The 288,358-nt window shown below is 36.0% G+C and overlaps 1 protein-coding gene across 1 annotated transcript; it reads right to left on the bottom strand.

Annotated features, from left to right (window-relative positions):
• Positions 1-106,175: 106,175 nt before the first annotated feature.
• On the bottom strand, positions 106,176-286,935 carry KCNT2 (potassium sodium-activated channel subfamily T member 2). The gene is made up of 17 exons (XM_089901855.1): positions 286,670-286,935; positions 283,512-283,692; positions 281,918-282,082; positions 280,010-280,146; positions 213,293-213,442; positions 211,686-211,915; positions 204,267-204,480; positions 201,758-201,863; positions 197,704-197,876; positions 186,052-186,186; positions 185,718-185,813; positions 173,770-173,881; positions 159,267-159,368; positions 153,727-153,855; positions 129,731-130,031; positions 110,887-110,971; positions 106,176-106,287 (listed from the first exon to the last, which is right to left on the bottom strand). The coding sequence occupies exons 1-17, from the start codon at positions 286,933-286,935 to the stop codon at positions 106,176-106,178; spliced, it is 2,694 nt and encodes an 897-aa protein (XP_089757981.1).
• Positions 286,936-288,358: the final 1,423 nt, after the last annotated feature.

Below are 288,358 nucleotides of genomic sequence, written 5' to 3'. Positions count from 1 at the left end.
ATCTGTATCGCTCCAGTCACTGCCTCTGACATCACATGGCCTATTTGCCTCTGTTTGTGTCTGTATCTCTGGGTTCAAATTTCCCTCTTCTTATAAAGACACCAGCCATTAGACTTAGGGCCCATGCTAATTCAGTATGACCTCATCTCAACTAATCACATCTGCAAAGACCCTTCCAAATAAGGTCACATTCACAGATCCTGCACGGACATGAATTTTGGGGGCACACTGTTCAGTGCAGCACCCCAAGTCTACCTTGTAAATAGACAGTGGTTTTCAACTGGACTCTGTCACCAAAGTTCCTCTTAGGAGCATTTTGCTGTCAATAGCGTTTCTTTACAATATAAACTAGGTATATTTTAAAACTGTTGAAACTCTTTTTCTGTTTCTTATGTTTAAATGCTTTCCTCTGTTAATTCAAGTGAGGTTTATTCATCACAAGTAAATTGAAGACATATTATTTTTTAAGTTACTAGTTATCTAAGGATTATGTGTGTGTGTGTGTGTGTGTATATATATATTTTTTTTTCTTTTTAGTGTCTTTATGGTAACTCTTAGACAATAACTAATGTCCTCCTTTCTTTGTAAGTGGATAGTTTTGTTCAAATTGCAGCCTCATTTTCCCCCAAAGCTTTTTAATACTACATCATCTTCAGATGATTTGAGTACTTTTCTTCTTTTATATTGATCCATCTCTAAAATAATGTGCTTTTCAGAGTGCTGGACACCATGACTTCTACCGCAGCCCTACATTTTCTATGGCTGATAATGGATGTGCAACTGGGAATAACTTTTTTAAAAAGATTTGAAGCTACTGTCTCTTATTATTATTGCTTTTTTTCTCATTCTATTTCTAGAGAGAGGAAGCTGAAATGTGTTAACACTAACTTATTTTTACTGATGTTAGTAAGATGATAGAAGTAATACTTAGAGAGTCTCATAGTCTGCGGCATTTTTAACAAAATGTTCAATAGTAATACATTAATTTCTTTGGGAAAATGTAAAGGCTTTTAAATGTATAAATGATCTTAAACTAAAATTCTTATTTCATTATTACTGTATGAAAATAAAAGACCCTTTTTCATTTTAGGTATTTTTCTGTACACCCAGTAGTTATTTTAATTTTTTTTAAATGTCTTAAAATGCATGTCTTTTTATGGCTTGATAGCTTATTTCCCTTTAGTGCTGAACAATATTCCATTGTTTAGATATACCACAGTTTATTTATCTAGTCACCTACTGAAGGACATCTTGGCTGCTTTCAAATTTTAGCCATTATGAATAAAGGTACTATAAACATCTGTGTGCAGGTTTTTGTGTGGACATACATTTTCATCTCCTTTGGATAAATACCAAGTAGTACAATTGCAGGATTTAATGGTAAGAATATGTTTAGTGTTGTCAGAAACAACAATTTTGCAAAAGTTTTAATTTTAATGAAGTCCATGGATTGTGCCGTTGGTGCTATATCTAAAAAGTCATCGCCATACCCAAGGTCATCTAAGTTTTCTCCTATTCATATTCTAGAAGTTTAATGGTTTTGCATTTCATATTTAGGTCTGTGATCTACTTTGGGTTGTTTTGTGAAAGGTGTAAGTTTTGTGTCTATATTCATTTTCTTGCATGAGAATGTCCAGTTGCTGCAACATCATTTGTTGAAAAGATACACTACTGTTTTAAGTGGAGAAAAATTATTTTAGTTATAAATATAATTGTAAGCATTCAATATTTATTTGTGATTTGGTAAAAATATTTCTCTTAACTAGTTCACAGGTTCTAACTATGCCGCTCATGGTGAAACCTTTCTACTTACCCTATTTTCCACCTCTGTGTTTATAATGAATTAGATAATCTCCAATCTCCTGAGGATTTTTGTCTCTAAAATTCTTTGAACATGAAGTATCAGATTTGAATTGATTCATACAAGTACTTGGGAAGAGCCAATTGTTGGAAACTTAAAATATCTTTTAGCATAGTGTAGACACAATCTTAGAATCAGTGGGACATATTTTAGGGAAAAGTGAAGAAGCCCTCAGTGAAAAGACGGTTCATTTAGTTCTACTTCTGCCTTTTTCCTGCATTTTCCTATTGTATTTCAGTTTATTCCCCTCTGTCAATATTCTAATTTGAAAATTATCTTAGCAATGGTGAAATACAAATCACCACTGTTTTTATTACTTACAAGGACTATTTGACACATCTATGTAAAATATTCAGGTAATTAACATAGAATTTTGAGGCTCATAAAAAATCACTACACTCAACAGAACTTCCTGACATCACATAATAGATTGATTTTTAATGTAGTGTAATGTTTAGTCTCAGTGAGTAGAGATTTCTGACTATAATTAGATTTGATGACTTAGAAAAAATATTATCTATGGTGATTGATGATACTCTTAACTATGTATGTGAGAGTCAATAATTAAATTACATTCAGAGCATAGAGGTATTTATGTCATTTTATTTATGCATCATCAATTTACTGTCCTTATCTCAGAATTCTTCAGTAATGTTTTGGCCACTCCAATTTTATTTCCATGGATTTATATAAAATTTTTACTTGTTATTAATTATTTGGAAAATTTCAAGTCTGAGGTGCAGTGCTGCTTTACATATACATTTTTGCTAGAATATTTCCAAATGATTATTCTGATTAAGGGCTATTTTACAAAACATTTTCAATTGCAAACAATCTTGTGTTTTTTTTTTCTCTGAGACTGTGATAATGTCAGTGCTAATTGAATAAACTAGTAACTTGATCCGTCTAATTTCCTTGATTTATGCTGTAGAAGCCTCTGCCAAATAGAGAAAATCATACAATTTGTTATCTTGGTTGACTCTACATTCCAGATGCTGAAATAATGAGCCCAAGATATTTAAAATTTATTTGAAAACAGTTTATATAATCTCCCTTAGTTAAAGAAGCTACGAGCAGGATAGAATGATTAAATTGTGATATTCCAAAATATAGACATGCTCCTGTCTTCTCCTTCCCAAATTTCTTTTCCTATGCCTCCTTTTCAATTCTAAGAAAAGGACACCACACAAATTTTGCATGACACGTAGAGTCCTCACTGAGCTGACCTCACAGGTGTTTCCATCGATTCCTAGAATATGTGTCAAGCTCACTTCACACTAGATCAACAACCTCCAACAGTCTGTGTACTTTTACATTCTAATGCCCTTACTTATGCTTTGTTTTGTAGTCATAACAGGGTAATATGTGTTCTAGTTCCCCTTCTTTTCCAAGAAAATGGTAACACTGTACTTTTCTGCTCCATTTGAAGTGATGTGGACATACGATATAGCTTGACCAGTTAAACATGAGCAGAAGTCAATTGCAGCAGGGAGATGTAAGACCTAGTGAATTAATATTTATACCCTCTCCCTGTGCCATAAGGATGTTAGATGCATGTGTGTGAAGATGAGTCTCCATCAGCCTAGATCCTAAGTGTCTACAACGGGCAGAGCTTCTGCACCAGTCAGGCTTCTGGCAGGAAAGAGAATTCAACTCCCTTGGTTCAAAGAGGATAATGTAATGAAGGTATGACTTGGAGAAGCTGGGCCAGGGTTAAGGGGAATCACCATAAATGTCAAGGCCCCCAGAGGTAAGGGGGAGAAAAGAACATTCCAAGTAGAGGAGGTAGCAGGTACAAATGAAGGGGGAAGGGGGCACTGAGCATGGGTTTTCAGCACTAAAATTAAAAAGCTACAGAGATTGAGAGTGAGATAATCATGAAATGAGAAAGAAAGGTAATACTAATACTATGGTAAATTCATGTCTAATTGAGTGAAAGCCACTGCTCAAAGTACTTTACCTGTGTTAGCTTATTCGAGTTTTTAAATGATTATATGAAGTAGGTACAAGTAATAACTTTTCTGAGAACTGAGGCTCAGAGAAGGAAACATCTTGTATAGTTCATCCAGTTAAAGTGTGAAGGTGTTTAGGTTTGAACCCAGGCAGTGTAGCTCCACAACTCTTGTCTATAACAACTACACTAAACCCGCTCACACAGCTGGGTGAAAGATCGTGCAAGACTTGTGTGGCAAATGAAGGATTTCTCTTTCTCTTCCTCCTAAGCGAAATAAGAATCCACTGAAGGGTTTTAAAGGATAACCTGAACATATGTGATCTCTAAAATGGCTATTCTTTTTGTAGTGTGGAGAACTGGATGGAGAGCAAAAGGTACAGGTTAGCGAAACGAATTAGATAGAATCAGTATTAGTCTAAGTGAGAAATGGTGGCGTTTGGCTTAGAGCGAAAGGGGTACTGATGTTGAAAAATATGAATGACTTTGAGACAGATTTAGAAAGTAAACTTGAAAAATCTCAATGTGAATTATATACAGAAGAGAGGATTAAGGACAAGCATTAAGGACAATGCCTATGTTACTGTCTTATTCAACTGGATTTACTAGGGGGTTGTTCATTAAAATGAAAATAGTGAAGAAAAAAAAACAGCAAAAGAGAGAGATGAGTTTGGTTTAGGACTGGCTGACTTTGAGTTGACTTTTATTTATCCATATGTAGATACTGATTAAGCAACTTTTGGTGATGTCTGATTCTCACTAGAGCTGCTAATTTGGAGCCTATTTTCTAGAGATGACATTTACAGCAATAAACATGGATCAGATTACCAGGACAGAGAATGCAGAGTGAAAAAAATGGGGTCTCAGACCAGGTCTTAATTGCTTCGACATTTAACAGCTCAGGAGAAGAGGTAGGATTTTAGCAAAGAAGAGGTAGATCCCCAGCAAAGAAGAATATGAGAAAACACTATAAATAGTGCTAAGAAGAGTACAAAGATAAACATAACCAGATACTTAGAATAAAAAGCAGAATGAAGAGCTGTCAGTGAAACCAAGAAGAGTTTGAAAAGAAAGGCCACAGTGTTGAAAGCTGCTAACAGTTCAAGCAGTTAGAAAAATAAACGAATGGCTCTTGGTGTCAGATATGACCTTAAAAACCAGTTATTCCAAATTTATTATTGTTAGTATATGAAACTGAGATCCAAAGAAATTGAGGAATATGAAATATGTATTTTATACCATGTTATACATAGCGTCCATCATTATTTTCTCATTTAATTATCTAAAACAGTTAAAGTGCTCTACATAATCACATCAGGAGGCATACATTGTCATTTATTAGGAAAAATTATCCAAAATTTGCAAGTAAGACAAAGGGAATGTGGTATGTCCTTTCAATGTCATGCAGGGGCATTGCTTAAAAGAATCACCCAAAGATTATGTAATTCTCCAGGAAAATGTACCTGAGTTAGATTTGGCTTTCTACTATTTGATTAGTGCCCAGACACCACTGTAAAGTCACATCTTAGTTTACAGGTTTCTCACCAGTAAAAAAGAAAAGAAAAAGAACAACATAAACCCAAATTTATGATTTTATTGCCCCAGAGAATTTTAATTAGTGTCATGTCTTTCATGGTATTATTTCTTATTCTACTATTTATAAATGTCTTAAAATGTTCTTTGAACCAGCTTTACTATCTCTCTGCCCCCCTTCAATAATGAAATAATTTTAGTTACATTTATATTTGTATAAGATAATTTTTAAGTTATACTTTCACATAATCAATCGGTTTACTAGATTAAATCACTGTTTTACCATAGCAAATAGCCCAGTGGTAGCCTGAAAATTATTGGTTCACTACAGATTATGTGATGAAATATCAAAAAAGACTTACCTGAAAGTATTTTTCTAGAAGTTACATTTTATTATGCATAGTAGGATAACAAAATTGAACTATTTCCTTCTCAGACTGAGACCATAGCACAATAAATGCCAATTGTTCCCACATCCCAAGTTGAATTGTGATTCGACTATTTGAAATGCAGTAAAAAGCAAGCTTGCTTTTTTTTTTTTTTTTAATTTAAAGCTTCTCAACTACATAGAGACAACAAAAGTGTCAGGATTTAGAGATTAAGAGAAGATTTTAAGGGAGAGTTCTTGAAGTGCTGTGAGTCCCAATCGCAGTCCTGAAGGAAACAAAGTGGAAGGAACTTCCCTCTTCATATCATGTGAAAAAATAACAAGTTTAAGAAGACCACTCAGATAGCTTACTATGGCCCCCCCTTCAGCTTGAGGCGCACAGTGTATTCTCATCTGACTCATATCCTCCTAAGGAACAAAAGACTGGATAGCTAGGTGGTATTAAGTCAGATCAAGGACAGAGGCGTCTGAGTTGAAATCAGCCTTCTGACAGTTTCTTCACGCGGCCACTCTGGAGGCTAGAGGCTTCCAATGATTAGAGAAACATGAACGCTGTAAATATCCTCTCTCAAAATCCCACAGCCGGGTGAGATGTTACAGTGAAAGCAAGGCTTAGACCAAATTCTATCACTCATAGAAAAATGAATTGACAAACAGATCCCAGACAGTCCTGAGTTGTACTGTTGCAGCCATATTCAGTCCTATATCCCATAAGTTCATCGGTATTCAGTTCTACATTTAGTACCTTTTCCTCTAGTACGATGACAGATTCTTCCATATCACGGTGGCACCGAAGGAATAAACACCTGGGCTAAAACCCCCACTTGGGAAAATGTTACACTTGAGTTCTCTAGAACTTGTCCAAAGGCCAAGTATCTGTAAATATTTGCTAGTCAATAAACATATCTCAACCACTACCCGTTTAGCAAATACATACATATTTGTAAATTCCCTTAGGCTGTTTAACAAATCCTCTATTGCAGATTGAGATAATGATAGTTCAATCGTTTTTAGTTGAAATCTACCTCTTTATGATTTTTCCAGGGGTTTCTTATTTCTCTCAGTAGAAATCGAAAGTTCCTAATTTTCAAATGCTGACTCACTACCCCTAGGGTGAATATTCCTGATTAAAGTATTTCAAGTGTCAACCAAATACCTAGAGGGTATAATACAAATACGTATTCCATACATGTCACACATGTGATGATGAGTTATTTTTAAATAAATTACTGACAATATAAGACCTAAAGTTCTATAGGGTTTCCTGGCAATGGATTGGGTAGGTTGTTTGCATAGGAAAAGATATAGGCAATAGCTGGGCTTCCCTGGTGGTGCAGTGGTTGAGGGTCTGCCTGCCGATGCACGGTTCGTGCCCCGGTCCGGGAGGATCCCACATGCCACGGAGCGGCTGGGCCCGTGAGCCATGGTCGCTGAGCCTGCGCGTCCCGAGCCTGTGCTCCGCAACGGGAGAGGCCACAGCAGTGAGAGGCCCGCGTACCGCAAAAAAAAAAAAAGATATAGGCAATGGCTAAAACTAACCATCCAGAATAGAGTTGCTCTTGGTAACCCTAAAGGGAACCACGTGTGAGAGATTCCCTGTGATGGGGCAGTGGGCTCCAAAGAACCCACACACCATGAGAGAAAGTGTCAGCTTTAAGCATCTACCAGGCACACACAACATTATTAATCTAGTAAGAGCTTTCATGCCACACTCCAACAGCTAGTGTGGATTGAAAACTTCTCCCTTGATGAGGGGTGGGTGGAATTTCAACTTTAAATGAAATTCATAATGTTGAAATTAATACAGTGGATTGAACAAAATAATTATTGAACTGAGACTGTGTGTGGAACTGGAAGTTACTGGTGGATTCTTGTGATCTGAAAGTGACCATGGCAGGTATGGGATGTGCACTGCTTTTCACCCAAGGAAGCAAAGGCAAAACAAATCTCACAGCACAGGGGGAATGGACAGTGGAGGATAAAAATAAGGCTCTCAGTGGGTCCCATTCTTCTGTATAATGATTCATGTCATTCAGATGATTCAGAGTGAGGCACCTTTGAAATAAACTTATTTTTTTCTATCACTCAGTCTTTTATAGCATAACTATAATGAGTTAAAGGGAGATTCTCTTCCTGTAAGAGTGAGAAAAGGAAAGAAAGATAAAGTAAGTGAGGGAAACTGAAGACACCATCCTGCTTCATATGTTTTAGGACATTTTATCTGCAGTTGTTCAAAATTTCAGATTTAAGATGATGTATCAACTTGTTGGCTAAATAATGTCATTCAATAGGCCTGCCCCTAGCTACCTATTACATATAGGTTTTCTCTGGGCTATAATTCCTCTCTAATAATCTCTAAAATGACCATTCTAAGTGCTTTTGGCTTAAAAGACTATATTCCAGAAAAAGTATAATTTCTATATATTTAATTACCTTTTCTTTTTGCATCAGCTCCAATCTTCCACTATTTAACATCATTATGTTCACTTATCATGTACATTTCTGTGCAAATTATCAAATGTGCCAATAAAATTATGGAAAAAAATTGTCAACTAATTTTAGAGTAAAATAAATGATTTATAAAATATTATACTTAACGTATGATCCTTGATAAATTAAAATTAGTTTTTACCATCCTCAGTGATTGTTTTGTTCACATAACATAGAACTACCTAGAGTGACCTGTTTCTGCCATGGAACTAAGAGCATCATTAGATTTTAGAGGAAGGATGATGGCTGTAGGGAGACACAGTTGATTGGCTATGCTTCTCAGATGTTCACACTACCTCACAATAGCTGAAGAATTGTGCCCTGGAGTTATCACATCAGAGCTGCCGAATGCCGTCCTGACGTTATCATAAACCAGTGTCATCAATGATCAAGTTTCCCTCAGTCAAGTATAAAACCCCCAGCTCCCCTCCATAAGCTAACTGAGTCTCACTGTACTCTCTCACTTTGATATCTGTGATGAATTTAAAACCTTATAATCAGTAGAAAAGTGTGGTTTTGGTTGGGTAAAACAAGTTATAACTAGAGCTGAGTATCAATGCTGTTATACTTAGGATAGCTATCAGTAATACATGAACTATAAATGCACACATGTTTCCTTTGAGATCAACTCAAGGAAGAAATGAAAAATGTAAATAACCAGACGATATAGTCTCCAAACAGTGCATCCTCAATTAAAATGAATATAGTACATAGCTTACCTTCAGTATAAAAGAATAATCAGGTTTCCTTAAGGAAGACTGCATGTCAACAAAAGCAAAAATTAAAATTGCAAACAGAATGAGCTTTCTCATGAATTTGTAAGATATAAAGGGAATGTGTGTGTGAGCATGTGGTTGAGAAATATTAAAGGAAAAAGAAGAATCTTTGACCTCCTTGTTTTCCTTTCTATAAAGAATATATTCAGAAAGTTCTGAAGGTTCTGCACTTTAAAAATATATTGATAGAAAGAACTAGTAATACTCCCAGTTATAGGAAATGTAATTTTTAGGAACTGCCCAGCAGGAACATAATAATAGGCGAAAACTTGCAAAAAATACAGAGAGTCAGTCTTGAGGATTAGTAATCATGTAATTTTTCCATGAAGACTTTGAGCTGCTGAAATGAGAAGGTTGGTATTTGTTGTAAATAAAACAAGTAAGTACTTATATTAAAACTTGAGAGAAAAATCACTTTTTCTTACAGCCTAGTAAGTTGCAGTCAATAGTCTGCTTGCCTAGTTGAAATATTTTTATTAATTTATCTGCAATTACCAAAGAAATATCATGTAGAGGTAATTATGTGCTGTTCTCACTTTTTGAAAAATAGTGTTTTATCAAATAGTGCTTGTGTGTATCTATTGACCCTGCACAAATTCAAAGGAAATCTGGAGAAACTACTGAGGGAAATGCACTGTACTTTCAGCTCCATTTCAAAGTTATAGAGAGTTAAGGATCCAACTGCTAGTTATAAAACAGCTATGTGCATCTATTGGTCTGACATTTATTATTTTAGCAATATTTCTGTGTAGAAGCAATATCTCTATATTTAAAAGATACATTATTTTACTTTTATTAACTAAGGTCTTTACTCCCTTTTTTTTTGGTTAATTATAAGCCTTGTCCTTTAGATCCATATAGTTTCATAGTTCATTAGCAAGCACAGAAGACAATATTATTATGGATGATATCTATTGAGCACTTACCATTTGCCAGGTGCTATGTGAAGGACTTTACATGAACTAGCTTATTTAATCTACAAAACAAATCTTGGAAGTAGATATTTTGTTATCATCTTAGTTTTTCCAATGAAAAGAAATAAGGCACAGAGAGGTTAAGGCATGCTGTTGGTTGCAGAGCAGGCTGGGAGCAGAGCTAGACTTTGAAGTTAGTAGTTATCTCTGAAGCCTGATGCCTGACCACAGTGCCATGTTTCCTCTGTTACAAAATACTCAGCCAAATAAAAGGAGAAGAATGTTTCTTATAAACAGTCAGCCTTTCAGGCAAAATCGCCAGTGGCTTACAAAAGGTGATATTATTTAACATAAATAAGTAAAAATGACTACAAAGCAGAATGATTCAAGTACCTTAGGGAAAAAAAAAAAGGACAAGTATAAATAAAAAATTTCTGTAGATGTACCATATACTGAGATAATGCCGAAAGCTCACTAATGGTGTGCTCATAAAGCATTGTTTTAAAACACAATGCATGGAGAACTTAACACATTAGGAGGTTATTGTTCCTTTGACATGATGGCTGAGGGTAGAGGGAGAGAGTGATTTACCCACAGGCAAACCATTGTTTTCCAAAGACTACAGAATTATTTGTTTCCATGTTATGGCATATAATTATTTTTAAACAAAAATACTCCATTTTTAATCCTGTGTTTGAAAAATGTTGGCACATTTTAGGACTTGAATGCTTTGCAAATGTTGGAGAAGTAAGCGTGAGAGCACCTCTCTGTGGTGGGAAGTTGTTACTGTTTTAAAAAGAGAAAAACGTTTTAAAAAAAGACTTTTTCAGGAGCTAACAATTATTTTGTGTCTTTTCCAAGCCATTTGTCTTTCTCCTGACTGCAAAATTTTCCCTCTTTTTTTCTGTTAAGTATTGCTAGCAAATAAGTAACGTTTAGGGTGTTATGTTACTCCTGACCTTCAAAGAAAAAGGCACAGTGAAATTCCGGATCTTTAGGGAAGTTAAGGATAAGTTAATGACATCATATTTCTTTCCTCTATATTTCTAAGAAAGAATGTATTAATATTCATTTCCAGAATACAAAGGGAATATTTCAGTATAGGTTCCACAGGAGAAGCAGAACTACTAAGAAATGATGCCCATCTGCCCATCTTCTCTCCCTGACTTCACGTCCTGTGGACTCCAAGCTCCAGTATCAGACACAAGGCAACAGTCTGACCTAGACAACTGTGCAAGGTCGAATTCTTAGGACTGTGTCTGATGCTGGAGCTTGGGGGTCACAAAGTAGCCTGCGAGGGAGAGAATATGGATGTAAAGTAAAGTAGCAACAATCCGGAACCCATACACCAAAAAAAAAAGCTAGAGGCCACGAAAACAGAATGAAACCTATGTGAGCACTTATTGCCTCTGACCTTGACTGTGTAGTTTTCCTGAAGAAGTCAAGCGCCTTCCTCATGGAACTAAATACCCACACTGGTCCCAGAGTAGAAGAATCTGAAGGAAGGCCCAGTGGAAGGTGGGCAATGGCAGACCTGGCCACTGTCTCTCACCAACGAGATGAGCCAGCAGATCAGTGAGGACATAAAATAACTGCTGCTTCATTTCCCCTCCAGTCCCCTGTAAGAAACTCTGCTATACCCCACCCTAACCAGAAACATACAGAAAAGAAATACTGGAAAGTGTGGTAAGGCCTAGCCAAGTGGCCACATCACAAGGCCACCATAGCTCACCCCTTGTCAACCCATGCAAATCTCCTTAAACTGTATTGATCTCCAAATACTGAAAACAGCCAAGTCATGCTTCCACCTAACATGGTACAACCATCCCAGGTCCAACTGAAAACAGATGAATCCCTTCCTCGGAAGGGATACAAAGTCCCTTTTTTGTCTTTGCGTGATAGTCATTTTCTATTAGTTCATTCATACTCTCTCATTGATATCCTGCAGCTTAAATATGGAGATATACAGTTAGATATTATTAACGTATCTTATTTTACATGATTAGAGTATGAGAAAGAAGAGAACAAAAAGAAAAAAATTCTGTGATGTGATGTGTGTATGTGGGGGTGGGGAGATTTATCACACACACATACACACAAACATATTCATATCAAAATAAGGAAGAAGTACTCATAACTATTACAGTCTGTGTTTCTCCTGTTGATCACATGATCATAGCTGGTATGTATAACAAGCTTCTTCCACTACCATCCTGTACACCCTATACCCTCAGCAAGCACTCCTGTTGGTCATAGATTCTTGCCTGCTAAACTTACCCAAACCTTTATTCCTGAAGAAACTGGACCATAGCAGCCCAACTTGAATTGAGTTATGATAGTTTTCCACTGACTTTAATCATAGGAAATGAAAGTATTAAAAGGCACCCTGGAGGATCTCCTGCATTCCATACAGACCCTCCTTTGCCCACATTATTTGGTAGCAATCCAATTTCACCTTGATAGAAGAATCTCTCCAACTAGTGCAGAAACCCCATTCTTTGCCTGTTAATTCAGAAGTCCCATCTGGCTAGGTCTAACTCTCAACTTCTACTTCAATGAAATTATTGTCAGGTTCCCTGGCAGAAGCATTATTTTCTTTGGTACTAAGATCTCACAGGACTTAACGTCATGGAGATGAGAAGCAAATATTTTGCTAGTGGATCACTTGCAGTGATAGTGGAGGAGCCTCTCCCATTTTCCTCCCTTGATTCCCTGACCCAGGAACTCTGACTATGGGAGGTATAGCACTATATGTGAAGGAATGGTGATCATACAGAACACCCTGGAGATATTACCTCAGCCCTGAAAGGTATTGCCATCTAGCTGGCACCATAACTGAGTCTCCCTTAGACCATTCCACCATTACATCTGTGGTTCTGTAAGGAAAACCATGGTTGGACTAATTAATTCCATGAGAATGGACCCATTGCCACATTTCATTTGCTGTGAAATAAATCCTTTGGTCAATGATGGCACATTCGGCGCATTGGGGAAGAGCATGATGATGAATAAGGCATTCTGTACATACATAAGGTAGTCTTGTGGGCAGATTGGGCACTTGGCAGTGCCTGTAGCCAGTAAACCTTCACTTGGGACACAAATATGTTCAAACTGTGTGTCTATTTGGAGGATTTTTGTCACCAGTTGACCATCCAAGAAAACAGCTGGCCATAGACCATGTATCACTATAGACCTGAACCTCTGGTTATTTCTCATTCCAAGCAAAATGAACAACAGGGTGCACTTTTCCCATTCTGCCCATTGGGAAGGTTTCTTTTCATCACTGTCCTTCAGGGCTATCCCATAGTGGAGCTGGAGAGCTGCCACTGTGCTCTTTGAGAGGTACCTAAATATTGTGCAAGACCACAGATAACAGACCTGAGGGTTTTTCTTCCCCTCATTCCATTGATTGTAGGGAGCTTAACATGACACCATAGACGTGGACTGGGAGAGAGATGTCTATATAGCAGGAGTCCAGGGGCAGTGGGACCATCTCCTTGAGCAACTCACTTGTGTCTTCAGGGCCAGCCCAGCCCCATCTCATATATACCACTGCCATCTGGTGGTGGAGCGCTGCTGTGCCTGCCCCGTTTTATGACTTGGTGGGTCAGACACACCCAGTTCATGATGGGCAGTTCCCTGTTGCATGGTAACTTGGTGGTCCATGGTCAAGTTTTCAGTCTCTACTTAAGCCCAGTAGCAAGCCAAAAGCTGTTTCTCGAAAAGAGCGTAGTCATCCACAGGGCTTTGCTCCAAAATCCTAATAGTCTGGGTAGTGATTTACCTATGACAGGCTTCCCAAGCCTTCAACAGCATCACCATCAAATGTGCTGAGCCATATGGCCCAGGGGTCAGAGCAGACTGTTATACAGCAGCCTGAACCTGTGGCAAAGGCTCCTTTTATTCCACACCTGACTCAAAACTGCCGTTTTTTACTCATTTGGTAAATGGCTCGGAGTAGCACACCAAAATACGAAATTCCATTAATTCCTAAAGTCTGTGGAGTAATCGAAACGATTTCTTGGAGACATTCAAATTTAACATCATATAAGTATACTCTGATTCCCAAACCATAAACAGAAGTTCAAATCAGATTTGGAGACATTTATAAAGATACATAATCGGGGAATTTCAAAATGTCCATCTGTCACTATTTAAAGATTTGATTGTTTCCCAATCAAAAATAAAGTGTATTTCAATCAATGTGTCCATTTGTGGTCCATGGGGTAATGTGTGCCTATGATTCCATTTATGTGATAATTTCTTTGGTTCAAATGCTGGAAATATTGATGTAGTAGCTCATTAGTTTCAGTAAACTCAGTTCATGCTGTTTTCTAGAGGTGAGATATTAAGGTAGAACACAAAGAGCTATAAATGAGAATCCATAAAAATTAGTATTATATTGGCAAATATAAATGATGAAGAAAATTGAATGTTGACGATTTAGCCAACATAGCCAAGAGAAAGCTAAAGGAACTATGTTTTGAAGAAGATGTAAAAAAAAAAGCTAAAGGAACTATGTTTTGAAGAAGATGTAAAATTTCTTCTAAAGTGAATTTAAAAGAAAAAAAAAAAGAAATAGAAAGGAAGTATGGGAAGGAGGAAGGAAGGAAGGAAGGAAGGGAAAAAGGAAGGGGGAAAAGTATAGGTTCTCCGCACTGGAAGTGTACTACATAGAACCAAAAATGACACAAGAGAGAGATGTGTTTAGACTTCCTCTAGTTTCATTTTTCTAACTCATGTTTACAATCTAGAAATTATAAACATTTATACTCAACCCTAATATTTAATAGAAAGGTGAAGCCTGAATTTTGAGTAAACAGATGGCATCTACTACAGAAAAATGCACTCGGCCCCACTTCTTGTTTGCCTACATCTGCTTCCAACTTGGATCATTTGTTTGGCTTCCTTCCGTGCTGCATGTACACAGATTAAACAGGTTTATTCAATATGCTGTTTATTCAATATCTTATTGAGATAGAGTAATTCACTAATTTGCTATATTTAAGACTAATACCTTACTGTATGGCAGGTTTTAGTCCATGTTTTCAAAAGAGGTGCTGATGCAAACACGGAGCTACCAAGGTAACTGTCAATAAACCCTTCCATCTTTTGTTGAAGTGCCAGTTCCCATTTCTTCTGCTGTGACTTTTTTTTTTAAACATTTTTATTGGAGTATAATTGCTTTACAATGGTGTGTTAGTTTCTGCTTTATAACAAAGTGAATCAGTTATACATATACATATGTTCCCATGTCTCTTCCCTCTTGCGTCTCCCTTCCTCCCACCCTCCCTATCCCACCCCTCTAGGTGATCACAAATCACCAAGCTGAGCTCCCTGTGCTATGCGGCTGCTTCCCACTAGCTCTCTATTTTACATTTGGTAGTGTATATGTGTCCATGCCATTCTCTCACTTCGTTCCAGCTTACCTGTGTTTTCCGTGGAGATGGCATGGCGTATTACCCTTCAGGAAGCCCTCCTTAGTAACTCAGGTTGGTGAGTCGGGCTCCTTGCCGGAGAGCAGAGGATTAAATGCAGACTCTCCTGCTCTTCTCAGTCAGCAACCAGGTAGATCACTGGTTCAAACAGATGTTTCTCTTGTAGATCTTTAAGAACTATAATTGGGTGGAAAAATAGCATGTTTCACTTAATTCAATTTACTAGTTGCATTCATTTGTTGGAAGCTCATTTAAAATCCACATAAATATGTTGTTTTGAATAAATGAAGGTAGTCTGAGGTGTATGATTCTGTCCAGACGTCAATAAAATATATTACACAATTGTTGACATAAATGGCAGCTTAACTCTGAGAGAATTCTCTGTGAACATATGCCTAACTCACTTGATAACAAGGGTCTTGACGTAGTGTCTAAAGTTCTCTAGGTCTAGCAACTTCTCTATCTGGGTTACTGCAATATATTTATCTTCTGGCCTTGACAATTAAATACCCAGTAAAACTTAATATCATATTTAAATATAGGGTATACATTTATACATATTAAATACATATTGTACTATTATATTTATTTAGCTACATGATGTGATATACAAGAGAATAATTAAAGGAAAAAGATAAAAATATAATTGCATGATTATGTCGTATGTATACGATACCTTTGTTATTTGCAAATATCAGTAAGTTCTTTTAATTTACTTTGTATTTTATTAGACACTAAAACCAATGGAAATGGAAATATAGGGAGAACCCAACATATTTTATTTATTTATTTAAATTAATTTTTATTGGAGCATAGTTGATTTACAATGTTGTATTAGTTTCTGCTGTACAGCAAAGTGAATCAGTTATACATATACATATATCCACTCTTTTTTAGATTCTTTTCCCATATAGGTCATTACAGAGTATTGAGTTTCCTGTGCTATACAGTATGTTCATATTAGTTATCTATTTTATATATAGTAGTGTGTAATGTCAATCCCAGTCTCCCAATTTATCCCTCCCCCATTTCCCCTTTGGTATCCATAAGTTTGTTTTCTACATCTGTGACTCTATTTCTGTTTTGAAAATAGGTTCATTTGTACCATTTTTTTAGATCCCACATATTTTAAATAGTTATTAATTTATGGGAAAGAATCTAAAGAAATTATAAGCTTGAGAGATGGAGTATTTTTAAAATGTGATCTGTAATTTTGAAATTTTTATTGACAGATGAGAGTGGAGGAAACAATGTAGCAAAGTGCCCAGCTGATCACACAGAATTTTATATTTTTTTGCTGTGTTACATAATTTTTTAACATTCATCTCAATTTGAACCAATATGGCACATTAATTCATCAGAATACTGCATAATTATATTTATGGGTTAGTTGGCCATTTTGAACAGTAGGACTCAATAAGAATTTTCTTCTGGATTTTTTTTTTTTCATTAGACCCATATTCAAGATCATTCACTGTGGTTTACATATTTTTAATATGAAGTGGAAGACTTCAACTTAGATTTTGTTTTAGGACACATTAGGAAATTCTGTGGAGCCATAGTTTTGGAGGTGGCCCTGGAGTTAACATCCAATGTTTAAATAGTTTAATAATTTAATATTAGGGTTTTACTTCATGTAACTGTGGTGTTTCTAAACATTTTCTCTGTATTATTTCTGGGATAACTTACACTCAAATTAGTTCTTAAGAAGCTCATTTTGAGAGTTAACTATGAATTCAGGGGCTCACTCAATTTTAATTTGTTTCACCGTTGCATGGGAGATATCAACAAAGTTATCTTTCTTACTGAATGAAGGATAGCTGTATATAAGGCATGTGATTTTTTTGTTTGGTAAACACCTTGTCATATAAACAAGTTTGTAGGACATACTAACAAGTTCAGAACACCTGAGAAAGCTATTTTCTATCTCTTAATAAAGCCATAAAAAATCTTTCACTGGACCAATGGAAGTCACATAGCGACAACCTAAATAATTATAAATATTAATCTTTATTGAAGTCATATCATCTTTCAAATTCAGCAGGCAATTCAAGTCATATCATCTTTCAAAATCAGCATTCCTAAAATACTTAACCAGAAATGTGGCACGCAAAATTTTTCATAGCAAAACATCATACAATCCACCAACAAAATACTAAGAAAAACATTAATTATAAATTTTAAAAAATTCATTCATCAGAATCATAATCTGTGCCATAGGTCTGGTCCTCTAAAGAGTATAGTCATCGTTTTGTCAAGTCTATTTCAGCTAAACTCCTCAGTCTAGTCCCCTAATCCTCCAAAGCATGCCCAGTTCGGCTATGAATAAGTTTTCTTCTATTCATATCTTCCTTTCGATCTCTCACCCTATCTTCCATTTCACAAATTTATTATAGAGTCTTGGGCCATCTACCTACACCCTTCCATATACTCTCAACATTATCAGAGAATTCTGACAATTTTGGAAGTCAAACACTATTAAAATCTTCTTTCTCATTAATAAGGACGGTCACTTTGAGACAATTATATCTCTCTTCCCCTTTTCTCACCACAGCACTTAACTCCATACGTATTCAGGTTAAAGAATAAAATAAAGTCTTTAAGGAAAAGAAAAAGCACAGTATAACAACCTAAAAGCCAGCCAACTTACGGAGAAGAAAGTTGAATAATAGAAACCTAGATTCTTAATATGAGAAAGAGTCCTTTCCCTTAATGCAGAAAGCTCCTGTGTAATAACCAGAAAAAAAGATTAATAGTCTTTGCTTGAACAATTATAGCAGTGGGAAATTCACTACTTTATTGGGGAGTTCATTGTATTGCTGGACAGCTTTAAAATTGGAAAGTTCCACCTGATATTTGTTCATTTTTCCATATAGATCATGAGCAAAGTGTAAAGCTAATGTAGCTGACCTCATCCAGACTCTGAACAGGGATGACCTCCCTGGATTTGTGTGCTTTGTACTGCAGATAATTTGACAGTAAAGGGCCATGTAGTGTTCACCGTTCAAAATGTTCACGTGTAAAAATATCTACACAGATTCTTTTATTTAAAATTTTGTACAGATGATAAAATACTTTCTTGATAGCTGAACTCACACTCTGAAATGAGAGCCTGACCACACAATGAGTTACCAATCTCCTTTTCCTGCTCACCGAGGATATGGTGAAACCCTTCACCCATGTGCCTGAAATAATAATTCTGGTTTGGTCTGGATCTTACACAGTGTGCCCTTTATAGTTTTTGCCCTATTCAACGTGATCTAAAAATACAGTTGCTTCTTTTAAACCAAGTCTGCTAGTCTATTGATTTTGCCCTTGTTTAAAGCATAATCTTTTATATTGTGTGTTTAAGAAATAGCTTTGCCTCCTTCCAGTGTACCTGGCTGGATGCCTGCTGGGAATGTGTAGGGCTTCCCACCTGTCTGAGCTTTAGAGGCTGTGAAGATGGAGGGAGATTAGCATTGAAGACTGTGGGCATTAAAACCTTTTTATAAGGCAAATCCAAACCTGCTTAGTGTTTGAACTCAAAAAAGTGTAGCACACCTCTTCAACATTGGGTCAGTGTAGCAATAACGATCCCCAAGTATGATTAGCTTAGGACATGACGGTGTTTGAGTTTTACAAAGAAGTTTTAATTTTAAACATTTTCATATACACACCATCCTGTATACCTTCCAACGAGGACACCAACTACCAACTTGAAGTATCTGAATTTATATAAACTAAGTGTCTAAAACAAAAAAGCCTACCCCTAATTTTAAGTGACAAAGGCTCAGACATTTATCTAAAATATCACAGTGGTATCAGTACTGGTTCTTTGTTTACATTTATGCTGTGGAAGCCCTTACTAGTTTTTAGCTACAGATAATACAAACTAATGCTTGTCTATATATCCAGATAATCAGAAGCAAGACATCAAACTACTATAAAGATACAATATTTCTAAAGATGTGTTTTAATTAATTTACTCAGAAAGACTGCAATACAATAAAAATAGAATACATGAACTGATGTTTGACACAAAAGTAAGTTGAATTGATATTTGACACTAAGTTTTGACACAAAACTAAGTTTGACACAAAACTAAATTGAATCTTGAAGAGTTACATTCAGGGAAGTATTTAGATGTTTTATTTAGAGAACATTCTTAAAATGGTTCCAAATGCTTGAGAACAACTAAATGAGTCACTTTTCTTTCCCAGTGATGTTTCACTTATTTGTCATTTGAGAAATCTTTCCAGACAATTATGCAAAATGTGTGAAAAATAAGGACAGGATTTTCTGAAAATGATAAAAAGAGATTATTTTTACTAGCTATGTCTTTGTAAAACAGAAGCCACGTATTAAAGATTTAAAAAGTAGAAAAATTAACATTCATGTACTGTATTAAATTCAGACAGAAGTTTCACTAAGGTGAAATAATAAACATATGGAGCATGTCACCAAGCAGACCAATTAAAAATGTCATCAATCAAAAGTACTGACGGGCTTCCCTGGTGGCGCAGTGGTTGAGAGTCCGCCTGCCGATGCTGGGGACACGGGTTCGTGCCCCAGTCTGGGAAGATCCCACATGCCGCGGAGCGGCTGGGCCCGTGAGCCACGGCCGCTGAGCCTGCGCATCCGGAGCCTGTGCTCCGCAACGGGAGAGGCCACAACAGTGAGAGGCCCGCGTACCGCAAAAAAAAAAGTACTGTCATCATCCTGGTGGAACAGAAGTAAAGGGGAAAACACAAGAGAAAACAAGTAAATGTTTTCTATATTGACAAAGTTCAGCCATTATTATTTTTTATCTTAATATATACAAAGTAGACTCTCAGTTGGTATAAATTCCTAACAGAAATCTCACCCCGCATATAAAATTTTTAAATTAACATTTTTCCCATCAGAATTCTATTCTAAAATACCCAGTCTTGTATTTTTATTCTCCCATTATCTTAATTATTCATTTTAGAATGACTACATAAAATTCTGAATTTTGTTAGAGCACACTGAGATTAACTTTTTCATATTTAGGATTATTATAATTGATCAAGATACAGCCACATCTATATACTGAGGTAATCTTTCATACATAGTAGATACACACATCTTTCTTCACTTTGTAAACGTCTTCACCATTTCTCCAAATATTGTTTAAACAACTAAACATTTAATATTTCTGGTTAAGTCATCCTGCTCTTTCTGTTAAGATGCAAATTCCTCTACATAGATTCCTCAGTCATAATCAGGTGTATCCTCTAATAGGGTCTATTTATTGAACATCACTATTCCAACATCACTATTGACTGAGAGAAACTGTAACCTGGGTTAAAGTAACTTCATTGTGTAGAGAGCGTCGAGGATGCTGCAAAGTGCAGAGTTTTGCTCATCTCTAGGCAAATACAGTCTCCAGGCAAGTAAGGAACCAGAAAGGAAAGACATAGACCTCTGGGAACAGAAAATGGTTGGAAGAAAAAGTTGGGACAGCAGAAGCAAAATGCAGACAATTTAAAAAAAAAAAAAACCTATTTCACAATGTAACCTCTACATTTGGATTAGCCAATGTGTTTTATTACTTTAGTTCTATGTATCATTAATGTCTATACATCATTAAGAAAATAAAAAGTGTAAATCAGCTTATCAAAATTAGAGTGTCAAAGTTTTAAAATTAATGTTTATAAAGCATTTTAGTAGAAAACGATGAAATAGACCTGATATCTGTTCATTTACTCTGCAAATAATTCTCAAACTGACTGCTCACAATGAACTGTGCTTACACATAACTTACAATGAGGCAGAGGGTATGAATGACATTTCTTTAGTGCTACAATTGGCTCTTGCATATATTTTCATACTTTGACTTGTTTAATCTTATGAGCTTTAAAATTTTGAGCGGGACTCAGGGATTACACTATTAGAAGGTAAGTTTATTTATAAGAACCATTCAGAAGGAGAGAAAGGATATTGCATCAGAATGATTTAGAGAGTTACATTTTTAAAAATTATGATTGTACTTAATTGAGAGAAGATTTAGAGCACGTATTCTTGGAAAAACTATGTGTCTATGATATTTTCAATTTTTGTTTATAACCCTGGAAAGGAAAATATTATCCATAATTATGGATTGATACATCTGGGTATCAAGCTTCTTTGGAAAGAAATGATGGCTTGTTGATATGTTCTCTAAATCATTTCACAGTCTAAGATAAAATTTTACTGGTTGATGAAATCTTCGAGAGTTACCCTTTAGGTAAATGATTTTACATTTCATTTAGTTTTCTATTTAGCTTTATATAAAATTGGAGCTGGATACTTCTGGAAAATAATTTTAATGCTAACATGCTATCAAAATGCATAACAGAGTATGGCACACTATAAATTATAATAAAATTATAGTATTTTCTAATTTTATATTATGATTAAAATAAGTTATAATCATATAATAAAAGATAACCAGCTTACTAAATATTGGAATACAAGCTTCTCCTTGTATATATATATATATATATATATATATATATGTACAGTACACAAAATAGTGCCTATCACATAGTAAGGAACTTAATGAATATTTGTTAAGTGAATAAATGAATTTAAGTTTAAGTGGACAAAGTGACTGCTTACTTGAGTCACTCATGTTGTACTCAAATCAATGCATTTCTTGAAAGCACTGTGTTCAAAGTTCTATGTTAAGCAAAGAAGTAAATCCTAGTTGAGACAAAAAAAAAATGGAAATAAAGAAAGAGAAGGATGGGCTCCCCTGGTGAGGCAGTGGTTGAGAGTCCGCCTGCCGATGCAGGGGACACGGGTTCGTTCCCCGGTCCGGGAAGATCCCACATGCCGCGGAGCGGCTGGGCCCGTGAGCCATGGCCGCTGAGCCTGCGCGTCCAGAGCCTGTGCTCCGCAACGGGAGAGGCCACAACAGTGAGAGGGCCGCGTACCGCAAAAAATAAATAAATAAATAAAATAAAGACAAGGAGGATTTAGGTCAGCAAGAGGAGGAGGGAGAAGAGGAGAAGACAAAGGAGAGCATTTACCAGTTACCTTTACCTCTGGCATCCTTCCCCCCGTCTTAGTAGCTTTTATCCCCACCTTGGTGCATCCTTCCCCAATTCCTACTAAGGGACTCAGAGCTACGGCAGTATTTCTGGGATGCCTTTGAACCTGCAGCGGCCCATCAGTGGCTTGTCCTGGGAATCATCAATGCCATGAGTCTCCCTCAAAATACTTACAAAATGTTCTCTTCACACATATTCTTCAACAACATTCTATATTGCAAATTACCTAATAAGACCATGGCTAACTTTCTAGTTGGTAATTAAGGGCAATTGCTTCATGAGATATTCCTTGATGACCAAAACAAACAAACAAAAAAGCAATCACAAAAAGGCCCTAAACAAAACATGCAAACCAACAAAAGATCATGTCTCTTATCCTACATCTAAGGCACCCAGCACTGCCAGGGAAAATTACACACCCTGCATATCTATACTTCGATAACTTAATGTCTTAATTTCTCCTCCGGACATTTGACTCTGCTTCTTAGTCTGTCTCCTCAACTGCCCTTTGAAACTTTATCACCTCAAATCCCCATCTGGTAATCATCCCCTGGGTAATTTTCAAATGATAATTCCTAATTCATAAATTTCCTCAACTTTTTATACCCACAGGGAAATGCCCTCACCTTTCCCTCCAGTCTCAGAAATAATAAAAACATAATAACACCCTGGGCTAATGTACACAAAGAATAGTGTTTAACAGAGTCATGATCAATAATTGTTTTTCAATAATGACAACAATGCTCTGAAATAAATACTAAAATTGTTACCATTTTTTTAAAATAATAAAACTGAAGTTTAGAGAAGTTAGGTAATATTACCATTTTCATGTAGTTAGTAAGTAGCAGATCCAGTATTTTAACCCTCCTGTTTGGAGATCTCCTTCTCACCTTCACTTAAATTGAAAGAGAATAAGCGTTCTCCTCTGGATCCAATTTAATCCTCAGTCTACCACGAATAATCCCTCCAAAATTATCCTTTGGGGATGTAAACAGAAAAGAGTTGAAGAAGAGGAGATGGTCAATAGTTTTGTTCCTTAAGTTCCCAGCCTCTTTTCTTACCTCTACTAATGACCCTTGTTCTATGGGTATCTAGAATATCTGCTGGAATGGATGTGTGTGGTTGATACTCAATAAAGATACACTGAATGGATAAATCTCAGTTTCTCCTCATAGCCAAGAAAAGACATCGTCTTCAGGGTATTTTCTAAACTCTGTGCTAATTCTTTTGTTCCTCATTCCTCTGGTCCTTAAAGACTGGTGAAACCCAGAATTTTATCCTTACTCGTCTTATTTCACCCTAACCCTTTTCTTTGGGAAATTTATTCAACATCCAACACTCAGTTTCCACTTGTAATATGCTAATTTATTTCAAATCAATCAATATCTTATGCTCAGGGCTCTTATTTTCTTTGTCTCACACACTCAACTTCTATTTATACGTGAATGCCCAGTATGCATCATGAATAAAAATAAACTTACTTCCCCCCATAATGAGTGTGTCCTGTATTCTCTGCCCATACAAGTCAGCAACAATTACCTAATTCCTTAGGTGAAAAGCCTGGGAGGTATAAAACATAGCTCTTCTTTCTTGCTCATGTATAACTTTTCCACATTAAAATAGAATTTATTTTCCCCTTTTGGCCATCTCCACTGCAACAGGTTATGCTCTATCATTTTCTTTGTGTAATAATTTCTAACTGAGAATTATCCATATTTCACAATGCATCATAAGTGAATTTTCAAAAATACAATTCCAATGCTGTAATACTCTTATTTAAAATTCTTTACTGGTTCCTATTATCTTCAGAATGAAAATCCAACCTCCTCTATGTTGCATATCTTCTCTCTATATCTATTCTTCATGTTCTGCATAGATATATAGCACTTTCTTTACCAAATTCTTCTTCCACGACGTCTATACCCTTACTCTAGGTTCTAACCATTCTGAATGAATTGATTTTCTGAAAATGAGATGTATTTTATTTTGCTCATGGCTAACAATCTGTGTCTCAAGATGCATTCCAAGTAGCAACTCCTCTGAGACATTTTTCCCATGACCTCAAGAAAATGTCCCCAGGTTGTGACAACATAGCATTATTTACAAAATTCTATCATAATGGATTACTTTTCCATCTCCCTCTTTAGGCATTGGCTCCTTGAGAGCAGGGAGCAAAGCTTTATCCTTGGAGCACTGGAAATTAATACAATGCCTGTCACTAAGGATTTTGTTGTTCTCTTTCTTTTGACTTGCTAGTGGAAACTAAATCTTTACCACTGGAATTAGAAACATCAGTGAAAGGCAATTTGAGCATGTAGGTTACATATCCTCTTAAATAAAGCATTTTTGGTTAGGGTTTACATATTTCAGTCTGTTTTCAATAATGATTTCTTGTTCAGATTCATTACCTAAAAGTGTTAGCTACCAGACAAATTTTACTCTAAATGTGGTTTCAGTTCCTAAGGAAGTTATGAGGGAAAAATCAGAGAAGAGGAAGAATGTTAATAGATTAACTTCAATACCAGATAAATTACTAAATTGCAATTATCAAGAAAGTATTATGTGGAGAATGTCATTATTATTCACCAAACTGTGAAGTCCAAGGTAACTATCCTTTAGTTGGCACTATGACATATCTTTCCATTACCTCTGCCCTCAATTCCTCTGCATAATCAAACTTGCCCTTGGTGGTAGGGCTTTTATCATTGTGTTAAAAAGTCAGAAGCATCAGTATAACCTGTGAGTGAATAAATCAGCCTTCTTTTTTTTTTTTTTTTTTTGCGGTACGCGGGCCTCTCATTGTTGTGGCCTCTCCCGCTGCGGAGCACAGGCTCCGGACGCGCAGGCTCAGCGGCCATGGCTCACGGGCCCAGCCGCTCCGCGGCATGTGGGATCTTCCCGGACCGGGGCACGAACCCGTGTCCCCTGCATCGGCAGGAGGACTCTCAACCACTGCGCCACCAGGGAAGCCCTAAATCAGTCTTTTTAACTACATGTATATTTATATCCAAACCATATCCATATCTAGATGTTTCAAACACATCATGAGTATGATAGTTATAAGAGAAATTGGTATATATGTATTCTTATGAATTTTATATCAACATGATGTTCCTACTAGCAAATATAAATTTCCCACAAGTCCCAAAGTATCATGTTCACATTAATATAATTGCATATATTTTATTATCTTTAAAATAAAGGTCATTATTAGACAGGACTTGGGGAATAGAGACAGCTGTAACATTACAGGCCCCCATACCAAAATGCATCACTAATTTATATATTTGCTTTAAAAAGTGGGATTGCCTCTCCATTATTTTTTGCATAGACAGACATACAAGTTTTCCACTTTACTCATAGCCAAAAATATGTGTAAACTATTTGTTAACCAAATTGAACAGCTGCTTTCTTTATGCAGTTGAGTGTTAGCTATAACAAAGGCAAAATATAGGTCATTTCTTTTTCTCTCAACTGGTACATTTATTCAATTCAGATATATAGCTGGGAATTTTTTCAGTGTTTTTCCTATTCTGTTAGTCAAAACAGCACATCTAAGATTGCAAATGAACAGATCAATTTCAGAAATATTGTGAATGTCATTTAGACAGCAGGCTCTGTCCTAGGAACTCTGTTAGAATTCCTTTCCCTGAAGACACAGTTCTTTATTATATTCTCTCTATCACACAACAAATTGTTAGTGTCCTGCAGACACAAAGTCTGAAGTCAGGTTTAAACCTCACGTTAAATATATTCACTGTCTTAAGCAGAAACACATAGAAATAAGGAAATTAAAAATCATATTATCTCCTGCTATGATGTTTTCTATTTCCTCCCACAGGAAAAAAAAAAAAAAAAGAAATCTTGAAGGATACTAGTATAGGACTATTCAATCCTGTGATGTTGAATTTTTCACCCTTGTTGTTTAATTTTAGCTCTATCTAATTTATTACTTGAATTTAGAGCATAAACTTTGTCTTTAGGCTCCAGCAGCATTATTTTTATTTCCGACTTTTATTCTTTTTTGATATTAAAGCTTTATACTTCTAAAAATTAAATATAGATCACATTTTAACAAAAAGCCCATTTTCAATGAAAATTTAGTTTCTAATCTTCTGATTAGCCAACCTGAAAGTGTACAACTTGCTTTTCGTAAATGGTCTTTGCCCTAAAATACCTGACATTTCTTGCCGGTATTCTTCTGTATTCTGTGTGTTCTTCCTAGACATTTTGGGGTTGTTTTTCCTGCAATTATTTCAAACCCTGATTATTTTGATTCACGGTTTAATTCAAGTGACATTTATTGAAATTCTGCCCCCAAAAATCTTAGTTTTAAAGGATACAAATATGAAGCAAGCACAAACCCTATCCTTTAGCTTTCAGAAGAAGTTGAGAATTCTGACATTTATTGTACATCTAATATGCACCAGATTGCCTCTGATACATATTATTAGCTCAACTGCTGATTCACAGACAACTACCACGCAAAGATATTAATATTGATTATTTATTAATATGAAGGGCTCAGGAACATTAGATAAAAATGTCCTAAATAGTAGGGTCAAGATTTGATGTAAGAGTATATAATGCCAAGCACATATATATACTACCATGTGTAAAACAGATAGCTATTGGGAACCTGCTGTATAGCATAGAGAGCTAAGCTCAGAGCCCTGTGATGACCTACATGGGTGGGATGGGGGGAGGGAGGTCCAAGAGAGAGAAGATATATGTATACGTGTAGCTGATTCACTTCGTTGTGCAACAGAAACTAACACAACATTGTAAAGCAACCATACTCCAATAAAAAAATAATAAAAATTTTTAAAAAACACGCTCTTACGATATGACCCAGGAAAAAAAAGACAACATGCAGTTTAAAATATTTTTTTTGGTATCAGTGTATATTCAACATTATATTCCTTGATGAGAATTTTAAATTCACTTCTCATTCAGTATCATAGGACTCCAGGTATTTTCTTAAAGTTTTTCTTCCTAACATGACCCAATTAATGTTCTCTGGTATTTTTTATTTACGGGTTTATTTGACATACAATAAATGGGTATATTCTTTCTCTGGACACTAATACCACGCACTCTAGATTACTGGCCTTAGGCTGTCTTTCAAAGATAGTATTAATCCTCCAACTCTCTTCTTTTACAAAGTTATTTTCATTATTCTATGTCTTTTGCATTTCCACGTGTATTTTTAGAATCAGTTTGTCAGTCTTTACTAAAAATCCTCCTGGGGTTTTGATTTGGCTTATGTTGAATCCATAGATAAATTTGGGGAGAACTGATGTTTTAATAATACAGTGTCTTCCTTTCTTTCTTTTTTTTTTTTAATTTTTTGGCTATGCCACGTGGCTTGTGAGACCTTAGTTCCCTGACCAGGCATCGAACCCAGGTTCCCCGGCATTGGAAGCTCAGAGTCCTAACCACAGGACCACCAGGGAATTCCCAATACTGTGTCTTCTGATCCATGCATATGGTATATCTCTCTATGTATTTATGTTTCTTCAATTATTTCTAGTCATAATTTGGAGTTTTCAGTATGAGACTTCTGTACTTCTGTCAGATCTGTCCCTGTATTTTGTATTATTTGTTACTGTCATGGCATAAGACCGTCTAGAGGCTATGACATGGAAGGAGAGGAGGGGCAGGGAAAGAGGGGGCTAGAGAGGGGTGTACATGTCCAGGTGAGCACAGCCAGGGACCTCTGGGTCAGAAAACACCCAGGGCTGTGGCAGCTTGGGCTCTGTTTGTAGCCGCAGGGCTTATTTTATCTATGGCTAGCACAAGGTGCAGATTTGCAGGGTACAGAAAGCCCCTAAATGGCTAAAAATCTGCTTATATTTGAAGACAATTGGATGTGCAAAAATTTTGAGTTTGGAGCCAGTGGGCTTTTGAGCTAATGGGCCCCAGCTTTCTATGAAGCAGTAAACGACATAGGCTCACTATACAGAGGCCATCTTTAGCTCATTTATATAACAATCCATCCCTTGGCCCCATGGTGCTTTACAGTCGAAGTTGCACATTATAACACTTGAATCTGAAGAAAGGGATAAAGCATCTTCAAGACTCAGAATCCTTAAGGGTCATAATCTTGGATTTCAAAGTCCTTTTGCAGCTAAGCTGACCACATAGTGGAGGAAAACCCTGGGGAATAGATGAGAAAGGAGATTCTGATTTTGTCAATCTGTTTAGTTAGTAAAGTGATATTATGACCCCTTGGCTGTGTGTCCCTGGCTACCTGTAAAGCAAACGTGGCCAGTGTCATCTACCCACAAGCAGCAAGATGCTCATCAAGTGTACAGACCCCTCCTTCAGTAGCCAATAAATAATCTAGGATCATGTGATTATCTACCACCATGACCGGTAAAGCTTGGTGAGACACGGGCCGAGAGCTCCAGCCCTCGGGCTGTTTGTTTAATTTGTGTGAATAACTCCTTAGATATGGCTCTCTATGTTGTGTGCTGTCCTGTACATGTGAAGTCCCTACTGCCTCCAAAATTAGCGACCTGAGGGTGATGAGTTCCAGGTGGACTCTTCTCAAAGTTCATTTGCAGTGTTGGAGAGTTGCCGCAGTGTAGTTTGTAGGAACAAGAACTTTCATGGGGGAGGATGTTCATCTACTGAGTAAAAATCTACTGGAATTTTGAGCCAAACCCACGTGCAGGAAATTATTGGCCAGGGTTGGATGAGAAGAAGCTTAGGGGAAGCTGTTTGATTCCCTCACTGGTCCATGAGGCTCCCTCTGCTACCTGTATTCTCTGTGTTCTATAAATAAGTTTGTGTGGCTTAATACCATTCCAGCTGGTGTTAATAGGAGCATAGAAAGGTATCATGAAATAAGCTTGCATGTCATCTGTCTTGCATTCAGCACATGGGTCAGTTAAATTGGTTATGGGTTCAGCCTATTATTGTCCACATATCAGCAAAACAAAACACACTATTAACTGGTGCCCTCAGGCAAACAGAGCAACGGGGCCACTACCTATGAAGTCTCATTTCTGTAATGCCTAGAGACTGTATTCAGCCACTGTTACTACCAGAATGCTCGTGATCGGTGCAATCAAATTAAAGCTGCTGTAACCCATAGGCAATGCTGTCAGATTCTACAGCATTACAGAGATAAACTTATAGCTCTTACTATAATCCTCATCTTACCCTGGGATGATGATAAATGTAACCCCTGCCAACAATGTACACCCCTACAACTACTGGCTTCTCTTCCTATTAATTGTAATAATCTCTCTCCCCCTCCCGTACAAGCCCCATTTATCGGTGTGGAAAGAAATTGCACTAGCCCAGTGGCTAAGGGCACCTTAACGCAGGTCTCCTCCCCAGCTGCTAGGCACTAAAACAAGGGAGACAAAGTATACAAAATAATGTGTATACAAAAAAGGCAAGTTTTACATAATACTCCATGACAGCCGGCTCTCCAATAATTGCTGAATCAGGTGCCTACAATACATAGTCATAGCTCTTGGTAAGTTAACCTCAGAACTTAGATGTTAGCCACATCTAAGACTCCAAACCATTTACCCATGTTATTGCGAATGTCACCTGTGGAGGTAGCTATACCTGGTAGAGGGAACAGCCTTGCTTAATTCTCTATAGTCTCTACTTAGCCTCTAGGCATTAGCAGCTGGCTTTAAGCACAGACCATGCCTGGGAACTGAAAGGTGAACTAGTAGGAATTAGTACCCCTTCTTTAAGCGAAGACACTGCAACCCTTCAGTGCTTTGCCTTGGGGGCACTGTGGCATGTCACCACGCACATCAGTAGGGGAATGTTTCCTGGTTCCCACTGGGCAGCCCTCAGCAGCAGCATAAAAGCTCAGGCTTGTTCTGTGAGTAACCTGCTGACAGAGGACATACCTTCCAATAATGAGAAAAAAGACAGCCTGGGGCAGAGGGATGCAGTGAGGAACAACCGGGACAGAAGCATCTTTCAGCAAACCTGGGCCAATTTTAACAGTTAGCTGTGTAATGACCCCTTTATTTAGTCCTCCCAGGAAGCCAGCACTTCCTGAAGCCAGGTCAGGGGAGAGCAGGATCTCATAAAGCATGAGGTCTTCCTGGGATGTGAGATTTGGGCACCAGGATCCCAGAGAGCCAGCCAGTGTTGTTTATTTTTTGGAGCGCAAACTACAGTTAATGTGGTAAAGGGGAGATTGTCTAGAATCTCACAGGAGGGGACTGCTGGATCCCTCTGTGGGGCAGGTTTCTACCACTCCCTGAGATGGGGGCAGGAATGGAAGTGTAGGGGAGCAAACCTTGTCACGCTGAAATGTTTCTTTGGCATGGGGATTATTTCCAGATGAAAAAAAAATCAGGGCTCAAAAGACTCAGGAAGAAACTTTGACCGCCCCCCAACTATGAATTCTTCATCCACACCAGCTTCCCAGCCCAATTCCAAGTCCTACTGTACACTCCCCCTACACTAGCCTTTTTTCAAATTCCTACTCTTGTTTCAAATCTCAGATAGCTAACAATTTTTCAGGGAACCTTCTCTTGAAAAAGATACATAAGCCCCGCACCACTTTCTACCATGTGTTTTCATAGAAACACATATCTCTCTTTGTACAACTCATCCCAGTAACATGTATTCAAGTGAATATATTTTTCATCCATATGTGTCCCACAGTTGACTCTAAGCTTATTGAATTCTAAACACTAAGTTCACTTCCTGGCACATGCAGTGAGCCAATGCATATTTGGTGAGAGGAAATAAATGAATTAAAACATGTATTGGGCTTCCCTCGTGGCGCAGTGGTTGAGAATCTGCCTGTTAAGGCAGGGGACACGGGTTCGAGCCCTGGTCTGGCAGGATCCCACATGCCGCGGAGCAACTAGGCCTGTGAGCCACAACTACTGAGCCTGCGCGTCCGGAGCCTGTGCTCCGCAACAAGAGAGGCCGCGATAGTGAGAGGCCTGCGCACTGCGATGAAGAGTGGCCCCCACTTGCCACAACTAGAGAAAGCCCTCGCACAGAAACGAAGTCTCAACACAGCACAAATAAATAAATAAATAAATAAACTCCTACCCCCAACATCAAAAAAAACCCAAAAAAAAGAAACAAAAAATACCAGGTATTGATTACTTCTTCTGGGCCAGATAGAGTACCTTATATAGAAACAGCCACATTTGTAGGGGTCTTATCCTAAATTTGTAACTTTAATGCTTAATTGCCAATTATCAGAATTTAGAGTTTAAGGTATTAATGTAATTGTTCTGATCCTTAATTTTCTGGCACACACGAGTTCAATTACTGACTATCGTGCATTTCAAATGCTTGTTACCAACAAGGTAGAGAACTGAAAAATAGGTTAAAAAATAATAAAATGAGATTCTGCTCAGGGAGTGATATGTACCACCATATATCTATGAAAAATACAATAATCTAAAATACAAATTGAAAGGGCAAGAGTTACCTGGAAGTGTGTAAAGCCATACAAAGCATTGCATGAGGGTAGATAGCAAATTGTATACGTAAGTCCCCTGCATACAAATGAGTTCCATTCCGAGAGTGAGTTCGTAAGTCCAACTGTGCGTTAAGTCCAACAAAGTTAGCCTAGGTGCCCAACTAACACAAGTAGCTATATATTACTGTACTGTAATAGGTTTATAATATTTTCACACAAATTATACTTAAAAAACAAACAACAAATAAAGAAAATATTTTTAATCTTATAGTGTAGTATCTTGAAAAGTACAGTGGTACAGCACAACAGCTGGCACACAGGGGCTGGCATCGACTGAACAGGGAAGAAGAGTTACTGACTGGAGGAGGGAGAGGAGGTGGGAGATGGTAGAGCTGAAGGATCGACAGCAATAGGAGACAGAGGGCGAGCTGCTGTTCCACTCTCACCTGACCCTGATAGCATGCGCATTCGCATTCATCTTTGAAAGTTCGCAACTTTCAAAATGTTCGTATGTTGGGGACTTACAGTATTAAAAATAAATAGACATCCAAAGGTCAGTTATTCCCTGTGCTTCATATCAAACTGCTGTCAGCCATGAGATTATGGTCTCCATGTATTAAAATAAAAGCAGCACATGATAATCCACCTGCTTCTGTTGGACAATATGTCATGGGATATATAGGAAACTGGTGAGTAAAAATGCATTTAGCACCTGTTTCAGATGTTGGTAACACATGGTCAGAGCTATTGCAAGGATGGAAGAGTAGGTGACGATGCTAAACTATTTACCATCAAACTGTAGTCCTGCCATGAACTGACGACAAATCTTTTCTCAGAAATTCTCCTTTGCTCTTCATTTTCTTCTTTACAGAACCCCTGTTGCATCCGTACCCTTTCATCTTTTCTTCATCAACAGCCCTGATCCATACATACATCCTAATGGACAGTTTCTCAAGTTCCATTTTCTTTTCATTGTAGAGATATTGATTAATCCTGAATTTATGATTATAACTTTATTCTCATTTATAGCTCCGTAACTTCAGGAAAGCATAATAAGGATGGAAAAACCATACACACTCTTTGGAGCCTTAAAAAAAACCTGTTTAATCTTGTTCAATCATTTGTTACCACTTCGATTTGGGAAAACCATTTAAACCATGAGAGATTTCTTATCTAAAATGGAGAAAATAAAAAAGTCTGGAAACAAGTGTTTATAAAAACTACTGGAAACTCTTTAAATGTTAGTTCTCTTCTTCCCCTTAAAATAAATGATATTTAGTAAAAAAGAAAAAAAAAAGTGTGGGAATGAGCACCATGAACTTCATCTGGCATTTTCTCCTCCATCATCTTTGTGTACTTGGAGTCAAAAGTGTTCTCCCATTTTCTGAAATACAGTTTTATTAATTAAAGCAATATCTTATAGTGCACATCATGATCTCTAAAATTAATCAGATTAAAATTTTCATTTCATATCTAATATTTACCATTATGCTAACAATAAGATTGGATTCATAATGTTTCATCACTTGGCTCACAACTAAAATGAGACTTAAAATGATGCGCATGGCTTCTCATATGAATCATCTTGGAAAGACATTAACATTAACATCAATATGAGGTTGAAGGCAGATGAAAGTCCACAAATCATTGAATTAACAACCTCATTACTATCCTACATGATTATACTGTAAATAATATAAGACATATCACAAAACAATCTCTAACTTCAAGGGCTTTTTTTTTTTTTTTTTTTTGCGGTATGCCGGCCTCTCACTGTTGTGGCCTCTCCCATTGCGGAGCACAGGCTCCGGACGCGCAGGCTCAGCAGCCATGGCTCACGGGCCCAGTCGCTCCGCGGCATGTGGGATCTTCCTGGACCGGGACACGAACCCGTGTCCCCTGCATCGGCAGGCGGACTCTCAACCACTGCGCCACCAGGGAAGCCCGAGGGCTTTTTCTTCTTGAAGTAACTATTTATCTTCTAAAAACTGGCTTATTTTTGTCATTTATGAAAAACATAAGAATGGAAAAAGAAAGATTAATGGATTAATTTTTAAAGAAAAGATAAAACACATACTCACTGAAATTAACAAAGTCTGTTTTGGGTACAAGATGTCAACTACTCTGATGGTCACTGGGAATCAAACATGAATTCCCTTTTTATATTTAAGGATCAATATTATTTCCAAAAGAGGTTTGGCAAAGTTTTGTTTTGTTTTAAAAATCAAGTGTCAGTCTGATTTCATTTGGTAATTTTAATGTAGGAGTTAAATGTTAACCTAAACTCTATTGTGCAGAAACCTGAAAGTGATTCTTTTATATTACATTCCATTGTTATAAAAGGGAAACAAAAGTTTCTCTACAAAGAGCCATCAAAGAAAAGAAAAGAAATGTAGTGAAACAGCATGTTCAGAAAACAAGCATCTTGTACACACATAACCCTTTCAGGCAAGCCCTTGAGCAGGGTCATTTCAAGATGAATCTCACCCAGCTTGAGTTCACTGTACCCCCTGACCATGCGTTGATATGGATGGAAAAGCAACTTGCTTTCACTCCCACCCAGGATATCAGGGCAACCCCAGTTATTTTTTTAATCTTGACATCTTTATGCACATTGGACACCAGATTTTTACCTTTCAAACTCTAAGGGATACTCATCAATACTTCTACTGTTTCTCATTCTCAGGTGATCCATGATGGCACTGACCCTCCACTGGTCTTGGGTTTGACATGTGGGCATTAACATCCTTCTCCCCTCTCCTATGGCTAAGGGAAGAAAAGTGTTCCCCACCACACAAACAGCTGTTTGCAAGGAAATCCAGACTTCGATCAAACTCCTTCACAGCCCTCCAGGTTTCTCCTATCCAGAGGCTGGAAGGAGGCGATGGGTTGGGGAGTCCAGAAGATACTTTTGGCCACTTTTTAGAGAGTCCTGCCAGGATGTGTCCAGCATCTTTCTTTTGAATGTGTGGGTCTTTCACACCCATTGTCATCAACATGGGGGCACCAGTTAAAACTCTGGAAGAGAATGGAAAAGTCAGTTTAACATCCTTCTAAACGAATACCATTAAATCCCCACAACCTGTCTACAAAAGCATTATTTTATTTTACAGGACAATACGCTAAGCAGATTAAGTAACTGGCCTGATAACACACAGCTAGAAGGAAGAATGGCAGGAATTCCAATGCAAATAGCTTGAACCCACTATAGTTCTACAAGGTGGAATCTTAGTAGACACTTGAGTTTACTGACCTGTGTTTGTCAAGGACCCTCCTCAAGTTTAGGGCAGCAAGTCTGATTTCCAGTTTCACTCACTGGAGAAAATGGGGCCACTAGTATACTGTCAGGCTTCTTAATGACTGGTTCTAACAGAGAACAGAGGCAAGTCCACATGGTGAAGGACTCCAGGTCTTGTATTAATTAAATGAAAGTAAGACAGTGTAGGGCAAATTGCCAATGAGGCAGTGCATAATGGGGAAAAAAAGAAACTTATTACTCACAGATTATTTTAAGCAGGTAGACCACTATGTTTCATGTTTCTTTTTAAGAACAGGAGTACTTTACAGATTACTTTGCCATTCCCTAGAGTATCCTCATCGTTGTCAAGGCCAAAGCTAGGCTGATACGTGCAGATTCTAGACAGAGAGAAGGGAAAAGTGTTTGTGAGGCATAATTACCATCCAAAGGCACCATAAGGGACGTGCACATTTCCACCAAGTCCATGGGTGAGTACTTACTCATGTATCACACCTAACTACAAAGGAGGTTGGGTAATCAAGTTGATAAATCGAATATTTCCTGCCTTATCAGTTAACAAAGGATGTCCCAGTCATCAGCGATTGAGCTGGTGAACTCTGAGGGAACTCAGAAAGAAAAAGAATACCTGCCATCTAACAGCCATCAGACTGCAGCCACTCCCCAGGATGAGCCCTGAAGAGACTCAGGAGGAGAAAACACAGGATGCTGGCCCCAGCGAGCTGAGGTGCATATCAAAGGAATGATTTCGGTGAGCCCAGACTCTTGCATCTTCCCATACATAGAAAAAGGTTATATTCCTTAACTTGAGATTTCTAGTTTTCTTGAATTAACAGTAATCTTTTGTTCCTACTACCTGCCCTTTGTGGCAAAACTCTCTCATGGTTACTTGAGATGCTGCCTCCCGGGCTTGAAGTCCTAAAACTTCCCTCTGAATAAAACATAACTCTTAACTTTTAGGTTGTGAATAATTTTTTAGTCGACAAAGTACAGCGGGGTAACCAAGTACCTGACTACAATCCCAGCATTAGGTAAGAAGGGAAGAAAAAATTACTGTGGGAGACTAGTAATATCTGGCATTGGCCTCCAGTAAGACACAATTGCAGAATGAAAAACTGAGTAGATGGAGAGAAAAGACAATGGAGCTCAGAGAAGAGACACAACACAGAAAGGCAACGGGTGTCCACAAAATATGATTGCCACACCGTGTGAGAACCATGGTTGACAATGACATTTACAACACACACATGACAGAGCTGCATGCCTGAGAGCAAAGATCAGTAATGCTGGGTGGATACAAAAGAGCCAGATTTGCAGAGGAATTGTGGGAGGGCAAGAAGAAGCTGTAATGGAAACTATGTGGTTTAGTAAAAAAAAAAACAACACACAATCAAAAACAAAACTTGAACAAAAAGCCAGACACCTGGATTCCAAGAAGGCATTTACCATTGATTTTCTGGGCAACATAAGGCAAGTCAGTCTTTCTGCACCTCAAACTTCTAGAACTACACTCTGTAATTCAGTAGCCACTAGTGACATGTGGCTATATTTTTTTTATTATAAGATCTTTATTGAGGTATAATTGACATACAGTAAACTGCATATGTTTAAAGTACACAAATTCATAAGTTTTGTCACCACAATCAAGATAATACACATCACCCCTAAAGTTCCCCTGGGTCTCTTTGTAAACCCTTCCTGCCAACCTAATCATTCCCTTCCATTCCCAGGAACCAATGAACTGTTCTCTGTCAGTAAAGGTAAATTTGCATTATTAAGAATTTTATATGAATGAACCCCACAATATGTTTTATTTTAAAGCAAGCTTCTGTTACTTGACACAATTATTTTGAGATTCATCCATGTTGTTTACATTAATAATTCATTCCTTCATGTCGCTGAGTAGCATTACATGGTGTGAATGTACCACAGTCTGTTTATTCAGTTGTTGGACTTTTAGATTGTTTCCAGTTTGGGGCTATTTACAACTAAAGTTGTTATCAACATTTTTGCGCAAGTCTTGCTTTTGTTTCCTTTGGGTAAAAACTTAGTTGCAGAATAGCTGGATCATGTAGTAAGTAAATGTTTACCTTTTTTAGAAACTACTAGGCTGTCTTTTAACGTGATTACACCATTGTACATTTCCAGCAAACATGTGCAGGAGTTCCAGTTAATCCACACTTTTGTCAACACGTGTCAGTCTTTTTAATCTTAGCTTTTCCAATAGGTTTGTAGTGGTATCTTGTGATTTTAATTTACATTTTCCCCATAAATACTGATGTTGAATATCTTTCCATATTTTTTATTTGCCATCAGTATATCTTCCTTAAAGTAGCTTTTCAAATACTTTGCCTATTTCTTAAACTAGATTGTGTGTTCTCTTATTAAGTTTTGAGATCTCATGAGATATCCTGGATCCATGTCTTTCATCAGGGACGTCACTAGCAAATAATTTTTCCCAGTTTGTGACTTCCTTTTCCGTCCTCTTAACACTGACTCTGATAAAGTCAAATTAGTTAATGTGTTATTTTATGGATTTATGTTATTTTTATTTTGTTGTCATGTCTAAGAAGTCAGTGGCTAATCCAAAGCCACAACAAATTTCTCCTGTTTTCTTCTGAAGATTTGACTGCCTTAGGTTTTATATTTAGGTCCTGCATTCCTTTTTGAAGTTTAATTTTTGCATATAGTGGATGGTATGGACTGAAGTTCACTAGTTTGCAGATGGATAAATAATTGTTCCAGGTCCATTTGTTAAAAAGACTATAATCCTCCAATACATTGCCTTTGCAACTTTCTCATAAACCATTTGACTCTATATGTGTCTATATATGTGTCTTCCATATTCTTTCTTCTGAATTTGTCTATCTTAAGGCCAATACCACACTGCCTTGATTACTATAGCTTTATAAAAGGTCTTGTATTCAGGTAATATAACTCTTCCAAATTTACATCTCCATATAAATTTTAGAATCAGCTTACCACCTTTTACAAAGCAACAACAACAAAACACCACTAGCTATATAATGGAAAATAAGCACTTGACAGTATTGAGCCTTACAATCCATGAACACAGGTCTCCATTTATTTATATCTCTTTAATTTCTCTCAGCAATGTCTTGTAGTTTTAAGTGTATAGGTCTTGCACGTCTTTTTCCAGATTTATCCCTTAATATCTCATAGATTTGATGCTACTGTATGGAGACATGATAAATGGATGTTTTTCTAAGCAGAATGTATATTGCAGTACTAACCATATGAAACATACATGATGCAACATTTTGTCAATTTAGTCTTCTCAGAGGTCTCTTCCATTTTGTTAAAAGTATATGTTTTAAAATATTGAAAGTGTTTCTTGTATGAATTGCCAAGATGCCTTGTCATCATTCTCAAGCCACTGAGAGTTATGATTAATAAGAAAATGGCTCTAAATACATCAATCCCTTATTTAATGATTCTGAAAATTTTTCACATCATGGCTGCCATAGACTGAATGTGTCCACCCAAATTCATACGTTGAAACCTAGTCCCCAGTGTGAAACCTAGTCCCCAGTAATTAGAAATGGGACCTTTGGAGGTCATGAGAGTAGAGTCCTCATGAATGGGATTCATGGCCTTGTAAAAGAGACGCCAGAGGGCTTCCACGGTGACGCAGTGGTTGAGGGTCCGCATGCTGATGCAGGGGACACGGGTTCGTGCCCTGGTCCGGGAAGATCCCACATGCCGCGGAGCGGCTGGGCCCGTGAGCCATGGCTGCTGAGCCTGCGCGTCCGGAGCCTCTGCTCCGCAATGGGAGAGGCCACAACAGTGAGAGGCCCGCGTACCGCAAAAAAAAAAAAAAAAAAAAATTATATGGTTAATTAGAACTTTAGGAAAAATCACATTGAAAAACTGCCTAGTTGCCTAAAAGCATTGATGTTAGAAACAAATTAGCCGGGGAGGGAATCGTATGGCATGTTGCGTTAGACATGGAGTGCCGGGGGCATTCTAAACATCAACAAGTACAATTTTTGTCACGCTCGCGTTCCCTTTCACTGTAGTTGAGACATCTGACAAGCAGTCTCCACGCTACAACAGACAATCTCCCTAGACACCAGGAGCTTTCAACAATCTTAATCCAGCTGGTTGCATTTCAAAAGAGTTTCAGTAAGTCTGAAAAACCAAGGGGCTTCTCTTCTCCGTACACACTGCACAAACAAGAACCATATTATTGCAAAGTTGAAGAGGATTAGTGATTATGCCACCTGGCTTCATTTTATTATTATTATTATTATCATTATTATTATTTGAACACCATTTTTATTCTCAAGTGTAATAAATTTGGTGATTCTTAATTCAGTATGAAAGTTGGATTATATCACAACAGAAACAAATCAGCTTTTCATTTGTTTTGATGTAATGCACATGACAATAGCCTAGAAAAAGTGTGACTTGGTTACATTAGAGGTTAAAGCCTGTACTTTTCCTCTGATACAATTTAGGAAGCAATAGAACTTTGAATAATATTTTTTACAACAATTCTCCCTCATCTCTCAGTGGTCACATTGTTACCAATACCCTTATCCAGGTTAGCATCACATTTTGCTTGGACTAACAAAGTAGCCACATCATCGATCTTCCCACAAATCTCCTCTAATCAATATTCCATCCATAGGTGTCATTTGAAAATCCAAATGTGATCAAGTTCCTCCCCTCCTTGAAACCTACAATAGTTTCCCTTTGCTTTTCCACCGGGATCCTTTAAATCCTTACAATCTCTATACCAACAGCTTCAAAGCCCTCTTTTTGTTGTTAGAATGCCCACACTTAGTTCCAACATGAATCTTCATGTAGCAAATACTACTATTCTCTTTGCTTGGACAAGGCTCTGCTCTCATTCACCCAACACCACTTTCGACTCATTCCTTACCTTAGTTCCTTATCTCAAAAGTCCCATGTTCAAGGAGGTCTTTCCTAACCTCTGAGACTCTACAATTTCCCCATTTAATGATCTCACAGGAACCTATATTTCTCTTTTGCAACAACTGTAAACAAATAACTAATTGTGTATTTAGTCAGTTGATGTCTGCATTCCTTGCTAGAATTTAATTTTCATGAGGGCAGTTCTAGGGAACTATCATCACCCTGCATAGTAGAAGACCATTAAATATTTATTGAATATGCAAATTAGTATTGTTCATTGACAGAAAATAAAATTCTAAACTAACTAATTACCATTATAATGTACCCAAAGAGAAGTATGTTAGAGAAGTTGTCATAGAGAAGTTAGGTGGCCCACAAACAATCAAATCCTTAATACTCAAAGTAGATTGGTGTCTATAATACTATTGGTATTACTCCAACATTACTAAATACAACTTAAAATAAAATTTCAGTCAGTTTAAAGCAAATAGAAAACACTGGTAATTTTACACCCTTTGTATATATATATATATATATATATATATATATATATGTTATAATGCTGAACCACTTAATTTTTCTAAACATTTTTTCATAGCTGACACAAAAATAAAGCTTATTACATAAAAAAGATTTCAACTTAGAATGATAAAATAAATTGTCAGTTCCAGACTAACAGACAGGCTACAGAACTAGAATTTCTTTTCTTGGAAAAGTAAAACCAGAATGAAATTTAAAATATGGCATAAATATTATCTAAAATGAGTTATAGACAAATAAAAAGGCTCTGTATTATAAGTATCATTTAAAATATTATAATATTTATATATGTAATTTAAATTGAAAATAACATATTGAACTCTATAAGAATGTTTATTAAAAAGTTTAAGAAAGAAAAGATAAACAATAAAACTAGAAAATAGTCCTAATTTTTTCACTTAACAGGTATTTATTAACATAAACAACGTTCCAGACATTATGTATTTTGAGCACTGGGAGATAAAAGATGGGCAAAAGTTGATATTGTCCCTACCTTCACTGAACTTTATATTCGTCAGAGATCCAGGCATTAATCAAATTATCACAAAATTAATGGAAAAAGTTAATTGTTATGAATACATTAAGGCGGGGACATGATGGGGTGAGGCATATTACAAAGACACTTGACCTTTTCTGTGGATTTTGGAATGGTTTATAGTATTTGAGGATGAATATTTAGCTAAGAGTTGACTCAGTGAAGGTTTAGGGGAACAGAAAATGGATACCTGCCAAAGGAAATAATGATGGTTTCAACAACCAAAAAATTTCAAAAGCCAGTTTAACAGTATTACAAATTATTTTTCTGTCCTTCTCTGTGTGATACAGAGTCACTCAGTTGGAGAATGGAGGGTGTTTAGACACACACACACTCACAATACACACATATAGATAGTAATACATGCATACACACTTATATATGAATGACAGAGCAAAGGGAATAATTCAAGAACTTAGGAGGAAAAATTTTAAAAAGGCATAAACGGGCTCTGCAGTCTTAGTAGGGAACAATGGCCCTGACTAGCGGCCAAGAAAGATTTTAGCCTTAGTTATATTTTCTTTTCTTTTTGGTTTGTTTGTTTTCATTTTCCTCTCTTTGTCACTTTTCAGAAATAATCTATTAATCAATTAGCTGTGTAGTTTAAAGTTAATGTTATTAACTTGGCAATCCCCAAAATGCATTCATGGCTAAATATTTTTAAATCCATTTTTACTGAAAAAATTATTGAATTATACTTAGAGTAATACATTTGGTTACTTATTAAATATTGATTACTTAATGTTTTAATGAAATTTTATGGTGCATATAAAGTAATAAACAAAGTTTCAACTTGTTAATATCAAATTAGTAATTATTACATTAATATTTTATATGTTCCTATAAATGTCTATCCATCCCCCAAGTATGTGACTGGCTCTGCTCACAAACCAGGTTTAGTTTAAAAATTCCAGACTTGCTTACAGGGTTATGCAATTTCTAATTTTATAGGATTCTAACTCTCTAATGAGCACTCTACTACAGAAAACTAGTACAATATAGCATCTGCAACCCAAGACACATACAGATCTCTGACCACCACTAATTGCATGAGTAAATCATTTAACTTATCCCAGCTACAGGTTTGCATCTGAAAAACAGACATTCTAAAATTAAACTTCAGAATTGTTTTAAGGATGAAGATAATGGTTTTAAATTACCTGCCACCCTTGGTGCTCTTCCAAACTATGACACAACAAATGCAATATGGTGGAAATAAAATTAGACTGGGGACAATATGATTTGGTTTCTTGTCCTGGCAAAAACAATTAACTATCTGATTCTTACATGTGACACAACTCCTGAGCAACTGTTTTCTTATATATGTAAGATAGAAAGAATAAAATCTGCCCTGCCGTTCTATGAACATACAATGAGATAACATACGAGGAAAGGCAGCAGAACTGAACTGATGCCACAGATGCTTTTGAAATAGACCTCTGAGAGTTCTTCCCAAGGTGTTTGTCTAGGTGGCATTTCTTTGACCAAGGAAAGAGCCAAAAAGAAATAGGTAAGCTGGGGCCACTCAATGCACTCCAAATAACTAGGGGAAAAAAAACTTTCTCTGCTTCCTATTCCATCATCCACCCCCTCGTCGTCCTTGCTTAAAATAAGACCCCTATAGGAAAAAGAAAGCAAGTAACGTCCAAAGAGATCTAGGCTGGATTTTGCATCAGAGCCAATTGGTACTAGTTATTCTACTGATGTGAGAGTGCTGTATTCATGAGTTATGATTTTTTTCTTACAGGTCCAATTGCTGTACGTTAAAAAACAAAAAACAAAAAAACAAGAGAAGTTATATCCTAACACCGTGACAATGTGATGGTAGTTTTACTTGAATCTTTATCTTTTAATCTAATTTTAAAGACATAGGATGAATGTAAATGTGTTTTATTTTTTAAAACAAAAGACTTTAGCACAGTAGATATATTACACAAAAGAGTAAAGTCTTACGTTTATGTTATTTGGAGCTATGTAACTTTTTCGATGATCTCTGAGATCTGTATGAAAAGCTTAGGGGAAAACTGATGAAAGTAATTGAAAATAACCCCATTTTTCTAAATTTTTGCCTTTTAAATTCACATAATTCTCCTGATTATTTTCATTTCTTATATACCCGTATGATGGAGAATATATTTAAATGATAATAGAATATCTCTTTGTCCCATCTTATGTAACACCACTGTTTCAATACATACACACTTGTGTGTCTATGTACATATCACAATATACACACAATATCAAATATTCTCATAGGCATTATATATAATGAAACTTACTGGCAACACTGCTTTATTGAAGACTGCATTTTTAAAGAAAGCATATAACCTTTGTTTTTCTTTCTCTGAGAATTAATATGTGGCTTGAACTATGCCAGAAATTTCAATTTTATTTAAAACTATATTTTTGTAAAGAAAAAAGTGGAAAAGATAGAAATTCGGAAGGCAAGAGATTTAACTGGAAAAGAAATGGTGAATTTCTCTCTGACTCCATCATATGTGCTAAAAATCCTGTTGTGCATACTTTAGACACTGAGGTTTATTAATATTCAGGAAGCCTAAATGAAAGTAGATATGCATATTCAAATTTAAAAATATGAGATTTATGAAAGGAAAATCCTCCAGTGACCAGACACAGGCTCAAATTTTTCCTTTGACCAAATGAATGAACATCATTTTGCCTGAGCATTAAAATCGATTAATCCTGGATCAATTGCAGCAAGATGCATTTCAGATGGTATAAGGATAATTATTAGGAAAGTGTCCTTTCAGATAAATGGTTTATGATATCCATTATCCTATGTTTTGCTAGGATGAGTTTTTAAAATAATATTTTATTGAATATTAGGAGAGAAACAAAAGACTGAAAAATTGAACTATCTCAACGATTTAAAATAAATTTCATATCTGTCAGAGCTCATATGTGAGAAATCAAGTAATACAAGTTTACACTGTAGTAGAATCCCAAACAAATTATATTAGCCATCTGCTTTGTATTATTCATATATACCCTTGTGAATTTGATTTCTTTCCAGAAAATTTCTCTCATTTTTAAAGCTGCAGCTAAAATGCAATGCCTGGTTTCTGCTGGATGTTTATATATATATATATATATATATATATATATATATATATATATCCCTCTCTAATAATATTTTATGGGTCCCTGTGGAATTATTTTTTAATTTAATTAGATAAAAAGATAAATATTGTTATATTATAACAATAAATTTAAAATCTTCATAAATTATCTATTAAAACAAGAATCATAACATTTGAGGATTCCATAAATATTTCCTGTGAATTTCTCTGTGACTTTTTGGGATTTTTGGCCCTGCGTATAACAAAAACAAAAACATAATGGCCTCCATGATTTCATAATCTATTAAAAGAATTACACACTCCTATAAGCAATTATCCAAGAGATCGGAACTATTAATTCAGCATTATGAACAATGAAGAACATTCTCAGCAGAGATGAAGAAGCAATAAAGTGTATTGTTTATGGAAAGTGAGATGAGGCTGTTACGGAGGGAAATATTGAGGAAAAGTTTGGCTGGGAACCCAAACATTCTAGGGAAATAAGAATAGGCTATGGTGTCAGAAATACCTGTAAACTGGCTAAGACATTGTGACTTGGGGTTTAATTCACCCATTCTTATATACTTCAGGCACTCATGAAGGCAAGAATGCCTTTTTTTACAGAAATAATGTATCAGATGTGGAATTGTATGCATACTGCCTGACACATACAGAAAGCCAGTAATTTCTAAGTATTAATTTTAATTACAAAGAAAGTAATATTTTAAATTAATTATTTATTTATTGGCCGCGTTGGGTCTTTGTTTCTGCGCACGGGCTTTCTCTAGTTGCTGAGAGCAGGGGCTAATCTTCGTTGCGGTGCACGGGCTTCTCATTGCAGTGGCTTCTCTTGTTGCAGAGCATGGGCTCTAGGAACGCAGGCTTCAGTAGCTGTGGCTTGCGGGCTCTAGGGCACAGGCTCAGTAGTTGTGGCGCATAGGCTTAGTTGCTCTGCGGCATGTGGGATCTTCCCTGACCAGGGATCGAACCTGTGTCCCCTGCACTGGCAGGAGGATTCTTAACCACTGCACCACTAGGGAAGTCCAACAAAGAAAGTAATATTTGAACTCACCCTAGAAAATGACAACTACTTCTTCAGATAAAGCATGAAGAATGTTAGTTTCAATTTGAAAGAAAACATAAACAATAGATGGAAATGTAGCACATGTAAGGGAAACATTAAATATTCTCTTATGAGTAGAAGTTGTACAGAGATAGTGGTGGGAGATGATGCTGGGAAAGGAGACTGGATTCTGATAATAAAAAATTTAAATGCCTTACTCATAAGTGTGGACTCCATAGTGTAGACAATGGGAACCAGGAATAAGTGATAGAGGGCTCAAGTGGGTAGTGGTATATTATCTGTAGATAAAACTTATTTTTGATTAACTGATAATATGAGCAATACTATCACATTATGATCTATTTATCTATATTATATAGAAATAGAAAACAATCCTAAAATTACTTTGGAACCACAAAAGACACCAAAGAGCCAAAAACACTTTGAGCAAAAGAACAAAACACCTGGAGATATCATACTTCCTGCTTTCAAAATATTTTACAAAGCTGCAATAATCAAAACAGTATTGTACTGACATAAAAACAGACATATAGACCAATGGAACAAAATAGAGAGGTTGTAAATAAATGCACCCATATATGGTCTCCTAGTCTTCAACAACGGTGTCAAGAATACACAATGGGGGAAATATGGTCTCTTCCACAAATGGCGGTAGGAAAACTAGATATCCACAAGCACAAGAATATAAGTGGACCCTTATCTCTCCCCATAGAAAAAAATCAACTCAAAGTAGATTAAAGAGTTGAGCATTAAGACCTGAAATCATAGAATTCATAGAAGAAAACATAGGGATAAATAAACAAGTGGGACTACATCAAACTAAAAAGTTTCTGCACAGTGAAGAAAACAATCAATGAAATCAACCTATGGAATGGGAGAAAATATTTATATACCATACATCTGATAAGGGGGTAATATAAAAAATATATAAGGAACTCCTATAACTCAGTAGCAAAGAGAACAAATAATCTGATTTCAAAACGGGCGAAGGACCTGAATATTTTTCCAAAGAAAGATATACGAATGGCCCACGAGTATGTGAAAAGATGTTCAACATTGCTAATCATCGGGGAAATGCAAGTCTATGAAAACAGTGTTTAGGTTCCTCAAAATTTTTAAATAGAATTACCATTTGATCCAGCAATTCCAAAGGAATCAAAGTCAGGATTTCGCAGAGATATCTGTATTCCCACATTCCCCGTAGTACTGTTCACAATAGCCAAGATATAGAAACAACCAAAATGTCCATCACTGGAGTAATGCATAAAGAAAATGTGGTATATACATATAGCAGAATAGTATTCAGCCTTCAGAAAAAAAGGAATCATTGCTATTTTTGACAAAATGAAAGCACTTGGAGGCTTTTATGCCAAATGAAATAAGCCAGACACAGTAAGACAGACATGGTTTGACCCCTGCATTATAAGGAATCCAAACTAGTCAGATACATAGAACCTAAAAGTAGAAGAGTGGTTACCAGGGGTCGCGGTAGGGGTGGGTGGGAGGTATTGGTCAAAGGAAGCAATATTTCAGTATTGTACATACTACTCTAGATATCTGCTTAACACTTATGTTAAGTGTTCTTACCACAAAAGAAAAAACAATATAAAAAAGGCAGAGAAGGGAAATGGGAGAAAACTTCTGGAGATGAATGATACATTTATGGCCTCATCATAATGACGGTTTCCTGGATGTATCCTTATCTCCAAATTCATCAGTTGTATGCATTAAATATCCATAGCTTTTCATGTGTCAATTATAACTCAATAAAGTGAGTTTTTTGCAAAGGAATAGGTCTCATTTATTTGTAAAGCACAGAGGGGAAAGGAGGAATGGATTACAAAGTTACAACAGGAAGTTTTTAGGTGTGGTGGTTACATTCATTATCTTGATTGTGATGATGTTTTCATAGGTGTATACATATGTCAAATCTAATCAGATTTTAAATTTGATATATTTTATATGTCAAGCACATCTCAATAAAGCTGTTTTTTAAAGAAAGAAAAAAATACCTTGAAAATCAATATCCGAAACACCTAAAGAAAATATACTCTACACAAGTCTGTTGCTTCTAAAACAACATTAGGGAGGAAAATTGATAATTGAAAAATAAATTTATTCCATGCCCTATCTTGTAGACCAAATTTTTGCCAGAGCTGTGACCTTTGAAATCTTCAATTACTTATTAGTAACTGAATCTTACCTCTGAGTTTCTTTACAGAGCTTGCCCAAGAACTCATATCAATCTCTGAGCAAAAGGTCAGAATGTTTTGCCATGTAATATGAGTTTTCATTATTTCCTTATAAACTATGACATTTTCAAAATGTCTGCATCAGAGAAAACTCTAGGGTTTTTCTTTCTTTCTTCTTGATATGTACTACAAAATATATTACATGGAATTCATATGAAATAAGTTTATATTGTGACGAGTAATAATTGGTGATACATAATAGTAATATAGAGGGCTTTTAAACAACTTTTCTTAAAGAATTTAAAGGCAAGTTGGGGTGTGTTTCTAAGTTACCTAAGAATACGGATGACGTGTGTTAGCAACCACACTTTCCACTTAAAATCTCTCACACTTAATTTTCTTGTGGAGTCTGAAGTCACATAACAAATCAGTGAAACTCAAATGTGGCCTTCAAGTGAAGCAAATCGAAATCAGTAAGATATGCTGTGTAAATTTGGACTAATTAAATAAGCATAAATAATTTTCCCATCAAAGTAAAATGATTTAAAATAGATCCTTTAAAAAATGAAAATTTTATTAATTTAGTAGTTAAAGTTCTTAATATACTCTATTTTAAAGTATGTTATTCTAATCTCTGCTCAGTATAATACTTAAAAGGCAATTTCTTTGAATCAATTGCATATACACTCCAAAAACAACTAGTACAAATATACCACATACTTTTTCATTTAAACTGGCATTAACATTTTCTAAGACCTCTGAGTTCCAGTAGGCTCCCATAATTTAATATTTGCTACATTATATCCTATTTGGTTTAATTTGTTCATTATTAACTCTGGATTTTTGGAAGTATAGAGTGAAAATCAAGGTCATGCTCTGTTATTTTCAACAGCTTTTTCAGGCTACTAGAGGAGGAGATTGTGTGTGAATTTGAGAAGGCGCTGCTCCCCAGACGTCATTTATTTCCCACAGGATCTGACCTATGGAAGGTACTGTGCGAAAATACACTTCTGAAGGACACATGTTATTTTCAGAAAAAGAAAGGTCTGACTAGGTTTTCACTAAGTTGTAGTCTTCATTTTATTGTTTGTTTTTCTTTTTTAATAACTAACTGAAACAGTTGCTGCGGTTAAGTGTCTACTGAAGAAGTAGCATCTGGAAGATGAATTAGTATTGTGTGTTGAATTTTATTCTTCTAAAAGTGAGATGGGGAGATTCCCATCGATATATTAATCATAGGCTGGTGAATACATAGAAAATTAGCAGCCATGGCCCTGCATTGTATCCATACACTAATATTACATGAACTATATACAATGTTAAAAAATATTACAAAACATGAATATGAGGGGAAACAAACTTTGGTATCTATTAACCATGGATCACCAGAGTTGATTCTGCTGGAATTTCTCTTTCTGAATGGAGAGATGGCTACAGGACATGCCTCCTTCTGGAAACTATGAAGCTGGAAAATTTCAAGGCAATAAAAATTCCAATGAAACAATGTAACCATTAAAAGAAGGAAAACACAGAATTGTAGATCCATGTTCGGACTGGATTCCTGCCTAAGGGCACTTTTCACTGCCCGGTGGAGGGAGGTTGAGCCCAAACAAAACCCAACAGTCTCACTACATCAAGGATGCAAAGGTCAAGCCTGGAGAAGAGGCAGGACTCTCAGAAACAAGAGGGGACAGAGCAGCACAGAAGAAGGGCATCCGATATTTGCATGGGGATCCTCTGTGGTGTCTTAGGTAAGGGCCGGGCTAAAATGTACAAGGCAAGACTCCGTGAGGACCACCTGTGCGTTTGAAAGCCAAACAGGTACCAGAGATCACTCAACACAGGGATGGGTTAGAGCTGCAGTCCAGCCAGAGTTGAGAGATTCTTGTGAACCTGAAAGAACAAGGTCCATTCCTTATTACTGCAGACAAAACTAAAATAGATTTGCCCTAACAAAGAAATGAAAATAAGGCTTGCAGAATCAGTCAAGAGAATTCTCCAGTAGCCGAACTGCCTGCCATAACAAAACACAAATATGAAATAGCAGCGAGTACCCAGATCTGAACACCAATTGAGCAAATTGACATTTACCAATTTTATCCCCAACGACATAAAAGGTAACTGAATAGTTTCATAGCTGTTTCTTAAAAAGTTATTTATTTATTTATTTTTGGCTGTGTTGGGTCTTCGTTGCTGCGTGTGGGAGCTACCCTTCATTGCGGTGCGCAGGCTTCTCATTGCGGTGGCTGCTCTTGTTGGGGAGCACGGGCTCTAGGCGCACGGGCTTCAGTAGTTGTGGCACACGGGCTTAGGTGCTCCGCGGCATGTGGGATCTTCCCGGACCAGGGCTTGAACCCGTGTCCCCTGCATTGGCAGGCAGATTCTTAACCACTGCACCCGCAGGGAAGTTCCTCATAGCTGTTTTTAAAAAACTAAGTTTGTCTGTAGAAACTTTAAAAAAGGACTCAAGGTCCGGATGGTTTCACTGGTAATTTATATCAAATTATATCAAAGTTATAGAATTACATTAAACCCCTTATCTGCATTTTGCTTTCAGTGGTTTCAGTTACCTAAAGTCAATTGCAGTCTGAAAATATTAAATAGAAAATTCCAGCAATAAATAATTCATAATTTTTAAACTGGGCACCATTCTGTGCAAAGTGATGAAATCTCTCACCTTCCTGCTCTTTCCCGCCCAGAACAGGAATCATATCTTTGTCCAGCATCTATGCTGGACATGCTACCCACCAGTTAGTATAGGAATAAACATACTATAAACAGGGTTCGGTATTATTGGTAAGTCCCCCAGTTTCAGGCATTCACTGGGGGTCTTGGAAAGTATCCCCTACAGATAAGAGGAAACTACTGTTTCCAGATTCAAGAGGGTGGAGAAAAGCACTGCAACTCTGGGATGAGGAATAGCCAACGTGATGGTGCAAAGAGCACATGTAGTGGCAGTTAGTGCTGCAGATATCCTTGGAAAACATAATCTGTCACATAAACATTTGTTGAATTTCCAGCATGTGAAATTGTCGGATGCTTTAGGGTACGTAGTCCTGGAATCGGCTAGCCATCTGGAGTGGAGCTCGGCAACAAAACTTCAAATAACAGAATACAAGGTAGAAGGTGCCAAAGCAAAGAACAGAGTGCTGTGGAGCTTCCAAGGAAATAATCGACATTCTAGCGGGGAGAAATTGAAAGAATAATGCACACAAGAGTTGGAGTGCAAGGTGGCCCTTGAAGGAAAGATAAGCTTTTTTACAGATGAGGAAATGGGAAGCAACATATAATTAGTGAATATTCTATTTGTGGAAACAAAGAAGAAGAGGAAGGAAAATGGGGCAAACCTTCTGGAATCTTTGTAGGAAACAAGAAAGAACAGTGTGTATAAAAAAAACACTAGAAGTTTAAAAAAAAAAAAAAACAGGCAGGTATGTGGATATTATAAGGCAGAGAGAAGGACCATGATTTGAGTGTCAGCAATGCAACAGGAAGGATCCTGGGTATATTATGTAATTTAACTCATGTTATCTTCATAGCCATCTTGTAGGTTTTAGTATCGTTAAAGGAAGTGAGGCTTTCAGAGTTTCAAAAACTTGCTCAAAGCAGAATAGAGAGTCAATTCATGTTCTGTTCTGGAGCCCATATGTTACACACTTCACCAAGTGCCTTCCCTTGAATGAATCTGATTTGGTATTTAGCAGAGATTCATAGAAGGGTGTGGACAATTTTAACTGTGTTTTAGAAAGATTCTGATGGCTTGAAAAGAGAACTAAAAGAACTTAGGGAGAGCATTCAACAGGCCACAACAAATTTCCATTACAAAAGATATGAGACCTTAAGTTATGACCAGGCAGGGGCATATATCCAGACAAACCTATAATTCAAAAAGATACAGGCACCCCTATGTTCACAGCAGGATTATGAACTATTGTCAAATAGCCAAGACATGGAAACAACCTAAATGCCCACTGACAGATGAATGGATAAAGAAGACGTGGTACATATATACAATGAAATACTACTCAGCCATAAAAAAAGAATGAAATAATGCCATTTGCAGCAACTTGGATGGACCTAGAGATTATCATACTAAGTGAAGTTAAGTCAGACAGAGAAAGACCAATGCCATATGATATCGCTTACATGTGGACTCTAAAATATGACACAAATGTACCTATCTATGAAACAGAAACAGAATCACTGACATAGAGAACAGACTGGGGGTTTCCAAGGGGGAAGGGGGAGGGGGAGAGATGGAGGGGGAGTTTGAGGTCAGCAGATGTAAGCTTTCATATATACAATGGATAAACAACAAGGTCCTACTCTATAGCACAGAGAACTATATTCAATATCCTATGATAAAAACTATAATGGAAAAGAATATTTTAAAAAAGAATGTATATATATGTATAACTGAATCATTTTGCCATACAGTAGAAATTAACACAACATTGTAAATCAACTATACTTCAATAATAAATAAATAAATGTCAGGCAGAAAAAAATAGAAAATAGAAATCAGATTTAAAGGAACTTGCAGACTTAGCCTAGGACTTGACAATCAATTGTACATGTACATCTGAGACATTTGGGCAGCAATAGGTCAACAGTGAAGCCAAAGAAAGAGATTGATTGGTACAGATTTAGTCAGAGAAAATGCTTGAAGGTATATTTGGTCTTTGATGAGATACTGATGATTTTTTTAAAAAGATAAAGTGTAAAAATAGCAACTGACATTATCAAAAGAGAGATGTAATGGCATCACAGAAAAGGCATTAGCAAAGGCCTTGAATATTAATGGAAGGATAAAAATTCTCTGAAATCTCTGTGAGCTTAGCTACCAAAAATATATGACAGGCAGGTGGAGTTTACAACCAACCTGGCATGCAGTTTTATTACATGCAGAGTTTTGAGTATTTAGAAATGAGCCAGCTATAAAACCTGCAGCAATATCTTACTGTTTCTTATCCAGGCAGAGGTCCTTGATAACTGAACTATTAAAAAGTGAATGTGTCACAATTCCAAAGTTTTACTTGTCTATTTCTCTCAAAGAATGATCCAATATTTTTATGGTAGGCAGATGGTCTTTTTTCAGCGAAACACTCACCTCTACTTACTGAGAAACAAAATGAATGGGGGTCACATTTCTTCCAGATTTATCAGCGTGGTCTCTCCCCTTGTAAACTATTGATTCATAAAGTAATACTGTGTTTCTATAGTAATTTTAATTAAAGTCAATATTATATATTAGCTTAATTTTATCCATACAGCTCCCCAAGGGGAAGAAAATTATGATATTGTAGCCTCTGGTCTCCATTAAATAATGGTGGAAAGTGTTACGTAGAAGAATTCATTAACTTACCCAAAGTCTTAGAGTAATTGTAAACTTGGCACAGATATTAGAACCCAAGGAGCCCAGCACCCACAAATGATACTATTTCTCCTAAATTGAAATATTTTTTTTGCCCATAATGAAAAAAAAAAAAGATCACATTTACCTAAATAATATTCTATTCCATGCCTATGCCCAACGTGTTTACAGGCCTTAAAATTGTCCACTTCTATGAAATACACATACTCAAAAATTATATATATATATACATACACATATATACACACACATATTTATACAATTGTAAATGTGTGTATATATATACCTTCACATATGTTATATATTCACCATGTGTATATATTGATACACATTAACCATATATTTATATTTATATACTATATGTACGGTATTATATGTAGTATTTATATACAACAGTGTATATATACAAAAATACTGATTATTTCCAAATATGATCTTTAGGAAACCAAATGAAAGAAGTTCAATGTCAAATCAAAACTAAAATTATGCTAATATTGGACTTCCTGATTCATACTACTCTAATTTATCGTCCACTTTTTGTGGGAAGGGGGCATGCTGCTCCCTCTGGAATACCAGTAAGAGACCTTGAGCCCTGACTGACATCCTGCCCTTCCTGATATGACTGATTCCCTGAGGGGAAAGCAGGGTGCCTCTGTGACAGTCCCGTCAAACTGCATCCGTTGTTGATCAAATCATGAGGAAACACCGCACAAATGCAAATAAAAAGACTTTTTACAAAATGGCCTGGGATCTTCCAAAAAGTCAAGTCATGAAAGCCCAGGAAACAATAAGGACCGGATTTGGAGTAAGGAGACTACGGAGAATCGCAGTTAAATGTATTAGATCCTGATTCAGTGAATTTTTTTCTCTTTCTAAAGAAATTAATGGGACGATTACAACATTTGAATGTCTATAGACTAGGTAATAATATTGTATCAGTATTACTTTTCTGATTTTGAAAATTGAACTGAAATGATATAAGAGAATTCCTTGCTTTTAGGAAATACATATGAAATTACTTTTGAGATAAGGCATCAGGTTTGCAACTTACTGTCAAATATTACAGAGAAAAGCACACATACATGAATACACATGGAGAGGAGAGAAAGAAAAATGTAAAGCAAATTAGATGACATCTTAACTTTGGGGTCATCTCAGCAATTATATGGGAATTCTTTGTATTTTTTTTGCAACTTTTCAGTGTCTGAAATTTTTCAAAATAAAATGTTAAGAAAGATTATAAATTCTCATTCATTCTTATTTTGCTCGTTTGAATTTTCTGAAGCCAAGACAAGTGAAATTACACACATTTTAAAAAGAGAGAACTATACCAAACAAACAAGATAAGAGCAATTGCTATGTAAGATTATAAATTACAAAACTATACCCCAGAAAATGGAATGCTGAGTGGTTTGCATTTAGTTTCTAAATATCACTTTGAAAGTTTTTGTTAATGTTGATGAATATATGAGGATGGATATTAAGTTACGATCAGAAGATTTCAAGTTAGATATACTCCAAGCACCATGCACCTGTTAACACTATAAAATTTTGTTGAATCCTATTGCTTGTCAGGTACAAAGCCATATTGCAATATTTAGTATCTTTTTGTGTATCTGTTTCTTATAGATAGGAATACATAATTCCTTCTTTGAACTTCTTAATCAAAAAAATGATTCATAAATGAATATTATTCTTGTGAGTAGTATATATAATAACACAGTGGGGGAAGGGTCCTCAGCAGTTCTGCCCCAGAACTACTTTACTTCCTGAAAACTCTATACTCTCTCATCCCTAGAATAATCTTTCCCCCTCAACTTCAACTCTGAATTATCCCTTTCTTTATACTCCATAGTTGTTTATACTTCTTGTAGAGACTATCACATCTCAGTATAAATAATCACTCTCTTTTCTGCATTGTAATGTCTTAAAAGACAGGTACTAGCTCATACTTTTCTTCGAATTTGGCAGTTAGCCCATTCCTGTCACATAGTAAACACTAATTAGTGACGCGGAAGCGCTGAAAAACAATGGGGACTTTGGTGTCAGGCATGCCTGTGTGAACTCCAGCAAATGACTTAACCTCTTTTGGATTCAGTTTCCTCATATGTCAAGTGAGAAGAGTAATTTTATCTCACAGAGTAATATTCAAGCTAGTCAGCTAACATCTTTAAAAACTAACCTGTTCTCAACATGCAATGAATGTTAAAAAAAAAAAAAGACTTCCTAAAGGTAACACTGAATTCAATGAATCTTTAAAAAGTTAACAGAACACATAATATGGAAAAGTACAGTGAAAAGATGAGCCTATCTTCACTTTCCACGAATAATCTGTACTTTGAAATATTAAGTGATTATACCGAAATTGCTCCACATTCCTTTCAGAAGGGTATTTATTACTGTTGTGTAGGAAGTAGAAGGGTATTAAAAACAGCACTGTCTTATAGTTCCTACTTCAAAGAGGAACATGCTCAGCTCCTAACACAATGGCAGGCATAGCCAGGCACTAAAAAACCATGTACTGAATGGATTATTGAGTGAATACATACCCACTAGTGAATAAATGAGTAAATACCCATTCTCTCCTTCTTTCAATTGTAATCTCATCAATTGTTACCTGGGCATAAATTGCCACCCAGAATTAAGACCACCTTTCTCAGCCTAAGGTGGACCTCACAGGACTTCACGGAAAAAATCCCAAGGAACATGAACTCATAAATATATACTTTTACACTCCAAAACATGGAAACAAGGCAACATGGGCAAAGGCAAAAGTCATGACCAATTGAATCAAATCACAAAGGCACCACACATTGTAATCAAATTGTATATTTATTAAATGTTTATGATAGACTCAAACAGAATTTTGGAAATATAAACAAAGAACAAGAAATTATCTTAAAATAATAAGGCGTATTTTAAAAAGGACCAAACAGAACTTCCCAATATTGAAAATATAATGGTTGAAACAAATAATTAAAATGTGGTACCTATTTCAAACAGAAATTCTGAGCGCTATGGAATCTTTAATAGAGAGGGATGCAGTAATGTGTATGTTATCTTACTGGCTTTTCTATTTGCAGTAACAGCATTGGAAACAAGATAAATTTTAAACATTAAATCAGCACGATACCTTAACAGAATGTTTTCCTATAGTTAGCATGTTTTCAAGTGCATTTTTTGAAGTTGAAGTACAACAAAATCATTTCCAATAATAATCATGCAATAATCAGTAATAATCATTTCTCAATTTGTTTTAAAACAAAATGTCAACAATCAATATCAAATTTAAATGCATTATTCAAAATCATTTTCAAAAAAATGCGTTATTCAAAATGAGAAAAATATTTCATGTGCATATTATTTATTAATTTATTTTAAAAATTTTTTGCTGCATTGGGTCTTCGTTGCTGCACACAGGCTTTCTCTAGTTGCAGTGCACGGACTTCTCATTGCAGTGGCTTCTTTTGTTGCAGAGCACGGGCTCTAGGCACACGGGCTTCAGTAGCTGTGGCTTGCAGGCTTAGTTGCTTCATGGCGTATGGGATCTTTCTGGACCAGGGCTTGAACCCATGTCCCCTGCATTGGCAGGCGGATTCTTAACCACTGCGCCACCAGGGAAGTCCTCATGTGCATATTTAAATATGCACATACTAAGCAAAAACACTATATCTCTTTATCTCACTTTGTTTCACTCTTTTAATTTTAAACACATACCAAAATAAACTGCAAGTGCGCATATAGAAAAATGGAAATGAAAGAAATCAAGTTCTGTTTCTTTCCCTTTATAATCATTATGAAATCATCTTTAAACATCAACAAGTAGGGTTTCTCAACCAGGGTTCCGTGGAATGCTAGTTTTTGGCAAGAGCGCACTAGGGTCTCTGTGAGCGACTATGGTTAAACAAGAGCAGTTATTTCCACTTTACGTGCCACGTGACACGAGTGCTCCCAGAGATAGACAGAGAGCAGCCCCTTTACCCATTGCACTGAGGGATGTTCCGGCCCACTTGGCACCATACAGAAGAACGGTCCCTTTGACTGAGTCCAGTCTGCGTTTCCGATGTGCAGGGACAGAGGCTATTGATAATTGGAGGGTGTCCAATGGCTTAGAGGGGCCTAGAGCTGATGATGTCGTTCTCTCACTCTTCAGTCGGCTCTCCTCCCAGCTCCCCTCGCTGGAGCTGACATACCCAATAGTGAGAACATGCTTTACTCTTAGGATAAAAAAATCACAGGGGAATTTCCATCCTAAAGAAGGAATTTATTGTGTCCCAGCTGCCCCAGTCATCTTGCTATTATGTTAAGGGCTACGAAATGTGGATTATGCAGATTAGAAGTAAATTGTTGTGTGAAGTTTTCATATGTTTCTCATCTTGCCGCTCATCTATTAAGCTCTTCCGTTTTATCTTTTATTAGTGTTTACATTTTGCAAACTTGTCTGATAGTGTTGCTGAAACTCAGCCTCTGTTCACTGGTGCCAAACAGAAAGGTGGAGACAGAGTTTTGGATGAAATAAAAATCAATAGCTTTATTGTTTGCCAGGCAAAGGGGGCCACAGTGGGCTGCTGCCCTCAAGACTGTGTGTCCCGCCCTGGAGGGGGTGGTGGAGAGTCTTTATAGTATTCAAGGAGCAGGGTGTGATCAGCTCGTGGACACTCTTCTGATTAGTTGGCGGTGAGGTCAACAGGAGTTGGCATCATCAACCTTCTGGTTCCAACCAGTCTAGGGTCTCCGTGCTTGTGCGCAGCAGACCGTTAACTTCTCCCACTGGTAGGGGTTTCAGTATCTGCAAAACAGCTCAAAGGACATGGCTCAGAATATTATCTACAGTCCTCGAGGAGGAACCAAACATCCTTGACTTTGTTTACTGGCTAAAGTATTATTATTTTGTCTTGCTTAACTGTTTTCCTTTCTGCATTTTCTCGCTTATCTGAATAAATTTATTCTTTGGCTAAAGTTTTTCTACAGACAAAAGGCAGGTGGAGGACATGGGTGGTGTCTATTCTGGGAAGGCCCTGTAGGGTCCTGCTTGGTTACAATAGTCTAATGTGATTATTTTTGAAGATGACGTATGGAATGGAAGAGAAGGATTCTGGGTCTACAATGATGAATAAATTGGTAACAGTAGTGATAAAGGATGAAAATCTCCACTGCACTAGTGCAACAGAGGACACAAAATAAATCCTTTGTTGCAAGGAAAACTACTTATCACTGGGTCTTACACAGGCTGCTGGTCCAAGCTGTCCTATTGCACTGTGCATCGTCTGTGGCAAATGAGTCAGAATGAGTCAGGTATGCTGCAATGGCTCTGGCCCAGTTGTAAAGCTGCTTCACTAAATATCAAGGCATTTGAGAAGTAAAGGTGCTGATTATTTAAGACAAGTATTGGAATCTCAAAACAGAGAATGACTTTAAAAAAACAGTTAGTGAAAAGGTTCAAGAAGAAGTTATTGCCCCGAGAAGCAAAATTACACAGATGGTGAAAATCTATAAGACATTTATGGAAGTAAATGCTAGGTCAAGGTGTAGTATGAAAAGTTGGAAAGATTCCACTCTCATAAAGTATAATGAGTTGACGTACTGATAATATGTCACACGATGCTGAAGAGGCTTTGTGTAATAAACTGATAAACGATAGCTTCTATGCCCAGGTGGAAGGGTCAGCCAATTTTACCACACTGTAGCTGGTTTAGATTTGTAAATGATAATGAAACTTTAGAAAACTTTTCTGCTGCAAAGAGTAACCTAAAACAAGCAAAGGTCAAGATCAATGTAATGTTTTGTCTTCATAACCGGAAGCAAAAGCTGTGTCTTGGAGAAACTATGTTGATACCTTTACTGTTGGTTTTCCATGGTTAAATCTACCTCCAGCCTATAGATCATCAAAACTGATGAAATATGCATATTCTTCATAATATGCTGTGAAATAATTGATTGATCTTTTATAAGAAAGACTCCAAACAAAGTATTTGAAAGTCAATTTAGACATAGTATCTGGCCTCAGTGAGCTGAAAAATCTATTGAGGGAGCAGCCCACACACATAAAGGCCTTTTAAACAATGGTATAAAGTTTGGGGGAAACAATAAGCAGCAGAATTCCTGTGATGATCAATGTTTACAAAGACAGTCAGGAAAGTGAAATATAAGTTGACTTTCGTCTCTAACAATAGACCTTAACCAAGGGGAAAGTATAGAAGCTTCAGCAACTGTTAGCCAACATGCATATACATTAAAGGAAAAAGGTTGAGCGTTTTGTTTGCATTTTATCATAAATCCAGACATTATTATTTGAGTCAGGCTCACAGTCAAGAATACTAATGAAACACTCATTGACTGTTTTCGTTACACAGGACTAACGGCCATGGCAGATGGAAAATATTATAACTGGTTCATAATCTCTGAATGTTCATATTATATCTTGAATTTAGTTTTAAAAGGGGAATAGAACATTTTGTCCATATTGTGGATTGGTTTATAAAGAACAAGTTCAGGTACATTTTGATCATTCACAGTTAACTTCAGGGTTATTTATAGCAAACTTTTACCATCATTTCCTTAATACTTAATAGTGTCATACAAACTAATATATTTTGTATTTTCTTAAAAATGAAATATCTGGATGTCCCCTGTAGAGTGGAAAAGTGTGAGAAAATGGACAACAGTTGAAAGTGTCAATTCTGTTTCTCATTACCTAGAAAGATAACTTATGTTGTAACAAATGCCCAAATATTACACACATATACTCATGTTTAAATATATGCTGAAATATTTATTTTGAGCTCAATAATGTCTAAATATCACTATTTTATACTATATAAATGTAATCCATCGTTACTCGTGTATCATGAAATTGACTACATTCTTATATATGCATGCAAAGTTTTCAATTAAAATCACAATAAAAAACATAACTTTGTACAATGAAAAATAGACCTCTAATGAGTTGTTTGACAGGCATTGGATTTCTAGAATCATACTATTATTTCTTCTCTCCTCATCATTGCATGGGACCTGCCACATGGCTACAGTTGATTGTTCCAGGGGTAGACATGGATCCAAGTTGGGCAAATAGGTTCTTTTACTGAGAACTTTAGATCAGCATGTTAGGGAAAGAAACCATTTTATCCTCAGTGTTGGATGTGCTCTAAAGTTTTACTAGGGGATTATCAGAAGAATTTTTCTTGCCATATTGAGAAAGCTAAACCGCAGCTACAAAGAATGAAGCAGGTGAGTGAGAATGTGTGAACATACTTGTTACCCATATTTTTGGTCCGCAAAATTTAATCTAACTTTCTGAACATTTTCAGTATGATAAATAAAAAGTAATGTTTCAATGTGCTTTAAATAAATAAATGTGGCTAAACATCTCTTCCTGTATTTAAGAACTATGTACTTTCATTCACAGCCTTTGAGTATTCCCTGGTTATTTGTTACCTAGTGCCAGTGACTGAATATGAATTTTTATAAATACAAATGCCTGTAGTCTTCATAGCTGTTTGGAAATTCCTATGAAGGTGTTCATCCTGATTCTTGCATATGTGCTCAAAATAGCCTAATTTATATACTTAATTTGATCATTCTTCATTTTTTGCATTTTTATTAATATATATCAGTCTTTTTATTGGCCCCTGGACAATGGAGGTATACATTTGAATAAGACTCTTACTCATAAAGATATTATATTATAGTTTTGAGGAAAGACAATCAAAAGAGAATGATAAATCCTACAAAGTTATACCCAACCATATATAGGAATATGGGGAAATTGCCTAATCCAGAATTGGGGAAACAGGAAAGTTTTACTAAGGGTCCATCCTGACTGTTAAATAAAACATAACTAGTAAAATAATGGAGGCAGGGCATTCATTAATGTAGGAGGAACATTTTTTGTTCCTCAAAGTCAAGAAAACACACATTTAATGTGAAACAAAAATACTCTTTTAATTTCAGAAGTTGAAGTGGTCTTGGAACTAGATTTCCACATCGATTGTGAAGGTAGGTTTTGTGACATATGAGGCTGGAGAGATAAATGAAAGTTTAGAGGCTGGAGTTTACACTGAGAGCCCCTAAAGGATTCTGAGCATCCAGATGACACAGAGTCATGCACTTTAGGAAGAAAATATTAACTCAGCAAAGACTGAAGAATGAATTGGAGCAGTGATAACGGTGGCAGAAATAACGCAGGAAAGACATTATGCAAGAATGAATGTGGGAAGTCAATGAGCGGTCCTTGGAAGACCTTGCAAACCAGACAGGGCTCACCTGCAGTTCATGATTTTGAAAGTTTGGAGTTGTCTGGAAGTAGCTTTTAGAAACAAGGAAAATATAAAACTGTCCCAAACTTAAGGTACATAAGATACGCAGTTATGTATAACAATATATAGGAGTGCATGGGAAGTTAGCTAGTCTAGAACTGGGGACACAGGGAAGCATCTCAACACAGACGACCCCTCCCCAGTTTAGAGATCTGTACGAAGTGGCATCATTAGGGATAGCACTGATTTTTTTTTTAAAGGCAAGAAGGTAGAGTGGGCATTTTGTAAACAGATTAAAGATATATTTTGCTTATCATACAGTGAAATTTGCAGAGGTCACAATCCAAATATTATGGAGAGTAGTGTACAGTGAGAGATTGGATCCTGGGAAAAGAATCACAGAGTATTTTGAGAAAGAGAATTAAGGGAAACAAAGTAATAGATGACCTGAAGGGGATAATATAAGAGCAAAGAGGACAAGCAGGTAAATGATGGAACTAGAACTAGCCTCAAATATTTAGAAAAAATTTGAGGCAAAATTGCCAAGGGAGGGGCTTCCCTGGTGGCACAGTGGTTGAGAACCTGCCTGCTAATGCAGGGGACACGGGTTCGAGCCCTGGTCTGGGAGGAACCCACATGCCGCGGAGTAACTTGGCCCGTGAGCCACAACTACTGAGCCTGCGCGTCTGGAGCCTGTGCTCCGCAACAAGAGAGGGTGCGATAGTGAGAGGCCCGCGCACCGCGATGAAGAGTGGCCCCCGCTTGCCACAACTAGAGAAAGCCCTCGCACAGAAACGAGGATGCAACACAGCAAAAATAAATAAATTAATTAATAAACTCCTACCCCCAACATCTAAAAAAAAATCCTCCCATTCTACAAATTGTTAAAAAAAAAAATGCCAAGGGAGGTGTCAGTAGAAGACTCATTTGGAGGTTAGAAGTTTGGCAATGCCATCAGGAAGTCTGGACTTGTATATGTTCATTTTAAAGGAGTGCTTGGGGATTAATGCAGACCACCCTCACCTGGAAACCTTTGTTTCATTGATAATACCTTTTCTATCTTTATTAATAAAATAGATAGATCATCTCAGATAACGGTTGAGCTTTCAGAAAGTTTCATTTTTTGTATATGCACCAACGGAACTGCATTTTCCAACCTTCGATTGATGTAATAATGCTATGAAATTTCTGAGTTTTCCACATAATACCTGTATCAGAGTCCAGTCAGGAGAGAGAAATGATATTGGTTTATTTTAACAGAGAGAAAATATTCTTTAATGTATTAGCTCGGTGTGAGCTTATTAACTTGACAACTGAAAAAGGAAAAAGTGAAATTATCTTGGAAGGAGCAAATGCAGGAAGCAGCTATGACATCTACGTCTGGACGAGAAGATGTAGAGGCTAGAGTTACTGAGCCTAGAAGCCTGGGGAGAGGGCCGTGGGCTGCTGAGACGCAGACCCCAGGGAAGGGCACGGTACTTGGCTCGGCTGGCATCTCTGAGTTTGGGGAAGGAAACCTGGGGAGGGGGACTCAGACCTCTGAGCGGATGTACGGAGAGAGCTGCATTGAGATTGGTCCTGCTGTGTTAGAAAGGCAGCAAGCTGGACTTAGATGCTGCCAGGAGAGGGCGCTGTTGATGCTGTGGCTGCAGGTGCCGCTGCTCTGAAGAAAGGATCCCCCAGGAACGTAAGGCCCGGGAAAGGAGGTGGAAGGAAGGAATCCCGAGGCTCCCAGTCTCTCTCTAGCAGCTTCTGTTGGTGAAGTTTATCAGGGAAAGAGCTGGTAAAGCAGAAACGTGGTTTGCAAAGTTCCAGCCCCAGTATCACAAAGCTGAGTGTAGAAGGATGGAGTTAGACCCAGAGCCCAGAGCGAAAACTCAGCAACTGTATTCAGGACTCACAATGTATAAATTATACCTGAATATCTGACCCAGAAAAAGTGCTTACCTCTAAGTATATGTGTATGCACGTGTGTATGTGTGTGTGGTGTGTAATGTATACATAATATACACCTGAATATATATATATTATTAGTATATATCTTTATATCATTTATATGTATATAGATGATTTTATACACACATATATATATATATTTGTAAAATGTATCTACTACAAAGCCTCCCCCCAGGGTGTAATTGAAAAGCCTCCATTCTTAATGGGTAAACAAGGTCTTACGGTATAGCATAGGGAAATATATTCAATATCCTGTGATAAACCATAATGGAAAAGAATATAAAAAAGGATATATATATATGTATAACTGAATCACTTTGCTGTAAAGCAGAAATTAACACAACATTATAAATCAACTATACTTCAATAAAGAAAGAAAAGCCTCCATCCTTTAACTAGTTTTGACATGCACTTTCTCTAAATGTTGTACTGTGAATTTATTTTCATTCTCTTTTTCTTGAACTGTTCTTTACCTTTAGTAATTTCATTTAATATTTGAGTAAATTGTCTGCTGTCTTACAGCAGCTAGAAACATTACCCACTGCAGCCGTAAAATCTTATGGGCCTTAGTAAGTGAAAAATGCATTAGTGCCTGGCTTGCAGCTCTGGCCGAGCATCCTGCTTCGTTATGAGAGAAAGGAATCTGCAGATCTGCCAACTGTCAGCAGTTTCCCTGGTACAGGCTCTTCTTTCCCCTGCTACTTGACCTGTGAGCTAATACTCATAAACATAGCTTTCCAGGATGGTGGTATTATGCTCGGTGTCTCTGGCACCAGAGTTTGGAAATTCATTTGTTTGACTCCCTTAAATCATGCAGATTTTTAAAAACTCTTCTACTGTGCACTTGTCATCAAGCCTAAATAAGCATCTGTTTTTTGTTTAAATTATATTTTCATACACTAAAATAGAAATAAAATACAAATATTTATGTGCATACAATAAAGCCATGAGTAGAGCTGCAGAGCAAAATGAATATTCATTTAAGTAATTTGAGCCCTATTATTTCACAGAAGTTTAAGCCTTTATAGGTAAAACACTGTTTGAATTCTCATAAAAGTTTACTCAAGGAAAGGAGAAAACAAAAAATGCCTTAATAAAAGTAAATCATTAGAAAGAATAATATATTTTTTTAATTTATATTTTTATGAACTAAAACACTTGTAGAACATAGGTTACTCATTAGGTCTTTTTATGAGAAAACTGACCAACTACAAAAGATAAAATTAAAATACACGTATTTCACATTTCATTGTTTCACTAAAATATTTAGTAAATATTTCTCATAACATTTCAGAAACTCAAACATGCATTAGTTCACATCACTTTATTTTTAAAAAATATTGGGGGTATTATAAGATTGGGGATTCATGTTCTCATAACCTAAATAGTTTGTATTATTCTTTAACAAGTCCCGTAATAAGGCTGTGAAGCTGTATAGAAAATTTTAAATCATATGAGTAAGCATTAGTTCTGTGATAGAAGGATCATGCATTCAAAGTATTTGAAGCGCAAATTTAAATGATAATATTGAATGATAATATTCATTCAATATTATCATTCAATTATAATATTCATTCTCAGTAAGAGAATGTGCTTACTGTATTATTTAAAGTAAAAGACGATAATTTGGTTTTTCACTTGGAAAAGAAGACCGAGTTGTTCGGGAGAGAGACTAATTTGTCTAAACTGAAGTCTAATAATAGTCTAATAATAACCATTTTTAGAATGTTCATTCCGAGTACGATTTGAGAAATGCGAGACTGTGCTAACACGACAATAAAGACAACCAATTAAAGTTGGAAAATCAAACCTTTTAATTTGGTCAATTTCAGTTATATCACAAATAGTATAAATTGGCCTTACTTTTCCCCCAAATAATTCAAGCATATAGTAATATTATTGATCGACAGATATATCCTTTAAATTTTTTCCCCAGTATTTTAGTGAGAATCTTTAAAGGACTCTAAGCCCTTGTATATGTGTGGTAGCCACCCCTCAAAAGGGCCCCCGATGATTCTTGTGTCTTGGCACTCAGGCCTCCTGTAATCCGTTCCCCTATTGAATAGGTCTGACCTGTGTAAGCAATAGGATATTGCAGAAATGATGGGTGTCACTTCTGAGGGTAGATCATAAAAGACCGGGTGTTTCACATTTGCAAGCTCTTAAATCACTGCTCTGTGGAAGCAGGTTGCCAAGTCATAAGGACACTTGAGAAGACTGATGGAGGGGTCCAAGTGGTAGGAACTGAGGTCTTCCATCAATAGCTGGGAAGATACTAAGTCCTCCGACCAACTGCCCCGTAAGAAGCCATCTTGGAAGTGATACCCACAGCCCCAGTCAAGCCTTGAGTTGACAGTAGCAGTATCTTGACTGCCATCTCATTAGATACTCTGAGCCTGGACCACCCACCTAAACTGCTCCTAGAATCCTAATCCCAGCCTACAGAAATAACTTAAGATAATAAATGTTTACTCTTGTTTTAAATCACTATATTTAAATTTGTTGGGCATCGGTAGATAACTAATAAAAATGTGTTTAATATTAAACTTGAATTCTTTGTTAGGGTGATTTTTTAGACATCAATAGGTAATTAATAAATTTATGTTCAATGCTAACCTGAAATCTCATGAGAGAAGAAACTCAGAATTCTACTTAAGATTACTCTAAATCAGTCATAAAATTTCCTTATGTCTTTGAAGACTAGCTTGGAGATTGTTATAAGGCTGTTCAGTAATTAAACATTGACAAATGGGCCTGAACTTGGAAAGCTTCCTTTTTAACCACAGGACCCATGCACGCAGAATATCGAAGGAAAAAGGGGTAATTGCATAGACACAAAATGATGACAGGAGTCGTAGGTAATCATTAAAGATAGCAGGTGTAGCAGCAAGATCACTCTGGCTCCAATAGCCAATGTGAATAAAATCTAAAGATTCAAGGACAGCCTTGGCACAAATTTGAAAATGAAACTTTCCTTGAGAGGTAATCTGGTAAAATATCATGCACTCTGGATGTGAGTAATCATTTGAGCAGCTAACTAACCTAAAGGCTGAGTCTACACTAATGACTGAAGCTTTTGGGGGAAACATGCAATTTAAATCAAGATGACTTGAGTATTATCTCAAAGAAAAAACAACTGTAATGTGGTTGTACTACATACAGAAACCTAGGCTGTTTATTTTGTCCCTGTTTGTAGGAAAAATAATAAACTTAATGTAATGCCAATTTAAAAAAAAGTCATACAACTTTTTTAGAGAACTCGAAAAGTTGATGCAAAATTTCATATGGAAAAATAAAAGGCAAAAAATGGCAGAAAAGGGCTTCCCTGGCGGCGCAGTGGTTGAGAGTCCGCCTGCCGATGCAGGGGACACGGGTTCGTGCCCCGGTCCGGGAAGATCCCACATGCCGCGGAGCAGCTGGGCCCGTGAGCCATGGCCGCTGAGCCTGTGCGTCCGGAGCCTGTGCTCTGCAACGGGAGAGGCCACAACAGTGAGAGGCCCACGTACTGCAAAAAAAAAGGCAGAAAAGTATGGGGGATGAATTCATCCTACCAAATATCTTTCTAAATTCGGTGGGAATATACAAAACAATAGAGAGCTGATAAAAAAGGTATGTTAATATACGGCTGAAGGGTATTACAAATAAGTAAGGAAGAGATAGGCTAGTCAAATAGACATATATAAATGTATTATTATATATATTTCAGTTATCCATATGGAAAAAAAATGAAATTGTATCCCTACTTCAAATCATACACAAAATCAAAATGCAGATGGATAAACGTCAGTTGTGAAAACTCAAACCATAAGAGTAAGCATGGAGTCTATCTTTAAGACATCAGGATCAAACAAGGCTTCTTAAACTAGTCACAAAACGCATGGGCTGTAAATGAAAAGATAGACAAATAGGCCACATCAACATGTATTTTAAAATTCTTTGAGTACAAAGACAACACAAAAACATAGGAGATTGGAGAGGATCTTTGCAATGCATATTATTAGCAAAGGATTCATTTCTGGAATGTATAAATCATTCCTACATTAACAAAATATAAAAATAATAATAACCCAATAGAAAATAATTGCAAAGGAATAATAACATATCTGAAGTGCCAGTAAATATACAGAAAGATTTTCAGACTTATTAGTAATCAGCAATGCATTGAAACATTAAAATACTACTTTTTCACCAAGATTGACAAAATATAATTAATCTACTGATACTAAATGTTGTCAAGGATGTAAAAAAATAAGAACTCTTGTGCATTGCTGCTAGAAGGGTAAATTGGTTTAACCATTACAGAGGGTAATTTGACAAATTTCATTATATTAGAATATGTATTCACCCTAACGCACAAAATGCTATTTATAAAGGTCTACCCTAAAAATTTTTATCTTCTGCACAAGGATGTTTGTTGTAACATGGTTCCTAATGACAAAGCTGGAAACAACTAAACTGTCCCTCATTATGGGAAAAGTAAATAAATAAAACCTGTTAATTTATACAAAAGAATAGTATACTTAATATGAGTGAGTGAAATCTCAGTGTGGCACCATAGATAAATCACATAACTCAAACCAAGGAAAGAAGCAAGTTGAAAACATATACACAGAGTAAGAGATTTATGTAAAAATTCAAAGCACCTATAGTTAGATACTGTATGCACAGAAATGAAATAAACTAAATTTCTATGAGGAGGGAGGAATAAGTGGAAAAATGGGACAGGACCAGTGAAACAATTAAATCTGCGTTTGGCTTATTAAAATTGGCAAAATATTGACACCTTTTTAATTGTGGGGTAGGTATATAAAATTGTATTCAGTGATGAATTTCAAGAAATTACTTAAAGGAGAAGAAGGCTGCTGCTGGAATATTCTAAAATAAAATAAACATGGATAGTCAAAAGAAAAAAGGAGCCCCAGGCCTTAGTGTTTGCTTTGTCACTAATTTCTGCTGTGATCAGGAAACTTATGCATTCCCTCTGCACCTCAAATTATCACTGACTGCCAGCCAGCTTTGACATCCTGAGAATCCCGGGTCTGTGGCTGTGAAACACTGAGGAATATCCCCACAACAGTGGAGGAAAGTAAAAAAAAACACATGATATTTAGCAGAAGAATATCATTGTAAACTGAATTTAGTCTCCTTCATCCGGAGTTTGGTTTTCAAAGTCTTAGTTACAATGTTACATCTTGGGGTCTTGAGGGAACCCCTCTAACAGCCCTTTGAACTATCTGCTAAAAACAGTTATGACGAACTGGGCTGGAATGAAAAAGATGGAATTTCATCCTGGAGAAATAGGGCAACTTGGAGAATACTTCTGTGTTCTATAAATGCTCTCCCAATCTGTGTCCCAGTTCACAGGTATAAAAATATATATGTGAATTCGGACTAAAGCAGAATCAGAGAAAGCATTTATTTTGCCAACATGTGACTCCTCTTAGAAAACAGGGTTCTCCTTACTAATGTCAAAGCTGGACTTACCTGAAGTTCACACTTCCCCAGCCCTCCAGGTTTAGTATGAACCTAGATTTCATAAAGAATTTGCAAGCAGCTCATGCAGCTCAATAACAAAAATACAAACAACCCAATCCAAAAATGGGCAGAAGACCTAAGCAGACATTTCTCCAAAGAAGACATACAGACTGCCAACAAACACATCAAAGAATGCTCAACATCATTAATCATTAGAGAAATGCAAATCAAAACTACAATGAGATATCATCTCACACCGGTCAGAACGGCCATCATCAAAATATCTAGAAACAATAAATGCTGGAGAGAGTGTGGAGAAAAGGGAAACCTCTTGCACTGTTGGTGGGAATGTACATTGATACAGCCTCTATGGAAAACAGTATGGAGGTTCCTTAAAAAGCTACAAATAGAACTACCATACGACCCAGCAATCCCACTACTGGGCATATACCCTGAGAAAACCATAATCAAAAAGAGTCATGTACCACAATATTCATTGCAGCTCTATTTACAATAGCCAGAACATGGAAGCTACCTAAGTGTCCATCGACAGATGAATGGATAAAGAAGATGTGGCACATATATACAATGGAATATTACCAGCCATAAAAAGAAATGAAATTGAGTTATTTGTAGTGAGGTGGATGGACCTAGAGTTTGTCATACAGAGTGAAGTAAGTCAGAAAGAGAAAGACAAATACTGTATGCTAACACATATATATGGAATCTAAGAAAAAAAAAATGTCATGAAGAACCTAGGGGTAAGACGGGAATAAAGACACAGACCTACTAGAGAATGGACTTGAGGATATGGGGAGGGGGAAAGGGAAGCTGGGACGAAGTGAGAGAGTGGCATGGACATATATCCACTACCAAACATAAAATAGATAACTAGTGGGAAGCAGCTGCATAGCACAGGGAGATCAGCTCGGTGCTTTGTGACCCCCTAGAGGGGTGGGATAGGGAGGGTGGGAGGGAGGGAGATGCAAGAGGGAAGAGATATGGGAACATATGTATATGTATAGCTGATTCACTTTGTTATAAAGCAGAAACTAACACACCATTGTAAAGCAATTATACTCCAATAAAGATGTAAAAAAAAAAAGAATAACAAAATTAGACTGATAAAATTGGATGTGTATTACACTTTAATATAGAATCAGATGAGAAGCATAAATAGGCACTTAGGAGTCACAGAGATGGCACCAAACACACTTGTTTCCCTCCACAACTTTGTTTCAGTTCACGCACACATCTGTGTTTTGTGTACGTAATACACACCAGGCACTGAGATGGTATATATGGTAAGAAAACAGATATGTCTACTCCAGAGGAGTACACATATTAATGGGAAAGGTGGGTAACAAATAAGTAGTTACCGGTATAGCAGGATGCTCAATGAAACTATTTTTATCTCATTTTCAGTCGAGGCACCAACACAAATGAAGCAAGCCACAGTCAAAGTAAGGTGAGACCCTGCCATGAATGACTTCCTTGGAGGATGCAATACAATCTGCTCTGTCCAGAAAAGACAGATGCTGAATGATCACTAGGGTACCAATTGATTAGGACTTTTCCAGTCCTTTATCCCCTCTCCTATCCTGCAGCTCAGTCCCTAGAAGGAGAAAAGAGCTTCTGGGTAATAAGTTAGGAGAGAAATGGCAGAAACACTAGATGGGAAAGAGAGAAGAAATTGACTGTGGTCCCTCCTTCTCCAGGGACCCAAACAGGGTCAGAGAAAATCTTAGCTCTAAATGAAATTTGATTTTTTAAAATTACCATTAAACTAGAGTAGATATAGTAATTGCTAAACTGAGAGTTTTATGACTAGAAGTAACCAAAGAGATTTTACTATTTAAAGATGATTCAGACTATCACAAATTGTAAATCAATTATACTCCAATATAAAATAAAAAATTTTTTAAAGAGATACAAATTGCTATGTATAAAATAGATATGCAACAAGGATATATTCTATAGCATGGGGAATTACATCCATTATGTTGTAATAACTTTTAATGAAGCATAATTCATTAAAATACTGAATTACTATGCTGTATACCTAAAACTAATATAATATTTTAAATCAACTACACTTCAATTTAAAAATTATGATGAAAAATATAAAACATAAATCTCTTACTAAAAAAAAATTAAAATGATGAAGAAAGTCCTGGGACTTACCCTGAAATTCATCGAAGTGTCAAAGGGAAAACCCCATGGAGTGATTATGAAAACATAGAGAGGGAAACAAAAAATGTTTTAAAAAAATTAAATGTTGCTCATTCAATGTAATATGACGAGCTATAAGAAGGGAAGTAGAGTGTGCTATGAAATTCTATAAAAAGAAGGATCTAAACTTGCCAGGAGATCAGCAAAACCTTTCCAGGAGACAGAATTTAAGCTCATACCAGAGGGATGAGTAGAAATTAGTTAACTAACATGTATTGTGTGCATCGTCTATATCAGACATTGCATGATTTAAGCATGTAGATACTATTATTATTTCTATTTCACAGACAAGGAATTTGAATGGCAGAAAGTTTGATAAACTTGCCTGAATGATTTAACAAGCGATTGGTGGTACCAGGATTCAAACTGATACCTGTGGGGTTTGAGAGCATTAAATCTTAACCAGATGCAAAATTGACACACAAAGTTTGGTTCAGTCTAGACTCAATAGGCAATTTAAGCAAACGGAATGCTGGTGCTAAGAGATATTAGATACTTCTTGAGAATCAACACCGCTACACATAAAGGAGAAATACACACCACTACACATAAAGGAGAAATACAGCTTCTACTACAGGAAGGGGATTGGTGTCAGGATGGTCCTGAGGTGGGTAACGTAGGCAGTTATCTACACATCATGTTTCAAAGGGCATTAAAAAGACCCCTTACTCCAGTATATTTCCGTCAGTAGCCTCGTCTTTACACCTGAAATTCTAATGGACACTCTCATGATTTAATGTGTTGCAATGCCTAATCAAACATATATTTATTTTCTCCACCCAGGCAGATGTTACTGCCTTAGGGGGGAAAAGATAGATAGATAGATAGATAGATAGATCAGGTTAATTTCTGAATAATAGAGCCTAAAGGAATAAGTGAAAGAGTGTTATGTTCTGAAGAAAGAATAAAGTTTCAGAGTGCAGTATCTCTTCTGGAGACATATAACTAGAATTTCATCAGAACTGGAAATGTTATGAAATAATCCTAAGACAGAATTAGAGAGGGGTAGTAAAATCTATGGCAGTAAAAATGCAGAAATTATATGTGTAAAAGACAGAAATGAACCAGTTGAGACGTTACCTTGACAGGCTAGTCCCAAGGCTAAAACTAGGTCAAGCCTAGATGTAAACGTGATACCATTACATGATGGCATTTATGGGTTGTGACGTATGGTGTGATTAGGAACCTTACTAGAGTAAACTGTGGCAATTTAAACTTGTCTGCATCATTTGTCAAAGAAAATGAGTTTTTGTAGATGTAACTAGTGTAAAATACATTATATTGTAATGAAGTGTAAGCAGGTAGGAAATAAAATTTAAAAATTGATGCTGCGACACAACACAGAATTTCCGCGGGATGGAAAGAATTTCCCCAGGATGGTCCTGAGGTAGTGCCACAGCCCGTTACCTACATGCTGTGTCTTAAAGGGCATTAAAAGGACCTCTGACTCTAGTATATTTCACTCACTAGCCTGTCTTTATACTGAAATTCTAATATCATTCTAATATCATCTAACATCATTCTAATATCATTCTAATATTGAATGCTAGTAAGAACATCAGCCCTATTAATAGGTATTTACTGAGGAGACTATAATATGTAAGTAGTATAAGGTAATCCATCAAATGAAGCTTCTTCTTTCATTGATAGGAGGATTATTTTTCACAAGGAGGGGTAAAGGGGAAGTTGACAATTTAAAATCTTGTAGATAATTTAAACCTAGAATGGCAATTAAAGGACCCATAATGTCAGGAGAATCATCCTTTTCATCTCATTCTTTTCTGGAAGGCTAGAAAATAGAAATTTCTGCCTTCTTGGAAGAATTAAACAAGTGGATTCTACCTTTCTCTGTCTCACGGGCTCTTCACCAGGAATGAGTTGTCCAATTGTCTGATTGGAGAGATTGTCGAAAGTTTGAAGGACACGTGCGTCGCCAAGTCTGAGGTCTTTTTTGTAAGGGAGAGCCCTTCCACTGCTTCAGCTTTGGCTCCCTGTGTTTCATCACTAAGGAAGGCTTCATCCCTGGGACTTTGCATTTCCAAGCTACACTTCCTGGCACCATGAGAGTCCGTGCAAACCTCATTCCCCCCTTGGTTAGATCCCAAGGTCTGGACTTGGAAAAAGCAGAGAATCCCAAATTCTGAATTCCAAGTCCAGTCTCAATCTATGTCCCCCAATGCAGCTCTACTGGAAATAAATCTTATTTTTTTATCTCCTTCTGGTCCCGGGTCTATTTCTACTAAATCCAGAGTGCTAAGATTGAGCTAATTTGATACATTTGATTATTATCTTCAGAAACTAAATATATAAGAATTTTTTAATACTTCCATTCATTTACATCCAAAAGTTTGGACTGTCTTGACCTCTATTACTTTGAATGCATAAACTATGTAACACTGTGTGACACACTAACTTTGTAATAATTTCTTTAAATATTTGTCTGCCTCTGGTAAACTGTAAGCTGAGTGAGGGCAGTAATCCTGTCTGTTTAGTTCACTCTCACGACCAGGGTCTAATGCTGTGTCTGGTACATTGATGGTTCTCAGAAAACACTTTAATAAGTGAATTCAGCAATTATTTATTGAATTCACATCATCCTAGCTCCCCAGAATCCTATACTAAACACTATAGATATGATTTCAGGCTTCAAAGAACTTTACTTTTTCTATCCTCTCTCTTAAAATCTCTCTCATGGTGACCCGAATGGTAGCACCTCTCACGAATAAAATGTTCACAGAATAAAAATTGAGAAGGTGCTTGTGATGTTATCAGAACCATCTAGGGGTTGAGGAAGTAAAAGCTTTGAAAATTTAACTTGCAAAATTTTTACTTTTCTTCCTTTTATCACAGCACCAATACGCTCACATACTTCCAAGTTACACTTGCTTGTTTATTCTCTATATTTATTCTACCGGGAAATGAGTTGGTAACATCCACACTTCAGCCTGGCCTTTTGGACTTCAAAGCAGAGATTTTTCATAAGACAAACTTTTTGACTAAGATGATTTCCTCCCATGAATAATTCTTTCTGTGCCCACAGTGCTCTTATTTCTAGAAATAATTCATTCCTTAGATGTAGTAATGGATGTTGTTGGGGGAAATGACTGATCGGGTGGGGTTGTGGTTTGATATATGAACTATGTCTCTGATTGGGTGATATGTGAGCAGGACTCTGGAATAAAGGGAGGGATAAAGTTATGCCAAACTACGGATGGAAAAATATTCCCAGCACAAAAACCGAACAGTATAACGGTACTGAGAATGTGGGCCTCTTTGAGGAATAACCAGGGGCCAGTGTGGGATGTGCCATACTGGCTGTTGAAATAAAATACAGCCCATCTCTCTCTGCTTTCTCTCTCTCTCTTTCTCTATGACCTTAGTTCCCCCCGGGTTTTGCCAAGACCTTCCTATAGCTTTTTCTTTTCCTCTCCTTCTTTTTTTTGATGGTTGTAATGCATTTTTAAAAATTAAAGTATAATTGACACACACTCTTCCTTTTCTTAACAAAAGCCTCAGATGCTGTTATCAGGCCATAGTAGGATTTAATCCACTTTTCAGGCTGTGATTGTTCATTGTTTTGCAAAAAACTACAGGGCAGGCTTTTATTCAATACAAAAGAAATCCTCCAACTCCGAAGGCAAGTTGATTGTCTCAAACAACTCAGATATGTTATGTCTAGTTCCCCCCTTTTTTCTAGTCATATTCAAGAATTTACAAATTTAAATTCAAAACAGAATAAAACACATCCTGAGTCTTTATATTGAAACAAAGTAGAAAGCTTAAATCCTCTCCATCAACAGTCCAGCCAATCAGCCAATCCAAAATATTTACCTTCCTAAATATCTCCCTTATTTAGCCTCTTGGCAAATGATCCAGACACTATGGTAGCTTCTGGGGGAATTAAGACAAGAGGCCCAGACATCATCAAGAGATGCCTATGCTATTACAACCATATTCTTTTTCCCCAGCCTCATACCATTCTCTATTTTTTTCCCTGAAAACACTGATTTGATCACATTGTGATCTTGCATAAAACCTTCTTTCACCTTACCTGGTTTGGAAGATAAAGTCCCAACTCCTCAGTACAGGCTGAAAGCTCTTTAACTCTGGCCTTGACCTGTGGCCTCCAGACTTGTTATCAAGCTCATCCTCCCTAACATTGCTTATGTTCTAGCACGATGGTTCTCAACTCTCGCTACCCATTGGACTCAAAATGGGGAGCAAAAACGCCAATGTCCAGGTACCACCCCAGAAAAATTAAACCAGATTCACTGTGAATGCAGGCTGGGCGGCAATATCTATTAGAAGTTCTCTGTATGGATCTAAGACGCATGTGCTGAAAATGGTTGAAAAGTACTCCCACTGCATGTTGCTGTTTCTGTTAGCAATTTAGCCTAATTTCCAGATGTACTAATTCAAAATCCAATAAAGGGGTGATGTAAAATAACCACACTGAGCTTATTTCTCAAACATCCATAGGTTTCTATGTTCACAGATGCTTTCAGTCAACTTAGAACAATCTTATGCACCTTCTCAATCTGGCAGCCTCCTATTTATATTTCAAAAGGTAGTTTAAGCACAGATATGGAGAACAGACCTGTGCTTGCCAAGGGGGAGGGGTTTGGGAGAGGGATGGATTGGGAGTTTGGGGTTAACAGATGCAAACTAGTATATAGAAAATGGGTAAACAACAATGTCCTACTGTCTAGCACAGGGAACTATATTCAATATCCTGTAATAAACCATAATGGAAAAGAATCTGAAAAGTTATATATATATATGTAACTGAATCATTGTGCTGTACACCAGAAACTAACACAACATTGTAAATCAACTATACTTCAGTTTTTTTTAAATGTAGCTTGAGTACCACTCCTTGAAAATGCTCACAGCTCCACAGGACAGTTAGTAACTTCTGGTTCTAAACACCACAGTACTTTGAATTTATCTCTCTTAGGATGTTGTAGAAAGATTACTGGCTCTCCAGCTTACCTCCTGCATAATGAAATATCACAGCCTTAAGGACAAGGAACCAGACATGTTTTATGTATTTATCTGCCCTATTCCTCTTGAAAACTGTAACCAATGAGGTAGAAGGAAAATCAGGGGGATGCAGAGTCCCAAAGCCAATGGAAGACAGATTTTTGAAAAGGAAGAAATAATCAACTTGTTAAATGATGCTGATAGGTTAGAGACGACAAGGATCAATACTTGACAATTATATTTAGAATATGGAGATTACTGGTGAGTGAGAGAGGTGATAGAATGTAGATGGACCTCAGAGTTGTCTGCCTGGATTTTAATCCCACCTCCACTTCTTACCAGCTACCTCGCAGGCTGCTCTGAGGATTAGATAAACAACTAAACAGTCTTATAAAGCACTTGGAATGTAGTAAGTAGTATATTGGTGTGAGCTGTTATTAGCAATATTTTTACATAAGCAGTTTCACTAGAGCAGAGAAGATAAAACAGTACTTGGAATATGTTTAAGAGAGATTTGGAGGAGAGAAAGGAGTATGTGTATTTTTTTGAGGAATATTACCATTAAAGACAGAGGAGAAATGAGTTAATAGCTGGAGGGCAATATTAAAACAAGAGAGAGCTTTTATTTTTAAGAGAAGAGAAATAACACTATGCTTGTTTGCTAATGGGAATGGTGCAGGGCTGGAGAAAATTTAGCAGAATTACTGAAATGATATCCTTTAGGAGATGGAAAAAAAAAAACCTGGGTATCGGTGCATATGTGGGAAGATTAGACTTGGAAGTGCCAACAGTTTACCTTCAGTAAAAGAAGGCAAAGAAGAGATCATGATTCCTGAAACTTTGGGGCACAAGAATGGTAAGTGGCTAGATGTGGGGGAAGACGGTAGAAGTTCTTTTCCAGTTCTTTTGATTTTCATAGCGATGTAGAAGGTAGAATTATTAGCTGATGAGGGAGGAGTTGGTGGGGATTTGTGGAGAGTGCTGGAGATGCGAAATTCTGGCCCAGAAGAGTGGAAGAGTAATTGGATGATGGGACTATCTTAGAACTGCCAGGTGGCATTAGGATTATCCATCACACTTTTCATAACAGGCTTGACTCTAAGCTACCGGAGGGCAAAATCTGTGCTTACTACATGACACAGTACCTGGTAGGAAGTAAGCGTTCAAAAAATGTTTTGGTAGGCTATGAAAATATTTATAACACAGTCAATAATCAAGCCCCTTGTGGCAGACAGAGTAATGGCCTCCAAAGATGTACAAATTCTAATCCCCAGAATTAGTGATTATGTTACCTTACGTGGCAAAAGGGACATTGCACATTTGATTAAATTTGAGATAGTGAGGTTATCCTGAATTATCTGGAAGGTTCCATACACAGATCTTCCTGGATTCATGATGGCATGATGGCATGATGTCCTGATACACCCATTGTAAGTTGCAAATATTGTAGGTCAAAAATGCAGGTAAGGGGCTTCCCTGGTGGCGCAGTGGGCCCGTGAGCCATGGCCGCTGAGCCTGCGCGTCTGCGGCTTGTGCTCGGCAACGGGAGAGGCCACAGCAGCGAGAGGCCTGCGTGCCGCAAAAAAAAAAAAAAAAAAAAAAAAAAATGCAGGTAAAACACCTAATCAATTGAACATCTCAGCTTAGCCTCGTCTACCTAAACGTGCCAAGAACACTTCCATTAACCTACAGTTGGGCAAAATCATCTAACACAAAGCCTATTTTAGAATGAAGTGTTGACTATCTCATTGAATTCATTAACTACTGTATCAAAAATGAGAAGAATTGGGAGATTAGGATTGATTCGGATTACACTAACATGTGTAGAATAGATAGCTAGTGGGAACCTGCTGTATAGCACAGGGAGCTCAGTTCGGCACTCTGTGAAGACCTAGATGGGTGGGATGGGGCGGGGGGTGGGTCCAAGAGGGAGGGGATATATGTATGCATATAGCTGATTCACTTCATTGTACAGCAGAAACTAACACAACATTGTAAAGCAACTATAATCCAATAAGAAAAAAATTTTTTAATTAAAAAAAAAACAAAACATGAAGAACAGAATGGTTGAGTGGGTACAGAATGGGCTGTTCACCCTCATGATCGTGTGGCTAATTGCTGCGGTCCAGCATCACAAGGCAGTATATTAATTCATATCCCTAGCTCAGGAAAAGATCAAAATTCATAATTCAAAGTATGGTTTCTATCGCATGCCTATTGCTTCAGCACCATTGTAAAGCTGAGAAATTCTAAGCAGAACCATCGTAAGTTGGGGAACGTCTGTAACCATGAGGGTCCTCACCAGAGGGAGGCAGAGGTGCTGGGGGATGGGAGCAGAGGTTGGATGATACACTTGACAATGGAGGATAAATGCCAGGAGTCAAGAAATGCGGGCAGCTCCCCGCAACTAGGAAAGGCAAGGGAACGGATTCTCCTCCGGAGCCTAGCAAAGGGACACAAACCTTGATGTTAGCCTCTGAAGACTCTGTTTGAACCTCTGGCTTCCAGAACTATCAGGTAATAAATTTGTGCTGCTTTAAGCCAATAAGCTTGTGGTAATGTGTTGTAGCACCAGTAGGAAACTAACAGACATGGTAATTAAACTGATTATTTCCTTGGACTGTAAACGGAACACTCCCTACCTCTATAAAGGGGCTGATACAATCCCTAGTAGATATCCTAGTCCTGAGGGCTGAATTTCTATCTGACTTCCACATAAACTCTGAGATAGCTTCCCTCTGCCTTCTATTACCCCATCCTTTGACCTTCAAGATGGAGAATAAATACTATATTTAAAATGGATAACCAACAAGAACCTACTGGATAGCACAGGGAACTCTGCTCCATATTCTGTAACAACTTAATTGGGAAAAGAAATGAAAAAGAATAGACACACACAAAATAAAGAAATACATAAATTCCCTTTTCGCTCAAAAAAAAAGATGGAAAATAAATGAATTTCATTATGATGATAGATAAGTGTGACACAGTTATATCTTCATGCCGTGTGTGGTTATAATATGATAACAAAAGCCCCAGCACTATGGGCCTATTTCATTTTAGTTGTAAATAACATTAGATGTATTTTCATTTTTATATACATTATAGCAATCCCTTACGGGATTTAGGCTCAGAAATTTTCTGGCAAATGCCGTACAGGTGGATTCAAATTTGAGAAAATATTGGCAACCAGCTAATAACTTCTTGCACAGTCAGTTGCGAAAGTGACTTACAGTGACAAAATATATTATACACACTAAAATATTTAAGCTTTCTGGACATATCATGAATCATAAGGCAATGGTATTTTATTTTTGATGCAGCTAAATGCAACTGCAGCTTGATGGCCCTCATAAGTAATAATCTGAATTGCCTATCAGAAGAGAGTGCTGGAGTTATTTACAAAGAAAAAACCAACCCAATAACCCAAGGTGTCACCATTTTATGCAGAAATAAAGTGAATCTGGCAGCAAGAATAATGAAATGAGATAAGCCACACACTTGAAATGTTATGTTTCACATTAAAAAAGTCATGAAAACTATTTATAGACATCTATAGGTTTACTGAAATAGAATTCATAGAAAATGCATAGAAGATCAGCTAAAGAGATGACTCTGAAATTCCGTGTAATGACTCCAATCACTGCTCCCCCAAATGTCTGCACAATTCAGGTCTTCTAGGAGTCATGCCTCAGGCTGATTACCTCTGGGTTTCTCCTTTCCCTCAATTCTCCCAAGACAGCCTATTTATTCCACAGACTGTGTCCACGTCTGCCATTTCTCTGTTACTAATGGAACCACCCAGCCCAGAAGATGCTCTCCATAATAAGCTTTAATTTTATTCAGTAGATCCCAGCATTTTTGTTATAATTATTGTCATGCAGATTAAACAAAAATCTGTTTTCCTTACGTTTGGCCTATGACATCTGTTCGTTTGTAACAACCTCCTCACAAACTAACTTTTTTCAAGTCCTTTTATTTTTTTTAATTTGTACTATGTTCACAACTGACCTTCATTTTCCCATGATTCCTAATTATCACTGTATTTTATAATTATCGGTTAAGGGGAGAGAATGAGTGTTATGGGAAGAACATATAGCCTTGGGAGACAACCTCTGCTATTACTTAGTTGTGCAGGACAAGTAAAGTTATTTATAGTTCTGAACTTCAGTATCCTCCTTTGTGAAAATTTCTGTTAGGAAGAAGAACTCAGAATGCTGAGAGGAAATAAATAAGCTGAAATACATGAAAGTCTCTAATACCAAAGTTGGCCCATTTGGTGTACGATGTGTTTTCTCTTCTTTCAGTGTTTAAAGACATTGGTATCCAAACAGGGAAAGCCCTCGCCCAAAGAGTGAGGGACGCCATATTTACCTCTGGAAACATGACATCCAGCAGCAAGAGAAGCAGCAGAAGCTACAACCATCCATCCCAAACATCTGATTCCTTAGCCCTGCGGCTCTCAAAGTGTGGTTCGGGGACCATGGAGGTCCTTTACAGAGGATCCGTGAGGTCAAAAATATTTTCAGAATAACCCTGAGACAGTACTTGCCTTTTTCTCTCTCATTCTCTTTCAAGTGTTCATTGGAGTTTTCCAGAGGCTGTGTGATGCCTTTATTGCAACAGAGTAAAGGGAGAAGCAAACATAAGAATCTGGCTGTCTTCTGTTAAGACTTTATCCAAGAGATTTGCAAAAATGTAAAGCAAGGCTATTCTTCTCATTATGATTTTGAAAAATGCAGTTATTTGTCATAAAATATATTATTTATGTTAAAACCTAGTGGGTGTGTTAATCTTAACTAAATTATTTAATATTCTTAAATGTCTCAGCTTTAATTTCTAATTAAATTTAATTAGATTAATTTCTAATTGAAGTAATCGAGATAATCTGCAAACACAAAAACTTCTCAGGGTTGGTCCTGAATAATTATCACTAATGTAAGGAGGCCCTGAGAGGAAGGCTTTGGAGCTGCTACTCTAGATTTTCTTCTCCTGGTGGATCATTCACTGTCACCCTCATTCCAATTGAGTCACTTTACTACCCCACTGTTTTCTACTGTAACATGTCCTGCTATAGTTCCCTGTGAGTCTTAATTCATAATACTGCCCTTTGGGCTTGAATGTGCTCAACCACAGCAGATGTATGCAAAGTCCTGTCTTACTGGAAGAGACCCAGTGCTCCAATCTACATTTGTTAATTCCGTGGAGGACAACTGCTCAGAACAGGGTCTATGGTGTCTTCTTAGTTTCACTGGATATGAAGGCACTCTTCCCTAATATCCAGTCTGAATCCTGGAACATTCATCTCCCTGCATGTCCTTGGATCCCATCTCAAAATCTGTCCCTCCAACCAAGAGGAGCTCTAGACACTGAAGCCTGCTTTTCTGCTCAGATGTTGCATCTTCCTTCTTCCCTACAATTTTGACAAGGACTCTGTAGCATCTTACTCGAAAGATTCCTGGCACATGCTAATTCCTTCCTGTCAATTAACAAGTCCGTAGGGGAAGGCTTATTGTCTTATGCTGATGGACTGATAGAGTCTCTGCAAGAAAATTGGTTGTAAAAATCGCTGTGCCTAACCTCGTTAATGAAGCCGGAAGTGATCTAAATTTTTAGATTATCATACTCTAACAGAGGGTTTGGTTTTTGTGATTGCTCTTTGTTTGTCTGGGAAAGTGGTGTTTCTAGAGCGTATCAAGCCCCATATTCTAGAACCATGCAGTCCAGTGTGGCTGTTGAGCTCTTGAATTGAGATGTGTTGCGAAATACACACCAGGTTTTGAAGACTTAGTACAAGCGAAGACTGTCTATCCCTGTACTTCCAATCACATTGCTCTGCTCTTCCCACTTTCACACTTCTGTTCCTATAATCCATTCCCCAGGTACTAATCAGAATGAAAACAATAAGTCATTCTTCAAGACTGTCAAGGTCACGAAAAACAAAGAAAGTAACAGACCAGAAGAATCTAAAGACACCTGACCATTAGACAGAGGAGACAAAGGATCATGACAGCTAAATGCAGTGGAAAATTCGGTAAAATCCAAATAAAGTCTGCAGTTTAGTCAATAATAATGTACTGATGCTACTTAGTTTCTCCAAAGTACCATGGTAACATACGACATCAACAATGAGAGAAACTGGGTGAGAGGCACACAGGGACTTTCTGTAGCATCTTTGCAACTTTTCTGTAAATCTAAAATTATGCCCCCAAAACGGGCATCAAAATTAAATCAGACTATGTTATCCCTTTCCTTTGATTCTTCAATGTCTTCCTACTTTACATACAGTGAAACCTAAGCTCCCCGCATAGTTCACGAGACCCCTGGCCACGTCTCTTTTCCCACCTCAAATGCTACCCCCTTAAATATGTCGAGGTAATTCCTATCTAAGGTTCTTTGTATTTACTGTTCCTTCTGTCTAGAACCTTCAGGATATTACATGGTTGGCTACTTTCATCATTCATACCTCAGTTATTTTTTTCAGAAATTTTTGTCACGATCATCCTATCTTAAATTACCACCTCCCCTTGAGGCGCTGAATATCACATGAACTTATGATACACATTACCTTTGTTTACGTACGTATGCATGTGTGTATTATTTTATAGAACTCATCACGATATGAAACTAAAATTGTCTCGTTACTACTACGCTTTTAATTTTTCTGTTTCTCCTCACTCAAATGTGGGCAGAATTATGTTTATTTTATTTACTGTTGTATATGCAACACCCAGAAAATTACTGGTAGATAATAGGAATGTCCTGGCTATTTATTGCTGCATAACATTCCAAAAGTTAGTGACAAGCTCATAGTTTTGTAGTTCAACAATTCAAATAGAGCCTAGAAGGGATGTTTGGAGCTTCTGTTGGAACAGAGCAAACGGCTGGGCTGGAATACTCAGTATGTCTCCATCAGTCACATGGTGGTCCAGCAACATCACTTTTTCTACATGTGGTCTTATCCAAGTTCTCCTCACAGCATAGAGTGGGTTCCAAGAGAAAGCAAGCAGAGACAGCCAGTCCAGTAGACTTCTTCTACTTTATTTCATTGGTCCAAGCTCTCATGGACCAGAATCAAGGAGGTAGAAAAAAAAAGGCTTCATCTCTTGATGGAGCAGTGGCAGGATCACAATGTAGAGTGGCATGTGGGATGGGAGATATCGTTGGCCACCATGATTCACATGCAAAACGTACTGACACCATACCTGATATCCTGATATTCCCAAAGTATCATCCAATCATGGCGCCATGAACATCTGCCACATGCTATCTGGGGCCTCAACTGAGATAACTCAAACAACCAGGGTTGAAGGATGAAAAATGTTTTTTTTACAGACATGTTGAGCAAGTTGATACTGATGCGAGCTCAGCTGGGTGGACGGCTGGGAACTGTGGCTCCTATCTGCTTGGGTCTTTCCAGGGTTCTCTCAAAGCTGGCTTCTTAGAGGAATGGAAAGAAGCACCCAGCCAAATAAGGCCTATGGTTGTATTTAATCAAAGCACTCATAGGGCCAACCCAAATCAAAGGAGTGGAGAAATAGTGTACAATCAAGAGATGCTGGGAAAGCAAGTATCCAGTATTTTCAGCATCAATGGACAATTTCTTCCACCCAGATATATAGGTTGTGAGATCCCCTAAATACAGAGACAAGATTCAGATTCAAAGTACAAAAAAAGAAAAAGAAAAATGCCCATGACAGAAACTTTTATGATTATTCCAAAATTCAGTAGAAAATAATAGTATAAGTTAACTATAAATTCATTGTACAGTTTTAAAATATGCACTGATTGCCCTGGTATAATGCAGCATCTGTTTTTAAGGTCAGAGAAATGTTTTTCACTTTTCTAATTATAAATAAAATATGTCTTTAGGGATATGGTGAGGTAATACTAGAAATACCATTTTGGTTCCGTGTGTGGGGTTGAAAATGAAAATTTTTGTCATATTATTGTTAATAGATTACAATTTATCTAAATTAGCTATAAGGTGGTAAAAATAAACTAAGAATAAGTTCTCAGCATCTTACCTTCAAAATCTGTGTATGTGTGTATGTCTCTGTTTCAAACTTTGTTGTTTAAATCAGTGGTCTAGGGCTTCCCTGGTGGCGCAGTGGTTGAGAATATGCCTGCCAAAGCAGCGGACACGGGTTCGAGCCCTGGTCTGGTAAGGTCCCACATGCCGCGGAGCAACTAGGCCCGTGAGCCACAACTACTGAGCCTGTGAGTCTGGAGCCTGTGCTCCGTGACCAGAGGCCGCGACAGTGAGAGGCCCACGCACCGTGATGAAGAGTGGACCCCGCTTGCCGCAACTAGAGAAAGCCCTCGCATAAAAACAAAGACCCAACACAGCCAAAAATAAATAAATAAATAAGCTTTCATTAAAAAAAAAAAAATCAGTGGTCTATCCTGAGTTTGGACATAGAGTGAAATCAAAGGGTATCTTCTAATAATATGTTCTAGTTGCTCATTGAAGTCCAATGTAAAATGCATCTTGTTTCATCTCCCATCCAGCTTATAAAACACACATGAAATTAAAAAAATAAAATGTTAAAAAAGAAACTAATGTGGTGTGGATTCAAGCTTAATACAATAAAAACAACATGTTGGAAAAGGATAAAATATTCTGTTCATTGTGTGCACATTTCGAATTTGAATCTCTATAAAACTGTTTTAGGAGGAAGCCTTAAGGAAAAATCTATTTCTTTCTAGTCATCTCTATTTTATTTCTTTATAAAACACTGACTATATGGCATTAGTGAAATGGATCTTAAATTATGGTAAAAAAAATTATAAAGAGAAAGAAGATAAAATGAGCATGAATTTTAAGAAATGGTGATGAACAGTGCACACCTGACATTAAATTATGAAGCTATTTGGCTGGGGAAGAAATGTGTTCTGCCCTGCAAGTTCCTTCAGGGTCCCCTGAGGGAAGTTCATGCACAGAGAATGAAGCAAGGAAAATAACAATTTGTCATTAATGGGGACTTTAGTATCACATTCCCAGAGCTGAAATCCAGTGAGTTAATTAGCCCCCAAGTATTTTATATATTTCTAAGCACCGTATTCATTGCTAGGGCAACAAAATAAGCAATCAACACAGTACCTGCCCTCTTGGAGCTTATAGTTTAGTGGGAAACATACAAATCAGACACATAATCTCAATTAATTGAATAATTCAGCCAGTGCCAAGTGCTGCAAACAAGGCATATGAGAGTGTCTGATAATGGTACCTAATTCATTGTGGAGAGCTGAGAAGGGCTTGCAATTAGGCTGAGATTTGGAGGGTAAAGAAGAGGTAGGAAGACGGAGAGAAGAAAAAAGAGGAGCGGCATATTTGACGTCCTGGAGGTGAAAAAAAAAAAAGCATGAGAAATTTGAATTTACAGAAATCCAGCATACCGAGTGAAAGCGGGAGGGCATAGGATAAGTCTTTAGAGGGAGGCAAGGGTGAAATCTCTCTGACCTTGTAAAGCCCTTTATGGTTTTTAACTTTGTCTAAATTTTTTAACTTTGTCTAAATTCCCTATTGCTCTAGGGAATTATATGGTATAATTTGCATTTTACAAATGGTTTTCTATGTCTAATGAGGAGAAAGTGTTGGTTGAAAAAAATGCATGGAAGAGGGGTGAGTGGTTAGGCAGCTCCTATGGTGGTTTGAGCCAAAGGCTGGATCCAGTGAAATTCCTCCTCTAAACCAGATTGGCCGGAAGCAAAGAAGCTCACATTGTCAACCTTCCCTATTTCCCTAAAGCCTAAACTCAGAGCAAGTTCACGTGGAAGCATTTAGTGGCAAGTCGTAAGAGTGTATTTGCCTGTATTGTTGAAATTGTCAGGGTTTTGTGTTCTGTGAAATATGTGTAGCCAGATGCAAGAAGGACTTTAAGTTGGCATCACCGGAAATGCAAGCAGCCCATCACAGACTGCAAACCCAACTCTAACATCTGGCTCTGATATCAGGATAGACTGGCACTAAGTCTGCCCTCTAAAATTACAGAACTTTGGGGTTTTCACAAAAACAATTAGCCTATTTTGTAAAGCTTTCCCATTTTCAACAACAATGAGGAGGACATTACTCAGTCAAATTGAATAAATTCCAAATTCTGTGATTCTGTTTCCGTTCAGATGAAATGTGCGTGCGTGTGTGTGTGTGTGTGTATCTGTGTAAATGTGTTGGAATCAAAAGGTTGGGGATAGTTGATTATCAGGCTTAGGGCCTGATAATCAACTAACAAATGCCAGATTATGAACACATTGGCTGAATTCCATGCTCTTTTTTTTCTTTTTTCTTTTTTTGCGGTACGCGGGCCTCTCACTGCTGTGGCCTCTCCCGTTGCGGAGCACAGGTTCCGGACGCGCAGGCTCAGCGGCCATGGCTCACGGGCCCAACCGCTCCGCGGCATGTAGGATCTTCCCGGACCGGGGCACGAACCCGCGTCCCCTGCATCGGCAGGCGGACTCTCAACCACTGCGCCACCAGGGAAGCCCCCGGGAAGCCCCCGGGAAGCCCCCGGGAAGCCCCCGTGTTCTTTTAATATCTGTATGTCTGCGTGTGTGCTACCCTGTACCTTATCAATCACACTGAATAGTGAATAATGGAGATTAATGAGATTCACCTGAGTGGTCACACGACGAGCCGAACTAACCAAGCTTTGGTAACAAAATACCAGGACTGGAGGAGTTCTGAAACGGCCCTCCACTCAGGTGGCATCCTCTGAAACTTTGAAATCTCTGAGCAGAATTGTGGGATCGAAAACCTGCAATCCTGAGTGATCTGGCAACGTTGCTAATCACTCTGCCCTAAGAGCCACGGGCACCGACTTCCTTCTATATCCCTTAAACAGTCCCCCTTGCTTGATTTACTGAAGTGTGTCTGAGGCTGCTCGTTTCATCAGTCTGAACAAACTGTTGACAAGATAGTTGTGCACTTTCCTGCCAGGGGTCTGACTATCTGGATTCTGAAAAGCATCAGAGCCTCCTTGGGGATGCACACTTGGGGTCTCTATACCAGCGAGCACATTCAAAAGTGTGCTTTCAAACAAACAGAAGAGCCGCAGCAGGCCCTGACTGAGGGATTCAAAATGACTGAAGCCCAGTCCTTTTCCCTGGGGCCTTGAGAGAACCCTGGTCCTCTGATGTTGCAAAGGGGGATGCAGAGACCCGTGCCAAGCGGAGCCTGGGGCAGAGTCAGGGGGTCCTACAGCACCAGTCACGGGCCTTTCGGACTAGACATCTGTCCAATGCAGCTGCTTAGCACCCACCCTTTAAAAGACACTTACGAGCCTCCTCCTGGGCACTGCTCTTTGCTGTATGTGCTGCCGAAGACCCCATGTCTGAGACCAGATATGATGAAGACTACATATTTTGCATTCCTTGCAAATAGGGAAGGAGCAGATTTTTGAAAATTCACTCATTTAATGATAGAAGCAACTAACCCCATCTCTCTGGAGAGAGACAGCACCTACAGGCACCTAGAAACGACCCCCAAGCGTTTGCTTACCTGGGACAGATGCCAGAATGTCACGCGTAAGTTGGTTGGCAGGTGGAGCTAGAACGTTTGATTGACAGCTGAAGACTTGATGGGGGCCGCGTGAGAGTGTGACCTCCTGGGCTGCAGACACTGGGGGGTTCCTTCTCTTTTGTAGGCTTTTCCTCCATGTACATCGCCCGGCATCCGAGGGGAAGCTTGGGGGGGTCCTGGAAAATGTTTACCTGTTTTGCCACCTGGGGAATGCAAATAGCCGCCGCTGCCAGAACGGACGCTACACGAATCCATCTCCTCCAAGGGAAGCTTTCCTCTGTACGGAAAAGGACCACACACGTTTTCCCCTGAAGGCATGCAGGGGTAAATGCAGCTCTTGGGGTATGAGAATAGGGGAAAACCTCTATCCCTGGAGAAGGAGCAGGGAGGCGTATTAGGCTCAAAGTTATATCTACAGGGGAGGCAGGAAGCCCCGTGAAAGCCTCATCCCCAAACCTGGGTTCCCAGTGGTGCCTAAGATCGAGGCCAAATCAGAACACCAGAGAAGATCCCATTCTCCACTCCACCCCTGGCACTGACAGGCACGAAATAAAAATAAAAGTGGGGACAGGGGGACAGCTGCCCTAGGCAGATTTTCTTGAGGCACAGCACAAAGGGGAGGCCCAGAGACAAGCAGGGAAAAGACATTCAAGGATAAAAACACCAGCGATTAGCTTGCAACAAACACAAGGTGTCAGTAATTTGACATCTCCTGTACTGTGAGAGTCACCACAGCACAAAGCAACTATAAACTCAGTCCAGCTCCTGAAGAGATGAACACAAATCCCCACTCTAAAGCCTGTCAGAAGGAAAGGCAGACTCACCTCCAAGCAAAAAAGATATTTACCTTAGTATCAACTGTCTTATATGACATGTCATACACGCACACACGTACATATGAGGCACAGAAAAATGATTAGTGAAAGGTACCAAAGGAAAATGTAAAGACAAAGTGACTCAAAGGATGGGAAGGAGAAATTGGGAATATACTATATATTATCCAGGATCAGATAGGTATTTTCGTCAGAGAGACAGACACTGTAGAAACCCAATGGAAATTGGCGACCCGCAAGATAGATTGATAAAAGCTACGAAAAACTGAAATGAAAAGAGAGAGGGGGGTGGGTAAAACAAAACAAAATGACCAGAGCATCCAAGAGCTATGGCACAACATCAGTGGTCTCATATATAATTGGAATTCCAGATGAAGAAGACAGAGAGAAGGGGGTAGAAAAATATCTGAATAAGTAATGGTGGAGAAATAGACAAGAAACCACAGATCCAAAGCTCAGAGAACCACAAACAGTATGAATAATAAATTTTTAAAACCTTAGCATATTATATTCAAACTGGTAAAACAAACAAAAAAAAAAAGAAAAGAGGATATCTTGAAGGCAAAGAAAAAAGACACGTGAACTACAGTAGGGAAAGAATAAGAATTTTAGCAGATTTGTCACAATCCATGCAAGCAAGAAGAAATGGAGTAACATCCTTAAAGTGACAAAAGAAAGAAACAAACTATCAGAATTCTATACACAGAGAAAATATTCTACAAAAGAAATGGAAAATTAAGATTTTTCTCAGTAAAACAGGAGCTGAAAGAATTTCTTGCTAGCAATCCTGCTTTATAAGAAGTATTAAAGAAAGTCTTTGGTAAGAAAGAACATGATATGGGTCAGAAATCTGGATGTACAGAAAAAATAAATTTTCAGAAATTAAATAATTGAAAGTAAAATATATTTTTATCTTTACTCTAAAAGATAACTGTTTAAATGAAAACTAGTTATAATATACTGTGTGTTTGTAGCACAGGTAGAGAAATGTACAACAAAGTGACTCAAAGGATAGGAAGGAGAAATTGGGAATATGTTATATATTATATAAAGTCCTCATGCTACTTAAGAGGTGGTTTACTATTCTATGAACATAGATTACTTAAAAGTGAATATTGCAAAGCTTATGAAACTATTGAATTAGTCAAAAAGAGACATAAATAATAAGTCAGCAGAGGAGATAAAATAGAATCATAAAGAAGATACAAACTCAGAGAAAGCAGGAAATGAGGGGAAAATAAAAGCAAAAAAAAAACAAGTGGAAAAAAACGTCTAGCAGACTTAGATTAATAAAACCATATTAACAGCCACTTTCCACGTGAATGGTTTAAACACATCAGTTCAATGAGAGAGACTGTCAGATTGGGATTTAAAAGCTAGACCCAATCCTATGCTATCGAAAAGAAAAAGTGCTTTGGAAGAAGTGTTTCACTTTCGGGGTATGAATTTCCTCCTTGGCAAACAGAAGGGTTTGCACTTGTGACACCTACATTGCCCTTCAGATTAAAGACTCTGCGTTCTCTTTCTTGTCATCAATACTTTGCACCTATAAGCAGACAGATGGGACATGATCCTTCCTGGAATAATCTCACAATCTAAATTAAATGGTCACGGGAAATACACCCTAGGGGAGAAGATCGAAATGGGGCCATACTCCTTACAATGAGCTACAGTCGATAATTAGAAATTGTGCATTATGAAGAAAAATTAACATTAGATTTATAGTGTTGGCAACGGTTTGGAATAAAACACGGTGAGATGGTTCCCAAGAAAAACGAAATTGGTTGAAATGGCCCCTCACTCCAACATAAGGAGTGGAAGGCAGGCAATCTAAACCTGGAGTCGTTTGGTTACACTCACTATTAACACCTAATATGAATAACACAAATTTTGATGGCCTTTTCTCTATTACACTTTTCATACTTACGACACATTTCCTATGGATTAGAGACTGTTATCTTTATCTTGTCAAGCCCTTAGATTCTAAAATATTTTAAAGCTTAATGATAATAGAATTTCTTCAACTTTTTTCTAGAATGTTTAACAAGTAAGTTCATAACTGGAAATATTTCTGATTTTAAATGAATTCCTCTATATAATGCATGGTAGACAGGATTTTTCTTTGTTCAAATACAACCTTGGTTTTAAAAAGTATTAAATACTTTTTGGAGTATTAAATTCGCCTTAAAGATTACAATAAGATCTTTCTCAATAATTTACATGATGATAACCTTTCTGAATCTTAGATAACACAAAACCAGTTCTTAAAATTACAGTAAAATCACTAAAAAAAAGACAGTGTTGTATAAGTTTAAAACGGTAGAATATTCATAGGCAGCTTTATATTGGAATAAACCCAGCCTTGATTAGTTTGCAATGCAACCTATTTTAAGTTTGGCCACGAGATGGTGCTATCACAAAACAATTCCAAAGAAACCAAATCATATTCCCAAGTATTTGTACTTTACTTGTGCTTATTTCCAAGGTAAGTCTTTAAATATAAAAATTCTCGTCAGTCAGTGTCTTCTCCCAACTTATTTTGTATTTCTTGATCTGTTCCATGTCTGCATTTTGGGTTGTTTTTTTTTTTTTGGTGCCTCATATCTATTGCCTCAAAGGAGATCAACTAAGTCTATTGTTTTGAAATCTATATGCAATGTTAGCAATATAATATTTCAAAAATACGAAATAATATACTTCTATTTGTATTCATTATTGTTGTTTATTTGTTTCTTGTTATTTAACAGAAAAGAGATTTCCCGCTCCTGGACCAGTGTCAATGTAACGATGACAGAGCAAGCACTTGGGAAAATAATAAACTCAATAACAGGCTGAAAGAATATTTTCGTTAAGTTGGCCAGGTGGTCCCTCTTTTTCCTCACCATCTGGATCTCCATGTATTGAAAGTTTTGCCTAGCCAGCAGAGAAAACAAACAATTAAGAAACTTCTCCAAGATACACAGAAATTGAGAGCAAACCTTAACAAAGCATCATTCCCAGATGATTTGACATCCTTCACACTGCATTCGATGGTCTTGTGTCCAAAAGGTGCGGTTACTAATTATTACTGCTTCATGAGGCTCAGAAAAAGTTCAGGACTGTAATGCTGCAACTTGTCTAGAACCTAAGTGTAACATTGAAGGTCCTGAAGACCCCCAGTGTATCAGAGGATAGTGATTTTAGGGTTTGTTGAAGCAGAGAATGAATTGTACTAGAAATTGCAGAAGCTAATGGTCCAAAGGTGAAAAATGAGACAGTCTATGCACGGTAGGTATAGATTTTTGGAACTTTCTTGGACCATCTCACAGTTAGCACCACGTTGGCACTTTGTGCATGTACATATTTGGTAACTGCCCTTCATTAACTGAGTGATTTTCTCACCCCCCGATTGAATAATAGGTGTTGAAACTGATCGTCTGTATACAAGATCTCACAAACTACGCTAGATCCCCCCTTCGCTATAACCGAGTGCCTCATTTCATTGTGTTTTGCTTTCTTGTGTTTTTTACAAATTGAAAGTTTGTGGCAACCCTGTGTCAAACATTTCCAATAGCATTTGCTCACTTTGTGTCTTTGTGTCCCATTTTGGTAATTCTCCCAATATTTCAAACTTTTTCATTATTATTATATTTGTTATGGTGATATATGCTCAGTGATCTTCGATATGACTATTGCAAAGAAATTATGACTCGCCAAAGGCTCAGATGATGGTTAGCAATTTTTAGCAATAAAGTATTTTTAAAATTAAGGTCTATACATTTTTTAGACATAACCCTCTTGCACACAATAGACTACAGTACAGTGTAAACATAACTTGCACTGGGAAACTAAAAAACTCGTGTGACTTGCTTTACTGCGATATTCCCTTTACTGTAGTGGTCTGGAACTGATCCTGCAATATCTCTGTGTAAAAATCGGTCATTTCTACAAAATAACAATGATTAATATTTACTGACTGATTATTAAATATATTAACACATGTAAATCCCATAACAACCATATGAAGTACAGAGACATATACCCTTGTCTTACCATGACAATACCCATACTGAAGAAACTGAAACACCAAGTTAAGTAACTTGCCTGATGGTCTGTAAATACTGAATTGGGGGCCTGGAGACTGACCCAGCCTCTCTGATTTCAGAGACAACACTCTTAATCACTTTGCCATGATGCCAGCTTAGGTCCTGCTCAACAAAATCAATCTTAATACATCAAAGCAAAGTCCATTCCTGGCACCTGCATAGAGCTGCAGCTCCATTGGAGCTGATTCTTGGCTACTGAGAACAATCCTGACAGAAATTACATACCTTTATCAATGGGAGAATTGAACTTTTCCACTGGAATTAGGTTTCTGTTCTTTTTCACTATGTTGCTTTGGGCAGATTGTGTAACTTCTCAAGGGCTGTTCCTTAGTTTGAAAGGCAGGTAATAAAACCTACCTCATATGATTGACCCTTAGGAATGTAAACTGATGGAACCAATGCAAAAGTGCCTGGTATAGACCTCGACATTTTACATCTGCCAAGAATGCTGTGTCACAAATTGTCTCAAAATACAGTGGCCTGAAATTAAAAGCATTTATTGTTTATTTCTGTGGGCCACCTGGGGGTCAGCTGAGCCAGGGTGAGCACGGCTGGGCTGGACTCCACGCTGCAGGTCGGTCCAAGTCTGCCTTGATGCCTCTCATCTTCCCCAGACCTGCGGGCTGATTAGGGCACATTCTTCTTATTGTAGTGATACAAGAACAAGAGAGCAAGTCCAACCCCACCAGCACATCTCAAGATTCTGCTTGCATTGTGTATGCTTACGTGCCATTGGCCAAAGTCAAGTGGGAGAACATGAAGTCAAGGGATAGAAATGCACCCTGTCTCTGGGGTAAGGAACTGCAAGTTCCCAAGGCAAAGAGTATGTAGGGAAAATAGAGCAAAAATTCAACCCTGACTCCTAAGTCTTTGCACACATCAAATCAAGCAAACCATCATCTAGAGAAGCCAAAATGATAGAAGCTCTTTTCCCAATATCCATAGTAATAAGTTAAGTGATGATTTTAAAACACTAAATAAATGATCTATAATTCCACCCATCAAAATGTCATAGTAAAATAATAATAATATGTAGTTTAGTCAGGGTGCTGTGGAGATTTAAAGCTGGCGTTACCTTGCTTGACAATATATTCTAAAGCCCTGACGTTATTCAGAAACTCTGATAGAGAATTCCTATAAACAGCCACTTTTTTCTCTGCCCAAGAACTCAACAGCTGATAGAGGTTAAGAGAACATGGCTTAGTTTTGTGGCAACATGATGCTTCTAATACTGAAGCCCAGAGTCAAAGACTTGCCCATATGATCTCAGGCTGCCCTGAAGACCCGCAGGCCCCCTGCCAGGACAGAGCCCTTATCGATAAACCTTAGGCACAAATGCCCACCAGGCTCTCTGCCGGCTTATAGGGCCCCAAATGAGGAGGGGGACAGGGGACTGGGCTCTGAATGGTCTTAGCTCTTGTTACTAACTTATCATTCCGAGAGGCTTAGAATGCTGCTCTAATGACTGTCTCCACCTTTCAGGAAACATCAAGAATAAATTAGGAAAGCATTAACGTGTCTGAAGATGAATCTTTGGCTATAATCCAAGATACAAACATATAGAACCCATGTGTCAAATAAGAAAAAGGACCTAAATATATATATTTATTTATATAAATATTATGATGTAAATATCCGTTATATAATATATCAGTCAGGAGTCGTGAAGCAGAAAAAAAGGGTGGGTTTGGAGCTGGGGACAATAGCTTAATAACCATATGAAAATGGTTACATTTGGGTGTATATAAATGATGGGACATTATACAGTCATAAAGATGTTTTCAAGAATGCTTCAAACTTTGAAAAGTCCCACAGTAGAATATTAAGTTCAAAAATCAAGATATAGGGCTTCCCTGATGGCACAGTGGTTAAGAATCCGCCTGCCAATGCAGGGGACACCGGTTCAATCCCCTGTCCGGGACGATCCCACATGCCGTGGAGCAACTAAGCCCACATGCCACAACTACTGAGCCTGTGCTCTAGAGCCCTTGAGCCACAACTACTGAGCCCACGTACCACAACTACTGAAGCCTGGGCGCCTAGAGCCCGTGCTCCGCAACAAAGAGAAGCCACCACAATGAGAAGCCCAAGCACCGCAACAAAGTGTAGCCCCTGCTTGCCACAACTAGAGAAAGCCCGCATGCAGCAACAAAGACCCAATGCAGCCAAAAATAAATAAATAAATAAATTTTTAGAAATAGAGAAAAGAATCAAAATTAAATTAAATTAAAATTTTAAAAAATCAACATATAATACTGCAGATGCATCTAATACAATATTCGATATACGTACTATATTGAGAAAGTTATGTAGAAAGAAGAAAAACACAAATATATTAATAGAAAATATGTTTGGGAGCTGGTATTGTAAATTATAATGATTCAAATTTTATGTATATTCCAAAATCTCTATAAGCATATATATAACTAATTAATAATAGCACAAATTATTTAGATACATTGTGTATATTTACCTTATTCAAGCAAAAGCATTGTTGAGATAAGCCTTAGTTATAAACAGAGTGCTTTTTTTTTTAATGTCCCTTCATTGTGGATATAAATTCATTGATGTTGGGCAATTTCTCTTCACAGATTGGACTAAATTATGCATTTATAACTTTATATTCTGAAAAATCAAGTACTATAACTACACTTGTGGAAAAGCTTTTATTGATCATTCTTACTGTAGGGAATCTCAAGTTTTCATACCCTTGGTAAAAGCTACAGAGCACTTCCTTCTCAGGTTAAAGTAAATTCTTGACCATACTTAAGATCATAAAATCAAACGATGATAAACTAAGTATATTTTTCTTCCACTGGCACGCAGTACATACAGTTTGCAAATCTATTCCATAAACCAAAACCACTGAAGACAGGTAGAACAGAACAATTCTTATTGGTTTCAAAACTATGTACTTTTTTTTAAACATCTTTATTGGGGTATAATTGCTTTACAATGGTGTGTTAGTTTCTGCTTTATAACAAAGTGAATCAGCTATATATGTATTTATAGATATACACATAAACATTTTCAATAATGTTCTAGGCAGTGCATTATAATACACAATAATTGTTGTCTAATCTAATGGAAAAAAGACATTAAGCAAATAATAACAACATAACTAGTATGTAACACAAATGGCAAACATTGAAAAATGATGCAGTGAATAAGTATAATGGGGGAGGGAGGCATTGTGGGTTGGGAGATTCTGAATAATAGACATTGATGCTGTGACCTGATCTATTTAAATTTGGGGAGTCATCCGCGTGAAGACTGCATATATTCATTAGTTTATTGAAGAAGTAAATTAAATTACCTTGAGAAAGAATGTAGGTTGTGAAGAGGATTATAACTTCGTGACATGAAAACCCTCAGAACTATTTATTGATGTCCTTTGCATCTAGTAGAATCATTACGTTTTCTTTATTTTTATATCCTATTTATCTAGAGGCTTTTTGGTTTATTTTTCCTTGAACTATTTCCCTTTGATTTTAGTCCAGCCCTGACATTAGCCTGAATGGCAACTTTGGGCAAAGTATCTCTTCTTTAAGATATTTAATACCATCTGACTTAAAATAATTTGTTATATGGATTTTCCAGGTGCAAGGCATTTTACTGCTATCTGCAGAAAATTGTCCTCAGAAATCTAAAAATCTTCAATGTGTACATTAGGAAAGTCACCCCCTTTAGATTTAGAACCATACAGGGTAGCTCCGTCTTGGTTTATTTATTTACCATAAGATTGATTTTATTGGGCCCATGGAGCTCGCCATCCACTTTCTACAATATGGTAAATAGTTTCCCTCTAATCCCGCATCCCATCCTTCATTGTTCTTTCCTTTTGCTTGTGTATATTGACAAAAAAACCTCATGAAGAAATAAAAAAGATGAATGGGAGATAGATTATCTGAGTCCTTCCATATCTCAAAAATAACTTTTTTTCTACCCTCAGAAGACACTGATAACTTTATCTGGTACAGAATCAAAATGGAAAACAATTTCCTTAAAACTTTAAAAGTGTAGCTCCATTATGTGCTAGACAAAGCATGTTAAAGAGAAATCTGTTGCAGATCTGAAATTCATTTATTTCTAGATGGCTTGTTTTATTTGTGTGTCTGTTTTTTCTTTGTTTCTCTGGGAGCTTTCAGGTTGTTATTTTTATGACTCATGTCCTAAATCTCATGGTGTGTCTAGGTGTATGTGGCAGCCGTTGGTTATGCTCTAAATATTGCCAGCTCTCTCTTCTGAGCCCTTGAGGTAGGTTGGACCATGTGACCAGCTATGCACAGTAAGGGTGAGTGAAAGTGTTCTCAGTCTCTCTGTATCTCCACAGACGTGGAAAGAGACAATCTAAGGAGAGTAAGATGGTCAGGTTTAAGGGCTATATTCAAATTTCAGATCCCACTACTTAACCAGAGAATGGATGAAAATCAGGTTATCACTTCATAATTATGAATGCAAGAAAGTAAAAAAAGAAGGGTACATATATGCAAGATAGTTTAAACAAACTACTCCTGTCATTAGTAAAAATGGACCAAACAGTGTCCTGGACTTTGGAAAAGTAGATTAGATTTTCTACTACTTGAAATGAAGTAGAAAGATGAAAAGAGTAGATTACTCACCACAGAAATCATTATTATATCCTCATTTAAGGAAATGTGGTGATTTATCAGCATTTGGTTTTCTGTTGATATACATGATATTAGTGTCTACTACGCTGTCAGCTATGTATTGTTTCTGCTCCTGCGGTCAGAATATTCTTGTTCAAAATCAAAATGAGCTGACAACATTAAAATATTTTTTGCTTGTTATACATTTTCAGCATCATTTGTATCAACTATATGAAACCAAAGGTATAACATTATTTTCAGATCCAAATTTCACTTCATTTTACCTATAATGTCAAAGGATCAAGATAAATGAGAAAAGAAAGATACATATTTACTAAATAGGGAAGATCAGCACTTTAGAGCTGGATATACTTTCTCTATTGCAATATATCAGCTCCTGAAGACACTTGAAAAAGTTACAAAACATGAGTCACGTAAAAACAGCAATTATCTGTTCTCTGCATTTCATAAAATTGCCTTTCTTAATCTGTACCATCTACTTACAACTGAGCTACTTACTTTTTCATACCTTCTGGTGCGCAAACCCAATACTCTTTTAGCTCCAATTATAATAGGAAGATAATTTGATTTTAATTTTCAAAATTTTTCTGAAAGCAGAAACTTCATCCCTTAAGGAAATCAAAGCAACAAAAACCCTCACAATGAATGCTTCTACCAGAAATCTGTTTACTATGAAAAAATAAGTTTAATGGCAATAGATGAACTTTTAAAACTAATGAGAAAAACATGTATTCATAGGCATATGAATTTTTTTAGTCAATGAAATACACAAGTGTAAAGACTAAACATCATTTTTGGTATTTGTTAATCTATTCCTAACCATATAAGAAGTCAGATGGAGACAGTATCAGGAAAACCTGGGGAAATGAAACTGTGGTACAGGGTTATCCTGTGGTTCCCGTATTTAAGCGAAGTGTTGGGAGAGACAATTCCACTGAAGATGTAAGGAAAGAAAGTAGAAAAGGTCATGATATTATTCAACAGAACTTTTAGGATACATAAGAAAACTTGACCCATAAAGTTGTAATGGGTATAAAATGGGTTACTATTTATGACTCCAGTGTCCATTTTTTCATGAAAACAGACTCTGATGTGTGTGTTAGAAGAGAGATCCTGATACAAAAACTATTAGCAACAATTTCACCATCAAAGCTTTATTTCAGTGGCTTCCTATGAGAAGAATTTTGCTTATATGAAATTCTGCTAAAAGATGGTACATGCTAATGGGTGTTTATCTTCAAGTACAATACTCAGATTTTCTTTCTGGAACTGGATATGTGCTTTTAGTATCTTTGGCCTCAAAAAATCTACACTGCATCTTTCAGCATTAGCTATAAACATTTAGAAGTTGTGCACATAGGTTTAGGTTTTTAGAGTTTAGGATTCTCGATAAAATTGCCACCCAGAATATCATTCTTTAATTTATATAAACTTAAGTTTTCTTTATGTCTTTATAATAACCTTATTACTGCACATCATTTTTTTTCTACTGAAATGATTACGCTCTGGAGACTTTTTCAAACAGGTAAACTTCCTTGTTCTGAATAAAGAAGAATTGATTCTATCACAATCTGGGCTTTTGTGACCTTTTGTGTTCGCTCTATGAAATTCAAGCTATACCACAATTGTGAGATTCAAATTTGACTCCATCATAATTTGAATATCAAAAGAAAAACATACAACTAAAAATTTAAAGATGATTTGATTATCTGAAGTTATTGATTCCCTACTGATATTTATTATGTGTGTAACTTTGAGAATTAGTTGGGTGAAAATGCAGTAAATTCAAATCAAGAAGTGTTAAATGATTATAGAAAGCATAAGAGTTACTCTGTGGGAATGCAATAATGAATAATAAATGATTTGTTATGGTTTTGCACATGTACAGTTTTCTCCTACCAAAGTCACTTCCAATTTCATCACCCAGGTACCAAGGCCGGTGGTTTACATTCCTCAGAGCCTCAGACAGAGATTACCAGGTTGGTAAGAAATATCACAGAAACAACAGCCATGTTACAATATTGGGGAGTTGATACTGGGTGACAAAGCACCTTTCCACACAGCCAAAATTTCCCACTATTGAGCTTCTGCACACCCAGCACTAAGTAGTTACCTCTGTAAGTTGGTGCGGTAAACCATACCAGGATGCAAGATGTGGCAATTGCAACACAGGTAAGTCCAGAGACATGATCAATATTGTATACACAAAACAAATTACTTACCCTTGATCATCACCTGTATCCTGTAGTTTATCCTGTGAAGATATTGGAAGAGTTACAAAGAAACAATTGATTTTGGACTCAGATGAAAATTGTCTTCTATCCATGATACAAAAAGACATTAAGTTACTTCACTAAGTTCACTTCACTTACTTCACTAAGTTACTTCAAGTTTACATGAATTTAGTAATTGCTTTGGTAGCTATTACAATTGATTTTGGACTCAGATGAAAATTGTCTTCTATCCATGATACAAAAAGACATTAAGTTACTTCACTAAGTTCACTTCACTTACTTCACTAAGTTACTTCAAGTTTACATGAATTTAGTAATTGCTTTGGTAGCTATTTTATATCAAAAGGTAGACAAAAGGAAGGTGTTGAGGAATATTGAAATATATCAGGGAAGTCTGATTCTTTTAATACAGAAAAATGGCTCTGTAAGTCCAAATAATTATGAGGCAGTACAGATCTTGTCAATATTTTAAAATAGTTTCTATTTAAGAAAACATTTACAAATATTACAGGAACTCTTGTGAAATGCTAAGCTTTTGTTCTTGCAGATTCTTTGTTTTGGCTGCACTACAGAGCATGCGGGATCTTAGTTCCTGGACCAGGTTGAACCCGAGCCCCCTGAGGTGGAAGCGTGGAGTCTTAACCACTGGACCACCAGGGAGGACCCCTTGCAGATTCTTAATAATACACGTTTAATAGTTTATTTACAGGATGTAGTTTTGTTGATCCAAATGAAAATGTAAAATTAGGCAAGCTCAAAATTGTCAAAAAGATGAGTTTATTCAGGAATAGCAGAGGAATTGCTATTTGGGATGTGCAAACAGTAGTAAACTACAGTACAGGCAAGTCTGTTGAGGGTTTGGGGTCGGCTGTATTTATGGGCAGTAATGTAAAGAGGGGAGAGTTCAGTTAGAGTCTTTTAAAATAAAAAAAAAACGGAGACCACCTTTGAAAATTCCCCATGCAGACAAAACCAGCATTGCCATACAAACAAAGCTCAATTCAGTTTATTTTGTGAGACCAACCTGACCTGGGTCAATTTTTGTTCATCCCTCTAGAAATCATGAAAAAATTTCCTCAGGTTGATATGAGGCAACACCAGACCAACCCCCTATCATTTAAGAAATTCTAATATTATCAGTTTTCTATAAATCAGGCATTTATAGGAAGTCAGCTTCTCAGTCTTTAAGTTTTTGTCTTCCTGAAGGCACATGTGTGAGATTTTTCCATTTTATATCCCCTGATCCATTTTAAACGAAATTCTTTCACAATATCAATATTTCAGCAAAGAAGAAAAAAAATGATAACATGCCCCCAAAATGACAACAAAATAAAAATATTTTATTAAGTGATTTTTAACTTATAGGACCATCTAATAAATATCACAACCATGTTGTTAAATAGAAATTTTTCAACAGATTTTTTTAAATGTGCCCTGAATTATTTATATTCCAGAGTGATCAAGGAACCATCTTCACTCCTGCTAACACAGGCTCTTGAGTTTGTAACAGTAACTTGGAGGTAACTGATTACTCTCCATTTTGCTTCAAATTGGATTTCAATTTGTTTCCTTGTGGAAGGATACGTTTTAATTTCACTCAGGTGAAAAATGAGGATTGCCCACACTAACTTGGAGGCCGTTGAGTACTTCAAAATAAATGATTTTGCTCCTTTAGTTAGAGATAATAAATCAAGCACAGCTACTTAATTATTTTTAGTAACGTTTTCCAGTGAAAATGTTAGTCATTTTATAGTCATTTCACAGCATGCTTTTTGCCATAAACATTAAAAATCATTAGTTTTTATTAAAAGGCAATCATAAGATAGTCTCTTTTCAAAATCAAATTGTTTGCAGCTTAGTTGGCCCAAAATTGAAGTATTTTTCAAGTAGTTAGTGTTTTCTCAACATTTTTCATCTAAGTTTGAATTCTAAGATAGTAAATATTTCCATTATATTTATACTACTCCAATGATTTGAATATTTATATTATTCTAGTAATTGTGTTTACAAACATCAAGTTCAGTACTTACCTCAGGCATAGTAATAAGAGCATCTCATAGGTCCTATCTTTTGTAAGTTGAGAATATTCCAAGACCTACATAAGCTTTCTTATTCTATATAAATATTAATAACATACAGATCAGGGAAAGACAGTCTGTAAATTCAGGAATGTTTCCTTTTGGAATTGTATTTAACTTTCAAGTGCAAAGTTATCTAGCCTGGTAGCACATGAAATGAAACATATTTTGTATGTGATAGATGGAAAACATAAATCTCTGTGTAGGATTATATATTTCTTTGGAGTGTGACTAAATAATAGTGCAGTTTCTTATATTTCTGCCATGACATACTTAGGAAGACAGACTATTATTTTATCTCTATTAAAACATTTTAGATATAAGCAATAGAATAAAATTCTGTTGAATATTATGATAGCACATAAGCTTCAATTATAAGCCAAGTAACTGCTTCTTTAGAACCAGTTGCTATAAACTTAGATTGATCTACCATAGTTAAAACTGACCTGTCCCTCCAAATTATATAGACTAGAGAGAAGTCCTATAAAAAATCAGGGAAGATCAAAATGAAATAGAAGTTGTCTTATGCTCCCAGGAATAAGCATTGTCTGTCTTAAAAATTTCCCAGCAGACACTATTTAATTTGTTGAATTTTCCCAACATCTGTCCTTCAGATTCCAGTCCTTGGAATTTGATATCACCATTATCTCAGATTTATTCAGATGGAGAACTCATTTATGCATCCAGTCTCAGCCAGCATTCAATCTGGAGAAATAAACTACACAGTGATTTGGACAGAGAAAGTTTAAGGTAGATAATTATAAACTGTAGCAGAGCTTTGGAGTAATGACAGATTGGTTAGTAACAAGTAGTAAGAACTTGAAAATAATATAGCAATAGCAGATACAAGGAGCATGCATTGTCTTCAGGGCTGAGATACAGCATCCCATGCAGAGACCCCAGGGCTGAAACCCAGACTCTGCTGGCACTGCTGTGGCTCAAAGAATTGCAGAAAAGTCACTGGGGTTCTCCCTTGTTGTAGATCGCCGGAGCGTCTTCATGGGGAAGGGTCTCACTGGAGGCACTTGACTACACCACCATCCGAGGGGATGCTGAGGGAAGCTCCTAGCCACTGGGTGTGTTGACCACCATATATTTTAGGAGACATTCTCTGAACAAGCCAATCACACTGCAGGATCATCAGAAGGCTGGTGCTGTGACAGTTGCATATGCTGCAAAGTCAGCCCCTTGGAAGTACAGAGCAGTTTTTCTTGGTAATTTTGTCTGTGTTCATTAGTATTTCCGTATATCCAGAGCAAGCTCCACAGAACGCAAAAAGAAAACCCAGAGAACTCACCACCATGCTGCTCCTCAAGCTCCAGTTCCCTACTCCATCTTCCTTCTCTTTACCTTTCAGTCTTCTTATGCTGGATTGATGCATAGTATCTGTTACTCAACCAAACTTGGGTCTTCTTGCCCAACGTGCAGCAAAGCCAATTTTCTGACACTTGGTTGTGGTGAAGGAAAGTACAGCATTTACTGCAGGGTGCCAAGCAAGGAGAACAGTTAGCTACTGGTCAAAAGACCCAAACTCTCCAGTGGCTTTCGAGGAAGGGATTTTAAAGGCAAGGTGAGGGAGAGGGTCCTGTGTAATCAGTTCATGTACATCCTTATGATTGGTTGGTGGTGAGGTAACAGGATGTTATTTCAGGAGTCTCAATTTTCAATTTTCTGGTTCCACCTGGTGTGGGATCTACGTGCTGGTGGGCAGCACACAGTCAGCTTCTTCCCTCTTGCAGGGGTTTCAGTATCCGTAAAACAGCTCCAGGATATGGCTCAGAATTTATAGCTCTTGAGGAACTAAGGGTCCTTGACTGTTTTATGGCTGAACTATTATTATTTTGTCTTGCTTCACTGCTTTCCTGAGACATGGTGCAGGAGGTGTCTGTCCCTGGGAAGGCCCCACAAGGTCCTGCTCAGTTTCATATCTAGGGTTTTTACCTGTATTTAGGAGAAGGAATGGGGAGAAAAGTTTCTATTCCATTTTCCTTAGATCAAAAGCCTAGTTTTGCATTTAAACTTATTTTTATTTTCTCTAACCAGTGCTTTTCTGGCCTTTAAATGACTCTATTGAGACATTATCTTCCATTTTGTTAAAAGAGAAAAAATTCTCTTCTGGCACCTACATTGTTTTCGTTTTGCCTTCTTTTTCTTCCCTCTTCTTCCCTTTCCTTTTCTACTTTTCCCTCCCTCCCTTTGTTCACTTCCTCTTCTCTCTTTCCACCCTCCCTGTCCTTCCTTCCTTCCTTCCTTCCCTTTTCCTGTGACATAGTTATTCAGGAGCTATTATGTTAAGAAGTAATTCAACGAGTTTATTTATGGCTATCTTTTCCAACGAGATCACCTTCATGTTTATATTGGTTTTGAAATATTAAAGTGACAAGTGAAAATATAATTGTGACAACTCAAAATATAATTTGTCTAAATACCTCAAGTTTTGGCAAAAAACATCAAGGGTTTTCATCATCAGAAATAATTTTATTATTTATTTTAAAGCAATTCAGTGTAACTGGTAGCAAAATGGTACATAGACAATAAACAGAACCAAATCCCATAGGGTTACAAGGACTAATGTTGACTTCATTTTTTATTTTCATATGCAAGTGTAAGTATTTAAAAAGGCAACTGTTTGTTAAAAGGCTTTTATAAGTATGTTTTTATTCTTTAAATAACAGAAAAGCTAATAAACTATCATTATTATAGCAAGCTAATATGAATTGTGTCAAATATTAAATTTGGACTAATGTTCATAATCAAAAATAATTATTGTAAAATTTATGAAACAAATTTTATAGTGTTATAGGAAATATAGTCAGGTCCTAGCTTAAAATCCTAGTCTTGACAACTGTCATAATGCAAAAATACTCAACTTGAGATCTTGTGGGGAAATAGAAGATTCATAAAATCTTACATTTATTCCTAAACATAACTGTAATGGAGTAAAGAAAAGGCAACTCAAAGAAACATCATACTTAAATATCAGTGTGCAGATATAAAACAAGTTCATTAAATTTATTATTGTTCTCCATTACATGTATTTGTTCAATTCCACCTTTAGTTTGAAATTTTACATGTGAATATGTATTTGTCTGATATACTTCAGCTGTGTTTATAACATATACACATACACATGCATACAATCTTTGTTTTAAGATATGTTTCCAATTTTAAGTAACCTCTTATAAATTCTACTTCCCTGTATAGTTAAAGAAAATTAAATACAGGCTCTCCCTATTTTAGGGGAAATTCTTGATGTTCTTGTCATTCTAAAATGAGAGCAATGTAAAATACTAAACAAATAGGCATTTTATATTCTCAAAGCCAAATATACAATGGCTATATAATCTATAATTTCACATTTTATGTTTTATATTTTATATCCATAGAATTATTGGGGAAATATTAGGCTTTCTTTATTTATTTTTTTGCGATACACGGGCCTCTCACTGTTGTGGCCTCTCCCGTTGCGGAGCACAGGCTCCGGACGCTCAGGCTCAGTGGCCATGGCTCACGGGCCCAGCCGCTCCGCGGCATGTGGGATCTTCCCGGACTGGGGCACGAACCCGTGTCCCCTGCATCGGCAGGCGGACTCTCAACCACTGTGCCACCAGGGAAGCCCTCTTTATTATTTTGAATCCTTCTATTTTCCTTTCAATTTATCTGCTTCTTTGTGAAAAGAAATGATAACATGTCTCTTTCTAGTCTTATGTGTCCTATTTTCTGTTGAATTAAAATTTAATGTCAAATTCAGAAATAAAAACATACAAAATTGGAAGAAAAATATCTTTTTAAATTTGTCAATGTCTCTTTCATGGGAATGACAGTGCATTTCAACTACCTGGCAAACTGTGCTCTGTGCTTTTCAACCTGTTTCTGAAAAGGAATAATGCAATGTAGGTAAAAGCACTGGTGTTGCCAAAGGTCAGCGTTTCTTTATTTATAACTGTCAAATTATGTATGGTTTACCTTACATTTAAACAGCAAAACCGACTTATTTTTATTTTATGCTTTTTCCTCACAATGTTAAAACATAGCTCCTATAGATAGCTTTCCAAAATTAGATCAAAATTTTTGATATACCAATTTTTGGTGTATTATTATTTCAATACTAAAGGCATAAAGGAGGACTTTTAATGTTTTGAAATTTCTTTGTATTCTATAAAAAGTATAATTTTGTTTCTTTTAATTTTAAACTATCTTTCTAATGAAATATACTGTATAGATATATAAAAAATGTTAAAGCTCAAGAGTCTAATGAAAATCATTACTGAATATTTCAATTAATGCTTCAATTCTTAGATTAAAGTCAACAAATGTGTTTTAAGTATTCTCTATGTTAGGATTCTTTTAGGAAAACAATACATATTTGCTTTCGCATACTGTTCTTGGCATACAACGTGTGTTAAACATAAAGTTAGGGAAAAGTTCATGTAGTTGATATTTCTTTTTGTTTGTTTTGGTTTCTTCAGAGTAATAAAACATGCTATGAACAGCTCAAATTCTAAAATGAATATATCATGTGAAAAGTCAACAAAAAGGGTAAAATGACTTAAAGATTCATATTCTAAAGCAAACTATGATTCTTACACAAAAGTCAGCCATACAAGTTTGTCTGTTAATCTGTGTAGAGAAGGCCGGACACTTGTGATGAGCTCATTTTTATAAAATGGCAAGTTTAAAGAATATAATAGGACACATTTAATTTTAAGTGGAGCAACAATCTTCTATGTCCGTTGGGACGCACCAGATGTAACTGGACTTCTAGTTTATTTTCATAAATCTTAATACTTTTTAAAAATTGGCTTCATACAGTTTGTATTATTGTCAAACAATGAAACATCAGGTTCAAATTTTTGCGTTTCAATTTAGGTGTTCAAAATCATTCCATTGATGTCTTTCAAATATTAATGGGAGGAGTACCAGCAAAGCAGTACTTTAAATTTCAAAATTATCTAAACTTCTAGGAGAATAGATTTTTTTTTAATATGAGAGAATTGGATATACTCCAATCTAGTTTATTTCATGCCAGCAACACTCTTGTTTTTCTAAGATTTAGAGTTGTTTCAAGCAAGATCCTTGTAGGAGAAAAAAGTCTCTTATTTTCTTTTTTATCAAAGCTGAGTTTCCTCCCGAGAATCTTGGCCTGTGGTGTTGCAGATGCTGTTTTTTCGACTGGGTTCACCATTTGGTAGGTAGGCCAGTGGATCGGGTCGGATTAAGTATCTAAGAAAAGAAAACAAGGCAAATAACTGTAATCAAAAAAACTAGTTCACATTGACACTTTAGATTGTTACTTTAAATTTATTTGTTCAGTGTTTAAAGTTACTGAAACTTGTCTCTATATAACGTTGGTGGAAGGACTTGCTGTTTATTTGGCAAGGGCTTGTAATAATTCTACACCTAAGAAAATTATCAAGATGAATGTAGAATCATTATCTTTCAGTTAGGATACATTTCACCACCTCCATCTTTTCAAAAGTTTATGTTTTATTTTAGTATTTTGTTGATTTATTATTCTTTTCTTTGGCTATTTTTCTATCAAGGATACCTAAATCCTAGCCATGATTATATTAATCAACTGCTCTTAGTGTTATTTTTATCATTCATAAATAAATTTGACCTACATTATTCTATAGGCTTTTTAATTTAAATATTCTATGATTCTATAAAATTAATGATTTCATAAATGCTCTGGAGGATATTATGCCTAGATAATATTTTAATTATTGGGAAATTTATTAACCTAAAATTCAGGTTATGCTATAGTAAGAAATTGGACAAAGAAAATAATTCTCAATTCATTCTACTAGTAAATAGGAAAATGTTCACCTGCCAAACTCACACATTTCAATAATGTTAGAATTTGTTTCAAGAGAGATGTTTTACTTCAGACCGTCAAGTGACATGAGCGTCCGTTTCTTGAGCGTGTCTGGACTACTGGGCTAGGTCCTGGGAATACAAAAAACCATACACTTCTGACCCCTGCAGAGGATTAACAGAGCGTAATTTATGAAACAGATGGAAAGATTAAAAAGAAATTCCAAACAACACAGAAAGACAAAAAGAACAACAGTGAATGAGGGAATAGTTTATTGAGGAGGTTGGATTGATGGCTTTCCAGGCTTAAGTGGAGACAAACGGAGAGGAAATGGGACACAGAAAAGGATGCTCCCAACACGTTTAGAAAATGAGTTTGACTTTAGAGGACCGGTTAGACCAGGAGATGATGGTATGTAAATTCAGGAAGAAACACAGAAAGCAGCTAATAAAGGACTTTAAGTTTCAGGATAAGTAGTTTCTATTTCTGTTCCAAAGGCTTCCCACTGGAAGCCACTGAGGTTTTGGAAGGGAGAGAAGGAAAGTAAATATATGTAATACAGCATTCTAAAAGTCTTGTTCAGGTGCAAATACAATTAGTGTTTCATAGTTTTATAATAATGTTCTGAGTTACAAAATAAATGGAGAAATTATTTTAAAAGCGGGGACTCTAATGAAGATTTGTACTTCTCCTCTTAAAAACCAAAGGAAAAATATTTGTAAAATATGTCCCTTAAAAGAGCAATTTCAAGCACTACAGTCTATTTTCTTGGATCAAATGAAAGTTGAGATTAGCGTCCTTGGATCTATTTATTAACTAGATTTTGTTATCCAACCACCTGCTTTATAATTACTTTGAATATCAATAGCATAGTAGATCAATGAAGAAAACTAACAGTGCACATTAAGCTTTTTAACCCCATATCACCTAGTGATTTATTGTTCTTCAAATCAAAGCATTGCTGCACCTTCATTTAAAATGAACTTTTGAAAGTGATTTTTTAGAAAAACATAAAAGGTATGAGTATAATCCATTATCCCCTAAATTCATTGATGTAGCTGCAAAATTTCCTTTCCCTATTATAATCACTACTAAAAGTATGAGTCTAATAAAATAAGTTTCTTAAATGCATTTTTTGTACTGCTTGTCATGGTAGCATATTTTCTTGCTCCAGTTATACTAAAATTTAATTATCTCGATGCAAAAAAACAGATCATGGAAAAAAAAGAGTTCTTTTTTTTTTTTATAGCAGTCAAGTTGATGTTTTAGCTTAAAACTAATAAAAAATAATAGCATGCAAAAGGCAGAAAGTTCCATGCTTATTTTACCTGTATATATTGTAACATCATATATTTTATTTTTATGTTTCAGTTTTAAAAAGTTTCAGGAATTATTTTGAATTATAAAATCTATCTGATGGAAGGATTTGTATTGATACATAGACTCAAAAGGTTAACACTATCTTCCCATGCCATCAAAAATAATCATGGAAAAGAATTATATTAGGCTTAAGGAATTTACAATTTGTTATGAAATAAAAATAAGGTAATCCCAACTTTTTAAAAAAAAACATATATAGTCGATAATTTGAAAAAGAGACATATGAAAGTTGGGACTACAAGGGCAGATTTTTTAAAAATTGCCTGATTTTATGGGTTAAAGGAAGAAAGACATGTGTAAATATGGACACAAGAAAAACGGAGCAGTTTTGTTGTATTACAGTCATATGCTGAGTAAAGTCTCCAGAATGGGCAGTTGAAAGCCAGGTGCATCACAAATAAGATATTTTCCTCTAGCTTAAAGTCCTCCAAAAATTCAGCATCCCCACTGGATATAAAGTTTGACAGCCGCCTTAAGAACTCTAGCAGCTGGAATCACCATTCATCAGATTCCCCCAAGTTCCTATACTCTAACCAGTATCATCAGATGGCAAAATAAAGCATTATTAAACTTGCTAGTTGTATCTTAGGTGACTTACAAAAATCTTTTCACACTGATTTTGGGTCAAAGTTACCCCTGCTGATGTATTTTCCTAAGAAGCCTTTGATGCACATTCATCTTTTTGCCCTAAAACTGAGCAGTACTCAGCAGGCCAATATTCATTCTTCTACTTTTACTTCTTTATGTATCGCTTTTATTCAAAAAATCATTCTCTTTTTGGTTTTATTCGTTTAGAAGGTGAAAAGTAACTAGTTTCTATATAGAACTAGCTTCTTTCCAAAGATTGGTACTGTATCTCTATATGCTTTCTAGACATTTCCACTTAGCACACTGAACAAGGTACCTAAACTCCAGCTCATCATCTCTCTTTTGTCCATACCCAACGACTGCTCTTTCCTGCTTGAAAAAGTGCCTCCCTATACTGACTTGTTTCAGTGAAGCAGTAATTTCTTTTGCAATCACATAGATTTGAAATCTGAAAGCCATGTGAGAGCCCTTATTTTCCAATTCCCAGACCGATGAACAAGTCTCACTCTTTGTCTCCATAAATTTACCTCCATAGGATCTTGTCTTTACAATCCATCATCCAGATGTTATGAGCGATTCTTATCTCCATCCTGCCAATCAATTCTATTGCTTTTTACAGAGCTCTTTTTTAAAAAATTGAACCCTCCAACCCCAGCCAAAATCTCCCACGAAACTGACAGCATCTAATTGCTGGCATATTACTAGCTTTAGTTCTAAATCACTTGCATGGATCCACTTCATGCTCTGCATCACATAATGTTCTCACTCTTCTTAGTCACTGACCTTATTATTTCCAGGTTATAGATAGAAACACATCCTGTGGACCTAACACCCACCAAGACTTGAATCTTTGGCATTTGTTTTATGTCACCAATACAACCTGGAGTTAACTACCCTGTGTAAGCAGGCCTTGGTGCAGCTCAGCCTTAGGACCATGAACCTCAAGCTCAGACTCATTAGGAATTGCTCACCTAGGTTTACACCTACAACTGTCAAAATGCCTTTGCTAAAATCCTGCTACTTTCTCGCTCATATATCCAAGTGCTGTCCATTGTCTATAAGGTTTAATATCAATTCCTTATTTTGTCATCTAAGGTCCTTCCAAAGCCAGGTTTAATATGTTGTCAATATTATGTTTAACTAATTAACAACAGAGATGTTAATACAAAGCTTTTACTCTGGTCAAACTAGGCTCTGTAGTATTGCCAGCTGGCACACATTATGCGATGTCCAGGCAGTGCATTTTCTCAAGCCATCTCCCTGTTCTGGAACAAATGTTCTGCATTTGTCCCCTCCTTTCTCTCCACCTGCACAAATTCCATCTACCCTGAGTGTCTAGTTCAAGTCCGTCGTCCTTTGTAATCCCTGTAGCTCACAATAATGGCTTCTCTCCTGAATTTTGAAAACCACCATCTCACTTAATCAATGCTTAAGTCATGTGACAAACTCATATATATACTGCTATTAAAAGTTTATGCTTAAATTGTAGTTTTGTTAATTAGAATGTAAACACTTTGAAATCAGGGAAAATGCCTTATTTGTTTCTATAGAGCACATTTTTAAGGCAACACTAGTACAACTGAACATGCATAATACATAGTTTTTGATGAATCAAATTACTACCATAGATCCTTTCCTAATAAGGGTTTTGACCAATTTTACCTTGGCTTTGAGAAACTCTCAGGTATTTCAAACTAGCTAGTGTGGGATATTTTAGGTTTTCCTTTGAGCTGATCTCTTCTTGTTCCACGTATTTTCTATTATTTGTCCAAATGTATATTTGCTCACAAAATATACAAAATTCATGCTGCTTTTTCCTTTTTTTTTAGCTCTACCATCCTACAATGCTTTTATATAGTATTACACACAGCAATATACAAAATGCACTTGTTTATTGAACACAAAAATTAGACTTTGATTTCCTAAGCATTTGTATCACAAGAAAGATAAGGGGCTATTATGGTGGAAATAAAAATATAAAAGTAAATAAATCAGTGGTTTTCTGAAAATACATGCCTTATGTGAGATCAACTTACACAACATCATTCAGCTCTAGTCTGGTATCTGGAGATGGGTTTATCAGGATGTAGGAGAGGGTACTTTGATGATCGTTCATTTCATCTAGAAGATAAATAAATGCCAAGTGTGTTATACCACTTACAGAAAATTACAGGAATTATTGTAGAGTGTCTTATCTTCAAACCATAGAGCTGTCAACAATAACTTGCTACAGCTTTGTCCACAGCAGGATTGTGTATATAACTTTGGCTATTTTCAAATTACTGCCACTGGAAATATCTGACAGGTGCTCACTTTCTGTTCCAATAGATGTTAAAAATAAAGTATCTAATTCTGTTCAGAACAACCACAGTTATAATCTACCTTGTAAGCTATTACACTGAAAAAGTATTCCTGTTAATGAAATAGCTAGACAGGATGTTTACTTAATTTATTACGCTTTAATAATTATGAAAAAAAATTGTGAAAAAAAATTGTGGTTATAAATGGCCATCCCAGATAGGAACATTCATATGGGAATTCTGCAAAAAATCATCTAATGTCATCGTGTTTAAAAAACACAACAGAAATGTACCTAAAAAGCGCGAAGGCCCTAAATACTTTTGACTTCCTTACATGATATATCTGATATAAGACATGGTAATGTTCTTGCCAAATGCAAAGAATCCCGTGGAACAGAATTTAATTGTAAGTTTTAAGGGAAGTGTACCACGGGATCCTTTGTTTTTTCTCTAAAACAATACATATTTTAAAAATAAAAAGCTGTGCCCTTTAAGTTTGTCAATTCACTCTGAAAACATCATCAGACTTCAAGTATGGAGAACTGAACTGGCACTGAAAATGAAAATAGCTTTAGGATTGAGATTTTTTAGCTGCTAAGGCTATGAGAAGGTGTAAATATAAAGCCACGTGGACACATACTCAATAAATATTAATCTTCCCAAGGGTAAAGTTTTTAGGCTGGGAGGGCACCGTTTCAAATCCTGCTCTAGAGCCATAGTACTCATCTAGCCACTTCAGTTGCAGACAAGCTTGGTTCCTAAAAGTAGTCCTAAATTTTGCAGTTTGATCCAAAATCTAAGCATATATTTCATACTAATAGAGATATATCAATATATATCAAGTATATATCAAGATATATACTCAAGTAACTGCCTAAAATTAAAGATCTTTTTTAGGCCAACATAGCTGATCCTGATAATTTCCTACACTGGAAAGTATATATTATTTTTATAAAATAACATCTACCACTAGGTTTGACTAGAAACCTGTCACTTGACTATGAAAGACAGTAATTTCGGTTATGATCTTTCAAGTTGATATCCAGATGTGCCTTATTCTTAAGTCTATAAATGAACATCCTTGTCTTACAAGGCAGATAAACTGCAGTATAATCGAACCCACCATAAGTTTGCCAGTAAAGCTATTATAATCATAATATTATCAAATTAATACTCAAATAAAGGAATATATTCGGTTGCATATCCCAGGGGTAGACACAAGGAATTGTATCCTGTCATGGGGATTAAGGTTGCCAGGCAAAATAGAGAATGCCCTGTGAAATCTGAATTTCAAATTAAAAATTAACAATTTTTTAGTATATATATATATACCAACATACAGGTAACACGCTTATACTAAAAATCATTTGTTGTTTATCTGAAATTTAAATTTAACTGGGAATCCTATATTTTTACTTGCTAAATCTGCCAATCATACCTGGGGGAGGGGGTGGACGGCTAATTCAATCAGCTGGAGCTTGGAATTCCAATGAATATATAGCGATGAGCTTACTCCAAATAAGGTGCAATTTCAACTCAAAGCATATTGTACTGGCAGAAGATTACCAGAATCATCTTTCTACATAAAAAGTAATTTTGACTTGTGTATTCTTTCTGAGAAATTTCCCCCTTGTGTGAATTTCCACAATAGCTAAACAAAAGAACAGAGGTTAATGGTGCATTCTGGAGACTAAAGCAGGATGCCCTGAAATGTGACAGGTCATTAGAAAATCTCCACCTATTTGGCTATGTATAACTCAATTTCTCATGTAAACAATGGCACTGTTGAAGTCTCTTATGTAAAGCAGTGAACATTATTGAACAGTGGCACTAGAGGGAAAACAATTTTAACAGATACCTTCTCAGTTAATATTGATACTCAACCCTTCTCCTTGATTATTAACATGATGTTGTACTCATTTTTGGTTCTGGGATGAGGTCAAAATCTTATTGGTGACTTGGTATGCCTGTTACAAATGTAAAAACTGTCTAGATAACTGAGAACTTTACAGAACTAGGTATAACTATCATGTCTGTTCAAGTAGATAGTTGGATTTTATCTTTCTGAAGATTTTCGTTTTTCCATGGACTCCAGGAATTGGAGCAAACATTTTGCTGATGTGCTCAATTCAATGATCCCATAAGGTTTATATGGAAACACGGGTAACATCGCAGTCAGAACTCATCACTCCTGGTCTTTCCTCACCCACCCCTCACTGACCTCCTCAGTGTTAAATTCACAGAATTAAAATAAATTGCTGAGCTCAAAGCTGTTCTCTCTTTCCTTCTGATGCCTGCCTTGCTGTAGGGTTCACCTTGTCTGCTTGTTCTCTGCTGTGCTGCTCTGTCTGGAAGTCCTACATTTCACTCTCTTTCACTTTGTGACTTTAAGAATTAGACAGTGAGCTTTTAAAAGCCCATTGTAGTCATCTATCAAAATCACATTCAACAATCTAGTTGTATCAGCCCTAAGTCTGGTATTTTTGTCTCTACCAGTTATTCCCTACATATTTTTTAGTTATTTCTGAATTCTGGAGGGGGAAATATGGTAGGTTTCCTGTATTTTTAAGACCCTATCATAGTAATCACCATTGGTGGTGGCAAAGACATGAATGGATTAAATCTCTTGGGACTTCCCTGGCGGTCCAGTGGTTAAGACTCCACGCTTCCAAAGCAGGGGGCGTGGGTTCGATCCCTGGTCGGGGAACTAAGATCCCACATGCCAGTCAGGCAGCCAAAAAAAAAAAAAATTGCAGATTGACCCTCCATATCTGTGGGTTCCATATCTGCAGATTCAACCAACTGAAGATCAAAAGGCTCTTTACCACAAATATAATAACATATTTAGCGAAGAAAATAAATTTACTTAGGAAAATTTGGCTCATGAACCAGAATCGAGATTTTATCTCCTACCCAGCAAAAATATCTACTAAGGAAATCTATTGTGAGGACATTCAATGTGTTCTTAATAAGCAATCTCTGACCTTGGTAAAATAAAAAGCACTATATCATTTAAAGTGTCTTATAGAAATTATTGTTCATCATTGACATGCTTATCTTAATAAAACTATTCTTCTTTGAAAAGTTGAAATAGATGAAGTAGAATACTGAAAACTTTAAAAGAAATTTGAGTCAAGTTAAACAACTACTAGTAGTGTTTACCAAGAAACTTCTTTTGTTGTATTAATTAGCATATGTAATTATTCAATTGAAATCTTCATATAGAAAATACTCTGCATAGAGTGTTTCAGGTAAATAGATCATAACAGAAAGGATATAGATGTATATTCCTATTGTTCTTACATAATAATTGATTGAGTCCCATTCCACACACATGAGTTTCATATTTTTGTTTTGTTTCAGTTTTTAAAACGTCCCTTTTGAAGTATTTTAAAAGCAGTTTTAAAAGAGGAGAATAAAATTTGATAAAATAAATTTAAATCTTACATGTATTTGTGTAGGTTTTGTTAAATGAGACTGCCAAAAACACACATCCATTGTGTATTGTTATCGGAGAAGCATTTCAAAGAATACAAAGGTATCAATGAAAAGCTCTGTTAAGATCAAAGACCCTGAAACCAGAGGGCTTGCATTGAAATCCTGGTTTCCCAATTATGCCGAGACCTTAGGCACATTACTTAATTTCTTAATCTTTCTCTGTTCAGTTTCCTCACCTGTAAAATGGGGTAGCAATAGGTTTTTCTCTTAAAGCTTATTATTAGAATTAAATGATAAATGAATAAGTATAATTTAACATTAATATATCAGAATAAATATACAGTTCTTAGAATCAATTCTGATCCAGAATATCAAGTGCTGTATAAAGGTTTCCTATTATCAGAGCAGGCAAATTCAATCCATAACTTGTAAATAATAATTGTACCTATATTGTGATATGAAGGTGTTGGCATGCAAAGATAGGGGAAGAAAAGTTTACAGACAAAGAACCCCAAATGAGAAAGGCTGAAATGATTGAGTTTAAGTTGCAGAAAGCAGGTCCTTGAGAATGGACTAACCAAGGAGGAGTTAGTTGGAGACAATGTCAAAAGGGCAAGCTAGGTCCAGACCCTGGAGAGCTTTAGAGACCTTGATCAGAAGTTTGAATTTTAGTCTAAAGGCACAGGGAAGCCATTGAAAAGTTGTAAGGATGGGACGTTTGGAGGCATGATCTGATTTCGTGTTGAGTATATCACTTTGGCTGCTCTGTGGGAAATGGACTTTGTGGGGGCTCAAATTTGCCCTCAGGGATAGTAGGCGAATAGTACAGAAGCCCAGGGGAGAGACGATGGTGGCTTGGGAGCAACGGAAATGCAGGAAATTTGGGAGGAGGGAGGGAAAGATGGACGGAGAGCTTGAGAGAGCAAGAGAGCCATACAGAGAGAAGGGGGGGGAGGGGAGAGCAGAGTGAAGGAGGGAGGAAGGGAGGGAAGAAGAGAAGGAGATGTTTTAGGATGGACACCACAGCATATCTGAATGCTGATGGAAAAGGCAAGTAATTAAAAAGGAAGAAATTGGTCTGTACCAGCGTGAGAGCATATTTTTTCTTCAGTGACACAAGAAATACCAGAGAAAATACTCTCCATTGCACAGTGTTTATCTCCCCAACAGGGTGCAGTCCAAACAACTGGTAATAGCACAACCTAGAGATGATTTCCCTTTCCCCTCACCTGAATTTCCATCTACATTATGTGTTATCCACCTATGAAACGGTTTAGTTTTTTAGTGCTGATTTAACTGGCTCATGTATTCCAGTTTAGTATCAAACTGTGTTTATGAGTACAACTATTTTGTACATTTTACTGAACTTACCAGTGTATTTTCAGGGAAGAAAAGGTGGCTAGAGGTACGGTTAAGAGAATAAATATATTTAACCACCTCTACTTAAAATGATTTTCATTACCTTTCGATAATTTGGAACTACTTTATGATACACAAGATAAAAGCAAGAAATATACTCTCTTAACCTCCCTTCATATAAACATCCAGATATCAAGATGAGATGAAACAATTAGCCAAACAAGAAGAATGATATAAAGCAAAGCTTCAGAAATCACTCATTTTCAACTGTCATGAGCCTCCCCATCACTTACTAGCTTCATACACAAAACTAGTTACTTTAGACTCAATTTTCCTTTAAAATGGAGTATTTGATATTTCTTAACATTTAAAAATCTATATTACTACCTTGTATAAATGGTAAAAGACCAAAACCCCCTTGCTATTTTTTAATGTGATAGAGAATTCAAAAAAAGTGAATAATGTGTCTAAAAACATACTATTTCTTCAATGGTTCAGGTTCAGTTTTGTTTTTTTAAAATGCTTCCTCCACTGCCCACCCTCCCCTAAACAAGTATTGACCTTTAGAGCTATTAGGTGTCCCTAGTGAATGGAAACTGCTCAATAAATGCTAGTTTCTTTGAAAATACTGTTACAATACTTTACATTAAGTGATGTGGGATGAAACAGTACAGATTGTCTGCAAAGTAACAAACACAGGTACACTTTAAAAAATAGAACATTAATTACATTCGCAAATAACGGGTTCAATATATTTTCAGGTGAATATTTCTAAATTTAAAACTATGATATAGCTGATAATCTGAAAAAGTAAAATAAATACACTTCTACACAGAAAGTCCAAAAGGTTTTGGAAAGACCTTATTTATTTTCATTTTAGTAGTTGGATACACTACTTTAAACTTAAAGGTACTTCACCTGAAATAGTATCTGAGATTGAAGAAAAATGTATTGAACATATTATCTGAACAATTTAAAAATAAGTATATAGCATGTTTTTCAGTTTTGCAGCTAACCTGTAGTACCACCGTATGACTTACCAGAGGCATTTTTATGATTAGTTTATAATCATAATTTATCACATGATATTCATTATTTTATTCTCCAATTTAGTCATTTAATAATGTTAACTGGGCATGATTGTAGTCACAAATAATTCTAAATCTGGGGACAGCAATGAACAAGATAGGCAAAGTCTATAGGTTTACCTTTAACAAGTTAACTGTAAACTTCCTATATGATTTTAAGCATATAATTTATCTTTGGATAATCATCATTGTTCTGTTTATCTCATAGACTTATTGGTAAAACAAAATAAGAAATTTACTAATTCGAAATGCACATTCAATGAGTTTTGATATATGCGTAGAATAGTGCAACCTCTACCAAAATTACAACATAGAACATTTCTATAATGACAAAAAGATCCCTCTTACTTTTGCAGTCAATTCCCACCTTTCACTTCCAACCCCTAGAATCACTGATTTCTAGGAACAATAACTCTGCTAAGATCTTACAGTGTGTTTCTGTGTGGCTTTTTTTCCCCTTTGTGTAATGTTTTTGTCAGGCATCCAAGTCATTGTATGGACCTACTTTAATATTAATATAGCCACTCCAGTTTTCTATGGATTTGTGATTATATGAAATATAATTGTATGCTTTTACTTTTGATCTATTTCTTTGTTAACATTTTAAGTGGGCTTCTTTTAGGCAACACAGAGCTGGATATTGCTTCTTTTAATCCAATCTGATGCCTTCTGCCTTTTAATTGAAATGTTTAGTCCATTTATATTTAATATAAATATAGTTGAGTTTAAATCTACCATCTTGCTAGCTGTGTTTCACTTGTCCCAGATGTTCTTTGCTCCTCTTTTCTTCTTTCCCTGCCTTCTTTGGATTAAATGAGTTTTTAAAAAGCTCTTCATATGATCATTCCATTTTATTTGCACTATTAGTTATTAGTTATATCTCTTTGATTTAGTTGTGTTGTAGTTTCTCTAGATCATGGGTTGGCAAATGTTTTTTTTTCTGTAAAGAATGAAATAATAAACATTTCAGCCTTTTCAGGCCATATGAGCTCTGTTTTACTTATTAAACTTTTTAAACTGTAAAATGAAAGCAGCCATAAAAAAACACAAAAACTAGCAAGAATGTCTGCTTTTCTCCAAAAGCTGGTGTGCCACAGTTTGCTGTCCCCTGCTCTAGGGTCTAAAACATACAGCTTTAACTTTTCGGTATCTACTCTTAAATAATACACCACTTCACATGTAATATAACAAGCTTACTACATTATACTTCTATTTCTTCCTTATTATCTGAGTTATTACTGCCATACTTCTTTGCTTCTATATATGCTATAAACCTTACAATGTTTGTTATAAACAGTAAATTATCTTTGAACAAAATTTTAAAAATAGAAATGTATATTTTACATGTGCCCACATACTTACTTATTTTTTTTAGATCTAACTTTCCACCTGGCATCATTTTCCTTCTATCTTAAGAACTTCTTTGAACATTTTTTTTAGACTGCAGAGCTGCTGTTGACAAATTTTCTCAGCTTTTTTTCCTAAAACTGTCCTTACTTGCTTTTAGTTTAGAAAGATATTTTTATAGAGTATTAGGTAGACTATTTTTTCCAGTACTCTAAAGAAGTTTCCCAACTGTGATTTGGTTTGAGAAGTTTCTGACAAGAAGTTCGCTATTGTCCTTTTATTTGTCTCTCATTCAAGAAAAAAAAAAAAAAAGACTTCTTCCGCCGGCTTATTTTTTTGTTTGTTTTTTTTGTTTCCAAAATGCTCTTCTGCCTACATGGAAACACAATAAGAGGTAAGTATACTGTGTTGTCCAGTTTCTTTTGATGCGTTTTATCATTGGCTTTTGGCAACTTTTTATATTGTGTCTTGACATTATTTTATTTGTTATATTTATATTGCTTGAGTTTCACTGAGCTTCTTAGATCTTGAATAGAGTCCCCATCAAATGTGGAAAAAAAATGTTAGTCATTATTTCTTCAAATATCCATTCTCTTCCTCCTTCTGGTACCAATTACATGATTATCTGATACTGTCCCACAAGTAACTAACAGTATTTTTTCAAGGTTTTTTTCTTTTCTTCTCTATTTTGCATTTTGGATAGTCTATTGCTATGGACTTATGTTCATTGACATTTTCTTCTGTGGTAGCTATTCTTATGTACATCCCATCCAGTACACATTTTATTTTGAATACTGCATTACAAATTCTAAACTCTAATAAGAGTTTCATATCTTCAATTTCTCTCCTTATTCTCCTGTTTCCCTCTACCACCTTAAACATATAGATAGTATTGTAATAACTATGCAATATTTGTGTTTTTTGAGTCTGTTTCTGTTGATTGATCTTTTTCTACTGGTACAGGTCATATTTTCTAATTTGGGGTCCACTTACATGACTTCCAGCCTGTAAAAAGCTTAACTCATTTGTTAACCTTTTCTCAGGTAACAAAGTTATATGCTAATTTTTTCCAAATCTGCACACACTGATTTATATTTTTTCTAGTTATTTAAATTGAGAGCATAAACAGTCATCATAATTGGAAATTTCTTCTTACTGTTTTAATGTATTTAGAAAGCTCATTCTTTTCTCTCATTGACTATTTATACTCAACTCATAATAAAATGTTGGAAGTAAAAAGTTCACTCAACCAATTAAATTTTTTTCTCAATGACAAAAAAAATATTTTATTTTATTCAAATGGCCACATTTTTCTTACACTTATGCCAAAACACAATACTTGAATTTCCAGTTGTAAAAATAAAATATATGTATATTTAAGTGCAATTAAGTTAACCATGGTGTTAAATTATGTAAAAATGTTGATATCATTGAGAAATTAATGTTCTGGGAAGGATATGATACAACTCCATGAAACAAAACTTTATAGTTTTATTTTAGGGATATATGGAAAATTCATTGCAGAAATAATTTCATTTACCATAAATCATTATCAGCTCAGCAATTACCTCCTTTGAAAGCTTCATTACTTTATCTATTAAGAAAACCATTGTTTCTTTCTATTAACATTCTATATACAAAATGAGATTAACATAAAAACCATGGATTTATCCTTCTGTGTCTGCCTGTCACCTTGTGAGAATGGGTCAGTTCTGGAAACATTAAATCGTCCATTTTCTAGAAATCTATACTGGCAGTATATACTGATTGTACATGTCAACACTATTGTACTAATTTATATTGGGAGATGGAAAATTATATATTTCAAAAATCAATAAAAATCCAGTGTCAATTTCTTTTGAAATAATAAATTGTTATTGAAGTCATTACAGTGATCTCAGATACTTATATTATTCCTCCTAAATACTAAATGTTGTAAAACACGCTAGAAAAATACCTAGCTTTGATGCCTTTTCCCTCTTTGGTAACTTGTTTCAGGATAAATTTGTAAGTAATCTTTTACTAGAAAAAGGTACCTAACCTATTGTTTAGAATTTGGAGGAATTTTTTATTAAAAGCCTATATGAAAATGGTCAATGATTTATAAAAGAGTCTAAAAATAGAAGTTGATGGTTTTACTATTACTATTACTGCTACTATTACTACTACTGCCATCACCATATATATCATACATTTGGGTGGGAATAACAATCCTTTCTTGTTATTTTTGCTTGCTTCTATCCCATAAGAAAGAGGATGATTAAGAATTAAGTCACCATATTAACTATAAAAAAAGCTCTTGGTTAACCCATCCATTATTTCAGGCAAATTATGAATTTACTTAACAAAGAAACTAAGGCTTCCTGGTGGATGTAATGAAAGCCATGTCTAACTAGAAGTTACTCTTTGTCACTTAAAAGGATTTCATTTTTTTCCCCCTTGGCATTCCCTCATTTACTAACAGTATGAAACGTAAAATAAACCATGTCAAAATCAGCTAGAATCTGTAGCAGCAGTCACACCAGGAACACTTACTTGCCGATTTATAATATGAAAATATATTCTATTTTATATAATACAAAATCTTATAATAGAAATATTGAATATTAAAAATATGCATCATTCTAAGTGCTAATCATTTAGAGTCTGTTAACAGTTTTTAAGAATAGTTCTTAGTGACTATGAAAGCCAAATAGATTGTTGAAGAATAATGCCAGTTATTAACAGAAAGAAAATAATAACTATATATTTGCAGCACAGTTTATAGACTGAAAAATCTTTTGTCACATGCATTCTATTATTTCATATCTCACCCCTTCAGAAGACCTGATTACCCTTATTTGATGGTTGAAGAACATGAAATTCAGGGACACAGTGACTTACCCAAGGACACATGGCCAGTTAGTATATAATGCCATGATCTTTGAGGTCAATAAGTTTTTAAAGTTATATCGAAGATGTTTTCAAACAAATTTCAATGAAAAGCAGGCAGAATTTGTAGATTCTCATGTTATTTAATTTCCCAAGACAGGCAGGTCCTCAAATTCTGTCTCCCAAACCCCTGGGGCCAGATGTGTACCAGAACTGAATTTTTTAGATTTAGAAAGTAATATTGGGCACATAATGTATTTCATGTAATACACTCAGTTGGGCCTGAAGCAACAGACAATTTCATATTTCTGTAGCAAACATGAATATTCACAATAAATCTGATAAAGGATACAAAGAGTTTCAAGAAGTTTGGATAAGGTTCAGCATTTATACAAGTTTTAGTGTCAAACCTGCTTAAAAATTCAGTCTTCAGAAATTTTGGATTTTAAAATTGCAAGTGAGGGATTATATACCTGTTATCTCATTAATGTCTTTTGGGGGATAGGTATATGTTTATCTTAGTTAATACATGCACAAGCATTTATAGTATTTCAACCTAACCTGTAGAGATAGGCATGTCAGGAAATATTAAAAATGTTATCCCCTGGTTTTTAAGAATTACCTTTCCTTTGGAATTGAATACTATAAAAAACAAGTGAGAGGTAATCCATGCCTTCAGCAAGCATGGTTAATTATCAAATATTAATTTAGTGACTTTTTAGATTTTAAGCATTTTTTTCAGTGTTTCTTTATGATTCCCTATTATTTGAGATATAATTAAGTTTTTCTTTAAATAGTATAAAAATAACTTTTCTAATCTATCACTTATAAAGTAGCATTGTTCTACAAGTTTGATCATTTGAAGTGATTTTCATGCAAACACTTAGTTGAAAGGTAAATTCAGAAAGAGGACAGAGAAAGAGGATCCAGGAAAGGATATTGCCGTAGATAGAGCAGGGAAAATAAGAATCCTTTGTATGTGACAGTGTTCTCAGAAAAGCGGTAGAGAAGGAGAAATGTGTGGAGAGTAAACGTGAGGTAATAATGCGCAGACATGGAATGTAATTAGTAGATAAAAGAAAGAACACAAGAGAAAAGGTGAAGATTAAAGGGTCTGTGTGTGTGCACGTGTGTGTGCATGCACGTCTGTGTGCATGTGTGTTTCTGTTGGGATTACGGGAAGGAGACCTGATTTCCTTGGAAGAGGAACTAAGAGAAAGGAAAGGGAGAAACATGAAAGATTAGGAAAGAGTGGGATTAGATGACAGAATCTGGATTTGAAGGAGCCAGGAAGAAGTAGGATTAAAAGCATGGGAAAAGAATCCTTTCTTTTCATCTGAAGCAAACAAGTTAATTATAAAATTAATTCAGAAGAAGAAGCATCCAAATATAGCTAGGCAAATATTGAAAAAGAAGAGTGCAGTGCTCCTAGCCCTACCAGATATCAAAGACTCTAATTAAAACTGTAGGTGTTTTTGTCAAAAGAGGCAGACAGACCATTGTAACATGACAGGAAGTATAGAAATAGACTCAATAACAAGTACAAATTTAGGATCTGCTAAAACAGGATCTAAAAATCAATAGAATGGGGTGTGCATTTTAATAAGCGGTATTGTATAACTAAATATGAAAAAATATCTTAGATAATACAAAACTGTGTTCCCTTGCTCACCATATATACCAGGATAAATTCCAAACAGATGGGATATTTAGATGCAAAATGTGAAACCAAATAAGTAATGAAAAAAAAAACATAGAAGAATTTCTCTCTAAACTGGAAGAGAGAAACATGTTTCTATTACTTAAAATTGATCAGTAATCATGCAAATGATTTAAAAATTGGATTAAAATATAAAATAATAAAAGTAAAGGAAAAAGACTAAGCTGAGAAAGGAATATTTGCCATTAATATCCATAGTTCTAATTTACCTAATACATAAGCACCTCTAAAAATATTAAGAACAAAAAATAAATCTATAAAAATTGGCTAGATATAAATAATTCACTAAAAATGGCTCTTAACCACATGAAAGGATGCTTGACCTCATCAGAATAAGAAGGCATGCTGAGAAACCACTTAAAAAAATCTATTAGATTGGCAAAACATGCAAAAGTCTAACAACACATTCTGTTGGCAAGGTTTTGAGAAAATGGTCTTTCATACTTTTCTGGCAGAAACGCAAAATCATACATATTTAAGGAGGAAAATTTTTCCAATAGCAAAATTTTATATATATATACACATTTAATCTTTAATCCAGTAATCTCACTTTTAGATATCCATCCCAAAGACACACTGAGAAAAAACACAGAAAGGTGTAGGCATATGCCTATTAATTGCAAGACTTTGTAATTAGAAAAAACAGAAAGGACTAGCTTAATAGACTAAGATACATTTATACAATGGAGCATTAGGCAGCTGTAAAAAGAAATAAAAACTATTTCTATATTCTACTAAATCAATGATCTCCAGGATGTACTGTTAAGTGAAAGAAGTAATGTGGGAAAAAAAAGAAAGGAACATATCATGCTACCATATATATTTTTAAATTTATAATTAAAAATGGAAGGATAAACCATAAAGTTAAAAAAGGTTACTCACGGAGGAGAAGGAGATTGTGTGGCAGTGACAGGGACAGATGTTAAATTTCTTTGAATATAACTTGTATTAAATATTTCTCTTTGGACTGTGTACATAGTTTACATAACTAAAAAACAAAATTAAATTTTACAAAAAGCAATTCTTAAACACTGAAAACAGAAATGAGTCTAAATTTATATCCAATTGATAGTATAACCACATCAAGAAGAACTTTTCCAAGACTTAGAATAGTTTTACTAAACATCCCTATTGGGCTAGTCTATAAAGTAAAGAATGCATAAAAATGCATTTTTAGCAATTATAGTGTTAATATTCACATTATATTATATTCTGAGACTGTTTTATATATACTGTGAAAAAATACAATATGATTTTTTATAATTCAATCATTTCTTTTGTTATTGACAAGCATTAATCTAGGTGTAGGAAAAAGAAAGTACAGATATAGGACAGGAAAAGTTAAATAAAATCCCTATAGCCTGCATTTTAATTGTAAGTATCCATATGAACCGGTGAAATAGTTTACCTATCTATCTATCATCTATCTATCAACTGTCTATCTAACTATCATCTATCTATCTATCTATCTATCTATCTATCTATCTATCTATCATCTATCTACCTAATCTTTTAGCTCTTGACTGAAAAACTCAGATAAAGTGACAAACACAGTAAAAATGAACATCTCTGAAACTTGGTTATAATCTTGAAATACCATTTCCCACTAAAAGAGACAGGATCCTTGGAGGGATGGCTTATTTTAGGTGGGGAGCATTTAGTCCTACAGAGAGCAAGGGAAGTCGATCACAGACAGTTGATGTCATGACAAAAGGACCCAGGAGGCTATTTGAAGAAGCTCCCACTGGCCAAATTTAGAACAACATGATGAATAATCTAATAACATACAGATTAAAACATATAAAATACATTTAAATCTAGGAGTTCATAATAATAACAAAAAGTGGTTAAAAAAAGAAAAGACAGGGAATAGAATAGGCCAACTTAGAGTGGAAATTCAGAGTCTAGGAAACTGCAGGACAGAGAGTGAGTTTCTTCAAGAAATAGATTGCAGTAGGAAAAATACAAAATGAGGGAAATTAAAAATGAGTTAACAAACTTGTCACCCATCTCCATGCACAGACCTTCATTAATCCTAATTTAAATAAAGTCTAAAAAATTTATGACATTTGTGAGGTCACTGGAAATTTGAACAAGTGAACACTCGATGATATTAAAATTATTTTTAAGTGTGAAAATGGTAGGTGGCTATATTTTTTAAACTAGTACTTAAATGATAGATCTACTATCTATATATTTCAGTATCTACTGAAATATATGAGGTCTGAAATTTACCTGAAATTAATATGAGACATGAAGGAAATTGGTGGGCATATACATGGAAGAAAATAGGTCATGAGTTGATAATTGTTGAAGCAGAAAAATGAGTATACGTGGGTTCGTTATACTTTTCTTTCTACATTTATTCATGCTTGAAATTTTCTATATTAAAATTTTTTTAAATCAAGAATAAGACAGAAAGGTTAGTCTCGCGCAGAAAGGACACCTTTTCCTCTGAAGCTGCAAACATTCTGGCTTATTTTTAAAAAACTCACCCTTCCACTCTTGCCATCATTCTCAACAGATGATTATACCTCTTAACTATCACGTGAAATATTACTCAACTTCCTGTCAAAATACCTACCTGTTTATGCATTTTAAAACAGTCATCTTTTCCTCACTTCCAAATATCTAAACAAGGGCTCCAACTGTGATATCTTTCCTATATTTTCTTTCAACTTCTCCACTGGTGGCTTAATCTTATTTAAACATGCTCTTACCTCTCTGACCTTAAAAAAAAATAAAAGAAAAATAGTCCCTCTTCCCTCTCTACTTTCTCATCCAGATTCTTCCAGATTTCTCACCTCTCCTTCACAATGACATTTCTTAAAAAACATCCACTGAGTCAGAGAATAGTTGTCTTTCAAAAGACATTTGCCTTGTCTTCCTAAATATTAGATTCAGGCCACTGAAAATGAAACATACTTGCTTGCCAATGGGACATAGTGGAAATGGTGTACACAACTACTTGGTAATACCTTTTAATTGAGGAGACAACCCTTTCTTCTCTGGTCTCTGCCTCCTTCCTCCTGGATGGAATTTCAACATACGTCTTGTACCGTGATATGACTTTGGCAATGGAAACAATAGATCATGGAGCAATAAGACAGAAGACTAAATTTTCAATATCTTGAGGTCCCTAATATATGAAATCCACTATATCTAGATCTTAATTCATCCTAACGCTACTCAAATCTGGCTTTCACACATGCTATCCAACTGATACTATCCTCACCAAGGTCAGCAATGACATATCACTATACTTTCTGCACTATTAATCATTCCCTCCCATTTCTCTACTGCAAAATTTCAACATTTTTTTCATATCATAAAACACATAGGACATACAACTTTATATTACATTGGGGTAGCAGACAAACCTGCTTATGACTAGAAGTGACCAGCTTCTGACCAACCCAGGCCCCACCTGGCCTTTGAAAGGTATAAAGAATCAATGTAACAATAAAACATGTAACCGACTGATAGCATATTATTGTACTATGACACATCTTTTGGGTAATTCAGTTCTAGACACTTCAGCCTCTTGTTTTATAAAGAAAATAATTCTTCCCTTAACATTCCAGGAATGTATTTTCTAGAGTTCTCTTGTAGTCCTTCACCTGGGGTTATTCCATCTACTTCTATGACCTTACTCAAAATCTATAGGCTGATGACTCCCAAGTCTATATACATATCTCATTTGTTCTTCTTGAGCACCAGACAGCAGAAATCTAGCCTCTTATGGATCATTATCCATTTGAAGTCTTCCAGGCACTCAAATTAAATGTATTATCTTCACCCCAAAGTATTCCTCTTCTTCTAAGCTCAGTGAATGTCACCACCATGCACTTACTTGCTCCAGCTAGAGCCCTCAAAAGTCATCTTTTGACTCCCTTTTCTCTCCTTTCTGTCTCATATCCAATAGGTCAAAAGAAATCTATTCATTCTCTTGAATCAGGTGACACCTACTCAAGAAAAATCAGATTATGACTCGTGGTTAAATCAATCATCATGCATTGTGTATAAAGCACTTAAAAATATTTCAAATCTGTAAAGCGCTACAAAATATTGACACTAATGTAGGAAAAATAAGTGGTCCAGTGGATACACAAAAATATATGGAGTCAAAAGTCACAAGTTAAAGGACTGACTTGAGTGTATACTAGGTTGGGAGATCCAAGTAAATCGTTTATATTTGAGACCCAGTTTTCTCATCTGTAAGCACTCCATTTGTTCATGCAATCAACATGCAGCTACTGGGTTCCTATGTCTCAGGAAATGTGTAATTGGTTTAGGGATACAAAGATTAAAGAATGAGTAAGACATTTCCTTTTTCCCAAAAAAAGAAAAAAGAAAGGCAAACATGTAAAACAATAATTGTCTCATAGCATGTATTCTGCTTGAAGCCAACATTGCCCCCAAGGGTGCAAAATGTGTTTGTTTGTTTGTTTTTTGAGGTGGGCAAAAAAAAATTACTTTTTTTATGTATAAAGCACAGACAGACACACAGTACTTAGACAGATACATGGTAGATCTGTGGGATTAGCTGAATGCCAGTTCTGGGCTAAGCACATTATTATTCATTATCCCATTTGTCCTTCACAACAAAACCTACAACATAGGTATTATTATTTCTATTTCAGAAATCAGAAAATGGCCTTGAGAAGTTAAATAATACAACAAATCTACCAGCTGACACTAGAATATAAATTCCATAAATGCAGAGGTCTTGTCTGAATAGGTCATTGGTCTATTCCGAGTACCTGGAACAGTGCCTGACACTAAGAAGGCAACCTAATAATATCTGTTGAATGGATGAATTATTGTCAGTTAGGAATAAATGGAGAAGTTCAGAGGCCCATGATGCATTAGATTCCAAATCCTGTTTTCATAATCGCTATGTTATTGGAGGGTCCCAATACAGGACTTAGAACAGATTGATGGATCTATGGGTAGATAGATGGATAGAATGGATGGAGAGAGAAAGAAGGAAAGAAAAGAGAAAAAACGGTGGACAGTGTCTGTTCTTCCTTCCTGTAAGAATTAGCATGAGAATTAAATTAATAGATTTACATAAAAAAAGAGAGAATGGCTAAATGTAAGGTAACTGATAGAAGTTTTATTAGCAATAACATAATATGCTTTCCTGATGATTCTCCCATGCAGTCAGTTCACGCATCTTGTGTCTCTCAGAGTCAAACTATTATTTGCCACACTGCCTTCAGGACCAGCCTGGGGTTATAATGTTCATGAAACACAGCTGGAACTTGGATGGATAATCACGTACTAGAACTTAAAAAAAAAAAGGGAAAAAAATACCTGAATAATAACTAGAAAAAGTACATGTAAGTATAGGACTAAGAAGTACAATCATACTTCATGTCATTAAATTGGCAAAGAGCTCCTAACATAATTTTTAAATTAAGATTTTTTCTTTTAATTTGCCTCAATATAAGACCTTTTGTGCTTATATTAAAATTATTCATCATGAATGAGTCTGTACTACATTTTAAGTAAGTGAAATATAATTATGAATTTCAAGTACCTATGGAATCCTGACTTCAACATATTTCAAGTTTATGTCCTCGAGCAAGATCTTTTACCTCTCAAACTTCAACTTCTTGAAGGGCAAAATGGGACACACATCTAATCAGTGTTTATAAGGAGTAATAAGAAAATATACATAAAGCACCTAACACAATTCCTGGCATAGATTAGGTACTCAGTAAATATGCTTCGTCTTCTTGTTCAAAGAAACACAGATAACTTCTTTTAAACTCCATCCAGTTCAATGATTAAAATTTCTCCCTATGTACACTGTTTCAAGTTGAGACTTTAATAATAAAGATGAGATGGGGGCAAATACGGCATTTATTCTATGTTACCCTTAAAACCTACATGATACTGACATCTTAGCTCCTGATTTACCCAAGTTATGTATATATATACATATATATGTATATATATATATAACAAACTAAAACACCTTATTTATTATTTGATTTTCTCATATGTTGACTAAATTTCCTTTAAATAAAATTCTTATAGTGATAAATGACATATTTTAAAATTGTCTTTGCATTATTTATTTAAGCTGTGCTATATGCAATATATATATATTACGATCATATATCAACATAAGAGCAAAACAATCATTGGGACATATCTGCACTGTATGAGGTTAAGCACTATTTGAGCTTCAGATGAAAGCTTTTGAAGATTCTTTGTTTCTGGATCACAACAAACAGAACAAATTTTATAGAAACATTTTGGTTCATCTGTGGCTCATCCATTTAGTTACTTGCCAATGCCACAAATTTATTTTATCCCAGGCCCTAAAATAAAATGTGTTGTGTGTGTGTGTGTGTGTGTGTGTGTAAAACAGACTTTGGAGCCAGACAGAACTGGATAGAAATCTCAGTCAGGCTATTAACAAGCTAATTAGCAAGTTACTTGACTTAGTTTCCTTATCTCTAAAATGGAAGATTTTTTGTGAAAATTAAAATTAAGATAATTCTTGTAATGGGTTCAGCACAGTGTCTAGAGACCTGAGCAAATACTTAAAAATTTCAGCGCTCTCTTTTTAATATCATTGTTATAATTGTCTCTAGGAGATTAGACATGTGTTGCTAGTCCCTTCAAACTGACCTGTGAAACAAAAATGTGATTCTTAAGTTACTAAATTAGAGCCAACTCTGTTACAACTAACTGCAAGAAATCACAAGTCCACATCATACAATACTTGTAAAGAGCATACCATATCCCACTGTAGAAAGACCCAAGTGTTTCATTCTATTTTTCACAAGTTCAGCAAGCTCTTGTCTTTCTGACCTCCTGTAGAGGTTCAGGCGCTGCTGGGTTATTTTCTCAGCTGTTTTACCGGAGTGTTTGGGACCTTTTCTGCTCAGTCTTCGGGCCCACTGCATGCTCTTCCTCCTTAGCAGGGGATGGTCGGACTGGTCACTGGATGTTGAGTTGCGGTGGTTACTTCGGTGGTGACCTTGCTCTTTGGCATCTTTGGTGTCTTCCCACTCTTCCACGCTGATGGATATTTGAGACTTTAAAAGAAATGCATATTGGTAATTAGATACTTTAGGAATCATGTAGCCTGGAGTTATATTCTTATTTTTTGCTAATATCTTAATATAATTATATATCTCATGAGAGTTTTTACAGAAAGAGCAAAATCATAATCATTGATACTAATTTTCTGCTACTAAAAAATTAGAAAATGTTTTTTGAACTTATATTTGAACCAGATAAAATATCCTTGCATCCTCCAATATAAGTTTCTTTATAAAAATAATTTAATTTTTTATGTATCAGAGTTATCTTATCAAATGACTACTAGCATAGAGTTGTTTGAAACCACAAGCAAAAGAACTAGATATTTTATAACTTTATTCAAATAAAGTCAATGTAATGGACTTTTCTCAATTTGCTCCTAGTATTTCACATGAAATTTAAATAAGGATTATAAAAGTTGTTTTATTTTTGGAAATAATAATATTTTTTAAGGTTTTAAATTTACTGCTCTTTCTAAAGAAGGCATTGGCCTGAACTTTATAAAATGTGAAATTTTTTATTTGCTCCTATGACCCAGAGGAAAACAAAAAGTACATTTTATTTAATTCATGCATTAATTATTCACCGCATAAAATGTTTTCTGATGGAAATATTACAATATATTTCAGGAACTGTTCTCAGTGTTCTAAGTGAAACTGTGTTGTAAATATTAGTATTTCACAAATGTATTCTAGAATCACAAAGAAAACTTAAATCAGGCTATTCTCCATAGGAGGGAAAAACAATGAACATATTCATAAAGTCTATTTTGATCTACTCTTTTACTACTAAATCTGATTTTAAAGTAAGAAGCTTTCCTTTGATTATAGGTCCATAGGAGCCAAAAGTTTCCTGTTTCAAAATTGTTGCTTTCCATACCAGGAAATCATATGAACTGAAACACGGTTCAAAGCAGAAAGCCTTACTTTCTAAAGCATGCACATGCAAAGGGACAGCTTCCTGCATTTTATTCTGCATAAGAGCCATGTTTAGGAATCCTGCTGTGTTCCCTGTCTGTGAATGGAAGTTTGAGCTTCAGCTTCAACATGCATGTGTCGCTGGCTTCCAAACTAATAGAATTTAAATTACCAAGTTAAGTAAGGTCAGGAGTCAGATCCAACAAGATCCTTTAAAAGTGAATATGAATTATGGAGGCGCAGTCAATGCCTTACACACAATTCTGAGTGGCAAGCTATGCAATCATCTCACACTTAAATTCAATAAAAATGTAAATATTCATTCACATTTGTTCCAAAACAGTACTGTAGAAGAGTGATATCAAAACAATTTGTTTAACCTTCATAGCTTCATGATAAGAGACTATTTCTCTCTTGTTTAGATTGAATTATTTATATATGTATATAACTAAATCACTGTGCTGTACACCTGAAACTATTGATAACATGACATTGTAAATTAACTATACTCTAATTTTTTTTAAAAAAAGAAATAATTCAATCTAAACAAGAGAGAAATAGTCTCTTATCATGAAGCTATGAAGGTTAACAAATTATATATATTATACATATAATTTTTCAGGTTCTTTTCCCTTATAGGTTATTACAAGATATTGAATATAGTTCCCTGTGCTATACAGCAGGCCCTTGTTGGTTATCTATTTTATATATAGTAGTGGGTATATGTTAATCCCATTGGGATAAGAGAACATTTCACCCAAAATATAGAAACCTCATTTTAGCTACAGAAATTTAGGTTGGAAGTATTAAAAATTTTAATACAATGGTTTTGCAGTAGTGGATACCTTTATAAGTCTTAACTTATTCTAGTTTTATCTGGTTGATAATATACTGAAAATCCTCTTCTCTGAAAGTAAAATACATAAACCCTTGAGTAATATCTACCATCAGTAAAGAATATCAATCTTTGTTCAGTAATTTCAGTTTATGTGTACTTTGTGGCAAAACTGAAAACATGTTAGTTCATTCATATTTAGATACTTGGCTTGTAGAGATTCATGAATCACAATATTAAGTTTATTTGAAGTAATCTTTCTAGTCATAAGTCCCTGTAATAGTTTGATTCCTACAAATATGTGGAAATAGTAATCTTGCCAGACCAAATACTCAAGATATGCCCATATAATGTCACTGACAATTAAAGTCATGGAACCGTAAGTTAATAAATATTTTAAGGGAGAGACTGGAGATTCGCTTCTCTTCCAGACGATACAACAATATTTGTCTTTGTGAATGCTTCCTCTTAGTTATGTGTACCAGGAATTATATCAAGTATATATTAGCTAAATAATACTGGATCCCCTATTCACCATTGTTTTGAATTCCCTAGGGAAATGATATCATGATTTATACAGAAAATCCATAGGACTCACAAGGCATTTTTATCATTATTTCAATAAAAGTAACATCTCTTTTTATATACCAGTTTAACTAAAGAGAAAGGGGATTAGAAGAATTTGGGGATCAATTTTAAGAAATCTAAACTGACAATACATAGATTGTTCTCTACATGTTTGGAATTTGTATGCCTTTCTCTCATCCTTCCAGTATGGCATAATAAAAAGTACTTTGAATTTTTCTGCATTAAGATACACAAACTTGATTGATATTTTGGATATTTCCTAGCTCTGTGCCTACAATAAACTGTGTAACCATTATGTAACATGAGAATAATGATACCCATCTTCTACCTCATAGAAATGTGCAAATTCATATAACACATTAATATATAAAGAAAACATGTCACCTGTGCCCTTCCACACATAATAATAATATTAATATATCCTGGTAAGAATGATGATCCATAATATCAGTTACTTTGGTAATAAACTGAGTTATTCTATTGCTGGGTACTGAACGTGTGTGGGCACACATGTGTGTGCCTCTGTGTTTTAAAAGAAGGTCAACTTATAAATATATTTTCCTGGTGCCATTTCATCACCTGGTTGTAACTCTACTGTGTTCCTAACATGACATCATGACCTACTGGAAATAGAGTAGTGCTAGGATACATGAACGTGCCTTCATCGTAGGACCTTTTCCTGAACATAGAGTCAGGGTTATAGAGTGGTTAAAAGCAAGTATTCTGGCATCAGGTAGAGCCGGGTTTAAATACAAGTTCTACCACTTACCAGTTCTGTATTCCTGGTTATGTAACTTAAAAGATTATCCCCAGTTCCCTATCTGAAAAATGATAATTATATTATTACTTTGCTCAAAGTGTTTTTCCAAGCAAATCTAAAAGATGACTCATGAAAAGTGCATAATATGGTGACTGTCTCAGCAAGTGCTAAGTAAATATTAGTAAATATTATGGTTCATAATCTTATATGAAAATACCATAAAAGGGAGAAAAGAAAAATAAATAATTATGAGGGGCTATATAAAAGTGAAGCATAAGTATGACAAAGGAATGACTCATATTTTGGTGCAGTTCCTCTACCAGTGACTATATTTCATAAGAAATCAAGGTGCTATAATCAAATTCTTGGGGTGAAGTTTCCTCAGTTAAAGTTTTGTGAAATCTGAAAAACAAAATAGGTATTTAAGCCAAAGGGGAGATTTATTATTCTGTACTGCTTCTATGAATTATTTTTCACTATTTCTATGAATAATGGGAGAACTCTGGCTTGACTTTTTGTACTTTTATTGTCAGAAGCCTAACATAATTATTAGCCTGAAAAACCAAAGTTTAACACTAATGTTTGTGAGAGTGAAAAAATATATTTGCATATTGCCATGGTCTGATCTGAATGTTTGTGTCCCCTCAAAATTCATACGTTGAAATCTTAATTCCCAAGGGTATTTGTAGGTGGGGCCTTTGGGAAGTGATTAGGTCATGAGGGTGGAGCCCTCATCAGTGGGATTAGTGCCCTTATAAAGGAGATCCCACACTGCTTCCTGGCCCCTTCTACCATGTGAGGATGCAAGGAGAAGTCTGTGACCAGAACAGGACCCTCACTGGGCAGTGCTGCTACCCTGATCTTAGGCTTCTAGCCTCCACAGCTGTGAGAGATAGGTTTTGGCTGTTTATAAATTACCCAGCCTGTGGTGTTTTGTTACAGCAGCCTAAATGGACCAAGAAACATATTGTACATGAAATGATTCTAGAAACATATTTATATAGTTCAGTAAGGAAATGAAAAATTCATATGGCTACTCCAACAACAATTTTCATATGCATTTAAAACTTCATCTTTTTTTAAGTTATTTTATTTTCCAAATATTTATCAAACAATATGGTTGAAAAAAGCTAGAAGTGTATCTTCATAATAGTAAGACTGGAAAACTTTATAAAGAATAAAATGTATCTTATGCTTAAAACAGCTTAAGTACCTTAATTTTCAGAAAGGTAGAAAGTGTCAGATTGATAAGATATATGAGACATTCTTTTCCATACTTCACATGCACACAGACACACACACACAGCTGACTCTATTCAACTTCTCTCAATTTTTTATTGAACAGTTATTCATGTCATAGGTTATTGAGCATCTGTGGAACAAAGTGGTATTTTAAAATAAATCAATTCACCCAGCAGTTTGAAAGTGTATGTAATCTGGATTAGTGGCTCCCTTAAGAATAGTTTTACAGCCTTAATAATAGACTTAAACTGTGCTAGCTGATTTATGTCTGAAGACATTCTGGACTGTTGCTAAAGAAAACAGAGGAAAATGAAATCACTGGAGATGTGTTAGTTGAATCTTATAGGAAAGAATTCCTATAAAATGTTTTCCATTAAAATAGGTTAAATTATAATAATATTTGAAAGATCATCTAAATTTAAATCTACAAGCAACATGGCTAGTAACTCTGGGTCCCCTGGAAATTTCTTTTTATCAGTACAAATCCACAGAAAGACGTTTCTCCATTTTCAATAAAGACTCAGTTTAATAAGTTCATTTAGTCTGTGGTCTAAGAAGAGATATAAAATAACTAGTTACATTGTATTTAGATGTATTTCCAGAATCACAGAGATAATTAAAGAACAAACAATATTATGGTCTAAAAAATGCTGGATTTGGAATCAAATGCTAAGTTGTATTTTTAATCACATCAGGTAAATGCTTCATGACTTTGAGCAAATCAACTGAGCTTCTTGAAAAATAATGATCATAATACCTATCCTGGTTTTCATAGCAAAAATAAACAAAACTTACAAGAAAATAGTAGTAAAAATCTCACCAAAATTCTAAAACCAAATAATTTCTCAAGAATTCAGGCTCAAATAATCTATTTTCTAAAGCTAATAATTTGATAGAATAATTAACATTATTCCAATCTCTTGGCTTCATCCATATCTAAAAATAAGATAATTCATCTACATGTTCTCTTAGGCACCTTTCAATTTTATCGTTATTCTATGAATATAAGGTTTACTAGTAGTAGGTAGAATCTCCATTAACTATTAACTCACCATTTCAATCCAATAACTTCAAAAGTCAATGTTTAATTTTATGTCCAAGTGAAAAAAATTTTCAGATTCTCTAAAGATAATGTTGAATAATCTACAAATTTATGTTACTTATTTTCCACTATGGTCAGACCACACCTTTTCCTCCTCCTTCCCCTCCCCCCTTTCTTTTCGTTCTCCCTCTGTCATATGTAAGACCTATCTTTCTGTTGTTATCTGTAACAGAAAATCAAACATAGTCAGTTACTTTTCTATTTATGAGTTAAATCTCATTTTTGATTATTTGTTTGTTCTAAATGTACAATTAAGTTATATATTCACACATCTTTGGTTTTCCATGTGTGTGTGTGTGTGTGTGTGTGTGTGTTGTATGTGTGTTTAATTAAATCTCTGCTTTCTTTGCTGTCTGTGAAATTTGAAACTTGGCTAATTTATTATCTCGGTATTATTTCTCACATTGGTCATTAATTTTTTTCCTTTGAGCCTTCAAAACTGTCATTCAGAAACAACTAGTGTACAAGGGTTTCAATGATCTAATGCCTTTCCTAGAGCTTTAAGCCCAGAAAATCTTACTTTTTTCTTCTTTGTTTAGGATCTTGAATACTATTACAATGAACTTGCTAACTACATGGTGGATGTTTTGCCTTAAAATTTAACTAATTCATCTTGGTTCATAAGAACAAATTGAGAAATAATTTTGACCTAATTTTAGTTGGTTGTTTGTGTTCTTTTACTAGGAGTCTTGTAAAGTGTTTATAAATATGTAGGTGTTAGTTGGCACATATGTTACTCATTTTGTTTTTTATCACATGCTTAGGAAGTTACACTCCAAAAGAACTAGTTCAGTTTTTAAATTTTTACAGATCAGAGTCTGAGAAGCATGTTTGGAAATGGATATTAAGGGTACGGGGTAATGGTGGAAGAAACATAAAGTTGGATCGGGCAGGATTTATTGGGCTCACTAAGCGTTTAACGTTACAACCTGGGGAGTCAGAAAGGGTTCTTAAAGTTGTAACAATTGGTACAGGAAGCAGGGTATCTAGGCCACGACTGCCAGCTACACAGTTTTATGTTGCATTTATTCAGTCCTCCCACGCTTCTGTTTGGATTTAACCAACCTAAGTTAGAAGTTTCAATTGGCATTTAAAGACAAGAGTATGGAATTGGGGCTCTCGTTAAAGTGGTCCAGTGTCATATGTCTCAGACTTATCTGAGTGTTCCATATTGAATTGTGTGCCTAGATTCCAGTAAGGAGCACGACTGACATTAAGCTCAGAGAATCATCCTTATCCTGTGACCAGCGTTTGTGTGTCTAAAGCAGGCATCAATCCCCATTGCATAGAGCGTTCAGGGAAAATGCTGATACCTTGAGCATCCTACAGCTGGATTACGTGGTTGCTTGTGTGAAGGAAGAGTAGTTGCCATGCTGAGATCCACAATTCTGAACACAGCTCATTGGGACCCTACAAAATGCTTCTGCTGCTGCCGCCTATGCTTCTGGAACAATAGAGTTGCTGATCCCCATAGCAATAAGGAGAAGTAGGAGCAGCAGACTTATACATATGAACAGGGTAGAAAAGAGCTCCCAGAGTGTCTACCAACCAAAGACAACAGCAGCAAAAAAACTGGAGGAAATAAACAACTGCAACAGATGTCCACAATTAGTCCAACTAGAAAATTCTTAATTCACCAAAAGAGTTTATTAAGACCAAGAAAAATACAATAAAAAGGGAGCTGACTGGCTTTGTGCCTCTACAACATAGGTCCCAAATTAACTTTAGCATCTCCTGAGATGTACCAATTGGCAAACCTTTAGGGCCTTCTTTTCTATTTGAGTTGGAGCTCAAATTATAGTTATGACTGAAGATCTCACTACTTTTAAACAAAGACCCTAAATATGGAGATTGCTCTAAAATTAAGGTAATCTCTATACTCTTAGCATAGTTATCAAATATAAAATAGAGGAAAAAGAGGTATGCCTCATGTTAACTATTAGAGCTATTTATCGCCTTGCCTAAATTTCCCATGGTCATAACACCCATGGCCCCAAAACATCCCTTAGTAGACATGAACACTCTTCCAATGAGTAATAAATTAAAATTAAATGAAATAAAACCTTTGGTGCTTACAATCAGTTGGACAAAATGGGACCCTATGAACCTTCTGTCTGCCCAATATAGTTAATAAAATCTCCAAGGATAGTACAGAGCTTTCAAGGATTGAAACCCATTATACGAACTATTTAGAGAACAGATGATAATCACCACTGCTTCTCCATTTAACAGCCAAACTGACCTGTTCTTAAACCTGTTCTTAAACCTGGAAAGAATGAATGGTGCCCCACAGTAGACGGTCCCAACCTTAGTGCCCCACTCCCACATATTAAGGCGCCGTGCCCAATATTGTTGAAATTACTGAATCTATTCAGTTGGCAACTGGTAAATACTTTGCAGTCATAAATTTGACTAATATGATTTGTTCAGTGCCAGTTTGGACAGACTCAGCCAGTTTCCCTTCACCTTCGAAGGGACACAATACTCCACTTAACTATACATGAGGCACCTCAACAGCCCTGCAATCACACACAGGCTTCGCAGGCAAGATCAACACTGCATCCAACTTTCTCTGGAATACAGGTATGTCATGACATCGATGACTTATCATTCAAGGAGAGTCATTTGACACCCTCATTCAGGACACAGAAACATTCACAAAGGAGCTCACGAACAGGGACGGGCCACTGTCTCACACAAAGTACAAGGTCCCCTCAACTTAGGAATATTTCTAGACATTATTTGCTCAGTCAAGGGGTTCTCTATCTCTGACACTGTCGAGAAATAATTATTGATCTGTAAGTACCGACAATATTAAGACAAATCTAATACTTTTAGGCCTTTGGGTTCTGGAGACAACGTATTTGTCATTTACAATTTTTTTAAAGCTCATTTATGCTGCTACTCACAAACTGGCCTACACTGAATGAGGTCCATTACAAGAAAAGACTCTAAATTCTCTCCAAATTGCAATACAACAGACAACTGCATTAGTTTCACCTTTCCCTCCTCTGCCTCTACCCCCAGATTCCTTCACTGCAGAGGCCTCCTCTAGGACCTCCTGGAGACTCTGAACCACTCACAGCAGTTAAGTTGTCCACGGCTTCCAGTGCAAGAAACTATCCTCCTTGGTCTCATGCTCACACCATCAGAGCAGCAATTACAAGGCATGTATCCATAAACATTTACATAAAATTAAGGGTAATACGATAATTAAGGGCCAAAATTTATGACAGATGTGGTACAAAGAAAATTATATAAATTTGTGTAGATTTGAAAGGATGACTCTATGTTGAGAAGGAGATCTGTGTCTGATTTCAAGAAACATACACTGAACACTTGTGCAAGGCACTGTCCAAGGCACGTGGGATACAATAATGAAAAGATAGATGTGGTTTAGCGATAATTCCCTAATTTCAAATTTTATACCTCAATATCTTCAGTTGGAGAGTATGACGTAGAAGAGAAGTGAGAAATTAAGAATATGAGAGAAGGTAGAAAAATGGATTATCTTGGAGTCCAGGAAGATGTATTTTTCATGGAATGGAAGGGGTGATGAATATTGTCAAATAGTTCCTACTGTAGCTTTTCTTCCCTCTAACACAGGGGTCCCCAATCCCCGCACTGTGGACTGGTACCCGTCTGAGGAACCGGGCCGCACAGCAGGAGGTGAGCGGTGGGTGAGCCTGAAGCTTCATCTGCCGCCCCCATCGCGCACATTACCGCCTGACCCATCTCCCCACCATGACCCGTCCATGGAAAAATTGTCTTGTACGAAACCGGTCCCTGGTGCCAAAAAGGTTGGGGACCGCTGCTCTAACATACATGTCATAAATAATATCTATCATTACAGAGACATGAGGAAGAGGAAGAAAAGTTATAAAAGGTCATTACTTTATCTAGGACCATAGCATTGCCCTATGATGGAAGTTTGTTTCTTTTAATAAAGGTTAGGCATCTTCCACTCATATGAGTATGTTACAGAAATTACTGGTGATCTTGAGAAGTCAATTTTCTAAATAGCAAGTTGAAATATTTACTAGTTAATATATCTAACATAATGTTTTTTTGAGTTGTGGTGTTCAGAAATGCATTTTAAGTGTTCAGTGAAATTACCTGAATTATGTCATGTTTCTATATCATATAGCTCTATCAATGCGGCAGCACTACTTTCTTTCATTGTTTTTCTTATGAACTCAGGTGACCTTTCACTGTGTAACAGTGGAATGTTTTTATCTTTTCTGAAGCTATAACATTTATTTTCTCCTCAAAATAATGTATTTTTAAGGTGAAGTAATAATATTATCAGCATCAAAATTATCACTACTGTACATTTTGTAACTACGTTTTTTGTAGGTCTCAAGGCATCTCTTCACTCTTCTAATGGTTATTTAATATTGACTGTTGTATTTCATGTCGATATGTGTCTGGTAGGTTAGAATCAAAGTCTGGCTCAAGTCTAGACTAATTTCATCCTCATTAACTTTCAGTTCATTAAGGAAACTAAAAAGCAGTTTTCTTTAACCAAATGATTCATTTTATATCTAGAAATAACCAAATGCGTCAACATATTCTCTTTCTACATAAAATGTCCTTTTGGGGTACATATGATTTGGTTTTTATGTATTGTACATACTTATATATGTGTGTGTAGAGAATTTTCTTATACACCCGAATAGTTTTAAACTCCAAATTTGACTTATAAACGAAAAATCAATAAATGGAAGAGTACTTATTAAGCACACAGGTTCAACACAGCAAGAAAGGAAGGCATTCAGATAGTTTACATGATCAGAATCATAGTTTCATTGCCAGTTCTGTCATCTTCACAGTACAATTCTCACTCATCATTTTCTAGAATTTTCTAGAATTACAGGAATACACAGCCTAAAGCAATGGTTTCAACCACATGTATATGTGTGTGTGTAGACCCTACATACTATAGGGTAGGTGAAGGGGGCTATCATTCTATCACCTCCAGAATCTTACAGTACAGAAGAAAACATCTAAGCATATAAAGTTATGAAAAACTATTATAGTGATTTCAATATGAGTATAGCATCAATTCCACCATACCCAAACATTTTACACACACACACACACACACACACACACACAGACGCAACACACACACAGAGTCCTCTTCTCTTTTTCAGCATTTGAGAACCACCACCCTAAAGCATATAACAGTTAGGAATAAATGAGACTGTGGAAAGAAAATTTCTATGATATATGTAATGTCTTAACTAAGGAAGAGATTCAATGGTATAAGACTTGGTAGATATGAATATTTATATTCTTATGTAAAGAATCTATATAAAACGGTATTATTGATCCAAGTATACTGTTGCTGAGTGATCATCACTCCCTTATTAAGACCTAGATGGCTTAGATCAACCTTATAACTTTCTATTCAGTTCTGATTTTGTAGACTCCAGCACCCATGCAACAAGAAGTTGTGACTAAAGGCTTACTTTACTTCCTGTGGCTGGGTAAAGTGAAAGAATGATGTCGTGCAGTTTAAGATATTAAGTGAACAGAAAGCCATGACTATGTAGTTAAAATAAAACAAATAGACTGGATGCATTTAAATAGCTTCTTGCTAATAAGTGTGCCAGTGAGACTGTTTTTTCTCTTTCTCCCTCCCCCAAGCCACACAGCATGCAGGATCTTAGCTCCCCAACCAGGGATGGAACCCACACCACCCCCTGCAGTGCAAGCTCAGAGTCTTAACCTCTGGACCGCCAGAGAAGTCCCGTGCCAGTGAGAGTCTTAAGTTAAGGTACGTAAATAATGCAAGTAAGAAATGCTTTCCTGACATTGAAAATAAGATAAGAATTAGTAGAGCTAGGAAATATTATAAAAAAGAATAATAAAATGGACTAAAAATATTCGAGTCAAATTTTTATAAGAGAAAAGTGAAAGAAAGTTACAGGTGAGCTGAGACCCATGGTGTGTGTGTATGTGTGTGCGCCTGTGTGTGTGTGTGTATGAATTAGAATGCACTTGAGGTTAGTGAATATATCTACTTTTGATAATATTACAAGGTATTTATCCAAATCACAGGAATACTGCCTATTATTTCATTTATAAATTTAAGTGTATTGACAGACATTTTCTGAAGCAGTGTTATCCACTCAAAAACGAAGAAGCAGTGAAAAATGATGAGATGAGATCTATGTTACTCTATGTACGTTGGCACAGAATTGTTTGCCATTAACTATGAACGATTCACTTAACACATTTCTGCCTTTTTTCTAACTGATGAAGTGATAATAATAAACCTCCCTACTTAACCTCCACTCTGCTATGTGTTGAGAATTGCCCAAGTTCACACACAGCTAGTAAAAGAAGGTTAAACATAGATTATCTGGCTCCATGTCTAGTGCTTTTACGGTCAGACAAACGAATTGAATAAATGAATCTTCCCAGGAACAGGGACAGAGGAGAATAAGGAATGGCTAGAATATAGGAACTTAAAATTCGGTCACAAGCAATTGACTTGGTATGACTGGCATCAAACATCCACGATTAGGCACTGTTAATCTGTGTGTATTACACAAGACACTGAAGGGAAGAGAATTTGGATATCGTAAATCCACCCAGAAGTAATTAAATCCAAGAATAGGCATAAAGTGTTCATGTCCACTTTCTCAGAAATCTTTCTGGTATGTTTACTGACTCATTCCAAGCACCTAGATGAGAACATCTGGACCTTGGTGGTGCTCAGTAAATATCTAATTCTGGAAGATTATAAGACAGAAAGTATCTGGCAGATAATGAGTTTGTTATTCATGTTTAGGAATTAGAACAGAGAGCGCAGAGAACAAAAATTTGCCATCCCTCAACCCCGAAGTAATCATTGAAACCACAAGATACATTGAGTGCTACAAAGCCATGTGTTGAAAAGAGGAAAAGCCTTTTCCAAATCCCCAGTTTTGGTTCAAGTGGCAATTCCCACGTTGATTCCCAAACAAAGCACTTTGGGATCTCAAAGCAGATGGTGGAAAAGAGAGAGGTGGCCAGAAATTGGTAGAAGCTCCTACAGCGAAACCTAGTGATTAAAAAAAACAGGCTCTGATGTCAGAAAGTGATAAAGTTCAAATCCAGGTCTGCTACTTCCTAAGTTTTTATTTTATCAAGTTAATGTGTCTAAGTCTCTGCTCATTTACAAGTGGGAATAATATCATCCACCGTATTAGCCTGCTGGGCAGATTAAATAAAACAAGAAAGCACTTAGCATTGTTCAGGGATCGAGATTAATGCTCTGGGAGAGATGACCTGCAGTGAACTTTAGCCCACCCTTAGGTAGATAATGAAGTACTTTCTGGAATCTAAAGATGAAGCCCCATCCCAGGGTAGGAGGCGAAGGTGATCGCTGCCTCTCCTTGGGGTCCTGCGTTCTAGAGCCAATCCAGCGACAGGAGATTAGATGAACCTTCAGATGGAAGATCACAGTAGCAGCATCTAAAATGAGCTGTTATAGGCAGAAACTGAAAAGCAAAAAAGGGGGAAAAGAAATAAACCAGTGCAAACAGGGAAAATAGGAGTAATTCATGATATGAAAACTAAGGATAAGAGAATTTTAAGATGGAAGAGATAATGAACCCTGTTAAAGGTTCTACAGTGCTTAAACAAATTACAACTAATTTAAAAGGCCAATGATTTTGGCTAAAAGAGATTTTTAATAATTGAAGAACAGTATTGATAAAGTAGTGGGGGAAAAACTGGGAGATAAGGAATAGAATGGACAGCATGTATGAAGTCTTCTGAGAGTTTAACAGCAAGAGTAAAATAAGAAAAAACAGAAAAAAAGAAGAAAAATTTCTTGAGATTTGGGGAAACCTGAACATATTTGAAGGGAGAGAGAAAAAACCAAAACAAAACAAAACTAGAGGTGGAAAGGACGGAAACTGTATAAGAAAAAACTGGAATTACAAGGATAAGCATATTTTAATATCTAAAGTACAATTAGAGCTTTTTCTTCATAAAAAGGATTGTGAGAAGGATACTTATATTGGAAGACTCAAACTTCCCAGCAAATTAAAGGGAAGACACTTTATTTATATAGGGAATTGACTGGAGGATTTTGAGACCGCGAATAGTAACCATGAGAAAGAAAGCAATCAGAGGAAAAAAGTTATGAGTCAACTTGTAATTGGCTACGAAAAGTCAGAAATGAGCCAAACCTTTGATTTTCTGCATCTGAAATGGTAAGTTAGAGAAAAGAGGAGATAGTGAAGCTTGGCATCTGAATAAAAAGTGAAGAACAACACTTAGAATCAACATGGAAAACTACAATAGAGCCAAAACGTACATTTAAAAAATTAACTTTACTTTCAAACATGAAGCTATAAAGTTTTTTCACAGATGAAAACTTTGTTCTTACTGGGACATGGTGTGACCACTAACTAGTGTTTCTACCACCATGGAGCAGATCTGGACTCACACCTTAGAAAGCCTTCAGTAGAGGCAAAGTGAAGCAACTTGGCCTGTGACATGTTCCTAAAATATTTCCTAAAATAATGTCTGCCAGTTCATTATAAATAAAATTAAATTTTATTTGTGAATCAGGTCAGGTCAAATGCTGGTATAAATTTAAAATTTTAGAAATATATGTTTGATCTCATTTGAGCTCAAAGAACTACAAAACATATTCTAATAAAGCAACTGTAAGAACCCTAAGACGAGCTCCCCAAACCTTGCATGTGCCAGAGCTGTGTTCTGCATTGAACTAGAACTTTAATTTGCACCACCTGTGGTGGTAGCTGGACGCCCTGAGCAGCTTCATGCTAAACAAACGTTCCTATTTTCTATGTACCATCACGTGAAAAAGGTCAGAAAGCATCTAAAACATTTTTCTTACGTCCCAAAGTGAAGCCTCCTTAGTAAATATTTAGTAAATTCCAAAGGAATACATATATGGGAAAACAAAATTAGAATATTTAAAAATATAATAAAGCTAGAGATTATTAAACCTTAAATAATTTAGGATGCTCAAAATAATTTAATAAACATAATTTGCATTTATTACATGGATTCAAATCTCTGATGTAGAGAAAACAACAGTCACTGTGTCAAAATGTTGGGTATTATGATAATATAGCACTTCTCTCCAAAATTCAACAAGCTCAAAAGTAGACTCGTACCTTTGGTTGGTAATTTTGGCACACAACTTTTACACTTGTGACTGTGTTCTCCCAGTGGGCTGAATGGTACCACTGCTTTGACATTCAAAATGCAATTTTTAAAGTTGAAAATGTTTATATTTGTAATAGTTTCTTTAACTCTATTTAATGCTTGGGAGTTTGTGTTAAGTACTAAGGCCATAATGACAATTATTTATCGTGATTTAGATGAAGAAAATGGAAAATAAAATTAAAAAATGCAAATCACATGAAGATAACATCAAGGGTTCAGGAATATAAGAAGTGTATGTAAACATACATAATGTATTATTAAGAATTTTTTTATTGTAGTAAATCAATGATTATCACAGGTTAATATTATCAAACATTAAAGTGATGGCTTCTTCATGACAATAAATTAAAGCTATTAAAGAATAAATTCAGCATTAGAAAGTGTCCCAGAGGAATCCATCACAGGTCCTATTGTTCCCATAACCATTTCTAGGGGGTCCAGCCTACATAAGAAGCAAACTAAAGGTATGTTTTATATCAAGACCCCCATTCTCTTTCAGTACCAGCTGATTGCATTGAAGGTGGCACCTCCCTTGAGGACAATCTACAGCCAGTAAGTGACTAGCTGGTAATGACACCACACAGTAAAATATGTGATTGGATTAATACATAAACATAATTTGAAGACAAACAGGTAAGATTTGGAATATTAGGGAAATATAAATACACTAACTTGAAAATAGAGCATTTAAAAGCATTTCACCTTACTTGTTTTCTTTTAAAATCTGAAATATTGAATTCAATCTTTAATATTCTTTTCATTTAATAACTGAATTAATACATTAGACAATTTGAGGAAAGGGAGACAAACAAAATACTTACTTGTGATGCTATTTCTCGACACTGACACAAAGCGAGGGAAAAAGAAACACACAAAATACAGTTTAAACAATGACTAGACAATACATACACAAACCAATCAGTAACAGGACAATATATGACAGATACCACAGAACACATCATCTAATTATGTGTTTGATTATTTATCATAGCACTTTTGAATACAATTAGGTAAATAATAAGGTAATATTTTAAAAATTTGCTAGAAAGTTGTTCTTGTTAGATTTTTTTTTTCTAAAATCGTCTAAGATTTGATAGAAAGTTAATGCGGTGCTAATAGAAAATAAAACAATTGATAAGAGCTTATGAAAGTACTATATTCATGAGAGGATATTGACATAATCATTGATATTCAATAATCACTATTGGTATTAATAGCTGTACTATTTTAAAAACTTTAGACCTTATAATAAGATTGTTTTTTCACCTCTATGTATACATTTAAGTAACGTTATAGAAATAGATTTAGTTATCACATAGGCTATAGAGGAAAAAAATTGATCTGCCCAGTCAACACATAAACCCTAAATATTTAGGGGTTATAAAAATCATGCTATCTTTTTCTTAGGAATAATATTTTCATTCCTCAAAAGGTAGAAGTGAAATTTTCAATTATATTCTTTGGTGTAATATAACTCAAGTCTAACCCATTATCTAGCATTCTCACTATTGTTACAAATATAAAAAATGCATAATAAATATATGAATATAGGCTCCTTGAAATTAGTTGTCTGCAGATTCTTAACAATTGGCCCAATGAGTGAGTGAATAAATGCAGAGAATGGGCAGCTTGAGTTTCAAAACTATTTTATCTAAATCCTTACTAAAATCATTGTATTAATGTAATTTTATAAAATGAAAACTTTGTTTTTGGGGTTTTTTTTTGCCATATGCGGACCTCTCACTGTTGTGGCCTCTCCCGTTGTGGAGCACAGGCTCCGAACGCGCAGGCTCAACGGCCATGGCTCACGGGCCCAGCTGCTCCGCGGCACGTGGGATCTTCCCGGACCGGGGCACGAACCCGTGTCCCCTGCATCGGCAGGCGGACTCTCAACCACTGCGCCACCAGGGAAGCCCGAAAACTTTAATCTTAATAATATATTTAAAATATTACTTTCCAATTTAAGGGAACCCTCCCTTACTGTTGGTGGGAATGTAAATTGGTGCAGCCACTATGGAGAACAGTATAGAGATTCCTTAAAAACTAAAAATAGAGCTACCATATGACCCAGCAATCCCACTCCTGGGGATACATCTGGAGAAAACCATAATTCGAAGATATGTGCATCCAATTTAATTGTAAAAAGTTAATGGTTGGTAGATGGTTGACTATTACCTATGCACATTTTTTTAAAATATAGGATTTATTGATGATGAAGGTGAACAACAGAGTAACATACTCCACAAATTTATTGGTTATACTGTAAAGCTGTTGGTATTTTAATATGCTTTAAAATGACCTCTTTCTAATTTCTAGTAAAATCTTCACTGGTTATGGTTCACTTAAAGAAAATGTGATTTTCACTACACTGGAAAACTGAAGGCAAATACAGTTTCACATTTTCTTACCAAAAAATGAGAATAAATATTTTTATTAATTCAGAAGTTTTCAGATTTTGGGAAGTATCATATACTGAATAGTAGGTAATACCTTCAGAGGGTCTTGGGTAGCATTTTATAATAAAAACACTTCTGTAATGAAAAACATGAATATTCATTTTAAGGGGAATAAGTAAGTATTATGAAAAATCTCAGAACAGTTAAAGTGAGGTTTTGCCACCAAATCAGTTTAGTAAGCTTTCTGAATTTGAGAATTATGGAGAAAATATTGTGGACAGAAATACTGTTCTCCTTTGTCCCCAAGAGAAGCACGAGTCCTTGTTGAGTCTCTATTTACTTTTTGAACCAGAAAAGTATGGTATTTGTAAAACTTCCCGGAAATAGACATGTAGAGAGTGGTCTATTCCAGCTTGGTGTTGTACAATTAGGTGAAAAGGGGCTGACCCAGCTGTACCCTACTCTCCAAGGACTGATTTTCCAGTCCCTGTACGCACTCCCACTGTATGTTTGTATGAATCCTCCTTCCACCAATTTATAGCCCACAAGGAAAAAACTGAGTAAGTGTGCCAGGGCTTTTATAAATTTCATGATTTTAACTATGTGTATTTTTTTATCATCCCGTGTCTTTGAAAAGACATCTGCAAAAGGATTTGGTGCTTCCCCTCCTCCCACAGCCAAAGCAGTGACATAATTTAACTTTTTTCTCTATACACCAAATATGGGAAGATATTGAAGTCAGATTAGGAAACGATGTGGCATGAAAACCTGCATCTGCCTTTAAAATGTATTTTTTTTCAACTCCATGAAAAAACAAGGAAGCAAGACCTAGATTTTTTATATTAGTTTATCCCTCCTACATTCTTATATGAAATGTTGGCATTAAATTTAAAATATTTCATATATTTTGAATAGAATTGAATAGAATAGAATTGGATATTTAAAAGCATAAACTGAAGAAAGGATCAATGAGTCTGAAAATGAAAGTTTACAGCTGGAAATGTATTAGTTGTTTTTATTAGTTATACATACATAGTTTAAATAGTCAGAAAATGTTACGGTTAGTTTTGAAAAATAGCAGCTCCCACCATGATCTCTTCTATTTTCCTCTGGTAGGACCCAGCTGCTTTTACCTCTTTTAGCTAGACATGTAGGTCCTTATCTTTGTGTCTCTATATAACATGCTTGACTGTCATTTCTTAATTTTTTTTGTCAGTTTCTATTTTTATCTATTGACTTCTCACTCTGGAAGAAGAGAGAGTAACTATCTTTTCCACCCACCATTGCCATATCCCATCATTTCAAAATGGTTGAAGTATAATTTTGGTTAGATCAAAATTCAGGGCATATTATGACTACAATTTACAGGTGAAATACATGGGAAATGTGGTTACTATTCATTGCCTGCATACTTTTTTGATGTTGGTGATATTGTATTCCTAGAGTTAATTAATTAATTTTATTAACTGCTTCATTAGATTTGTACTTGGTAATCCACCCTGAACTCTTTGGCAATTGTCTAATCTTTCTTTAAGACAGTGAGATGCATCATGTATCCTACGGCTTCCATTTTCCAGAAGAAAAATTTTCTGAAGCTTTCTGACCTGCTCCAGGTTGCACTTCTTGCCTGGTGGTCCTTTCATCACCTTCTTGACTTTTGCCTTGGCCTCATACTTGTTGCCAGGTTTCCATAAAATGCCTGGTTTCTTTGCATACATGATTACTTCCTCAGTTTACTCATTCATTTTGGTGGAAGTAATTTCCTTAGAGAGCAGGCATGGGAGCATATGTTTGGAGAAAATTTTGAAATATGATTAATCTTACCCTAACACAAGTTTGGTAGTTTTGTCTGAATATGGAATTCTACTCTGGAAATAATATTCCCTCAAACTCTCGAGGGCATTGTTCCATTGTCTTTTGGCTTGTAGTGTTGCTGGTTGAGAAATCCAAAGAAATACTTTGAATGTGACCTACCCTTTGGTTTTCTCTCCCATCTCTTTTAAGATCTTCTCGTTTCCTTCAGGGTTCTGAAATTTTATGATGCTGTGCCTTAGTGTGAGCCTATTTTATTCACTGTGGTGGGCCTCTGGTGACCCTTCCCATTTGGAACATGTTCTGTTCTAGGATTAAGTTATTAAACTGATATTTCTTCAATTTGCTTTCATTTCCTCTTTAGGGAAGTCTTAAAATTCAGATCTTAGACTCTTAGACCTCCTGGACTAGTTCTCTAATTTTATCTTATCTTTACTATTTTCCATGTTTGAATTTTTGCTCTAGTTTCTTGGTGGCTTCCTCAGCTTTATGGTACAAACTTTTTCACTTCTGCTCACGTACTATCAATCCCCAAGAGTTCTTTTTTATTCTAAATGTTCCTTTAAAAATACAGCTTCCTATCCATCTTTTATCCTTATAATATCTTATCTTTCTAATAATATTAATTACAGCTTTTCAATATAGAACTTCCCTAATACATATTTGACATATCCTGTAATTCACCCACTTCAAGTGTAAAATTCAAGGATATTTTAGTAAATTTACCGAGTTGTACAACAAACACCATAAAAAGATTTTAGAATATTTCCATCACCCCAGTAAGTCCCATCATGTTCATTAACTGTTACTCTCCATTCCCTCCACCTCACCCTGTCTTAGGCAATCACTAACCTACTTTCTGTCCGCATACATTCACCTTTTTTGGAATTAAACAATATGTGGAATTATACAATATGTGGTCCCTTGAGTCTATTCTCTCACTTGACATAATGTTTTTGAGGTTTATCCAAGTCACAACACATATAAGCATTTTGTTTCCTTTTATTGCTAAATGGTGCTCCATTGTACGGCTACACCACATTTTGACTATCTGTTCGCTAGCTGAAGGACTTTTAGGTTGTTTCTAATTTTTGGCTATTATGAATAATGCTGCTGAGAACATTCATGTGCAAGTCCTTGTATGGATATATTTTCATTTCTCTTGGGTAAACAGGAGTAGAAGTCTTTATTATATTTTATGTTTTATATTTTCTTTTCCCTCAGTGATCTTTCTCACAAGTTCAGTTTTTTCTTTCTGTTTGTTTATTTTGGTATCTCTATTTCATTCTATTCCCTGAAATAGGGAATTTTGAGTTGTCTTCTTATATTAAGAGTATAGGGCTAATAAATTGATTAAAAGCTCTGGGTGGGGTGTTTTTAGTGTGAGTTTCATGGCTCCCTGACTAGATCATTGACCTGGAGACTCTCCCACGTCTGTATCATTAGGCCGTTCACGTGGCTTGGTCAGATTCCCTGGGGAAGACTCTTCAATCTGCTGTTGAAGGGTAAAGTACACAGAATGTACCTTTGCACTTAGCTCTGTGAATTCACTGTGGTGCTACTGCCTGCAAACGTGCCGTGTCTCCCAGTCCACAGACCATCTGTGTACCCTCTTCATAGAGTCACCTTTCAAACTGCCCCTGCAGGGTGAGGGACAGTAACACAGCTCTGTGAGCTGTTAGGGAGAATGAGGACCTGTGAACCATCTAAGAAAGAAGATGCCAGATGTTTCCATTCTAAGCTGTTGTTGTTGTTGCCGTACGTGGGCCTCTCACTGTTGTGGCCTCTCCCGTTGCGGAGCACAGGCTCCGGACGCACAGGCTCAGCGGCCATGGCTCACGGTCCCAGCTGCTCCGCGGCATGTGGGATCTTCCCGGACCGGCCCGTGTCCCCTGCATCGGCAGGCGGACTCTCAACCACTGCGCCACCAGAGAAGCCCCCAGTTCTAATTATTGAATGGAGTTTCTACCTCCTGGAATCTGGTGTCCTTTTTTTTTCTCTGAATTTTTTTCTTTTTCTTTATTTTTGGCTGCCTTGGGTCTTCGCCACTGCATGCGGGCTTTTTCTAGTTGCGGCGAGCGAGGGCTACTCTTCGTTGCAGTGCGCGGGCTTCTCATTGCGGTGGCTTCTCGTGTTGCAGAGCACAGGCTCTAGGCAGGCGGGCTTCAGTGGTCGTGGCACGCGGGCTTCAGTAGCTGTGGCGCATGGGCTTAGTTGCTCCGCGGCATGTGGGAACTTCCCGGACCAGGGCTTGAACCCATGTCCCCTGCATTGGCAGGCGGACTCTCAACCACTGTGCCACCAGGGAAGCTCTGGTGTCCTTCTTTAATTAAAGTAAGAGAAAAATTGGCATTTTGGACAACGATAAATTATTTGAATTCTAACACTTGAGTATTCTCGAACCATTTGAAATCTGAGAGAGATGGTGGAATATATGAGCCACTCTTTCATTTCATTAGATCCACTAAGCTCTTATTCTCTGTTTTTATATAATCAGGAAAAAGAGAATGTTTTCCCCTTTGCACAAAACCCAATGTCTTTACTGAGTTAATACTGAATTGATGTTCCCCTCTTTAAAAAAAAAAAAAAAAATAGAACATCGACTTAAGGGATATTCACCTTATTGGTACTTTTGCATCTTGCAAAACTATAATTAAAGATAGATAATGTTCATCATGTTATCTATCTCTTAAATAACTCTAAATATTCAATGTCTTAAATAAGGAAGCACATAATACACTCATTCTTTTAACAGTGATCAGGAAAAACAAATCTTTCTCTAGATGAACTTACATCCTTTTGTGTATCAAACTACAATTATTATAAAACTCAACAGTTCTATTTTTGATTATTTGCCAGGAAAATAAACGTAGAACTCCTTTTCAACTGTAGCAGTCACTTCATTTTAAATGTAAAGTAGCATTAATTTCTCTGCCCCTATTAATATATTTTGCTGTAAAAGTGCTTGAAGGTCCTATTTTTATCTTTAATTATTTAAATTGCCTTTTTTTCTATAATAGGCAGAATGTAAAATCTAAATAAAAATATGTGTTCCAGAAGATGAACTGAATTCAGTATAGGAAAACAACAGGTATTACCCTCATTTAACCCAGTATCCTTTTATTTTTCCAAGGATGTGTGTTTTTTTTTTTTGTTTTTTTTTTGCGGTACGCGGGCCTCTCACTGTTGTGGCCTCTCCCGTTGCGGAGCACAGGCTCCGGATGCGCAGGCTCAGCTGCCGTGGCTCACGGGCCCAGCCGCTCCGCGGCATGTGGGATCTTCCCAGACCGGGGCACGAACCCATATCCCCTGCATCGACAGGCGGACTCTCAACCACTGCGCCACCAGGGAAGCCCAGGATGTGTGTTTTTAATATAAGCTAAAGGGTTGGGGGTTTATAAACATTTTGCTGGTTTGTGATAGGAAGAAATGACCAAAGTGTAACATTAAATACTCCTTGATGACAGTACAAATACTCAATTACTCTTTCCCTATCTGTACTGTAAACAGCATACAACATCCCTTAATAATACATAATGACTGAACATGGATATGAACTTGACCAAGGGCAGAAGTTACCATGTTCAAATTCACAAAGTACATATTATAAGATAAAAACAGGATAGTATTCTGCTGTGTGAAAATCTTCTTTGTTCTTATCAAGTTCAAATAAGAAATGGTTAATTGCTTAGGTGTGAAAGCACTTTTTTTCTCTTAACCTTTCATCAAATAATAATTTTTTGGATGCAGTGTTCTTTAAATTTTAGGCGTATCTGGCTAAGCTGTCCTACACATTTAACTTTCTGGTATGTTTCTCCCATCAATCATTCCTGATTTTCTCTGATTTTGTCTTGCTCTTTGTGGTGTGAACCACGGGGACCACAGCCAATGACAAACTCAGATTCAGTAGCAGAGCTGGCAATAAAGCTTCTTTTAGCACCTCTGAAGCTGCAGTGAAACCACTAAAGAGCATCTCAGAAAAACTGAACTATTTTCTTCCGGCCTCAATATCACTTACTTAAATGTCAAACTATAAATTATATCAAGAAAATAAAAATCTACTCCATTACTCTTATGCTTCTTATAAAGCTCTTCTTTTCCACACATGGATTCACTGATTTTAATCACAAGCTGGTGTAATGATTACATGACTATTAAAATGCATGTAATTAATCTGAGCCTCGTAGTTGAGGTTCTATTTTGCATAAGACCAAAGAAAGAAATGGTTAACTAAAATTTTGAATAACTTTGAGGTACCTGAAGAAAAAAAAATCTTTCAAGAATATAAACCATAAGTTGGAACCACATAGTGTGACCAAATTAAAATGTGAATATGTTTTTGGTCACACGCAGGCATCAGAAATTCTGTTCCATTTTCATAGACTCTAGTTTGCTTTTATAATTACTGAGCTTTCCTCTCGGAGGGTCTGGCACTGATCCTAGAGTTTTTTCTTAGCTTCAAAGTAGTCCTCAACCTAGAGTTTGAAAAATGTGAGTTTCATGCTTCCTAACTCATCTTTGTTTTCCCTCTTTCCAAATGCTAATATGTGGAGTTGAAGATTATATTAGAAAACTAGTTTGCTTGCCCTGAGAACTTTTCTTATGTATCCAAAGGTTACTTAGAATTAACTTACTTCCTGAAAACCTACAAAAGACATTCAGAGCCCAAAGTCCACAAACTCTAAAACAGTCCTTTAGACAACATTATTTTATGAAATTCCTGACATAATTTACATAATTTAATGACATATTTCAGAAATAAGTTTATAGGCTTAGGAATGGCAGTATTCAATAAGATTAAACATTAAGACAGGAATATTTTGATATTTCCAAACCTCAGATGTAGTAAGTTTTTGAGATTCAGTCCTGTAGATTCCAATGGGAACATCTCCAGTAGAAGAACATAACTTCTGATACAGTCTGGCATAAGTCCTGATCCATAAGTCATCCTCGGTGATTTTCATCTACAATCAGATGAATTATTTACATATCAAATTTTTAAGAAATAACCCAATGGTAATTTTTCACTCTTTAAAGGTAGATTTTATTGATATTTTGAAATCTCAAAGTGGCATTCATAAGTGCTTATACATGTATTAAAGTTTTTTATTACATTCCATCTCAGCCTTATCCCTGGGTTCACCCAAACTTAAGAAACCAACTGCTCCATTTGTGGCAGCATGGCACTGTATTAGTCCCATATACTTGGAATATCACTGGTAATTGATTGGGAATTGTTGGAAAACCTGTAAAGACTCGTTTGAATGTTGCAATAACCTTAGTGGACAGTGTCTGCTGATGTTACAAATCTTGAAGTGCAAAGGACAGTCCAGCACAAAAACGAATTGTCCATCCAAAGTTCTACTAGTACCCATACTGAGGAAGATGTGTAAAAGTATGGAGCACAGGACTCACAGACAGGAGGCATAAGTGCTGGTCTCTCTTTGCTAAACATGAATTTGAATTTGTTAGCAAGACACTTCATTAAATACACTTAGGCACAGTATACTTATTTATAAAACAGAGAGGTTAAATGTCATGATCGCTGTTTACCTTGGCAGTGTAGCATCCTATGTCAGAAACTGTCAGTCTCAAATACCTGCCAGAATTTTGTACAGAACGGCTACCTTCAGGATCATTTTTGTTCTGAATTTTGTACAGAATGGCTATCTTCGGGATTATTAATTTAAATAATGTTTTCCCTAAACATTGTTTAAGGGATTAAAAAAAACTAGGATGCTATTCTTTGAGCACATATTAGAAAAAAATAAATAAATGACATAGAAGAGTTAGCCAAAGTACATTATAGATGGCTTTCAGAATTGCCTGTCAGAATAATCTACACCAGAGATTAGTAACTTACAGAGCAAAGAAACCCCGATCCTGGTGTAGTGTCCAATCCCAACAGAAGTCTGGTGATAGAAATCATGTAGTCCTTCACAAATGACTGCAATATAAACAAAATATGTATTTATTGTGTGTAGGAAATACATAGAATAGCTTAGAGCATGAACACCTTATCACATCTTAAGGGTTATTTCTTGTAACACATCATTAAGCCCCCATAAAAAAGGAAATAAAAATCTATCTTGCCAGTGTCCTCAATACACATGTACAGTTAAGCTGTCCTTAAAGAAATATGGGAAATGATTATTTTCTAGAATATCTGGATATGCTTAAATTTTATGGATGCTATTGGACATGATGAAAACATTTTTAGATTTTTAATAACAAAAACTATAAGCCGAAATATAATAGAGAATGTTTTAAAAAATCTAAAATGACTAAAATTTACAATGAAATATTTCAAACGGTATTTGGTTTTTTGTTAGGATTAAACTTGATGCTAGTAGAATACATTTCTATATAATATTTAAGTAAATCTAAATATTAGTGAATTAATAGGTTAGTATTTTTTTTTTAATAAATTTATTTATTTATTTATTTTTGGCTGTGTTGGGTCTTCGTTTCTGTGCGAGGGCTTTCTCTAGTTGCGGCGAGCGGGGGCCACTCTTCATCGCGGTGCACAGGCCTCTCACTATCGTGGCCTCTCGTTGTGGAGCACAGGCTCCAGACGCACAGGCTCAGTAGCTGTGGCTCATGGGCCCAGTTGCTCCGCGGCATGTGGGATCTTCCCAGACCAGGGCTTGAACCCATGTCCCCTGCATTGGCAGGCAGATTCTCAACCACTGCGCCACCAAGGAAGCCCGATAGGTTAGTATTAAATACCATCATGAGACTATTTTGTTTGCTAACATATATTTTGACATGTTGTTAGAACACTGCTCAATAGTTAGAATATTAACTGAAAAATGCTTCTAGTTTCTTCAGTTTATTTTTTGGTCTGAGTGAGAAGATAGACTTTCAACCCATACAAGCAAATTTCACCATGATATGTAACAATTACTTCATAAATCGTATGAAATTACTGCCTTGAGTTTGATCGTCAGGTGTTAACAAGTGAAACATTTAAATAATCATCTAGGTATTTTGCACCCTTGTTGCTGCAAATGGCATTATTTTGTGGTTTTTTAATGGCTGAGTAGTATTCCATTGTATATATGTACCACATATTCTTTATCCATTCATATAGAGATTATCACACTAAGTGAAGTAAGTCAGAAAGAGAAAGACAAATACCATATGACATTGCTTATATGTGGAATCTAAAATATGGCACAAATGAACCTATCTACAAAACAGAAACAGACTCCTAGACATAGAGAACAGACTTGTGGTTGCCAAGGGGGAGGGATGGGCTAGTAGATGCAAACTATTACATTTAAAATGAATAAACAACAAGGTCCTACTGTATAGCACAGGGAACTATACCCAATCTCCTGGGATAAACCATAATGGAAAAGAATATTAGAAAAAGAATGTATATATGTTTATAATTGAGTCACTTGCTATACAGCAGACATTAGCCCAACATTGTAAATCAACTATACTTCAATAAAAAAATAATAACAATAAATCATCTAGTTATTTTGTATAGCAAAGACTTTAAAAGTTATAACACCTTTTTTTTTTTTTTTTTTTTTGCGGTACACGGGCCTCCCACCGCTGTGGCCTCTCCCGTCGCAGAGCACAGGCTCCGGACGCGCAGGCTCAGCGGCCATGGCTCACGGGTCCAGCCGCTCCGCGGCATGTGGGATCCCCCCGGACCGGAGGACGAACCCGTGTCCCCTGCATCGGCAGGCGGACTCAACCACTGCGCCACCAGGGAAGCCCTATAACACCTTTTAAATAAATCATCTAGACTACTTTGTTGATTGCTAATTTCTTTTACCAAGAGCTAGTTTCAAAAAAATAAACCCATCTAAAAAAGAACATAAGGAAACACATCTATTCCATTTTTTGCAGGCCATTTATTTAAATGGCCCTTTGGTTTTCAAGGCGTATTAACCTCCTAGTAATTAGGACATGAACGTATTGGGGCCACCAAGAGGAGCTGTGACACGCACCCCTGTTAGCATCATTCAATCTCATTTGTAACTCAGTGTGTGCTAAAGAAAAATTTTAAACAAATTCTTGGGCACTTAAAATTATTATTTCCAAAATAAAAAACAGAAAGCACTCATGGAAGAGAAATTAAACTGAAGATTTGGCAAATGACTATTTTAAATTATTTTAGAGCCAGATGTGGCAATATAGCTAATGTTTACTGTATTCTTCATCAACACATTCTTTGTCCAGAGGTCATCTGTCCTGTAACTTCATCAGGGCATAGACTAGAGTTAGATGTGAGCCAAAAATGTGGATAGCCCCATTTAATATCACAAAATCCATGCATTAAGTCTTATGTGATGCAATCATAGAACATTTTTCATAGAAGATTTTTTTCATATCTATTTAATTTTATTTTAGGTAATAACTTTTTTAATAATTGGCTTTCCTGATCTACACAGATAAGAATTAATAAAAATGATTAAAAATATGAAAGCGATCTGTGTTTCAAGTGGGATATAATAAAACCCAACCAAACAAGCAAACAAACTCAAGCATTATACAAATGCAGAGTCATTTACCACAGGAAAAGGGTCGGGAGTAATCTAATGAGGTATGCATGGCTTGAAGATGAGTATTCCCACTGAACACTGGACAGTTGACCTTCCTGAGCCCTTGTCTCATCCATATATTATGATTGATAATACTGCTTATCTTACAGTTTTCCTTGGGGAAGCAAATAAAATGAGGTCTAGAATAGAATTACATTAATAGTAAATCACTATAAAATTGTAGTCATCTATAATAGTTCTTGAATATATAAGCATTTATCTTTAAGAAGATGGGTTTAAATCATTAACCAAAACAATTAGATTGTATATTTTAAGAATAGAAGAATGCATGGTATATAATTTTAGAGAATAAAATATTTTAAATTTCTAATCTCTTTTTAACCTGTAAATAAATACTCTTTACCTGTCTGCAAAACCTACCATTAAAATATCTCATTTGACATCAGAAAGTAAATGGGCAATTACTACTTCGAAAATTATTGTTCTAGTTCATTCTTTCTGCAGCTGCTAGCTTTGGAAAAAACACAATTTCCTGTATTTCTATGTGTAACAAAAAAAGTGAAACAAAAATGAAAGGAAAGTAATAACTACTGCTCTCCAATTCTACAGAATGGTTTTCCTTCTACTTAGCTTATATATCAAAGACTTTCTCATGAGATTTCGTTTAAACATAAGGTACTGTGGCTAAAATATCTGAAAACCACTGGTGCATAATGACAGCAAGCATTTGACTGCTATGGATATAAATCCCCTCAGAGGCAACACTTCTCTTCAAACAATCGCTCCCTTGAACCCCCTCTTTGAGAGATCAGAATTACGTGTGCCTGGCAATGGGGTCTGGGGTAGAAGCCTGGCTTCCGGAGTACCCAGATAATGTGTCTGGAAACTTTCGGGAGAACAGGAGTGTTTATGGTTCTTTACTGTGTTGTTCCCGCATTCATCTGGCATAAGCAGATGGTTTGAAACACGGCCAGAGATATAGTCATAGGCATAATTAGCCCAGAGGCCAGTAGAAAAGCCTTAACTCTCTTTGGATTAGTTTATTCAGCCAAGCATGGAGGAAGAGGGTACATAAAATACACGATCAAAAAAGACAACACAATGCTTGAATGCTTAATTTGAGATTAAAGTTATCAAATAACTTAAAGCCTTATGAATATCTTTTTTCTCTTAATGGATATATTTTAAAAGTATCTGATTACTTGATTCAGAGAGTATGAAATATTGCTTTTGTTCAGTTTCTGACAGAGTTAAAAAAAGATTAAAATATTTTAGTGTAAAATAAAATCTCTATGAACTTCTTAGCTAAAGTTAAGAATGATAAAATGACAATGTAAAACTCTGGCATTCAGGAACAAACCGAATGGTTCTTAGTGGTTGTAAAATCTTCCTTACGTTTTTCTGAAGTAGGCAATAATTAGCAGATGTCTAAAATGTCCTTGGTTTATCAGTTTATTGACATCATTTGCTATTACTTACTAAAAAAATATGTATTAGAAAGAAAGCTGTCTTTTTTTTAACCTAGTAATTCTTCCTTAGCTTTTATTGTCTAGTAATGTGCTTAGAGGAATATGCAAAATGTATTAAAATGTCACATTAAACATTGTAGGACACTGGTGTCATAGAATGCCTGATATCACTTCATAGATTATTCTGAAAAATAACTTTTTCTTACAGTGTGTTTCATAGGCACATTTATGTCATTAAATACATGAAGTAAAATATTGGATTACTTCCAGAGCCAATTTTCAGTTAACAGCTCCAAGAGAAACACTAGTTGTATTATGCGTTTGATAGAATCTAAAGAAAATAGAAAATAAACATTTTAGACAGAAACAAGAAACACTGCATACCTGGTAAAGAAGCGTGTCCAACATGCTGATACTGAACACCCTCCCGGCAGCAAAAGGCAGTCGGAACATAAAGGCCAAATTAGAACCTCGCTCTCTTTCTTTCTGTTCAGAAATTTGAAAAAGAAAAATTTGTGAGCATTCTCTATTTTATGCTTTTCTACTTACTTAAATTTTCCTAACATACGTGAAGAAAGCCATTTTTATCACGTGGTTCTTAACTATGAATGTGTCATGACTTCACTTTTAATTGTATTTTTAATGTCCCTTTACTTTTCATAACCAAGTTTTCCTGGTTAAAAATACCCAATAGTAAAGAAAGCTTAATCCTTTCATACATTAAACATTTATTTACTCTTAGTACCTATTTCTGAACAGGATTTGAAGTGACATTAATAAAAGGAACACACATAATAACATTATTTCATCAAATATAAAAAAACCTAAAGCCACATAATGTATCCTAACATCTAGAATATCTGCTTTTGAATATTCTCATATGTGAGGACAAAAAACATAGGCAAGTAAGGGCGATCACAACCAGTGGTTCCTAGCTTTCTGTCATTCGAGTTTTAATTTACCCATCTGCCTTTAAAGTTGTGCCAACCATACCAATCTCCAGCTAAGCTTCTGTAAGTGACAAAAAAAGTGTGTGTGTTTGCGTGTGTATTACGGTGGATGAGGCTTTCTTTTGAAAAATTCTGTTGCTATTAGTGCCTGCTAATAAATGAAGGCCTAAGACCCGATGTTTGTGTAAGATTGGAAGGAATTTCTTAAGAATGAAACTTAACCTTGTACTTAAGTGGTAACCCCAAAAATGTTCGTTTCTTTTGCTGCCAACTTCCATTTAACAAGAAATACAAGACACAGCCAAGCCAATAAAAAAATCACCCCTCGCTCTCAGAGGCAATGGGAGGAAGCCCCTGTTTCTAATGTAGCAAATTTGGGAGATCTCAAGGGAGGGGACGTCTCTGGGTCCCCCTTTTTAAGAATGGAGGGGAGGGAGCATTGCTGAAGGAAGGGGTCTTGGAGAGGACGGGGGCCACTGCTGCTGCTTGCTGTCATGATGGTACTAGAGAGACTTGACCCCTGGGCTTCCCCTGGACAGACAGATGAGGCTGGTGCTCAGAATCAAACCTTTCAGGGAGAAACAGGAGTTATTCCACCACATCTAGGCCCATCCAGACTATAAGGACATCCTCACTTGAGATGTAGACAGAAGGAGGGATACGCAAGTGGTGCCCCCTTGGTGTCCGTGTCCATTACATCACAACGCAGTCTCTGATTTACTAGGCTTGGTGTCAAAAATGCTTCATTTGAACCACCTTGGTGGTTAGGAGATGCCTGGAATGAGCTGTCTTCTTGCAGGGATAGGCAGGCTTTCCTGTGAATTGGGGGCCACATCTGGTTCTTAAGGTGTACTGCCAAAACCATAGATCTTCAGCCCATGTTAAAGCAAGTAGCCAAAATAAAGTGCCGAGACCCTAAGAATCTGAAGTCCAGCATCTGTCACGAGGTCAGGTGGGAAACAGCAAGACTGCTGGGCTCTGCACACGGCTCATTCAGGGTCTTCTTTCCCAGAACTTGGCGACGGGATCTCTGTTACCTGCCTGGGATCTTCTAAGCCAAGGACCATCATCTCTGTTCATTGTTCACTCCTCTAGCTAACAAGGGGCTTGGGACACATGGCAAAGCACGATTTTATGCTTTTGCATGTTTTCTCGTCCCTTAAAATTTTTAAATCAAGTTTTGTTCTTTTTTTTATTATTATTTGATGCAGACTTAGCTGCAGTGGAACTAGACAGGGAATTAATTTGTTCATGGTTAGACTCAGAGAGTCGTGGTGGTCGGGTGGTGGCGATGGAGAGGCACAGGAGAATGTTCCCAAGGTGATCATACGTGGGGCTGGGGTGGGTGGGAGGCAGGGAGTGCGCAGTGGCTGCACAGACGGAGATCCGAGGAGCCGGACACACTGAGCACGTTCCAGCTGTAGAGGAAGATGTGGTCTCAAATACTGTTCAAAAATCAAGTCGGAGGAAGACTGAGAAAAGCCATAATTTAGTGATTAGAACATGATTCCAACTCTGGCCTCTCCTCTGCTCTCTCAGTGTGAAACCGTCTAGTTTTTGGCTTTAAATATCTCATCTTAGGACTTCTAAACCCATACATTAGCGTTCACATCTTTCCCAAAGTTCAGTTACAGCTATCAGCCTGAATAGTTTTTTTTTTTTTTCCAATTAGACAACTTTTACTAAATGAGAAAACTACATTTAAAATGTGTTTTAAAACAAAATGGAATTAGAAAAAAAGACATATGCATTTGAAAGAAGGTTGCACTGTGCTGAAAATCAAATCTCTTGCAGTAATACAGTACGCCAATTCTTAAAACGTAAGTCAACAGAATTCTCAATTTAACATTTTCAAAGACGATATTAAGGTTAGGAATTTCACATCTATGGTAGCACTTATAGAAGGGCATTTATAAATATGATGTCCATCCCTGTGAAGCTTACACATTTGACAACGCTCAATAAAAGCTTTTAGAATCACATCCAAAGTGCTGCATTCAAAGCGTCACAAATCTGTGTCCTGTAAGTTCTCCTTCTAACATCTGTATGTTGACTTTTCTACTCCTGTCATTGGTTAATACTACCCTTAAAAAAAAAGAGAGAACAGGACAAGAAATGCTGCAATAAACCCTTGGTCATGTACAGAAATTACTGCTACTATAGTTCACTACAAAGCATGTCTATACAATACCATATGAACTTTGATCATGAATATCTTTCTGTAAACATAACCTCATGCTTTACTAAAATGAATTTCTCATCATGCTGAATAATCACCTAACTAGTTAATCAAAGGTACTGACTAGTCAATCAGAGAATCTCTGACCACCATCTCCGCATCCCTCTCCCCAGTCCATCTATTAAACTTCCAAACTCCAGCATTTATCCTTAGAATTATTCCCCCTTTGCATCCTACTGCTACAGTACTTGCTGGGGCTTAAACCGACTATTAATTTGCCAACCTCTAGTCTTTTGTAACACCCAGTCATCCAACACGATGCTGCCAATTCATATACAAACAATTGCAATAATGTAAATTTTTGTTCATAAATCTAAAATCAGTTTACTCTAAGATTCAGACTTTCTTGCGGAATACATGCCTGGAGAACTCAAAGGCAAGATTTCTGTGAAAAAGCAACATATCCTCATGAAAAGAGCTTGTCCTAAGAATTTCCTGACAAAAACTTGAGTGTATGGTAAGCTCAGTGGATCAGAGGCAGGGTGATCTTTGGCATATAGCAGTTTCTTTCACTCACATTATCCCTGCTCAATGATTTACTGACGGAAAAGATACATTTCCTAAATCCAGTGGGTTGTTCTCTAATTTTAATAAAGGTTTAACCAATATGTCAAATGTTCTCTTTTATTATATACCTACATTTACATAGATGCTTCAGTTAAATTACATTACGTAGCACATTTAATTTAAAAAAATTTTGGTTCAGTTACATTTTCATACACTGTATTTTCCAAATACAGAAATATTCTTTTACCTTCAGGGCTTACACTGAAGGAAAGGTACTCTCTTCCTTTTTCCACACATCTGAAACCTATTGATAAGTATCATTTTATAAGTCATTCATTATTAAAGGTTCCAATCAAACATTAACTCATTCATTTATTTACTAAATTAGTCAGTTAACAAATACGTGTTGACAAGTCTACTCTACATAGGGCATTATCCTTAGTGCTAGGCATACAGAATTCCTGTATAGAACTCATAAATTCTGTTAATATAGAATTATTATGCATTGAATATGGACCAGGCACTAGTAAACAAATATGGATACTTTCCTTGCCTACAAGAACTCACAAACTGTGAATGATACCAAAAACAAATAGGGAAGACACCGGGGTGAGAATATGCAACAAAACAGGGGTAGATGCTTGGGTAGCACGTAGGAAGGGCGTCTACCGTAGTCTTCTGGTGGAAAAGTCGAGAGACTGAATTAGAAGTGATGTCTAACTGGAGACGCAAATATGAGTAGAAATTAGCCAGTAAATTTGGGAAGGGCAGGTGTTAAGCAGAAAGTTATAAACAAAAGGTTCAGCATATGCTAGAAGCTGGATAGGAATAAAGCTTAAAAGACTTGAGGAGCTATAAGCAATTCTGTTTGAATACAGCATTGAGTGTGAGTGTACGGGCTGGAAGAACAGGTCAGAAGTGAGGCTGGAACAGAAGCCAGGAATTAGATGTTAAAGTTCCAGGACACTTGAGAAGAAAAACGATGTTATCAAGAATTACACTGAAAAACAAGGGTGAAAATTGGGACAGCTCCAGGAAAAACAGGACATACAATGAACCCATTTTGAAATCATGTCAACAATTTTGAATTGTACCTTAAGTGTAATGAGAAAAAACTTACATATTTTTTAAGAGGAGGAGTGATATGGCCACATTTCTAGAATGGTCATTCTGGTGACAATATGGAAAATGGACTGGAAATGGGGAGGTGGCACGGGGAGACCAAGCAAGTTAAACGAGGGTGTTAAGGCAGCAATTCTAGTGAGAAATGAAGGTTTACAGAAACAGATCTTCTTCAAATATATTTAGACATCAGACATTAAATTTGAGGGGATTTTTGACTGAATTGGGTAGTAGAGAGAAGATGAGGATGATATCCCACTTTCTGGATAACTGGGTGGATAAGTGTGCCCTTCTGTAAAAAAAGGAAAGGTGGAAGAAGAGAAGACTATAAGTTAATTTGGACTTGAGTTTCAAGGTTAGTAGAGAAGTCCAATTGCTAAAAATATGGATCCAACAGACAGTATAACACACAGTGGTTTGGAGCTTGGATTCTACAGACAGACAAGGTGACCAGTCAAGTATTGCCACTTCTGGTCGGACGATCTCGTACAAGTTACTTAAGTTCCTTCTTCCTCTGTTTCATCACCTGTGAAATGGGGTTCATATTGGTGATGACATTGCATTGTCATTCTAATAAATAAACAAGATAAAACATCTAAAAGTATTATGTATAGTAAGCACTTACTGTCTTCTATTACTAGTAATTCTTCAAACACATCAAATGATGCATCACCTTGTGGACTTGATATTGCTTGCTTTCTTCCTGTACTGATACTTCCAAGTTTTGACTGGGCTGGTCTGGTGTTATCATTATAGCTCAAATATCACCTCCCCAAAGAGACCTTACTTTATCACCTTATTTAAAGTAGGCGTTCCCCAGTTACTTTTGAATATAACCCTGTTATGACTTTCAGAGATCTTCTGAAATCTCTAATTCCTTGTTTATTTTTTTATTAGTTAACTGTTGGTCTGAGGTAGCTCAGTGAGTCCCAGAACAATGCCTAACACAATGCCTGGCACACAGTCAATGAAATTTTATTGAACAAATGAATAAATCCTTTCCACTTATAGTAGTTGCCTACATCTAGCGAAAATTTGTTGCATAAAGTTTAAAACATTTATATTAAGAGGGAGGAAGGAAACCCTTTGAGGTTTACTCAATACCCCTTCTTCTCACTTTGGTTCTTTAGGTTTGAAGATGGAAAAACTACAATGCTTGTGTTATATAAATTTCTCTGACTTTAGTATTTCTTTTGACTATTGTGTTTTATAAAATACAATAGTAAATATTTCTATGATTGCTTCTAGTATAAATATATAATACCTTTTTATCAGACATATCGTATTTGCTTCCTTAGTAGAATTCTAGATTCAACTGAAGCTTCCATGATGGTTTTGTGTTTTCCTAACAACCACTTATCTAAAAATACCTAAAAGAAATCTGAGAAATCCAAATCAATATTAAAAGATCCCAGACACTTTAATACCCTTGGTCTTACCTATTTCTTTCATTTGGTTTGTTATCATGAACATATGCTTTTGTTGGAAGAAGGGATGTGTTTCTGGCAGAAACTGTGTTTTTTTTTAAACTGTGTCCATCCCGTACCATATGGAATAGAAGATAAAATTGTTGGACTTAGCAGAACGGTGTGGGAGGTGAAAAAAAGTCAAGAATTTTATTGGCATAAATTAATGGTTTCTATCCGTATTTTCTCAGCGATTGGCTTTTCTCACCATTCATCCTACTTGACCTTCTTTACACTGTTTGACATAACGTCTTCTTTTTTTCCCCTCTTTTCCTCCCTCTTTCTCCCTGTCCCTACCCTAGTTCACCAACAACCCTCAAATCCTATTTCCAAATTCTCAGGTCCTGGGGAAACTAACTCTGCCTTTCCTCTCACAAAACTGCTTGCCCAGGGAGTGGCCTTTTGAATGCAAATACAGAAAATCCTTATATTAAAATACCAAAGCCTTCAATGAGTTGCTAGGGTTTTATGTATCCTGTTTACAGAGCCTTCCCCAGAAAGAGACTCATCTCTACAGAAGGTACCCCATCACAGGGGCTCTGCATAGCAGCTCTGAGATGCGCTGGCTCTTCCAGAACAGGTTTCCTATCAGAGCCTCTCACTGAAGTGTGTGCTTGGGAACTGAGGAGAGGACCCTGGGCCATCGGTGGCTTTATATCAACCTCTCTTTCTCTTTCTTTCATTTCTCCTCTCTTTATATTGCAAACAGAAAGAGGAGGCGATTCTAGTAATAAAGAGCATTTCTCTCTGAATGTCCACTTTTCTTCTTACTGGAAAGAGTAGGTTCCCACTACACCCATGCACACACACACGTACACAAACACACACACGCACACACACATCTGTTCCAGTCTAAGTGGCAGCTTAGAGGGGGTGCATTTGATGGACACTCAGGGAGTCCACCTTGTTTATGAGGACTCAAGGCTAACTCAGACTCACGTCCCAAAAAACCCTTGAGTCAACCCAAGGCAAGTTCATGCTGAAGGAGTTTGGGGTGTGCGGGACCCTCTTCCTTATCTTAGAGAGGAATGCAGGGTCTTCTAAGCAATGTTATTATCCTCCTACACTAAAATACAAGTGGTCCTTGCCTTATAAATAGGGTGATTATGTAGTTAACCATCCAAATCAGGACATCTTGACAGGAGCTCCTAGTAATTATACTGAGACAATAGCCATACACTAGGAGTGATGGGCAAAACTGGACTTCAACCACGCCACTTATATGTTAGAAATATGTGTTTTACAAACAATACACACAAATGGCTTCCTGCACCCTGTTCTCCTGCGAAGGCCCTGATGCTCCTGAGAATTGAGAAATTTGGAAAAGTGGAAGCTTCTGAAAGACATGTAGGTTCAGAAATAAAGAAAGAAAGGATGTTGAAGGATTAAACATGTGAATTTTGGTGTGTGGGGGGGCATAAACATTCAGCCTGTGACAACTTTGAAACTATTGTGTGAAATCGTAATACTATGCACACTCTTTTTTTCTTTTTTTCTTTTTTTTGGCTGTGCTGCACAGCTTGCAGGATCTTACTTCCTGGACCGGGTATTGAACCCAGGCCCCATCAGTGAAAGCGCCGAGTGCTAACCACTGGACTTCACTACGCACATTCTTAGTAGATACATTTGTACATTAAAATAGTTATCCATATATAAATTACATATCATCACTCCTCTAGAGTAGATCAGGCAGTGCTTTACTACATTTAAAAGCAATAGAAACTAATTAGCATTCTCAAATTCTTCCTGGACCAATATGGGGGAAGGTAAATATTTTCTTAAAAATTGGATAAGAAATTTTCCTAATGAATTTGGAAGATAGCACCAAACTCTCCCTCAGTCATTATAGCACTTAGATTATGAATAAAAAGTAGTCCAAGTTGTTTGGACAGAAAAAAAAAGAATACGGCAATGTGTTTGTTTGTTCCGATATATCTGTCTCCCGTCAAATTACAAATTCTATGTGTTTTATTCAAATTCATAACTTCTAGCATTGAGGAAGGCATATGGCTCATAGTAGGTGCTCAGAGAATATTTAGTGGCTTGAATTTAAATTGAGAATATGTAAAATTTTGCCTTCTGGCTTTAAGACGGCGAATATGTTAAAAAGTAAATGATATACTTGCCTATTTCTCCCAGAATATATCTCCAATGTGTATTATTTTGCTCTACCACTGACTACATAGCAATATATGATTTATAGACATGACTGTTTCTATTCTGACACTCATTCTCTAACACCAACAGGGTGTCCTACAATTCAATCCTGACGCTCACTACTCAGAGTTGGCTCAGACCCCCAAGACTGCTCTCATTTCAGCCACCATCTCCAAGTCCTTGGTGTCTCCAAACCAACAGCACTTCTTCTCCATCCAGCTACAAATCTGGGGCTTCCCATAACAGCCTCCGTTTCAATAATTTTCCAGAATGCTCACAGAACGTGTGAAAGTGCTATACTTAATGATTATCATCTTAATATAAAGAATGCAAATGAACAACAGATGAAAAGGCACACAGGGCAAGTCTGGGAGGGTCCTGAGCACAGAAGCTTCTGTCTCCATGGAGTCTGAGGGCACCACCCTCCTGGTACATCAATATGTTCACCAATCAGGAAGCCCTCAAGCTTCATTCTTCAGAGTTTTATCAAAGTTTCATGATGTAGGCATGATTAGTTAACTCATTAACCACATGATTAAACCCAATCTCCAGCCCCTTTCCCTTCCCTGGAAGCAGGGAGGTGAGGAGGTACTGAAAGTTTCAATCTTCAAGGCCCCTCCATGAGTTGCCTTGTTAACATAAAATCAGGCATGGTTGAAAGGTATGAATAACAGAAGACACTCCTATCACTTAGGAAGTTCCAAGAGTTTTTGAAGTGCTGTGTCAGGAACTACAGACAGAGACCAATTATTATTTTTTATTATACTGTATTATTCATCTCACTTTTTCATTACCTTTCTTCTTACATCAATGTGTAATTACCATATGATTGCTAAAGTGTAATTATGATCATCACAGGAGAAGGTTCAAAAGCAATTTTTAAAAAGCAGTCTTGAAGCAAATTGCACCATAAGCATGAATAAAATTCATTTTTATGAAATGCATCAAAATAAGAGAAATGAAATAAGTCTTTAGAGGGAGATGAGACAAAAAATTTCTCTTTTTTTTCTATTGTTGTTTTCCTCTCTTCGGGTTCCTTGTTACCCATCACATTTCCCATCTTTGCTTAGCTCTCATACTGTGTTTCTGCTGCCCACTACATCAGATTTTTAGGAGAAGTGTCAATGACCCAATGACCAATGACTGAACATGGGAAGTACAGTTGGTCCTCTGTGTCTGCAGGTTCCACACCTGCCAATTCCACCAACCACAGACTGAAAATACTGGAGAAAAAAAATTCCAGAAAGTTCCTAAAAGCAAAACCTGAATTTGCCACCTACTGGCAACTATTTACATAGAACTTACATTGTGTTAGGTATTATAAGTAATCTAGAGATGATTGAAAGTACACAGGAGGATGTGCGTAAGTGATACGCAGACACTACACCACCATTTTATATAAGGGACTTGAGCATCCTCAGATTTTGGTCCCTGCTGGAGTGGGGTGGGGTGAGAAGGGAGGGGTCCTGAAACCAATCCCCCATGGATACCGAGGGACGACTCTACTTTTGAGTAAACAGTAGCAGTAAGGTAATGTCAATATCCAAGACAAGAAAGATAATGTAATAGAAAATAAAACAACTCAGCAACGATGAAAGAATAATCAGATGAAAAAAATACAAACTAAAGCATGATGGTCTGGTCCATTAGGAAGTTATTATTGTGGATATTCTTCAGTGAGTTGTTGCTTCCAGAGAAACCTTGAAGAGTATTCCTTCATTAGCAATGGCAACGACATATCTACGAGAATGCAAGGTCTACCAAGAACACATCAGCTACCAGGCTGAATGCAGGCTAACCTTCCATACTCATTCCTGCAAATCCTATCACTTCTTCAATTTGAATGACAACCACTTCATGACAAAAAAAAGTGTCTTAAGCAGCCAAGCTGGTGTCTGTTTTAAATTCAAAACCTTGATTGTGTTTCTAAAGGTGAAGGCCCCATCCGTGAAGGTGCAGGTGCATCTAATTGTAGGTAGAATAAAACGATATTCATAATTGCGTTCAGGAGAATAAAAATCCACCACTTCCTCAGCCAACAGTAACTCTAGAAAATATTATTGGGAATGTATTTGAATACTGGAAACAAAGATCAGTTTCCTAATACTAAAACTACCTCCCTGTGCTTAGAATACAAACATAGGAAGATAATTACTTTAAACAGTAAACTAACTGTATACGTATAAGTGATAAGAAGCACTGATTAGAAATGAACAGTTACCATTACCACTGATGCCATGTGTGTGAGATTGCCAGGGCTGCCATAAGGAAGTATCATAAACTGAGTGGCTTAAACAACAGAAATTTATTGCCTCTCAGTTCTGCATGCTCAAAGTCTGAAATCAAGGTGTTGGCACTTTTTGGTTCCTTCTGAGGACTGTAAGTGAAGGTTCTCTTCCAGGTCTCTCTCCTTGGCTTGTGGATGGCTGTCTTCCCTTTAAATGTGTCTTCTCTGTGTCCAACTTTACCCTTTTTACAAGGATGCCAGTCATTTTGGATTAGGGTCCACCCCAATGGCCTTCTTCAACTTGCTTATCTCTGTAAAAACCCTACCTTCAAATAATGTCACCTTCTGAGGTAGTGGAGCTTAGGACACCAACACATCTTTTTTGGTGGGTGGAGGGACATAATTCAACCCACAATAGCACAACAGTCTAAAACATTTCTATGTGACGATCCTATTTCAATGGATAAAAATGATAATAAGTGAATTAAAAAAGGATTTTCCATGGTTTTATAGCATTCAAACCATTGGTTTCAATTCCACTTCTCCTAACTCCTCTGTTCCTAATAATTAGGTAATGTATTGATTTTTTGTATTCTTCTTGGGAAATATCTAGAAGATGCAAGGGTAAACATAAATCTAAAAAAAATGAATTTCCCCGATGCCAAAAAAGAAAGAAAACTCCCCTCTCCCACTTCTTTTTCCTAGTGAGTTTCCTTAAAAATAACTTGGAATTGTAAATCCTTTCCATGTCTCTTTGAGATGGATACAAAGTCTGAATAACTTCTAGCTAGCTTTGTATCCCGGGAATGCTCTCAAGGGGGGTGGGGGTGGGGTGGGGGTGGGGGGGCCTTGGAACTATCTTTTTGAAATGTGAATGTAATGTATCCTGTCTCTCTCTTTGGGAGCTTAGCCTAGGTGCCTGGCTCCAAGTTGTAACTTTTTGCTTGCTACAAAGTTAGAAGACATTTTATTTTTCCTTTGGATCAAGACAGTTAACATGTATGTAAATGACTGTATCTGCCTGGCTATATAAAAGGATAAGATGTCTTTCTTTCTTTGCAATGTCTTTAGTGGATTGCTGAGATGCATATGACTGTCTGGTTTCGTGCTTATTCAAACAAAACTTTTCTACATTTCTGAAGAGGACTTCTAGGTTGGATGAAGATTTTATTTTTAATTAATTCCCCCAAAGAGATCAAAATTCATTTTGTTCTTCTTTTTCCCTCATGCAGTAGATACACAATAATATAGACACACACATTTACCAATATGAAAATCTCTTCCACAATTATGACCTTACATCAACTGATCTGGAATAAAACTGAATACACACAATAGAATATTTATTAGTGATGATGTTGACAATAGTAATTTATAATTATGAGTTTAGGGCTATTTATTTGAGTACTGATTATATGCCAAAACTGGGCTAAATATTGTGACTAGATTGTGTGGTGTGATCTTGGCAATGACCCTATCATTTGGCTATTACCACTATTTTCCAGAGACAAATCCCAAGGCTACAAACGTGTCATAGATTTATCCAGGTTCCAATCCTACAAAGTAGTAGAGCCTGTCTTCTTCATCATGGGGTGAGCCTCCCTCTCTTGTCATGGAGGAGACTGTACCACACCAGGTCAGCATGGGTTCCACTGGATTCCCATCCGTGGGTTTGCCTTTGGGTTCTCAGCCATTCAGCTGTGATTCCCACCCTTTCCATGCTGTTAAAGCAGTTTGACATAAGGGATGCTTTCTAAACATGAATGGCTTTAAGTTTCTCTTACTGCACTTACTCAATGAAACTAAGCAGGATACTGCCTTTTGTTTTTCAGTCTCCTAGACCTTCCCTGAGTTCCAAAGGGCAGATTCACTTACTAATTAGGGGAGTGAGGGAATGCAGAAAGAAGCAATTGTGCTCCATTTATAGCTATTATAAAATACTGGCTATATTCCCCCTGTTATCCATATATCTTTATAGCTTATTTTATACCTACAGTTTCTCTTAATCCCCTAACCCTATATAGCCCCTCCCTCCTTCCCTCTCCCCACTGGCAACCACTAGCTTGTTCTCTATATCTGTGAGTCTGCTTCTTTTTTTGTTATATTCACTAGTTTGTATAACCTTTAAAAATTGTGAATCACTGTATTGTATATCAAGTATACTTCAATAAAGAAAGGAAAAGAAAAGAAAAAAGGCAAGGAAAGAAAAGAAAAGAGTAGTACAGCAATGGGGCCTGGTAGTGGTTCCTCCTTGGGGGATGTACAAAACATTTACATACATATCTCTGAGCTCTGTGGGAACTAAGGCTCCCACCCTGGTGGAGGATGGTAACTTTAGGCAGAGCATAAGCTCGTGAACCCAGACTGGTTGGAATGAGAAGGTTGATGATTGAGATTCCTGGAATACCACCTCCAACCAATCAGAGGAGAGTAACACACCCTGCAGCCCCCTCCCCAAATTTTGCCTATAAAATGTCTTCCCCAAAAACCATCAGAGAGTTCAGGTCTTTAGAGCACTTGTTGCCCCGTTCTCCTTGCTTGGCCCTTCAATAAACCTTTCTCTGCTCCAAACTCTGACCTTTCAGTGTATTTGGCCTCACTGTGTGTTGGGCACAACAGTTATTTAATCTGTCTTAAACTCTGTTTCCTCATCTGGAAGCAGTGCCTAGCAACAAGGTAACTATGCCTATAAAGGGGCAGTGGCAAGGCTCCACCAACACAATGTATGTGACCAGCGTTGAAGATGGAAACCATAAGACAAGAGTATCTCACTCTGTGAGTACCTCACAGACAAGAAGTGACATCACTCAACAGTACGTCACCCAGGAATCAGGACAGTGCCCGACGTAACAGGTAATCAAAATAAAATGAAGTGAAAGAAAAAAACTAACCAAAAAAGAATGTAAGCCATCCTTATCTCTATTTCATAAATATTATTACAAACAATAAAGATGGCATAGATTTAACACATTTTCACATGTATAAGATTGGATCTTATTTTTTTCTCTTACATCGAATTCTCCCAGTACACTAGTATCAAGTACGCCTGGAATGCAAAATCCATTTATCCCCACACTCAGCCTGGATACTGAGAAGAAAACCACACCTTTCTGTGCCCATAACATGACTTTGCAACAACGCTACTGTCTTCCTTAGCGTTATTCTCATCTCTTCCCAATCCTAGTAAGTCCCCACTTGAAAAGAGCCTCATTAAATACAATTCCCAACTCTTGATAAACTTTGACCTTCCTTTCCCCACTCCAAGACATTGACAAAGCTCTCCTGAGTCTTAATTAGCTCTATCTGATTGCAGGCATTTTTTAGATTTGTGGGGAGAAAATTCATCTTTGGCTATTATAAAACCACTCTTATTTCTTAGGTGGACTTGAGTCTTTGACATGTCCAGGCCAACTTTTTTTGGATCCCAGGTATATGTTTTTATTCATGGATGGCTCACTTGGGGTACAAATTTTGGAGACCTTTTATATAAAGTTGTGAAGAGAGGTGTTGGCTAGGAAGGCAAGGAACAAGGAGTTTTAAGCAAAGGCAGATGTTCTGTTATCCTAAAGATTCCAAGGGCATTTATGACAGCAGTCATGCATCTAAACAGGTGACAGGCAGGTGGATGGATGCTCATGGGATAGAAGAGCAAACAACTTTCAATTTTAATAAATATTTATAAACCGAAAAAAAAAAACAAAAAAGCTCTCTTGAGGTGACAGCCTCCCTTACGTAAGCAATAAACCTGGCTTTGTCTCAGATTGTGAGCTTGTGTCTCATATTATCTCCTTTGGGAACTGACTTTCAACAAAGCCTACAAGTTTCCTAGGACTTTAAGGATTTATGAAAACTGCAAATTCCTACGTAAATATAGATGTCTTGACATAGTACTCGTGGTATTATCAATAATGGACATTATAAGTGAGTATATATACTCCTGTTGAGTTTAACTCTTTCATATATCATGCTTTCAATTTATGATTAATGATGATGGAACGAGATACCTCTATCATGTTCACTTGTGATATAAATGGTTCAAATCCATCAATCAATACTTTTAAAAAATTATAAATTAAGATTTTAGCCCCCATATAGGAATTCAAAACAGCATTTTTATTTTTACTATTTCATGGCATTCCTCTCTACATGTAGAAATTTTAGAGTTAGTCTTTCAACCCAAAAGGTTAAATGCAACTTACTTCATGATGTGAATTCTTACCTTTTCCAGCTTGGAAAGAGCAAGGGAGTAACAGTCTTTGGCTCTGAATTGCATGAATCTCATGTTGGCTGGGTGGGTGAGCTCTGTGATAATACTGAGACTGGAAAACAACCTGCATTTCAAAGAAACATTTGCATTACGCTAACAATCCAATATGGTATTTTTTATAACAACATATTTATGAGTGAGTGATACCTAGCTGTAGGCATAAAACTACACGCAATTATAAGAGCAGGCCATACCACATCACCTGTTCTGTGCAGTGCAAGAAAAATGAAACCCTCTTTCCCAAAGAATATTTTAACCAACATTTTAGCACCATAAGAAAAATAAATTCAGTAATTTGGCTTTTATTAGGCATTTTCTTGCCACACATTCATAAAGCTGATTGAAGAAGTTACCTCATGGATAATATTGAAATAGAAATTTGTAAGATGAATATCCAGATTGGCAAAAATTTCCTATGATGAGCTTATTGTTCATAATTGAGTTCTTTGATCTTCTATGGTTCCCTGTCCTCATAGTATGTGCTTTTAAATGCCAAATCCTGCTACAATGAACTTCTGAGAAGAGCAACTATTTTAACTGAAATAACAACTCATTGTAATGAACTGAGGTCATGGCTCAATTGATGGCATTGTTCTAGAAGGATCCTGAGACTTTCCACTTGCCCAGAGTTTTGCATTAGCGTTCTTTCCATTTACCTCCTCTCCCTCAAAAACACACACGTGTGCAAGCGCACACATACCCATGCACACGCATGATTTCTCCCCCCCGCCGAAAAACCGGGCAAAATAAAACCACAGCAAACACCTTCTTATTGTCGCTGTGCTTGATGATCTGATCTCTAGCTGATGTCCGTGATCACTGGTAGCTGTCCTGGCTCAAATATTTTGAGATTCTCTGTGGCGGCCACATCATGTGATAATCAGCTTTGCTCTCCATACAATATGTCTTCAAACCCAGTTATGGCCACTTCAAATTCCTACCAGTAGCTGAACCCATGCCTTGAACTCAGGCACTAGAACTGACTGAAATATGCTGGCCAGAAACATCTGACTCGTGGCTCAGAAACAAATCAGCATCTCCAGCTGATCTCACATTATCTGCGGGGTCCAGGAGTGAGGGCACTGTTACTCCATCTGCCTGAGCGCTTGGCTTGGTGTCTTAGAGAGGAAGCTGGGAGCCCTGACTCTGAACTCCAGAATGACGGATGCGATTACCCCTTTCCTCGGCTCTAACTCCCTAAAGCTGATGGATGGTTTGCTAGACCCTCTCCCTCCTCTCAGGGAGTGAGGGTCTGTCTGCAGGCTTGCTGGGCCTTCCCTGAGGGGCCCTCAGGTCAATTTCCAGGGGGCTTAGTCACCCTATCAGTTAAGACCTAAAAAATGCTTAAAAATGCTATATTTCAGAGTTATCTGTGAAAACTACATGTGCCCTCTTGGTTACATTGCTGGACCGGTATCGAGACTTACCTAATCAAAGCCTTTGCAAACTACGGTATCATCAGGTGTTTCATGAGATCCACTCTTCAGAGGAACAAATATAGCCACACGGCCTCATCTCCATTTTGAGAGCAAATATTATTGTACTTTAAGTACAACAGGTAACTTGTAATAAGTTGGATTGAAATAATATCAGCAAAAGAACAATCAGAACATAATTTATTTTGTTGACTTTTAATGTTAAAAGTATAATTTTATTGGGCTTTCCTGGTGGCGCAGTGGTTGAGAGTCCACCTGCCGATGCAGGGGACACGGGTTCGTGCCCCAGTCCGGGAAGATCCCACATGCCGCGGAGTGGCTGGGCCCGTGAGCCATGGCCGCTGAGCCTGCGCGTCCGGAGCCTGTGCTCCGCAATGGGAGAGGCCACAACAGTGAGAGGCCCGCGTACCGCAAAGTATAATTTTATTTGTGCAGTTCATCACGGTTTACAATAGTTCTGTTACCTTGAGTTGATTGAGGAAACACTAAACCTCAGATTCTGTACAGGAGAAGTGGTATGAAACTTAGAGATACAGTTTGTGAAAGACTTAGCACAGTGTCTGATACATAACAGGTCCTGTTCCTTAGTTGTGGTGGTATTACTATTTTCTTAACATTTTTCTTTTTTCTCCTGTTGCTATTTCTGCTTGAAATGTAGTTTCCTCCTTCCTTACTTTCCTCCTCCACCCCTATATTTGGAATCTCAACAATTACTTAAAGTTCTTATCAAATCTCATTGAGATGAAGCTGTACCATTGCTTAAAGTCAGAATCCACAGTGGCTCCTGGTATTTGGTTTATTTGTAATACTGCTTATTACATTGCATTTTGCACTAAACTCTGGTTGGTTTCATCCACACCTCAGCCCTCCTACTAAAGCACAGCAGCCAGGAAGGCAAAGTTTCCCTCCTAGTGTCCTAGTAGTTCACATTATATTCCTCTAATTGATAATTCTTTGTTACAATAAACACATCTCGCAGTTCTGATTTGTGTATTTTTGGTTTAGTGGATTAAATCTTGGTGAAGAAGGGGTGTGATTTAACTAGATTAGTTTATGGAGAAACACCATATAATCTGTATTCCTCAGGACTTTCTTTTAGAAGCTCTATTCTCACTCAGAAGTCCCCAATGGTAGCACATTTGATTAAAAGTTCATTTTCTCAGAAACTTTTGAAAAATTAGAAGACTGGCCTGATAGAAAAAAATATCAATTGACTTTTGGGCTGGTGGGACTCCATCTGGTAAGCCTAAGAAATGACAAATCTCGTACCATCTGGAAGTTTCAAAAGTATTCACTTAAGAAATATCTTAAAAGAACAATGTCTCTAAAGATATTTACCATGATATGGTGTGTCAATCGGCTGTCAAAACAGAAACTAAAATGAATAAATAAGAGCAACATGGACGAATGAAGATAAAGCATGTAGTCTCATTTAGAGAATAAATGCCATATTCATGATCTGAGCTTCTAAAAAGGAAAATTAACTGACCTGAGGTTTTTCTCTTTGTCTTTTCACTTTTTTTTTTTTTTTTAATCTTTTGGAAGGTTAAAGAAAGGTCCAAAACCCGATAATATCTAAAATTTACAGAGCATGATTCTTAGAGCTTTCCATGTATTGATTCATGTAATCTTCAGAACATCAGGTTAAGGACCTCCTTCTTTTGGGCTTCCATCTGCACCCCCTGTTCCCTGGGAGGAGTTGGGGACATATGGCTCACTCCTGACTCTGCCTTTTCAGTATCTCTGGGTGTGTGCCAGTCTGAGCCAGGCCATGAAGTGAGCCCAGCCCTACAGGGAAGACCCAGTGGTTGTCTAGCAGGGCTCCTGATCAGGGCTCTCCACTACTGCCAGGCACCAACGTTACACAGTTCTGCCTAGCATGGGATCCCCAACTGCCTGACTTCTTTGGGTCTCGATAGTTTCCAACTTGTTTAGGAAATCGAGAGAGTCACTTACTGTTTCTTCAAATTCCAAAAACTACTCTATGATTTACTTACAATTATTAGTTTACAGTCGAAGAAACTGAGGCCCAGAAAAACCAAACAAAACGTTCAAGGTAACATTCTAGTAGGTAGCAGAGCCTGGGTCACACACAGTCAGGGTCTAGAACACGAACCTGCCCCCCTCCCTATTTTAATAAATAGGTAGGTAGGAAAGGAAACTCAAATGACCCAAATAAAATAGTAAGTTATTAAGAATATCTAGTAACATGTTGGAGTTTCAGATATTACAAGTCAACTCTATTTTAAACTTTTGTAATCTCTACTTCTGTATCTATCCGGAAATAGGAGCTGTTAGATCATAACTTCATTATTGTTGTTTCAATTTACTGAGGACAATATTTAGTATCTAATTTAGCAAATAAATATCAAGTGTTTGCTGTTGGAGAGCTCTGGTCTCCAGGAGATAAAAAAGAAGTGGAACATGAAATTCCTGCCTTTATATTAGACTCTTATGATCTAATAGAGGAAACGGCAACAAATTCATAAATTATAAGGATGTACATATTTTTCTAAGGATGGCAAATGTGGATGACTAAAATCTGTGGTTCACAAATTAAATAGCTTTAAGATGCTAGTGAATGGATAGCTTGTGAGGAACATCTTGGAAGGTACTGAGATATATGGCCAGAGAAGGAATTTCTGAGGAAACAAAGAGTAAACAAATGAAAAATATATCTCAACTTTTGGAAATTTTTATTTTCTTTGAGAAATATGGCTTTTATCTTTCACATATATTATTTTTCTAACTTTAGACAAATTTGTGACCACTTGAAATCTTTTGTTTATAATCCTTTTCTAACACATTACATCAAACAGAAATATATATATATATATATATATATATATATATATATATGTAGCCAGATGTATTTGAGGTCTTAGTAAGAGTCAGTAATAAAATGATTGAGTGATCTAGTCATTGTATTTAAGTGACTTCTAGAGTTGAAATTAGATAGGACAACAAAATTTATGTGATGTGCCATTTCTGTTCTATATAATTGAACCTACACCATTTATGTTAGTTTAAACTGAGAAACTGCACTAAGTCTGCCACCTAGTGAAAAATCTAGAACTAAATAATACTTAAATAATGAAATATTTTATTGTAGTGCCCTTCGTATCTATAAAATATTACTTGTATTCATTTATAATACTTTATATTTGCAAATTTGGTTGTCTAATAGATTTAATTATATATCTTTAAAATACTAATACTGTACATCCATTTCTGAGCCTTAATATGACCTAAATACATTTTGAATATATAACATTTTAGAATTAAATGACCTCATAAGTCTCTTTTCCCTAGGTACTAGGATTATCATAAAGCAATATAGTAATTGAAAATAATGTAGTTTGTTCTATTTTAAATTGTTCTACAATTACTTCTCTAGTTTAAGTTTTAAATGACTTGTTTAATACTTTCCTTGTACATTGGAGCAAAACTTGCTATCCCAAAATGTCTTTGGCAGTTGAAATGGTTGTTTTTTATTCAAGACACATTTTGATGGGCCAATTTACTCGGTGACGTAAGTATAATTGTGTAAAATATCTATGGAATTGTCATCTGCTTGAATTAATTCATTTAATAAATAATTTTGACATGCCCAGGTATGTTAACCAACACAAGGATGAAAACCATACCATATACTTCATTTCAGAGACTGGGAGAACTCTGAGACTAGCTGCCTGTATATATTAAAGCAAAACAAACAAACATCAGAACGTACAAATCTGAAAATTATTTACAATATTTTAATAAAAATATTACTTAGTGAGCTAGTGTGTTACACTATAAATTTTGATCTGTGGTGGCTGGGAATGATGTTTCTGAATAACAAAGGGTGTATATTATTATGAAAGGTATAGAAACACACTTAGATGCATGAGCCCCCAGTTTTAGACTATGATTGAATATTGGCACTAAAACAAACATGAACATATTTTTTCACAAATGTTTTTAAAACACTTTAGATCTGAGTCTGGGGTAGTAGTAATAAATGACAGTATAATAAATATCAGATATCTCCTGCATTTAAAATTTTAATCCATGTAAACCGAACAAAATATTAAAATTTTTGCACTGTATAAAAAATCACTCTTGCATTGATATGTATTCGGTATCAATGTTTTGAATTACATCGTTTCCCAAGTGCCTATGTGTGTTATTTCTTCAGTAAGACTATGTCTATTTTGCCAAGCTAGAGACGATATTCCTTTTTTATTTTTAACTTGACATTTATGCTCATCTTATAGTCCTTGCAATTCAAAAGTCTTCTAACTGGTCGGTTTTCACCCACTCTCACTTTTCCGCAAACCATTCTTCACACTGTAGCTAAAATAATATTTTAAACTTTCCTATCTTTCAATGATTTCCTGTTATTCTTAAAATAAAGGGCAACTTACTAAAGTGTTCTTCAAAGCCATGAATAGTCTGGCTTCTGGTTTCCATCTCAGCCTCTGGCGTACCTTCCTCTGGCTCTGCTCCAAGTCCTTGGATGTTTAGTACCTAGCGCCTTGGTATTTGCTGCCCCCCTGTGGAATGCTCTGTTCATCTTTTAAGCCCACTTCTGCCTTTACCTTTTTAGTAAAAGACCAGTTCCTCAGGGAGAGGCATTCCTTCACCCACTGGACTAGATCACATATATTCTTCTATTTTCTTTCAGTAGTTGCCAAATTTATAATCCTCTAGCTAAGTCCTTAAATGACTTGCTTAATACTTCCCTTGGATAGTACAGCAAAACTTCCTACCCCAAAATGTCTTGGGCATTTGAAGTGGTTGCTTTTCATTCAAGGCACATTTTGATGTGCCTATTTAAATTTAATTTAGATACTAATACTCGTTCATAAAAATGTGAAAACGTTCAATATTTTCAGAATGTATCGAGCGCCTTGTTAGGTAAAACTTTAGCAAGAGAAACTTAAATTTGAAAGTAAGGACCTGCTTTTCTTATTTTTTTTTATTTTTATTTTTTTGTGGTACGCGGGCCTCTCACTGTTGTGGTCTCTCCCATTGCAGAGCACAGGCTCCGGACGCGCAGGCTCAGTGGCCATGGCTCACGGGCCCAGCCGCTCCGCAGCATGTGGGATCTTCCCGGACCGGGGCACGAACCCGTGTCCCCTGCATCGGCAGGCGGACTCTCAACCACTGTGCCACCAGGGAAGCCCCCTGCTTTTCTTTTAATTTGGAAATCAGACAGGGGATCTTTGTGCTAGGGAGACTCACTTGAGTGTTTCTCTTAGAAATGTAAGGAAAGGTGCTTAGACAGGTAGGAGAGAAAGTTTAACAGGCTCTAACCTGACAAAGACCTTATCTGCCAATGTCTTCTGTGCTCTGAAATGCTCTCTGGGGGAGGTGGTGGGCCAGCTACGAAGGATTCAGTCTCTTCTGAGCAAAGTAGTGGAGCCATTTCCTTCCTCAGGGCATTTGGAACCTCTGGGCTAGAGGTCATCCCAGAGGAAGTTTGCTGCTTTATGGGGCTACTAAGAACCCATAAAGGAAAACTCACCTTGCGAGAAAGAACACATCTGGGTAAGGACCCACTTAGGTCCTTCTGGAGAGGCAGCTCATGCTGGCACAAAGCACGGCTGGAGGTTCCTCTTGGTCCAGCCATCCTAGCACACACTTCAGAGTGCTCACTAAATGAGCATTAAAACTCTGGACACCATGCTCTAGGCTTTGGATGTTAAAGATGAATCACTTCCTGGGTAGGTTCTCTGGGGCCAAACCAGCAAATAGGTAATTGCCACACAAGGTGGATGAAGACACATTAACTGTGTTGTCCAGCTTTCAATCACAAAACTATGTCACAGATGCAATTGCAGACGGAAAGGAATTCTCCCCATGCCCCCAAGGCTCCCCTAACTTCTCCTCTCCTTTCCACCTCCCATGCACATAAACACTGCCAGTGAATTAAGGAGCTTCTGTTTGCCTTTGGGGACTAACTTTGAAGGTCCTTGAACAATCCGGGGAGAAGAGAGTCCTGTTGAGTAAAGCTGTGAGTCCTAGTAAGCTGGGCAGGTAGGGGCTCAAGCGATCAATCTGAGCTTCTGAATAACAAATTTAACCTTATTTCAGACTGGTCATACCAGTTACATCAATAGGTTGTGAACTAGAGCACTCTTACTTTCATTTCATACTTGAATTCCATCTCATTCTTGTCTCCTGGGCTCTAATATAAGCACAGATTGAAGCCTTTTCTAACACATTCCTTCACAGTTTTAGAAGCAAAAAATGTAAAAGTCAAAAAACCCCACATCCAAACAGAATGTCAAAATAATCAAGTTAAAATGGCATGGCCCAAACAGCTAAACAGTCAGAAATGCTAGCATAAAATGTAGCATCACCCCATATAAAGTAACAGTATACAGTACTCTTTATTTGCCTAGTACCATCCAGATACTATGGAGATCACAAGATTTGATTGTCTCCTAGAAATAAATAAGCCAAAGAAAATATCGCATCTAAATTCTTGCCCCAATTTTCTAACTAATAAAGTAACCATGATGTCTGCTTCCACATTTTCGTGACCACGATATTTTAGAAACTGCAACTTGAGGACACTGCCAATTATTATCTGCCTATTACGTGCCTGGCACTGCTGAGTGCTTTTCAGAAATCATCTCACTTAGTCCTTTCAGCAACCTTGCTTGGCAGGATGATGCAATAGTGTGGGCACATTCAGGCTGCCTAGATTAAAATGAACTTGATGTTAGACTTTGGGACTCTTCTGATTTAAATCCTAAGCGCCATCAATAGCAGCTGCATGACTCTTAAGATAGACAGTTCTCACTTTATGTTAAAATGCTTCAGCATAAACAGTGTGATAGGTTCAAGGTTTGGTTTAAGAGAAACTCCAGGTGCAGCTAAGCATTCTATTTCACCACTCAGGGTGGCACAATTTGGTTTTGTAATCAGAGTACACATCCCAGAATTGAAATGGCTTCTGTTAGCCATACTTCTATCAACACCCCAGCCTTACTAGTTAACCAGTAAGAAATCGGCTCTCATTTGAGGAAATGAATGACGGTCATAAAGATGCAAGGATTGGCTGAGATCTTTTAGACCTACTATTGTTGAAATAATTTCTAGGCCCAAGATGGAGTGGCTCCTGCCCTGGGTGCCACGTCAGCAAACCAAAACCTAAACTTCCCTGTTCCTGTAAATGTCCCACTTGACCAGATATAGATTATAGTCAGTCAGCCAACCCCCAAATGCCAAGCCAACTCTGGGCTCTGTACTTATATCCTTGTTCCTTATTCATTTTCTATTTTTTTTCTCTTCCTTGTTTCTTATTCTTTAAGCTATAAAAACTTTCTGCCTCTCACCCCAGTTTGGAGTTCTCTGGACCCTTGGGAATGCAGACTGTCCACTTCATGAAGTGTTAAAGTTTGTTTGTATTACCTAAGTTGTGTTCTTTAATCATGTTTATCACTATTTACTCTTGCATACTTGATGTGTAAGAATCTAGTTCTCTTGGAGATGGGGCCCTAGGCTTTTCTCCTAAATAAATAGTCTGCTATCCACCCACTGTGACTGGACTTCTGGGTGCCTGACGCTTACTTATAAGAGTAACTGGATCCTCTCTCTGGAGTGCTGTCATCTGCCTCTAGGAAATTTCATGCAAGCTGGTGGGTAGAAAATCTGAAAGGACAGAAAACTGGGAGTAGGAGGAAGACAGAAAAAGGAAACAGAGTTGAGATCTGTGTTAGCCCATAGTAGATAATCAGTAATTGGCTGTTTAGGGTTTCAGCACAGGACTGTTTGTCATGACTGATCTTGGAGTTTAATCCAGGTAAAGAGGGAAGAGAGCCCTCAGGTGACTAAGGACAGTAGAATCAGTGGACAGTAGATTCCAGCAGAAAAGGGCTGTTCGGAGTGGGGGATATGGGAAGCAATGAGGTAGAAAATAAGTAGTAGTGCTCAGAGAGTTGAATGAAATTCAGAATATGGCGGGGAGGAATTATTGGTACTCTAATGACCACGAGAATAGGTGGCTAAGGTCAGACATCGAAAGGACCATCTGGGTAGGATTTTTGAAAACATCAAGAATTATGGTAGAAGCAGGGTTGGCAAGAGTCACAGTGAATCAAGAAATGAAACCTTCAAGGAATGTGGCAGAGTGACCTCAAGGGTGATATCTGACTGACTGCACCGATAAAATGAAACTACCAACTCTGTACGATTTGGGTCATTTATCTACATAAATGGTATTCCATATACCATAGGGACCCACTTGTATCTGACTCTTTTATTATGTAAGACTAGCCTAGTTTAGCATGCCTAGATTAACAGCTGATGAATTACTCCATAAAAAAGTTTCATAGATTTTTTAAAGTTTATTTTAAATATTACCATATTTTTTAAAATAGAAGTATAGTTGATTCACAATGTTGTGTTAGTTTCAGGTGTACAGCAAGTGATTCAGTTACACATACCTATATATATATATATATATATATATATATATATATATTCTTTTTCAGACTCTTTTCCCTTATAGGTTATTATAAAATATTGAGTAGAGTTCCCTGTGCTATACAGTAAGTCCTTGTTGGTTATCTATTTTATATATAGTCATGTGTATATGTTAATCCCAATCTCATAGTTTATCCCTCCCCTCCTTTTCCCCTTTGGTAACCATAAGTTTGTTTTCTATGTCTGTGGGTCTATCATAATTTTTTTTCTCCTGAAAAATATTGTTATATACTTAGAAAAATGATAATGCCTTTACAGACACAGGAAAAGAGAGAACAAAATTTGGGTATTTCATAGTTCTTCTCAAATTTCTGCTTGAAACTATTCAGTCTAGATGTTTTTATGAGCCATACAAATTGCATAATTTCTAAAATGTTCTGCTGAAGATAGGTAACCTTAATAGTGAAAAGATCCAAAATCACTCATTCACTCATCCAGTCATTCTTTCAATACGTGATGCCTCCTCCACCAGGTACTCAGGGAAGGCGGCCTTCCCACCACCAGCAACCACATGTGCAGCTGCCCTTAGTTATTCTGGTCAGCTAGTTCATTGAAAAAAATTAATTAGAGCCTTTGCACCTCTCAGTAAGATGGAGGTTTATTATTCTCTTGAAATAAAAATAATTCATTCAGACAATATGTCAAATCAATAGAACTGTCACCATAAGAGAAATAAACTCACAATAAGCTGAAAATTAAAATGGCACGTTTAATCAAAAAGACCAGGATCCTCTCCTGTTAAAACTGTAATTAGCTTTTGCCAAGCATGGAATCAAAAAGTATGATTTTACTTTATTCATTGGCTATAAATCTCATCCATCTGAATTCATTTTCCACCCTGTGGTTTCCTTTTTCATTCTCTAGAGAAAAAAGAATGCTTATATATATGTCATATTTTCAACATGTGCTATGCTACCTTTAAATGTACTATTTACATAGCTCAATGACTAGTTAGCTATATTCTAAATGAACTGCCCATTACAGTTAACTTTAGAGGGTGTATTACTCCTTCTGGAACAGGAGGAGATTCTAATGCAAGTTAGGGTAGATTTTTCCAATTGCTGTGACAGATTCTTTACATACCTGATTTCCTGTCCTCACACTGACACTGTAAGAAGGGTTAATTATTCTCCACATGCATTTTATAGATGAGGGAAACTGAATTTCAATGAGCTTAAGAAACATACTCAAAGTCACAGTAATTTTCTGCGGGAACCTCTGGGATAGAGATCATGTCAGATGAAGTTTGTTGCTATATTGTTCCAAGGTCTGTAGCTTTTCCACTCTGCCCCACGTAAGTGATAAGTCTACGGCTAATAATTATAGTAGCTAACATTTATTGAGAAATTGAAAACAACCAGGCAGGTACTAAGGCATTATATGTTTTTAAATCTCCAACAACCTTGTGACTAAGACATCAAGGTTTAGAGAAGGAAAGTAATTTGCCTAAGATCATAGAATAAATAGTCAACTTAAGTGAGACACACAACTTGGCTCTCTCTCCTGAATTCTGACTTCAAACTATAAACAGATAACTATCCTCAATATATGGTTTGCTACAATACAAAGGTATGAAGTGAGGGGAGATAAAGATAGAGTTCAGATTGCTTTATTCACTTTCATAATTTGGTAGCTCAGATATTTCCTTTAGACTTCTGCAAAATTCATAAAACTGAAATAATGATCTTTTAGTTATTTAAATTTTAAGATGATTTTAGGAAGAATCACTCCAAATGACACCGATGTCTTGATTTATTGGCAATTTTGACTTTGCTCACAGCATGAACTTTTCTCTGGTCAGTATTGCTCATTCTTACGCAAAGATGACCCTAACGGGAATTCCTACCAGGATGGGTTTAATTATTGAAAGACAGGAAGTGTCTTTCATGAGTAAGTGAGGATAACATTGTGACTTGGCTCCTAACATGGGTATATTAGCCTTGCGATCTTTTCTTCCTGGTTATTCAGTATGTAAATGCATACCTTTGGCTACTGCTGGGCATAAAACCAAAATTAAACATGCGTGGTTTGGCAAAAATCATGACTGCTACTGCACACAGCTTTTTAGAATTTCTTAAACTATACGAAAAAACAAATGCATTATTCTTTTTATTTTTAAAAGAACTGCTGACCTGATGTTAAAAATTAAACTTCACACAGTACCAGCCATACATTAGGTCCTAAATAAGTATTTGTTTTATGATGAAAGGAATAAACATAACTGCAGTATAAATGTCTCATGTTCATTCTTTATACACAGAGTCACAGAGTCATATATCTCACAGATGCTTAAGGGCTGGGTTATCCAGATGTTTACCTGAAAAGGGTCTGCACGTTTACAATCGTTTTGGCATCTGCCATGTAGTCTTCCTCGGCACTCATGGTGCTTTCTTTGTCCACAACCACCATGTTGGCAGCGAAAGTCACTCCACACCTGAGTAAATCGTCTAGACTTTGATAAAAACCAACAGAGAAAAATGAACTTTCAATAAATCTCAGTACTAGGATGGTGCTAAAACTTGTTTACACCCCTGCGCTTATAGGCGTATAGGTTGCCCTCATACGTGGCTTTCACAGAGTGGACACTGGTAGATGTTATGGGAACTAATATAAGACAATATGCTCTACTGATATGAAGTAAATTGTATTTGGGGTTTCTTTATGTTTCATTAGATCTCAACCATTTCAAAGCACGCGTTAAGGATCTTTATTTAATAATACTTATTAATTTTATAAATAAAACATGGAAACACCCATTTTACAACCAAATAGAATTAGAACATGTTAGAACCTTGTTTTTACAATTAGCACATTATTTCAAAGACACGACATTCACATTTTTTATCCCTGAGGCACTTTTGGTAAGAATAGAAATGAACACATATTAATTTAGATGGTCAAGCCTAGTAAAGAAATATACTTATTAAAAATACTTATTTTTAAATGTCTATTATTTATTTGTGTAAAGCTATGTGTTATAGATTGGTTCTACACAGCCAAGAGCATGTAAAATATATAAATATTGGTTGCATTCAAGCCTACCTTCTAGCCACTTTTGAGCAAGTGATTGAATGAAGTAATTTTGTTGGTTGCAGGAAATAATTGCTAAACTAGGACACAAGTTCCTATGAGTTACCACAGAGTCAGTCTTCTCCCCTATCACTGATAAAAATTTTACCTAGCACTGAATTTAAAAACAATGTTACCATAAAAGCTGAATTAAGAAAACCATTATCTCATTGCCTTTGCTTCATACAAACTACAAAAATAGGACTGAACTGGATAAGGGAGATTGTATCAAAACTTGAATGAGTGCAAGAGTATTCTAGGTTCAGAACAGATTGAAGATAGATAAGAAGAATTGGGCTAATTGATTTCTACATCTTTTGATTTAAAATGAGAAGTGTAAAACTTAAAGAACAGTAGCTCTTTTTAGCTTCTTAAATGGAAGAGTCAGTTCCCCAAGGATCTTCTCCAAGTGCATGATCACTTGAATTAGTCATCTCACTAATTCACTAGAAGGAATTTTCCTTTTATGGGAAGGCAAGAGGCAGGATTTCTTACTCTTTTATACGGTGAGAGAGTATTACCAAAGCTTTGAGTCCAAGATCCCCAGGAGTAGTCCAGAAAAAAATATTTCGCTTGAATCAGGCACAGTGTTCTGTGGCAGGGATTTTATGGCTAAAACTGTGGAAACAGAATGTTATTCCAAATAAATTTCCTATGGTGAGAGGGGCCAGGACCATAACATCCAATCAATATGATGACCAAGTTTAAATCTCTAGGAACACTTTACTAGGGTGTTCCTTTTAGCTAGGAAATTCATAATTGTTCTTACATCTATTAAAATACATTTTTTAAAAAGAAAAATGTAGGTGGAAAATGAATGTGATATGGTCCCTTATGTACCATAAAAATGATGCCTAAATCTTATGTCTTCACCAACCTTATTTTAGTGGTAATCCACTTTCTCATATTTCATTTCTTACAATCTTTACTTCCCTGATTAAAAAATTATAATTTTCTATATAGGAAAAGGGAAAGATAAGGTGGTAGAAGGTAAGCCTGACTGAAAAAAGATACACAAATAGAAGTGATAATAAAATATGAATATTTCATCAGCAATAAATCAATGAAGTTGAGACTTAACAAAAAACTTAACTATGAGAATTCCTGTACTGAATAGTCACTAACTACCTAAACCTGTATATATCAGTTAATTCCATACTCAAAATATTGGCCGTTGTAGTTGACACATAACTTTGGCAAATGATTTTAGTAATTATTATTAAATATGAGTTTAAATCTAAAGAAATCTATAGAATCTATAGAAAATATATAAAATTGGAATGGCATTTCTGAACCACGTAGAAACTTTTTTGTTCTTCATGTTTTAACTTTAAATTATTTATATTCATTTAATATTGTATTGTATTCTTTCTTTCCTTTTTTTATTTGGCTACCGATTTATTCTTATAATTCTGTGTCTATCATAATTTCTCCCCACTATCTTATCTACAAAGCCACTGCCCATTTTTTCTTTAGCACTATTGCTTTACGCAGTTTGGTCACCAGATGGTGGCCCAAGAAAAAAGTCAACATGGATGAAAAACAGTTACAGATAATCTAACTGACATTGCCCCTCTTTCTACCTTTCTCTGACTTCCTTTTCAAAGAGAACTAGAATGTAAAGGAATGAATATAGGTGAATGTTTGTGAGTGTGTTCTAATTCATTCATAGTTTTCTTCGCTTATTTATGTTTAAGGAAAATTTCAAACATAAGCAGAAGAGAATACTATATACTGAACCTCCTGTACCAATCACCCAGCTTCAATAATTAGCAACTTGTAGCCAATCCTGTTTCATCTCTAATCCTAGGGATTTGATCCTTTCCATTCTTCTTTTCCTCCCCGTAAATACTTTTATAGATGGAGAATTCATTATATAGTTTACATCAAAAAAGACAGATGAGAGGTTTATTTTATATCTTTTAAATATAATGTTCTAATGAATTTTAATAGAATACTCTCACAACAAAGAAACATTACTATTGATAAAATATGGATTGATTTCATTTTCATGGATTTAAATAATAATTTTAGTACATCTACATTTTAGTTAGTTGGTTAGTATTATGCAACTGATAACATAAATTATATTAATGTAGAATGGAAGCTAAATATATGTTAATCTGTTTGGCCTTTAATGTGTCCACAGCCAATAAACACTGTCAAAGTTACGAAGCTTTGTTTTTCAGCATCTACAAGATGAAATGTAAGCATGAAAGTTCTCAATGGATAACTTTTAGCATTTTATTTGGAATGTTTTGGGCTGATGTTTTTTAGAATGGAAAATTAACACATTTTATAAGCATACTAGTTTTCGGATCTTTTAGTTTTTATATTTGTTATAATGTCATCTTTATGCATATAACAATTTGTATTTTAAAACGGAAGCATTGCACACATTTGACCTTTAATTAACAAATTTTTGGAAGACTCTGATATGTTACCAGAATAGACTGTCAAGGAAATGCTCCAGTTAATAAATCTGATTTAAAATGAGCATTTCCAAATTATTTTGAAGGTTTCCAGAAGTTATGATAATGATACCAATGCATCACAATGTTGAAATTCTAGGTTTTCTCTACAAAGATGTTAACAGTAATAAAGTTACTGCTATAGATGACACAAAACTGGAATAGCTTTAGAAAGGGAACAAAATTGACATGCAACAAGATTTGTTTTAATTCAACAACAGATTACTGCTTAGGAAGTTTGAATGCAAGATGTATAACACGAGAACATAAGCTCCACATGCAATAAACATATTTTCAACACTGAAATGGCAAATTACACTCATCATGCAACACAGGGGTGCAGCACATGACAAACCACAGGACACCACACTAGTTAGTGTGCCAAAGATTTTGTCACCTACTTGTCAATAGAGCCCACCATGTAGTAAACCATTGGAAACCAACAGATTGCATCCAGAAAATGCATATCTGGCCTAAGTAGCAGATGGGTTACAAAATGAAACACAATGTCACAACAGTGGCAGCACTTCTAGGGAAAGGAAGTAAGTTGACTTAGTTTTCATTTCCAAAACTAAACACTGTTGACAAGATTAATTTTAAGTGCCTTTTCTCTTAACATTAATTTTAAAATGTCATTTGCACTTGTTATGAATAATACAATGCGCTCAACAATGATAAAAACAAGTTGTATTTCTGCTTTCTAAATCAGAAACATTATGGCATTATTCTACAAAAACACTAAATTGATACTCTTAATTTATAACTAAAAAGTCTTGTCAGTGAGTTTAAATTATTCATGATGAGAGAGTCTTGTAAAATGGGGAACTGATGATTTTATTTTGATGATATAAAACATAAGGAACTAAATTATCATGCCTATTAAGAGCAATTTTCTCTAAGGGATATACAGAATCACAACATGTCCCTTAATATATCAACATATCAATAAATAAATAAGTATATGTACCCATCAATATATATATATATTATATAAAATTAAAATTAAAGTAATTCACCTTTTACATTACTGATTTCCTCAATATATATTGTTGAGCAAATGTGTACTGCAACTGAAATCTTTACTCTTTATGCATATTTGGGGAAAGAATCATGAACCTGGAAGCTTCCTTAGAAATTACCTAATCTATTTATTCATTTTGTAATTCTTTGAATTTGTATTCATTTTGAATTATTCTTTCATGCGTCTATTCCCTCAGCATATATGTATCCAAAAAGTTTTATCTAACAGACATTTTGGTATACGCAGGTGTATGCAAAAAGAATATGTTGTTAACTTGTACTGTAAGAAATAGAGCTTTTGGAACACATAAGTAAAAGCACAAAATTACAACACATTGTAATCTGAAAAAATAAGGAATAGGTTGCACTCAGGAGACAGAGTTCAGGATCATTTCACAGAGGATATATTTAATTTGGATGTTGAAGAACGAGTAGGATTTGGCTCAGTAAAGGAGAAGCAAAGGGAACCTCTAGGCAAAGGGAAGTACAGCCCCTGCAATATCCCAGGTGCTTCTCCCAGCCTGAAGAAGTCTTGTCCTCCCTGATTTATTTTCTTCCTGTTGATCATACTCATCTTTTTCCACTCTAAAGAAAAATAATGCTCAGTGCAGTGAAGCATTAAAAGAAAACTTACAAAGATTATCCCTGTTGATCACATTCCTACCATCAATAAATTACTTCCTAGCCATTTTAACTGGCCCCATATTACTACATATTATAAATGTACCACAGTTCATTTTAAAAATCCTCAATTATTTCATTTATGTTATTTTCACTTTTGTGCTATTAATTACTGGAGTTCCAAGCTATTTCCAATATCCTGCTATTATAAATGTTACTCGTCTGGACATTTTTGGATGACTCTTTTTCTAGCATTTGTTTTTATCATTTACCCCAAAACATTCATAAAACTTTTCACATTAGTAAATCACAGGTTACAAATATTTTTAAAGCTCATGCTGTAGGTTGTTTTCAACAAACATAATCATATACAGTCCCAGTAGTGGTCATGGCTAGTGCCTGCCAGTTCTTCTCTTTCTGAGCATTGCTCAGAGGGGGTATTCTCACTGCTGACTCAAGACCCTCCATGTCTCTTACCCACCTTGTGATTATAGAATAATACATCAGGATACAAGTGGCACAAGACAGGGACAGCACTGAGATTCTGCAGTGCTTTGAAAGATCCTTTTGACTGTGTCATTTGGGGGGTTATTATTTTGTTTTATCTCTCTTTGCTCCAACATAGTTCCAGTCAGATAAAGTGAGTAGCTCAATAACTTGTGTAGCAGAGTTGGGTTCATAATTCCTCATTATTAATTGCAGAGCTATACCCTGTCTGGAATAACCTCCTCATTTTTTTAAAATTCAGATTATTTCAATTATTTACACTATCTTCGTGACCATCTGTCCACTGTAACATATCTGTCTTCCAAAGTCTTGCAACAGTAGTTAATGTTATTGAATAATTCAACTTAATAAAGATATCAAAAATTTTCCATGTGATAAGAAGTACCGGGGTCACTAGTCCTTATGCTATGCCAACTCTTCTGTTAGAGCTAAAACTGAAGATGTGGCCTTTGTATTCTTTTGTTTTGTCCAGTAGAAATCATTCAAAGTACGTAGACATCAAAATTATTGCCTTATATATTCCTAAAACTCATGAATCTTACTGACATGCAATTCTGCCACAAACATGTATTTACAATGCACAAACAATCTTTCAAATCCTTAGAAATTAACATCTGTATCGTGGTAGCACGATTCATCCTTACATGAATCCAGCTATGTTACAAGGCAAGGCAAGTCACCTGAAACCTGGTAGACATATAATCCTGATGAAGCATATCTAATGTAGGGAGTTTAGTATGCCATGCCCTGCAAAATTTAACTTGTAGAACAAACAGATCCGTCCACTACTTTTACTGATAAAGGTGGTTTAAAAGGAAACCTGAAATATAAAGAATATATCAACTATACGTTCATATGGATTACGTTGGCTCATTTAAGTAAATCGGCAAAGGTTTTGATGGCACTAAACTGCTTAGGAAAAAAAAATGAGCACATCATTCATCAGAGTCCTAACTGTAATTCTATTAAGAAACATGACTATTTATGAGTCTAAATATCTTCATTATATTTAAAATATCTTCATTATTATATAAAATTTTTCATTATATGAAAATATGAATTAGCTAGCTATTGATAGGAAGTTTAAAGTTTTGGGAAATTGCATGGATTTGCAAGTTGAAGATCATTTTTTCCCATTTAACTAATAACTATAATGAACTTAATTTTTTTTTATTTCAAATTCAAGAAAAGAATGCAGTGAGAGTTTATTTTGCTAGCATTTCATAATTCCACTTTTAAGAAGTTTATCTCTCCCTTAAAAATACAGTAGTAGCTTAATTTCAACAACTTGAAATAAATTTCCCATTCTTTGTTAATTGGGTTTTCACAGAAATTCTCCCATCAGTTTAAATAGTGACAATGTCCTTCTCTTGATTGGTAGAAGGGGGGAAACTGACATTTCCTCACTGCCTTTTATGAGTCAGATATGGTACTCGTCCTTCATAGACATTATTTTATAGACTTGCAAAATAACTTAAGATAAATGTTCTACTCATTGTATAAATGAGAAAATCGAGGCTTACAGCAATTCCATAATACGCAACAGGCCTATCAAGAGGGTAAACTTAGATCTTATTTCAGATCCGTATGAGTCTAAGGTCTGAATGTCTTTAATAAGGACCCTGACATATCAGACAGTTTATCATTATTCTTGAAATAAGCTGAACTGGAGCTTACTTGTAGCTCTATGTGGAAAGAAGATTTAGTAAAGGGATAGTTTAAACAAGATGTTGTAAAAATAAAGGAGATAAGCCTGGATCTTGGACTTTAACCTTGTGTAGCTTTGGGTAATGTATTCCAAAGTGTTTGACTCTCTTTTCCATGTCTCATATGAAATGGTATCAGGAGATGACTAGACGATCTTTAAGGGTGAGATGGTAATCAAAATATTTAAAATCGGTGTGGCCCAACAACAGGCCAAAGAGAACAGATGGCCAATCAATCAGAACTGAGAACAGCTCCAATGAACCAGTATCAAGTGTAAGACGTTTTCCAATGTACACGGTTTTATGTAATTACCATATGAAATGGAGAAGGTTTTCTATTTGGAAACATTGTGAAGACTTATTTTGACATATTATGTATGTGAATATCATAAATTTAATTTACATTTTTAAATCCCATATTTGTGGCATCTGTTATTTGTTTCTGGTATATTGAATAAATTGGTCTTCAACTAAATTTCCTAAGTAGCCATGTATTGATATTATTTTCAGCAATGCTCATGTGCATTTAAAGTAAAGTCAAACCCCACTAAGCTAATAATTGTAGAAGTGTGTATAATTATTAGTGTGCAAATTCTTATAACCCAGAAATATTTTAAAGAAAACATCATATTTCTTTGTAATACTATAGGATAGACTGAAAAATACTAGCCACAGCAGAGAAACAAGTATCTCATTGTTTAAAAAAAAAGAGGAGGATTGCATAAAATTTCCTGGAACGTTATTTACTGGTGTTTAGTTTTTGCTTCCTCATTCTCAATCAAAGGAATAGAGAACAACAAATAAAAATGTTAGATACTGCTTTTGGGAAATGCACAGGAAGCTGATAAATTTTACAGCCCGAGCTTTCATCTCAACGCTTTGAAAAAAAGTCAAACCCCATTAAAATCATTTAACAAACAACATCATGTGAATAGCTAGATTCCAAACTGTGTGAATAGCTAGATTCCAAACTGTAAGTCCTTAGGAAAGCAAAGAAAAAATTTAATGCAAAATATTCTAAAGTTAAAATATTCTTGTTTCTAAAAACAATTGACAAACAATGTATTTTTGCATATATCAAAAACCTGTAAGTAAAGTAAGGTCACAGAGTTGAAAGATCAATGAACTATGAATTGCAGAGAAGGTTCTAATTCTAGAATTGACCTTGGAAAAAATCATTTAACTTCTTTGGCCTGTTTTTTCCTTTCTATGAAATAAGAGGCAGTGGTGTAATCAAGTCACACAGACCGAATTCTTTAAATGTTATCATTGTAATTTGTAAGCTTTGAGATCTTAAGCTGCTTGGTACATCTTTCTGAGGATAAATCATCACTATATGACATGGATATATTTTTTATGGAAATACGATGTGAAATAAAGGTTAGGTATCTACTATGATGATTGCCATGTAGTAAATGCTCAACAATTATTACTATAATAAGCAGAGGGTGGTGGCAAAGAATATTAATTTTATTAAATAGTCACTATGGTATTATTCAGATAAAATATTCTCTGATAAAACCTACATCTATATTTATATTGAAATACTGACCAGTTTGCCAGTAACTAAGAGAAACAGAGTCTTCAGATTTTTCTGTGATTGGTCAGATTCAGGAATTAAGACTCTAGAAATAACCACTTGATTTTTATAATTCTAATATACAAACCAATCAATCAATCATTCAGTAACTGGGCAGTTAGGTAACCTGTGAATTCAAAACCAAACAGAAAGAGGCTGATTTAGTTATGGCAATTCCAAAGTCTACACCAGGTACACAGGTTAAGAAATCCTAGCTCCTGCCACCTGTTCATTGGAATAATAAGGGGGAGAAAGGGGGATTAGTGACTCTGAGATAAGATTACTTAGCAAGATTGGATATGGAAAAGAGTGGAGCCCATCTCCACTTCATGGAGTAAACTCCACTCCCAAATTTGGCAAGATTGATTCTTTTATTGTGTTTTATAAGGAATGTATATTTGGTATTCACATTCAGATTTCTCACATATATTTGGTCTTCACCACATTTTCTAGCTCACAGCTCCCAAAACCCTTGGAATTTCCTGAGTGATAACAGCAATGGGAGCATCTTTTGTCGTAATATTTGGTCTCTAATCCTCAGTTCCTGAAATCACTTCAGAGCCAAAAAAGGTGAAATGGGTGTCTTGTTCTTCATAACAAGCCCCTTTCCAGGACCACTGGGTTTAAATTAATGAGGTGCCTTTTGGAAAGTACCTAAGGATGAGGCTGTTTGCCAGGGAAACTGAAGTTCCAACCTGAATAGAAGGTTGGAACTTCAGTCCCACCCCGTGATTTCTGAGGAAGGGGGAGGGGCAGGAGATTGAGTTCAATCACCAATGGCCAATGATTTAATCAATCGTGCCTATGTAATGAAGCCTCTATTAAAAACCCAAAAGGATGGAGTCTGGAGAACTTCTGTGCTGGTGAACAGGTAGAGATTTGGTGATAGTGGTGGCCACATAGAGGGCATGGAAGCTCCATGCCCTTTCCCCATACCTTGCCCTGTGCATCTCTTCCATCCAGTTGTTCCCAAGTTATATGCTTTTATAATAAGGTGGCAATCTGGTAAGTAAAATGTTTCTCTGAATTCTGTGAGCTGCTCTAGCAAATAACTTGACCTTGAGTAGGTGGTTGTAGGAACCCCCGATCTACAGCCATTCAGTCAGAAGTACAGGTAACAATCTAGACATGCAACTGGCATCTGAAGTCCAAGGAGGGGGTCACTGAAATTTCCAATCTACAGCTGATCAGTTATGGGGTGATAACCTGGCTTGTGATTGGCTTCTGAAGTGGGAGTGGGACAGTTTTGTAAGACTGAACTTTCAACCTGTGGAATCCAATGCTATTTCTGGGTAGACGGTGTCAGAAGTGAGTTGAATTCCCCCAGAACTGAGCTGGTGTCCTGCGCATTGCTTGCTGGAGGTGTGGAGAAACCCTCTGACACACACACACACATTGAAATCAGGTCCAAGAACCCAATTAGGAGATTTACACATCAGGACAAGAAATTATACCTTGAAATAATATAAATAAGGTGAAAGGATAGTTTTTCCCCTTTGCTTTATCACAGGGCTGCTGTAGGCACAGTGCCACTTCTTTCTTTCTAAGCCTCTTCCTATCTGCTTCTCTGTATTCTGGGGCCTGAGTTGATCCACTTTGATCCAAGCCATCCGAGATGGGAATGCTCTAAGTCAATCAACTTGTAAATACCCCTGTCTTAAATTCATCTTTAAGGCAGTGGACACATTACACCATAAGCAAAAAGAGCCAAAATTGGACACTTCTGAATTCACATAGCTGATGAGCATCTCTTATGTGCCAGATCTTCGCCAGTTTCTTAGAGCCTCCTACCAGAAAAGTTCCAGAATAAGGGATATATCCCAAGGCCTTGGAGGTGCTTTGTCACCATACTCTATCACCCTAGCCATCCAGTAATTCAACTTTTATTCTCCTAAGATTTGTTTTATTAAGCTTTTATTTCTTCTGACATTGGGTCCAAGTTTTTGTTCCCCTACACCTGCCCTAAATTTATCTCACCTTTCCTTGGATGCTAAAGTGGTATCAAAGAAGTCATTGAGTCATCAGACCTGAAAATTCTTCAACTGAAACCTCTGGAGGTGTGCTCAAGTTTTAGAGTTGATTACCATTGAGATACTGACTCTAAAACAAGGTGCATCAATCAGTATCTTGATATTCACATATTCAGAATAAATAATGTCATGAAGTTACAATATATTGGGGAGATACCTCTGTTTTGAAAAAATTCTTTTGATAAATTTTAAAAGCAGAGACAAGGCAGCAGATTTTGGCCTCATTTGGTTTACCCTGAAATTTGCATCACTTTAGAGTTTAAGAGGAGAGTTGGAGGATTCTAAAACATGGTATTGATTTAAGGACCATCTGCTACTAATCTGAGTCAGAGAGAGGAATATTGCAATTTTAGTATACAATGGATTTGACCACAGCATTTAGTGATGTATATTTACATTCATATAAGGATTTTGAAATGTTTAAGTAGTCTTATTTCACAAGAGTATATCAAACATTTTCAAAAGAAATGAACATTGTAAAGCACAAACTATTTATGTTATGTTACAGAATATATGTTTTAACAGTGGAAGAATCATAAGAACTTATGATGATGTGTAATGGTATGATATAAAATGGATCATTAATATGCTCCTCTGATAATTAATGGTTCTCCACAAAGGCAATGAAATTGTCCAGTTTTGGCAGAGATTTTCCAGGCTAGTTGATTAATTTAATGAAAATAACTATAATTATTTCAGTGGCATGTTTCCCACTGGTAGAGAGCAATGACCACTTGCAAAAATAGTTTTAAATAAAAGGCTCAGAGTACTCCAGTGATGTTTTAAGTTGTATTTGTGAAACACAATCATATACAATGGTTGTTTTCTACCACAGCACAGAATATATCTCTCAATGAATCATGTGCCATAATGTATCTGATTTAAAATATTCTAAGTAAATTAAATTATTTTTGATAAAATATTAACAAATTTTTGTCTTGTTTGTGCATTTAAAAATATACTTACGGGTTATCCAATAGCAGTATTACGGGATTAAGTTCTTTCTTTGGTCTATAATATGCCCTGAGAGGAACAATAAAATTATACAATCCATTTCCAGCTGTTTCAGCTGCAACTATAATTAGCTTATTTTTGAATCCATAGGCTTTTGCGTCCTCATAGTAGTTATGCTGGCAACTCTAGAGAAGAAAAATTATACAAAGAAAGGCCATTTTTATACTCCACTAATATTGGGTAAAAATATTTAGAAGATCTGGAAATGTGAAATTAATCTAACCTAGTAAATCCTTTGTTTTCTAACAAATTTGAAAATAGTTACATTTTTCTATGCCAAGTTCTCCAGCCTGAAGGTGTGCATGGACAAGACAAATGAATTGCAGGTATGCAGCTTGATTTGGGGAAGGAAAAGGCAGCAACACAGTGTACACATGTTCCACTGCAAACTGAAACTTGCTGCCAGATGACATCTGGGTATCAATATTAAGGAATCGTCACAAGGTATATGTATATCAAAGCATCATGTTATAGACCTCAAATATACACAATTTGTATTTTTCAATCATACCTCAATAAAGCTGGAAAAAAATAAATAATCTGCCTCGGACTTTATTTCCAGAAATAGAGTAATATTAAAATTAAATAACCTTGGAACATTCCAAGTATGGAATACCAAAAGGATGGATATCGATATCGAAAGGGATTATTTTTTTGGTTAAAAAACAAAAATTAAAAGAAAAAAACCCTAATTGTCTAAATGTATACCTGAGCTGGCAAGATAACGATGCAAATACTGAAATGTAAAATACTAATGTTAACAATAATAACAACAAATTACCAAAATGTGTTTCCTGAGGATATTTTGCTACTTCCTAGGGAGCTAGAATTTACTGGACTTAGCATTATTAAATCAAGATCCTTTTAAAATTATCTGCCTGGATAATTGCTTTAGTGTTCTGTTTTTTTAATCTTTATATGTCTTTATGAGGGTTTCTTTTTATTTGGGTTGAGATTTGTTGATTCTCTGTGGATTCATCATCAACTCTGGAATGTTCTCTGCCTTTATTCTTTAATAAAAAGTTACAGAACATTGCTGGGAACAAGGTACTTTGAGTCAGCAGAAACAATAAACACCAGAATTAGAATCACAAAGATTACAGACTTCACTGTTATAAGATTCAGAATAGAAAATGAGCATGTTTACTATGTTTAGAGAAATAAAAGAGAACATTCAAAGCATGAGCAAAGAACAAGAGGGTATTTAAAATATTCACTTAGATGTTTAAAAAATTGCATATACTCTATTCTGGAACTAAAAATATAACAATTAAAAACAGAAGCTCAAAAGATGATTTAAATTGCCCATTTGATGCATCTGAAGGGATCAACTGCATGACTGAGTTGAAGAGTAATTACTCAGAATACAGAAAGAAAAGAGAAAGTGGTATGGAAAAATTAAGATACTTCGAAGATAATGTGAGAATGTCTAATACGCATTTAAAAAGAATACCTGAAAAAGAGATGCAAGAATCAGCAAGAAGCACTATTCACATAAATATTGACTGAGGATTTTCTAGAATTAATGAAATATCCAAATCCTCAGGCTCTGGAAACCCAATGAATCCTAATCCAAATAAATAAAGAGAAAGCCAGTGTCATACACATTGTCATAGTGCAGAACAGCCAAGACAAGAAGAAGATCTTAAAAGCAGCCAGAGAGAAAAGAGAGCTTTAACTACCAGAAACACAAATTAGAACGATGGCCGACCTCTCATCAGCAGTGTGGAGCACAGAAGGTAGTAAATAGAATCCTAACAGGCTAAAAGAAAAAGAAAATTCAGAGCCTGGAATTGGACACCCAGCAAAACTATTCTTCAAGGAGGAGGACAAAATAAGGACATATCTAGGGAAAGTGAAATTGAAAGAATTTACCACTAATAGGATCTCATTAGTAGAATTTCTAAAAGCTGTAATCATGGAAGTAGGAAGACCAATCCAGCAGGAAGGATTAAGGCATAAGAAAGAATGGAGAAATGGGGAGTGGTAAAGGAGAAGGACAGGCAGACTTCACTGGAAGTATGATTGGAGAATTACTACTATAAACAGGATCTGAAGCCACATGAAATTAGGTCACTTACAAAGAGACTGTGGAAGGAGAAGGAAGACAGGCTGAGGCTGAAATTATTAAGAACTTCATTTTTATGAGATCAAATGAGGTAAAAGAACTAATTTAGAAGATTTAGAAGTAGCTCAACTAGTAAGAAAAAAAAAGAAATAGAACAAGGACAAAACAGGGAATTTAGTATTGATAAACCTTGACCAAAAGGAGCCTGCTGATACTAATGCAAAACGAACTGGGCAACAAAATACCTGCTCACAGACTTCATGGACACAGTAGGATTGGCTGCATAACCCCATCTGCTAATCGCAAAATGGGCACTCATTTACAGAGCAGACCACCACCTCCAGCCAGACTAACGCCACCTAAAGAATGGATAACCCCAGATGTTATCGGCCAATCAACGATACTCGGATACATCGCTTTTTACTTTGGTAAAGAGACAACTTGTCTTTTGGCTTTAAAAGACTGTTTCTCCTCCAGCAAGCCTCATCTCTGAAAGCTTAACTTTTCCTGTATCAGGTTCCCTTCTTGGGAATCAGTGGAATCATTTCGACTCTTTGGTTTCCCAACATTACTTTCATCTTTGTGTGTTAAAAAGTAAAATGCCACCAGGTGTGAACCCAAGCTTTATGGGACCTAAAGCTTATATTATTTTGGAAAACCTCTTTAAGGAAAAAAACACAAAAGTCATACATAAAAAATTAGTCACAGGTTCTTGGAAGGGGCCAATACAGGAGAAGGGCTCTGAAGCTTAAGATGCATCAAGGTTACCAAAGATGCAGAGCGAGCCAGCGCTAGAAATGCTGTGAAGCAGGAAAGCAAAACTAGGACTGACAAAAAATAAGGCATCGAGAGACGGAAATGTCCACCTTAATGGACCCAGATGAACATCTGGGAGCAGGGGTAAGGGTTCACAAAAAAACTTTAGGAAGATAGAGGCAGAAATTTTCTAATGATCTGCTAATCTTCCTCAAGAGTGACAGCTACAGCCAAGATTCATAATGTTTATCACATGGAAAAAATAATAGTAGTAAAAATATTAACAAAATGTATTAAGTGCCTATACATTTATTACATTCCTGGCACTGTGAAAAGCTTTCTCCATGCACAAATTTATATCATCTTCACAAGAACCCTATAAGGTTCATATTAAAATTACAAGCATTTTGGAGATATGGAAGCTGAAGTTTAATGATAATGTTATTTGCCCAAATGGCTGAGCCTGGAAGTGGAGAGGTGGGATTTTAACTCCAGCTAACTCCAAAATATAGAATAAAGGAAGAAATTCCTGGTTAGAATTAGTGGCACATTTTAATTTCTGGGAGATGGGGGGTTTGAGAGTCTTCTTTTTATCTGCTCTCTGACTCATCATGAAAACAAATTCTTACCCAGGTCATGTCCAATGGCCATACTGTGAAAGAGAAAGATTCCTGCTTTCTTGGAATCTTTCTGTTTTGGATGGTTTCTCCTGAATATCAAGGCAGGAACCAAGAACTACTGTAAAATCTTTAGGAAAGGGGACATTAAGCAAGACACTTCCAGTCTAATAATTCAATAATGAATTATGACTAGCTAATTTCACCATGTCAAGCGATTCCACTTTGAGATTTGAGGCAAAAATGTCTAGTAAGATAAATAGAGCGCATCTGGCCAAAATGATCTGGGGAGACTCTGGTTTGAGGCTCTGGCATCTTTGTTTTTCTCTTTGAAACAATGACTGACCAACTTGTTGGCTACATTAGTAGAGGGTAAAGCACTTGGGTAACCTTTAGTGAAGTTAAGAAAGTAAAATTCACCACTTTATGTATTACATTTACATTTGAAAGATAATATTCTTTTAACATATTTCAGTCAAAAGACTATACAAAATTATTTAAATACATGTAATTACACAATGCCATCATTTTAGTTTTACAGAAAATAACAGCAGTAAGTGCTTACCTTGTCTAGTCTTAAGCAGCAAAATGGCACTTTTTCATGAAGGAGATGACAAAAAGTGGGTGAACTGCCTATATATGGAGAGTAAGGTGGGTAGCCTTTAGCATATCTGTAAAACAATAGGAAATATTGAATTGCCTTGAATTAATGCAGGCAAAGTCAGACAATCAAGTTATGGCCATGTTCCTCTACTTTGATAAAGTTAGATGCAGTAATTCTTTATTTTGATATGGACATAGTTTAGAACAGGGCCCATGGACCTAATCTGGCTCATCGCATGGTTTTCTGAACTAAAGTAGTTTTAATATTTTTAAATGGTTGGAAAAACAAGTCAAAAGAAGAATAATATTTCAGCTCGAGAAATTATATGAAATTTCAATTTCAGTGTCCAGAAGTGAGTTTTGTCAGAACACTGTCATGCTCACTCATTTTATGTATTGTCTTGGGGTGCTTTCACACTTCAGAAACAGAGTTGAGTAGCTGGGGCAAAGACCACATGGTCCATAAAGCTGGAAATATTTACTAGCTGGTTCTTTCCAGAAAAAGTTTGCCAATCCTCAGTTTAAAAGATTTAGACACATTTTAGAAAATAGTAATGTTAATCTTTACAAAATACATGAAAGCAAAATGCATTATTATGATTCACTCTATCACTATTCATCAGGCATGGATGCATAACCAAAAAAGAGTAAATCATTTTAGATTGAGTAAATTATTCCCTTAGACCCACACAAAAGCCAGAGTTTTTGCTGGAATCACGCTTAAATATTATCAAAGATGCTCAGTTTATTTGCTGACTTTATAAATATAGTCACATTATGGTTGTAAAATTTTCAAAATGAAACTATCAAAAAGTAGCAGCACAAATGAAAATTAAGAAATAAAAGAAAATTTAGTAGAGGCAAAGTTATTTTATCCAATATGAAAGCTCTTTTTTGATAAAGAAAATTTATCTTTCAAACCAAGAAATTTCAAATCTAGTTATTCCAGACATCATTAGCTAGGATGGTAAAATGGAGAACATTTTGCAAATTTAGAAGTTGATAGTCTCCCACTATTACTTCAACATCTTTTTCATTTTTCTAGATATAAAAAAAAATTCCACCTCAGTTTTTTCAGTACATGTAAAGAAAGAATTTGTATCACACCACACAACACCATTTCTAGAAATATACTGGTGGTCAAACCTCTTCTTATTCCTGTCAAATATTTCATAAATCTATTTGAGTATTATTAATTTCTTGGAGAGTGGACTTGTCTTCTGTGGGTATGTGTAAGTTTCTTGTAATAAATATTTAAAAGTGTGAAGGATTAACAGAAGGATTTTTCTAAGTTTCAATTATATTTCAGTTCATTTTAGTTCAGTTCAACATTGATTGAACTTCTATTATATGAAAAATATTAGAAGTGTTTGAATGATGTTACCTTTGCCACTACGACCAATACTACACCAAATAGTATTTAATACTCATTGAATGCTTACTCTGCACAAACCATTGTCCTAAGCACATTACTCTATTACCTCAATTAATCTTCATATGAACACTATTTACAGATAAAGCATCGTGGGTCAGAAGATTTAATCAAAGTCACTGGCACACAACCAGTATAAGGTAGAACTGCCATGGGACACAAATTCCTTCAGACTCCACTGTCAAGACTGTTGAACACTGTGCTTTCCTCATGAAATGCCAACAGGGCTTCACTGGTGGCGCAGTTGTTGAGAGTCCACCTGCCGATGCAGGGGACATGGGTTCATGCCCCCGTCCGGGAAGATCCCACATGCCGCGGAGCGGCTGGGCCCGTGAGCCATGGCCGCTGATCCTGCGCGTCCGGAGCCTGTGCTCCGCAACGGGGGAGGCCACAACAGTGAGAGGCCCGGGTACCGCAAAAAAAAAAAAAGAAATGCCAACATAATATACAAGTAAACAAACTCTACTGTAGGCTAAAATGTGATTAATAGCTTAAACATTGATACTATCTGTTATGGAATCTTAGTAAAGAGAACTAGTACTTCCTTTATTCATTCATTCAAAATATTATTGATGTATCCTGAATAAAAATGATTGCTGAATGCTGAAATAAGAGAAGCTTAATGGAAGAAGCTGCATTACATGTCATTGAATAATTGATTGAACTTCAATATGGAAGTGAAAAAATAAATTAGAGGTAGAAGGTACATTATAATTCAACAAAATCATATAATTATGAAAATACAAACTGTATCCTTAAAGAAAAATATGTAAAATATGATATAGGTTATATCATGGAAATGCTGATTTACCTATTTTTTTCTTTAAGGATAAAGGATAATATAGAGAAAAATGAGGCTGTCAATAGCTGTTGAAGCCAGAAATTTGAGGACTTAGGTTACTTTATCATCAAGAGAGATACTGGCTAATAGGAAGGGTGTTTTGGTAGAAGCATGTAGGATTGATTCTAGGATGTCCAGAAGGGAAGGATATTAGTTTTTCATGGCAAGCACAAATCCCAGTAAATCTTACAAACATACTCCACATTTGAGGACATTTCTTCATCTGGTGTAGTTTCATCTTCTGATTGATCACTTAGAAGATCGCATGTTTGAAGTGATGACGTATCTGCAACCTCTAAAACGGGAGCAATGCTGGGTCTTCTGACTTCTTTGTTTCCTTCTGAAGGAAGAGACAGGGTAGGGCCACTTGCTGACCTACAGCTTGTGTCTTGCAAGTCTATGGCCACAGTACCTGGAACAATGAGACATAAAAATCCATCAAAGCATTTGCCACCTAACCTATAGGACCTGTCAATCATTTAATGATCAAAGTAAGATGAAATACAGCCAGTATAACCAGGAAATATACGATATACTGTTTATCCTTTAATCTCAAAGGTTATTTATTTCTTTTTAATATGGGTCTTTTTGCCCGCATGGATAAAAAAATTTCTATATTTGTGCAAAAGTGTATTTGCTGCAACCAGCTCTATAGTATGAAACATAAGATTTGTGAAATCCTGAAATACTTAGAAATTTCAGTTAAAAAAATACCTTGTTTCCATTTATATTTATTTAAAATTAATGAAAAAAATTTAGGCCATTTGCATTTTGTGGGTTTCTCATTATATCTTTTTCCCCCATCTTGTTATCTTTCTCTTACTGATTTATAAATGCTTTTTTACATTAGAACCATTAATGTTTATGTTTATTCAACAAATATTTATTAAGTACTCTGTGTGGCAAGCACTAGTCTAGGCACTTGAGATATGCAAGGAACAAGGCAGACAAGGTTTCTACACATACAGATTTATCTTTAAGATAATCAAGTGGACAGAGAAGTGAAAAAAGTAATTCCTGATAACGCTAAATACCATGCAGAAAATAAAACAGAGTTATGTGATACGGAATAGTGGGGATGGGAAGCGGGAGGAGGGATGAGCTTTTCACTAGGCGATGACAAGGGCTACTCTGAAATCATGACATTTGATTTTTTTGACCTAAAAGAAAATCATGAGCACAGGAGCCACGGAAATACCTTGGGGCAATAAGAAGAGCGAATCTAAATAGCTTAAGGCTTTTGAATTCTTGGGATACTCAAGGAATAGTAAGCGGAAGAAACAACTTCCTTTGAGATTTTAAATTAACATTTAAAAACTAGTCTAAACATCAGTATATGGAAAGTGGATGTCTCTCCCCTTCTGGAAGAAATAATCCAATCTAACGGATAAGTGCCTCCATATTTTACGATAACTCACTTCATGTATGCTTTTATGGATAGCCGGTCATCCTTCTGAAAGCCCTTAGTCCTCATTTCGTCTCATTCTTCGAAGCAACTCTTAAAACACTCTCCACTTCCTTCAGACTTCTGTCTGACCTTGCCACCTTCTTCACTATGACAGCCTGAGTTTGTAAAGGGGGGGGAAAAACCTCATGGGTTTTGGCATCTCAATGTTTCTGAGTGTGAAAGTTGATAGAAACAAGAGACTGGGGAGTATATCTGGGTATTCCTCAACATTGAAATGTGGGAGGTCAGGTTTTAGAGGCTAGTACCTCTTCATATACTATACACAACACTCAGATTAGAGGGAGGGGTGGGCTGGTGTGTCAACAGGGAAGACTCCTGCGAGGGGCCTGTAAGAATATGTCTAGAGCTGCTGTGCCCGAGGAAAGGACGTGATGACCAGCAGTCAGCAATTCCAGTATCTGAGCAGAGACAAAGGCGGTTGGCATCAGAAGCTGTACACTTGGCCACTGTTTTAGCACCATAAATAAGGATTAATTTATAATTCAATCTATCTTAGAGGTGAGATGGAGATCTTAGAAAAACTGAGATTGACTTTTCCACTAATCAGGTGACTGGATCTGATCAAACATGAAATTTTATAAGGTTGATTTATCGAAATAAAGCCATATGATATGATTTGCATCTTAATACTATTAATCCAAATCCATATTTATGACGTTTGTCCCCTGCAGATGACCACGTCGTCTAATTCAGAGAGAAAAGAGAAGTTACGGCAGAAGAAATCCTTCAACTTCTTCAAGCAAATGAACATGAGAGTTTCACCAGACATTTTTTTTTCCCCTCATTTACGTTTGGAATGAAACAGACATACCTCCATTTATGTAAAACTAAGCCCTACTCTTGCGGTGGGGATAAGTCCCCACCTGCTTCCTAAGGAACCATGTTCTCTGAATTCCACCCCCTCCCAAATATGTCTCCACATCACCTCCAGTTACATCTTCACCATCTTCCTGACCAACACAGGAAATGTGGTCTCTCCCTGACAATTCTGTCAACACTGATATCTGGCACCAAGCTGGGCTTGGGGGATATGACCAAGAGAAAGTCAGAATTTAGCAGAGGGAAGACACAATTTTAGAAAGCAGTCACAGTTACAGAAACAAGCTCTTCTTTGAATCCTTCCTTCCCCTAACAAAACCTGCCTCTTCTCCGACATCTTTCCCTGCAGTTCTGAAGGCTGCAACACCTAAAGAGATGTCTGTGTTTTGGAAGTGGGGAGATACCCTCAATGTTCTCACTGCCTCTTTCAGACCATTTTCCTTTCATCACCTATAATACCCCAGCTCTGTACCCAGTATCTTTCACTATATTATTTGTTCAGTCCTGTGTCTGTCATCCCACGTAGTGTTTTTTTTCTTTTTATTCAAGTACTGCTAACAACATTATATTAGTTTTATATTAGTTTCAGGTGTACACATAGTGATTCCATGTTTTTTTTATAGACTATACTCCACTAATGGCCTTTTCTCCCATCATTCCTTAGCCATTCACTTTCACGGTCATACCCTAGATTTTATAATTACTATTGACTACACATAAGCTCTATTTCTGGCATCTCATTCTTTGATACTTATTGTCACCTCTTCTCTTGCCAGCTCCCTCCTTTCTGATTCCCACTGGAACTATAATCTATTAAATTCACTAGCTTTTCAGTCTCCTTCAACCAACAGATGTCTTTTTACTTCCTTACCTGAGCTAAGTTCCATGGTCCGTCACTGTACCCATTCTCTTACCTATACTCCTGATTAACTTGCCCTTCTCACTTTCTCGCACATCTACCATTGCCACCAAGTCTTTTCTTTGCACTCTTTTTCAGCACAACTTTTTCAGAGTCGTCTAGACCTAGTTTCTCTACACTGTCTTCTGCCATTCTGTCATAAACCCCTCTGACCTGGCATTCTCCACCACCACGTCATTGAAAGGGCTGTTATCAAGGCAAAGAACACTGTTTTGCTAAATTCAATGGCCAGTTCTCAGTTCTCATGTTATTTGACCTACCAGCAGCATCAGACATGGCTGGTGACTCCACCCTCTGCATACACTTGATTCATTTGGGTCCCAGGACAGGACACTCATCTGGTTTCCCTGCTACCTTGTAGTAGCTCCTTCTTTGTCTCCTTTGCTGGTTTCTTCTCATCATCCTGATATTAATATTGACGCGCTGTAGGATTTGGTCCTTTGTCTTCATCCCTTTTCTGCCCACAATCATTTTCTCAATGATCTTGTTCAGTCTCATGGCTTTAAATATAATACATACGCTCAGGAATCCAAAATTTACTTTTTCAGCATACACCTCTCTCCTGAACTCTAGACTCCTCTCTCTTTTTTTTTTTTGCAGTACATGGGCCTCTCACTGCTGTGGCCTCTCCTGTTGTGGAGCACAGGCTCCGGACGCGCAGGCTCAGCGGCCATGGCTCACGGGCCCAGCCACTCCGCGGCATGTGGGATCTTTCCGGACCGGGGCACGAACCCGTGTCCCCTGCATCGGCAGGCAGACTCTCAACCACTGCGCCACCAGGGAAGCCCCTAATCTCTTGTTTGACATCTTCCTCTCAATGTCTAACAGGTATTTGAAATTCACTGTGTCCCAAACTGAACTCTGTATCTACCTTGGCTCCCACTAAACCTTTACTCCCCCACCCTCATTGATGGCCATTCCCTTTTTCCTGCTGCTTATATGAAAAACCTTGAGTTCTTTACACTTCTCTTTTTCTTACAGTTCACTTCCCATTCAGCAGCAAATCCTGGTTCCTCTACCTTCACAGTATACACAGAATTTTTTTTTCTTTTTTACCAATGCCACTTGAAAATACACTGGATCCTTGACCTAAAGCATCTATTCTCAACAGCAGCCAAAGTGATTGTGTTAAAACGGAGTTCAGCACAGGTGAGATCATGCTGTTCCTCTGCTTAGAACTTTATCATGACTCCCACTTCACTCAGAGTAGAAGCTACAACTCTTACATTGACTTAAAAAGCCCAACATGATCTGACCTCTTTTTACCTTTTCCCTCTCATCTCCTGTACTCTTACCATCAAATCATCATGTTTGAGTCACAAAGGCCTCTTTTATGTTTTTAAATTAATTTTTATTGGTGTATAGTTGTTTTACAATGTTGTGTTAGTTTCTGCTGTACAGCAAAGTGAATCAGCTGTATGTATACATATATCTCCTATTTTTTAGACTTCCTTCCCACTTCGGTCACCAGAGAGCACTGAATAGAGTTCCCTGTGCTATACAGTAGGTTCTCATTAGTTATCTGTTTTATACATAGTATCAATAGTGTATATATGTCAATCCCAATCTCCCAATTCTTCCCACCCCCCCTTCCCCCTTGGTATCCATACGTTTGTTCTCTATGTCTGTGTCTCTGTTTCTGCTTTGCAAATAAGATCATCTGCATCATTTTTCTAGATTCCACATGTATGCGATAATATACGATATCTGTTTTTCTCTTTCTGACTTACTTCACTCTGTATGACACTCTCTAGGTCCATCCACGTCTCTACAAATGAACCAATTTTGTTCCATTTTATGGCTGAGTAATATTCCATTGTATACGAGGGCCTCTTTACTGTTCCTGGAGCACATCAGTCAGGCTCCTACTCCTACTTTAGGGTCTTTGTACTGGCTATTATCCCTGAAGGAATGTTCTTCTTTCAGACAATCACAGGGATAATTCCCTCATTTTCTTCAAGTATTTTCTCAAATGTCACCTTTTCCATGAGGTCTACAATCCACTCAAAAATCCAGTTCTCCCAAAATTCATACGCACTTTTACTAGCTCTGTTTTCTTCTCTCTTTTATCTTATTACTCATCAACTTCTAACATACTAAATAATTTATTTTTTTTTAATATGTGTTATTTATTGCAAGTCTTCCCCATGATAGAATGTTAGCTCTGGGAGCTAGGGATCTTTGTCTGCTTGTTCTCTAATCACAAATACTTATAAGAGTTCCTGGCACACACTAGGTACTCAATAAGTAATTCTTGAATATGTGAAAGAAATGAATAGAACTGCTATGGGAGAGAAATAATCATGTTATATCAATGACAATGAGATTTACTTAACAAAGTCCAAGCAGGGCCAGGAAATATGCCTCAGAGGGGGTGATATTGGGACTGAGATGCAAAGGATTAGAAGTAGTTACACAGGCAAAGTTAGGGGCTGAGGAGTAGATCCCGTCCGAGGAAACAAAGCATTAAGGTCCACTGGTGAAAAACCATTAGGGAAGATTGAAATGAATTAATATGATTGGGGCTTAGGAGAGCAATTGAAGAGATGATGAAAAACCATTAGTGAAGACTGAAAGAAATTTAGTATGATTGGGACTTAGGAAAGCAACTGAAGGGATGGTAAAATGTGGGACTAAAAATATAAGAAAGAATCATTAAAAAAAAAAAAAATTTAAGTAAAGTGACTGTGTAATTTATCTTCTAAATTAAGATATTCCTGAGAGTCAAAGTAGAGTTCTGTTAATAATGACACCAGGACAATGTATATAAACTGGTACTGTCCTGGGAAAACTGGGATTGCCTCATGTAAAAAAGAGGTTTTGATCATCCAATTATAAGCCATGTTATAAAATTTAGACTTTTTTTCCAATGGCTCATAGGAAGCAATTAAAAAGATTAATGCAGGAGAATGACTATAACATTATGTAAACATTATTACTCTGGTTGCAAGGTGGAGGAGAGTGTAGGGCAGCAAGGCCGGAGGCGTGCAGGAAAGATTGGGGGGACGATGCTGCAGTGGAGAGAAAGGATGAGGGAGGTTCAGACTGACCACACTGATAGCACTGAGAGTGGACACAGAAATGAATGACATTAGGGGCTACTTAATGATCAGATTTAGTAGAATTCAGTGAATTATGAAGTATAAGAGGAGAGGAATCGTAAAAGCCAGACTTGTGGCATTACCAATCAGAGGATGGTGATGTCCCATTTGTTTTTAGCAAAAAAAAAAAAAGGAGGTGGAAATGGTTTTGAATGAGGGGGGAAAGATTAGTTCAATTTGAATATGCCACATTGGTTTTTCCTGTAGGCACTCAGATAGAAATAACCCACGGACAGTTGAATATATTGTTGTGAAGAGAGGTTTAAGGTAATGATTTAGGTAAGGGAAGCATCAATTTATGGAGGACAGTTGAATCTCTGAGATCAGATGTGACTATTTAGGGAAAATGAATGTACAGGATGCAGAGGAAAAGCACTAGAGCGTTTTAAGAACCGTCACACACTGCGAAGATGTCCACTGGATTTAGTGACAAAGAGGAGGGTGGTGGCCTTGCCAGAGTAGTTTCAGTAATATAATGATTGCAGATTTCAGACTAAACTGGTAGAGACGTGAGGGAACGATAAGATTTCAAGCTGTCAACCGCAGACAGCTCTTTAGAGGAATTTATCTGTGAAAATGATGTCGTAACATGAGGTCCAGAAGCGTGTGTGTGTGTGTGTGTGTGTGTGTGTGTGTGTGTGTGTAGAGAGGTGAAGTCAGAGAGAGAGACAGAGGGAGAGAGGAGAGAATGAACCAGGGATTTTGAAAAAAAAAAAAAAAATTTAGGTAATGAGGATGAATAAAAGACTGAAGTCCCTAAGGGGGAAATGGAGAAGGGTCCATGGCATAAGTGAAGGCACATTTATACTAAAATATTAGAAGTTAAAAGAAGAAACACATTTTCCTTGTGATAGAAACTAAATGCTTATAGGTGTGTAGGTGGTTTGGTGGCAAAATTTAAAGGAAATTCTTATTTGTCTGAATCTTTTTTTTTTTTAAATTTCTGTGTCACAGAAGCCAAGTTCAATGATGAGAATTAGATGGATAGGAGAGTTTTGAGAAAAATGGAGAGTATTTGAAAGACCCACTACTGATAACTGAATAGGGAACTGACAAAGAAACATAGAAGTGTCAGGTGCTTATATACTAATCATATATATGAAATCATCGTTAGAAGTATGGAATTAGCTTAATTCCTTACCAATTTAACAGATTAGAAATTTTGTTCTGTATACTTAGCTACACCAAGTTTGTAATACACACAAGTATGTTTTAAATTTGGCTTTGGAATTTTAAGAAAAATTAAAGTATATTTATTATTCATTTCAAAGAAAGAGACTAATGATACTTCCAAATGTATTTATACTTACCCATGCTGGCAATTATGCTATGTACAGGTAATCTAGATGGTCCATGATAAAATGACCTTGATACATTGCTTTTTTTCTGATGGTCGTGGTTTTTAAATGCTGAATTCTCTTCTTTGGTAATATTAATATAGAAACATATATCTGTAGCACTCATAATATATCGAGGACCTGGATTCAGCAAAATGTTTTTATTATCCTCCCTCCTAATACCAATCAAGCAGACACCAAACCTTAATTTAAAAAAAAAAAATAAAAGAGTTTAAGGGTCAAATTCAGCAATTAGTTGTTTTTTTTTAAAGTTCACATATGTAAGAAAATAATTAAACTATTATAAGGCAGAGAAAAATTAAAACCTCAAATAAGAACATTTCAAAGCTTGAAAAGATCCTAAAAGTTCAAGGCTCTTGTTTTTAAAGGAAAAAAAAACCCAACTATGTCCTTAGTGTGTTGCGAAATCAATTTAGTTAATTAAGACTATATATGTTTTTTAATAAAAAAGAATGGAATAAAAGATAATAGAAATATCAGAGTACATATCATTTAGTAAGGGTAAGAGTTTTATTGTAAATTTTGTGTGTGTATACTGGGTCTTACCATAAAATGTATACCTTAATTTGGTCAAAAAAGATAAAACAGTATTTCTTACTTTGGTCAAAAAAGTTTGACAGCCATTGGCTTAGGGGAGAGGAAGAAACTTACTCAAGGTCACAAGAGAAAGAATTAGGGTCCCTAAATTTATTTTTGTTCTGTCTTGAATTTTAGAAAAAAATTTAGAAAAAAAATTAAATAGCATTGAATAGGTACACAACTTAATTAGGAGAAATAATAACCACTAAATGTAACAGGTGTTACTTAAAATTTCTTATATACTTTTTCAGGTTATGTTCCAAACACAAAACCTTCTGAATATTTTTATCTCAATATGTCTTATAGTGTTACAAATAAATCAAACTTAAAAATATTTTTTAAATATAAAAAAAGTATATAAACAGAATCATGTTGGGAATTAAAGTAGAATACTTTAGATATTAGATTACTGGAATATACTAGATTATTACAAATCTTAAAAATGTTATATTAATATTTTATAATACTAATAATATATTATTTTCATGTTAGACATACTTTTTATTTCTTAAGTAAAGAATTTCTCTCAAAAAGAACAAAAATAATAATGTTCTATGTTTGAATTGGAAGGTACTATCATTTATTTTTTAACTTATTTTTCTGGACAAAGCAAGTTTTAAAAAAATGTCTAGCTTTTATAAATGTTATTTTTACTTTGCTTAAATTTTTAATCACCACTTCAAAATTTAGATTTATAAAGGAGATTCATTTTCATGTGAATTTTTACAGGATTAAAGTATTTTTAAAGATAAATTAAAAGACACTAAAGTCAATATTCTTACTAAGTTATATGATACACCCAAGAATCTTAACTCGTAGAGACCATACCAAAGGCCAGAATTCAAATGTCTCAATAATTATGTCAAAAATTCAAGAATAATTGCAACTTATGAGCACCAATATGGGTTATATTATGGAAAACTGTGTTTAAAGCTATGACTGATTAATATTTTAATTCCACTCTGGGAGTAGAAACATACTTTTTGTGTGCATGGAAAGAAGCATAGGTGAAGCTCTTTCCTTCATATTCAGCAAAAAATGTACTTTCTTCCAAAACGATGTGGTACACTTCATTCCCAGAGCATCTGCCGTACATCTTCTGCCATTGTTCTGGCGATTGCTGGCCTTCTCTGCAACAAAAGCATACACACATACACACAGAGAGAGACAAACAGGGAATGTGGTTCAAAAAACGGTCCTTGTCACACATAATCTGGAGTTTTCCAACTGTAAGAATGGACAAGCACAGTTCAAAGAAGTTATCTGTGTGGTGCTCAAAATGATGACACGATTTACAAAGAGTTGCTATAAAAATTTCAAAACTAACACAACATAGAAGCTTGGGAGATGGCAAATTTTTAAAAAGTAGAAGGTTTTCACAATCCAGTTAATAAAAGCATTTATTGTGATCATGAACCAGTGAGCAATAGCATCTGATTTTTAGTCTTTGTTTATGTATATCATGTCATGCACGACCTATATATAATACTTGCCTTATAGTCTCAGTAATACAGCCCACTTCATCCCCTTTATGATACCTGCTTGGCTCCTGTATGTAACTGACTTTGCTTTGTTTTTAAAATTATGAATACATACATCTCACATTATCAGTTTGATTTTATAGGAAACATACTCTTAATTTCTGTCCATATCATAGCAATGGATTTCTTCCAATTGTGTACCAGTTAAGAAAAGATACCTCTTTGTGATAAAAGTAAGGATCTCCAAAAGAGATTGCCAGAAGTATTTTTTAAAAGAAGATAAGTTTATCACAGAAAGTACAGTTTCTTTTTTATTCTAGAATATTCTGCTCAGTGAGTTTGGAAATTTATTAAAAACTCAACTTATGACAAAATTTACTGTGAATATACAATAATGATTTTTCCCATTTTGTACAATAAATTCCATTTACTTTTGGTGAATAAAGTTTATGAACTCTGTAAGTACAACAAATGCACCTTCTAGAAGAAAAGAGATGAATTTACAAAAATCAAAATATTTCATCATAACCTCTGTAGCTTCTGGATGGATTAAAGCAGACAAGTCATACTTATCATATTTTAAACTCTGAGTTTTGTCTGAAAACATTATAAAACATTTATAAACATTTTCAAAGTGTCAATAAATTTTTAAAAAACCATATATTTTCCAGGTATGTTTCACTTGCACTTCATTCCTTCTTAAGGATGTTTAAGGGTTAAGAGTCTGAGCCTTGGAGTCTGACTGCCTGATGTGAACCCTAACTCTGCAATCTTGGGTGAGTTATTTAACTTCTCTGTGATACTTTACTTCTGTGAAAAACATTATCAGTCTCACTGGGTTGGAGAAAATGCAGTGAATCAAGTAAATCATTTAGCAGATGTTGGGAACACAGTAATCTTCAGTAAATGTTCGCATCCATTATTATTTTGCTGTTATATCTTCCTCATTGCTGAATTCGGGAGCCACTTTCAACATTCCTAGTCACAATATGAACAATATTGCTCTTAAAATCTTCACCCTTTCTTCTGTAATGTTAACATATTTTTGAAACTAGGAAAATAAAACAAAACACGTTTGACTATTGACTATATATGGCTACACCTAACTACTACTTCCTAAGAATGATTGTTCTTGGTGGAGAAAACTCTTCCTTTGGCCAACAGAAATAAAACTATTTTTGGTATGTAACATGTTGCTACTTGGCAAGATAGTACTTGGCAAAGATAGAATTCGTTTAAAGGGCTGAAAATGTAAGAGAAGGTGCCAGTAATTCATCAGGGTTTGTTTGTCATCCAAAAGGCCTCATGGGGTCAAATAATTGTCACATAAGGGCACTAAAAGCTATTCAAGAGAATCACAAATCTAATTCCAGCAGCTGAAATGGAAATACAATATGGTAACTTGGAAGGAAACAGAGAAGGACAGGGTCAGACAAGGACAGCTCTGATGAATTTCCTTAAATCACTTGCTGGTTCCAAGCTATTTTATACTGGCACCTTTTTACCAAACATCTTTAATGAATCTCTAAATTCAGCTAATTGTAAATATATAATTCTTTTTTCTTTCACTTCATGTTAATTACTTTAGAAATGTTGGAAATGAGCAACTCCATCTACTACTAATGGGTATGTCCAAGTCTCACTTATTAATTCCTACATGAAATATTTATTGAGCACTTGGGATGCGGCAAGAAAAGTTCTAGATTTCTAGGCGATGACAGTTGACAAAAAGGGCAGACATACTTTCTTTCTTGAATCCTTTAGTGGAGGAAAACTGACAATACAGCAAATTATGTGTTGGAAGTGATAAGTGGTGGGGGGAAAAATAAACCAGAGAGGGAAATCGTTTTCAGGGGTGGATTGGAGTATAAATAGTACGACTGAGGAAGACCTCGCTGAGAGAATGACATTTAAGTAAAAACCTTGAAATGGATGAGAGAGGTAATCACAGGGGAGAAGACTGTTTCTGGCAGAAGCAGCAGCAAGTGCTTCCCTGAGGCAGGGGGATGCCTGGTATGGCTGAGGAGAAGCAAGGAAGCCAGTTTGGCTGAGGTTGAGGAAGGAGGAGAAAATGAGGCCAGAGAAGTAACTGGCAGGGAGACAGGTCATGAAGGGATTTCTAAAATCTTACTACTTTGACCTTTGTAGGGAAAATTTACAAAAGATTCTGACTTATACTTCGCAAAAATCCCTCTGGTCATTGTCCTGAGAATAGACTGAAGCAGCAGCAATGAGCAGTGAGGAGTTTATTGCAATGATTTAGCAAGAAGATGATGGCTTGGACCAGGTGAGATCCTGGATGTGTTCTGCAAGTGGACCTGAAAGTATTTGCTGATGGAAGAGAAAAATAAAAATAAACACCTTAAGTGCCCATGGCCATCAGAAATATGAAAATTAAATGAATAAATATCCATACAGATAAAAGTGAAAAAGTAAGTACTAATGCTTATAAAGCACCATGGGGAAATCTCAAATACAAAATGTTAAAAGGATTAAGTAGCTCTAGGTGGCTCATTTAGTTAACTAGGTCCTAGGGAAGAAGACACATAAATCAGAGATAGTATATGTGGGCTTCACAAACATGTGGAATGTTTATTTTTTCTAAATTTGGAACGCTAGGTTCATGGATGCTCATAATAATATTCTTATACCTTTGAATATCTGAAATATTTTCTAACAAATAAAAAATAAAATGCATCACCAAAGTGAAAACACAAACCAGGGCTAGTAGTAAGGATTTTAAGCTTTTTGTTGTTATGTTTTTCACTGCTACCTTTCAAGGCAGCATTACAGGCTACACTATACAAGGCCTCCCTGCTTACCAATATTTTGAGACTAACATTTTATTTAGGCAGAAAGTAATATTTTCCCCTCTTACTATGAGGAATGTATCAACAATTTTTTTCCAAAAAGCTACCCAGTTATTCAATTTATTGAATAGTCCATCTTTTCACACCCTGGTTTAAAATAACTCCCCTATCAAACACCAAATTCCTGCTGCCTATGGGCCTCGATCTCAACTTTCTAGTCGGTCAAATTGATTTGCCTCTACCCATTACCTAACACTACCTATGTCGACTATTGTAGCTATAAAATTGTTTCAGAATACATCAGGATAATCCCTCTCGTTATTATTCTCCTTCAAAAATTTTCTTGCTATTCTTGTCTCTTCATTTTTCCATACGAACTTAAAATCAGCTGGTATACTTCAAGAAGAATACCTTTGATATGATTATTGGGATGATTAATAAATTTGGGTGAAATTGACAGCCTTGTGATATTGACAATCTTCATTTGTATGTTTATTACTTGTCTATTTCTTCCACCATCTCTCACTCATCCTGCAGCAGAATGTAAGCACCAGAACTTCTCAGTCCATTGTCTATCCTGATCTCTGTGGGATCTCCAGTAAATAGAACATCTTCTAGAATACAGTGAATGTTCAAAAAATGTTTGTTTAATGACAGCATTTAATTCTTCTGACAATCTGTGAGATGCATGCTAGTATTATGCCCATCACACAGATAAAGAAACTGAGGCTCAATGGTTTCAAGTCTTTGGTCTTGCCAGCATGGACAGACCAAAGAATTCAACCCAGGCAGTCTGGCTACAAACACTGCCCCTTACTCCGAAGCTTCAGTTCTGAGTAACTCCAATATTTAGTGTGAATGTGTAGCTGTTCTATTTCTTTTCTTCAGGATACTAGAATGTGAGAGCCAAATTTTCCTTTTACCCTTATTAATAATACAAGGCATTTTATAGCCTGTAGATTTGTAAAAAACAAAAACAAAATAAAAAACTTCTGATTTGTCTTCAACTTACCATTCTACCCAAATTTTCTTTTGTCTTTTCCCACTTTATGTATCTGGGGAGACTTAATTCAAGATGATTTTTGAATGAGAGGAAATGTATCATATAAATAAATAATATATTTCCAAATATTTTATACAAGAGAATTCTTTAATTCTACCACTTAAGTAGCTCTTAAGTAGCACTTACCTATTTCTCCACCATCCACTCTTACACTCCTAAAAACTGTGCTAACCCATCTCCTAGTTTCCTTGCTTCCTGTGTTGATTGGTGCTACATTAGGAGTGAATTTCAAAATCTCAAATCACTTCATGTCACTCTCCTGCTGAAAATAGTTAAAGGGCTTCCTCCTTCCATTTGAAAAAGGTGAACTTTCTTACCATCATTACAAAGCCCTCCTGACCTATGCCATGCCTGTCTTCCAAATTTCAAATATCATTCCTGTGTCGTTTCTCTTGAGTTCTCCAGCCATGAGCAGTCTTTAATTTCCCCTGAAGAAGAAACTCTCTTATCTTGGTCTTCTCACAATGCTGTTCTTTCTTCCTCCTATGCCTTCCTTGTTCCTGGACCCACAGCTCAGGCATTACTCTCTCAGCTGTGCGGTGGTGTACTTCCTTCATGATATTATAACACTAAATTGTATTAACTAATCCTTAATGTCTTGCTTCCCTGTGAAATAGGTCCCATGAGGAAAGGGATCATGTCCTGTTTACCACTGTATCTCTGAGACAAGACATCTGTTCTGACACAGAGTAACTGCTTAATAAATGTTTTGTTAAGTGAACAAAGAATAACCTAACAATGTTCTTCATGCTCAGTTACTAAATGTTCTGCTTTTCTAATCATATAATTCCTTTCTCCTTCACCAGAATCATGTTTTAGGCCTCACCAATTACTTTCCCCATGATGAATTTGCTGTTAGAATGCGAGGAGGACCTTCACTGAGTTTCATAATCATAAATGGATATGAAATGAACTTAACCTCAGCAGCAGTAAACAACACGAAAGATATTAAGGCTAAAAAAGCAAAGAATGGAAAGCTCCGTGAAAAGCCATTTTAAAAAGACTTACTATGTGTTTACACTAATCAAATGAACATTTAGGGAAAATAGTTGGCTTGTGCATTTAATTCCTGTTAACCTCGAAATAAACCCCAACCTGTAAAGTAGGATAGCCCATAGTCTATTTCATACACTTTCGAGGCTGCTCTACCATATTGACTGGTAATTAAATAGTAATAAATTCTTCCTAGACAGGTTTAGGTACACCTTTATTTTCAAAATAATGGCAGCTCCAGCTGTTTGTAAAGGTGTTAGTAGAAAAAGAAAGAAGGAAGAAGAGGAATATGAAAAGAAAATATTCTACTAAGAAAGTAAAGGAAGTACAGAACGAACGTGTATGCTCAGTACTTGAATCTCTTTAGATCTCTATTTGCCCTGAATAAAGGGTAATGCTGTGAAATCCATGCATCCAATACCATAGTCATGAGAGCCTTAGAAAAATGTCAGTGGGAAGCTTAGAAGGAAAAGAAGCTTGTGCCTGCTCTTGTCTGCATTTTAAACCCTTAACAAAGGTCTTAGTGAGAAAAATATTTGGGAAAAAAAAAAGGAAAGTGTAAGGACAGGTGATAGAGAATTGTTTATGAGAAAACAAACAAACAAACAAATGTCCGGTGAAGTAAATTACAACTTCCATGTTAGAATCTTCACGACCTTGTAGCCTTCAGCCATGCTCTGTCAAATCTCCATCCCTGTCCTATAATAATAATGTCTTGGGCAGATTCCACTTCTTTCAAATCATGTTCAGTTATTAAAAAACCCAATCCCATCTGATTTGAAACTCCAATCTTCCCAGGTCAGGCTAATTCTCCCTGGAATGCTGATGCTTAGAAGTGACTCTAACTGGTCAGCAATGGCCTCTGTGAAGGTGTCTTGTAGAAACATGTGAACATACTTTGTGGGGTATGAGGGGTGGGCCTCTGGGCACCATCACTGGGAAGCAAGAAACTCTCTTTCACTCTATCTCACCTACTTCCCAGCAACACATCCCATCCACCCTATGGCTGCTTGGGTTTCCTCACCTTGTAGGCAGAACCCTTAGATGGGGTACCACAGAGAGAGAGTGCAAATCTTTTTAAGCCATCAGCTGTGCTGCTGGAAACCCAAGCATGGGAGGGAAGGTTCTGCCATCTCTCTCTCTCAAATTCTTTCTTCTTCAAGTTCAAATAATCACAGAAAACTACATACGCAGATGTCCAACTAGGGAACGAATTGCTAGTTCCCACTTTCTGCAGATACTCCACGAGTATTAGGTCATTTTTTGGACTTCACTTCATGAGGCTGGGGGTAGGTGCAAAAACACTGTGCTGCACTACTGTTCCCTCTCTGATCTTCTCTTTCTACAGAAAGGTGGGGAGATTAGAAAATGGGATACTTGACTCTTTTTCCTCCTTGGTTTTAGGTTATGGTCACCAATCCTGGGACAACATGAAAAGTCCCTCTCATGACCATAAAAGGCCAAACAGTGGGCAGTGACCCAATTCCTGGAAATCTCTGCCCCTTCCCCAAAATAGTTGTAATAATTCTCCCACTAATGAGCCTATGAAATTACCCAGCCCATAAAGAACCAACCACCCCATATTTCAGGGCCTCTTTCACTGTCTGAGATGGACCACATTCTGTCTATGGAATTCTGTCTCTAAATAAACCTGCTTCCACTTTAAAATAAATAAATAAAAATAAAATAAAAATTTAAGAAAAGGTATGTTCGTTCTATCCTGTTTATTGTTCCCAAGTTAGAAATATCATTTGCTCCAGTTAACTTTTCAATGGTGCATAAATTAAATTTGAAAACTGATTTTATTTTTCTTTCAAATGCAAGTTGCACATCCCTTGTTAACCCACGATTACACTTTCAAGGCAAACGGGTTTTTATTGCCAGAGAGCAAATTAACTCCCATACAGTCTCCTGTGCTTCAACACGACCAACCAGTTGGAACAGGACTGTCAGCTAATAAGTGCTTGGGTCTGCAATTTGCAGAAACGTGCTTCATACAGGCCTCTGAAGGCAGTAAAAGAATCTGACATGGTTTTGGTTTTCAAAATTTCCCTACATCAGGGCTTCCCCTGTGGGGCGGTGGTTGAGAGTCCGCCTGCCGATGCAGTGGACACGGGTTCCTGCCCCGGTCTGGGAAGATCCCACATGCCGCGGAGCGGCTGGACCCGTGAGCCATGGCCGCTGAGCCTGCGCGTCCGGAGCCTGTGCTCCGCAACGGGAGAGGCCACAACAGCGAGAGGTCCGCGTACCGCAAAAAAAAAAAAAAAATTCCCCCACATCAAATTTTCCCAAAAGGAGAAAATAAGAATCTAACTGGAATTTCCTGTTCCAGATACAATACCTTGAAGTCTTATTATACTGCACTCTCTGTTCCTATTTCAGGAATGTACTGAATGACCCTGCTCAGTAATGTGGTTTGCATTTTTTTAAAAACAGCATACAACCTTATTTGATGGACAATACCCTATTTTTATGAAGATGTATGTTTTTGTAAAACTCAAACTAATAACTTTTAGAAGGTAAAATTTGAATTTTACTTTTATATTTTCTTTGTGTATTTAAAGATGCCACCAAACTAAAGGTAAACTCAAGAAGTGTAGGCAGGCATTACTGCCTTCAAGATTGTACAATGAAATTATTAGTGCAAATCCATCTCTTCTACAATATTATATCTGTCATTTAAAACACCTCTGCATCGTAATTATTGGATTTAGTTTTGCTAGTACATTTTGTTCTCTTCAATCCTAAATAAGGCATTTAAATATACAAAAAATGGTTAGTTTCAGATTCACCAAAATTGACACAGATTGCCAAATTAGTTGCTTTTATATACTTATTTTTATTACCAAACTAAATTATTTTCACATCAATGGGAATAAAGAACATATTGTCACAAGGTATCTTTGGTATAAAATCCATTCTTCAAAATGTAATAAAAGGCTTTACATATAACTGGAGGAAATCTTTGCCTTAGGAAAAGATGTCATTTAAATTTATACTTGCAGAGTTACATAAGATAAAATTTCCTTATGATGTTTTATTTTAAACATAAGAAAATCTATTACCTCATTATACTAGATTGAAAGTAGATGTAAAAAGTCTAAAACAAGTGACCCAAAGGTTTTAATATAACTGAAATTAACATATTTTATTTAATTCCATACTCTAGTAGTTCACCAGTTTAATGTCAGCTTGCTTCCAGATAACTGTTTATATTCTTTACATGAGCCTCTCTGAAAACATACATGAATTACATTAATTCACAATTGTCCCAAGCTTTTACTTTATTTAAAAATTAAAATATTTAAATGGTATTCCAATTCCCTTTACTACTAATGTCAGGAATCTACAGTGAACACTGCAAGTAAAAGAAATGATTTTGACAAATTGTAGCCTGTGTCATTGAAAACATAATTGTAATTTATGGAATGGAAAGGGCATATTAGAGTGGACAGAAACTTCCACTACAGGTGAGGCTACAAAAGAGAGAGCTAACACAGAACTTTGGATGAACGTTTATTCTTGCTGGTCTGGGGATCGATCTGACACACAAATTGTGTGTCATACCTAGAAAGAAAAGTAGTTAAGTAGACTACTTTTCAAGTAGTCTAGTCAAGTCTAGTAGTCTAGTCAAGTAGAAAGAAAAGTAGTCAAGAACTCTAAGTAGAGGAGGTAATAAAACTCAAGATTAAGTAATAAAACTCAAGATTTTTTTTTCCCCAGCTTTTTATGGTATCAGACATCAAAATAAAAACCTGAGTCCTAACGTTAAAACCATGTAGAGGATGATAATCAATTTTCAGCCACTAGATGGAACCAGAAAGCTGTTTGCCATTCTCAGGATAAGAAAAATTGCTGTGAAAGTGAGGAGAGTAGAGAAATGCTATACAACTTTCAAGCATTCTTAATAGTGAACATAAACAGTGAACACCCTTTAGAAAGAGATTTCAAAGAGAAATGAAATAAAGCTCCACCGTTAAATTTGAAAGGCTGATTGCACATGAAAGTGGCCCAAACTCACTACCCTTAAAGTTTGTTCTTCAAAAATTCTCGTGTGGTTTTCTGAAGTGCTCACTTAACTCAAGAAGCCACCTAATTATCACACACACAAATCCTAAAATTCTGTGAAGACTTTTCACCTGCTTCTTAAACTGTCAGGTGAAAAATAAATTCATCTCTCATAATGACAATGAATTCTCAGCTCTTTAATTCCATTATTAAAGAAGTCGTATCCCACTGATTTTAAACTGTTCTCCTTTAGCATTAATAAAAATCCATAGCGAAGGTGTACCTTCCCCCTCTCTCTCTCAGAACACAGCCTGCTTGCTTATGAATAAGTACCATACACTTAGCTTATGGTCAAGTGCTCCGTGCTCTTGTGCATTTGCATTGCTCTGCTGTATCTGTCACTTTAGTTGAGAACATCATAGTGAAGTCTTCGGGAAAGTTGTATTCTATAAATATTAATATTTAGGGATATAGGAGTTTCATAAGCTCCTATTGTTGTTATTCACATTTTATCGTTTTGAGTATGTTTTTTGCTCTTTTAAAATTATGTGTAACTGGCAAGTTTCTTCACTGGCTGTCCATGTTGTCATTTGGTTTATTCTCAAGGTATGCAAACTAATCTTACCATAGCTAAAAGAAATTACATTAATAAAATAAATCTACTAGGGGAAACTTATAATACATTGCAAACATACATAAGCCATGTTTACATTGTATTCTGCCTTGTGGTTTTATTAGTTTTTGTGACCAGAATGGAACGTTTTCATTTTTGTATTTCCCAAACTCCTAACACAGTGTCTTACACTGTATGAATGCATGTGATTGTTATCGTGGGATGAATGAATGAATGACCAAACCATAACAATATTTTAACTCTATTCAGTGCTATTTTTAGCATGGGACTTCATTCATAACTTAAATTGACCAAAAAAAAAAAATGCTTCCAGATTCTGGGCTTCATTTGAAGAGTTTTGAGGTATCTCAATAAAAATGTGTTATCAAATTTTATTACTATGTCATTGTAGGCATTTTCTATTGACCACCATCTCTGAGGTGTGAGAGAAAATAATTATCTCACAACAGATTCCCCACAGGGCTGGAAGTATAGAGTAGCAGTGACTATAGATACAGGTCCCTTGATTTTCCATTTTGTAGGCTGAGGATATTAGCTACTCTCCCTTCTACATCTCCTCCCTACTTTTCTCTAAAACATCATTTGCTGCACCTTTTTACATTGTTGAAAATGCAAATATCTGTATTTTGTTCCCTGGCTATAAATAAATCAATGGCTTCAGATAAAAGTGGAGAACCCGTTGTACATCTCAAACTTATATGTTACATGTCAATTATAATAAAGCTGGAAAAAAAAAGTACAGAGAACATGAGTTCAATGATTACATTATTAGGATTATTGCAACATAGTTCATTTAAGAGTTCAGTGGAATGCTATAATTATATAAACTTCTCTATATTCCCTGAGCAATTCAAGAGAGAATACAAAAAAAAATAATTCCTTACTTACTGACAACCTATTGTTCAGTATTATGGCACATTTTAATTTGATTTATTATAGTTTCTTTTTCATTTTCTTGGAGTTTATGACCACCTTTTTTTTTTTCCAGTTGGGAGAGAAAACAGAAACTTCCTTTGCCACATCCCATTGTATATGTTGCTTTTAATCTAGTCCAGTCTCTTGTTGAGACTTGTCTGGCTTTTCCTATCTTGACCGTAGCTTTTAGAAATCTTTGGTTTTAGCTATGGTACAGACATGTGACCTAGGTTCTACCAATTGGACACAAATGCGAGAGTTTATTTTGGAAGTGAGCTAAATGAGGAAACAGGCAGGCGAGGGAGCATCTATATTGTTGAGATGTCTGGCTGCAGAGGTAGCTGGCTCCCAGGATGTTCAGAGGTCAAAGTTCCTTATTGGGTTAGCTGTGAGGTGGGGTAGTGGGAACTGTTCGTGCATGTTGAGCCTAAATAAAGGCTAACTTTCCTGTTCTATGAGTTATCTATATTCCTCCATATACCTCTTTATAATCAGACTAGCTCAATGAATATCCTTGCCTAAAGTTAAGAATCCTAGTCAATATTGAGATTTCTCTTCCTTTCTACAACTTTAAGAGAAGTCTTCTTCATCATTACTGCTTTATAATTTGGCAGTGTTATGTCTCTAGGTGTGGTTCTCTTTCATTCATTGTCATTCACAAGCAAGAAACCCGGTCTATTTAAAGATTTAAATCTCCCTTCTTCTGTTATAATTTCTTGCATTCTATTCTCTCCATCCTTTCTGGAATTCCCACCAAATCAGATATTACCTCTTTAAGATTGATCTCGTGTACTGTGAATTATTTTTCCTACATATTCTATCTCTTTCTCTTTTTTTAAATCTGAAATCCTCAAGATTTCTATGATGTTATCTTTCAAGGTTTTTATAATCACTCTGTTAATTTCAAAAGGTCTTTACTTTCTATTTCTCTACTATAACTCCTTTTCGTATCTTCCTGGGAGTAATAATTACAATTATTTTTAGCTATTCTGGATTTGTGTATTTATGTATTATGGCTTTTCCCATTATTATTGAAGAGAAAACCATATACTCCAGAATCATAATCAACAAATTTAAGTTAAATATTCTGAAAATTTTTAACTCTACAAATAAAAAAATTCCTCGGCATTTTATTCCTTTGAACTATCATCATCACCCTTTCATAATCCTTCAGTATCCTTGTGAACTATTATTTATACTTCTCTGCTGTTCAAAAATACATTTGAATTTCTTTTTAATGTATTTTTGTTCTCATTTACTGTGACTCTCCTTGCTTCCAAATATTTGACTCTCCTTTCAAATGTTATAGGTTTTTGACCTTAGAAAAAATTGTTTACTAGTGAGTAGAAGACCCAACATCCCTATTATACCAAAACAATTCCAGTGTGAAAACAGATATTGTTCTCTTCTAGCTGGATTTGTTCCCTTCATTTCAACCTGCATGCTGGCTGTCAGCAAATGACAGGAGCCATATTTCAAAGTTCTGAGTATAATATATAGGGATATTAAATAGATTCCCTTGTCTGTGAATATGATTTGTTAATTCATATTACACAGGTTACATCTTATATTAAGCAAGAAGGGCTCAAACTATCTAGTCTGGGGTCTCTAAATGCCAGATTAAGAGGGTTGAACCCCAACCGCAAACTATATGCTGGCTTATAATTCAGACTAATTCATTTAGGAAAAATCTGATTTTTCCCAGTGGTAAGTGTCTGAATAAACTTAATTATAGAGAAATGGTACTGTGGTGGATGAAACAGGGGTAACTTGTTCTGTATACAGAAATTCAATCAAAATGTGTCCTCTTTTTTTCTAGGTATCTTGCACCCCAGAGCCTCACTGGGGGCTGGGATTTTGTCCTGCTGTATCACCTTCTAAACATATGCTGGGATGGAGGTTTCATCAAGTTTATATACTCACTTTCCATCTTCTAGAAATTCACTGAAATCTCTTCGTTTTCACTGATAAAAGCTTATGACTTTTATTTATTTGGTATCATTTCAATGGAGCAGATGAAGACTGTGGATCATAAACTACTTTGAACCAGGGGCCTCAATGAATCATCTTTAGTGTATCCTTTACTTCATTTACTTAACTAGTGTTTTTTGAGCATTCATGCTGTGAAACACTATAGAAGGTATAAGAATGAGTAAGACATGTTCTCCACCTTAAACGAAATTATACCCTATTATGCAGGAAAAAATAAAAGGACCATAACACATGCTCTGGCAGAACGTCACAAAATTCTATGTGAGTTTGTAGAAGGGAAAGATCACATTAAAATGGGGAGTTTAAAAATATTCTTGAGGAGATAGAATTTTTGAATTCTAGCAAAACCCTCTAGGAAGGCAGAAAAAATTCAAGGCAGAGGGAACAACGTTAAAAAAAGATGTAGAAGGCGGAAACCGCAAAGTATATTTAGGATCGTGTTATTTGGAGAACACGATACATATGAGTATCATGAGAAATAAGGATATAAAAATAAATTAGTACTAGAGCATACAGGGCTTTAAATAAATAAATGGATATACTTAAATCTAATTTGATAATGAAAGATGAGCTATTAAAGCCTTTCCAAGCAGAGGACTGTCAGACTGAGCAGGACCTGTATTTCTCAAGATATGTTTAATAGAATAATGTTCTAGTTAATCTTTTTTTTTTTTTTGCGGTACGCGGGCCTCTCACTGTTGTGGCCTCTCCAGTTGCGGAGCACAAGCTCTGGACGTGCAGGCTCAGCGGCCATGGCTCACGGGTCCAGCCGCTCCGCAGCATGTGGGATCTTCCCAGACCGGGGCACGAACCCGTGTCCCCTGCATCGGCAGGCGGACTCTCAAGCACTGCGCCACCAGGGAAGCCCTCTAGTTAATCTTTTAATAGGCGTGATTAGGAAAAACATTTCTCGGGTAATCAAACAGATTTTGGATACACCTAATAAAATGTAGTTCTGTGGAGATTTTCAGTCCATGTTAGTTTATATAAAAGAAAAATGAGTAACCTTCAGAGGTATATCGTTTCCCTTTCTTGCAATTACTCCATTCATACCTCCAGTCTTGAAGCGTGTGTGTGTGTGCGTGGGTGTGTGCGTGTGCGCGTATGCGTGTGTGTGTGTGTGATGGGAGAAATGGAGAAAGGGCCACCAGGGATATACAGACAATCTTTCTTAGTTGCCATGATCAAAGAAGCAGCTTTCTGTGTAACCAGAACTATCTGCTGTGCAAGAAAGCTTTCATTATTTTTCTTTCTTATCTTCCTGGACAAACTTAATGAAGTGGCGGCCTTCGACCAGGCTTCACTTTCTTATCATCTCCTTATTTGTTCACACTATCTCAAAATGAGAAAGTCTCCATCGTCCAAAATTGTTTTCTCAGAACTTCCCAGAGACCAGTGACCTACTAATTCTGTTTGCGTCTTCTCCATCTTAAATCGTCTGTATTGTCAACCATTCAGTTCTTTCTAGAAATCCTTGCTCCTTTTTGTTCTGTTAGGCTATACTATAGTTGCTGTCCTTTTCTTCCATCTGTTTCCTAAGGAAAAGCCTTAAGTGGTCATTTTCCCCAAATCCCCACCATTTCTGCTTTCACCTCTCTGGCCCTGAATAGCCCTGATCTCTCCTCCGGAACCAAGAGTAGCAGTAATTTCCACGAGCAATGATACCCGCATCAGAAAGCAAATAGATCCAATACCAAACTCCTTTCTCCTGCCAAAACCACACATTTTATAGTTCTCTACTGTCAAACCTCAGTGTGTAAAGGGATTTTTTTCTTTTTTTCTCTTTTCTACATCCATAACTCATCAGTGGCCAAGTTGTGTAAATTCTAACTTTGCAATATTTTTCTTATCAATTCTCTCTTTCCTTCCCATTGAGGATCACTAAGAGCAAAAATATTACCTCTTGGATGGGACTAATTAAATAAATAAATATTTTCATGAAAGTAAATGGAAAGGAAAAGAAAAAATTAAATTTTGATAGAGACCAAATGTCATCAAGATGGGCCAATTGAAGGTCTACTAACTGTTCTGATAATTTGGCATCTCCTTGCTAAAATCATCACCTGTTTGACAGCCTACAGTGATATCGATCCAAAGAATAAACTTCTGTTCCTCTTTCTAATGAGTTTGCCAAATAATTCAAAATGTTAATTTAATTGACAATAAGAAATACCTCTGCCAAGAGCACTGAGCCCTCAAATGTAAATGAAGTGAGTGAGAGGGGAAAACTATGACGGGCTAAAATACAGAGTAAACTTGAATGAACAAAAGGAGCACAGTTATTCAAAGTCACCTAAAGTTAGCATCATCTAGTTGACTCACAGATCAAATAGAACAAGATGAGTACATTAACATCTAGGAAAAGAAAATGTAAGATCATGACAGCATTAATGAGCCTTGGGAGATATTGTTCAGGGTCCCAGCTAAGTTGCTCCAGAGACTCCAAAATATTTTTAAAATTAATATTCCCCATAGAAAAGTACAGAGGTAGGCAATTCGTACTTAATATATGGTTTCCATCTTTCTCCCCATTATCACGGGCTAGAGGAAGAGAACTAAGAAAAGGACGAAGGTGTTTTTTAAGTGAGCAAATCTAATTCTAAGGCTGAATTAGGAACTCCATTCTCAGACCTAAGGCAGGCCTGTCACTAAAAGAGCTGACCTTTCTATCTCTAACTCCTGTTTCCTTTGTCTCTTTTATTTGTTCCACAACTCATATTTATTATTTTCCTTAAATACCCATAATCTACAGAGCACTTAATTTTAAAATATATTTTTAAGTTAGACTATTTTAGGTTTTGTATTATATTTATGTCTGTGTTTATTGGGTCTTAATGTGTTTAGCTTGTCAATATCAACTATTTTTAGTCAAAAATCACCATTAAAAGTTCATTTATGATATAACGAACTTCTAATAATATTATTCTCTCTCCTTTTTTAATGGGGAAATTTGAGTATTATCGTAAGCTTTTTTTTCAACTAGTGGTTTGATAATCTTTGCATAAAGCATTTCCTAGACTATTCAACATTTTCCCCATTATACTACTTAATTCAGCTCCCAAGTTTGTTCTCTTATTATTAAATCAATATGTTTGAGCTCTCTGATTTCTGCTGATGCTCAAAGGCAAAATTTCAAACATATTCTGTTAATAACTGAATCTTCACTACACCTTCATTTAATTCATAATACAGAAGACAATACAAATTACTTTAGTCATACAATATTCTTAATAAAATATATTAGATATTTTAAATTAAGTGATCTGTTTGGATGACTATTTATATTCAAGTGATGGTATTTATCTGTTTAAAGATCTGAAAAGGTTTTTCTTCAAAGGTGATATGAAAGTGGTCAATAAACACATGAACTAATGCTCAACATTATTAGTAATCAGCAAAATGCAAATCAAAACCACGAGACAGCACTTCACATCCACTAGGACAGTTATGATGCAAAAGGCAGATGATAACAAGCATTGGTGAGGACATGAAGAAATTGGAACCATGATACACTGCTGTTGTCAATGTAAGATGCTATAATCCCTTCAGAAAACATTCTGGCAGTTCCTAAAAAAGGCTAAATCGAGTTACCTGATGACCTGGCAATTCCACTCCTAGATATAGACCCAAAGAAATTAAAGCACATGTCCACACAAGAATCTTTACATTAATATTAAGACCTGCCTTATTCACAATGTCGTAAACAGCCCAAATATCCATCCGCTGATGAATAGAAAAGTAAAATGAAATATACCCATACAATGGAAAATTATTCAGTTATAAAAAGGAACGAAGTAGTGATGCATATTACAATATGGATGAACTTTAAAAACATTATGCCAAGTGAAAGAAGCCAGTCCAAAAAACAAAAAAGCACATATTGTATGATTCCGTTTATATGCAATATGCATTGTCCAGAATAGGAAAATCTATAGAGACAGGGTAAGATTAGCCTATGGTTGAAAGAGTTTGGATACAATGTGGGCGATTGCAAAAAGGTAAAGAATTTCTTTATGGGATGATGAAAATATTAGGAGTTAGCAGTGATAGTTGCACAGTACTATGAATATGCTAAAAATATTACATTGTATACTTTAATGTGTTAATTATATGGTATGTGAACTATATCTCAATAAAGCTGCTATAAAGAGAGTTATTTTGGTAGACTAAGGCATTTATTGTATCACTTAACTGAAAAATAATTTTGCAGGTCAATCTTACTTATGGGAAATCCTTAATTATGTGGTAACAATGTATTCAACAACATCACTTTCATTTTTAATATGACAAAATTCATTAGAGTATATTAGGAAAAGTCCTATTTTAAGTGTCGCTGAAATTCTTTTTAAATTTATGTTAAGTGCAATTTGTTCACCAGGCAATATTGTGTGCCAATAAATAATATTTACTAGGAGTTGGAAAATGTAATTTAACCGATCTATAAATACTAATGTGTGTTAGTGGTGATGGGCCTCATTTTATCATTTGTGCAAGAGAGAAGCTGGGCTAGATACTCAGCTCTAAAGCTGTATGATTCTATGACAAAGATGGATGACAAAATAATGAAGCCATATGATAAGTTCTATGAACATTCAATTAGTTGGTGACAAAACAGCTTTCAGTATTTTATTTAATTCCATCAAAATGCTAAGTATGTCCATCAAAGAAAATCAATTTCATCCATGATCCTGTTACATCCTTTCCACTGCAAATCTTAAAGGCTTATAAATTTATAGAATAGAAACATTTATATTCAGAACTTTGAGAAAATTGCTCCTGGGAAAATCTTTCTGTCTCAATAGAACAGAGACGTAACTAGAGGTAAGAGAGTAAAATCTACTTAAAATACCAGAGGGCATTTACTATTTTTCAATTAGCAATTTCCTCCGTCCAGTACTAAATCCCAGGAAAGAATTTTCCTTTTCCTTGACTTATTTGATTTGGCACATCACTTAAATAACTATTAATTAACTCACTAAATTTAAATTTTCATAACTACAAGCACCATTGTGGAATTTACTTAGAAAATCAACATTTTGTCTAAAATACCAAGTAAGGAATATGAAAAGTACGAAATTCAGTGCAACATTTGTCTTTAAATAAGGGCAGTAACTATGTTCGCTGATTGTATTTTACTCGATTATGCAAGTCAAAAACAACCTCTATATTTTATGAAACTCTATCAAAATAAACAAATAGGAAAAAATGTTTTGATGATATAATTTCCCTCAATGCCCTGAAATTCATATTAAATATTATTTCTTTTATACTACATTAGCTGATTTTATCAACTACTTTGTTATCATTCCATAATAATTATAAAATTTTAATTTTGTGCACATGTAGCTTTCAGATAAAAACTTACCTCAGAAACAGAAAAAAACCAGCTTTAAGGCCATACAGTAATGACTGCTGTCATCCTGTTTTTACAAGTTTTATTTGAGAATTACTAATCTTGAAAATAGAAACAATGCCCTAATCCTAGGCCTAACAAGTGATGAAGACATAAAATTTAGGATGAAACAAATTATATCAAGATTAGTTAGAAAAGACAGCAAATCACTGTCAATTTCCTATATGGCTTGGACCCTATAACAGTTTTGTATTTGTCTGTCTCTCTACCTATTATCTGTCAGATGATGATAACTCACACAAATACAAGTATAGGTACATATCTAGCTGTATACCTAGGCTTACTACTGTATTTCTAAATCACATAACTGCACTTATGTTTTATAATTTAAAATGCATTATCTTAAAGAAAAAATATACTTACTGCCCTCTAGAGGTATGAACCAGTAGTGTAATAAGTGTAGATGTTGCTGGGCATATACAGTTTAAAGCTAACATGGCGTATTTAAACTCTTCTTCACAAACAACATGATCTGTTTGAAATAAAATAGGTAAATTAGAATAATTTACCTTGGGATAGTAGTATTTTAAAATAATATGAAAAATAAAACAATGAATAAAATTACAAAACTTTCCATATAAACACACTTGTTTTAGAGAGGTTTTTACATGTGCAAATTTATCCCCAGGAAAAATGATTCATAAGAGAGAGTACTAGACTATGAGGTAAGTTATTGAGGTATGGAGGATCTGGCCCCAGACCTGTCTTTACTAAAATTGACAGCCTTTGGCGAAATGCTTATTTTTCCTGTGCCTCATCTGTACAAGGAGGTAACATGTAGGTAGGTTAGAGGTACAGTCTGGATAATAAACCAGAGACTATATAAAGTCTCCTTTACTTCTGATAATTCTATGGTATGAAATACAATAGTACTGATTTATAACATAATTGATTTATCAACTTCATAGTCAATATAAAGACTTAGAAAGTGATTATTAAAAAATGTGGCAGATAATATTTGCACAACATACAAGTAATAGATTTTTATAATCAAAACAACCATAATTACCAATCAATAAAAATTAATCCTGAAATAAATATAAATTTAAATTATACTTTAACCCAGGACCTAGGTCAAAAATTCAAAAGATGATAGAGTCCAGTCAGAAAAGATAATAAATGGCATAAAAAGAAATCCAATGACATAAAAACAATAAAGAGTGTTAGAAAAGATGGCACGTAATGGGGCACAGTCATATTAAAGGGGGGTGATGCTACTCAGCCCAAGTATATTATTTTCATGCAAGAATGAGGGCCCGGATGCCATATACTTAATTTTCCACAGAAATCATATTTTAGAGAAGCAATTAAAGTTTGTTTGGGAAAAAAGCTGTTTGTTTTGGGAAAAAAAACTTCCCTTCCAAGTAAACTACTATAGCTGGTATTGGAAATAAAGACTGTTTAAAGTTCTAATTAAATAAATATTCTTAGGCAGAAAATAGCAGTTTTAGCTAAATTAAGAAATAGAAGGTTGAATAGGTGAGTCGGATCTATAAAATGAATACATACACCATACAATTTATGAAGAAACAAGATTACTTGGGAAATCGTTCATCAAATGCTCCAGACAGATAAATAATAACATTACTCCAATTTGTATAACATGAGTTAGCATATGAAAGAGCCCATTATTTTTTTCTTTTTCCTTCATTTCCTTATTCATTTTTTTTCTTTCACCTTTTATGGAAGAAATTGTATGCTATGGTTACATACCAGGATTTACTCTTAAAAAAATCAAGAATCTGCTAGCAATGTCTCTTTCTTTGTTTCTCTTTCATCTTTTTTTGCTTGTCAAATATACTATAATGATAATTTTTAAGGAAAATCTCAAAAATACATAACCATGATACTTAATATTTGGCAGGAAGGTAGGTAGATTCAAAATCCAATTTTGAATGTGGAAAAGTATACAAAAATATTTGCAAAATAACAGTGACTTAAACCACTATTTCGATATTTCTCAAAATAATTTTTGAGTGTGTATGACCTATCTATGAAAATAAAGTAACAAAACTGCTAAATGAAGAGTGTTATTACTTTAGAATCATATGATAGCCATACATATGGGGTCCATAAATCTTAAACCAAAAATTGAACATATGATTTAAGAAAAATGTTTACACGTATTATGACATGAGATAGACTACCAGAAAATTTAGAAGGTAAGTTTACCATATATGCAAAACCACATGCAATTATTAACTTTCCCTTGGTTTAATGTACAAACCGTCTTTCTTCTAGTAGGGGACCATGAGAAAATGTGATAGCTCTGTGACAGCTGAAAAATATTCCATCTTATTTCCCTTCAGTGTTAAAAAGTAAAAAATTGGGTCCCCTTCCTTCCCTTTTCCTCACTTAATGTGTTCATCTGTGTTTGGTTGGGAATGGTTGATGGAAGATCATGTTGCACTCGCTAATTTTTCAAAAACTATACTAATCTGTGGGAAATGGAAAGAAGGGAAAGATTAGTAAGTTTTAGGTACTAATTTTTATTTCTGTATATGCTTTTTTCTACAAGTAAGTAAAGTTTTTACAGTGTCTATTAGCCTATCCAGCACTGTACATATTACTGGAGGCTATTTTACACATAAATACAAAGTAGGTTCTGCACTATTTTAGTAAATACTGAATTATTTAGAAAGACAACCACTGTATGAATTAAGAGAAAGTTTATTTTGTTTAGTATTGTATGTGAGTCATTAATACAAATTTAAGATATGATCATTAATAATAAGTATGTGCCCACTACTGTCAGTGTCAGTAGTGGGCATATACTAATTGGTGCAAGCAATTGTCTCTCCTGCGTTGTCTTTTTTTGGTTATTCATACCTGGGCATTTACATATTGAAATATACACTTCCTTACTATTAATTATTTCCCTCTCTTTCTCCTTCATATTACAATTAGGACATTATATTAACTATTTAAAATGTATTCATATAGATGTTTACATTTACTCTGAATTTCATTCCAGGATAGTAAAGGAAGTGTTACAAAATATTTATCATAAAAAAGAGGTATTGGATCAGATACGTTGAAAACGATCGTCTTAGATTAATGAGTTAATTGTATATAATGTTGGGATTCCTTGTTAGATAATAAGAAAAATCAGTACTCTTTTTATAAAGAAAACATCTATGTAATCAATAAGGATGATTGTATAATCTCCAAAATATACAAACAGCTCAGGCAGCTCAATATTAAAAAAATAAACAACCCAATCAAAAAATGGGTGGAAGACCTAAATAGACATTTCTCCAAAGAAGACATACAGATGGCCAGCAAACACATGAAAAGATGTTCAACATCACTAATTATTAGAGAAATGCAAATCAAAACTACAATAAGGTATCACCTCACACCGGTCAGAATTGCCATCATCAAAAAATCTACAAAAAATAATTTCTGGAGAGGGTGTTGAGAAAAGGGAACCCTCATGAATTTTTGGTGGGAATGTAAATTGATACAGCCACTACGGAGATTCCTTAAAAAACTTAAAATAGAACTACCATATAACCCAGCAATCCCACTACTGGGCATATACCCAGAGAAAACCATAATTCAAAAAGACACATGCACCTCAATGTTCACTGCAGCACTGTTTACAATAAGCAGGACATGGAAGCAACCTAAGTGCCCATCAACAGATGAATGGATAAAGAAGATGTGGCACATATATACAATGGAATATTACTCAGCCATAAAAAGAAACAAAATTGAGTTACTTGTAGTGAGATGGATGGACCTAGAGTCTGTCATACAGAGTGAAGTAAGTCAGAAAGAGAAAAAAAATGCTGTAGGCTAACACATATATATGGAATCTAAAAAAAAAAAAATGGTTATGAAGAACCTAGGGTCAGGACAGGAATAAAGACGCAGACATAGAGAATGGACTTGAGGACATGGGGAGGGGGAAGGGTAAGCTGGGACGAAGTGAGAGAGTGGCATGGACATATATACACTACCAAACGTAAAATAGATAGCTAGTGGGAAGCAGCCTCATAGCACAGGGAAGTCAGCTCAGTGCTTTGCGACCACCTAGAGGGGTGGGATAGGGAGAATGGGAGGGAGATGCAAGAGGAAGGAGATATGGGGATATATGTATATGTATAGCTGATTCACTTTGTTATACAGCAGAAACTAACACACCATTGTAAAGCAATTATACTCCAATAAAGATGTTAAAAAATAAATAATTAAACTTTAAATAAAAAAGAAAATGTGGTACATATATACAATGGAATATTACTCATCCATAAAAAGGAACAAAACTGGGTCATTTGTAGAGACATGGCTGGACCCAGAGGCTGTCATACAGAGGTAAGTAAGTCAGAAACAGAAAAATGAATATCATATATTAATGCATATATGTGGAATCTGAAAAAATTGGTATAGACAATCTTGTTTACAAAGCAGACATAGAGACACAGACGTAGAGAGCAAATGTATGGATACCAAGGGGGAAAGGGGGGAGTGGGATGAATTGTGAGATTGGGATTGACATATATACACTATTGATACTATGTATATAATAGATAACTAATGAGAACCTACTGTATAGCACAAGGAACTCTATTCAGTTCTCTGTGGTGACCTAAATGAGAAGGAAATCCAAAAAAGAGGGGATATATGTATACATACAGCTGATTCACTTTGCTGTACAGTATAAACTAACACAATATTGTAAAGCAACTATACCCCAATAAAAATTTTAAAAAAAATTAAGTTCAGTGCGGGGATTGCTACCAGATAATTTCAGGTCAGGTCAGATTTTAACACCAACACAAATACTAAAATATTTTCTTTTTTCAGAATTTTCTGGATTGGAGATTACAGCTAAGGGATGCTGGACCTTTATTCAAGCTCTGATAATCTCTCACTGGGGGTAACAAAACAGCTTCTGAATTGCTCTTCCTGTTCTCCAATTCTTCAGCATCCCACCTATCACCCTTCTAAAACTGTGTTGGCCAATACAGTTGCCTCAGCCATAGAAAGGAATGAAATAATGCCATTTACAGCAACATGGATAGACCCAGAGATTACCATACTAATAAGAAGGACACAAATGAACTTACATACAAAACTGAAGTAGACCCACAGACATAAAAAACAAACATGATAATCAAAGGGGAAAGCAGGGGGAGGGATAAATTAGGAGTTTAGGGATTAACCTATACACACTACTATATATAAAACAGATAACCAACAAGGACCCACTGTATAGCACAGGGAACTCTACTCAATATTTTCCAATAACCTATAAGGGAAAAGAATCTGAGAAAAAATAGATACATACGTATGAATAACTGAATCACTTTGCTGTACACCTGAAATGAACACATTGCAAATCAACTATACTTCAATAAAATAATTAATTAACTAATTAATTACGTAAAATAAAAATGAAACTGTGCTGGCCAATACAGTTGCCTCTGCTACATGTGGCTATTTACATTTAAATAAACTAAAATTAAACAGAAATAAAAGTCCAATAACAATTAAGTTCTCAATAATACTTGTGACTACTGGCTAGGTATTAGACAAGGCAAATACAGAACATTTCCATTATCAATAATAACTAGAGAGTGCTGTTTGATCTGCCAAATGGATTAATGACCTTTCATAAATCCTAAAGCTTATAGAATATATTTCGAATTCCTTAAAATGTCATTCCTAGATTGTCAGAATTTGGGTAATCTTACTAACATATCACTCTTTTCATGCCTCTTCCCGGCCATATTGCTACTAAAATTGTTCATCTATAATAATAGGAAAAAAGGTAGAATATATGGGTGTTCTACCTTCAGGTTGGTGGGTAGGTGTGTAGAAAGACATTTACGAAAATTTTGTTCTTCTTCCAATCGTTCTACTTTCTTACTAAAATAGGTGGAAATGATGATTGGGGAAGAGGTTGGAGGTGAGAGAGAAAATATGGTATCACTGTTTAAGAGCGTGGGAGAAGAAACAGAATTGAGGGACAGAATGATCGTTTGGCAGCTTCTAGACCCCTAAAATTAGTGATCATGAATTTAATGGAGGAATAGCCTGCAGGTCGTCTTTTGTTTGGTTTCCTCTGGCCACAGTCAAATGCATGGAAGTAAACACCTAGAAGACAGAGAGTTGTTCACTAGAGTTGGTTTCTGACAAACAAGTCTAACTAATGGAAGGTCAACGAACTAGGCTGAATTGAAATTATGGGTTCTAAAGGTGTGCTATGGGATGCAAACAGGTTAAGAAGGGAAGACAGGACCAACAGGTGAAAACTTGGTCGAATCAACAAATTGCAAGTCCCAGTGTAGTCAAAAGATTGTTGGAGTTCTGTATTAGAGGACATGAACTAGAAAGATAGGGGGTGGTGGTCACAGAGGAGGGGGCTAGGAATAGCCATGATAGAAGGCTCACATTTACATGATCTAGGGAATATGTCTCTGGAAGTGGGTGCAGAGATAAGACGTGGGCAAAGACAATGAAAGAAGGGAAATCACCGAAACACAAGCCTAGGGCACTGAAAGAAGCATTTTCCTGGCTATCCATACCATTAACTATTATGACCAAGCAGTGTGGAAAAGAGGGACAGTGAGTTAGGAGATTGGGCAGTTTTTCAGCTCATTTTTTTTCATCAACTACTTACATTTCCTTTTGGGGACATTTCAAGCCACAAACTGCCAATTTTTATCAAGTGATTTTCTAATTAAAAACTGGCCATCATCAAAAAATCTACAAACAATAAATGCTGGAGAGAGTGTGGAGAAAAGGGAACCTTCCTACACTATTGATGGGAATTTAAATTGGTGCAGCCACTGTGGAGAATAGTATGGAGATTCCTTAAAAAACTAAAAATAGAGCTACCATATGATTGATCCAGCAAACCCACTCCTGGGCATATATCCGGAGCAAACCATAATTCAAAAAGATACATGCAACCCAATGTTCATTGCAGCACTATTTACAATAGCCAGGTCATGGAAGCAACCTAAATGTCCATTGATGGAGGAATGGATAAAGAAGATGTGGCACATATATACAATGGAATATTACTCAGCCATAAAAAAAGAACAAAAATGGGTCATTTGTAGAGACATGGATGGACCTAGAGACTGTCATACTGAGTGAAGTAAGTCAGACACAGAAAGACAAATATCATATATCACTTGTATGTGGAATCTAAAAAATAAAGGGTACAAGTGAACTTATTTACAAAACAGAAGTAGAGGCACAGATGCAGAAAACAAACTTATAGTTACCACAGGATAAGGAGGGGGGGATAAACTGGGAGATTGGGATTGACATATACACACTACTATATATAAAATAGATAACTAATAAAAACCTGCTGTATAGCACAGGGAACTCTACTCAATACTCTGTAGTGACCTATATGGGAAAAGAATCTAAAAAAAAAAGAAAAAACAAGAGTGGATATATGTATAACTGATTCACTTTGCTGTACACCTGAAACTAACAACCCTGTAAATCAACTACACTCCAATAAAATTTTTTTAAAAAGAAGATTAGGTTATATAAAATTTAAGTACTATAGAGATGCATAATGTAGAATTATATCTGTGACAGAAATTGCTATCTTTCCCTATTATCCATTTTCCCTTCTGAATGCAGAAACTACCTGTCGATGGAGACACGTATGGGAGAGGTATCAGAAAGGGCAAGAATACTAACGTGGGTGACAGCACCTTGCTGATTTTAGTAAGGTGACAGATGATCTGGGGCAAAAATCGATCACTCTGCAAGCGGAGAGAAAAGGGAAAATTGCTTGAAGCCAGAAACCTAGGAGTCCAGGAATCCGGACAGTTGCAGAACCAAAACAGTGAACTGTACCCTAAATCATGGGAGATGACACTGTCTTTCAGAATCTTTATCAGTGACTTCGTTTTAAGACTTTTCAGCTAGATCAATAAAGCTGGACCTAATGTGGGGATCAGATAAAGGTGCTGTGCTGCCTTCCCACCCAATAAACCTATTGTTTCAGATGATGCCGAGGTAGTTGCCACGACAACCAAGAGGGTGATACAGACACGGCAACAAAAGCCAGTAAATACGGCAAGTGCAAGAAAGTTCTTAGAAAAGAACTTTGAGCACAATTATTGACACATAGAAAGGACTGGAGGAAATCTGTTCTAATTTCAACGTTCAACGTAGCCACAGAAGATAGTGACCAAGGATCTATGCTTATGAATAGACAAAGGAGTTATTTTCTAAGAGCAGGATGGGTGTCTAATCAAAAAAATTACTGCAAGGTCTCTGCAATTCATGTCCCACAGGATTTCACCATTCCTATAGAACAATGTCTGCTGTGTGTCTCCCTTTCTTTTTCCAAAACCCACTATTTTATCACAGCTATCTTGCTCTGCTATTATATATGCATATGGGGTGGGGGAGAGGTTGGTTTGTTCATTGCCAGACTATTAGGATCCACAGCTAGCAATGACTTTGTATTATCGAGATATCCTGCACTTTGAGTTGGGTTCAGCAATTGAGGCAACTTTGGGGTATTTCTCATAATAATGAATGAGTATCTTAATGTACAAGGGAAAAACACTGTACATGGATACTTGGGTGGACAAAAAGATTTGAACTGTGGCTGAAACTACTCTCATCCCATATTCATTCTCTCCTTCTTCCTTTTAGTAAGAGGCTTCATTTTCCCTCACCCATCCCCAAGGTTTAGCTGGGTGCGTGCCTGTCCAGGGAGAAATGACATGTCTCAACTCCTCTTTTAGTTAAATATGGTTACTAGACTAGGTTTTGTAAACTTCTGGATTAATATTTTGTAGACACATCCACTTCCCCTACACACTGTCCCTCTTTGCTGGTGAGACCACATAAGTGGCAAAAGTCCAGTTTTGATTATGCAGACAGAGATGACTCCTTAGCAATGATCAAATCTCTCCATGTTTTCTTTCTAATTTCCTTCCCTTGTTGAAGAAAGCATTTCCTCTTTCGAAATCTTGTAGTTTCTTCTCGTCCCTGTAAAGTTGCTGTTTTGACTCAGCTCTTTCTCTTGGGTTGCTTGCCATCAGAGCATAAGCACATGAGAGCAAATGGTGTCGCCCCCAAGTGTGCCAGGCCACCGGCAAGGTCCTGATCCCTCAGAGCCTAACTTGCCTTATCTTTAAAACTGTAAATCATAATAATATTTACCTCATAGGGTTTTCTGCAGAGAAAAGTAGATAATGAATATAAAATGCTCATCAGAATTCTAAACAGGTACTATTTATCACCACAATCCTACATTATTAAAAATAAAAAGATAGATTTCAATAAACCATCTTGAAAGAACGTCAATAATACAGTTTTAAAATTTAAGTAGCAAAACGATACAGTATAACTCCATTGATAAAAAAGCTGACTTCTGCATATATGTTCATGTGTGCATACGTATGTCTGAATAAGCATCAAAAATTGTAAGAATGGGAATCAAAATGTTAATAGTAACTCTCTTAAGGAATAGGAAACAGTTTTCAAGGGCTACGACTTTTAAAATAGCAGGATTATGTGAGATTTGTGGTTTCTGTTTTATGGCTATTTTTATTATTTTTGATTTAAAAGCTCTTCAGATAAGCAATTGCAATTAAAGCTACAAATTTATAGATAGATATGATCAAATCTATTTTCAAGGCCCTTTTGCTTTATGGAAAATCAATTTGTTAATTACATTTTAACAAGTCAGAATATTTTTTTAAAAGTCTACCTCACAGTATTTTTTGAGCTTGTCTATGATTTAAAGTACTGGCAGCTTCTTCCATACAGTTGCTAGGTAACAGCTCTTCAGAAAGCAGTAAGCAACAGTGGACAGTGCATGAAACCAATCTAGTCCTGGATTTTGATTTACAGAAATCAAATATCCTTTGGAGAAAGAGCTTTTAAAGAGAAACACGAAACAGGGTAAATTTTAAAAATTGAATGTTATTTGTTTTTATTTTACAGGGAAAGAGTTTATTACATAGACCGACTGAACAAATTGCATTATAAACCTCTCACATAGCCTTCGCTTATTAGACTAGGTTTATAAGCATGAGTGGGTTGATTGCCATGAAAATTGCTTCTTTTTCTTCGAGGAGAGTAATCTCTAACAATCGAGTTTTATTTTGATCCTGTTGCTTTAATCAATAAAATAGCAGTCAGAGTGTGTGTGTTTGTGTGTGTACATGAGCAGACATCATACTTCTGCCAATTCTAGGACTGTGAACCATTCAATGGCTAAGAATAGGTTTAAGTAAAGCTTTAAAAGTCATTTAGTTTCACAAGATCTAAATACAAGATGCTTATTAAATATACAGAATTCAACCCAGTTTGACGCTGGCAACGTTCTATAAACAGATGTATTTCACTTCAGTAATATTGAGTATAAAACACATTTTTGTGTGTTTCTAATTGCTTGAATCCTTACGTTAATGCTGTAATTTTTTTAATGTATCATACTAATTAAGTGCTCAAAGGGGAATCATTTCCTGTATCCTAGAGCAAAACAGTTTAAATTTTAATAACCTCCTTTTTTTTAAAACATGTCACAGAAACAGCAGTCTTAATATTTTTTGAAAATTGCTGACCTCAGAACTCCATTTATTTAGGTACTAACCGAAAGTATTCATTTCTCACTAGCTCATGATAGTAATTGATGTCATGAGAGTTAATGATATAGTTATTGAATTGTCTTAATATATTATAATAATACTAATCCCAAATAGGATTTCAAGTTTTATGCTAAATGGTACATATATATGTATGTATGCATGTGTGTTATTAAACCTCAGAAAAGTTTTATGATATATATTGTGTTAAACAGTTTTCAGATAAGCAATTAGATGTTCAGAGAGGTCAAGTTACTTGCCTAAATCCATTATTAACTTAAATTCACACGGCTTATAAAGAACTCTACAAAAGCTATACAAGTCTAAAATTGATTAAGGAAGCACATTACAATAAGTGAATCTTCTAGTGGTTTTTCTCTCCCCTGAACTTACTTTAAAGCTTACGACTTGCTACCAGACGGACAAGTGGTTCAAACAAGCTCTTAATTGAACTGAAAAAATACAAACACCACGTTTCCCAAAACCTCATCACTTTATGAGGGAGTTTGGAAGGAATGTGGCCAAATCTGACCTTGAAATCAATTCCATTGCTTTTCAATCACACACACCCCAAAATCATAGCTGGACTAAAATGATTTGAGTCACTGATTCAAAGGGATTTTGAAAGATCTCTAGAAAATTTATTAGTAGCAAATATACTGCGATAAATTTTATAAAGGACATAAATGCAAGTGCTCTAAGAAGATACAAAAGGATACCTTTCCTGCTCTGCAGGAATCAGAAAGAGTATCCCCAAAGAAGTGATGTTTAAACTAAGATTTTTAAGGATAATTAACAGTAGTTAGTTGAAAGATGAAGAAAGCATACAGAGGTGATTTTCTTAAAAGTAAATCAGAGAGGTAGGAGGATATTTAAATTTTTATGGAGATAAATTAACAAAGAAAGAGATTTGAAGATTAAGGAGAGAAAAATATCACAAGGTTGCTGACAAGGTACAAGGTGATGGGGTCCAGCCTGGAGATAAGGAAATCCTATTGTAACAGGAGAAAAGCAGGAAATGGTAAGTGAAAAGGAAGTAACATTAGGAAAATATGGTAGCAAAAATCTGAGGAAATTTTCACTCATTGGCTTCCCCTACCTAAGAATTAAGAGGTGAACTAAAGATTGAAATGGTAACTGCAAGAGTAAGAGTGTGTTTTGATAAGGGAAAAAAATCCACACTGTTAAGGGCCTGTGAGCTGCCAGACCATGAGTTCACAGTGATACGAGTCTGACCCACGGTGTGAATTTTTTTTTTTTCTAGCAGGGCTCAGTCAAGGAGCAGGAAAAAAGAATCCATCTGATAAGAATTTTGTTTGTTTGTATGTTTGTTATTGTCAATCAGGCGGCATAAAAGGTTAAAACAAAAGAAAGCAGTATATACAGATATGAGGTTGGCTGAATGACAGACCACAGAGTTCAGGTGGTTTAAAGAGGACAGGACAGAAAAAAGGAAGGTGAGGCACAGAAGACTCTAGACCGATAAGGCATCAGAGCTATGCTTCTCAGCTGTTCGTGATGAAGGACAGATGTTTCTTTTCTTTTTAATTTCCAATGCATTGCAGACACATATGCAGTTCTAATGTGCATGCCTGTATAGAACTCAAGCCATATGTGACTCACCTATGAATATGATATGATCCAAACCAGTCTACTCGCTTATCAAAGAGACAACACACTGCGGTGCACTAGGGTGTCAGAGCAATGGCAGATTGCTATCAAAGTTTCTAAATGATCACGGTCAATTTGGTATTTATTTTATAGCCTAGTAAAAGTCTGAGCCCACACTTTGAGTAGCACTGCGTTAAAAGCTAATTGATTTACAATGTTGGACCAATCTCTGCTGTACAGCAAAGTGAAAAAATAAAATAAAATAAATTAAATAGGTCTCACATCAAAAAAATTTACAAAAGCTAATTGAAAAGCATTGCATCAATGAAGTGGAGGGGAAGGCTTTAGATAGCACTAGATGGTTGAATTAGCAAAACAGAAGATTGAGTTTGGGTATTGTGAGGTCTGAACAGTGTAAATAGGCCTGAAATCACTTGGGAGGACGTCAGGGGACAGGTATACACTCCACTACATATCTTTTTCACTCTAAATCTCTGGAAATCATTGTCAATAAAACTGGAAAACAGACTTTCTGAACCACACATTCTATGAAGACTAAAATATAATCCCAGCATTTGTAGAAATACATTATAAAGTAGGAAAATGTTGCAAAGGTACTCCTGTACTTGACTGAAAGAATCATTATATTTGGAGCCACAAGGCATAAGTTCGAATTCCACGTCTTTAAGCACGTTAAGGCTTTGAGCAACTATGCCTAGTATCATATTAGACAAGTTGGTATAGTTACTTATCTCTGTCTTACACAAATGTAAACTTCAGATTGAAATAACACCGAAGAGCATACAGCAAACTACAGCAAACTCCCATGATAAGTAAAGTTTTTTCTTTCATAAAAATAGACAATAAGTGGAAATATGCACTTCTGTGAGTACACACCTTTTCCTTACCAAAGACAGAAGATGCTACGATCTGCCTAATCTACCCACGCAAACGACAACCCATAGCCATATTTATAGCTGTCATGTATAACCTGAGACAGCTGTTTTCAGCCATATCATTACCCTGGACAAAACTGCAAAGGAAACTCTCACCTCATCTCTTCTATTGGGTATTTAGGATACACTCATTGGCCACCGCCAATGAGTGTATCCTAAATACTGTTTTTCAGCAGTCTCCCATAATAATCAAATCTTTTCCTTTCCCTCCAAAATGTCCATGCTTACAGAAATAAACAGGTAGATAGACGCTACTATCAATTAGATATTCATCTAACAATCTTAATAAAGAGACATACAAAAGACGATTGAAATTTCAATTTTACCAGGAGGCATATGCAATTAAAAAGGAGTTTCTTAATGCAAAGTGAGGCTGACTTAATGGGATAATTGAGGCACGTGTCTTGTCTTGCTGAGCCCTTGCCTACTATGGACTATTCTTCCACCAACCAGCCCCTTACAATTTTTCAACATGATGTTCACATCAACAGATTCCAAAAAAATGAAGTAAGTTAGGCATTTCAGTCCTTCACGATCCACACATTCTTTTTGATCTTAGGAGATAATTCTAGGGGTTGCTAAAAACTCTGTCTTTAAGAAAAGTAACTATTGGAAAAATAAACTGATTTGAACTATTACATGATGGATCCTTGGATAATCCAGAGGCAAAAATCATAAAGAAAACATTGATGATTGTGCAAGAAGGAGACAAAAATTCTGTTAGTTAAAAACACCATGAACACAACCGAAAGACAATTGGCAAACTGAAAAAAAAAAATGCAACTTTCAAAAAGTCAAAATGTTAGTAATTTTAGAATACAAAAAATCTCTACAATTCACTAAGAGAAAAATAGTCACCTCTGTAGAAAATAACGGTAAAGCGATGTTTTATATACAAATGCACACACAAATTAAATGTACAATAGATACATGGAAATGTGCAACTGTTAGTAATCAAAACTTTAAAATTAAAACAAACTATTAGTGGCAACACCACATGTCTCTTAACAGCACACGTTCTGGAGACAGAAAACGTGCATTTAAGGTCCAGCTGTACCACTAAGCTATGGTTCCATCAACATTTTACTTAACATCTTCCTGTCTCAGTTTTCTCATCTGTAAAAGGGGTATAATACTGGAATCTACCTGTGGCAGCTAGCCTTCCAGACAGCCTCTATGATTCTCATATCCTAGGATTTAGATCCTGTGTCATTCCCACCTACACAGAATAGGACTGATCTTGTGACCAGTAAGATATTGTGGAAATGACAGAGTGTGACGGCCAAGGCAAGGACATTCTGGCTTCTGCCTTAAGGAAAAGTCTAAGAGGTAAGGAACTGAGGCCTCCTGCCAACAGCCAGCACTAACTTGCCAACCATGTCAGTGAAAAGGGGACCACCCTGGATGCAGATCTTCCAGCCCAAGTCAAGCCTTCAGATAACGTAGCAACACCACACATATCCTGATTATTACTCCTCCCAAATTCCTGACCCACAGAAACTGTGAGACAATGAGTGTTTACTGGTTATACCGTGAAGATGTGAAGTCATTAACTCAGTATCAGCAATGGATAACTAATCTACTATCTTAACAAGGTTGTGATGAAAATTCATTGAGTTACAATACTCTGTAATGACCTATATGGGAAAAGAATCTAAAAAAGAATGGATATATGTATATGTAGAACTGATTCGCTTTGCTGTACAGCAGAAACTAGCACAACATTGTAAATCCACTCTACTCCAATAAAAAATTAATTAAAAAAAGAAAATTCATTGAGTTAATCTATAAAAAGTAATTCAGAACCGTAGTCATTGCACATAGTAAGCATTAAATAAATGTCAACTGCCACAATAATAATAATAATAATATAGTTCTTATATTATTTTTCATCCAGCCAAGGGGCAAAAGTTAAAAGGAATATTGCTCACTCCTGCAATGATAAGTTATTCATTTCTGGAGAGCAAATTGGCATTGTGTATTAAAAACCATAAAAGTACACATACCATTTAACCTAGGAATTAAACTAGATAATCATCTTAAGGCTATTATAACACAAGTTCACAAAAAACTCTTTTATGATAATTGAGTTTTTATTTTACTTTTTTTAGTTCCAGACAAAACTGAATCTTAAGAAGCTGAAAACCTAATAATGAATAAAAAATTGAAAAAGAAACTGATTTTGTCAAAATCACTCTGTTAACTAGTTAAAAATTTACACCTTTACCTAAAACTTTCATTAGCCTCTCATCGCTTCTCCAACAACATTCCAATTCTTTAGTAAAGCCTAATTCACAATCGCACACACACACAACACCCACACATGAGCATGTTTACAATATGTCCTTATGCAGTATGATTTGAGGCAATGTTAGATTAAATAAACATCCCATTATAATATTTGCTCTCTCCACTTGTTGGCTGTCCTAGTATTAGGATCTCATTCTTTTGGGGTTAAAAATTGTGTTTTAAGAGACTCTTTTCAATACAGAAGTAACTAGTCCAGGAACAGGGATATTATATCAAATCATGAAAACTTTACTAAATTAGAACATAATTGGGATCATGAGTTTTGATATATAAGGAGGGTGGCAAGGGTTGAGGAGGAGAATTCTAAGGTTACAAATGAAGTTCTCTGTAGAAAGAAAAAGCTCAGTTGAAGTGCTATTCTTGGGATGAATGTAAAGGCGCACTCCCTGGTTATTAAAGGGTTAGAGGTAAAGAAAATTAGAAAATCTGCCATTGGAATAGATAGCTACTCCATCTTCATCTTCATTATACCACTAGTGCCTGGAACAATTTATTGCTCACAGTAGGACTCAATAAAAATGTTTTGAATGAGTAAGCAAGAATAAAAGAGGATATACCTGGTTTTCTTTATGAAACATTCATATCAAGAAACTACTTTACAGACTGAAAATCATAGGCCTAGGTTGTGATAGAATATGTCTGGCACTTTCCTAAGACAGAAGAAGAAAAACGCTTCTCTGGTTTCCAGAATCATGAAAATGAGTCTTTGAAAAATATAAAACCATAAGAAAATTAATGGAGAAAAACATAAAGATGCTTTGAGTTAATTAAATTATAAGCGGTCCACAAGAAAATGGCTTTAGAAACCTAATGGTCAGCAGCAATTAATCAAGTGTCAAAGAGAAAAGGCAGGAAATATGGTTTGGCCCATATTTTAAACTTGTAAAAGTCACAGAAAGGAAAAACAAATACAAGATTGATACTTTATTAGGAGGAGCAAAATACAGGAATGCATTTAACTTAAAAATAATCCACAGCAATGTTAATTTTTTAAATTTTGATTAAATGGGCCATGGCTATATAAGAAGTTAACATTCCAGGAAGGGTGTTATGTGAAAGGCTACATAGAAGCGCTCTGTTCTATATATACCATTCTTCTGTTGATCTAAAATTACTTCTACAAAAAAACTTAAAAAGCAAATGCAATTAAAAATAAAATGTTGATTTTCATCTCTTAGGGGTGAAAATGTTATCTTGGCTATGTAGCAGAATGTCATTCTTAGGAAAAACATGCTTATGTAAAAATGTGTGTGTTTGTGTGTGTGTGTCTGTGTGTGTGTAATACACAGACAGAAGATGAAACAAATGTGGAAATGTTCACTGTTGAATGTAAATGGGGGTAATACACACTTTCATTGTATAATTTTAAAACTGTATGTTTGATTTTTTTGCAAAGTGAAAAATAGTGGGAAAAAAGTAAAAACTCCAAATTGTGCTGGGTCTGAAGATGGCCTTATGTTAAGTGGTTTCTGATAATCTTCACAATAAGACAAAAATCAAAAAGAAAATATTTCCATCTAAAAATGGAGAATTTTCAAAGTTTTGGTAATTTATCTTTTGAAAATATAAGAATTCAAAGCATTATGTTTTTAAGTAGGTTGTAAGAATGAAGTTTAACATGGTGTCTATGTGGGTGTATATGGGAAATGAAGAAATTATTCAGCATGAAGAACTCACACATCACCATTTGGTAAAAGCCAAGCCTTGTGCATACATATGTTATTTAGAAACAGCTAAGATAATTTCCAATATTTATATTGCTTAGAAATATTTTTCCACTCTCTTTTTGGGGAGGAAAAATTGAGGCATTGGAGTGTCTGGTGCGCCAGTAAAAACCGATGGCTAAACTTTTAGTCAAATCATTTCTCCAATATGTGCGTATGTGTGTGTGTGTGTGTGTGTGTGTGTGATTTTAAACAATATTGTTTTTATAACGGTAGCCATCCATGACTATATACTATAAGAAAAACATATGTTTATAGAGTATTGTCAATGATATTGTTAGAAAGTATTTCCTTTTGTCCATTTTAACTTTTTTTTGCAATTAAAATCTTTTTTTGTTTTTTTTTTTAAGTTGCCAGAACTAACTCCTATAGTTCTAGTATCATGAATCATTCTTCTCGGCACACTTTAGTGGTGAAGGAGAAAGAATTTTATTCATTCAGCACTTTACTATTGTGGTCTGATTCTTCCATTCATTCATGAACTTTAATTCAAATCTGTTACTTAGGAAATATCATCATCGAAGCATGGGAAATAAAATTCATAGAAAATTCACAAATCACTTACAAATTGATTTTATGTTCCTCACTCCTACAAATTTATTTACAGACATATGTTTACATTCTTTACTCCTACTTGTGGGTTAAAATTTATCAATTTGATTTTTATGCCTTCCTATATTTGTTAAAATGAAGTGGGAAATTTCCAGAGAACCCAGTAGTTGAAAGAAAATTAGTCGATAAAGAAAAGGGAATTGAATAGTCACAGATGACCTAACACTTTATTTGGCAGGGGGAGTATAGAGTGGGAACCTAAATTTAGCAATTAATTTACTCAGATAATAGGGGTTCACCCTCTCACAGATTTTCTGAGTAATTTCATCTGATTAGGAGACAAACAGCAAAGATTTTCCATTCAAGTGACAAACTGGAGAGTACAGTTTATTCTTTAAGTTCATTCAAGGCTTTTCAGTAAAGGAGTTCTTCTCCTAGTCAGGTACATATTTTTCTTGTCCATTTGTTTTGTTTTGTTTTGTGTATTTTTTTATTTTTTATTTTTTTATTTTTTTGCTGTACGCGGGCCTCTCACTGTTGTGGCCTCTCCCGTTGCGGAGCACAGGCTCTGGACGCACAGGCTCAGCGGCCATGGCTCACGGGCCCAGCCGCTCCGCGGGCATGTGGGATCTTCCCGGACCGGGGCACGAACCCGTGTCCCCTGCATCGGAAGGCGGACTCTCAACCACTGCGCCACCAGGGAAGCCCTTTTGTGTATTTTTTTAAAAGAGTTTCGGAATGTACAGTGAAGAAAAAGATATGGGTTTGGTTTTATTCTGATTAAAACGTGGGCTACAGAAACACATCTAAAAACTGAACTACTATAATGTTCTGCCTTTTTCATCACAGTTTTGTCACTAAGGAGAGACAATTTATGAACGGTTCAGCAATGTGGAGGCGAATCTTTTTTCCAGGTAATTTCAGGTCAAATATTTGACCCTGGAGAGGCTTTACTGGAATTGCTAGTCCCACAAGAGGCTGACAAAGAGTACAAGATGTTATAAAACCACATTTTTCTATTAGTCATAGCTAGGGAACACTGCCATTACCTCTTCCTATGTTCAGTACCAATTCCCACTTCTAAAAAAGAAGTGCATTGACAAAATTATTTCTCACAGGAAAAAAGATTTAACCTAACCAAAGCTATATTACCATTCAATTTTTCATCTACAGAGGTTGACAAAAAATAATCCACTAGAGTCGTTTAAAAATAATGATGTTGGGACTTCCCTGATGAAGCAGTGGTTAAGAATCCACCTGCCAATGCAGGGGGCACGGGTTAGAGCCCTTGTCCGGGAAGATCCCACATGCTGTGGGGCAACTAAGCCCGTGCGCCACAACTGCTGAGCCCACGCGCCTAGAGCCTGTGCTCCGCAAGAAGAGAAGCCACCGCAATGAGAGGCCCACGCAGCACAACAAAGAGTAGCCCCCGCTCGCCGCAACTACAGAAAGCCCACGCGCAGCAACGAAGACCCAACACAGCCAAAAATAAATTTAAAAAAACATAAAAAAATAAAAACAAAACTGTAAAAGAATGCTGGCATCCATATACTGAAAGGAGGAAACAGTGAGTCTAGGCTGACATCGATAGTATGAAGATGTAACTGTCTCCTACAATACACAAATGACATTCATTATTGAAAATATGATGGGAATATGAGAGCAGCAATAAGTTTATAGATACAATTTGTGAATACTCAGGAAAAAAAGGAAAGGGAGTGTTTTGAAACAGCCTAAGTAAAACTTGATTATGGCATGGACAAGGGTTGTGTCTGTGGATAAGCCTGAGATATTCAGGGAGTGGAACCATACACCACTTGATGGACGGGATACAAACAATGGAATAATGAAAGACTCATGGGTTTTGGGCTTGAGTTCTAAGTATTAATAGATGCTGCTGGGAAGAATGGGGGTGAAACAGATTTTAGGTCAGGGAAAATCAGTAACTATCTCTAGATATCTTAATTTTGAGACAGCTATTAGAAACCTAACAGGAGACACTGACTATTTATTTAGAGGAACAAGACAGGAGTTCATAGTGGATATTTGAGGGAGAGACTCAGTTTTGGAAATCAAATAAATGGATGAGCTCCCCTAAGGAAAAGGTATTCTAGGAAAAAAAGAAAATTCTTCTGAATTTTCTTCATAGAAAATCTTATGATATGTGGATAATGGCAATTTTATTTCTCTTTTTCCAATACTTATTCCTTTTATTTATTTTTGTAGTCTTACCGCATGCCTTAGGATTTCCAGGACAATGCTGAGTAAAAGTGGTTTTAGTAGGCATCCTTGTTTGTACATAATCTTAAAGACAGACTCTCAATATGTGACCATTAAATATTTGTTTTCCTCTAGGTTATTTTGTAGATAGCCTGCCTTAGGTTAAGAAGTTCCTTACTTGTAGCTTCCTAGCATTTTATGTTTTTCTGTTTTTAAAATTTTGAAGGGATGTTGAATTCTCTCTCAAATGCTTTTTTGTATCCATTGAAATAATAATAATATTTTCTTCTTTGAAATGATGATCTACTTCTAGAATAATTCCAACTTGGTGATGATACATTATTTTTTAAATACATTACTTTGCTAATATATTTTCTATAATTTTCAACCATGTTAATCAACTAAATTGGTCTCTAATTATCATTTCCCATACTATGCTTAATGAGTTTTGTATCAAGGCCATAATCCCATACAATGAGTTAGGGAGACATCTTTCTTTTTCTGTTCTCTGGAAAATATGTGCAAACTGAAAATTATGTGCTCTTTGAATGTCTATAATAAGCTCTTTGTAAAGCTTCATGGGAAACCCTCAGTTACTTTTCCTGGAGACAAAGATAATACAGACTTATTAGGAGGGTGAGACATAGGTATTCAAGATTCATGACAATCATCAATTTGATAGGTACTAATTACTAGTGGCTGATGTTCTTTTGAGTAATTTTTTTAATCATAACAACCCTATGGGATAGTTTCTCTTATTACCCTCACTGTACATATTGAAGAACTCAACCTTGAGAGATCAAGAAGCCTGAGATCATGCAGTCATTACATAATAGAACAAAGATTTGACTGAGGTCAGCCTCATTCCAGAATTTGCAATATGTATCTATTCACTTTGACAAATTTATTATAAAAAAGGGCAAACTGCTGAAAATAAATACTGTTTTTCTATGAACCAATTTGTGTTTATTTTCTTCTTGAAAATTGTGGTGATTAAAATAATCAAATTATCTGTGAAGGATATTTTTATTTTACTTGAATCATTACAATTTATACTTGGGCTCATATTCAGAAATCTTTTATTGTAACTATTATTTTCCTGAGGATTTTGTTCTTTCTAACTCTAGGCTCACTATGTTAACTTTCTCTCTTGTTGACATGAGTAAGAGCATATATTTTCTATTGCTGAAATCATGTCCATATGGACTTTTCTTCTGTGAATCTGATCAAAATGTAGAAAATAATTGTATTTATAATTAATACTATAATAATTCATATAGTAATTGTTTTTATAATTAATACTATAATAATTCATTCAAATAATAGTGTAACAATTCCATAATTTACTTTAATGAATGCCTACAATCTTTTTGTTCAGGAGAAAATGATCCATAAATTATATAAATGGTATATCTGCATAAAGTAATAGTTACTAGGTTGCTACATATGTTTTTGCTTTCTAATATTTTCCATACATATCAGTTGACTTTTGAAGTCCTCCCTTTCATATTTTAAAAACGTGGATTTACTTTAAAAAAATACATCAATGATAGTCATGCTAGGAGTTCCACAATTTAGGGGACTTGAAGAAAGTAATTAAATAAATGGAAATAAAAATATATTTTATATCTTGTGATAATTGGAATCATGCTGTTTAATACTCATGAGACTACAAGGACAAAAATATAATGAATATTACCAAGTAAATATGATTTAAGATTAAAGCAATTATTATTTTATTACAAACAGTATTCATTATCTATTGCTGTATAACAAATGACTCCAAAATTTAGTGACTTAAAATAATCATTTCATTTCTCAACATTCTGTGGGTCAGCATGGATTTTTGGGTTGGTTGATGGGTGAGTTGGGAGCTAGGGAGGTGGGGTGCCAGGGATGGATGAGCCTCACTTTCCATGTGATTTTTCATCCTTGGAAAGACTAAATCGGGATTCTTCACAAGCAGTCTCTGGGCGGTGTTCCCATGAAAGGCAAGCAAAGGCTGGATGGCCTTTTAAGGCTTAGTTTCTAAAGTCACACAATGTCGCTTTTGTCACAGTACGTTGGTCAAAGCCAAGTGACAGGACAACCCATACTCAAAGGGTGGAGGAATAGATTCCACCTCCTCATGGAAGAAGCCACAACGTGGAATCACAACAGGACACAGACACAGGGAGCATGGCTCATTGGAAGCCATTATTTTAACAACCTACCACACCAACGAAATGACAGCTTGATACACTGCCTTTTGAAAGGTTAAGTCCATAATCTTTTTAACCTCATGCTGAGATATAAAGCATATTATATTGGTTTGAGAGTCTCATACATCACCCCAAACTGTTTCTTATGGCATTTTAATGAAACCAGGGTGCTTTCATCTTTTCATATTATAAAAAGAGTTCCTCTGAGATGTTTTAATCTCAGCCATAAAAGAATACAGACATTATTAAAACGAATTTCAGCAGATGCCATAAATGAGAAATAATGAGATAAACTATTGGGATAGAATTTTAAAACTGTTCATTTTGATGGATTTATCGAAATAACAGCAAAATAAAAATGTGAAAGAATCAATTCAAATCATTTTGTAAAATGGTTTGTTTGTAAAATAGACAATTTCAGTGAGTTTGGTCTGTTGTGAGCACATCAATGGCTTGCTAAAGGGAGAAAAACTAAAATCTGCTCTGAATTTTAGTTATAGCACATTCAAAAGTAAAAATTGTTTCCCCAAACGACATATTGTTTTAAGATCCACATTCAATGTTCATTTATTGAAGACCTAATATGTTTCAGATATTATTTATTTAATCCTTACTGCTAATTCTAAACAATGGAATAGAGACATTATAATATTATGGTCATTTAACAAGAGAAAAATATAGGAGCAAAAATACTAATATGCTGAGCTAAATCTTAAATGTTGGCACTCAAAGTTAAATATATTTTTAAGAACTTTAGTGCTGTGCCATTACTATCTTCCTAAAAATTTTATCATACCAAGTCATTATGAGGTATGAAGATTTCACAAAAATATTCCTTTTCCTAAATAATAATAAAAATAAGGCAGCTTAGTTACAAACGTTTTTTTAGATAAATAATTGGCACTTCTTGAATGTTAATAACAAATGTAACTGGCCAAGAATGGAATACTTTACATGTATTTTTCCATTCAATTTCAAAAGATTGTCTACAAAGGAGGCACTGTTACTTTTAATTTTCGGTTTAGGAAACAGGCTTAAAGAAACCCTGGCACCATCTAAACCATTTAAATTCACAGAGACCATTTAAATTCTCAGAATCTTTGGTTAGTACTTTAAAAAAAATCTTCAAAACAGATTGTAAAATGCTGCCAAAGTTGAGAGTCATTGCTTTAAGTTGTTTCCTATACTTTTTTAGAAAAAAGTGATGTCATTAGCAGCAAGGTTAAAAGATAAGAGTCAGAGAAAATTGAATAGCAATAATTTCATGATTCTCATCATTATTTTAAAATTTCTTAGTGTTTATAATGTTTCTTTTAAATATCATATGCTAATAGGTAAGCATTTTAAGGTATGTGAATACATCTTCTGAAGGACATACATTTTGCAAATGCATACTTAAAATGATTTACATTTTAACGACTTTTGAAGGTTTAGACCATTAAGGTGAAATTTTATAAAAATGGTTCTTATATTTGAAAAAAAGTATATAAATTACTGCCTGGATCAAAATCAATTCCTACAGAAGCACTTAAGAAAAAAATAAAGTATCATTTTACTGTTCAATTTTCTAACAGTTTAAAGTATAATGTCTTGTGGATAGTTATTTTAAAAGCAGCGCCTGAATGAAAAATTCACATGTATCTTGTTCTTGAATTGTTTTCAAAATCTACCCCCAAATTAAGTCTATTTAAAATACTTGAATATATTATATTATTCTATTCCGTGGTAAGTTTATATGTATATAAAATGATCTATAGCAAAGTATTGTCTATCTATATGCAAACATAAGTATAAATTAGTACGTAGAACATTTGAAACCTGTGTCTATATTATGTACTCAACTAATCACGGCTAAACTATTCAAGCTTACTAACGTATCCAGCAAGTTCGGTTACTAAAATAACCAAATTATATAAAAAAGTAAAAATTCACCACAAAGATTCACATTTTAAAGTGAATAAATCCTCATAACAAGTAGATGATAAAAAGGAAATTCTTCTGTTCTACAGAAACATGAATGTAATAAGTTACCACTAACTTCAGAGACATAACTCTTACAATCAAAATGGGAATCTGAGGCAATTCAAAGGATCTCATTCAAGGCCAAACTTACCAGCAAATTTGATATGGAATTTATTTTCAGGCTTTAAGATCTGGACATACAAAGGGCAATTTGGAGCAAAATCTTTTACAGCCCATGCTCTCAAAATTGTTTGGTGGTCCTGAAATGATAAAAATCAAACTATCATGAGATAAATTGAAAATTTTATAATATATTAAGTAAAAATCATCAGTCAGTGTGTGAAATGGTCATATTTACAGTTTAAAATTAAGCATATGAAATCATTCTTTGTGAGGTCTTACTATTAAAGATAGTTATTATTTCTATAAAAGAGATCAACAATACCTAATTCAATCAGTGGTAATTATCAACACTTAGGAAATTAGCAGAGATTAAGAGGGAAGTCTCTTGACAAGCTTAAAAATAATTTTCCCAGAAAATACTGGAGGGGCAGAAACCTTCAGAAATGCAGCACAACTGTTAGTTTGTAATAACAGCTTCCATGGAAAAAAAACATGGACATAAAATAATTTTAACATAGTTAGAAAGATTGGTAAAAGGGGAATGACTGCAGTGACTGTTTGTGAGGAGAACACATTAGTTTACATTTTATATGACAGTAAAGATAAAAGGATTTTGACTGTGTGTGTGTGTTGGAAGACCAATAACGTTCAGATATTAAAAAAACAACAGAAAAAAGATCTTTTAAAAAAGATGCTAAGACTGAGAACGACAGTGAAAATCATGCTTACCATGAAATTTTACACATAGTGTCACCCTATAAATTATTACTTAATTAACTGAATAAATCAAAGCAAATTACAGCTGTCCCTCAGTTTCCAGGACTCTCTGTGGACAATAAAATACAAGGATGCTCAAGTCCCTCATATAAAATGGCATAGTACTGGGGGCTTCCCTGACGGCACAGTGCTTAAGAATCCGCCTGCCAATGCAGGGGACACAGGTTCAATCCTTGGTCTGGGAAGATCCCACAGGCTGCGGAGCAACTAAGCCTGTGAGCCACAACTACTGAGCACATGTGCCACAACTACTGAAGCCCATGTGCCTAGAGCCCGTGCTCTGCAACAAGAGAAGGCACCACAATGAGAAGCCCACGCACCGCAATGAAGAGTAGCCCCTGCTCACCGCAACTAGAGATAGCCCGCAGGCAGCAACAGACCCAACGCAGCCAAAAAAAAATAAATACAATAAATAAATTTATTAAAAAAATAAAATGGCATAGTATTTGCATATAACCTATGTACCTCCTCCCATATACTTTGAATCATCTCTAGATTATTATAGTATTTAATACAATGTAAATATGATGTTAATAGTTGCTGGCAGGCAGTAAATTCAAGTTTTACTGTTTGAAAATTTCTGGCATTTTCTTTCAAATATTTTTGATCCACAGTTGGTTGAATCCGAGGATGCAAAACCCTCAGATACAAAGGGACAACTGTATTGGAGAAATTTGCTACTCAGCTACATTTGTTTTATTTATTTACTTTTTTATCAAAGTATAGTTGATATACAACATTATATAAGTTACAGGTGTGCAATATAGTGATTCACAATTTTTGAAGGTTATACTCCGTCTATAGTTATTATAAAACATTGGCTATATTCCCTGTGTTGTACAGCTTATCTTATACATAACAGTTTGTACCTCTTAATCCCCTACCCCAATATTGCCCTCCCTCTCCCCCTCTCCCCACTGGTAACCACTAGGTTTGTTCTCAATAAATGGTAGTCTGTTTCTTTTTTGTTATATTCACTAGTTTGTTGTATTATTTAGATTCCACATATAATGATACCATACAGCATTTGTCTTTGTCTGACTTATTTCACTGAGTATAATACCCTCCAAGTCCATCCATGTTGCTGCAAATGGCAAATTTTCATTATTTTTTATGGCTGAGTAATATTCCATTGTATATATGTACCACATCTTCTTTATCTTTTCATCTGTTGATGGACACTTAGGTCGCTTCTATATCTTTGCAATTGTAAATAATGTTCCTATGAACAGTGGGGTGCATGTATCATTTTGAATTAGTGTTTTAGTTTTTTTTTCAGATACATAAGCAGGAGTGGAACTGCTGGGTCATACGGTAGTTCTATTTTTAGTTTTTTGAGAAACTTCCATACTGTTTTCCACAGTGGCTGCACCAATTTACTTTCCCACCAAGAGTGTACGAGCATTCCCTTTTTTCCACATCCTCACCAACATTTATTATTTTTGTTCTCTTTGATAACAGCTATTCTGACAGGTGTGGGTGATATCTCATTGTGGTTTTGATTTGCATTTCCCTGATGATTAGTGATACTGAGCATATTTTCATGTTCCTGATGGCTATCTGCACGTCCTCTAGCCACAGAAATCAGAGAAGAAAACAAAATAAAAGAACTCCAGGTTGGAAAGAAAGAAGTAAAACTGTCACTGTTTGCAGATAACATGATACTATACATAGAAAATCCTAAAGATGCCACCAGAAAACTACTAGCGTTCATTGGTGAATTTGGTAAAATTGCAGGATACAAAATTAATATACAGAAATCTGTTGCTTTTCTATACACTAACAACAAAATTTCAGGGAGAGAAATTAAGGAAATAATCCCATTTATCATCGCATCAAAAGGAATAAAATATCTAGGGATGAGGAGGTAAAAGACCTGTACTCTGAAAACTATAAGACATTGATGAAAGAAACTGAAGACCACACAAACGGATGGAAAGATATATTGTGTTCTTGGACTGGAAGAATTAATATTGTTAAAATGACCATACTCACCAAAGTAATCTACAGATTCACTGCAATCCTTATCAAAATACCAATGGCATTTTTAACATATCTAGAATAAATAACCTTAATATTTGTACGGAAACACAAATGACCCCAAATGTCCAAAACTGTCTTGAGAAAGAAGAATAGAACTGGAGGAATCACACTCCCTGACTTCAGACTATACTACAAAGCTAATCAAAACAGTACGGTACTGGCACAAAAACAGACACATAGATCAATGGAACAGAATAGAGAGCCCAGAAATAAACTCACATATGTATGGTCAATTAATCTACAACAAAGGAGACAAGAATATACAATGGATAAAAGACAGTCTCTTCAATAAGTGGTGCTGGGAAAACTGGACAGTTACATGTAAAAGAATGAAATTAGAACACTCCCTAACAGCATACACAAAAATAAGCTCAAAATGGATTAAAGACCTAACTGTAAGACCAGAAACCATAACACTCCTAGAGGAAAACATAGGCAGAGTACTCTTTGACATAAATTGTAGCAATATTTTTTTGGATCCATCTCCTAAAGCAAAGGAAATAAAAGCAAAGATAAACAAATGGGACCTAGTTAAACTTAAAAGATTTTGCACAGCAAAGGAAACCATCAGCAAAGCGAAAAGACAATATACAGAAAGGGAGAAAATATTTGCAAATGATATGACCAAAAAGGGTTAATATCCAAAATATATAAACAGTTCACTCAACATCAAAAACCAAACAACCTGAATAAAAAATGGACAGAAGACCTGAATAGATATTTTTCCAAAGAGGACATGCAGATAACTAATACATTTCAACAAAGAAAGCAAAAATATGTTCTAGTGTAGCACTGTCCAAGGAATAGCCACTAGCCAAATGTGACTGTTTAAACTTAAATTTAATAAAATTAATTAAAATTAAGAATTCAATTCTTTATCACACTAGCTACATGTCAAGAGTTCAAAGCAACATGCAGCAAATTCAAAACTGTATTGGATAGTGGAGATATAGAATATAGAGCATTTTCATCATCACAGAAAGTTTTATATGACAATACTATTAGGGAAAAGGAGGATTAAAAATATAGGTAGATCTGAGGGACTACAGTGCAGAAAGAAGAAACTGTTGTCAATGGTTTGTAACTTTAAGTTGCATGACAGTTAATGAAGAGTAAACCAGAATTCTTTACGTGAACAGTGTGTGTCTTCCAAAACATAACAACGAGCCTAATATGGTGTGATAGTTAATTTTATGTATCAACTTGACCAGGTCACAGGGCGCCCAGGTATTTGGTTAAACATTGCTCTGGCTGACTGTGAAATACCAGAATATGGAGAGGCAGAGAAGAGAAACCACAGACTGTGTGTAAAAATTTACACAACATTGGCTGACCCCTGAACCGTACATGCATGGGGCTGAATAAAAGCAATCTGAACTAAGACTTGAATCACTGCCAACTGCAAGGGTGATATTGAGTTGGATCAAATTAACTGCTTTCTAAAACAAGAACATCAATACTCTTGGAGGAATACAAGAGAATCCAAGGCTTCGCCACAAAGCACTATAAACAGAAAACAAAGCAAAATTACTGAATATATGAAGTGGCAGAAAAATGTGACCTATTTTCATTGGAAACAAACAAATAAAACAATACCCAATAGCTGCTAGCCTCTAGATCATCTAGATGTTAAAATTATCAGACAAGGATTAAAGCAGCTCCTATAACTAAGATCAGCCAGGTAAAGGAAAATAATGCTTGTAATAAACAGAGAAAAAAAAATCAGTAGAGTAATAGAAAATACTTTAAAAATTAAATAGAAAACTAAAATATCTGAAAAATATTCACTGGATGGACTTTGAGATAGACTGGAAATGACAGAGGAAAGAGTCAGTGAACTTGATCACAGATCAGTAGAATTTACCCAATTTGAAAAACAAAGAAAATAGGAATGGAAAAAGGAACAGAGTTCAGGGACTTTTGGAGCAAATGTGAAAACATCTTAAGTAATGTAATTGGACTCCCAGGAAAGAAACAAAAGATAAATTAAAGCAGAAAATTATCTGAAGAAATAATGGTCAGAAACCTCCCAGTTTTATGAAAGACACAAATTTACAAATTTAAGGAGTTCAGCAAATCCCAACTTATGTACACAAAATGATAACCACACCTAAGCACATTGTAGTCAAACTGTTGAAAACCGAAGATAAAGATACTATCTCGAAAGCAGCCAAAGAAAAACAGTCATAAGACCAAGGACTCTCATCGAAATCATGGAAACCGGGTGACAATGAAACAATAGCCTAAAGTTCAGAATGATGAGGAAACAAAACAAAAACTTGTGAAACCAGCATTTTATATATAGAGAAAAATCCTTCAAAGAGGTGAAATAAAGGACTTTTTCAATAATAAAATCTAACAAAATGTGCTGCCATCAAAATCATACTACAAGAAAAGTGTAAGAAACCCCTTCAACAGGGAAAGTTAGAACTTCAGAAACCAAAGAAGAGTATTAGAAATGGTTACCATTAGAATGAATAGAAAAGACTATTTTCCTCTTAATTTCTTAAAAATATATGTCTGTCTAAAGCAAAATTTATAGAATTGTCTGTGGGGTTTCAAATTTATAAAGATAACTGACATCTGACAATTACAGCATAAAGGAGAGCAGAAGAGGAATAAAAGCAAAGTATCTCATTTTAAAAAGTGGTATAATATTAACATGAATTAGACTATAAAAAGTTAGTGAAGTGTATTGTAGTCCCTAGAACAGTCACTAAAAAATATTCAAAAGGTATTTCTAAAAAGCCAATAAGTATATTAAACTCAAATTCCAAAAAAAATTCAAATAATTTTTAAAAAGTAGAAAAGAGGAAACAGAGGAACAAAAATCAGTGGGAAAAAATAGAAAACAATTTAGAGTTACAACCAAGCACAAGAATGATTATATTAAACGTTAATGGACTAAACATACTAAAACATAAAGAATATCAAAAGGGCAAAAGAAGTAAGACCCAACTATGAGCTATTAAGAAGAGATGCATTTTAAATATAAAGTTACTGATAGGATAAATGAAGTAGATAATAACAAGAAAACAAACAACACAATTTAAAAATGGGCAAAAGATCTGAACAGACATCTCATCTAAAGCATGCACAGATGACACACAAGCATATGGAAAGATGCTCAACATATTATGTTGTTAGGAATTGCAAGTTAAAACAACAATGAAATACCACAACACACCTACTAGAATGACTAAAATCTAAAACAGTGACAACACCAAATACTGGTGAGGCTGTGGAGCAGTAGAAGTCTCATTCATTGCCGGTGGGAATGCAAGATGGCACAGGCACTTTGGAAGAGAGTCTGTAGTTCGCAGCAGCACTATTTACAAAAGCCAAGGTGTGGAAGCAACCTAAATGTCCACTGACAGATGAATGGATAAGGAAGATAGGGCATTTTTTATATATAACCACAAGTCTGTTCTCTATGTCATCAAGTCTGTATACATATATATATATATATATATATATATATATATATAGTGGGAATTTGGGGTTAGCAGATGCAAACTACTATATATAGAATGGATAAACAATAAAGCAATATATAGCACAGGGAACTATATTCTATATCCTGTGATAAACCATAATGGAAAAGAATATAAAAAAGAATGTATATATATATATATATATATATATATATGTATAACTGAATCACTTTGCTGTACAGCAGAAATTAACACAACATTGTGAATCAATAAATACCTCAATAAAAAAAGATGTGGTATATATATACACAATACAGTATTACTCAGCCATAAAAAAGGATAAAATAATGCCATTTGAAGCAACATGGATGGACCTAGATATTATCAGACTAAGTGAAGTAAGTCAGACAGAGAAAGACAAATATCATATGACGTCACTTATAGGTGCAATCTAAAAGTATAATACAAATGAACTTATTTACAAAACAGAAATAGACTCACAGACATAGGAAACAAACTTATGGTTAACAAAGGGTATAGCAGGGGGAGGGGAGAGATAAATTAGGAGTTTGGAATTAACATATACACACTATTATATATAAGCTAGATAAACAGCAAGGACCTACTGCATGGCACAGAGAACTATATTCATTATCTTGTAATAACCTACAATGAAAAAGAATCTGAAAAAGAATATATATATATGTATATGTGTATATACATATATGTGCATATATATGTATGTATGTATAACTGAATCACTTTGCTGTATGCCTGAAACATTGGCTTTCATTACTCTCAGCATCAAGTCCAAACTTCTTAACAACGCTTGCAAGACCGTTTACTCAACTGTCCCCAAACTACTTCCCCAGCCTTTGGACTCTTTATTCCAGTGACGAGGCATTCTCCCCTCCTGAGACTCCAGGATTTCCCACATGGAACAACTTACCTGGAACCATTTGTCATTCACTCTAGGAAGTCCTTTCTTCGGACTGAAGTCCACAGTACTTGTTCCCACTGTATTCTGTCTCTGCCTGATCATACCATTAACCCCACATATTTTTTTTCGAGTTTATCCCCACTAAACTATGAGTGCCATGAAGTCAAGGGCCATGTCTATATTTTACTCACCCTAAGCACAACCCTAGCACCTAGCTTTCATTTGTATTTCACAGATGAATAAGGAAAACAATATTTATTTCATAGGGATATTGTGAGCATTCAGTGAAATAATATAAAGACCAGCAGACACATAGAAAGCATTTAGCAAATATTTCAGTTCAGCAGATAGATGGGATGAAGTACCTATTGTAAAGGCCCAGAAGCCTTCTTTATTTTATTCATGCACAGTGCCCTACCAAGATATAAGCAACATCTATGATCCTGTGAGCGATGCATTAAGTGAGAAAAAAGGAAAAAAGATCAGTACACTACGGCATAAATTTCACATAAGGAACAGAAAATAAATATTTTCCTACTACAGGTAATAAAATTGGAACAGAAACAAGATTTTTAATTCATTCTTCTAAAAGTAGAGGATGATATTAATTTTTTTTAACTTTCCTTGCTGACAAACTAATCTTCAAAAAAGATACTCTATTTAATTTTAACCAAAAAGTAAAACTGCCAACTGTTCCAACTTTGGAATAAGCAACCTATGATAATAAAGGAAGGTAGCATAGGGTATGTTTAGGGCACCCTAGTGTCCATTGCTACTGTGAAAACAGAACATTTCACCTATATTCAGTTCACCTAAAAATCAAATTGACTAAAATGTCTTCATAAAATTCAACTTTAATAATTTGAAGCATGTAAAAATTATCGTTGGCATGTTAAGGACCTAAAATAAATCACTGTATATACTGCAGTTATTTTTTTTAAATGGAACTCCAAATGACCATCAAGGAATTGAGACATTTCAAGTGAAATTTTATATATGGATTGTTTCCCTCTCCTCCATAAGAATTTGTAATTTTCATTACAGTCTCAAACAGAGTCTGTGACCCAGAAAGTGGTAAGACATTGGTCTGGTCAAAGGTCAAAGGTCACTTTCAACCCAATTTTCAATTTATAAAATACATCTGTAGCCCTTAGAAATGATAGACTTATTTTTTTACATTCTGAGTATGTTTTGCTAATTTATCTATTGGATACTTTGGTAAGATGACACTAATTTATAAATTAAAACTGAATTATGAAACTTAATATTTGAAAATAAATATTTATAGACAACTGAACAAAGACAAAACATTTATACAAGAGAGAGTAAAAAGTCTTGCCACAGACTGGATAACAAATCTTTCCTAGAAACACTCAAATGTGTTGTTTTATAAAAAATTCTGGTTAAATATAATCCTTGCCCAGAGAACAATTTACACTCAGAAAAGCTTGTAAAGAGTTTGCATTAGATTAGACTCAAAAGCACCTGAGTACATAGGTTGTCATAAATTATAAGGTTAGATTACATATATAGATATCTATAATGTAAGGGATGAAATGCAATTCTGATACAAAGTACCTATAACATATATCATCTATAATTAGTTGGTCTAACTTTATGACGGAATTTAAAAACTACAAGATTTCATTGTAGTTAATTATAATTTATATCTTTGGAGAAGCAGGCTTCAAATTTGATATATACGTATTATAAATACAAAAGTAATTCAGAATGTTCTGAAATAAAATACTTGAAAACAAAACATATAACCAAAACCCTTAACATACAAAAACATTAAAATACATTGCTGCCTTTTAGACTAAGAAACTATTAGAAAGCAAATGATCAGGCCATCTAGTTTTAGTCAAACACCTATAGGCTCAGCAGTAACTCGGTCTTCAAAAATAATCTGCACCACAGGCAAGAATAATTAAAGAAGCTTTAGTCTTGCATTCTGGACCTTGGTATCAAAACTCATAGAGCTGTTAGCATAATTTTATCTCCCTGCCATGTTTAAACAGAACAGTTTTTACATTATGTCTGGGACCTGCTAAAGAGAAAAACCCCAGGCCCAAAATGGCATCACTTGTGCTAAAGTCCATGATACCAACCTTAGATTTAATACCTAACCTGCATTTTTGACCTTTACCAGAAGTGTAATCTTAATCAGTTTGGAAATTTCTGGTCAGCACCAGTGAGGTAAGATGTCATGTGGGCCCTTCTCCAACCCCACCAGAGGAAGAAGAGGTAATCTGCAAGGTAAACCCCTTGCTGATCTCCTGGCCCCAAATATCCCTTTCTTTCTTTTGTAATGACTTCCTGGATCCATCCTCCTTTCTATAAAATCCTTCCATTTTCTACCACTCCTCAGAGCTCCCTTCTACTTGTTAGATGGGATGCTGCCTGATTCATGGATCACCTATTAAAGCCAATTAGATCTTCAAATGTACTGGGTTGTATTTTGTTTTTTGACAGACTGAAAAATTATCTTGGATTCCAGTTTTAAGATTACTTGTACTCCCTTGCTCTTGACAATGACTTCTCAGGGATTGTAATCCTACCTTTGATTTCTGAGAGTATACTAATTCTCACAGATATGTACTGGCAAAAACCTGACTGCCTGTCTGAATTTCTAGATATAACGTATTCTTAGAATGTTACTGGAAATTTTGGGACTGAGAAGCAAGTCAACTATAGTCAGTTCACATGTTTACTTTTCCTTTCCTATACAGAATCTATTTTGGACTGTGCTTCTCAGAGCTGAAATCCTATACTGTTTTCTAGTGCTTGTTGGTCTGAGTTCCAGCCACTTATTCAAAGCTCTACATAGTGCCTCTGGCTTATTTAAATCCTCTCCCAGGTTCTGGAGGAATCCACCCTGAACACCAAATCCAACTCCAGACTGTAACTGAAGTCCAGTGATGATCTGTCAAGAATTTACCAAAAGGTATTTCTGGACAGATTAAAACACAAATAGCCACAGTTTAAAATTCTGTGATTTTATGAATTGGTAAGAAAGATCTTTTTGAGAACAGGTTAACCATTAGATTGAATAAAAAGCAAAATAAAATTGCAAAACCTCTCTAAAGAATTTAAGGTACATTTAAGTAGGGAATAAAATAATAGAATGATTATGTACTACAGTGTTGTTTTGTTTTGTTTTTTTGCGGTATGCGGGCCTCTCACTGTTGTGGCCTCTCCCGTTGCGGAGCACAGGTTCCGGACGTGCAGGCTCAGCGGCCATGGCTCACGGGCCCCAGCCGCTCCGCGGCATGTGGGATCTTCCCGGACCGGGGCACGAACCCGTGTCCCCTGCATCGGCAGGTGGACTCTCAACCACTGCGCCACCAGGGAAGCCCCTATTACAGTGTTTTAATGCCCCAAATGGATCTGCTTAAAACAAAACAAACTTAAAAAAAAAAAGTTTAAATTGTGAACGGTAGCAGAATATGCTAACCAAAATACGCCTCTTTAGCATAAGGATTATTTTGAGCTGATTATTTTTGAGAAAAAGCAGACACAGGAGGAGTTCTTAAATCAGAGTAGAATTTATCCTTTTGTAAGGGCAATTTATATGCAAAAGGAAAATCTCCATTTTTAAGGATATCTCTCTCTTTGTACCAGGAAGGATGACTATAAATCACAAGAAACTCTATATCAGTAAGGAAGGCACCAGACTTAAATCTGCATGACAACCTTATGGTACCTTTCCTGATAACCTCCCATAAATAGCCTCCCCTCTCCCAGCTCCTTTCTTTTGTCTTTAGTTGAAGATAGTATTTGAGGTGGTGGCTTGGACCCTTTGGGGGAGTTTTACTCAGTCTTCCTAGGTATCGCCCAGGTACACGTGAGTTATACATGTTACTAAGCTTCGGTTTGTTTTGCTCTCCTTAAGCAGTCTTCTATTACAGGGGTTCTCAGCCATGGAAGGTATTGAGAGAATGTTAAGGGAAGATTATTTTTCTTCCCCTGCAATTGCACACATTTTATTTCAGTTCTTTTCTCGCGCTCTCTGAAAGGGTCATCCAGGGAAATTACTGTCTGAGCACTCAATGATTATTTGCATTCTACTCTAAGATCCCATATATTCCAAAATGCATGTAATGATCAGAAAAAAAAAAAATCTTTGACATTTAAGAGGAACGCTAGGGCTTCCCTGGTGGCGCAGTGGTTAAGAATCCGCCTGCCAATGCAGGGGACATGGGTTCAAGCCCTGGTCTCGGAAGATCCCACATGCCGTGGAGCAACTAAGCCCATGCGCCACAACTACTGAGCCTGCGCTCTAGAGCCCGTGAGCCACAACTACTGAAGCCCGCGCGCCTAGAGCCCGTGCTCCACAAGAAGAGGAGTCACCGCAATGAGAAGCCCGCGCACCGCAGCGAAGGGTAGCCCCTGCTCACCGCAACGAGAGAAAGCCCGCGCCCAGCAATGAAGACCCAACGCGGCAAAAAAAATATTTTTAATAAAATTAATTTAAAAAAAAAAAAAGAGGAAAGCTAACCATATGGTCTAAGATACAACTTTTTCTGAGACTTAGAATACCAAGTCTTTGGAGTTGGATGACCAAGATGGCCTTAAAGTTCCCCAGGCTTGACTTTCTGACAGGTTTCTTCAAAACTATAGGCCCCTTGCCTCCCTTTTCTTAGAGCATTTACTTTAGAAAACTTTCAATTATAAATTCTTTCTCTGTGCCTTTGAGATGTAAATCTTCTCCTAGCCTCTCACCAGATTTACAAGAGAGAAAAGTCTTCCTCAAGGGCCTGGAGGTCATCTCTTTGAAATGTGACCTTCAGAGGTGAAATCTTCCTGATCTCCAGTCTCTGTGGCCAGAAGACAGCTGGACTTTCATACACAGCAGTCAGCAAATGATGGCCTAATCACACTGACCAAGCTCCCCAACCCAGGACTTTTCCACTAGCTCACCCCAGAGGGTAAAAATCCTCCAGCCTTTTGCTTCAGAGGAGTTGAGTTCAATCTCTCTCCCCGAGGCAACAGCCTTTAGTAGTCTTCCTTGCCTGTTTAACTCTGTCTGGTACAGTTTTTCTTTGACACAGAGTAGGGTATAAATACAAGGTCTGTGAGCTACTAACCCTATATCCCTAGAAGATTAAATAAAATAGCTAACCTGAGCCTTGGTTTGTTAATCTACCAATTGGAGCTAGTAAGAACTTCCTTGCAGGATTGTCGTGAGAAATACATCACATGCATAATATGTATAAATATATATAAGTAGTCTCTAGCCTGTAACTGACATTTAATGATGGCTAATAAATGAGGGTGTTATTGTGTAGTTCTTGTCTCTCTTTTTTTTTTTTTTTTTTTGCGGTATGCGGGCCTCTCACTGTTGTGGCCTCTCCTGTTGTGGAGAACAGGCTCTGGACGCGCAGGCTCAGCGGCCATGGCTCACGGGCCCAGCCGCTCCGTGGCATGTGGGATCTTCCCGGACTGGGGCACGAACCCATGTCCCCTGCATCGGCAGGCGGACTCTCAACCACTGCGCCACCAGGGAAGTCCTCTTGTCTCTTTTTATTCCCAAGAAGCAAGAAGTCTAAAAATCAGTAGTGCCAAAAAAGCTAAAAGAGAAAAGCAGACGCTATTGGTTTTTTCAGAACCAGATCACTTTAAGTAAAAATTCATATGCCTAGTTCAGCTAAGAAAATCAAATTCTTTCACCACTGCAAAGAAAGGCTATTTAGAAGGTAAATCAATTATGCTTCCCGCATTATAATGACTCAGAGAAGACACTTAGCTTTGAACAAATCTTTAAATTGAGCACATCTACTGACAGATTGAGTGAACAAGATGTTCAAAAGTAAGTGTCTGAACCTTGGAAAACATATCACAATATAAGACACCCTCCTTCCGTCCTTTCACTGCCCCTTACTTCCCAGCTCACTGTCTAGGACGGTGATTCCAATGAGTGTCTGACATCATAAACAAATTCAATCTATTGACACTACCAATTTTCATTCCCTGTTACCTCTATACCCTCATCTTTGTTTTGCTTCTTATCAGCTTACATTAAACGTTTCACCAAAATAACCAAACCCTTGTATAAACAGTCCGTTTGCTTGCCTCCCTCACCCAGGCCTACTCTATAGGCAAAATTACAACCTTGATGAATCCAACGATCCATCTACTGCAAAGAACAAAGAACAGTTGGTTGGGCATAAACACAAATAGATGATAAATAGGTCCTTCTTTAAATTCATAGTCCATAATATCATCCAGGAGGTGAGTATTGTCCAGGAATTCCACATCTGTCCAGTCCATCCCCTCTCCCACTGTTTTAGAGAACTATTTCATATCTTCTTCTCTCACCTCAAACCTCTACCATCTGACGATTTCAACTTCTATAAAAAAAAATAATAATAATAAAAACCGGGCTCCCCTGGTGGCGCAGTGGTTGAGAGTCCGCCTGCCAATGCAGGGGACATGGGTTCATGCCCCGGTCCGGGAAGATCCCACATGCCGCGAAGCGACTGGGCCTGTGAGCCACGGCTGCTGAGCCTGTGCGTCCGGAGCCTGCGCTCCGCAACGGGAGAGGCCACAACAGTGAGACGCCAGCGTACCGCCAAAAAAAAAAAAAAAAAATAATAATAATAATAACCAACATAGAAACGGTAAGAGAAGGACTTCCATAGCTCTCTCATATCACATTTGACCATATACTTGTCTCTGGATCTATATAGCTTGTCTTCCCTGTTTTTAAAATACATGAGCATTTTACTCATTTATTTATCAAAGGAAAATCTTCCAATTTTCCTTCTCCTGCATCATTCATTTTACTCTCTCTGGTAGGTCACTTCCTTTAGCATATAAGACTTGCTAAAAATTTTCCCACTTAGGAATAAAAAATATGACACAAATGAATCTGTGAAACAGAAACAGAATCAGGGACGTAGAGAATAGATTGGTGGTTGCCAAGGGGAAGAGGGTGGGAGAGGGAAGGATTGGGAGTTTGGGATTAGCAGATGCAAACTATTATGTATAGGATGGATAAACCACAAGGTCCTACTGTAGAGCACAGGGAACTATATTCAATATCCTGTGATAAACCATAATGGAAAAGAATATGAAAAAGAATGTATATATATGTATAACTGAATCACTTTGCTGTACAGCAGTAATGAACACAACATTGTAATTCAACTATACGTCGATAAAAAATAAATTAAAAAAAAAAAGAAATGGAAAAAAATTTTCCCACTTAAACAAATGGGCAAATATTACCCATCAGTTCCTGCCTTATTTCTCTGCTCCCACTTACAGAAAGCACTTCTAAAGACTGTAATTGTTGTCTCCACTTCCTCTTTGCTATTCAATTTTTAAACTTCTTTTCTAATACAAGAATTTAAAACTATGAATCCCTCTTTAGGCACTACTTGAGCTGCATCCTACAAATTTTGAAATGTTGCATTTTTCATCACAATTCAATTAAAATATTTCTAATTCTCCTTGTTATTTCATATGTTATCCATGGGTTAAAAATGTATAATCTAATTTTTTAATATGTGGGTATTTTCCTGCTATAGTTTTAGTATCGGTTTCTTATTAAATTCTATTATGATCAGAGAACATACTCTGCATGTTTTTTAATTCTTTTATCTTTTCTGTCATTGCTTTTACGGCCCAGCACATGGTCCATCTTTGTGAATGTTCCATATGCACTAGAAAAGAACGTGTATTCTGCAGTTGAGTGTAATGTTCCATATGTCAGTTGATCTAATTGATGAAAATGAGTTCAAGTTTTTAATAACCTGAATGATTTTCTTTCTATTAATGACTGAGAAATACTGAAATTTCTAACAATAATTGTACCTTTTTATGTTTCCTTTCTGTTCTGTTGTTTCATACTTCATAAATTTTGAGATTTTATTATAAGGTGCATACACACTTAGGAGAGTTATGTCTTCTTCATGAATTAATCCTTTAATAAATATAAAATATTTCTCTTTATCTCTGTTAAAAGTTCCTGCCTTTGAGGTCTTCTTTATCTATTTTATATGGCCATTCCAGCTTTTGTATGACTAGTGTGCACACAGTATATCTTTTTCCATCCTCTTACTTTTAACCTAATTGTACGTTTTCCTTTTGAGTGAAATTTCTGTGGATAGTACTTCATTTGGTCTTTCTTTTACTTATCCAGTATGAAGACCCCTACCATTCAATACTGAATTTAGTCAATTCATATAATTCACAGAGTCATTGATATGGTTTAAGTTTAAGTTTACTATCTTGTTGTTTTCTACTTGTCCTATTTGTTTTTTGTTCTTTTCCTGCCTTTTTTCAGATTAAGTAAATATTTTTAGTATACCATTTTGTCTTCTGTTTTATCTTAGATATCATGGTCATTCTGTTTCATAACATAAATCTCTATCAAACTCTTCATTCAAATAATATGTAAAGCGCAAGAATCTTATTACAGTATATTTCCACCATCCCTTTCCAATCTTTGTCATATTATTGCCATTAATTTCACTTCTACATTTCTTACAAGTTCCACGACTATTATTTTTTTTGCCTTAAACAATAATTTATATTTTAAAAATTAAGGTCATTTATATTTACCTACATATTTACCATTTTTGCTCTCTTTATTTCTTCATATAAATCTAAGTTCTCAGAAGACATCATTTCTTTTTGTTGAAGAACTTTAACTTTTTAAAAAATGTAGTCTGTTGGCAATAAATGCTCATAGGTTTTGTTTGTATAAAAATGTTTTTATCATGGCTTCCTTTTTGTGAGATATTTTTACAAGAAATGAAATAGTATACTGACAATTTTTCAAAGCACTCTAAAACAGTTGTCTCATTGTCTTCTGATTAAAATTGTTTTTTCCTCTGTATGTAATGCATCTTATAGCTACATAAGTTTATCTTATTGATTTTCAGAAATTTGATTATTACAAGTTCCAGTGCAGTCTTTTAAGTAATCATACTTTAGATTTGTTTTATGAATCCGTGGTTTTATAATTTTTGTCATAGTTGCAATAATTTCAGCCATTATTTCTTTATTTGTTTTCTGCCCAGAAGCGGAAACTTCCTCTCCATATATTCAACCACATCAGGGAACGTTGATTTCATCTTTTTCCAGAGGCAGACCTCCCTTCTTGCACTCCCTTCTTGCTTTTGTCCCAGAATCTGCTTTGACCGTAACCTTGGGAATTCCCATTCCCTCCCCTGAGTTGTATTCTGTCTTCACTCACTCCCTAGTTTTGGTAAAACACATCTCCCAGCAGCCTCCTGAAAACTGTGCATTTTTGCAACTTTTTAATATCTGTAAATATCTTTCTATCTTCTTACTTGTGGAGCCCTACATCAAGGACACAGGACAAAAATTCTGGAATTAACCAAGCCCCCATAGCAACTGTTGCCATGTGCTCTCCTAATCTAAACTGGACAGCCCCCCAACTCCATATTAAGTAAAATAATCACCATGTAGTAACCTTGTAGCATCCTGACCAATCACCTAATGCCATCCTGCCAGCAGGAATTTTCTTTATCTTGAGGCTATAAAAGTTGGCCACTAGCCCACAAAGGAGGTCGGCTCTCCCTGGTCTATCAGGAAGTTGGCCCGCTGTATTTGCAGCGCCCCTCACTAACTCTGCTCTTTCTTCTCAATAAACTCTCTTTTCTAAAATACCTCCAGCCTGGAAATTCTTCTTCCAGCCCACGCTCGGACCACAACATTACTGAAGTTTTGCCAGGATACAGAATTCCAAGTGGAAAAGTACTTTCCCTCAGAATTTTGAAAGCCTTGACCCACTGTCTTCTGGCTTCTGGTATTACTGCTAAGTCTGAAAACATTCTAATTCTCCATCCTTGGTTTTGAGTGTTTTCTTCTACTTTACCTTCTCTTCATTTTCATTCTTTTCTTCCTCTTGGTCCTTCTCGTATCTCAATTTCTCTGGCAAGCATAACATTTTTTAGTCATTAATCTCTAATAAGTGGCCCCTCTCGATCTGACAACTTCAGTCTGAGAAATTTGTTTTAATTTCTGGGGTTTTTAAAACTTTTTACTTTGTTTTATATTTTTGCTAATAATTTCCCCCATTTCCTAGACGTTGTTCCTTAAATTCTTACTATATGGATATTGTTTCTTCCTGACTACTCCTTTCATTTTCTCTTGTTTTGACTCCCCTTTTCCATTATTTGGTTTTATTGTTCATTTTATTACTCTTCATCCTTTCAATGTCCTTAGATTTATCTTCTAAATATTTTATTTAATTTTTCATTTGTTACCTATATTTAATTTCCAGAAGCTCTTTTTGGTTCACTGAATGTTCTTGTTTTGTTTTGATTTGTCTTGTTCTATAGCCTACTATTCTTGTTTTATATATGTATACTCTTCTCATCTTCTCAATTACTAAATGACTAAAAATAGGATATTTATTACATATTTTGAAATTTATTTATTCTCCCAGGATTCTATGGTGGTATTTGTGTTTTCCCTTAATTCCTCTTTTCTATATGCTTTTTGTATGTCCGTTACTTGGTTCCTTCTTTTTCTTGTTAGGAAATTCCTTAAATGTCTAGTGATCACTGTTGTTTGAACATATGTAGGAGTGAAGTACTCAAAAGCTGTTTGGGACCTGAGTGAATGCAGGAAGCTTATTTTCACATCCTATGTACACACACACACACACACACACACACACACATGCTTGGCCAAGAATGCTTCCAGTCCTAATGTGTGTCTACCAACCAGTCTTGCTGCACCAACCAGCCCAATACCAAGGGAGCCCTTCTGGGTGTTCCTGGAGGGTCCCCACCCCACCATCTGGATCACGCAGTAGCCTGAGCTGTCTCTACCATAAGTAGGCAGAGGAAACAGTCTCCTGCGTCTCCTGTCCCCCAACTGCTTCAGTAACTCACACTGACCTTCTCTGAAACTGCACAGAATCAGAGGATTTCGCTTCCAATGCTTCATTCCCAGGGGGCATCAGTGGGTCAGGAGTCTCTGCCACAGGCTAATTTCCCACTCTTTCTTCCTGGGCAGCCAGAAAGTGTTTATTTTGGCCAAATTCACCAAACAGTAAGCCTATTTTCCAAGGATGGGGAGAGGGACCAGCCATGGATGTGTGGAGGGGTTCAGGGAATCTAACTGCTTCTCCTCCAGACTTTTAATCACTGTTCATATTTAGTACCACGTAAAACCCTACTTGCAGAGGCATCTGGTGCCTCTATTTCCTGCAACTTTTGAGGCTCCATTGCAGAAAAGAGCCTGCTTCTGATTTGTTTCCTCTCTCAAATGTTACCTTCCTTCTGTCTGTTAAGTCAGTTACCACCCAGCCATCTGCTTTCTAGCTTCCAAACTTGTATTAACGTCTCCTCATCTACCATCTCCTTTGTCTTGATGAGTGAAGTCTTTTTATGCATTTCTTATAAATTTTCTAGAGCATCAGGAGGAAATGGAATGCATTTGTTTAATGGAAAGCTTCCGAATTCACCTTGTAAAGGGTACTCTAAAAGACATTAGGTAATTATTTCCTAATGTTTACTCCCCTTGTTACATAGATACTGGAAGACTGGAAGTCTTCTGAAACTAAGCTGCCACTGGAGAGGCCCAAGATTCCCAATTACATAAGTTAAATAATTATAGAAACATAAGGTAGAGGATGTTCAATTCCAGTTCACTTATTCAATAAATATGTTTGGAGCATCTAATGTGTGGAAACAATTAAGGAACCATTGCAATAGTGCGTAAGTGGACCGAGGAGAATCTGGTCTGAATTAAGACAGTAACTGTGGAGAAGGAGGGGAGCAAGTGAATTTTAAAATATATATTTTTAAAAAAGAAATATTTTACAAACTTTGCAATCATTTGTTTGGTCTATGGCCTTACATTAGTTTGCTAGGGCTGCAATAACAAAATACCACAAACTGGGTGGCTTAACGAAAATTTACTGTCTCATCGTCCTGGAGGCCAGAGTCCAAAATCAAGGTGTTGGTAGGGTTGGTTCCTCCTGAGGGCTGTGAGGGGAGTATGTGTCCCAGGCCTCTCTCCTGGCTTAGAGAAGACTGTCTTAATGTGCATGTGGCATTCTCCCTGTTATCTGTCGGTCACCACATTTCCCTTTTTTACAAGGACACGGCTCATATGGGACTAAGACCCACTCTAATAAACTCATTATAAGTTGATTATCTCTATTAAGACCTTATCGCCAAGTAAGTTCACATTATGAGGTACTGGAGGTTTGGAACACACGAGTTTTTGAGGGATACAATTCAACACATAATAGTCCTCTTCAAATGAAGGATGAGTAAGTTGGTTTAAAAATGAGTAAAAATTTTAGTTAAATTAGAGTGAGAATAACACAAAGCCTGTCACATTCAGGACTTGCAATTCTAAAGTAATGTACCAGAGCACACCTATTAGATGCTCCAGAAAAGTGCAAATCATGTCCCTAAAAGACCCAGACATATTTTGCCTTTTCCCCAATCACTACAGAAGCAACCAAGGTTCTCATCTGTCTGTGTACCACAGGTATGACTACCGATGAACTTACTGGCTTAGAAACACAGGAGTTAACAGTACATCCTCAACATAGAATAATAAAGCACTTTTTAAAAGTAATAAAATTAAAATGTATTTAAAAAATAGAAGTTATAATTTGGTAAATTATAAGATTTAATTTAATTGTGAGTTTATAGAACTTTAGACCTAAAAAATGTATCATGGAGATCATATAAGCCAGAGATTTCCAAATTGGGAGGTGCTTCAAAATCACCTGGAGATCTTTTAAAAATACACAGCTTCCCAATCCCCACCCTGCATATCCTGAATAGAACTTTCACAAATGCATATTTTTTTAGAAACTCTCCAACTGATTTTATGCAGAGTGCCTGATCCATCTGCCTTGTTTTTAAGTTGAGGAAATTGAGATCTTTTGAACAAAATCACATAGCATAGGATATATTTAATTAAAAATGATCTAGTTCTGTTTATATATGACTCATTTCATTTTGATCAACTGAAAACCCGGGGATTAGTGATAACTACTTCAAGAATACTTTCGTTGATACAGTCAATGATGCAACTATTCTTATATTTTGGCAAGATAGTTTAGAGATATTTACTTCCATTTAGCAAAATTTTTAAGGTCATCAATATTTAATGTTGGCAGATTAAAAAATAAATAAATTAAAAATCTTCTAAGGAAAAAAGAACAATTTACAAAAAGAGATTTTAGAAACTTACAGAGGATGTCCTATCTACTTCACAACGGCTGCTCAGAATAAAACAGGCCTCAGCATCATCCATCCTAAATGCAGATGGAAAAATAAAATAATCACACACTGACATATCTGTGTATATCTATGCATTATCTGCAAAATAGAATTCCAGTGCATATAAAGTACGTGTAAACTACGGACATCCTTAGGTTTAAATGAAAGTAGGATTTCTAGGATCGTGACTATATTTGACTGTAAACAAAATAATTGTTGTAGATTGGCTATATAACTCAAGAGCTTATAATGACAGAAGTTAAAAAAAAGTCAACTTTTATTTTCTCTTTTATCATTATATATTTTTTTCATATATATACTTTGTGTAAATTGAGGGAGTTGTATTAGCCTTTAGTTTAGATGGATTACATTTTGGCTTCAGTATGTCAACAAAACTAAGAGAGAGGAAACAAAGCTGCTTAGTATTTGTAAGCCAAACTCTACTGTACATTTATATTTCCTGGAGATGAATCATCAACTGTTCAAAAACCTTTCCTTTCATGCTAAAGTTCTATATTTCTTAAATGTAGTGATAAACAGTAATTACGCTTCAGTGCTTGATAAGTTATGTTCTAAAAACATAAAACTGTATTTTCAAAATAAGGAATTATTTATCTTTCTGGTTCATTATGATAAAAGAATTTTTCTCCAAAATATTTTCTATGAAAAATCCATGGAATTAGACCAAACCAAACAGTTCTGGAAAAATGTGAAGTAGTCATGGTTATTAAGACACTATGAGCATTGTATAACATTTTCTAAACGTCGTCTTCAACAGAGCAATTCAAAACTCATACAACTGACCTTTGGAACTGGTTTGGAGAATCCTACTCCTTGTTTCTTGCATGGGGAATTGTATTGAAGAATGTATTACTTAACATTAAATCCCAAATCTTCATGTGACATAGGATAAGAAATGAACATAGAAATGGTGCCTTCTTTCTTAATTCAGCTTTTTGAGAATTACCACCCTGCTACCTCTCACTCATCCACACTTTTCTTTTTTATTCTTATGGAGGAATGCTTCTTGCAAATGTGACTGATTTTGCTAAGAAACCATTATTAACACTATTAATACTAAATGAGTGTGTTAATCCTAGGTAGTATTGAGCTAAGATACTAATAGCCAATCCTAATGGCTTAGATTAATTTATTAGGTAGTCAAAAGACTTCATTTATCACAGAAATTCATACTGACCATAATATGTGCATGACTCATTCTTACCATATGAAGAACTTAACTCATTATAATAAATTAAGCATATTGATTACCTATGCAGATTAATATAAAGATCCAAGTTATATTACTGTCTAAGCAACTATTTCTTTACGGTTCCCAAATAATAAGTATAGATAGCAAATAGCAAACACCCGTGTTTTACTTGAGGTACTGGGAGAATCTGACTTATTCTAGAACTGTCATGTATAGTGACAACATATATGAAGTATGTAATCCACAACAAATACTAATGTTGGGTGGGCCAAAAGGTTCGTTCAGTCTTTTGGGTAAGATGGCTCTAGTATGGAGAAGGTGCTGCGACTGATTGAACGTGTCAAAAGTGGTTTGCGAAGTTTCGTGCTGGAGATTTCTTGCTGGACGATGCTCCACAGTCGGGTAGACCAGTTGAAGTTGATAAGGATCAAATTGAAACAATAACTGAGAACAAGCAACATTATACCACGCGGGAGAGAGCCGACATAACCAAATCAAGCGTTGAAAATCATCCGCACCAGCTTAATTATGCGAATCGCTTTGATGTTTGGGTTCCACATAAGTTAAGCGGAAAAAACCTTCTTGACCGTGTTTCCACGCGCGATTCTCTACTGAAACGTAATGAAAATGTTCCATTTTTAAAACAAATTGTGATGGGCAAAGAAAAGTGGATACTGTACAACAATGTGGAATGGAAGAGATCATGGGGTAAGTGAAATGAAGCACCACCAATCACACCAAAGGCTGGTCTTCATCCAAAGAAGGTGATGCTGTGTATATGGTGTGATTGGAAGGGAATCTTCTATTATGAGCTCCTTCCAGAAAACCAAACAATTAATTCAAACAAGTACTGCTCCCAATTAGACCAACTGAAAGCAGCACTCAATGAAAAGCGTCCAGAATTAGTTAATATAAAACATATAATCTTCCATCAGGATAACACAAGACCTCATCTTTCTTTGATGACCAGGCAAAAACTGTTACAGGTTGGCTGGGAAGTTATGATTCATCCGCCGTATTCCAGACATTGCCCCTTCGGATTTCCATTTATTTCAGTCTTTAAAAATTCTCTTAATGGAAAAAATTTCAGTTTCCTGGAAGACTGTAAAAGGCACCTGGAACAGTTCTTTGCTCAAAAAGATAAAAAGTTTTGGGAAGATGGAATTATGAAGTTGGCTGAAAAATGGCAGAAGGTAGTGGAACAAAAAGGTGAATACGCTGTTCAATAAAGTTCTTGGTGAAAATGAAAAATGTGTCTTTTATTTTTACTTAAAAAACTAAAGACACTTTTTGGCCCATCCAATATATTCTCAAAGAAGCTTAGTTTTCCAATTACGTACCATTCATTATATCCTTTTTTGTTTCAGAAGTTATTAAATCTTTGGGAAAATCTCAGTTAAACTGACCTATTATATATAAATCAAAACTAATGTCAGAGTTCCTGTTATGAGCTATCTAGTCATCTTTTGCAGGAGTAAGCAGCAAAAAGGAGTTTGGAAATTTTCTTCTGTTCTTTTCCGTCACCCACACACCCCCTCCCCCATACACACACAGAGAACATGCATAAAGAAACACAGAACATACACAAACACATGGAGAACATGCACCAACACACCCACTAACACACATACTCAAGCGATCTGGAAAAAAACCAAAACAACAACAAAGAAAAAAACACTTATGTCATGAAATTGAGGGAAGATACTTTTAAACCTAAAAGAGTTTGTAGGACAACTCAAGGAGAAACATGAAGATACGTTTAAAACTTGTAAAACAAGAGAAAACATTGAGCAAAACTACCTGCGCTAAGGATCTCTTCTGGCTTCTGAAACTAAGGATGCTGTTTTGCAGATGCCCGGATTCGCCAGTGTCTACAGCCTAACCAATCATCCTCTCACTCTGCCCCCATGAAATGACCCTCATGACCTGTGACAAATGTGTAAGACTATGTCACCTTTAAGCTGGGTGGGCTGGCATCTACACAACAAGAAGAGAGAAACTAAGACCCCTGTCACCTTTCTGATTCTTCCAGTTCCCAAGGACTCTTTCATCTCAGACACCGGGCAACACAAGTGTTACCCGACCTGTATATGATACAAGCTCCTTAAATTTAAACCCTGACGCGAACTGCTTTGGCATCTCACACAATGTTTAGCCCAAGATTTTTATCTGTGGAATAAAAACAGTATCCAGGGATTTGGAGATGACTCTCCTTGAGTCTGGATAACTCAGCTCACCTCCCAGCAGCCTGAGATAATTACGCGACACCACACTTCTCACCGTGTTGTGTGGACACCGTCTGCCAAACACCCCTGCCCTGAGAAAGAGGAGCAAATACGCAGATTTTATATTTTTAACCTTCCGATTTGACCAGCAGTGGGATGAAAGCAAAAGCCTGTATTCAAAAACACACCTTGCAACACTGAAAACTGCTAAAATTTGGAGGAGAGAAAAGATATTAAAACAGTACAAGATGGAAAATATTGAAGAGATATACTCACTTTGCTCGCAGCAGATCCTGATCTTTAAGGGCTGAACCTTGAAGGTAGATGACTCTTTGTGACCACATCGGAATCTGTAGGACCCTTCGGACCTGCACATCCATTTCAGTAGGACACAAAATCACCACATAATAATCCTACTCAAAACAAAGGGGGCCGTGGGTTAGAGACAATAATGCTTTGTTTTATACTACGTAGGTAAATAGAATATCTAAGGACATTTTGAAATATGATAAAGTAGAAATGAACTCTTAATAACAAATAAAAGTTTGCATTTAAAACCTAGCATTAAATAAAATGATTCAGTAATAAACATAACAGACATATAAAAATCTCATAAATCAATATATTCATCCTGATCTTTTTCAATTTTCAATTTTATTAGTACCAGGAAGGGAAGGTAATCGGTGCTTATACTCAGCATTTCCAGTCTACGAAGTTTTCAGTTACGACTTCAGGCTGATTCTAAAAGATAAATTGCATACCAGCCAGAAGTCCTAAGGATCAATTCATACTTCGAATTGTTACTTTTAGAATAAAAACTGTGATGGTGATTTGTATCATTTGGTAATATTATTATGAACTGATAATATTGAAAATATTCTGATGAATATCTGAATGGAAAAAGATTCACAAAAATATTGATAATACTGACAAAGTAACTTAAATTTAAAAGTTTGATATCAAAATATTTCAAAATAATGGTCTTTTGGAGAAAATAAAAAACAATCTGTAAGAATTTAAAATCTATAAGAATTTAAAATAATTTATCTATAAGAATTCAAATTCTCTGGTAAACACTCACCATTTTTTCACTTTATAATATATCTAGTAGGAATTTTTGGAGTTCTAAGAATTCTCCATATTGATATTAGACAAAATAAATTACTAGGGATCAAAATTTGGAAGGATCGAATTTTCCCCCAAATAGATTTTCTTTGTGGGTTATAATACGCATCTGAAATTATTTAATATGAATAATAAAAACCTAACCATTAAATTTGGAATTCCTGCAAAAGAGGAAAAATAATTTATGCAAAAACAGAAGAATATATTATATAAGTATCACTTCTAAATTAGATTTTTTTAAATCCAAAAAAATAGTATTTTCAAAGTTCTCTAAAATATTCAAGAAAAAAAGCTCTTTATTTAAGGGAGAGATAATTGATGCACTCAGCACTGTCTTGACCTCAGGATTATCCAAACTCTTGCCACTAATTTATTGGGGAAACACAAGAAATTTAAGTAGCTCTTTGCTGTTTGGACTAGATTAAGTGCCTTGAGCAGCAAAGGAGATGACCTAAGTCTACAATGACCCAGAACCATGGCAAGTGGAAGAAGTATCTGAGGAGTTCGTCTGCATAGACAGAAGAAGAGATTTTTCTGAATTTATTATCTCAATCAGCAAGTTATTTCCCAAATTTTGGTCACTTATTGTTACTATAAATAAGACCTAGTTTCACTCCAGGAAACAAAAGGAAAAATGGAACTTCCAGACTTCCACATTTCTATCAGCAACACTTGATAAAATTCTGAAATATTCAAGTGAGCAGATGATATTGCAATGATTCTTTCATTGTTTTATTATATTTTATGTTAAATTTCACTGTTTCATAAAAATATCATTTATGCATTACCCAAGGGAGAAAAAAGCAATCATTTTAATCAGAGGAAACCTTTCTCTGTAGCAGTAACATAATTCCATCTGTCTTTCAGTATAGATACAGAAGGAAACTTAACATACTGTGTATTCCTCCAGCATTTTTTTCTATGTTCCTGGTTATATTTGTAGTTCTTCATTTTCTCATTCTAAATTTGAGTGTATAAATAAAAATCCTCCAGAACACAGGCTGTACCATGATTAACTGACTTTGACAATGTTAGTAGGTATGATCTGTTTAAAGGTACCTGGAGTCTTGGATGAGCATAGAATTCATTCAAAAAGTCCATGAGTAAGTCAATCTTCAGTGAGCTGACACACAGAACAACGTGCTTTTCAGTTTGAGCTCTGTGTCGACTATAGTTTCCACCTGACTTTTGTCTCTCCATCCACAAATAGGCCAGCTGTTCAAACTGTAATGCATTTTCCACATGTGAATGAAAGACACGGGACATAAAAATAAAAATAAAAATAAATGCAATACATCTGTTGTTTATTAAGTATACTCAGTTTCTTAGATGAAAGTCTTTGAGATTCAAATGATCAGTGTTCCCTTCAATAAGAGGCTCTTCACAGGATGGCTGCAGAGCTTGCTAATGCCTCCCAGGGCCTTCAGGTCTTCAGGAAACACAGTAATATGATTTTCCTATTGTACCATAGCAGGGCACTAAGAGGTCCGTGCCTCTGCTCTGTCCAGTAAGGTATGCAGCTATATATGTCATACACTGAGTCAAAGAGAAAAGCCTCACTTTTTTCTCCCACATTCTTATATCAACTTCAGCCCACATCTCCTGCAAGGGGAGATACCCTTACCACCAACAAAAGGCCACATTCTAGTTATTTAGTAGCTGGTATCTAAGGGTTGTGGAGTGTATAGGGGAGGGGTGTCATTAAGGATGACATGTATGATTGGATAGGAACGGGAAGATTTTTTTTTTTTTTTTTTTGCGGTACGCGGGCCTCTCACTGTTGTGGCCTCTCCCGTTGCGGAGCACAGGCTCCGGACGCGCAGGCTCAGGGCCATGGCTCACGGGACCAGCCGCTCCCCGGCATGTGGGATCTTCCCGGATCGGGGCACGAACCCGTGTCCCCTGCATCGGCAGGCGGACTCTCAACCACTGCGCCACCAGGGAAGCCCGAAGATCATTTTTATACCTATGTAAAGTATATTTCAATACACTGTGTCCAATGGTTCTGTAATGGAACATGCAAGATTTATTTGTATTGGCCACATCCTGTTTCTGACCTGCCCACCCATGGACACCCAGAGTTCATTGCAGGAAAAAGTTGAAGATTGCCTCTATGTACCTTTAGTCTCATTTTATATCTCTGTCTGTCCCTTTGCTATCTTCTTATCCATTCTCCAAAATGCTGCATGATAGCTATGTATCATCTTCAGATTTTGTTTTAGTTGACCATCATATGGAAACAATTTTTATTCATTACAACATATGGCTTTTACATGTATTTTCAAGACTCAAGAGAAATCAACCCTTCACAAGTATATTTCCTTGAGCTATCATTCTATAATTTAAAAATATACTATCCTACAATTCTAAAATTAACATAAATACTCTACATTTGAAAGAAAGCACCTTGAAGAATTGAAATGAAATGAGAGCTATTAATTGTGACTGGAGGGAAAAAAAACTCAGTGTTTCTAATACAATGCAAAAAGGCATTTCTGATACAATTGTAATTAATTGACTGGATGGAACAACAGCAGGTGTTAATATATTATTGTTAGATTAACAAGCCACCCTGCAATTTTTATTAAATGTGGAAGATTTGATTTCATAAGACTTTGCAGGTTCCTATAAAATTTAACATGGTTGTGTTTACCTGTATGGGGAGAACCACGAGAGCAACACAGATCATGGCAACAACGAAAAGCTTGGACGACCATGTTTCTGGAGTGACATCCCCAAAGCCCACAGTAGAAAACGTCACAATGCAGAAATAAAGGGAGTCAAAGAGATTCAGCTTCTTTCCTATTCGTTCCAGATGTTGGATTCCACAAATGCTAAAGAAACACATGTGTATTTCAATTAAAACTTTCAAATTAGGCACACTGCTTCTCATCATGACTCTCTTGAAAACCAAAGTGCATTTCATAAAGCCACTTAGTAGTTAGGATCTTATATGGAACAGTATTTTGGTTGAGGAAATATAATTTTTAAGCTTTTTTACCTACATCAAACAGATATAGTCTTATTTTCATTAGTAGCCAAAAATTGTAGCCAAAGTATCACAAAGTATATTTGAATAACATGTAAAATAAATAGACTGAATTTCATGGGTGACTTACACAAACATTTTGAATGCGTGTCAAGGAAACACAGACACCAGAATTCACTAGATCTCTTCCCCATCAAAATAGCAATTGTCAGGGGGTGGTGGTGGGATGAATTGGGAGATTGGGATTGACATATGTACACTAACATGTTTAAAATAGATAACTAATAAGAACCTGCTGTATAAAAAAAGTAAAAAAATAAAATTCAAAAGAAAATAGCAATAGTCAGTAGTCTTTTTTTTTTTTTAACAGAGAGACATTTTTCAGTATATACATGTGGTATAGATATATGTGTATATATTCCGTGTGTGTGTGTGTTCCATACACAGTCATCCTTCAGTATCCCCTGGGGTCTCGTTCCAGGATCCCCACAGATACCAAAATCCACAGATGCTCAAGTCCCTTATATAAAATGGCATAGTATTGATATTTGCATATAACCTATACATATAACATATAACCTATACAACCTTCTGTATACTTTAAATCATCTCTAGATTACTTATAGTACCTAATACAATGTAAACGCTATAAAAATAGCTATAAATAAGTTGCAAAGTCTATGTAAATAGTTGCTTGTATGCAGCAAGTTCAAGTTTTGTTCTTTGGAACTTTCTGGAAATTTTTTCCCAAATATTTTCAATCTGTGATTGGTTGGATCGACAAATGTGGAACTTGTGGATACAGAGGGACAACTGTATACAGGAAAGGCTTGAGGAGTTAACCATTGCAAGGTGCCCCTAAAAATGAGTCTCTAAGTAGATCGATTATCTGTACAAAGCTATTGATGATATGAAAGTAAGGGAACAGCATAGAAATTGTTATAAGATGTTCCCAAAGTAGAATTCCTAAAATAGCATTAGAAATAGCACTGCTACTAGCTAAAAAAAAAAAAAAAAGTAAGGCTATGAAACATGCATATATGTGCAATGTTGGAGGGAAATGAGATTTGCAACATAAAAAATCAGCAATAAAAAGGAATCTAGTACTGACGCATGTTAAAATATGAACAAGCCAAAAAAAGAGTGAAAGAAGCCCGATGTAAAAGACTACATATTGTATGATTCTGTTTATATGAAAAGTCCAGAAAAGACACAGAAAGCATATTAATGGTTGCTTGGGGCTGATGGTAGGAATGGGGTGATGAAAATGTTCTAAAACTGGACTGTGGTGATGATTGCAGAGCTTTGTAAACATATTAAAAATGATTGACTTTTACACTTAACATGAATGAATTTTATGGTATGTAAATTACACTTTTATAAAGCTGTCAAAAAAAATCCCTGTGTGCTTCTGGATACTCCTTGTAACTTCTATACAGAACAAGCAGACACAGCTTGATTATGATGACCAAGAAGATGTGCTATTCACTGTTTAAACTACAGAAATTTCTTTTCCAGCCTTTTAAGATATCTATGTATTTGTCTAAGTTACACATCATAAATATTCAATTATCTTAAACCTTTTTAAGGCAGAGTATATAAGCCACTGGATAGTTAGGAAGATGGGTAGGCACAAAGGTAGATAAACCAAGGGACAGAAGAGAAACAGTAGGGTACGTGTCACCATTTTGCTTCTGAGGCAGGAACTGTTCTGTTCTTTTTCTGTTTTCTTAACTCCAGGTATCCAGAACATTTCAGCAAAATTTCACTTGTTCTATGTTCAGAAATTTTGTGTAAGCTGCCAGGTCATAATAGTTGACTCATGTCAGTTTATTTTCTCAGCTGCCTATATGCAATATACCAGCCAAGCTAATTCTAAGACTATTCAGATGGAGCCTTCATACAACCAAAGAGAACAGCTGTTTGATAACAATAGACCTTTCTGTGGAATATGTTTTTTACTTTATTTAAAATAATTTATATTTGAGAAGGTAAACAACTTTGCATCACTTTTATACTTCAGTAGGAAATAGAATGAGGAAAAATATAATTTATATATTTTTAAGAATTCAAATGTTACTGAAGGGCTTACTATATTTTGCATCACTACACATTAAAAGCAAATCTCTGTTTATAGATAAAACGTACATTTCCTAATTCAGACATGTGTTACAGTGACCAGAACTACCAGAAAAAATCTCCTGCTCTGCTTCCTGGTCTTCAGTTTGTCCTTCTTTTAATGCAACCCATTCATAAAGGCCATATTCATATTCTTTAAACACAGCTTGGATATATCAATCTCAGGTTCAGAAAAGCAACTGGATTCTCACTGTTGAAGAACACTTTTTGTTTGTTTGTTTGTTTCGGTACGCGGGCCTCTCACTGCTGTGGCCTCTCCCGTTGCGGAGCACAGGCTCCGGACGCGCAGGCTCAGCGGCCATGGCTCACGGGCCTAGCCGCTCCGCAGCATGTGGGATCTTCCCGGACCGGGGCACGAACCCGTGTCCCCTGCATCGGCAGGCGGACTCTCAACCGCTGCGCCACCAGGGAAGCCCAAGAACACTTTCTAATTTGTGGTGTGACATATTATTATAATAGCTGCCAATAAATCAATTCTTATGTTCATTCTCCTTTGCAACATGATATTGCTGTACTTCCCACTAAGGTGTACAGTGTGTCTCTCCTTGACCTTGAATTTAAGCTGGCCTATTGACTTGTTTTGACCAATAGAGTATTGTGGAAGTGATGCTGTGTGAGTTGCATAAGCCTAGACCTTAGGGGACACTGAAGTTCTTGTTCTCACTTTCTTGGAAGTCTAAGACCAAGACTTCCAAGTCTTGGAAGTTCTGAAGACACTGAAGTTCTTGTTCTCACTCATGGTGCTGTGCAGCAGCCCCATATAGTCAACTGGAGGATGAGGGGCCATGCGGAGAAAAAACAGCATGTCCCAGCTGCCAGCCAGCACAAACAGCTGCACAGCAGAGAGACGCCATCTTGGACTCAGCAGCACCTGTGAGGCCGTCACGTGACTGAAGCCGAAAGAGTAATCACAGGTGAGAACAGCAGAAAAACTGGCCCAGTCACCCATCACACAACTGTGAGAAACTACGAAGTTTTGGGTTTGGCAGTGGCTTGTTATTCAGCAATAGATACATGGTGCATATAGAATTAACTAGAATCCAGGGGCTTCCCTGGTGGCACAGTCGTTAAGAATCCACCCTGGTCTGGGAAGATCCCACATGCCACAGAGCAATTAAGCCCGTGAGCCACAACTACTGAGCCTACGTGCCACAACTACTGAAGCCCACGCGCCTAGAGCCCGTGCTCCGCAACAAAAGAAGCCACCGCAATGAGAAGCCCACCCACGGCAACAAAGAGTGGCCCTGCTCACCGCAATGAGAGAAAGCCCACACGCAGCAACGAAGAGCCAACCCAGCCAAAAATAAATAAATAAAATAAGGTGCCTCTAGTAAAGAGAAATAAGGTGTAAAATAAGGTGAAAAAGTGCAGAAATAATTAATAATCATTTGATAAATCTTTGCAAAGCTTTGTAAGAAAAGAGAATTAACTAGAATCCAAAACCTGGATCTAACCTGTTTTTTCTTCAACGTTTGTCTCACTTATCTCCCCTTTACATGTTATTTGGACTGTTTGCTTATCATAATATATATAACCCATGGCCCAATGTATACTTTTTGCCCAATCTGTTTCTTTCAGTTGAAAATCCTCTTTCTCCAATACCTACAAGAATTCCCATTTTTTGAAACCCTAGCTCAGATATGACCTCCCTCATGAAGACTTCTTTGTATCCCAAGCTACAGTGTTTCTGATGAATTTCTAAAGTATATATGAGTTCATGTCTTAGATAGCTACACTTTTACAAATATGTATATATATATATATTTAGTGTTAAATATTTATCAACCCTACTCAACTATTATCAACCTCGATGACAGTATTTATACTTTATAATTTTCCTACAACACTTAGAACAAAGTGCATAGCAGCTATCCAGTAGCTAACTGCTGAATGAACAAAAGAACACTTAATTAAACCCTGCTCAAATAATATATACAAACAAACTCCAAAAAATAGTTCATGCATGTTTCAGTTTTTTATTACTGCATAACAAACTCCCCCAAACTTAGTGGTTTAAAAAAGTAACAATTTATCATCTCACATGGTTCGGTGGAAAGCTCCTCTGGTTTTCTTGGGCTCACACCGGCAGCTGTGTTCAGCTAGAAGTCTGGCTGAATGGAAGGCTCAGGATGGTCCCACCACTGGGGTCTATGGTCAGGTTTCATTGTTGGCTGTGGCGCCTAGTTTCTCTCCATGAGACCTCTCAGCCTCCAATCAACTCAACCAGCTTCCTTTTTGGCATGGCAGCTGCAAGCCCTCTAAAGACCTAGCTTTGATCTGCCCATTCTATTTGCCAAAGAAAGTCACAAGATCATCCCAGATTGGAGGAGTGTGGAAACAGACTCCATGTCTTCATGAGAGGAGTCACAAAA

Source organism: Delphinapterus leucas, chromosome 1, assembly GCF_059928025.1.
Source record: "Delphinapterus leucas isolate spDelLeu-1000000601 "Yukka" chromosome 1, BTC_Dleu_Yukka2, whole genome shotgun sequence".
NCBI classification, from domain to species: domain Eukaryota; kingdom Metazoa; phylum Chordata; class Mammalia; order Artiodactyla; family Monodontidae; genus Delphinapterus; species Delphinapterus leucas.
This window is presented reverse-complemented; position numbering and strand designations above follow the sequence as displayed.

What these genes read in the sequence shown, in the direction of transcription:
- KCNT2 (XM_089901855.1), bottom strand. Translation starts at nt 286,935, where the DNA reads ATGGGTGACTGGGCCAGTTTTTCTGCTGTTCTCACCTGTGATTACTCT. An exon ending in GCTGCTTAAGACTAGACAAG is followed by an intron (nt 197,877 to 201,757) that starts GTAAGCACTTAC and finishes TTTCTTCTCTAG; the next exon opens with AGTTGCCAGCATAACTACTA. An exon ending in CTAGAGCTGAATGATGTTGT is followed by an intron (nt 106,288 to 110,886) that starts GTAAGTTGATCT and finishes TTCTTTTCTTAG; the next exon opens with ATACTTAATCCGACCCGATC.